At 42.0% G+C, this 250,178-nt stretch overlaps 4 protein-coding genes, 2 long non-coding RNA genes and 1 other non-coding gene across 26 annotated transcripts; 4 read left to right on the forward strand and 3 right to left on the reverse strand.

The window, feature by feature from the left end:
• Positions 1 to 1,105: 1,105 nt before the first annotated feature.
• On the forward strand, positions 1,106 to 50,232 carry Slc9b1 (solute carrier family 9 member B1). 7 transcript variants are annotated; one of them, XR_015666960.1, is made up of 14 exons: positions 1,135 to 1,198; positions 1,398 to 1,823; positions 6,845 to 6,873; positions 8,740 to 8,800; positions 9,087 to 9,246; positions 22,823 to 22,993; positions 24,314 to 24,456; positions 25,394 to 25,521; positions 28,349 to 28,524; positions 42,645 to 42,751; positions 43,917 to 44,005; positions 45,905 to 46,013; positions 46,824 to 46,960; positions 49,841 to 50,069. XR_015666960.1 is itself a non-coding variant. In XM_087629341.1 (14 exons), the coding sequence occupies exons 5-14, from the start codon at positions 9,120 to 9,122 to the stop codon at positions 50,051 to 50,053; spliced, it is 1,461 nt and encodes a 486-aa protein (XP_087485467.1). In that variant the 5' UTR covers positions 1,135 to 1,198; positions 1,398 to 1,823; positions 6,845 to 6,873; positions 8,740 to 8,800; positions 9,087 to 9,119; the 3' UTR covers positions 50,054 to 50,069.
• A 6,694-nt stretch (positions 50,233 to 56,926) lies between these two features.
• Positions 56,927 to 57,047, reverse strand: Snora26 (small nucleolar RNA, H/ACA box 26). The gene has a single exon (XR_015679321.1). It is a non-coding gene; the product is annotated as a small nucleolar RNA SNORA26 (small nucleolar RNA).
• A 3,848-nt stretch (positions 57,048 to 60,895) lies between these two features.
• On the reverse strand, positions 60,896 to 100,628 carry Cisd2 (CDGSH iron sulfur domain 2). 3 transcript variants are annotated; one of them, XM_087620637.1, is made up of 6 exons: positions 100,365 to 100,628; positions 98,098 to 98,301; positions 97,264 to 97,362; positions 93,949 to 94,004; positions 71,658 to 71,872; positions 60,896 to 63,425 (listed from the first exon to the last, which is right to left on the reverse strand). In XM_087620637.1, exons 3-6 carry the CDS (start codon positions 97,272 to 97,274, stop codon positions 63,336 to 63,338), a joined length of 372 nt encoding a protein of 123 aa, XP_087476763.1. In that variant the 5' UTR covers positions 97,275 to 97,362; positions 98,098 to 98,301; positions 100,365 to 100,628; the 3' UTR covers positions 60,896 to 63,335.
• Positions 85,332 to 86,952, forward strand: LOC147996566 (uncharacterized). Its single transcript, XR_015676981.1, has 2 exons — positions 85,332 to 86,153; positions 86,765 to 86,952. It is a non-coding gene; the product is annotated as an uncharacterized LOC147996566 (long non-coding RNA).
• Ube2d3 (ubiquitin-conjugating enzyme E2D 3) lies at positions 100,240 to 129,920 on the forward strand. Of its 11 annotated transcripts, none has more exons than XM_087635262.1 (9): positions 100,240 to 100,376; positions 101,557 to 101,711; positions 116,841 to 116,904; positions 117,001 to 117,032; positions 122,084 to 122,161; positions 123,422 to 123,527; positions 126,266 to 126,359; positions 126,825 to 126,874; positions 128,443 to 129,920. In XM_087635262.1, the coding sequence occupies exons 2-8, from the start codon at positions 101,688 to 101,690 to the stop codon at positions 126,871 to 126,873; spliced, it is 447 nt and encodes a 148-aa protein (XP_087491388.1). In that variant the 5' UTR covers positions 100,240 to 100,376; positions 101,557 to 101,687; the 3' UTR covers position 126,874; positions 128,443 to 129,920. The 11 variants fall into 11 exon arrangements, with proteins under 11 accessions (XP_087491388.1, XP_087491377.1, XP_087491402.1 ...); XM_087635251.1 differs by having other exon boundaries at positions 100,240 to 100,295; XM_087635246.1 differs by lacking the exon at positions 100,240 to 100,376 and adding an exon at positions 100,477 to 100,640.
• Positions 129,921 to 142,279: 12,359 nt separating this feature from the next.
• Positions 142,280 to 240,710, forward strand: Manba (mannosidase beta). Of its 2 annotated transcripts, NM_001031655.2 has the most exon segments (17): positions 142,280 to 142,471; positions 160,292 to 160,386; positions 163,059 to 163,164; positions 163,890 to 164,060; positions 170,296 to 170,419; positions 174,572 to 174,747; positions 176,183 to 176,293; positions 198,487 to 198,638; positions 202,060 to 202,177; positions 203,642 to 203,728; positions 204,607 to 204,774; positions 206,118 to 206,336; positions 217,234 to 217,398; positions 232,473 to 232,617; positions 235,655 to 235,797; positions 236,625 to 236,882; positions 239,474 to 240,710. In NM_001031655.2, coding segments are annotated over 17 exon segments (2,646 nt in total). In that variant the 5' UTR covers positions 142,280 to 142,294; the 3' UTR covers positions 239,705 to 240,710.
• Positions 165,272 to 166,825, reverse strand: LOC147996567 (uncharacterized). Its single transcript, XR_015676983.1, has 2 exons — positions 166,299 to 166,825; positions 165,272 to 165,553 (listed from the first exon to the last, which is right to left on the reverse strand). It is a non-coding gene; the product is annotated as an uncharacterized LOC147996567 (long non-coding RNA).
• Positions 240,711 to 250,178: the final 9,468 nt, after the last annotated feature.

Consider the following 250,178-nt stretch of genomic DNA (forward strand, 5'->3'; position numbering starts at 1 on the left):
AAAAAGCTAGCTCTCTCGGTCTTAGCGCCATCTTGCTTGAAACTCCTGCGCCCTGAGAACGAAGTGGCAGAAGGAGAGAATGCACAGGCTGAAGCGCAAGAGAAGACAGATGAGGCTGAGGTCCAAGTAAACCAGCTTGTGCACCCACGAAGCCTGCAGGAGCAGAAGTAAGGGATGCTGAACGCCAGGACACCGGAGCAAATTGTTGGACTGTACGCTGCTGTAGGTAATAAGTCTCAGTGGACCTGGAATGTCACCTCACCGAGATCACCTGGGAAAATGACTGCCTTTCTTACAACCAAAACGGTCCTGCTGGCCCTTTGCCCTGGACCTTTAGCATCCTGGACTAGTTCTGTTCTCTCTTGTGACCAAGTGTAACTCAGTACAATAAATCCTCTTGCTGTCAGCTGAAAAACAAAAACAAACAAACAAAAATTTAAAAAGCTATATAAATTGCTACATACAGTGTACATTGTATAGCATGTTAAGTCTTGATTATCATGTTTAGAACAATCACCGTCACATGAAACTCTCAAATGTTTCTTTTTTTTTTTTTTTTTGGTTCTTTTTTTCGGAGCTGGGGACCGAACCCAGGGCCTTGCGCTTCCTAGGCAAGCGCTCTACCACTGAGCTAAATCCCCAACCCCCAAATGTTTCATTTTTAACTATCAGTTCGTGTTTGTAAATAACACTATTCCTGTTCTTTAGGGAGGTGAGTGTGTTGAGTATTAACAGAGGGGTTTGTTGGCACTGCCTAAGAATTCCTATGTAATTCGACTAACTTGAAAAACAACTAAATGAAAACAGTGATGGTTTTATCCACCTGATCAAGAGTTGGGTTTGAAGCCAATGAACCAAATGTGGTGAAGCCACCTATAAACCCAGCACTTGGGAGACTGAAGCAGGCTGCTAGTGAGACCTGTTTTAAAAATAAAACAAAATGAAAAGACATTGGCCTTGAAGCAGGACTAAAAGAAATATTAAAATAAGATCCGTGTGATTAAATATTTGAAAGACCCTGCCACGTTTACTAGGAAAGCCGGAGGTGGGATAGGGTGAGGGATTCTTGGACAGGAAGTTCATTAAGAGCACCGCCCCCGGCCCTGCCCTTCTGCTTCCGGTAAATTCCAGCCCAGTTTCTGTCCTTGGCTCTCCTGCCATCCCTGCGCGAGACGACGGTTGCTGGGTCTCTGGGAGGGTAAGAGTACGCCCAGTTTTCTCCATTCTTCTGCTCCAGGCCCTTGGGTACTTTCTTGCTGTCACCTCCCTGTCCTTAGCCAAGGAAAGCCTCCTCCCTTCCCTTTAAGGGAGCTCTCTCACATGGCTCCATCCATCTCTTCCCGATTTCTTTCTTTTCTCCCTCAACGCAAGTCTCTCTTCTTTCCTTCTCTCAACAGTCCTTGCTTATTTAGAAAGAAGAGAGAGAGAGAGAGATTTACATCAAGACTGACAAAATTAACCCACTGGGCAGATGCTATTTATACCAATAGTGAATTCGGAGAGATGAACCTTCACGTGCGCCTGTAATTGCAGATGTGTTCCAGGATTGGTTTGTGATTTCCAGAAGGCTCTCATTCCTTCCCCCAACCCGCTCCCCTCATCAGGATTCCTCTTGGCTTATCCCAGCGGACAAGCACTTAACACCAATGCGGCTTAAGGATTAAGGACTGTAATTGCTCACACAGCGTGACAGACACTGCACTCGGGGGTTCTGACGATGCTTTATGGTGGCGCTATTATTGGGATAACTGTCATAAAAGCTTGTCACCTTTAGGTTTTAAAGTTCCCTGCTGAAGACTGCAAACCAACTCCTGAAAGATGAGGTAAGTTAAGGAATTTTAATACCATCAAAAAGAATGCCAAATAATTGTCCTTTTTGTGGTTGTATGTTTAATAGTTAGAAACAGAGCCCAGTCGCGTGTATACTTTTTCATACAGACCTCATTCCCCGTGAAAGATCGGACTGGTTGGTGGAGATATGCCCTTAGCACTTAGGAAGGCCACCTCTCATACTAATGATTTTCCGCAGGGACAAATCGAATTCAATGAATCAAATGATTGTACAACAGTACCGAAAAAGAAACCCAAACCAAAAACTTACTGTTGCATATAGGAAACTCATTCTCCATTTTCACTATTACTGTGCCTGTAAAAGATACATACAGAAGTTATAAGTTATATGTATATGATAGTTTAGTCTACAAATTGCCTGTTGTACAAACAAAAGAACCAGAATTTGGATGCCTGCCACCTACATATGCCAGGTGTATATACGCCATGGGGGGGTGTCCGTAATCCTAGCACTGCCAGGATAAACACAGGTGGTCAGCCAGTCTAACCAGTGGGTGAGCCCCAGGTTGAAGGAGAGGCCCTGGCTCGAAAAAGGTAGCAGCTGGAGAGACGGCTGGGTGAGTGTAACATTTCCAGTGTAAGCGTGAGTACCTGGATCTTAAAAAATGTTCGTCATCCCTAGTAATGAGGCAAAAAGTTATAAGCCATCATATTGTCTACCTAAAACCACATTTAATTTATATAAGTAAGTGTATGTACCTGTGTGACACACACACACACACACACACACAAACACACCCCTCTATAGCAGTGCTTCCCCTGAGCTATAGAGTCTTTCTAACAGACCCCGCAACAGCAGACATGAAAAGCCCTCTGTTTAAGTCATTGATCGGTGTCGACCAAGAGATTTCCAAAACACCACAGGCTGTTGCCCTTGCCTGTGGTAGCATCCCAGAGAGGGAAGTCGATTCTCTATTGCTGAAGACTCCATGTTCTTCAGGCACAGTACCTGGAGGACCTGACCTGGCTCTGACCTGAAAGCTTCCTATCTGAGGAGTAAGGAGCTAAGAAGTACCTCGAAAATGTTCACCATCCCTAGTAATTAGAGAAACGCAAAGCAAAGCCACGACTAGATATTGGACCTTCGTCAGAATTGGAAAGATAAAAACAATCAAAGAAACAACAAATGCTGGAGAAGATGTGGGAAAATAGGAATTTTTTTCTTTTTTTCTTTTTCCTTTGACAACTCTGTTCGGATCCCAAACCCATTTTTGAATGGGTCCTATTTTTTTTTTTTTTACTCATTTTATGTTCTGGATATTAATCCTCTGTCAGTTGCAGAGCTGGCAAGTTGATTCCAATTCAGTGGGCTTCCTCTTCACGAAATTGTTTCTTTAGCTATGCAGACGCTTTCTGGTTTTATGAGGCCCCACTTATCCATTGTTGGCTTTAGCTCCTGGGCAAATGGGGTCCAGCTCGGGAAGGTCTTCCCTACACCAGTATCCTGCAAGGTTCGCCTCTGTTTCTTCTGATGGTTTCAGTGTTTCCAGCTTCATACTTAGGTTCTTAGCCTAGTTACTTTTGCATTTTGTGCAGGATTATGTACACGGGTCTAATGTCATTCTTCTGCTTGTGGACATCTGGTTTTCTCAGCACCGTTTGCTGTACACACCGTCTCTTCCGCAGTGCGTGTGCTTGGCATCATTGGTGAACTTAAGATGGCTGTAATTGTGTGCATATTTGTTTTGGTCACTTAGGTCAGAAAGCTCAGAACCTCTTACTGCTCCCACTCTAGGAGAAATCTGATTTCTCTGGCTCCTGCAGACACATGTTCAAATCCACATGAAGATATACGAACATACAACATAACTTAGAATAATAAAAATAGAGCTGAAAGAGTTAAAACTCCTCTGTTGTAGAAATGTTTAATTCCAATCCAGGGTTTCTACCCTGCCTTTGACCATTTGGTTCCCAGGTAAATGGCACACATAACCTTTAGGTTTACGATAATCCTTAATCAGCAGGCAAGCTGGGCAGAGATCTCTATTATCTACTTTCATATCAATAAGCTGAGTTATTGCTTACTATGTTTCTTCTGGGCTGCTCTAAACTCCAATTGGCCACAAGGCTATGTTTTCTTGACTCCAAACTCATGGTGTCTTCTCTTTTCCCCTCTTCACTCCCCAACCCCACCCCTACCAGGAACACCCAGCCCTGCCTATCTCAACTTTTTCCAGCTATAAGCTGTAGGCATCTGTTTTTTTTTAACCAATCAGAAATAACTTGGGGCAAGATGAGGTATCATCACTTGGGTCTACATGCAGACTCTTTTGTCTCTGGGGCAACCGGGTCTTTAGGCCTGTACTTACCATTACAATACACAGCAAAAGACCAAACCTTAACGATTCTCCTTTTTAGTCCAACAAAAGGCTCCTTTTCTCTCAGATATAAATAGAACACATAATAATTATGAAAATTATAAAGTATGATATACATTTATAACATATAGTCCATTATATTTGGCAAGTTAGATAAAGTAATCATCTATCCTATCCTGGTAAGTTAGAATTTTGTAAATTATTTTCTGTCTTAACTTGTATTACCATCCTAAGGACATCTTAAATCCTGAACAATATAAATTTAATTGTGATTCTATAACTATCTAGTGTTTAATCCCATCAGAGATCTGAGAAGGAATAACTATTATATGTAGGAAGCATAGGGACACAGCTTCTGAAAATCATAGAAACGACAGAGATAGCTCACCCCTGGGACAGGCACCAATATTCCTTATGATACGGGAGCTCTGTCTTCAGCCTTCTGGCCCAGAACATTCGACAGACCTTAAGAGAAGCAGGAATTATTAAGGACTATCTTACCCTGTCTTAGCATAGCTTAGCAGTCAACTATTCCATGTCCATGTGTCCGTTTTGGACAGCATTTTGTCTGCAGATGAAGTTAAGACATTTCTCACCCAGCTTGCCAGAGTCAAAGCAACTCCACGTGTAAGTATTAATACTCACCACTTTCTCTGGAGTGGAATAGGGGGTACTGTCAGGAGCAGATATGACTCATAGTCAGAAGATCTTTTAATAATGAAATAACCTTGAATGCCATATTCTGTGGATCTCTGATACTTTCAAAGCCCATCTGTTTATTCATAGCATATCTAAACAAGCAAAGGATGCCTGACTCCAGCTACCTGTGACTTGTACAACCCAGGATGTCTATTTCTGTGATAAGCCAGACTAGTGTCTAACATGCCTGTGAGTTCGATTGACTGACTGTTAACTTGGATTACTTAATTGTTCTAAAAAGTTTGTAATAGCAGCTATTAAAAGGACTGGGGTTAAATAAGCCTTAATAGGCACCAGAGCTGGGCAGAGATCTCTCCTCTGTGCTGTTATAATCTGTTTTCATATCGATTCCCCCACATTATTACTTGCTGTGTTTTGTCTGCTCTTAATTCCAAGCAGCCATCTCTCAGGTCCATGTTTTCTTGACGCCTAACCCACGAAGTCTTCTTCTCTCTTCCTCTCTTCTCTTTCTCCTTGAGGTCTCCTCCAACCCCCTTGTCTTTATTAGGGTTTTATTGATGTGAACAGACACCATGATCAATGCAAGATGATTTTTATAAAGGACAACATTTAATTGGGGCTGGTTTACAGGTTCAGAGGTTCAATCCATTATGATCAAGGCAGGAGCATGGCAGCATCCAGGCAGACATGGTACAGGAGGAGCTGAGTTCTACATCTTCACATGAAAGAAGCCAGGAACAGCCTCAGCATCCTAGGAGGAGCTAGGAAGAGGGTCTCCAAGCCCACCCTACAGTGACACACTTCCTCCAACAAGGCCACACATTCTAAGAGTGCCACTCCCTGGACCAAGCATATGCAAACCATCACACCCCTCCTCCATTTTTATTTACCAATCAGAAATAACTTGAGGGCAAGGTCACACATCATCACTTGAGTCTATGTGTAGGTTCTTTCATTTCTGGGACAACCAGGTCTTCAGGGCAAAACCTCAACAATCTTCTTATTGCTTTCTAGATTTAGGTCGTTTTGTTTATAGACAGTATATGCTGAGGTTTCTACTTTTTGAATTTGTCAAGGTTTGTTTTATCACCTAGCATATCCTCAAGAATATCACATACGCTTATGAAAATAATGGGTGTTTTTCATGCAGTGGCTGAGATATTCTGTAAGTGTTAAGTCCATCTTTGTTTAATCTTGAGGTTCCTTTATTTTAAATTTTTGTTTATTTTATTTTTCAGAACAGGATTTCTCTGTATTACAACCTCGGGTGTCCTGAGAACTCACTTTGTAGACCAGACTGGTGTCGAACTCACAGAGATCTACAGGCCTCTGCCTCTTAGTGCTGGCTCAGATTAAAGGCCACCACACCTGGCCAATTCTTTAGTTTCTGATTAAGGTTTATCTTTATGTAAGTAGAGGGTAGAGCTCCCAGATTTTACCTGAAGCATTATATGATTGGGTGTTCATGCCTGGAGCACATGTATATTTACAATAGCATCCTCCTTTTAAAATTTGCTCTTAATTATTTACATGGTTACCTCTGTCTTGTTGCAATTTTTGTCTTGAAGTCTATAATCTGGTATTATCTAATTTGTTTTTTGACTTGAGAAAAATATCTCCTCTCATTCCTTTATTTCTAGTCCTGGCGTCTTCACTAATAAATTGAGTTTCTTATGAGCAGCATGCCTTTGGGCAATTGGTTTTCTTTGTTGTGTGTGTGTGTGTGTGTGTGTGTGTGTGTGTGTGTGTGTGTGTATTTAGTCAGTATAAAACTTTTAGCCTAGACATTTAATCTATTTAATTATTATCAATAGATAAAGACTTGCTTTTTATCAATTTTTGATCGTTTTATATATCCTTTATTCTGTTCTTTGTCCCATGTTATCTTTGTTGTTTGGTTGTATTCTGTATTGATAAGATTTGATAACTTTTTCATTTGTGTGTCTGCTTTACTAATGCATTTTATATGTTTATGTGTTTTAATGATGGTATATACCTTTTATCTCTATATGTAGGATCCCTTAAGCATTTGGGAGGTGGGGAGGTAAGTAACACCAGTCTTGTGGCAGTGAATTTCCTGAGTTTTTAGTTGTCTTTTTTTTTTTTTGGTTCTTTTTTTTCCGGAGCTGGAGACCGAACCCAGGGCCTTGCGCTTCCTAGGTAAGCGCTCTACCACTGAGCTAAATCCCCAGCCCCCTGAGTTTTCAGTTGTCTTAGGAATGCCTGACTTCACTGACTGATTATGATATTCTTAGTTGGCCGTATTTGCTTGCTTTTGAGACAGTGTCTTGCTATGCAGCCCAAGCTCTCCTGAAAGTTGAGAGTCTCCTGTCTCAGTCTTCCAAGTGCTGGAACAGCAGATGTGTATACATCCAGCCTGACCCCCTTTTTCTTTAGGAACATGAACATGTCATCTTATTCTCTTGGCCTATAAAATTTCTACTGATAAATCTGTTTTTCATCAAGTAGGATTCCCTCATGTATGTGTTACTGATTGTAAATTTCTGTTTTTAGAATTCTTTGTCCTTCGTCTTTTACTTGGATTGCCCTGAAAAGGACCCTTTAGGGTTAAATCTATTGGGATTCTTTGAGATCCCCCTGCAGGAAATTTGCTAATGATTCTGTGTGACTTGTAAAGCCCCAAGAGCAGAGTTCCTAGAAGTTCCCTAGGATGTATTGATGTGGTGGGCCCAGGCAGGGACGTTATGGCTAGCTGGAAAAGTAGGACAGTATACCAGTATACATCTGATGTTCTTGCCTTCATGGGGTATATGTAGTCCAACAGACAGGCAGAGTACATATGGACTGCAGTAGGGAGGGGGCTGCTCAAATGTCAGTAGGCTGGTGGAGGTGAGGTGGCTGCTGGAGCCGCAGTAGATGTGATACTCAGTACACTGTGGCAGCAGCTGGATACAGGTGGGTTTAGGATCAGCATGGCTCTGCAGCAAAAAAAGCCTGGGTTGAGGAGGGTACAGTAGGAATTGAGCTTCACTGGGTAATAGAATGACGTCATTCCAGCAGATCTCCACACCAGGGTCAGATTCTCCACACCAGGAGGCTGTCAGATTCCCCAGCTGCAGAATTTCAGATGTTCTTGGCATAGTAGGATTATCTTATTGTATGGTTGGAAAACTTCTCAGTTTCAAGCTGAGCCAGACTAGATCAGTCTGTGTGGCATGCCTTGTTTACTCTGGGCTATTCTAGGTCTCTGCTCCTCCATGCCCTATTTCAGCCACACTGTAGACCAGCACTCTTTCCCAAGTATTCCACCTAACCATTAGCTGAGCTTTCTCTTCGTTTGGTCCGTCGTGAAAGAGAAACTTCCTCATATGCTGTTGTGAGTGTTCCTCCAGGTTTCATTTTAAATTTTCTTGAAGTTTCACGGAGGCTTGAAATTGAAAATGAAATAGATAGTGGTGGGAATTATGTCACACACACTAGTTAGTGACTAAAATAAAGAACTGGTCATCTCCCACATGCTTTTAATTATGTTGCTCAGTACTATGAAATTGGTGAGAAGTGATATATTTCTTCATGTCTAAAACTTTTAAAACTTAGGCTCTTGGGAACAGTGAGATGGCTCAGCAGGTAGAGACATTTGCCATCAAGCAGGATTAATAACTCTAAGTGGATATTTAAAATTTTTTATTTCTCTCTCTCTCTCTCTCTGTGTGTGTGTGTGTGTGTGTGTGTGTGTATGTCTCTGTGTGCCTGTGTGTCTTTCTCTGTGTGTGTGTATCATAGCATACTGGCTTTAAGTGAATATTTAGATTTTTTTTATTAAAGGTATCTGACTTGACTATGATATACTTTTATTAAATATTTCCAAATTTACTTAGCCAAATTTGTTTTTATATGGATTTATAGACGACTTTCTTTTCACTTTCAATTTTTTTCTTTTAAATATTAGCGAGTCCAACATAGAAGTAGACAAGAAGGATGATCATCTCCAATCATCTATAACTGATCAGGTAAAGTCTTAAAATTACATCGTAACATAATGTGCAGTTCTGTGTTGAGCTCTTGGGAGATGGCTGTCTGGGTGAGGGCACAACGATCTCAGCTCTGATCCCAGCATTCATGCTAAAACCAAGCGTGCTACATATACTTGGAAGCCCAGCACTGGGAGCAGAGACAGGCACAGCCTGGGTACCCATTGGTCAACTAACTAGCCTTGTGAAACTGGTAGTGACTGCTTACATTCGTACACTTATGTGGAGAGTACAGTTCTTAAAAGCCCTCCTCATTTTACTTTAGGCTCCTGAAGAACCAGAACCGAAGGTACCACAAATGAAAGAATCAAAAATGAAGGAAACACAAACGACCAAAATAGAAACAGAGGAATGGGAAAGAGAACACAGCAGTACAAGTAGTTTCTGTCCTCCACAGGGAACAGTAAATAAAACAATTACCGATGGTATGTCAGATAGAGATGTATGTGGGGAGAAAATGGGAGTCTATATGTCTAATAAAATGCAGATGATAAGGCTAAGTGTTTAAGATGTGCACCTCACACGGCAGACTCAGTTCTGAGCAATATGTAGACAGAACGGATAGTTCAACCTTTCCAAACCAAGCTAGTGCTTGATCTTTACTTTATTTAATGCTGAATTTGGGGACTAGAAGCCATGTTAGTTGAAGACTCTTGTTTACAACTTCCTTTTGTGATCTTTGTTAGCTTGAAGTCCTAATATCCCTGACAGTACTAAGGTTCTAGATATTGGGCTTCAAATTTAAAATAGCTGGAGCCTATATTGCATCTTATTGCTGCCAAATATTCATGAGCCTTTTTTATTTATGAATATCCTACATGATTAAACTCAGCGATTTTGACTACTGGGTATATATAACCTGTACAGAGCAAAAACTAGACTAAATATAGTAAGGCATGAGTAATTAAAGTTTTATTTTTATTTTCCATGTATTCTTATTTGTCCTTTGCTATCCTTAAGCTTTTAAAAGAAAACTTTATTCATTGATTTTTCTTTCATTAGTGATAGTTGCTTCTTAATTAATATCAGTGTTTTAAGGGCCATGAATTAACCTTTTCTTTGAACTTGAAAGGTCCTCATGTGACTAATTGCTAGACTCGCATTGTCACTATATTTTATGTGCACAGCTCTTCAGATGTGTTCGTTCCTATCGGCCAGTCTATTTAGCAGGCAGTTTCCAGAGTGAGGTGGTTCTGAGAGAGGAAGAGGAGGAATGTACTGATGACCCTTTGCGTGTTAGGTTACGTACTGGTGCCAGTGGTTACCCTCTGAAGGCTGGACTGCAGGGCTTCTCTACTCAGAGTTTAACCTCAGCCCCAAAATGTCAGATTTTGCTTATTTCCCCATTTTTTTTCCATTTTTGGTTATTTAGTTTTAGGGACATTTGTAGAAAAGGTTTCATAGCTTCCATGTTTCTGTTTTGGGGATACACATCTTAGTACTATCTTTTTGCTTCTCTTTTTCATTAATTTATTTATTTATTCACTTTGCATTCTGATCACAGCCCCTACCTTTCCATCCCTCATCAAACAGCCCCTCCCCATATTTCCATTTCCCCTCTCCTCTGAGAAGGTGGGGGGACTCCCTGGGTACTCACCCACCCTGGTACCTCAAGTCACTGCAGGTTGAAGCACATCCAATCCCACTGAGGCCAGACACGGCAGCCAAGTTAGGGGAACAAGATCCACAGGCAGGCAACAGAGTCAAGGGCGGCCCCTTCTCCAGTTTGCATCTGCTGTGTATGTGTGGGGTTGGGGCTAGGTTCAGCCCATGTGTGCTCTTTGGTTAGTGGTTCAGGCTCTGGGAGCCCCCAAGAGTCCAGGTTACTTAACGCTGTTGGTCTTCCTGTGGAGTTTCTATCTCCTCTGGGTTCCTCCATCCTTCCTGAAACTCTTCCACAACACTCCCTGAACTCTCTAGTGTTTGGCTATGTACCTTGTTTCTGTTAGCTGCTAGATGGAGCCTCCCAGAGGTCAGTTATGCTAGGATCCTGTCTGCAGACATAACAGTGTCATTAATAGTGTAAGCGATTGGTGCTTGCCCATGGGATGGGTCTCAAGTTGGGGCAGCCATTGATCGGTTGGCCATTTTCTCAGTCTCGGCTTCATCTTCGTCCCTGCACTTGTAGGCAGGACACATTTTTGTAAGTGGGTTTGTTCCCTTATCTCTCCACTGGGATTCCCTCCTGGCTATAGGAGGTGGCCACTTCAGACTCCATATCCCTCACTGTTAGGAGTCTCAGCTAGTCACCCTAATAGACTCCCTGGGGCCTCCCCCATCCCAGGTCTTTGGCACATCCTAGAGATGTCCCCACCCCCACCAGCCACTAATTTCCCTTCACTCTCCTGGCTCTCCCTTCATGTGACCCTCCCTCATCCCCCTTTTTGTACCCTCTCCTACCCAGTTCCCTCCCTCCATCCACCTCTGGTGACTATTTCCCCTTCTTTTTTTTTTTTAAAGATTTATTTATTTTATTTATATGAGTACACTGTAGCTATCTTCAGACACACCAGAAGAGGGCATCAGATCTCATTACAGATGGTTATGAGCCACCATGTGGTTGCTGGGATTTGAAATCAGGACCTCTGGAAGAGTAGTCAGTGCTCTTAACCTCTGAGCCATCTCTCCAGCACAACTATTTCCCCTTCTGACTGAAATTCAAGCATCCTCCCTTGGGTCCCCCTTGTTTTTGTTTTTTTGTTTTGTTTTAGCTTCTTCTGTCTGTGGATTGTAGTGTGGGTATTCCGTACTTTATGGCTGGTATCCAGTTATAAGATAGTACATACCATGCATGTCCTTTTTGATCTGGGTTAACTCCCTCAGGATGATATTTTCTAGTTCTAGTTTGCCTGTAAATAGACATCCTTCTTTTTAATAGCTGAGTAGTATTCCACTGTGTAAATGAACTACAGTTTTTTTAATCCATTCTTCAGCTGAGGGGTATCTGGCTTGCTTCCAGTTTCTGGCTATTACAAACAAAGCTGCTATGAACATAGTGGATCAAGTGCCCTTGTGGGATGGTGGGGCATCTTCTGGATGTATGCCCAGGAGTGGTATAGCTGGGCCTTGAGGTGGAATTAGTCTTGATTTTCTGAGAAGCTGCCAAAATGGTATTATTTTGGTTATCATTTGGTTGTACAAGTTTGCACTCCCACCAGCAAGGGAGGCAGAGAGATTATTATCTCTGACAAACTGACAAAATTAGAAATGAAAAGGGGGACATAACGACAGACACTAAGGGAATCCAAAGAATCATCAGGTCTTACTTGAAATACCTGTACTCCATAAAATTGGAAAATCTAAACGAAATGGATTATTTTCTGGATAGATTTCACTTACCAAAGCAAGCAATCTAAATACTCCTATAACCCCTAAGTAAACAGAAGTAGTCATTAAAAGTCTCCCACCCCCGGGCTGGAGAGATGGCTCAGCGGTTGAGAGCACGGACTGCTCTTCCAAAGGTCCTGAGTTCAATCCCAGCAACCACATGGTGGCTCACAACCATCTGTAATGGGATCGAGTGCCCTCATCTGGTGTGTCTGAAGACAGCTACAGTGTACTCACGTACATAAAATAAATAAATAAATAAATAAATAAATAAATAAATAAATAAATAAATAAAAAAGTCTCCCACCCCCAAAAGACCCAGGACCAGATGGTTTTAGCCCAGAATTCTACCAGACTTTCAAAGAACAGCTAATACCAACACTCCTCAGACTTTACCACAAAATGAAAACAGAAGGAATACTGCCAGCCACAGTCACCCTAATAATAAAGCACACAAAGACTCAGTAAAGAAAGAATTTCAGAGCAGTTTCTCTTATGAACATTGATGCAAGGATGCTCAATAAAATAATCCAAGAACACATCAAAAACATCATTCACCATGATCAAGTAGGCTTCATCTCAGGGTGTTACAATGTATGAAAATTATGAAAATCCATCAACATATTCCACCATATAAATAAGTTGAAAGAAAAACCCACACGATTATCTCATTCAATGCCACAAAGTCTTTGACAAAAGTCTTAGATAAGGGATACAAGTTGCGTGCTATCTCTTTTTCAAGCCTCTCTTTTTCCTTTATGCATATGCAGTCTAGGTTTCTTACTGGCTGTTTCATACAAACTTCCAAACCAAATTCAGGAATACACGATGATTATACATTATAATCTGGTGTGCTTCATTCTAGAAAGACCAGGTTGGTTTGACATACGTAAATCAATACATGTAATATAGCGTGTAAATAAACCTAAGGGCAGAAACTACATAGTCACCTCAGTTGAAGCTGGAAATGACATTTGAAAAACAAGCAAACATACGAAACCGCAGACAAACTTAGAAGTCCACACAAATGGGTCCACAACAGACCAGCACAATGTCCGCATTAAAGAAGGATGTGTTGGTTCAGTGGCTGTCCCTTGAAAAAGGCAGTGTCCAGTATCCTGTATAAACGGAAGGAAGGATGCTGAAAAGTTTGGAGACATCGTGCTAAAGAGCACCCCTGAGGTTCCTGACTTGGAGATGGGTATGAACCGTGAACTAGCTGAAGAGGCCCTTCAAGTTTTTAATGCATTTAAAGATTTCTGAAAACCACGGCTAAGATCTAAAAAAAACAAAACAAAACAACCTTTCCAAGCAAATGCAGTAAAAAAAGGAAGAGAATAGTTATGTCTTGACAGCGAAGTCAAGGTAAACCAGGTTTCCTGAAACCCTGTCAGGTGGGTCCAGCAGCGATGAAGGTAAAAATAGAAAAGAAGGGCCTTTCGAAGACTGAGATAAGGAGGAGCAGCCACCCAAACAGACATCTCACAAAGCAGAACAGAGAGCTACTGCTACAAGCAAAACAGAAGAAGGAAACAAACAAAACAAACAAACAACAAAAACAAAACTCTGTAAAAAAAAATTAGTGCTAACTTAAGAAAGCAGAAAGCAGCATACAAGGGAAAGTCCAGGCAGTGCAAAAGGAGTCTGCATCTAAAGATGGGTCAGATGATGAACCTCTAATTTATGTGTCAAAGAACAGTCTACAGATGAAAAATTAAAGCTAATAGCAAAAAAAAGTACTGGCAGATGCTAACTTTGAAGAAGCAGTAAGTATATGAAAACTCTCCTGCTTATGATGTAACTGAGGGATTTCATTAAAATAGCTGTAAAGCCAAGGCAGTGGCAGTGCACACCTTTAACCCTTGTGCACAGGAGACAGAGACGGGTAGATCTCTGAGTTGAAAGCCAGCCTGGTCTCCAGAGTGAGTCCCCACGGCCCAGGATGTCAGGACTACACAGAAAAACTATATCTGGAGGGGAAAAAAAACAAAACTAAATAGACAAACAACAACAACAAAGAAAATAGAACTGCTATAAAGAGCTGATCCCTTGTGGAGGACACATGGTTTGTTCTCATACTTGAAGGTCTGAGTTTTTCCAGCAAGAGAATGGGTTGACAGAGCTCACTGCTGACCTTTGGGTGCTACACACATCAGAGCCTGCTGTTTTAAATTGGATTTCGGTGCAATGTTTAGCCTGACTATTACATGGTAATAAGTGTTTCTTGCTTCTTATGGTTCCATATTTTGGATTTCTTTATATAAGGTCAGAGATTCCTGAACTGTTGTGAATTTTAGTGCATATGGTGTTTGCTGGCTTAAGACATACTTCTAATCAAGTAAAGAAAACAGTATTATAACCAGCCTTTATACATGCAGGGAATAATTGAGTATTTATTCTATGAAGTATTTGACATTACTTCTTCTGTCATTGTGAAAAATGTAGTGGTGGTTTGTTCGCATTAGCGTTCAGACGACTGAATTAGAACTTTTCCTGTGTGTATATATGTTAAATTATTGGCGCAACAGAAATAACAGCTATCTGTACTTCTAAAAACCAATTTTCTGTATATAATTTATCATTTTGTGCAGATCATTTTAAAAACCCATATGGGAAGTTGTGGATGCACTTATAAACTGAGAAAGCCAGTGTTCAGCCAGGGGCCATGACAGAGCAGTCAGAGCTCAGTGACAGGAAACTAAAGGACTGCCTATTCTGCCTCATTCTGAAAGTGTTATTGGTTTGTAGTTGTGGTGTTGAATGACCCCCGGAGTGGGGAGACCCTCACTCAAGTCTCGGGATGATGCGACCCCCCAAGAACTCACATGAGACCGACCTTGCTGTAATAAACATGAGGTTTATTGATAGGAACCAGTGCACTGGGGTCGAGACTCATATCCCACGCAGGGGCAGTGGAGTTCGACCCCCAGTAACTAAGACAAGGGGAATTTAAAGGAAGAAACCTCAACCCCAGCGGGTAGGGAGGCGTCATTGGAAAATGTCAAGAATACCAGTGAAAAATCACAAGGAGGAGCTTCCTGTTTCTCAAGATTGTTTACTTTATGGTCCGTCAGTTCCTGGGAGAAGCTTCCTGCTTCTCAAGATTGTTCTCTTAGGGCCTTATCTTAAGTCCTTTTATCTAGTTCCTGGGAGAGCAGGCTCAGGAAATGTGACCTTTTACCTACAGGTAGAGGGCAGGGTCTGGAATTTGAGGTATTTGGGGCTTTTTTAAACTTCTGACTTCTTAGCTGCATTTTTTATTCTTTCAGTGTTACTGAAATGTCACAGAAATTTTATATTGAGCATAAACAAAAATCATAGAGCACAAAGAACTGGGAAAGGGTAAAATTTAGCACATTTGACTTCTATATAAGTGAACTGGTAGTTTATTTTGACCATATAAAATATTGCTTACAGGAAACCTGACTACATTTATAATCATGGTTAAAAGTATCAGATGTAAAGGCTAAAGATAGTGTATAGACGATATAGTGTCCCTGACAAAGTAGTTCTCAACAAACAAACATCAAAATTCTTTAATATTAGAAGTAAATATTTCCAGAATAAATCAAGATTTTAGGTGATAAACATGGACTACTCCTGAATTTAAGCTAAATCTTGTCTTTTGGCTGTCTTGATAAATATCCTCTTTCTGATTTATACAAATTTGCTCCTTGACAAAATGACATTTGAGTGCCAATGGCGTATGTAACTTTTGCATTGGCATGTATGTTCACATAGCTGACGTATGTAGTTGGCATGTATGTCCACATAGCTGACATATGTAGTAGGCATGTATGTCCACATAGCTGACATATGTAGTAGGCATGTATGTTCACATAGCTGACATATGTAGTAGGCTGAAGAGTGAATGGAATGAGCAATTAAGTCAGAGCAAAAACATGGCCTTTCCTTTAAATGGTTTGTCATAAGGAACAGATCAACGTGAAGGGCAGAGTGAAGCCTACAGCACGAGGACGACCATTTAACTATAGATGACATCAGTGCGGTACAGACCTTGCATCTGGTTAATTTCAGTGCATTTTTTAGTTGTAAGCTCTTCAAAATAAAGGTTTTTAAAGACCATAATATCAGTTTCACAAGTATAGAAATATTGGAAGTTTAAGGTTCAGAAATAACATTCCAGATACTTTTTTTTTTTTTTCGGAGCTAGGGACCGAACCCAGGGCCTTGCGCTTGCTAGGCAAGCGCTCTACCACTGAGCTAAATCCCCAGCCCCTCCAGATACTTTCATTGCTGATTCTGTATGCAAGGATCTTACATACATATATGCTTTAATGTAACAGCAAATGAAAAACTGAAATTAAGTCTCTTTAGACCCATAATTATCTAAAGTGCTGCCCCAGAGCTTATGTGTGCACACATACAGATGTAGTGGGTCATAATTTGCAGCAGAAAACTCTGGGAACAGCAGACGGGGAGAAAACCTGAATGGTGATTGTAGTTGTAAACAAGTTAAAGGCTGCTCAAGCCCAGGCGTGAAACAATGGCCCACGGTTTTGTTAAGCTTAGCTTCTAGAACCTACCAGCAGGAGAGAGAACAATCATTATGAAATACAACACTGTCCTCTGCCCTTACTGAGGCCTGCTGTCAAGAACATGGATGCCAGCTAGGGATACATAGACTGTCCTGAAACAGAAAATGTACTAAAGTCTAGCCATGGCTTACTATAGCTTAACCAACCTAAGAGAGGGGAATTCAATCCCAGCCACCTTTATTCATCTGTCTAGAAAGAAAATACACCACTCTAGCATCCTTTGGCCAGCCTGAAGCAATTAAGGAACTTGAAAAAAACCAACATTTGGGAGACCGTTGTATTCACAGTGTACATAGGCACAGGCTCACTAACGGACTGAGCTTTAGGGCCAGCAGTGCTCCACCTCCACTCTGGACCATGTTCTTAGGTGGTCTTTTTCTATACTGGAACACGTTCACCTTTCTGTTAAAATCTATGTCTATTTTTTTTAACAGCAAAGTTTTTGAAGGGCAAGAAACCAATTTAGAGTGGAGATGCTAGAATTATGGGACTGTGGGCTTAAACCAAGTATGGCTAGTATGCTAGAATATATGTGAAATTTTTGAGTGTTGTAAGCCAAGAGATATTAGGGAAGAAATAGCACAGATGAGCACAGTCAGAGAAATGAATACTTACCTTGGAGTGGATCACTGGTAGACTGAACACAAGTGAAAGGCTAAACATGAAAACATGTGACAAGAAACTAAACTAAACTAGAACTAAAGAACAAGAACAAAAAAAGTTGAAAATGAGCAAATGTTTAAGAACTAAAGGAAAACTAAATATTATATATAAATGGGGAATGTCAAGAGGAAGAAAAATACTGGAAAGGAACCGAAGACATTCTTGAAAGGTAATGACTGAGAATTTTCTCAAATGGTGGACACCAGACCATAGGAAAAATACATTAAAAAGAGAACATGGAAATGCACCTTTAATCCCAGCACTTGAGATGCAGAGGCAGGTGGATCGCTGTGATTTAGAAGATGGCCAGGGCTACATAAGTCAGTAACTAGAGAACATGGGGGTAAATCCACCTACCCCTAGCGGTATACTCATTAAAACTTCAGAAGTCAGAGAGAAACCTTGCCTATCTCGGAGTACAAATAAAAAGTGTGCCCTCCTTCCTCACAAACGATGTAAGCAAGAAGAGTGGAGAGAAATGTTGAGAAAATTAAATGTCACTCCAGAGTTCCATGTTTTGTGAAATCATCCTTCAGAAATTGAGGGCAAATAAACCCCTTTTCGAATTAAAAAAAAATGTAAAGACACACTATTGCTGTTACCTTACAACAACTGTCAGGAGATTTTCAGATAGAAAGCAATTTTATATAAACCAGAAACTCTGACCTACAGAAAGGAGAAAAAGACTGAAGGTTAAAAATGCTTTTTATGGGGCTGGGGATTTAGCTCAGTGGTAGAGCGCTTACCTAGGAAGCGCGAGGCCCTGGGTTCGGTCCCCAGCTCCGAAAAAAAGAACCAAAAAAAAAATGCTTTTTATTTTCCTTATCCAATAAGTTTATTCAAAATATAGTATGTTCAATAATTACAGCTAATGTGTGTGGTATGAATAACAATTGTATGAGAAAAAGACTGAAAAACACAAGTACTTGATTCCCATGTGTTGAGTCACGGCTTTCTGTCAGTGATGAACTCTATACAAGTATGGTCCTGTTAGACTATAGTCATGCTAAACAGTTGATGTTACCTAGTGACGATGGAGCCACTGTGATTCATTGCAGCTCCTTATTTGTGGTGATGTGGCTATAAGCAGAGCTACTCTACTGCTTGTCATTATAAAAATATGTTACATAAATCAGTGCAGAAGGGTTGGTGAGATGTCCCAGGGGTAAGAGTCCATCATGGCAGGGAAGCATGGCAGCAAGAAATACACACACATAGCTATAACCACCCAGTTTTCTACAGAGAAAAGTTTGCTTCATCAAACCATCAGTGGTGCTGAGAAAGCTACATATTCACACATGGAAGAATGAAGCTAGGTCTATCTCTCACTCTGTGAAAAATTAATTTGAAATTGTATCTAAGAACTGGAAACTTTGAAAGTGCTAAACATGTTAAAGAAAACATTTTAAGATATAGTCGTAGGCAAGGACTTTCTGAAAAGAGTACCACACTTCTGGAAATATAGCAAGAGTTAAGCAGTAGAATTGCATGAAATCTAAAGCCATCTACAATAAAGAAAAACAGACAATGGGTGGAGCAAAGAGACCACTTACAGAATGAGAGAACATCTCTGCCAATTACACAGCCAAAGGGATTATATATAGAATATATAAACTTTAAAAATTAAATGCTAAAATCAAATAATCTAGTCAGCAAATGAACAGATGAGTTGAACACATAGTTCTCAAAAAAAATATAAATGGCCAATAAATAGATGAAAAATGTTCAATATTTTTATCTATTTGGAAAATGCAAATCAAAACTATTATGAAACTATATTGAAAGAGTAAAATGACATATTCTTATATAATAATGAAGTTTTAAAAATCACAATAAAGTTGGAAATTCGTAAAATAACTAATAATGAGACAACACAACTCAAAATCACACTGTATGAAAAAGGAACTCTCAAAGGAAAATTAAAAATACTTTGAACTAAATAAAAATGAAAATGCAGTTTATCAAAATTTATAGGATGTAACAAAGTAGTGCATAAAGTATGAGCATTCCGAAAACATTAAATATGTAAATTTAATAAAAACTACCACCTTAATAAGCAGGAAAGGAAAGTAAATGCCATCCAAGAAAGCAGAAGAAATAAGAACCATTAGAGCCAAACTTGGCCTGTGACGCCACACAGTTGAGTCTCCACTTTCCCATCATATGCACACATATGATTGTATGCATATATATATAAGACCCATAATCCACCAGTGAGAGAAGAATGGCATTTGTTCTTCTCTCTGAGATTCGGTCAGTTGTCTTGAGTTACATCCATCTTTCTGCAAATGACAACTTTGTCCTTCATCTATTACATTTTTTGACTGTTCCTCTGCTTTTGGACCCTGAGGTTGGTTCCGTAACTCAGCTGTGAAGAGTGCTGCAGTGACTGTGGCTATGCAGGTCTCTCTGTGAGTTGTTGGCCTGTAGTCCTTCGGGTCAGTACCCGAGCGGTATAGCAGGGTCGTATGGTCGAGTGATTTCTAGTCTGTTTAAGGAAGCCCCACGCTGGTTTCCACAGTGGTTGAACTACTTTACATTCCTGCCTACAGAGTAGGAGCTGGCTTCCGTCTGCATCCGCACTAGCATTTGTTGTTTGTTTCCCTAGTGAGCACCATTCTGACTAGGGTAAGACAGTTGCAATGTAGTCCTCACTCCCATTTCTCTGATCCTTAGGGAGCTTTTAAGGACTTTTAACTCATTTCAGTAATGCATTGTTTTGATTGAGTTGTTCAGTTTCTTCTTGAGTTAGATTATTACAAGATTTTTTTTTTTGCCGCAGTTATGAATAGAACTATTTTTCACGACTTGGTTTCAGCATGTTTTCTGTTGGCATGTAGGAAGGCTACTGATTGTTGTGTGTTCAGTGGTGCTATTTAATTTTTAGTTAAGCTGTGTGTGTCCCATTTGCCACAAGGACCTAGCTTGTTTGATTTTCTTCATATTTTTCCCCCTCCTCTCTTCTACCTTCAAGGTCCTTCATCAGGTCCTTACTCATTTATTTTGAAAATTCTACAAGTGGTGTTGGAAAAAATAATAAATAGATTAAAAAGTTGTGTTTTTTTTAACTCAGTAAATATGAAACTAATAACATTTTGTGAATTTTTTATAGCCTTGCTAAAAGGACTACATTAGGATGCTAGAAGAATTATGTATGGCAAGAGCCAGGAATCCTTAAGACCTCTTCTGTCAGGCTGCCTCTTGTTGAACTGTGAGCTCCTTGTATTGCTTGGCTTCCAGCACCTAATATCTTTTATTTGTGTGTGTGCTGTCATTGTTTGGTTTATTTGCTCGTGGGTTTCCTGTGTACCTGTTACATGACTCAGTGATAGACACCTGATGGTTTGGAGGACCGTTCTGTCCAGGGGAGGGGACAATTTGAGAGGAGTCGGTTCTCTCCTGCTACCTTGTTCTTGGGATAAGGTATCTTCTTTTTTTTTCTGCACCGTGCTGTCTACCCAAACTTCTAGTTCATTCTCCCGCCTCCAGTTCCCCTGTCCCCGTGGCAGTGCTAGTGCCGGGATTAGATGTAAACCACAGATGCAGCATTTTGGCTTGGGCGAGCGCTGGAGAGAGGCAGCCAGAATGGCATGGCAAACGCTCTCGCGTGCTGAGCCCTCTCCCTAGCCATCCCACCAAGGCTTCTGCACACAAGTATTTACTCACCCTGCCCACCAACACTTCCTGCTCATAAGCTACCTTCTAACAACAAAAATATTACCAGAATAATTTTTTTCAATACAAAGGTTTAATGTGATCATGTTTAAATTTTTGCTCTGTCATTGTGATGATGAATTAAGTTGAGAATTTGTACCATAGCCGGTCCAGGTTGTTTTCAAACTTAAGAAAATCTCTTCTTTATGGGTGTTCCCCTCCCCCATCCTCCCCCCATTACCGCCCTCCCCCCAATAATCACGTTCACTGGGGATTCAGCCTTGGCAGGACAAGGGCTTCCCCTTCCACTGGTGCTCTTACTAGGTTATTCATTGCTACCTATGAGGTCAGAGTCCAGGGTCAGTACATGTATAGTCTTTGGGTAGTGGCTTAGTCCCTGGAAGCTCTGGTTGCTTGGCATTGTTGTTCATATGGGGTCTCAAGCCCCTTCAGGCTCTTCCAGTCCTTTCTCTGATTCCTTCAATGGGGGTCTCGTTCTCAGTTCAGTGGTTTGCTGCTGGCATTCGCTTATGTATTTGCCATATTCTGGCTGTCTCTCAGGAAAGATCTACATCCAGTTCCTGTCGGCCTGCACTTCTTTGCTTCATCCATCTTGTCTAATTGGGTGGCTGTATATGTATGGGCCACATGTGGGACAGGCTCTGAATGGGTGCTCCTTCTGTGTCTGTTTTAATCTTTGCCTCCCTATTCCCTCCCAAGGGTATTCTTGTTCCCCTTTTAAAGAAGGAGTGAAGCATTCACATTGGGTTAGGGGGGGATGTTTGCCTGGAAACCAGGAAAGGTAATAACAATTGAAATGTAAATAACAAATACCCAATTTAATAAAGATGGAGAAAAAATACAAAAAAAATTTTAAAAAAGGAAATCTCAACATATTATCATGACATTTCTTTTTTTTTTAGGATTTATTTATTTATTTCATGTATGTGAGTACACCATAGCTGTCTTCAGACACACCAGAAGAGGGCATCAGATCTCCATTACAGATGGTTGTGAGCCACCATGTGGTTGCTGGGAATTGAACTCAGGACCTCTGGAAGAGCAGTCAGTACTCTTAACTGCTGAGCCATCTCTCCAGTCCCCTGTCATGACATTTCTTAATGACTTGGCTTTATGGCATGGGCCATCATGCCAGCTGTTAGAGGCAGAGGCAAGAGGACACTTGGAAGCCTGCCTAGGGAACAAAGCCAGAGCCTATCTTAAGACAAGAAAGGAATAGAAAAATGCTAAGCTATTACAAAAAGCCTTTAATGCCTACAGAGTTCAGGGATGCCATTCAGTGTAGGGCTTTTGTCCACCATTTCGGGGCCATAGGTTGAATTCCCAGTAGGACAAAGAAAAACACTCACATAGAATTTGAAATCTCTTTTCCTGTTTCTCTTTGTGCATTGTGTGCATGCATGTATGTACGTGCATATGTAATGAGAGGACATGTGCCATGGAACATGTGCTAAGTTCAGCAAACAGCCTCGTGGGGTGGGTTCTGGTTTTCTCCTTCCATATTTACATAGGTTTCAGAGACTGGCATAAATCATCAGGCTTTATGGCACACATTTACCTGGCCCCTTAAAATGCTTTCAGAAAATTGTTTAGGAATGGTCCTATGAACTGATAATGTCTCTGAAATATATTTTAAAACTATCCTTCATTTATACCAGTATGTGATATTAATCAACGTTTTGAGTGGCTTGGAGGTCTGCATATTAGTGTAGTTAATAGGATTTAGTTTTGCTACCTGTACTTATATCTATATAGATGTAATTTTCTTTTATTTCAGGAGTTACACTCATTGTATTATGGATTCTACTCTGGGCCCTTATAGGTCAAGAAGTTCTCCCTGGTGGAAATTTGTTTGGGCTTGTAGTTATTTTTTACAGTGCTTTTCTTGGGGGCAAAATTATAGAAGTCATTAGAATTCCTGTAGTACCTCCCCTCCCACCTCTTCTTGGTAAGTGTATAATCTTCTGTATTCTTTGTTGATGATTTGTAAATTCTGAACATTTTCTATTTGGACTAGAGATATTATTTTAATTAATAAGGTATATCTAACTTCTAATTATATGCATTTACTGTGCATGTATATCCAGCATTTCATATATATTTATGCTCTACACACAGATTTTTACAATCTATTTTAAAAAGTAATTTGAAGATACTGAATATATTATTGATGTTACTTTATTATTTAATATGTTGGAAGCTTAGTTTAACATGCATTCTAGAAGAAAGGAAATTTAGAAAAGGCTGGCACAAGGCCCTGGGTTCAGTCCCCAGCTCCAAAAAAAAAAAAGAAAAGAAAAAAGAAAAGGCTGAAGTTTTGTACATGTCATGGAACTATATGTACATTAGGATGAGTGGTAGCATTACCTTCTGAGGGCTGTGTCAGCTGCATGAGTGTCTGTGTTGTGTATGTCAATCTGCCACTCCTGTATTAAGTATGGCTTCTTCATTTTATTGTTCTGTGATCTGCAGATGGACAGGAAAGTTAGTGGTAAAATTTTTTCTGACGTCTCATATCTTCTACGTGACCAATACATCTAAATAGGCAAAGCACGATCTGTAGAGATTGTCTCAGTACGTCGTACCATGTCCACAATACCCTCACATCCAAATCTCTCTAAATATTTACTGACTCTTTACCCCTCCACAACTTCTATCTCCGACTTTTCCATGAACAATGACATAACCTTCTTTTGGTCTCTGGGGCCTATTTTATCATTGTCTAATTCTCCAAGACCAATACATAAAAACTGCAAGACTCATATCAATTCCTTTATAAAACCTTCCCATAGCCCCTGCCTCTGCCAAAGAGGAGGAGCCTTCCGCCATCTGGCCTCTGCCTCTCTTTGTCTTCACTCTCACTCTTGCTGTGCTCTGGCATCACTGCTTGTTAACTATACCACACCTGCACCACACCTGCACCACACCTGCACCATACCTGCACCACACCTGCTCCACACCTGCACCACACCTGCACCATACCTGCACCACACCTGCTCCACACCTGCACCACACCTGCACCACACCTGTTACACACCTGCACCACACCTGCTCCACACCTGCACCACACCTGTTACACACCTGCACCACACCTGCACCACACCTGTTACACACCTGTACCACACCTGCACCACTCCTGCACCATGTGTCTGTGTTCAGCATCCCTTTACCCATGCACCCACCCCCATGCTTCTCTCTTGGAAAAATCAGCTGAATCAGATATACTCTGTTCTCTACTTTCTTTTCTCTCCCTTCCCTTCTGCCTTAGGGATGTTACTGGCTGGTTTCACCATCAGGAACGTTCCGATTCTTTACAAATTTGTCCATATTCCTACCTCATGGTCTTCAGCTTTAAGAAACACTGCCCTTACTATTATCCTAATACGAGCTGGGCTTGGACTGGACCCACAGGTAAGTTTCCTATTAAATTTTGAGTAAAAATTCTTTTACATATTAGAAAATAACAAAAATAAAAAGAAGCAGAGATTTTTGTAAAGTCTAATGTAAAACTAAGATAAAGATCAAAGCCTTGACCAAAATGTTGGTTTTATAATTTCTACTTCCAGCCACCAGTATTTATATGAAGAGAAATCAATGTGATATGAGGTCTGTGTTAGTGATCATCTTTAGTAATGTGCATAGAAGTAGGTGTGCCTTCGGCAGGACCACTGGTAGTTAACCGAGAGGCTTTCCTGTGGGCACCATTTACTTCCAGTTAACAAGGATAGGGTGATCCCATCAAAGCTTCCTTCTCTGTTTTCAAAGAAAGAGAAAAAACTTCAATGATTTGTTTTAATACTATGTGTAAATATGTTCATGATTAACTTTATATTATTGTAAAAGCTCATTTAAAATATTTCTTAAAATATAATCTGGAGATCAGAAATCTGTTTGAATTATTGAAAGGTGACTTGTCATGGACATAATAGCTACAGAAATAAATGTGGGAAGTATATATATAGATTTAATGATATTATACCAAAAGGGTAAATAATTATCACTGGTGATGATTGAGCCATTAAGAAAATAGAAAAGGTTTTCCTTTTGAAATGTATTGATTTTTTTTTTACTTTTGACATGCTAGTCTTTTTTATTATTACTATTAAATAGCTCACCACTAATTAATTGGTGGGAAAAATCCAGTGGGACACTATCATTATAATGTTCAAGGGGAAAATTAAAGAAGTTGGAGTAACCATGGAGAGGTAAACCTTTGCAAGTGACTATAAATGTGCTTTGTCAAGGGTGAATTGCTATCCCTCAAAGGACTGCTGTGTTATAATGTTTGCTTAAATGATTGTCTGGTTGGCCTTTAGGATCGATCTCAGTGCAACCTTTTCTATTTCAGGCTTTGAAGCATCTGAAGGGAGTTTGTCTGAGATTGTCCTTCGGTCCATGCCTCCTAGAGGCGTGTTCAGCTGCTCTTTTCTCCCACTTCATTATGAACTTTCCTTGGCAATGGGGGTTCCTATTAGGGTAAATTTTTTTCCTTTCCTCATAACATAAAGTTACACAGTTAAATGTATTTGATTAAAGCTTTAGATACTCTGAATACTGTATAGCCAAGTTCTTCATTAAAATTGTATTATTAGGGGTTGGGGATTTAGCTCAGTGGTAGAGCGCTTGCCTAGCAAGCGCAAGGCCCTGGGTTCGGTCCCCAGCTCTGAAAAAAAGAAAAGAGAAAAAAAAAATCGTATTATTAGGGGTGAGCAAGAATCCTCGAAAATCAATTGATCAAAGATAGAGTCAGGATCCACATTTACCAGACGCTGCCGTGGATGGCGCACCCTCCTGTGATCCCACGCTAGGGAGGCTGATGCCCTACCCGACTCAGTTCAGGGCCAGTCAAAGGTACACAGCAAGGTCCTATCTCTGAAAAAATCTGCCATCAGCTACTCAGACATTGTTAGTTCCCCAGTGTATAGTGTCAAATAGTATAGTACAGTGCATAGTCCTCATCTTCTCCCTGCTCCTGTCCTGTGTGTGCGTGTGTGTCAAATGACCTCTTTTTCATACACTATTGTATTGTGTGCATACATATGTGTGTGTACACACATATATATATACATATATATTATATACGTGAGATTTTATTAATGGGCATGTAAATAAAAAAATCCTTCTATTTTCAGAATGTTAACAATGCAAAACAACCTTTTCTGTCAGTGCAGAGCCCCAACAATCTTCTCTTTATCCATTCCCTCGTGTTAAAATCCCTCCTTCAAATTGGTCTGTAGGCAAATCTATGGGACATTTTATTGATTGGTGATATATAGGAGGGCCTACATACACTTCTGTGGCAGTGTCACCCCTGGGTAGATGGTTCTAAGTTATGTCTGGAAGTAGTCTGAGGAGGCCATGGAGAGCAAGCCAGTAAGCAGCATTCTTCCATGACCTCTACTTCAGCTCCTGAATGGATTCCTGCCCTGTCTTGTCTTTGCAATCTACTATAAAAGGACATAAATTCTTTCTTCAAGCTTGGTCATGGTATTTATCATAGAAATAGAAACCAGACTAGGACACTGTTTCTCCAAATCTTTGTACTATTTAGTAGTTGCTTGTTTGCATAGTTTAGACTTTCCAATAACTGGAGACTGCTGTCTCTGCTACTTATGTGTTAAAGAAAAAGGGGCACTTTTATAGCTAAACAAGATACCCAAAGTTTTCTAAAAGCAAAAGTCTTAGACTTGGATTCTTAAGATTTGGATGTTAAGAAAGCTCTCAGTAGAAAATGCTATGTGCATGTAAGATTTGGGAAAAATCCCAAACTTTTTTTTTATTTTACAGTTAATTGCTCAATGAATCTTCAAATCGTCTAGTAGAATAGAAAGCCACAGACAGGGCTAGTGAAGCATGCCTTTAATTTTGGCTTTCTGGAGGTAGAAATGGGGATCTCTGTGAGTTCAAGGCCAGTCGGGTCTACATAGCAAGTTCCAGGACAAGCAGGGCTGTAGAAAGCGACCCTGTCTCAAAACAAACAAAAAATAGACAGCTTCAAACTCCTGTTTACCGCAAAATACATGGGCCTTGTAGCATAATGTAGAGCAGATTGCGTTTGTGAGAATTCCAAATGTCACTGTAGATGTTACAATATTCCCAGAAAATACAAGCTAAGAAATATGAATTGGATTAGTAAAATCTGATGCATTTGACAACCACACCCATTTGCCTCTCTACATGTCTCTGAAGGAAGGAAGTTCTCACTTCCCAGGTGAAAATTTGGTAATGATTTCTTGAGTATGAAACTGAATTTACCTGCAGCAAAAGCAAATCTAGATCAAGGAAGCTATATCAAACTTTAAAGCTTGTGCTCAGATAATGAAGCAGTATCCAAAATGAGTTGTACATATGTGAAAAGCATATACCTTAAGATCTTCAATATATAAAGAATTTCTACAACTCAACTTTTTAAAAGTTATCTAGCTAGGCATGGGGCCTTGTGCCTATAATTCTAGTATTTAGAAAGCTGCGTCAGAAAGGTTGTTTTGAACTCAAGGCCAGCCTGGGATACAAAGTAAGACACTTTCTCACGTGTGTGAGTGTGTGTGTGTGCCAAAGACATTTCTCCACAGAAAATATACAAATGGCCAACAAACATCTGAAATTCTTGGCATCTATAAGTATTAGAAAACAGCAGTTAAAAGAATATATCTGTGCATATATTAGGCTGACATGTGTGTGTAATAATGACAAGGATGTGGAGAAACTGGGTCTGTTGTGTTCTGCTGATGGGATTGTGAAATGGTAGAGACACTACATAAGGTTTTAGAGTATTCACTGGGTGTGGTTACAGTGCCTTTAAGTATGTAACATCTTTTGCACCAGTGGCAGACATATTGGGCTTGTGTTTTCCTTCTGAAATCCTCCTTTGTCTCTTATACTTGGAATACACTTGGTTTCTTGTCCCTTGAGGAGCAGTCTCCTGTTGTCTGCCAGTTGCATTATGCATTTTCTGATTATATTGATATCTTCATTCGAAATAATGTAGGGATAGGGGAAGGCCTACAATTTGTGCTCAGTCCAATTTCTTAAGAAATATCACTGTGAAGTTTTTTTTTTCTTTTTTTTTTTTCCGGGGCTGGGGATCGAACCCAGGACCTTGCGCTTCCTCGGCAAGCGCTCTACCACTGAGCCAAATCCCCAACCCCTCACTGTGAAGTTTTACCCAGCGCTAAATAACATGCACAGTGGCCTGTCACCATGAAGTGACTTTCACTCAAAAGTGTATTGATGTCGTGGGAAATTGACAACCAAATGTCACTTGCTTAGACTGACAGATGGGTCCTCAAAGTCTGCCTTTCAGTTTTGTTCTAGGTGCTGTCTCTCCTGCTGTTGTCGTTCCCAACATGCTGCTGTTGCAAGAGAACGGATATGGTGTTGAGAAGGGCATTCCAACCTTACTAGTGGCTGCTAGCAGTATGGATGACATCGTGGCCATCACTGGATTCAACACATTCTTGAGCATAGTCTTTTCTTCGGGTAAATAAGAAAATTGCAACCTTTTTCTCTAGTTCTTTCAGCTGGGTTTATGGCCTTCCTTCTATATTTATTAACCAAGACTTTAATTTCTCTCTGTTCTTCATGGAAAGCTCATCTTGATCAGGTAAGATGCTTCAATGGATGTTTTAAAAATTAAAAAATACAACAAATTCTCCAAAAGCCCCCAAGTAATACATAAAAGAATGATGTCATTTTGCGCTGAACTTTTCCTCATCCTTGATATTGATCTGGTTTTGGTGCTTTGGAATCTTGTCAGTTTTCACTATGTAAATTATAAGCAGCACTGTTAATAGTCTCACTAATACATCGACGGAGGGCTTTTCAAATATATGTTGTTTACCATCCTAATAGCATGATGCTTGGTATTAAGACAATACAGAGCTGGGACAACCGTGTGCTATTTTGGTAGTGTTAAGACAAAAATCTTAAGGCACCAGTTCAGATTCATAAGCTGGTATTTGATCTTTTTTTTTTTTTATTAACTTGATTGAGTATTTCTTATATACATTTCGAGTGTTATTCCCTTTCCCAGTTTCTGGGCAAACATCCCCCTAATCCCTCCCTCTCCCCTTCCTTATGGGTGTTCCCCTCCCCATCCTCCCCCCATTGCCGCCCTCCCCCCAACGATCTAGTTCACTGGGGGTTCAGTCTTAGCAGGACCCAGGGCTTCCCCTTCCACTGATGCTCTTACTAGGATATTCATTGCTACCTATGAGGTCAGAGTCCAGGGTCAGTCCATGTATAGTCTTTAGGTAGTGGCTTAGTCCCTGGAAGCTCTGGTTGCTTGGCATTGTTGTACATATGGGGTCTCGAGCCCCTTCAAGCTCTTCCAGTTCTTTCTCTGATTCCTTCAACGGGGGTCCTATTCTCAGTTCAGTGGTTTGCTGCTGGCATTCGCCTCTGTATTTGCTGTATTCTGGCTGTATCTCAGGAGAGATCTACATCTGGCTCCTGTCAGCCTGCACTTCTTTGCTTCATCCATCTTGTCTAATTGGATGGCTGTATATGTATGGGCCACATGTGGGGCAGGCTCTGAATGGGTGTTCCTTCTGTGTCTGTTTTAATCTTTGCCTTTCTATTCCCTGCCAAGGGTATTCTCGTTCCCCTTTTAAAGAAGGAGTGAAGCATTCACATTTTGATCATCCGTCTTGAGTTTCATTTGTTCTAGGCATCTAGGGTAATTTAAGCATTTGGGCTAATAGCCACTTATCAATGAGTGCATACCATGTATGTCTTTCTGTGATTGGGTTAGCTCACTCAGGATGATGTTTTCCAGTTCCAACCATTTGCCTATGAATTTCATAAACTCGTTGTTTTTGATAGCTGAGTAATATTCCATTGTGTAGATGTACCAGATTTTCTGTATCCATTCCTCTGTTGAAGGGCATCTGGGTTCTTTCCAGCTTCTGGCTATTATAAATAAGGCAGCGATGAACATAGTGGAGCACGTGTCTTTTTTACATGTTGGGGCACCTTGTGGGTATATGCCCAAGAGAGGTATAGCTGGATCCTCAGGCAGTTCAATGTCTAATTTTCTGAGGAACCTCCAGACTGATTTCCAGAATGGTTGTACCAGTCTGCAATCCCACCAACAATGGAAGAGTGTTCCTCTTTCTCCACATCCTCGCCAGCATCTGCTGTCACCTGAGTTTTTGATCTTAGCCATTCTCACTGGTGTGAGGTGAAATCTCAGGGTTGTTTTGATTTGCATTTCCCTTATGACTAAAGATGTTGAATATTTCTTTAGGTGTTTCTCAGCGATTTGGCATTCCTCAGCTGTGAATTGTTTGTTTAGCTCTGAACCCCATTTTTTAATAGGGTTATTTGTCTCCCTGCGGTCTAACTTCTTGAGTTCTTTGTATATTTTGGATATAAGGCCTCTATCTGTTGTAGGATTGGTAAAGATCTTTTCCCAATCTGTTGGTTGCCGTTTTGTCCTAGCCACAGTGTCCTTTGCCTTACAGAAGCTTTGCAGTTTTATGAGATCCCATTTGTCGATTCTTGATCTTAGAGCATAAGCCATTGGTGTTTTGTTCAGGAAATTTCTTCCAGTGCCCACGTGTTCCAGATGCTTCCCTAGTTTTTCTTCTATTAGTTTGAGTGTGTCTGGTTTGATGTGGAGGTCCTTGATCCACTTGGACTTAAGCTTTGTACAGGGAGATAAGCATGGATTGATCTGCATTCTTCTACATGTTGACCTCCAGTTGAACCAGCACCATTTGCTGAAAATGCCATCTTTTTTCCATTTGATGGTTTTGGCTCCTTTGTCAAAAATCAAGTGACCATAGGTGTGTGGGTTCATTTCTGGGTCTTCAATTCTATTCCATTGGTCTATCTGTCTGTCTCTGTACCAATACCATGCAGTTTTTATCACTATGGCTCTGTAATACTGCTTGGGTTCAGGGATAGTGATTCCCCCTCAAGTCCTTTTATTGTTGAGGATAGTTTTAGCTATCCTGGGTTTTTTGTTATTCCAGATGAATTTGCAAATTGTTCTGTCTAACTCTTTGAAGAATTGGATTGGTATTTTGATGGGGATTGCATTGAATCTGTAGATCGCTTTTGGTAAAATGGCCATTTTTTACTATATTAATCCTGCCAATCCATGAGCATGGGAGATCTTTCCATCTTCTGAGGTCATCTTCAATTTCTTTCTTCAGAGTCTTGAAGTTCTTATTGTACAAATCTTTTACTGGCTTGGTTAAAGTCACACCGAGGTACTTTATATTATTTGGGTCTATTATGAAGGGTGTCGTTTCCCTAATTTCTTTCTTGGCTTGTTTCTCTTTTGTGTAGAGGAAGGCTACTGATTTATTTGAGTTAATTTTATACCCAGCCACTTTGCTGAAGTTGTTTATCAGCTTTAGTAGTTCTCTGGTGGAACTTTTAAATATACTATCATATCATCTGCAAATAGTGATATTTTGACTTCTTCTTTTCCGATCTGTATCCCCTTGACCTCCTTTTGTTGTCTGATTGCTCTGGCTAGAACTTCAAGAACTATATTGAATAAGTAGGGAGAGAGTGGGCAGCCTTGTCTAGTCCCTGATTTTAGTGGGATTGCTTCAAGTTTCTCTCCATTTAGTTTAATGTTAGCAACTGGTTTGCTGTATATGGCTTTTACTATGTTTAGGTATGGGCCTTGAATTCCTATTCTTTCCAGGACTTTTATCATGAAGGGGTGTTGAATTTTGTCAAATGCTTTCTCAGCATATAATGAAATGATCATGTGATTTTTGTTCTTTCAGTTTGTTTATATAATGGATCACGTTGATGGTTTTCCGTATATTAAACCATCCCTGCATGCCTGGGATGAAGCCTACTTGATCATGGTGGATGATTGTTTTGATGTGCTCTTGGATTCGGTTTGCCAGAATTTTATTGAATATTTTTGCGTCGATATTCATAAGGGAAATTGGTCTGAAGTTCTCTTTCTTTGTTGGGTCTTTGTGTGGTTTAGGTATAAGAGTAATTGTGGCTTCATAGGAGGAATTCGGCAGTGCTCCATCTGTTTCAATTTTGTGGAATAGTTTGGATAATATTGGTATGAGGTCTTCTATGAAGGTCTGATAGAATTCTGCACTAACCTGTCTGGACCTGGGCTCTTTTTGGTTGGGAGACCTTTAATGACTGCTTCTATTTCCTTAGGAGTTATGGGGTTGTTTAACTGGTTTATCTGTTCCTGATTTAACTTCGGTACCTGGTATCTGTCTAGGAAATTGTCCATTTCCTGCAGATTTTCAAGTTTTGTTGAATACAGGCTTTTATAGTAAGATCTGATGATTTTTTGAATTTCCTCTGAATCTGTAGTTATGTCTCCCTTTTCATTTCTGATTTTGTTAATTTGGACACACTCTCTGTGTCCTCTCGTTAGTCTGGCTAAGGGTTTATCTATCTTGTTGATTTTCTCAAAGAACCAACTTTTGGTTCTGTTGATTCTTTCTATGGTCCTTTTTGTTTCTACTTGGTTGATTTCAGCTCTGAGTTTGATTATTTCCTGCCTTCTACTCCTCCTGGGTATATTTGCTGCTTTTTGTTCTAGAGCTTTTAGGTGTGCTGTCAAGCTGCTGACATATGCTCTTTCCTGTTTCTTTCTGCAGGCACTCAGCGCTATGAGTTTTCCTCTTAGCACAGCTTTCATTGTGTCCCATAAGTTTGGGTATGTTGTACCTTCATTTTCATTAAATTCTAAAAAGTCTTTAATTTCTTTCTTTATTTCTTCCTTGACCAGGTTATCATTGAGTAGAGCATTGTTCAATTTCCATGTATATGTGGGCATTCTTCCCTTATTGTTATTGAAGACCAGCTTTAGGCCGTGGTGGTCTGATAGCAGGCATGGGATTATTTCTATCTTTCTGTACCTGTTGAGGCCCCTTTTTTGACCAATTATATGGTCAATTTTGGAGAAAGTACCACGAGGAGCTGAGAAGAAGGTATATCCTTTTGCTTTAGGGTAGAATGTTCCATAAATATCTGTTAAGTCCATTTGGCTCATGACTTCTCTTAGTCTGTCTACGTCTCTGTTTAATTTCTGTTTCCATGATCTGTCCATTGATGAGAGTGGGGTGTTGAAATCTCCTACTATTATTGTGTGAGGTGCAATGTGTGTTTTGAGCTTTAGTAAGGTTTCTTTTACGTATGTAGGTGCCCTTGTATTTGGGGCACAGATATTTAGGATTGAGAGTTCATCTTGGTGGATTTTTCCTTTGATGAATATGAAGTGTCCTTCCTTATCTTTTTTGATGAATTTTAGTTGAAAATTGATTTTATTTGATATTAGAATGGCTACTCCAGCTTGCTTCTTCTGACCATTTGCTTGGAAAGTTGTTTTCCAGCCTTTCACTCTGAGGTAGTGTCTCTCTTTGTCTCTGAGGTGTGTTTCCTGTAGGCAGCAGAATGCAGGGTCCTCGTTGCGTATCCAGTTTGTCAATCTATGTCTTTTTATTGGGGAGTTGAGGCCATTGATGTTGAGAGATATTAAGGAATAGTGATTATTGCTTCCTGTTATATTCATATTTGGATATGAGGTTATGTTTGTGTGCCTTTCTTCTCTTTGTTTTGTTGCCAAGACAATTAGTTTCTTGCTTCTTCTAGGGTATAGCTTGCCTCCTTATGTTGGGCTTTACCATTTATTATCCTTTGTAGTGCTGGATTTGTAGAAAGATATTGTGTAAATTTGGTTTTGTCATAGAATATCTTGGTTTCTCCGTCTATGTTAATTGAGAGTTTTGCAGGATACAGTAACCTGGGCTGGCATTTGTGTTCTCTTAGGGTCTGTATGACATCTGTCCAGGATCTTCTGGCTTTCCTAGTTTCTGGTGAAAAGTCTGGTGTGATTCTGATAGGTCTGCCTTTATATGTTACTTGACCTTTTTCCCTTACTGCTTTTAATATTCTTTCTTTATTTTGTGCGTTTGGTGTTTTGACTATTATGTGACGGGAGGTGTTTCTTTTCTGGTCAAATCTATTTGGAGTTCTGTAGGCTTCTTGTATGCCTATGGGTATCTCTTTTGTTAGGTTAGGGAAGTTTTCTTCTATGATTTTGTTGAAGATATTTACTGGTCCTTTGAGCTGGGAGTCTTCACTCTCTTCTATACCTATTATCCTTAGGTTTGATCTTCTCATTGAGTCCTGGATTTCCTGTATGTTTTGGACCAGTAGCTTTTTCCGCTTTACATTATCTTTGACAGTTGAGTCAATGATTTCTATGGAATCTTCTGCTCCTGAGATTCTCTCTTCCATCTCTTGTATTCTGTTGGTGAAGCTCGTATCTACAGCTCCTTGTTTCTTCTTTTGGTTTTCTATATCCAGGGTTGTTTCCATGTGTTCTTTCTTGATTGCTTCTATTTCCATTTTTAATTCCTTTAACTGTTTGATCGTATTTTCCTTGAATTCTTTCAGGGATTTTTGTGACTCCTCTCTATGGGCTTCTACTTGTTTATTTATGGTTTTCCTGGAATTCTTTTAGGGATTTTTGCGATTCCTCTCTGTAGGCTTCTACTTGTTCTCTAAGGGAGTTCTTCATGTCTTTCTTGAAGTCCTCCAGCATCATGATCAAATATGATTTTGAAACTAGATCTTGCTTTTCTGGTGTGTTTGGATATTCCGTGTTTGCTTTGGTGGGAGAATTGGGCTCCGATGATGCCATGTAGTCTTGGTTTCTGTTGCTTGGGTTCCTGCGCTTGCCTCTCGCCATCAGATTATCTCTAGTGTTACTTTGTTCTGCTATTTCTGACAGTGGCTAGACTGTCCTATAAGCCTGTGTGTCAGGAGTGCTGTAGACCTGTTTTCCTGTTTTCTTTCAGCCTGTTATGGGGACAGAGTGTTCTGCTTTCGGGTGTGTAGTTTTTCTTCTTTACAGGTCTTCAGCTGTTCCTGTGGGCCTGTGTCCTGAGTTCACCAGGCAGGTCACTTGCAGCAGAAATTTGGTCTTACCTGTGGTCCCAAGGCTCAAGTTTGCTCGCGGGGTGCTGCCCACGAGCTCTCTGCAGTGGCAGCAACCAGGAAGATCTGTGCCGCCCTTTCCGGGAGCTTCAGTGCACCAGGGTTCCAGATGGCGTTTGGTGTTTTCCTCTGGCGTCCGAGATGTGTGTGCAGAGTGCAGTCTCTTCTGGTTTCCCAGGCGTGTCTGCCTCTGAAGGTTTAGCTCTCCCTCCCACGGGATTTGGCTGCAGAGAACTGTTTATCCGGTCTGTTTCCTTCAAGTTCCGGCGGTGTCTCAGGCGCAGGGGTCTTGCCGCTCCTGGGCCCTCCCCCACGGGAACCCAGAGGCCTTATACAGTTTCCTCTTGGGCCAGGGATGTGGGCAGGTGGTGGGCAGTGTTGGTGGTCTCCTCCGCTCTGCAGCCTCGGGAGTGCCCACCTGACCAGGCGGTGAGGTCTCTCTCCCACGGGGTCTGGGAGCAGAGAGCTGCTGCGGGCCGGGATCCGTGGGTTTGGGACTCTAGGTAAACACAGGACGTGCCCGGTCCTAGAGGAATTCTGCCTCTGTGTGTCCTGAGTTCACCAGGCAGGTCTCTTGTAGCAGAAAAGTTGGTCTTACCGGTGGTTCCGAGGCTCAAGTTTGCTCGTGGGGTGCTGCCCACGAGCTCTCTGCAGCGGCAGCAACCAGGAAGATCTGTGCCGCCCTTTCCGGGAGCTTCAGTGCACCAGGGTTCCAGATGGCGTTTGGTGTTTTCCTCTAGCGTCAGAGATGTGTGTCTGGTGTTTGATCTTGAGCACCTCAGCAGATACTGTGACAGTAGAAAGTGGGCTCACAAAGGCCAAGACTGCAGGAAAATAGGAAAAGTCACCACCATATCACTAGGGGCCATGCCGTCCTGGGTGCTGGTAGTGCTCAGGCTGAGACCGAGAACCTACCAGTAAGGAGACACAGTAAGTGTTAGATCCACACAGCGAAGGAGAATTCAGAGGCTCTGGAGAGACAATATACTCAAAGCATTCCTGGTGAAAACAGATGGGCACCCAACTGGCACCTTGAGTTCGACTTTTCCAGTGCAGGGAGCTGAAGTGGTTTGCACAGGAAGTTGAGTCTTCTCCTGACTCTGGATGGATGAAATGGCAGACGACTTTGTGGATGAACTGAATGCTCTGTTTTACAGTTGGATTGGCAGACACAATTTTCTTTTTTGGACAGAAGTTTATCTCACGATAGCTGCCTCCACATGCAGTTGATGGACACCATGAAGCCAGTGTGTCACACCCGGAAGTCCCTCAACCCCGCTTCTACTCCCAGCAGTGTCCCATTGCATGAGGACACCACCTGCTGCTCACTCTGGAATATCAGAAGCTCCTCCCTGACATTCCCAGTGGGTACTCTAAGACTTGAAAAGGCACAGCAGTATCTGTGGCCATGGTGGCTCTGGCAGTCATGGTCTTGGAACATCACATAATTCTAGACCAGACCTGGAAGAGGAGTGACCACTTGGCCCTCTGGGAGCTTGGTGGCATCAGGTGCAGAAAGCACCAGACTCTCTAACCAAGTAGTGTTGTGAGTGAAGTGACCTGCAGTGAGACGCTGGCAAAGCCCCTCGTGGCCAAAGGGAGAATGCCAGGTGCCTTGTAACACGGAGCATGCTCCCTGGGAAGATAGGTGAGTGCAGAGACTGCCCGCCTGCAGACATGTTTATGGAGTTGTTGAACATCTGCTAACAGAAACAACAGTCACAAAATTGGGCGGAAAACACATAACAAGAAAATCGGGTCTCAGAGTGTTACTTGGAATTCTTAGCTTTAAAACTATTTTCAGAAATGAGAGTTTCCACAGGTATTAATGCTTGGATTATCTACAGTACCGAAAATTCAGTTGTCCATGTTATAGAAGCATTAAGATGGTTTTAGTTTGAAAAGTGTGCAGAGCTGGATGTGGTAGTGTGCCTACATCCTCAGCATTTTACGAGGCTGGGAGGGGATCACATGACCCAGGAGTTCAAGGCCAGATCGACTCTGTCTCTTTTTTAAAATCAGAAAATTAAGATAAGAATAAAACCTGTAATTGTCACCCCATAAGGTAAGATTCTCAGCCTTATTTTACAAACCTTCTCGCTGTCACCTCCTCTCTTCTCTCTCTCTGTCTCTCTGTCTCTCTCTGTCTCTCTCTCTCTCTCTCTGTCTCTCTCTCTCTGTCTCCCACTATTCTGTGTGTTTCTGTGTCTAAGAATGTACATGTGTGCATGTATGGTGCTGTGGGTGTGTGCACACATGTGCATGTGGAGACCAGAGGTTGGCATTGGATGTTTTCTTGAACCGTTCTCTGTTTTGTTGGTTGAGACAGGATCTTTCCCTGTGCCTGCAACTCAGCAGCTTGGCTAGGCTGGCTGGCAGTGAGTCCTAGAGATCCTCCTGTGTGCACCGTCTCAGCCCTGGCACTAGAGAACATGCAGAGGATCTTAACATCAGTGTCTCAGGCCTGCCATCTAGCGTTTTACTAACAGGGCCATCTTCCTACCTCTCTCCCATTGTTCTTATTTAAAAAGAAAAAAAATGCCACTGAACATTGACCATACTGTTGGCAGGAGAACCTTGAGGCCTATGGATAAAAGTATTTACCATCGAGAAGCACAGCAAGATAATTCTCAAAAAGAAAGCGTTGTACTCTTGAGGGAGAACGTGTCCTTTATGTAGCAGTTAAGAGAAGTTATTTGGCCTTGCCTCCCGGGCTGTATGTGTGTGATCGTATTTGAATAGAGTTCAGGAGGGCAACTCACTATCTTGATGTCTTAAATTGAAAAAGGCCTCGTGTCCTTAAAACTGGCCATTAGGACTGAGGAGCCAGCAATGGGCTCTAATTGTTTATGGTATTATGACCCACTGAGCGAGCATCTAAGCAATTAGAGCCCCACCATTAGGGAGTGGAGAGTTTTGCTTTTTATTTTGGGCCTCTTTATCTCTGGCTTCATTATTTCATTTATTGTTACTGTGGCGGATATGGTAGGGGTAGGGGATATGGGATGCATGCACAGACCCATGTGTAGAGGTCAGAAGACAACTTTTAGGACTTTGTTCTCTCCTTTTTTAAGTTTGATTTATGTGCGTGTATATTACATGTATGTGGGTACCCTCAGAGCCCGAAAGACAACCTTAGATGTGGAACTGGAGTCACAGGCCACCACTGTGAAGGCTGAGAAGAACTTTCAGGAGCCATGTCTCCCGCCCCAGTTCTCTCCTCTCAACCCTGAAGCCTGAGGGTTGAGTCAGATGTCAGGTTCGTGGACAAGTGCTTCATCCCTGCTGAGCTAGCCCAGAGTCCTCATTATTTAAAGTTTATTTTTACTGATTTTTTTGTTGTTGTTTATGTGTGTTTTGCCTAAATGTGTGTTTGTACACCTGATGTGGTCAGTGCCCACAGCAGCCAGAAGAGGGCGTTGAATCATTTGAGCTGGAGTTACGGGTGGTTATTAGCCACCACAGGGGACCTTGAACTGGAAACCCAGATCCTCTCTCTGTAGAAGAGGCCAGTGCTCTTAACTGCTGAGCCACCTCTCCAGCCCTGTTAACAGCTCCAGTTTTTGCCTTTCATTGCTACGCAGTGTAAATTATTTTGCTGTTAACTTTATTATCACATACTTTTCATATAAAAAATAATTTGTCTTGAATCAGGGTAACTGTTGTTATGGTGGCTGGCATGGAATTCCTTGTCTAATTGTCAAGTCTACCAAACAACCAGGGTTGGTTACACATAATGATCTGGGGAATTTTTTTTTCATTTTGAATGATTGTATAGTATTGGTGGACTGCTTCAGAATTGCAACCTGTACAAAATTGTAATTGACTACAACATTTACTATCAAAATAATACTTGGTTGAATATCTTATGTAGGAACATCTGTACCTGGGCTAAGTGTTTTCTTTCCTTTCTGTTTTATTTTTGTTTTGTTTTGAGACAGGCTCACTCTCTAGCCCAGGCTGGCCTGGAACTCACTGTGTAGCCCAGGCTAGCTTTCCACTTGCTGCATTTCTCTGGTCTCAGGCTCCTCAGCCCTAGGTTAAAGGTGTAAGCCCTAGGTTAAAGCCACTTCTGGCTTCTGAATGGAGAAAGGAAAGTATCTTCTGCAAATTGTGATGGGGAAACGTCATGTCCTTCCACAAAAGAGTAAAATTAAGGAGAAGTTTTATGACATTGAGCTTGGCAATAGGTTCTTGGATGTAACACTAGCAATCACTGGCTACAAAAGCAAATATTGGTATTATATGGATATCAAACTTAAAAACGTACATACCACACCAACCAGAGTGGAAATATGGTGCTTGGTATAGCATCCCATGAGGGGTTGATAATGTGAAGATTACGTGGAAAAACTGTATCAAGAACAAGAAAATGCCTCGGACTAAAATGAAAGATGAAGCCTTGCTTTAGTCTGGAGCCTAACACCACTGTGATGTCTGCGCTTCGCCTATAGGGAATGATGGCGGTGAGGGAGTCCTCATGGATGTCGCGATGGCTCTTACAAAAGGTATCACGGGAGCTCTTCCTCCACATGAGACCATGGAGAAGCTGACCAGTGAGGAAGACTCTTACCAGATACCAGGCTATTGATATCTGCCTTCTTGCCCTCCAGAACTGAGAAAAGTCTATCTAGATGGTTTACAGATGACCAATGCTTAAAGACGAGGAATCAGACGTGAAGGACACACAAATCAACAACAGGCATCTGAACAGCGTCCAACGCATGCAACAGTGAGAACAGCACAGATCAAGAGCCGAGTGCCCCAGCTCCCTTGGGCAGTCCATACCCACCCGCACTCCGGTTTTCTTTCTGCAAGACTTTAGGAAGACCACACCTATGTTCTTGGGTGTCTTGGGTGCTTAAAAGTCTGTACTAGAATCCCTTTCTTAAACTGCAGCTGTGTGACATAAAAAGAACGAGGTGTCAGGCTGCACAGGCATTAAGAACACTAGAATATTGATTTTGCCATTCTTCAACATTCAGTGTAAATTTTAGGGTTTTCTTTCCCATCTCTAGTAAAGTCTCCTTGAATTTTTTGTGGGAATCACATAGCCCCGAGAGGTTTCTTCAGCTAATATGGGCATCGTAACTATATTGAATCTTCCGATCATGCACAAGTGTATTTTCTACTTATGTGTATCCATACCTTCTCTGAGCCACGTTTGTACTCATCAGTACAAGCCTTTCAGCTCCTTAATTACAGTTATTCCTTATTCTTTCTTATATTACTCAAAGCAAGTTCCTTCCTTTCCTTTTCATTGTTAGTATGTGGAGCAACTGATATGTCAGGATTGACTTCGGAGCATACAATCTTTTCATAGTTCCGACAGGTTTATGTTTGAGGGATGAATGTTAGGGTTCTCTCTGTGTCTCGTTGTGCATGTGTGTGAAAGGAATGCCAAGGTATGCGTGTGGAATCCGAGAGCTGCTTCAGGTGTCAGTCCTGGCCTTCGGCCTTGTTTTGAGACTGAGTCTCATTGTTCAATGCTCTGTACACCATGCTCAAAAATGCCACGTCTACCTTCCATGTCTCTCTGTTAGTCCCTGGGGTTACACGTGCTTGTATTAATACTGCATCTGCTCTCTTAATTCACATCGTCTGGCTCGCAAGGCAACCACGTTACCCACTGAGACAGCTCTTTAGTCCCAGATTCTAAGGTTTTCTGTATATAAGGTCAGTCCACTTAAGAGAGATTTTTTTTTCCTTTCCAATTTGGATGCCTTTTATTTTTCTTCTTGCCTATTTTCTCTGGCTAGAGTACCTTGAGAATAGAATTGGGGAAAGTGTCATCATTGCCCTATTTCCGATCGTTAAAAGAAAAAATTTCATTTCACCGGTCTATATGCAGTTAGCTATAGGCTTTTCTTTTTTTGGTTCTTTTTTTTTTTTTTTTTTTCGGAGCTGGGGACCGAACCCAGGGCCTTGCGCTTCCTAGGCAAGCGCTCTAGCTATAGGCTTTTCTTGTAGGGCTTTATCGGGGGATAACTTGCTTCCATTCTGAACTGAGTAACATCATCACGAAAGACTGTTGGATACTGCACCAAGCAAGTTGGCCTTGTGATTTCTGTCCCTTCTTCTTTTAATGTACTATATCACAGGAAAGAGTTTTGTATTTTGACCCCAGATAAGAAACATTCTGAGAGGCCAAAATAGACGGCTCAGTAGTTAAGGCTACTTGATGCCTTCCAGAGTACCTAGTGTGGTTTCCAGCATCTGCTGGTGGCGAAAAGCCATCTCTACGTATAGCCAATCCATCTACGGCATCAGGCACACACATGGCACACATACTTAAATCAGACGAGGTGCAAATAAAATAAACGAAGTCTTTTAAAAATGTGTGCACATCCCTTTTGCATTCCGAGACTAAATTCAGCTTGATGTTGTATAACCCAGTTAGTGTGCTGGTGGCCTCGGTTAACTCACATTGTATTGAAGATTCCTGCATACTTACCAGGAGCATTTGCTTGTAGCTTTCTTATGGTGTGCTTGTCTTCGGCATCGAGATGGTGCTGGCCTATCACCCATTTGGGTCTGGGGGCTCTTCCTCCTCTTCAGCTTGTATCTTCTAAGAATTTGCAAACGACCGATGCTTTTCCTTTGTATGCTGGTTCAGGAGCAAGCTTACCTCCGACCTCTCCTTTGTTCTTGGTAGCTCTTTACCCAGAGTATGCAGGAACAGGGGAGACAAAGGCCGGTGCTTCAGGTAACCTCCAAAACTGTCCCTTTCTTGTCTTTCCCTCTCAGTGGAGAAGTAGCAGGTGGGATACCTACCCCAACCTGTGCCAGCCTGGCAGTGGGTGACAGGCAGCCAGGGCACACGCATTAGCTGTTCCTATTGGTTTCCACGTGTCCCTCTTGACTCCCCACCTGTGTGGACTGCCACGTCTTCTTGGTTGGCTCATGGGGTTCCACGCAGGCTTTTAGGCTGCTCGCTGTAGTTCAGTTGGCACGTCTGTCACGGTCTGGGCTCAGCATTCCCACGCCAGCCTCTCACTGATATCAGTCTGTCCTTCTGAGCAGAAAGGATTGCTAACACGTACATACGTTTAGCTAATTCACTGCTCAGAGTAAAGTCAAACCATTTTTTAATTGAGGAACCAGGTTCTTTCGTTGCTTACTTTTTATTCACAATGATTCTGGGTATACATTATTGATTCCCACTAAAACGTATCGAAAACCCAATTGACTTGTCTGTGTCTAGGATTAGCCTTGGGATACAATTGTTTTACATGTTTTTGCTGGTAAGTTGTTCCATCTACACGTACGTGGTTTGTTTCTTTTGCACAGAGCATTTCAGAATTGTCAGCAGGACCAGCCCAGGCCAGAGTCCCTGTCCTGCTTCCACACTTGTCTCCTTTGCGTGGTCTGATAGGTCAAGTATAAGAAGAGCACATGATTTCTTTGTTTTCTGACCCACTTATACAATGGACATTTTCAGTTGTGTGTTGACATTAAATTATAAGAGTACACATTTAACTTCAGATAGATCTGAATACATTTTCACACATGCCACTGTAAAGATTCAGTTTTGTACTCTCGTCTGTGAAACATTACTCTTCCTCATGAACCACATAGGTCTTATTCTCTAATGTATAGTGTACATGAAAATATTTCTCAGTTAAAAAAGTTTCTCTTATTTTGTTCCTTTACAGGTAGTGTAATTAGCAATATCCTATCATCTTTGCGGGATGTTCTTATTGGCGTGCTGGTAGGAGTTGTTATGGGAATTTTTGTTCAGTATTTTCCAAGTAGAGATCAGGTAAATAATAATAACAATAACAATAATAATAATAATAAATATATGGTTTGTAGAATGTCAGTGTGCTAATTGGCCCCCCATTACTACAATGAGCTTCCCGGATACTTAATCTGTAACACAGAAGGTTTGGGAAGTTACAGTCTGCTATAGACCTGCCCATCACCATGGCAACTGTACCTTTGCAGCATTTCCAGAGCACAACCGAAGAAGGGAGGGACTGGAACAACACTCGCTTTAGGAGTATGCGTCCCTGCTTTCCAGAGGTCCCGCCATGCCCCGTACCACCACCCCTAACAAACTTGTAACAGGGCTTTTGGGGGGACAAACCACACCCAAGCTACAGCATGGGTGTAGTATAGCGCTTCCTGAGGTGACTTTAGAAAGGACTGTGAAACGTAAATCCCATACTTAGGACTCCTCACAAGTTGCCATGGTGCCTACTGTCTGCCTAAAGTGGAGCCTAATCGTAGTTGATTCCAGACATTCTTGGTTAATGTCACTGTGTCCTGATCTGGCAAATTAAACTCCTGAGAACAGTGACTGTGACTGCCATTTCCCTCCCGCCCACCAGCATTTCCCTTCCACTCACCCTCATTTCCACTAAGGCAGCCATTGACACGTGACAATTTTCTGAGTCTTTTTTTCCCAAATTTTCTCTCAAACATCTTCGAAACAGATAAGTTCCCATTTATTCTTCCATATTTTCTGATTTAAAAGTGCCTCCATTCCTGTTGACAGAGGTTTTAGACCAGGTTGGGTAGTGTTGGTGGCAATTTTGAGACAAAGTCTCACTCTATAGCTGAGGCTGGCTTTGAACTCCGTAGTTGTCATCTTCCTGCCTCAGCTCGTAATGTGGTGACTTGCATCAGAGTTGTTGGAGGGACCGTTTTCCTCACTTTTCAGGTAGAGTCTGGTAAGCATTTTGCTGTGGAGTCCGAGCTACGTAAAGAGTGAAAAAAGTCTCATACATGATGAATTATTATCAACGTTTTGGAGACGACTTGATATAATCTTGACAAATATTGTAGCAACGGGTAAAAAGAGATAGATAATGCCACATCTTGTATGTTTGATGTAAAACAACTTCTAAATGTGTATTTCTAGGAGAGACTTACACAGAGGCGAGCCTTCCTAGTTCTGAGTATGTGTGTTTCTGCTGTCTTAGGCTGTCAGCACATTGGCTTACACGGATCTGGAGGACTGGTGACACTAGTGCTGTCCTTCATGGCAGCAAAACGATGGGCTGAAGAGAAGGTAAAATAGCTGAATTTTGAAATATGTAATGGGCATTGAGGAAATCACCTCCCTCTAGTTGGAAGATGTCCCACTTCCCTCGGGAAGTGGTGTGCGTGGACTGAGGAGTTAGGACCACAGAAAGTCAAATTGAATGACAGTTAAGTACAGCTGGAAAGCTGTCTTCTCACACCAGGGTTTTCCCCACATCTTCTGTGATTTGATTATGTGGCTCTTATGAATTACCTTAGTCTTCGAATTTTTAGTTCTACAGTTCATCCATGAAAACACGTTCCTAAAATTTAGCATATCTGGACCCCAAACTGCATTGTTTTGTGCTGTTTTTGTTTTTTTTATTCTATTGCATTAGTTAGTATTTGAGTCAAGTCAGCTAAAAGGGGATCTTCACTCTGCTCTCTATGTTTGGTTTTCCTTTCACTGAATGAACTTGTTTAATTTATGCTTCAGTGTTACCACTACCACCACCACCACCACCTCCACCACCTCCACCACCACCACCACCACCACCACCTCCACCACCACCTCCTCCTCCTCCTCCACCACCTCCTCTACCACCATCACCACCTCCTCCACCACCATCACCATCACCACCTCCACCACCACCACAACCACCACCACCTCCACCACCATCACCACCACCACCACCTCCTCCACCACTTCTACCACCACCATCATCACCATCACCACCATCACCACCACCACATTTATCTATGGGAAGGGGCGTGGAAGTGAGAACACCTTACAGAAGCCACTGTCCCTTTCCAATGGGAGAGTCCCGAGATCAGATTCAGGTCGTCAGGCTTTGTGGCAGGCTTCACCCACTGACAGTTTGCCTACCCAGCTCACATTCATTTTATCTGATGGCATAAAAAGAGGTACAAAAAAGGAAACATGTTCATAAAGATCGGACATACAGAATGAACGCACAATCCCCACTCCTAAATATTCACTTATTTTCATAGATTAATCATTTTAACCAATACTATATTTGTAGATGTGTGTGTATTCCATTTTAAAATATTACTGCCATGAACAGATTTCTTCATGAAGCCTTTTCGTGTATATAAGTATTCTGTAGGAATGGACTCCTAGAAATGGAATTTCTGGGTTAAAAGTAGCCTTTATTTGGACAGATACTGCTAAATTATCCCTTGGAAAGCTTTTCAGTATATGGCGGTATACGCCAGTCAACAGAATAGAGTTTCCAGAAACGACTGAAGTAGTCAGCATGAGTCCTGGGAGCAGGCCTGTGAAAGGCCAGAATGTGTTCTTCCTGCCTGCTCAGGACCTATCTAAAGTCAGTGTCACACACGGGGCTCCAGAACTGTCCTTATGCCGGTTTCCCTACTCTAGGAAGTCCTGTCAGTTGCATGAGCTGTGCGTGTTCTCATCCCGCATGCCGTGTCTCTACCCATAGGCCTCACTCTGTGTCTTTGGAGTCTAGGTCTCCAAAGACTTTCTTTCCTGGGACACAATAGTGAGATGGCCCGGCATGCTCTACAGCTGTGTGCGTCCTTAACCAAATAAAAGACGCTACTCAAGTTTCAGAAATTAAGTTTTAACCTTTTCCTAAAAAATGAAGTATCGATTTATTATTTTTTAAAAAATGTATTTATTTAATATATATAAGTACACTGTTGCTGTCTTCAGACACACCAGAAGAGGGCACCAGAGCCACTATGTGGTTGCTGGGGATTGAATTCAAGACCTCCAGAAGAGGAGTCAGTGCTCTTAACCACTGAGCCATCTCTCTAGAACCAGTTTTTTAAGTTTTAAAAATGGCTTTACGTTTCTGAAATGCAGCTAAATTTATGTGCACAATAATAAAAAATTTAAAAATTTGAAGTGCAATTATCTCTTCATGCTATAACAACTAAAACATACTTCTCTTTCCCATAGGTTGGAGTCCAAAAACTTGTTGCAAACACATGGAATATTTTTCAGCCGCTTCTTTTTGGCTTAGTTGGAACAGAAGTGTCTGTTGAATCTCTTGAATCGAAAACTATTGGTAAGTCTGCATAAGGACAGAAGGTTGAAAATACAAGATTTTTACATGATAAATGCTTTATTTTTGTCTCTGAGTAGCTTTAAAGACCTTCAAAGATGACACTGGCCACATCTACTCTTTTTTCCACCTTGTACGTGTCTTTGTTTTCAGTCAAAGGCAACCCCATCTGTCTCCCAAGTGATCCCAAGAAGTAGACCACAGGAAACACTAGACACTGTTAGATGCTTCTGACTGCATTCCTCTAAACATGTCCCCAGCAACGTTAGTTCACAATTAAATAGATCCCAGTCAAAATAAATCGAATGAACAGAATGTCATGTCTCGCCCCCGCCATGGTTCTCCCGCCATGACCTCATCTAATACTTTTAGATAGCAGCCTTCACAGAGGCTGCGGAGATGGCTTGGCAGGTAAATTGCTAGTCATGCAATCCTTAGGACTATGTTTGATCCTTTCCCAGCACCCATGCCAAAAGCAGTCTCAGCCACAGTGGGAGGAGAGACAGAGGATCCCTGAGGCTTGCCGGGATAGTAAGTACTAAGTCTCCCAAAGACGCCATGGAGGAAGACACCACCACTCACCTCAGGCTGCGTGAGTGCACATGCACACCCCAGCACACCTCCTGCACACACAGGCACACAACAGCAACCACCCCGTTCTTACTTTAGACTTTTTATAGTTACTGTTTTTAACTAAAACTAGATGGAAAGAAGCAAGAGCCTGAACATATTTTCAGAAGTTTTAGGACTCCTCTCTCGGCAAAACCAGCTTTGTTTTTTACATGTGTTTATGTGTGTTTATGTGTGTTCTAGGCATGTGCATTGCTACCCTGTGTTTGGCACTGCTTGTTCGAATCTTAGCCACTTTCGTGCTGATGTCTTTTGCTAACTTTCGTTTTATGGAGAAAGTATTTATTGCTTTATCATGGATCCCTAAAGCTACAGTCCAGGTAGGAACCCTCTAAGTCCTTATAATAATTTCAGTTTTGACGAGTTTTAAAAGTTCTAAATGAAAAATATTTCTTGAGCCACACATTATCATCTAATTACCTATCTTCTGTCATGTTTGATTCATTACATTTTAAAAACCAGAGCTGGGGAGAATGCTCAAGCGGAAAGGGTGTTACTATGCAACTGTAGAACGTGAGTTTGGGTCCCCAGCACCTACATAAAAACGGGCTTGGCGACAGAGCCTGTTGTCCCAGCACTGGGTGTGGAGAAGGAAGGGCAGGGCAGAGGTGACAGGACGATTACTCCAGCCTCCAGCACATTGGTAAAACTGGAAATCCATCTTTCCCAGGAATAAAGGAGCGACAGAGAAGAACAACTGACGTCACTTGGCCTCGCCATGTTCACAGGCAACCCACACGCACAGTACACACATGCACATATACATATGTATACACACATGCACACGCTACAAACACACATGCGTGTACACACATATGTATACACACATGTACACACATGTAACCTACATCTATGTGTATACACAGGTGCACACATGTGTACACACATGCATACTTAATGCAACATTTAAAAGCGTTTATTTTAAAGCAATTTCTCTGAAATTTAGAAGAAAATGACAAGTGATCTCTAAATTTTATGAAAATGTTTTCTTTTTCTACTTCCCTAAAGTATAAAATAAACCAAGGTGTATACTTTTATTCCCGCCCCTGGGAGGCAGAGGCAGGCAGAACACTGTAAGCTCCAGGACAGCCTGGTCTGTGTAGTGAGTTCTAGGACGGCCAGGGCTGCATATATAGACCCTATCTCAAACAAAAAAGTTTACAATAAAACAAGTCTACATCATAATATGCGACTACTTTATTTTGCTCGAGGCTGCAGAGGTAAATGCTGTGACCTTGGAGACACATTGGTTTTTGTAAGTCTTTCCTCACCCTGACACTCCCTCCACCACACAAGCGCATACAGATGGTCGTTTTTGTGCTACGTGACTGTCACTGTACAGGAAGGACAGAGTGTTTTGGGAGAATGTTATTTGTCTCCTTTTTCATTTCCCCTACTTCTTGGGATCATACCTGATAGAGAGAAAGTTGTCTTAGTTAAGCTTTCGGTGGCTGTGATAAACACCATGACCAAAAGCAGCATGGGGAGGAAAGGGTTCCTTCATCTTAGACTTCAATGTCACAATCAGTCTGTCACTGCGGGAACTTGAGGCAGGGCCTAAAAGCATAAAACCCAGGATTCACTAAACGCACAATTTCTCTGCAAGGCTTTCCTCTGGTTCAAAGTAAATTTAACAAAAGTCATGGAGAACCAATCTTGGTTACTGACTTGCTTTCCATAACTTGCTCAGTTTGCTTTCTTAAACCATTCAAGACCATGGATGGGTCCAAGGGTAGCACCTCCCACAGTGGGCTGGACCCTCCCACATCAGAAAATTAATCAAGAAAACGATGTGCAGACTGGCCCACAGGCATTTTCTCAATTTCTTCTTCCCAAACACTCTACTTTGTGTCAAGTTGAGAAACAAAACACCATGGCCAGGACAGAGGTCGGTATGCCCTGCCTGCCTACACAAACAAGTGATTGAAGTAATGAAGACCCTAGTTTTATCATCCAATTCTGTAACAATTTGCTACCCTTAGGAGGCATTGTTACCTATTGTTCAACTATTAACATGGCAGCATGAGACCTTGTTTTTCTGGTATTTTTTTCTTCTCCATTTTGCAGTTGCAAAATAGAAACAAAACGAAATGATTAGGGTTAGAACTCACAGCTTTACGGCCAGACTTGGTGTTGAATGCTCTGTTGCCTGCTTGGTCATTAGCTGGTCAGTACTCCTTCATCTCTCAGCTCCTTGATTTGCTCACTTTCTATCAGGGTCTGTGACCATATTTACTGAAAGGCGGTATTGTGGGAGTGAGTGAAATAATTCCTGTAAAACTCTGAGCATAATTTCTGGCATATAGTACTGAATAATACGAAAATATTATAGTTACTTTATCTTATTACCTTCAAGCCATATAAACAGTAATAACCTGTTTTTATTCTATGGAACAATAGATCTATAAAAAGAAGTCTGTCTGTCTGTCTGTCTGTTACACCTGCTTCCCGTGATACACTGTGGTTATGTGTATTAGTCATCAATCTCCTCCAGCAGGGTGAGATACAAGCAGTCATGCAGAGAATTCCTCCCCAAGCTTGTCGCTTGCCTCTACTTGTCCCTTCTCTAGCATCCAGGCGAAGTTGTATTCTGTGCAAATGTTAAGAACTGGAAAAGCTAATCAATTTCTTTTTCTTTTTTTTTTTTTTTTTATATTTTTATTTATTTATTATATCTGAGTACACAGTAGCTGTACTTCAGACACAGCAGAAGAGGGCATCAGATCTCATTACAGATGGTTGTGAGCCACCATGTGGTTGCTGGGATTTGAACTCAGGACCTCAGGAAGAGCATTCGGTGCTCTTAACCACTGAGCCATCTCTCCAGCCCCCAATTTCTTTTTCAAACTCAAGATCTTGCGCATAGTAGGCAAGTGCTCTACCACGAAACTATACCACCAGCCAACGTTTTTATTCAAGTGGAGGCATGTGTCCCACATATGCATTAGAATAAATATTTTAAATTTAACATTTCTCCCCTCTTCGTCCCTAGTCTGATTTGTCAAGTTGCTTTCTTCTAAATATATTTGCTAGGAAGAAAATACAATTAGTGATTAAATGATACAAATCATCCTTGGTTTTCTTCTTTCCAGAACTTTATCACTCAGTTTCATTATGTGCATTTATTTATAACAGCCATTTGCTTTTATTAAATGTTAACTCTGAGTAACATTTTCCCCCTGTGTCCTCCCTAACTGCAGGCTGTCTTGGGCCCTCTAGCTCTAGAAACAGCAAGGGTCATGGCACCCCACTTGGAAGGATATTCAAGGAATGTGATGACAGTGGCCTTTCTAGCAATCCTGATTACAGCTCCAAATGGAGCCCTCATCATTGGCATACTGGGACCCAAAGTACTTGATCATAGTGAGGAGACATTCCCTTTAAAAGTGGAGCTTTCAAACTTTCATAATTAAAAGTTTGCTATTACCACCTGCTTTGTCTAATGAATTATCTCACATGACGGGGAAAAAAAAACCATTACAGTACAAAAGTTTAAAGACTGTTCATAAAACCTAGGATTCACTAAACGCACAATTTCTCTGCAAGGCTTTCCTCCGGTTCAAAGTGAATTTAATAAAAATAGTTAACTACACTGCTCCTTCAGTTTAGTAACTGAAAATTTCAAGAATAAAGTTCGTCAGCAAATGCCCTAGAAAAATGCAAAGTGATCTTTTTTTTTTTTTTAATTTATTTCATGTATATAAGTACACTGTAGCTGTCTTCAGACACACCAGAAGAGGCATCAGATCCCATTACAGATGGTTGTAAGCCACCATGTGGTTGCTGGGAATTGAACTCAGGACCTCTGGAAGAGCAGTCAGTGCTCTTAACCACTGAGCCATCTCTCCAGCCCAAGGTGATCTGTTCTTAAGGTTGAACTCTGTGTTGTAATACAAAGTAAGCATTATAAAACTAAATGAATCGAAAGAGAAAGAAAGAAATCCCTTGAATTCTAAGCTTCACAAGACGAGAGGCTAAATTTCAAATAGGAGTAGTAAAAAACTAGTCAGAGGCTGGGCATGGTGACTCGCCTTTATTCCCAGCACTGTAGAGACAAGGCAAGCAATGTTTGTGAGCTCAAGACCAACTGGATCTACACAGGCCAGTCAGGACTGCAAAGAAAGATATACAAACAAACAAATTAGGGAAAGATAGTATCTACAGTAGGCTCATCTTTTTTTTTATTTACACATTTATGATACAGCAGAGGCTTCATAACTTTCAGCACTCACCAAGTTCCAGGCCAGCTAGGGTCCTCTTCAGGCCAGTAAGATTCTGTCCCACAAACTAAATCCCCAGTTGTCACAAGGCTGAGGCAGAAGAAGCCAAAGCTGACCTAGTCCACACAGCAAGTCCAGGAAATTCAGGACTGCACAGTAAGAGCCTGCTCCTCAAACATCAACTTTTTTTTTCTTTTTTACATTGGTAGAAATCTTTATATGTTGATGCAAAATTAAGGTCATACTTGTTACATTGGTATAAAATTTCATGTATTGATACTGAAATAAGGTTATTTTTCATACATTGGTATAGGTCATATGTTGATACAAATTTAAGGTTACATTTGATACACAGAAAAAAATATATATATGCATTTATTTGAAAAAACATTTATACTTATATAATTTTTATTAGATATATTTCTTACATTTCAAATGTTATTCCCTTTCCCGGTTTCCTGTCCATAAGCCCCCGTCCCCTCCCCCTTCCCCATATGGGTATTCCCCCCATCCATCACCCTTACTGTCCCCCCAGTATTCCCCTGCACTGGGGGCTCCAACCTTGGCAAGACCAAGGGCGGCTTCCCTTTCCACTGGTACCCCAACAAGGCTATTCTTTGTTACATATGCAGTTGGCCTGGGCATATACCCAAAAGATGCTCCAACATATAACAAAGACACATGTTCCACTATGTTCATAGCAGCCTTATTTATAATAGCCAGAAGCTGGAAAGAACCCAGATGCCCTTCAACAGAGGAATGGATTTAAAAAAAATGTGGTACATCTACACAATGGAGTACTACTCAGCTTTCAAAAAACAATGACTTCATGAAATTCATAGGCAAATGGAATGAACTAGAAAATATCATCCTGAGTGAGGTAACCTAATCACAGAAAAACACACTTGGTATGCACTCATTGATAAGTGGATATTAGCCAAAAAGCTGGAATTACCCAAGATGCAATCCACAGACCACAGGAAGCTCAAGAAGAAGGATGACCAAAATTCAGATGCTCCCACTCCTTAAAAGGGAGAAAAAATATCCATAGGAGGGGATATGGAAACAAAGTTTAGAACAGTCACTCAAGGAATGGCCATTCAGAGCCTGACACACATGTGGCCCATATCTATACAGCCACCAAAACTAGATAAGATTGATGAAGCTAAAAAGTACATGCTGAAAGGGACCGGATATAGATCTCTCCTGAGAGACACATCCAGAGCATGTCCAATACAGAGGTCAATGCTAGCAGCAAACCACTGAACTGAGAACAGGACCCCGTTTAGGGGAATGAGAGGAAGGATTGAAAGAATTGAAGGAGCTTGCAACCCCATATGAACAACAATGCCAACCAACCAGAGCTTCCAGGGACTAAACCACTACTGAAAGAGTATACATAGACTGACCCAGGGCTCCAACTTTCTATTTTTAATAATTATTAAAATTATTATATGTTGTATATAGTATTATATGTTTTTATTATTTATTCAAGGTCTTACTGTGTAGCCTTGGGTGGTCTATGGTTTATTTTATAGACCAGGCCGGCCTCACACTAAGACAAAACATCCATACATGTAATTTTTAAAAAACCACACTTCCTCCTTGCCTGGAACTCGGCTTGCTCTCTGACTTAACTCTGAGATCATGCTCCCGCCAGCCTGCCCTCCCAACCTAGCTCTGCCTATTGCCAGCTGCGGCCTTTCCTTTCTGGAGAGCTGCGATTGTTCCTAGACCTACCCGGGGGCCACCATCAACCTCCCTGGCTGCTCTTTTTCTCCTTTTGTCCACCTTAGCTCCACCAATGGAAAACACTAGACACTTTTATATTTTAAAACTTCCCAGATAACACAATTGCCAGGCATAGAATCTATTGCCCTAAATTCATCAGCTATCCTATATCAGCAATCCACCAGTGGCGGAGGCTGACACGGGTTCTGGTTGCCCAAAGACCTTACATGGTTGTCGCATCCTCTCATTCCAAAACCTAGACCGAAGCTCCCTCCTTCCCAGCATCCCTTCCCCTCAGAAATCCCACCTTTTCCCTCTGCCCAGCATTTGGCTTCCACCTCCTTTATTGATACAATCGAGAACCAATTAGGGAATTAACATCCCCCCCTCAATACCATATACATAAAAAAATGTTCAAAAAATTGTGAAGCCAGGATAGATTTCTAGCCCAGCAGTAAGGAAGCTAAAGCAGAATCACACATAAAGGGCCAGCCTGGGCTACCAAGTTCAAGGATAGATTGGGCCACATAATATATCTGTCTTAACATCAACAATAGGAGATCCCTTTTATAAAAGTCGACAGCCAGGACTTTAAACTTACCTTTTAGAAGTGCTTTTGGGAGGTGGGAGACAAAGTCAATCGTGCTTCTTATCCCAACCCTAAGGAGGTGGAGGCGGAAGGATTCACAGCTCAGGGTCATTCTTGGCTACATTGAGAATTCAAGACCAGTCAGAGCTAGGATTCCATTGCAAAATATTTACTTTTAAAAAGTGCTTTTTGGGCTGGAGAGATGGCTCAGCGGTTAAGAGCACCCGACTGCTCTTCCAGAGGTCATGAGTTCAATTCCCAGCAACCACATGGTGGCTCACAACCATCTGTAAAGAGATCTGATGCCCTCTTCTGGTGTATCTGAAGACAGCTACAGTGTACTTATATATAATAAATGAATAAATAAAAAAAATTTTAAAAAAAGAAAAAAAAGTGCTTTTGCTGGGGCTCAGCAATTAAGAGCACTCAGTGCTCCTGCAGATTGACCCAGGTTCGGTTCCTACCACCCATGTTGTGGTTCCCACTTATATGTGATTCCAGTTCCAGTGGGCCCAATGCCCTCTGGCCATACATATGTGAATACATATGGTGCACATGCAGGCACATACACATACAGACATACATACACATATACATTTTAAAAGAACTGTGGTTATGGCTCAGCTGGTAGAGCGCTCATCTATCATGCATGATTAATAAATTTGATTCCTGGCACTTCATGAAATCTGTTGTGGTGGCACATGCCTATAATCCCAACACTTAGGAAACGGAGCTAGAAGGGTCAAAAGTTCTGAGTCTCCCTTGAATACGTGGTGAGTGTGAGGCAGTCCCAGGTTATAATGAGATTCTGTCTCCAAAACACAGTAAAGGAAACTTGCTGTGTGAGTATGAAGATCTCAATTAAAAAGCCAGGTCTGGCCAGCTCCCTTGTAATCCCAGTGCTGAGGAGTTTCAGGCAGATTCCTGAGCTCTGGAAAGCTAGGCTTGCTTATTTTATGACCTCCAGGCTAGTGAGAGGAACTATCAAGAAACAAGGTTGACAGCTCTGGCCTGCACACAGACACAAGTACAGATGTGTTCTCTCAATCACACACCCACAAGAGCTGATCCTTTAGCTTCTCATTCTACACACAGACACACACACACACACACACACACACACACATGCTTGTGTGCATGTATGAGCATGTTCTCTCATACACTCTAACCTTTAAACAAACATGCATGTGATCTAGCATTTCTGTTTTTGGTTCTATACCCAAAACAAATGAAAATAAGGTTCTCGGGACACTTGCACGAACTCATTCATAATGGCATTATCACAATAGCACAAAGGCCAGTGTCAGTCAACAGGTATATGGGTAAATAAAGTGGTCTATTAGATACTTGGGAACATTTGCCATTAATTAATAAGCCTTGATGCGACACATGCTATGGTGTGCATGACCCTTGGGGACATTATGCTGTGTGAGCTCAGGGACAACAGAATGATGTTTGTCAGACTAAGGGTGGAAGGGAGAGGAGGTTGCTCTTTAGAGGATGTGGACTTCTGGGGGAGCTTCTGGTGTCTGTTTCAAACTCTCTTCCTGCCTATAAGTAATGTCTCTTTTTTTAAAAAAAAGTGGTGGGGTGGGGTTGCTGGAGAGATGGCTCAGTGGGTCAAAGGACTGGCTGCTGCTCTTCCAGAGGATCACAACAGTCTATACTCTAATGTCAGGGGCCTCTGTGGTCCCCAGGCAGGGACATGGTGCACAGACTGTATGTAGAAAAACACCCATACATCTGAAATACATTAAAATAGCCTAGGGCTATCCAGATGTCTCACAAGCTAAAGCCATAACAAGTTACCACTAAGCCATAGCAAGTTCAACCTTTAGATTCCACACAGTGGATGGAAAGAGAGAGCTGGCTCTGGCGAGCTGCTCCGTGACTGTCATGATGTTCTATGATACGTGTGCCTTTTCACACCCCAGATACACGCGCACGAAATGAATGTTTAAACGAATGCTTACAACAATAACACCAGCCTTAACGTTACTCAAAGGGTTTACTTCTACCTGCTTCCTGAATGCTTTTTACCAACCAGGTTCCTTTGCACAATGCAGGATTCCAGTTGCGCCATCCTTGTAGCTCAGGTTGTCCTGGAACTCGCTCTGCCATTCCATCCTTCTGGCCTCGAAATGCTGCTAGATGTGATCTAATGAGCTTATCAATGAAACAGCTTCCGGCTGTTGAGGCATGGGGCTTTGTGATTGGCTGCTGTCACGTTGTCATGTGACCACCGGCCTGCGGGATTGCAAGTTGGTGGATCGAGCATTTGGCTGCTCGTTCCACCGTGTGTTGCTGGCTCAAACCATGAGAACAGCAAAGACAGAGCAAGACTAAGCATAAGTTCCGGTCAAGAACTGCTCTGCTTCCTAAGGGGGAGGATACAGCGTATTTAACTTGCTGTCATGTGGCTAGTTACTGCCCTTACGGGACTTCCCACATTGTAACCTATGTTGCGCTTTGTCGCTGGCAGTTTCAACATCCAGCAACTGCAGTGGCTTGATAAGATGTGGCCAGGAGAAATGCATGCTGTTCAGGTTTCTGGCACTGAATTTGTATGGTGCTGCGCAAGTGAAGAACATATGACCACAAGGAGGCAGTAGCGCACACACCCTGACAAGTTCTCATCTAGTGAAAGCAAGCGGCCAACCAGAGGCTTGAGCGCCCCGCCCCACCACCGGCTGAAGTAGGTAGAGTAAATCCTCGGGGTTCTGGTGTGGGAAAAGACCAGAGAAAGGGCACATCTGGCTTACTAATGTCAATCAACATCCCAACATGGCATCTTTGGGTCACAGAACACCAAATGGCAGCAAAGGATTCAGGTCTTTATAGCCTAGGGCTTATAGAACGTAGATAGTTCAATAAATGTGTACAGTATGTACGGATGAAGTCAAGATAATGAATGTTCTAACTTCTTGTCATCACTTAGCTTGACGCCTCTGACACCCTTTTCCCTCTAACTACTCATAAAGTAGGTAAAAGGTTATTGTGAGCTGTGGCTGCCCAACTGGGCTACAGAACACTAGAACGTACTCCTAATACTGGTTTGGTACCTATTAATCTAAACTCCTTCTATCTCCATTTCTCTCACTTCTCAGCCTCCTCTATTTAATCAAAACCACAATGAGATCTATTCTCTCTTCAGTCTGAATGGCTATTATTAAAAAAAAAAGGCAAAAGACAAAAGACAAAACTAACAAATGCTGGGGAGGGGCATGCAGTACACTTTGTTGGGAAGTTATTAGATACAAACACTATGATGAACAGTATCAAAGTTCTTTTGAAAAAACTGATTTTGGGCTGGAGAGATGGCTCAGTGGTTAAGAGCACTGACTGCTCTTCCAGAGGTCCTGAGTTCAAATCCCAGCAACCACATGGCGGCTCACAACCATCTGTAATGGGATCTGATGCCCTCTTCTGGTGTGTCTGAAGATAGCTATAGTGTACTTATATAGAATAAATAGATTTAAAAAAAAAAACTAATTTCACTGTATGTCCAGCTATCCTTATGTCCATATACTTACGGGTATGCATTCAAAAGAAATGAAATTAGCACAATAAATACCCATACTTCTATGATATATATATGTGTATATATATATATATATATAAGCAGACTCAATAGTTTCAAGTTTCAACTATAACTATTCAGTTATTTCATGTTTTAAATTTATTGTATGCACATAATTGTAAAATTTCACAGTGGGATTTCTTCCTTTCTTTTTTTTTTTTTTTTCTTCTGTGACTCTAGACAGGATCCAAAGAGGAGGTGTAGTTTTCCTCTCTGGGTTTTATGGAAAGTTCCTTTACCTGTCTGTGTTAGCCCCTTAAAGTACCACAACAACCTTAAAAGGGCACAGGAAAGGGCGCACAATGGGATTTAATAGCAGAATTTATTTATCTTCTTTTCCATAACTCCGATTCCAGGAGATCCAAGCATTTACATGGTAAAACAGACATACATGGAGGCAAAATACCCTAATATATAAAATAAAAAATAAACCTTAAAAATATATATTCACTACTTTTCCATCTCCCAATTTCTCCCATATTATTATGAGTTACCAATTTTTATTATGTTATCATTTGCTACAAAGCTTTTCCACTTTCAATCTCATTTTCCCTCTCCCTTACTCTTTCTAATCTATTCCATCATTAAAAAATAATTTTAGGACTGGTAAAATGGCTTAGTGTGTAGAGGTGCTTGTTGTTGAATATTTTTAATGCCAATCCAGGGTTTCTACCCTGCCCTAGACTATTTTGTTTATGGATTAAAAAACACACAGACAATTTTTATATCTATAAGTTTTAATCATCACATCCTCTATGCTATTGTGTCTATTTCCCAGCATAGCTTCAACGTCCAGCCAATAATCCCATTATATAATTTGCCATGTTTCATCTGGACTGCTCTTAACTCCAATTAGCCAGCCCACGTGGCCATTATTTTAAGGTTCTTACCCCTGGCATCTTTTTTTTTTTTTCACCTTCTTCCTCCTCCTCATGGTTTCCTCTAACTCCAAGCCCAGGCACCCCAAGCCCCACCTGGGTCTCTTCTGTCCAGCTATTAGCTGTTGGCATCTTTATTTAATCAATACTGTTAGCCACGTAGCAAGGTCACATTGTACATGCAGATTCTCTCCTTCCTGGGAGCAACCAGGCCTTGGGGGCCAGTGCTTATCATTAGAAAACATCGAAAGAGCAAACCTCAACGGTGCTGCCAAATCTGAGATCCTGAGTTCAATTCCCAGGCCCTCTTGGCGGAGTCCGAGGACTCCGCAACAAGACTGTTTAAAGCATCGTTTCTTAACAGGCCATGCACCTGAGCATTTAACCCCCTGCCAAGTGAGAGCTTCACCCTGAGCTGAAAAGCCCTATTACTGTCTTTCAGAGCATAGCTTCAACGTCCTTAACGAACTAACTCTACTGTATTTAAAGACTGCTGCAAGACTTCTGCAAAAGATAAACTAGTTGACATACTGAGTGACATAAAAAAAAAAAAAAAAAAAAAAAGTCAAGCTTCCAGTCAAAACCCATTACGAACAAAAGCATGGGGTCAGATGCGGCAGTTAAACAAAGAAAGCAGAAACAAGATGTCCTCCCTAATCCAGTCTGCGTGCACCAGAGACGTGGAGGCAATCACAGTAACAGTCGCACACGTGGCTTGAAAACAGGGCTTTCAGTTGCCCCTGCAGTGGGCAAATTCTCTAACATAATATGTGTGACTTAAATACCGCCTGCCGTATTTTAGAAAATCATATCATGCCGTGAGTTCGCAATCAAGTTTCAAACTGTTTCAGCCCAGTGGGGAAACCTCTTGCAATAAAGCCCTCACATACCGAGAGCACCCCGGATACCTTTTCCACCTGGCTGTACCATGTTAAGCACTAAGCTTTCAAAGTGGGTACTGCATGGGTGAACATCTTTCCTTCTCAGCTTTCACACTACCTGATGCAAATCTATCATGAAACGTGACTTGTAGAATTCGGACGCTGAGATGTCCCCAGGAGCCGAGATGCAGGGTTCTCCATTAAATCTCAAGCTGCTCGCCTCCTGTTTTCAATTCTCACTTGTTTTTTTTGGTTATTTCTCTGGTGCAGCCGTCACATTTTATTGGTGACCTGCCTCCGGATAGAATGTTCTTGATACAAGTGTTATGTTTAGGAATAGAAGACAGATAACCAAACTAGCTGGAATTTGCTATGAAGGAAAAATAAGCAGAAGGAAGACGGAAGGGGCTCCGGCGCTGGCTTTGGACCACGTGACCAGTTCGACATCCTTACACTTTTTCATATTGGCGATGCAGCCCCGGCCGAATGTAAATGAGTGAAATCCAATTCCTTAAACTTGTTGGGTAGGTATCGAATACAACAACAGTCACCTGTTTTTGTTTTGTTTTGTTTTGTTTTAGACTGGCGCTTTACAATAGTTTAAGAATACAGTCTGACATTTCTAATCAAAGACTATGAAAAAAATTATACGGATCAGCTGCCGCCTTAATTGGCTTCCTATAAACTTATTAACGAATTAGGTTACAAAACACAAAAGCACTTCAGTGACTCATCAGGAGGCAGCAAACTCGCAGCTGAGCTGTGACGAGCTCTCCACAACACGACTTGGCTTAATTATCCACACAAATGAGTCATTAGCCCGCCAACCTGCTAATGCTCTTGGGATACCTGGTATTTTGTAAGGCTGGTGCTTGTTTGCTGAGTAAGGAATAAGTAGTGCTCTAAGTCAGCAGGTTAGGTGGCCCTCATAACAGCCGTGAGTCATGTAAGAAAGCTGTTTCTGGAAGGTTCTAGAACGCTCAAGTAGTTTATCAGTTCCTGTGTGTTTGGTTATTCAGTGCCTGTGTAAACGACACGACAGAACTCTGAATTTACAGATGATCGCAACTCTAGCGCTCATGGGAACGCTTACTAAAACCCCAGCCTGCTACCAGACATGGACTTCTGGGAATAGTATAGTAACAGTGTGTTTTTGAGTGAAAAATGTGGAGGGGAGGGAACTATTTTCTTCTCACGGCACTAGACTTACATTCTGAGACAATTTTCACTTTTCTCGCTGTTCTTATTTGACAAAATTAAAGGTTGACCATTTCATTTTAGACTACCTATTTCCAATAAATGTGCCTTCTGGGAAGCCTAAAGTATGGCAGGAACTAGAACAATTGTTTTCAAAGACTGTTGCTGTGCATTGCAGCAAGGGTTTTGCAGAAGCAGAATGACCACAAAAAAAAAAAAAAAAAAAAAAAAAAAAAGGCACCCGACCTTGTGCTGAGCTGTTAATCGGATAGTGCAGGCGCTTAGGTGCACTGAATAAAGGGTCTCTGGAGTCCCCACGGCCACAGAAGAGCAAGGCTCTACTCCCCCACCCCCAACCCCCGGCTTTAGGCAGGAAGAATTCTGAGTTTGGAGCTCTGACCTTGTAAAGCTCCCCCAGCACGGATAATTTCCAAAGGTAAAATCACACAGTGGAAATCACTGACTTTACTTGAGATATTTACGGTCCCAGTACCATGCTTGATGTAGTCTGGTGTACATAGATATTCACTAATTCTTAGCTTTATTACCACAAAGACTTAATGTTTCTTATACCTACATGGGAAGACTATGGTTCCAGAGATGGACAGCTCTGGAGAACCTGAGTTCTGCTGCCTGGCGCTCACTGAGGTGCATAACTGTGACCTGGGTGCTGGGAGGCAGGGACAAGAACGGTTCTGGGCCTCACTAGGCTGGCCAGCCTAGTTCAATCTATGAGCTCCAGATTCAGTGAGTGTGATGGTTTGGATATGCTTGGTCCAGGGAGTGGCACTGTTAGAAGGTGTGGCCTTGTTGGAGTAGGTGTGTCACTGTGGTGTGGGCTTTAATATCCTAGTGCTGGCTGCCTGGAAGTCAGTATCCTGCTAGCAGCCTTCAGATGAAGATGTAAAACTCTCCGCTCCTCCTGTACCATGCCTGCCAGGACGCTGCCATGCTCCTGCCTTGATGATAATGGACTGAACCTTTGAACCTGTAATTCACCCCCAATTAAATGTTGTTCTTTAAGAGTTGCCTGGGTCATGGTGTCTGCTCAGAACAGTAAAACCCTAAGACAGTGAAAGAATGATTGAGGAAGACACTGCACACTGACCTCTAGGCCTCCACACTCCCATCTGCAAACCCATGTGTATACGCATATACATAAATAAAAAGAAAACATCATGAACCAAGTGGGTGATATCTTTAATATTTTAAGGATAGCTATTACATGAGATGTGTAAAATAAAACTAAAAAGACTTCTGATAGTAGGCTAAAATTACAAATAATTCAAAAATTCCAGTAAACCTATATGGAAAACCTTTTTGTATTTTGTTTCAATGGTGTATACTATTAAAAAGATACGACACAAGATGGAGTTCAGTGTAAAGGGCTATTACCAGAATGTGTGAGGCCCTGGGTTCCACCCTTAGTACCACGAGAGTAAGTGAGCAGACAAACACAACTGTACCACTTTTACCTTCCGTAATATTATACGATTCCTTCCACACTTCAGCTGTTACTTCAAACCAATCACAGCCTCTTTTATTAAAGGTTTTACAGGGTTAGAGAGATGGCTCAGTTGTTAATAGCACTGGCTGTTCTTGTAGAAGACCAGGGTTCAGTTCCCAGCACCCACAGGGTGGCTCACAACTGTCTGTTAGTTCCAGTTCCAGGGGATCCAGCATTCTCTCTGGGTTCCTCGGGCACCAGGCATGTGCATGATGCACGCACACACACACACACACACACACACACACTCTCACACACTCACACACATGAAATAAGTCTTTCTAAAACATATCTATTTGCTTTAACATGTACACTTCACAATACACAAACTAAGACTATAAAATGTGTCAGTGTAACTTAATTATGTGACAAGTTGACTCGTAATCATTTTCAGCTTGCCGTCACTAGTCTTTCTCAAACTGCTAGATATGGTAGCTAAAGAAAGAGAACACGAGTTGGGGATTTAGCTCAGTGGTAGAGTGCTTGCCTAGGAAGCGCAAGGCCCTGGGTTCAGTCCCTAGCTCCAAAAAAAAAAAAAAAAAAACCAAAAAAAAAAGAGAACACACAGACTGCATGTGGCACCGGCTCACTATGTGCTCGTTGAGTAAATAAGGAATCCTGGAGATGGCCCACCTAACCCAGCAGCCTTCACAAATGAGGGTCCCCAAATCTAACTGTCTTGCTTTTACTCTGTTTCTGGAGGAAATGTGGTTCTGTGTCAGAGCTGAATTACTTTGTAAACCTCACCTTCTTTCTATATCCTATATATACCCTTGACGTATCATTCACTTAGGAGCTGGAAAGTAAAATGAGTGTTTGTTTTTTGTTTTTTTTCAGTATTTGCCGTGTAACACAGGTGTGGCTTCCTTTCCGTGCACAGCCGAGGTCTAATCCATTTGTGATTATGCTTGCTGTAATGCTGACTCCACTCTATCTTCAGACAATCAATCAAAGGTCTCATCATATGGGCCTGAAGAGCCTAACTGTGCCATGACAATTTTATTCAAAGCCTCAACTTAAAAAAACTATTAAAGGTATAGAAATGTTTGTTGGAGAGGAACAAGAGAGAAATAGAAAGTAAAAGCAGTAACCCTTGCTAAGTCCTCGTCCTTATCTGTGCGGGCCGATTATACTGTCATACGTCCTTCTTTCCAGACTTTTTCTGCCATCATGCATACACAAGTGTTTTATCTATATTTTGTGAAGTTAAAAAAATACAATAAAGAAGTTATCTCTTTTTAAAAAAAGATCAAAATATTTTCCCTCAGTATGTACAAATTCAATCCACTGGAGTACAAGTAACTTAATACCCTGTTGTCATTTCTCTATAATTAACTACACAAAAGATAAAACAATTTTGGGCAATGAACTATGCATCATCTTAATGCAAATTCAGATATGCTTTATATCTAAGTGATCTTCAAACTGTAGCTCATAAGTGCTCTTGCCACCCAGCAGTCACCGAGTTAGGCACTGCACACACGCACACACGCACGCACGCACGCACGCACGCACAACAAAGCTTTTGTAAGGTGAATCATTTTTATGATGAAAATAGTTGTTTCTCACTGAAAATTTACTCTTTAGAAATTGGAATAATCATTGTAATAAGATAAAACAAGGGGTTTTATGCCTCAAAGTATTCTTGATGGCAATATTTACCACAATTCTTCTAAAAGCAGGAGAGTTCCACAGAAAGCCAAAAAATGGCAAATGACTTCAAATGAGCAAAGCATGACAATATGAAGAAGATACATTTAACAGAACAAGGGAGAATTTTCTTTTTAAATATACGTTCTGTTGAAATGCTGATATGCAAAGAAATAACTTTTGCCCCACAGTCAAACTTTAAATTCCCAATTAATTAAAATTTGAAGTGCTGACTTTATTGTTGAAAGACACATTAAACTTGATTTCAGAATCAGACTTGACCATTTGATTTCTGTACAAATGACTGAATATATAAAGTACCAAATATAAGCAGTAGTGTAGCAAGAAAATAACTGGCAGAATAATTATTCAGCCAGTACCAATAGTTAAAACTTGCAAAGATCTTTTTCTATGCACAACAAGGGCGGAAACGTTGCCAGAGGTTCGTCTCCGTGGCTACTGCTATACTTCTTTCTTCCTCAGGATGAGAGGACCCACGTTATCGCCTGTCAACTCATTGTGCTTATTGTGGGACCCGTCACAGGCAGGGAACTGAAAGGAAGAAGAATTGCAAATGTTACTTTACAGCAGGATTCATGAACTAGAGACGTCTGTGAAAAGCTCATGGGGCCAGTGTGCCTCTCACTACCACACAAGTTCATCAGAGAGCTTCCTGACAGACCACACCCACTGTCCCATGCCTCAGGCAATGTGAGGAAAACTGGAAAATCCGTCCCAGCTCTCGGGAGGCAGAGGCAGAGTGTGAGGCTAGCCTGGTCTACACAGTGATCCTTCTCAGTGACTATTAAACTTTAAAAAGGGCTCAAAATACGCTTTTAATTTCTATGAAGTTCTACATTTGAGCTAATTTCTCATTTAAATAAAAAAATGTACATGCGAAGTCAACTTTACAATGTTATAAAACTCATACTGTAAAGTTTGTGAGATATTAAAAGGTGTGCTGTAAATGGTCGATCTGTCTGATGATAGTTATAATCAGTATCTTATTATAGGTTTTCCAATGAATTTATTATAGCATTCATTTTTTTCCCTAAGATTTATTTATTTGTTTTATATAAGTACACTGTCACTGTCTTCAGAAGAGGGCATCAGATTCCAATACAGACAGTTGTGAGCCACCATGTGGTTCCTGGGAATTGAACTCAGGACCTCTGGAAGAGCAGGTGGTGTTCTTAACCACTGAGCCATCTCTCTAGCTCCATGGCATTCATTTTTTAAAAGTAAAACTGTAATCCTATTGCAATACGTTTTTCTTGTATTAAAGCAGGACCTCAGGTGCCTTACATGCCTGGATGCCTGTGTATAGGGTATGCGTGTTTACCCAAGGAGTTCATACGGAGGCCAGGGTGACACAGCCATGTCTTCTTCAGTTGCTTTTCCACCTTCGTTTTTGAGAGAGGACCTCTCATTGAACCTGCGATGTCACTGCTGGTTGGCCTGGGCCTCCTCTACCCCCACATACTCCCACCCTCATCCACAGGAGCACAGCACCATGCTGGGCTATTATGGGGATTCTGAGACCAGAACTCAGGTCCTTACACCTGTGCCGTAAAAACTCAATCTTCCCAGTAAACGGTTCTTTAAAAGCGTGATTTATATTGACTCCCCAATATCCCATCAGTTGCGGTTTCACTGAGGCCTATTACACTGTTTGTAAAATTTCCCTGCTGCAAAGAATGTAACAAAAACATCATACTTAAATAACTGTCAAACACAAGAAAACAGATTTTATCAGCTGGAATATTTACCACCCCCAGTTCACTTCCCCCATTAAAACGTATGTTATTATGGCTCCATTTACTACCTTGTTCTACGTAAGGTATTTTATATGTAGCCTTTCACTAAGTCTTTTTTTTTTTTTTTTGGTTCTTTTTTTCGGAGCTGGGGACCGAACCCATCACTAAGTCTTCAAAACATCCACTACACCTGTGGAGAAGGCTGACAAACAAAACAAACAATGGCAAAAAAACTCCCCAAACCAGAGATTAGTGAGAGATAGGAGACCCTGGTGTGTGAGAGAAAGGGAGGGAAGAAGGGAGAGAGAGGGAGGATAACAGATATACAAAGAGAGAGCAAGAGACAATGAGAGAGCCCAGGAGCGGCAGGACCCCTGTCCCTGAGACACCGCCGGAACCTGAAAGAAACAGACCGGATAAACAGTTCTCTGCACCCAAATCCCGTGGGAGGGAGAGCTAAACCTTCAGAGAGGCAGACAAGCCTGGGAAACCAGAAGTGACTGCTCCCTGCACACACATCTCGGACGCCAGAGGAAAAAGCCAAAGACCATCTGGAACCCTGGTGCACTGAAGCTCCCGGAAGGGGCGGCACAGGTCTTCCTGGTTGCTGCCGCTGCAGAGAGCCCGTGGGCAGCACCCCACGAGCGAACCTGAGCCTCGGGACCACAGGTAAGACCAAATTTTCTGCTGCAAGAAAGCTGCCTGGTGAACTCAAGACACAGGCCCACAGGAACAGCTGAAGACCTGTAGAGAGGAAAAACTACACGCCAGAAAGCAGAACACTCTGTCCCCATAACTGACTGAAAGAGAGGAAAACAGGTCTACAGCACTCCTGTCACACAGGCTTATAGGACAGTCTAGCCACTGTCAGAAATAGCAGAACAAAGTAACACTAGAGATAATCTGATGGCGAGAGGCAAGCGCAGGAACCCAAGCAACAGAAACCAAGACTACATGGCACCATCGGAGCCCAATTCTCCCATCAAAACAAACATGGAATATCCAAACACACCAGAAAAGCAAGATCTATTTTCAAAATCATATTTGATCATGATGCTGGAGGACTTCAAGAAAGACATGAAGAACTCCCTTAGAGAACAAGTAGAAGCCTACAGAGAGGAATCGCAAAAATCCCTGAAAGAATTCCAGGAAAACACAATCAAACAGTTGAAGGAATTAAAAATGGAAATAGAAGCAATCAAGAAAGAACACATGGAAACAACCCTGGATATAGAAAACCAAAAGAAGAGAAAAGGAGCTGTAGATACAAGCCTCACCAACAGAATTCAAGAGATGGAAGAGAGAATCTCAGGAGCAGAAGATTCCATAGAAATCATTGACTCAACTGTCAAAGATAATGTAAAGCGGAAAAAGCTACTGGTCCAAAACATACAGGAAATCCAGGACTCAATGAGAAGATCAAACCTAAGGATAATAGGTATAGAAGAGAGTGAAGACTCCCAGCTCAAAGGACCAGTAAATATCTTCAACAAAATCATAGAAGAAAACTTCCCTAACCTAAAAAAAGAGATACCCATAGACATACAAGAAGCCTACAGAACTCCAAATAGATTGGACCAGAAAAGAAACACCTCCCGTCACATAATTGTCAAAACACCAAACGCACAAAATAAAGAAAGAATATTAAAAGCAGTAAGGGAAAAAGGTCAAGTAACATATAAAGGGAGACCTATCAGAATCACACCAGACTTCTCGCCAGAAACTATGAAGGCCAGAAGATCCGGGACTGATGTCATACAGACCCTAAGAGAACACAAATGCCAGCCCAGGTTACTGTATCCAGCAAAACTCTCAATTAACATTGATGGAGAAACCAAGATATTCCATGACAAAACCGAATTTACACAATATCTTTCTACAAATCCAGCACTACAAAGGATAATAAATGGTAAAGCCCAACATAAGGAGGCAAGCTATACCCTAGAAGAAGCAAGAAACTAATTGTCTTGGCAACAAAACAAAGAGAATGAAAGCACACAAACATAACCTCACATCCAAATATGAATATAAAGGGAAGCAATAATCACTATTCCTTAATATCTCTCAATATCAATGGCCTCAACTCCCCAATAAAAAGACATAGATTAACAAACTGGATACGCAATGAGGACCCTGCATTCTGCTGCCTACAGGAAACACACCTCAGAGACAAAGACAGACACTACCTCAGAGTGAAAGGCTGGAAAACAACTTTCCAAGCAAATGGTCAGAAGAAGCAAGCTGGAGTAGCCATTCTAATATCAAATAAAATCAATTTCCAACTAAAAGTCATCAAAAATGATAAGGAAGGACACTTCATATTCATCAAAGGAAAAATCCACCAAGATGAACTCTCAATCCTAAATATCTATGCCCCAAATACAAGGGCACCTACATACGTAAAAGAAACCTTACTAAAGCTCAAAACACACATTGCACCTCACACAATAATAGTGGGAGACTTCAACACCCCACTCTCATCAATGGACAGATCATGGAAACAGAAATTAAACAGTGATGTCGACAGACTAAGAGAAGTCATGAGCCAAATGGACTTAACGGATATTTATAGAACATTCTATCCTAAAGCAAAAGGATATACCTTCTTCTCAGCTCCTCATGGTACTTTCTCCAAAATTGACCATATAATTGGTCAAAAAACGGGCCTCAACAGGTACAGAAAGATAGAGATAATCCCATGCGTGCTATCGGACCACCACGGCCTAAAACTGGTCTTCAATAACAATAAGGGAAGAATGCCCACATATACGTGGAAATTGAACAATGCTCTACTCAATGATAACCTGGTCAAGGAAGAAATAAAGAAAGAAATTAAAAACTTTTTAGAATTTAATGAAAATGAAGATACAACATACCCAAACTTATGGGACACAATGAAAGCTGTGTTAAGAGGAAAACTCATAGCGCTGAGTGCCTGCAGAAAGAAACAGGAAAGAGCATATGTCAGCAGCTTGACAGCACACCTAAAAGCTCTAGAACAAAAAGAAGCAAATACACCCAGGAGGAGTAGAAGGCAGGAAATAATCAAACTCAGAGCTGAAATCAACCAAGTAGAAACAAAAAGGACCATAGAAAGAATCAACAGAACCAAAAGTTGGTTCTTTGAGAAAATCAACAAGATAGATAAACCCTTAGCCAGACTAACGAGAGGACACAGAGAGTGCGTCCAAATTAACAAAATTAGAAATGAAAAGGGAGACATAACTACAGATTCAGAGGAAATTCAAAAAATCATCAGATCTTACTATAAAAACCTATATTCAACAAAATTTGAAAATCTTCAGGAAATGGACAATTTCCTAGACAGATACCAGGTATCGAAGTTAAATCAGGAACAGATAAACCAGTTAAACAACCCCATAACTCCTAAGGAAATAGAAGCAGTCATTAAAGGTCTTCCAACCAAAAAGAGCCCAGGTCCAGACGGGTTTAGTGCAGAATTCTATCAAACCTTCATAGAAGACCTCATACCAATATTATCCAAACTATTCCACAAAATTGAAACAGATGGAGCACTACCGAATTCCTTCTACGAAGCCACAATTACTCTTATACCTAAACCACACAAAGACACAACAAAGAAAGAGAACTTCAGACCAATTTCCCTTATGAATATCGACGCAAAAATACTCAATAAAATTCTGGCAAACCGAATTCAAGAGCACATCAAAACAATCATCCACCATGATCAAGTAGGCTTCATCCCAGGCATGCAGGGATGGTTTAATATACGGAAAACCATCAACGTGATCCATCATATAAACAAACTGAAAGAACAAAACCACATGATCATTTCATTAGATGCTGAGAAAGCATTTGACAAAATTCAACACCCCTTCATGATAAAAGTCCTGGAAAGAATAGGAATTCAAGGCCCATACCTAAACATAGTAAAAGCCATATACAGCAAACCAGTTGCTAACATTAAACTAAATGGAGAGAAACTTGAAGCAATCCCACTAAAATCAGGGACTAGACAAGGCTGCCCACTCTCTCCCTACTTATTCAATATAGTTCTTGAAGTTCTAGCCAGAGCAATCAGACAACAAAAGGAGATCAAGGGGATACAGATCGGAAAAGAAGTCAAAATATCACTATTTGCAGATGACATGATAGTATATTTAAGTGATCCCAAGAGTTCCACCAGAGAACTACTAAAGCTGATAAACAACTTCAGCAAAGTGGCTGGGTATAAAATTAACTCAAATAAATCAGTTGCCTTCCTCTATACAAAAGAGAAACAAGCCGAGAAAGAAATTAGGGAAACGACACCCTTCATAATAGACCCAAATAATATAAAGTACCTCGGTGTGACTTTAACCAAGCAAGTAAAAGATCTGTACAATAAGAACTTCAAGACACTGAGGAAAGAAATTGAAGAAGACCTCAGAAGATGGAAAGATCTCCCATGCTCATGGATTGGCAGGATTAATATAGTAAAAATGGCCATTTTACCAAAAGCAATCTACAGACTCAATGCAATCCCCATCAAAATACCAATCCAATTCTTCAAAGAGTTAGACAGAACAATTTGCAAATTCATCTGGAATAACAAAAACCCAGGATAGCTAAAGCTATCCTCAACAATAAAAGGACTTCAGGGGGAATCACTATCCCTGAACTCAAGCAGTATTACAGAGCAATAGTGATAAAAACTGCATGGTATTGGTACAGAGACAGACAGATAGACCAATGGAATAGAATTGAAGACCCAGAAATGAACCCACACACCTATGGTCACTTGATTTTTGACAAAGGAGCCAAAACCATCCAATGGAAAAAAGATAGCATTTTCAGCAAATGGTGCTGGTTCAACTGGAGGGCAACATGTAGAAGAATGCAGATCGATCCATGCTTATCACCCTGTACAAAGCTTAAGTCCAAGTGGATCAAGGACCTCCACATCAAACCAGACACACTCAAACTAATAGAAGAAAAACTAGGGAAGCATCTGGAACACATGGGCACTGGAAAAAATTTCCTGAACAAAACACCAATGGCTTATGCTCTAAGATCAAGAATCGACAAATGGGATCTCATAAAACTGCAAAGCTTCTGTAAGGCAAAGGACACGGTGGTTAGGACAAAACGGCAACCAACAGATTGGGAAAAGATCTTTACCAATCCTACAACAGATAGAGGCCTTATATCCAAAATATACAAAGAACTCAAGAAGTTAGACCGCAGGGAAACAAATAACCCTATTAAAAAATGGGGTTCAGAGCTAAACAAAGAATTCACAGCTGAGGAATGCCGAATGGCTGAGAAACACCTAAAGAAATGTTCAACATCTTTAGTCATAAGGGAAATGCAAATCAAAACAACCCTGAGATTTCACCTCACACCAGTGAGAATGGCTAAGATCAAAAACTCAGGTGACAGCAGATGCTGGCGAGGATGTGGAGAAAGAGGAACACTCCTCCATTGTTGGTGGGATTGCAGACTGGTAAAACCATTCTGGAAATCAGTCTGGAGGTTCCTCAGAAAATTGGACATTGAACTGCCTGAGGATCCAGCTATACCTCTCTTGGGCATATACCCAAAAGATGCCTCAACATATAAAAGAGACACGTGCTCCACTATGTTCATCGCAGCCTTATTTATAATAGCCAGAAAATGGAAAGAACCCAGATGCCCTTCAACAGAGGAATGGATACAGAAAATGTGGTACATCTACACAATGGAATATTACTCAGCTATCAAAAACAACGAGTTTATGAAATTCGTAGGCAAATGGTTGGAACTGGAAAATATCATCCTGAGTGAGCTAACCCAATCACAGAAAGACATACATGGTATGCACTCATTGATAAGTGGCTATTAGCCCAAATGCTTGAATTAACCTAGATCCCTAGAACAAACGAAACTCAAGACGGATGATCAAAATGTGAGTGCTTCACTCCTTCTTTAAATGAGGAAAAAGAATACCCTTGGCAGGGAAGGGAGAGGCAAAAATTAAAACAGAGACTGAAGGAACACCCAATCAGAGCCTGCCCCACATGTGGCCCATACATATACAGCCACCCAATTAGACAAGATGGATGAAGCAAAGAAGTGCAGACTGACAGGAGCCGGATGTAGATCGCTCCTGAGAGACACAGCCAGAATACAGCAAATACAGAGGCGAATGCCAGCAGCAAACCACTGAACTGAGAATAGGTCCCCCGTTGAAGGAATCAGAGAAAGAACTGGAAGAGCTTGAAGGGGCTCGAGACCCCAAAAGTACAACAATGTCAAGCAACCAGAGCTTCCAGGGACTAAGCCACTACCTAAAGACTATATATGGACTGACCCTGGACTCTGACCCCATAGGTAGCAATGAATATCCTAGTAAGAGCACCAGTGGAAGGGGAAGCCCTGGGTCCTGCTAAGACTGAACCCCCAGTGAACTAGACTATGGGGGGAGGGCGGCAATGGGGGGAGGGTTGGGAGGGGAACACCCATAAGGAAGGGGAGGGGGGAGGGGGATTTTGCCCGGAAACCGGGAAAGGGAATAACACTTGAAATGTATATAAGAAATACTCAAGTTAATAAAAAAAAAAAAAAAAAAAAAAAAAAAAAAGAGACAATGAGAGAGAGAGAGAGAGAAAGCTGGCAACCCGCTTAACCTGCCCAAGTGACAGACTGCCATCAAATCTTAGTAATTATTTACACATCAGAGTTTAGGCCCCATTTCATTAAATCTTAAATTCCCCCTCCCTCCCTCTCACCCACACCCTCGCTCTGTGTCTCTGTCACACACACGCACACACGCATGCACACTATGTAAATACACTGCTCTGGACAAACGCTAACAGCATGAGGGCAGCAGAGCTCAATGGTTGCTGCTCTCTACTGCAGGCGCTACCCAGTAAAAAAGGGCAGACTTCACCATGGGACTATCAGCTTTGAATACCAAACAGCACGGAACAATTCCTAAGCTCACACAATTTCAAAATTGGGGCTTGAAGGGGCAAAATCGTCCTAACCCCACACAATTTATCCTATGTATAAGTGGGTATCTTACCGTCTTGGAGCGCCAACACCTACAATAAGCTGCTTTCGTAAGATTCAGGTCTTCAATGTTTATTTCGTTCACCACTTTGGGATTTTCTTTCTGTATCTTAAGGTTAATCAAGCTATCCTTCTGTTGCTTCTTCTTCGGGAAGAATGGACGAACTGCAAGGTAGCCGAGGAGTGCAAGTACACCAAGGAAGGGCAGTAAGCGGAGCCATTCTGCAACTGAACACAGCACGGATGTCAGAATGCACAGTGCTCACACAGCCTGTGCACCTCACCAGTGCGCCTTTCCTGCGCTTCTCATGACCTCACTCCTTGTGGGTAAACTGTATACGGGCAGACCCAGCCCAACTCCGATTATCTAATTTTATCTGTAGGCTAACTCCATTTGTGAAACTGAAGTTTTTGGAAACAAATATTACTTTAAATATCCTATCTCGGGCTGGAGAGATGGCTCAGGGGTTAAGAGCACCGACTGGTCTTCCAGAGGTCCTGAGTTCAAATCCCAGCAACCACATGGTGGCTCACAACCATCTGTAATGAGATCTGATGCCCTCTTCTGGTGTGTCTGAAGATAGCTACAGTGTGCTTATATATAATAAATTAATAAATAAATCTTTATAAAAAAAATCCTATCTCCTTAAATATTTGTGCTTGTACTTACTTTTATCTGGAATTATCATCAACATAATTACGAACAAAAATGTCTTATTAAATTTCACTCGTTCCTTCTTAATGCCATATTTAAAACCATATAATGGAATTTCCATAAAAATTTTACTACTGATTTATAATTTCAGACAAAACAAAGCCACAAATGTTTAAACTTACTTTTCTTTATTGAAAATATATTCTTCTCCCATACAATAAGTCCTGATCAAACAACTTACCTTTTAAGTAAAACAGACGATCCTTTAAAAAAGGACTATTTTAGTTGGAACATTCAGACATTGAATGTTCCCACTTTAAGTTGCTTATTAAATACCGTTCAGAGTATCCAGTCAGTCTTTTGAGCACATGAAGTACAAACAATGCTAATAAACGGCTCTCGAATGTCTGAGTGCTCCCAGGTATCTCTGGGCACCAGCTGACTGCCTGACACCCTGCTAGGCACTACCGCTGGGCTATGTGCCAAAGGATGCTAAGAAATACTCATGAGAGGCGATGGACTGCGCTTCAGAATGCAACTGAACGAACTCATCTAACCCTGCTAGCTTTGAGACCTGCATGTTATCACATTACATAGGATAAAATGTACTCTAAGCAGGGCTAAGCTTCAGCCTAAATCCAAAGCCTATTCTACAGCACTACGTGTGACATCCACAGATCTGAAATGAAATGTTTCTCTCTTGGTGAACTGTTCTAAGGAGATGCTACGCCCTACCCATTCAAACCCACTGGCTTGCGAATACTCTTCAAGCTTGTAGCTCAGAGGTAGTGTGCCTACCAAAATGCAAACAAAAGCATTTGACCCAACAGGGCCAGAGACAGAAATGAAGTAACTTACTATGTAGGCGAAAATTGTCCAATATAGAAAAATATTAAGTATTACTCAATATAGTATTTGAAAACCACTAGAGAGACGTGGAGGAGCCCCCCTAAAATCCCGACTCTTGGTATTTCTGTGGTATATGTGTAAGTTGTGCACACAAAGCCAAACTAAGAAACTGGATGTCTTCCTCTATTGCTCTGACTTCTTGCCTTGAGACAGGCCTCTCACGGAACTGGAAACTCACTTTTTTGCTAGGCTAACTGACTGGCAAGCCCTCGGGATCCGCCTGTCTCTGATCCCTCACACTAAGGCTCTTAAGGTGGATGTTGGGCCTCTGGTTCTCACACTTGCACCCAGCCACCTGCTCCTAAACAATGCATATCCTTAAATATGTATTATTTATTTGTATTAGTATTGTTATTGTTTTGTAAGGTAGCCTGACCAGGGAACAAATGCCTCTACCTTCTGCTGACAGGATTACAGGTGTACACCACCAAGCTGACTTACGCAGCACTAGACACTGAATGCCTGTCAGGCACTTTGTAAACTAAGCTATATTTCCAGTCCTTCAGAAACTGACCTTATGAAGAATTAATTCCTTGGTAATCTACTGCTCGATAATAATACGAGTTATTGTTAACTCCTATGACAAAAGTAGCAACATATAAAACCACTGAGTACACGTTTGAGGTTGTTTTAAGTCAAATTTTTTAAAAGTGAAATCAATACAATCTATAAAGCTCAATTTAAATTGCGTTAGGTATATTGAATATGACAGTCTTTGTTTCATTTTCCAAAAAATTTTGAGACAGGGTTTCTCTGTGTAGTCCTAGACCAGGCTCTGTAGACCAGGCTAGCTACTACCTCAGAGACTCAATGGCCTCTGCTTCCCGAGTGCTGGGAGTAAAGGCTTGGGCCACCACAACCTGGCTAATGATTTTTCTTAAAGAATATAAAATAAGGGCTGGAGAGATGGCTCAGTGGTTAAAAGCACTGACTGCTCTTCCAGATGTCCTGAGTTCAATCCCCAGCACCTACATGGTGGGTCACAACCATCTGTAATGGGATCTGATGCCCTCCTCTGGTGTGTCTGAAGACAGCTACAGTGTACTCATATGCATAAAATAAATCTTTAAAAAATAGAATATAAAGTAAAAAGATTCAACTAAAGAACCTTGAAAGATAAGCTGCTTGCCCTGCATATTTTTATATAGACTAGTTACTCTGGGGGTGGACAGAGCATTACTAATTACAAACAGTGCACAAACTAACTTGAAGAAATGTACTCCTTATAATGCATATTTTAAATTTTATTGTTTTAGAATTGTAAAACATGGATTACATGAAAATTTAATTTAGAAAAAATAAAGTTATTCAAAGATTATACTAGTAAGAATTGGTAACACTTTGTTATATTTCTATTTTTATTACCTATATAGTCTATATCCTATATTATAATATGTAAGATTATTTTTATCATTTTTGCAACTCCATAATAACATTTGGAAAAGTTTTTATTAAGAAATTAAAGAAAAAAATTACACGTATGACTGTTTTGTTTACCACCCTCGTCTGGTGCCTATAGAAGGCAAAAGAGGGTGCCAGATCTCAAGTCACAGATGGTTGTGAGCCCCAGTGTGGGAATCAAACCCGAGTCCTCTGGAAGAGCAACCAGTGGTCTTAACTGTCGAGTCATCTCTCCAAGCCCTGGAAACATGAGTTTTAATGGCTTCTTTCAAACTCCCAAGTGTCGCACATACAATAAAAGTCTACAAGAGCATGAGGTCACCATGGTCAAACGTCTGCGTCACCACTGTATTCTCAGTGCCTAAACAGTGCTTGGCTCAATCTGCTAATTTACTTTTTACTAAGACGTACATAATTTATACTTTAATTTCTTTAGCATTGTATTTAAGGTTCAGAACAATGAGTTTTGAAATTATATGGATCTGAGAACATCACCTAAAACAAAAGTATGCTGTTTCTTCTTCTACAGGTAACTTCTACTATTCCTGAACATTTGCTTTTAGATCTTCCAACTGCCCCTTCCTCATTTCCTCATTTATTATTATTATTATTATTATTATTATTATTATTATTATTATTTATGATGTCTGGGAATTTGCCACCGGACACATGTAGTCAGGGAACAGGCTGTTCAGACTTCTTCCACTGTGAAGTAAGCAGGTCTAATTCAGGCTGTCAGGTCTGTACAGCAGGTGTTTTTACCCTGTGAGCCATTTTGCCAGCCCCCTTCTGGTTTAGGTCACTGATTTAAGGGCAGAAGGCTTAGGGGATGGCTCAGTCTGTTAAAATGCTTGCCCTATAATCGTGAAAACCCAGGTCCAATCCCCAGAGCCCACATTAAAAAGCCAGGCATGGGCTGGGGATTTAGCTCAGTGGTAGAGCGCTTACCTAGGAAGCGCAAGGCCCTGGATTCGGTCCCCAGCTCCGAAAAAAAAGAACCAAAAAAAAAAAAAAAGCCAGGCATGGTGGCACCTACTTGTAATTAGGCAGAGACAAGAGAGTCCCCGAGGCTCAGTGGCCAGTCAGTCTAGCCTAAGTGGTGAGTTCCAGACCAGTGAGACAGTGTCTCGGAGTAGGCAGACCGCATTCTGAGGATGACACTTGAGGTTGCTGTCCGGCCTCTACACACATGTGCATACTGTGCATCAGCACACATCCATGTGAGCATGCATACACATGCATAAAAAATGTTAGAGCATACTGGATGCTTCCAAATAAAATCTCATGAATTTCCTCCTCGAGAATCAAGACGTTTCCATTTTTCCCTGTATAAGTAGTACCCAGTTTGTGGAGAAACTGTGTAGTATAGAAACAGTAGCTGCTTGCTCTTTCTACACATGAGGTGCACAGTGCAGTGCCTGGGGCAGAACAGGAATACAGCAAACAACTTAAGCACTGTTTATCTTTAGTCTAAGTCCAGGTTTCATTTGTCTGTAAAACAGAAATAACAGCCATTCGTTCCTTTAGTCAACACTAGTTACTAAGTACCCCTATATTATAGTGACTGCATTAGGAATGGGGATGCTGTTCACTGATGGAGACTGAGGGGAGAGGGCAGACAATAAGGAAGCAAAACACAAATCATAGTCACGGCTGTACTACGCAAGAGCCATGAAGCAAACAAACAAGGTGACGTAAAATTAACGAAGCAAACCAAGGGAGCGCACAAACAGCCTGGCAGCATGGCAGTGAGTCGACTGCAACTGTAGCTAAGAGTCAGGAAGGGCTTCTGAAAGAAAGAAGCTAGGCAGAAACCTGATGTTCGAAGCCAGTCAAAGTCACGTCTTCAAGACACAGAACACGTTAAAACCTCCCAGCCTGCCTGTCATTCAGCGAGAACTGCACAGCACTACTGAAAGGCTCTACCATGACATGACGCTCCAGATGTGTAAATGACCATCGCCTCTCCCAGACTCCACACCCCGTCCTTTACTATTCTTACATAAACCAAACGCTACAACGAATCCTAGTTAAATTGAGTTGATTCTTCATCAAACTGACATTTAGATGGTTCCCATTGGGTCTGTTTACCTTCTCCCACAGCTTACAAAATTAAGATAGAGAAAGGCTTTAAGATGTTTCAGAGATACGATTCTAGAAATTACTTCTAAAACTAACACAGCCCTCGTTAACACGTTAGTGAAATGATCTATTTTGATGATACCTAATCTATAGACAAACTGCCGCAAAAGAGAACAGAATAGACATACAGAAAAGGACACAATGCTGTAAACCATGGACAACCGTCTGGCAGCCCTGTAGAAGAGAAGTGATAATGCACTGCCAAGATGAACAAAAACTGCAGCCGGGACACTTGTACCGACCTTTCTAAGTGGGGGCCAGAGAACAGTTCACAGACAGCAAAGGGAGGCGCTGCTTCCCCAGGCAGAGCTAACAGCAGGCAAGGCACACACCGGACACTTAGAATGCCTGGGAAACTCAGTGCCGTGGTATCCTCAGAATACAGAGGAAGATGAATTAAAGAAGTGAGCAGGTGTCACGTGGTGAGAAACTGATATGCTATAGTAATATATATATATATATACATACATATATATATATATATATATATACATACATACATATATATATATATATATATATATATATATATATATATATATATATGCATGCAGGAAACTGTCCTGGGCATGACAGGGAACACTGAGGTATGTGACTGCACTTAGAGAATTACCTATCTACTAAGTCAAGCTAGACTCTGTGGAGGAGGGCTTAGAGGAGGGCCATGAGTTAGAGCAAGAAGGGCGAGAATCCTACTAGAGATGTAATAAACCCGGTGTGGTGGTGCAGGTTCATAACCCAGAATGTGGCGGCCTGAGGTGGGATCTGACCAGCATATGCTACAGATTATGTCTCAAAACAATAAAAAAAAAATCTACAAAACTGGTCCAGAAGAAATTAATCCCCCATGGATCTAAAGTAACAGGTTGTCAAGATAGAGAAAGGGAAAATTGTGAGAAATCATCTGTATCAAAGTTCTGTAAACTTGATAAACAGCCCGTGGTCATTTTCTGAGGTCTCTGAATAACTCCCAATTTCTTTTAAAAACAAAACACTGTGGTCCAACTGACCAGGGACTGACTGTGTAGTCCAGGCTGCTGTCAAGGCCTTCGTGCCTCAGTCCCAAGTGGTTGCTGTGACACAGGCAGGCACCGCACCTCACTCATTCTCTGGGAATGTAACAGCTAGTAGGTTAGAGAGTGAGGTCAAGAGCTGTTGGTGGTTGATTAGTTACTGAACAGGCTGTTAAGAAGGGAAGATTTTTCTTCATTTTAGACTCCTGGTTTTACTTTATACATGGAAGGAAGACTCTGGTACGTGAAGTAATCCATCTCCCCCAGGAGAAAGTATAAAACAGCAGCTGAGTAGTGAGCCAGTCAGCAGTTACAGAATGTGGCAGAGACCAGCCCCGATAACAAGAGCGCTGGTCAGACTGTACCAATGCACAGCACAGGCTTCCTCTGACGGGGGCTGAATGGAAGGGGCTATGCAGGGCAGAAAGAGCCAGTTCTGTTTCACCCATCCCAGGTGGACAAGGATGGGAAAAAGGCATCTGTCACTCAGAAATCCCACAGTGAAGTGCTCTCTACAGAGGAGACTTTGTTTCTTCTGTGGGTTGGAGACACCTTTGTAAGAGAGATCACGGGTTAGGAAACAAGCCAGGATTGAAGATGGGAGGAAGGCTAAAGTGAGGTGAGAGAGTGCATTTCGACTATAACTAAGTTATCCTCCCAGACAGAACTGGCTGACAAGCAGCACTCGGTCTATTAAAAACAAGCAAGCAAACAAACAAACAAACAGGGAACATTTTGCTTTGTACTTTAGTGTAAAATGGTTGAATTTTCTTAAAATTTTTTTCTTAGTTAAAAGAACTTAGACGATTTTTTTTTGTTTCTAATTTAAGGCAAAGAAAAATTACATGTTTTTTTTAAAAGGTTTATTTATTTATTATATATAAGTACACTCTAACTGTCTTCAGACACACCAGAAGAGGGCATCAGATCCCATTACAGATGGTTGTGAGCCACCATGTGGTTGCTGGGATTTGAACTCAGGACCTCTGGAAGAACAGTCAGTGCTCTTAACCGCTGAGCCATCTCTCCAGCACCAAATTACCTTTTTTCTAATTAGGAAAGTACTCAGAACATACTTAAGACTGTTACTGAGCAGGAACCTAAAAGTTATATGACTTATAACCAGCAATTACGGTAACTAGTAAGATTAAGAACTGACATCACCAGAGAAACAAAATAAAGTAGGAAATAAACATGGGAAACAAGTAATATTACATCAAGAAAGGAAGGAAGGAAGGAAGGAAGGAAGGAAGGAAGGAAGGAAGGAAGGAAGGAAGAAACAAACAAACAGGGTCAAAGTAGCTTCTTGAGAAAAAAGAATTAGGTTTACTCTGATGGTGCTGATCACAATACAGAAAAACTACTCTTTGTAGTGCTGGAGTTTGAACTCTAGAGCTCACACACAGTAAGCACATACTCTATCACTGAGTTCTACTCTCAACCCTAACCAATCACTGTAAAGCCATTTCAAGTATAGAGTACACACGGATCTCAGGAAGGAATATATGCGTGTGTGTGTTTGGGTATATGTATGTGCATATGTGGTAAGGGCAGCTTTATATCTCAGGCCGGCCTTGAACTTCTAATCCTCCTGTCTGTACAGTGGGGATGCTGAGACCACAGGCGTGTGCCACCATGCCGGTTTATGTGGTAGTGAAAATTTAACCAGGGCTTTGTGATAGTGGGCATTACCAACTGAGCTATGCCTCTAGCCCAAGGTCAAATATTCTAAGAAACTAGGACAGGCCCTCTTCACAGCCCCCTCCTCCTCCCCACTGACATCATTATCAAGTTCCTGACTGGATTTACTTTGGGCGATGTGGATGAAATGTATCTGGCTCAGAACTATGACCTGCTAAACCTGGCTAAAACACTTGAGATTAAAAAGGACTTGGAAGTAAAAAGGAACCCCTTGTTCCTAATGCCCAAGCCAGCACCTATCTCTGACCCCTTGACTCCCTCTAGACGCCACACCCCAAAGCCACATCCTTTACAGCCATATCCCAAAGCTCTGTCTCCCTTTAGTAGGGAGGCACTTCGTGCTGCCTCAGAAACAGTCTGGGCCAGAAGGCTCACAGTACACATTTCCCTTCTGCCTGCCCTCTTCTTGCGTCTTTATCCAGCTATCTGGGAGTCCTAAGACCGGAACCATGGGGCTGGACTAGCAAATGCAACCTTTCCTCAGTACCTTCTACCACCTGTTGTCAAAAGAAAAATGAATGAGTTTTGGACAGCTGATCAGATACGAGTAATGGTGATTTCACTGACAAGCAGTTATAATGGGGACTTGGTAGGTGTTGGTTACAAAATTTTGTTGTCAATGTAATTAAAATTAGTACCTCCAATCCAGATTCTGGTGAATTATCTACTTACTATACACTGTCATCAAGGAGTTCCATAACTGATAGTTCAACCAACAAATTATTTACTATTATTAAAAAGAAAAAAGCAAGTAGGACCATTTTTTTTTCTTTTCAAGTTTACAAAAGGTTCATAAAAACCCTGATTACTGTTTTCTTTATGAAATTTTTAATGCATTATTTACAGCTAAGACACATCAAAAACATTCTTTTCCTGGGCATGGTGGGCCAGGACTTGGGACAAGAAGAAAGCTTGTGAATGTGAGAGTTCACAAGCTAGTTCTAAGTCAGTCTAAGCTACAGTGATGATAACAAGAAAGAAAGAGGGCCGGAGAGCCGGCTCGGAGGTTGAAGACCTGGCTGCTCTTCCAGAGGATCTAAATTCAATGCCCAGCACCCACATGGTGGCTCATAACTGTTTGTAATTCCAGTTTCAGGGAATCCAGGGTCAAAGTATGTGTCCTCCACATACACCAGGCACACATGTGTATATGGTTCACAGATACACATGTGGGCAAAACACTTACAAGAGAGGGAAGGAGAGAAGAAAAGAAAGAAGGGAAAGACCACAGTGCAGGGTATGACAAAGCTTCCTATTACGCAGACCTAGAACTCAATTCATAGAACCCAGTCTAGTCTTTTTTTTTTTTTTTTTTTTTTTTTTTGGTTCTTTTTTTCGGAGCTGGGGACCGAACCCAGGGCCTTGCGCTTCCTAGGCAAGCGCTCTACCACTGAGCTAAATCCCCAACCCCCAAGTCTAGTCTTAAAGTACCAACCCTGTCTCAATCTCCCTAGTGCTGGAGGAAAGTTATTAATATCATCGAATGGCTTAACAGTTATTATTTAAAGCCTCAGATTAGCTATCTCAAGATCAAAGAATCAAAGGCCAATAAGTTTAATTGACTTCCAAAATTGTTTCCCATTCAATGATGAACACAATATCCTAGTACCTGGAAAGTTACATAGCCTATCACAGGTACTCAATAAATGTGATGACTTGAGGAAATTTAAATTTTGAAATAGCTACATGGCAAAAAATGTCTGAGCCCCAAATACTGTCCACAGAGGCTAAGTTAATTCATTCTCTCTCTCTCTCTCTCTCTCTCTCTCTCTCTCTCTCTCACACACACACACACACACACACACACACACACACACACACACACACACAGGTGTATAATTTTATTTATATGTGCATTAGTGTTTTGCCTGCCTGCCTGTCTGCCCAATCTTGTCTGTCTGTCCAATCTTGGAGTTAGAGAGTTGTGAGCTGCCATCTCTCCAGCCCCCTGCGTTAATTCTTTACACTGGCTTTAAGAGTAATTGGGGACTGGAGAGATGGCTCAGCGGTTAGAGCACTGGCTGCTCTTCCAGAGGTCCTGAGTTCAAATCCCAGCAACCACATGGTGGCTCACAACCATCTGTAATGAGATCTGATGCCCTCTCCTGGTGTGTCTGAAGACAGCGACAGTGTACTTATATGTAATAAATTAATAAATATTTAAAAAAATAGTTGGGCTTACTAGGAAGAAGGAAAATTTATAATCTAAAAATACCTATATATTCCCCCAAATTCTCAAAACGATTTCTAAAGTCATAGTCTTATCTTTTAGAAATTATTTACATGTTAATAAAAACTATCTTTTATTTTTACTCATGGTTTCTTATTGAGAAAACTCACCTTTGTCCCACTTTTTAAAAATTGAGGTATAATTTAAAGTAAAATAAACATATTAAGTAAGCAGTTAGTTCTTTCTTGTGACAAGTACTAGAACCCCTTCAGCCACCAGTAAACGTTTCTGTAAATATTTGTTTACCTAAGGATGTTCTTTTCCAAATCTTTCAAGAATGTTCCTCTACTACGGATTTCTGTAATCAATGTTCTTTTACTGAACATAAAGCTGTTAAGATTCATCCAGTGAATTGGTGATTCTTTTTTTTTAAGTGCTGACCAATGTACTCCTTTATGAATAAAATTGGGTTTCCTGTTGGTAGGTAGATATCTAGATTGTTTCCAGTTTGAAAGAACATTATAAATAAGAATCATACAAACATACATGAACAAGACCTTATGTGGATGAATGTTTTCAACCTTAGCCTCCTAATTATAGCTTTAAAACTTGTCCCTTTGGGCAAAAGTAATGGAAAGAACTTATCTTGGGCTGGTGTGCTTGTGTTACCCTGAAAAATCCTTTTTTTTTTTTTTTTTTGGAGATAAGATTTCTCTCTGTAGTCCTGTCTATCCTGAAACTCACTATATAGACAAGGCTGGCCTTGAACTCAGATCCTTTTGCCTTGGCCTGCCAAGTGCTGGGATCAAAGGTATATACCACCATACCAGTGAAAAAAGCATTATTAAAGTCTAATGCTTGCTGGTTTTTAAGTTAACCTTTTGTCAAGTTTCAAAGAACTGAACAAATTTTGTTACCAAAATATCCAGGATAGTTTATGAATCTAGAAATAAACTGTTTTCTGACTTTTGAACAGGAACAGTTTTCTTCCTATATTTTTATTTTTAAAGCTTTGCAAGATGATAGAAAATGGTTTTTAAGATCAGTGTATTATATTTCCAAAGAGCAGAATTATACCAGTTTTATATTAAAGGCATTATTCTTGAGACAGAGAAAGAAAGATGGCTTTTGACAGGTCAAAACTGTCAGTATTTAAATCCTGTGTGGTAACTCAGAACTGGCATGTTTTCTAAGAATGCAGACTCATCATGAGAGAACTGTGGGGTGGGGAGCTAGCTAAATCTAAGTAGGGAAAGAGGTGATATGAACTACAACCTTTTCTGGCTAATTCACACTGAAGAAAATGATGATACTTTTGGTTTTCTAAACATGTAAATAGACTTCTTAAAATCTGTCTTCTAGGTTTTCATTTCAATGAAAATCTGTATCAAAGATTCTTCAAGTAGAAAGAAAACCAAACATCACACTATTACAATAGACTCTGAAGGGGAGACCAGGTGAAAAGTACCTTTAGGGTTTCTGCCAATCCTCTAAAAACAGACTCTATGACTGTTACTGTCATGTTCCAAACAGAATGTGTTCAGAAAGCCATTACTGCAAGCAAGCTCATGTTTCTTGGACAAGTCAGCAATTCAGACTATGATACCTAGGTTTGTAGACACTGTGTTGGGGCTACTACTAAACTGCCATACACATTTAACCAGGCCTCTAATAAGGAGGTGGAGGCAGAAGGATCAGGAGTTCGAGACCATCCTCAGCTACAATCTGAAGGCAGCCTGCATTACAGGAGACCCTGACTGAAAACAAAAAGAACATCAGAGTGGTTGTTATTTTTAAGAGACAGTGCTAACATTAAATATCTCATACTTTTAAAGAGAAACCTACTGCACACTATTGATTTAGGAAGGGGAAAATTATAGCTGAATTTCCTTAATGTCTTTAATAAGGATTAACAATTTACTGACAGAATAGACCTGAAAGGAAACATGCTTATAAAGTCTTCTAGCCACTGAACACAGTTATACTGTCTAACCTGTTTCAAGAACATTTCATCCGTAAAAAATTGAACTAACACAAATGCAGTCACAGTTATAACCAACTCATTCAAGATGCCCTTCGGTGGGATGAGAAAAAGTGGTTTCCTTCATTGACTGTCAAAAACCTAATTAATGTATATTAAGATAAACTGACAAAACAGAACACCACAGAATGGCTGTGCCCCTTTGGCTTGGCATTACCAGTTTACTGAATACATTCAAGACTAGACAATTCAAAAGAGAAAAAAAAACAATTAGTTTATGCCTATCTAACATTAAACTACTACAACTCACTTATTTAAAATAAAAACTTGAATTTCAAGCTATAAAGGGATATGAAGGCAGTGTACAAGATCAGTACTTGTTAGAACAACTGCAGGAGGATTACATTAAAGTAGTGTGGAGGTAAAGAAATGGCGAAGGAGGAAAATCAAGTCTCCACGAAGGGCCTACGACCAAGAGATTGTGATATTTACAGAGAACTGAAGATTTGGATTATTTCACTTTTATGTTACTTCTGGTGTCTACATGTTTCCCTGGTGTGTATTAGTCTGCTATAATACTTTCTAGTCTATTTCATACACTCTACTGGATCTCCTAACATTTAAACATGTTAAAAGCTTAGCATCTACTTTTAAGCAGAGCAGTTGTCACTGACAAAAAAAAAAAAAAAAAAAAAAGGTCTAAGTTTGTTCAAGTCTGTATGGTATAAGTGTATCCGTATAAATACCTGAGTCCTTTTTGTTTTTACTTTTTATCCCTGAAGGGACTGGCATCAAATGTTTGAGGGGCTCACTCAATCACTCAAGTAAAACCAAATAGCAAACAAAATAATTTCCTTGGAATGGAGCTGACATCTATTTCAAAATACTCCTCATCAATTTGGTATGAATTCCGTCTTCTGGTACACAGGGTTATTACTTTATTTTTCTTCCGGATCTTCCAATTATTGTATTTTAAGTCAGATGTCTCTAGAATGCCGCAGGCCAATCAAGCCTACTCACTTCAGTTACCTAAATTCATGGTTTTGCATTCGCTGATACTCAGGTTCTGCTGATTTTGTTATATCTCATACAGACTGGACATATGCATTAGAAAATCTTAACCTAATATTATGCTCCAAACCCAACACAATCTTTCAAGAATTGACTGCATTCTGTTGACTTTTATAGTCAAGATATTTACTACTCAGTTGTGGGAGCCTTTTCATACAGGCCGGACCTTAATTCACAAAATTTCATGTTCCAAAATCATAGCAGCCTTGGAGTACATCTGGCTACTTTTTTCTCCACCTCAACTTGCCCCAGGAGCTGTAGTTATGGAGGTGACCTCAAATGCCTCCATGATAGATGACTTCAAGCCTCCAAGTACTGTCGGAAATGGAGGTCACTGGTGATTTCGTTAATAAATGCATCATACGCGCATGGCGTGAAAGCAGTACTCCCCCACGCGCTGGGCGCCTCAGACAGCAACGACTTAAAGTGCTTTACAGCTGCACGCGGCAGTAAGTGGAGGACCGAGACCCACTGCTCCTAACTAAGCACCTTCTCCTGGGCTTTAACCTGCTGGGTCGCCTGGGAAAGGAAGCCTTGCCGAGGCCGCGCCGCACAGGCGCACACAGGCCGCGGATCACGTGCTAAGGCCCGGCGCCCCGCCCCGCCCCGCGCCGGAATCTCCGCGGCTCCCCCCACGGGGCGGCGCGCAGGGATGGGACGGCTGCGGGAGGGTTACCTGTGAGGCGGGCGAACCCGGTAATGCTGTCGGGGAGCGGGAGCTGCTTGAGGTAGGCGGGCAGCTGCACCTTCACGATGCGGGCCACGCTGTCCAGGACCATCCTGCCGGCGGCGTCCGCTGCCCGGCTGCTGCGCTTGCGTGAGAGCGGAAGCGGCCGGCGGGCTCGCGGGCTCGGGCGGGAGGTGGCCCGCCAGGCCGCGATTGGCGCGCAGCGAGTGACGTGCGCGCTGCGGAGCGGAGCGCGTGCGGAGCCCAGCCTGCCCTCAGCTCTGGTGCGGAGGTGGGCTCCCACTTTAGGCCCTTGACGTCTGCGGAAGCCGGTGGCCGGTAACGCACCGCGCTGGGCTGAGGCGTGTGAGCTTTCTCACCGGAAACCGCCTTTCACAAGTGAATTTTTCCCGGTCCCCTCAGCTCTGCGCGGCCCCTTCCCTCCCGGCTGCGGGCCCCGACCCCGCGTAGCCGCCTCAGTAAGACCACCCCAATCCTGCGTAGTGGCCATTCCGTGGCCTCACCTTCCCTATAAGCCGGATTTTAATAGAAACCCAAAGCTTACCCATTGATTTTTTTTTTCCCTCCACAACTTTAGTCAGTTCTGCTCAAGCATTCTAAGGCGTTTTTTAAAAAATTAGTCTCCCGTGCCCCTTTTCTATAGACAGTCATGTAACCCAGGCTGAGCTGACGTTCAAGAGGCTGATAACTTTAAGTATCTTCATCTTCAAAATGATGGGATAACCACGCTTGTCTTGCGGAGTTTCTTTGATACAGGGCTTACTTGTAAAATTGAAAGGTATTTGAGTAGTTTTTTACTTATCTTGGTTAACTTCTCTTGGCTGGGGTTAGAATAGCCAGGGTAATGCACCCACTGTGGGGGTAAGGGCTTCTTTGGACCAAGCAGCCTACTTATTGTTAGTCAGATGAGCAGACTTGAAGATCACTGAGGATGGATCCCCCAGTTCATTTTGCAGCTTACAATACTGGGAACTGAAACTGTAATCTTATTACTGGTCACAAAAGAAAAGGAAAAGAAAAGAAAAAAATGTGTTCTAAGGCACATCTCTGGCCTTGGTGAAAACATGACATTCTAAACTGACCTTAAGCTTGCTATGATGCTGAGGCAGAGGGCTTTCTGGTAAGAATAAAGATAGAACCAGTGTCCCCCTCAAGAGTTCATCCAAATGGGCCTGTCAAGGAAATAGGAAAGTTGTCTATTCGAGACACTTAACATGTCACAACACCATAGTTTAGCCATTGTCCACTGTCACCTTGTGAAATTGTTCACCTGTACAGTGTTCCCTCTGGACACTGCCCACGTTCACCTTTTGAGGGTACCCTACTTTACCATTTAACACACTCTTGTCGTCTTCACTGCCCTGTGTCTTGTCTAAATTTTTTCAACAGATCACAAGGACTAGAGCTGAGGGAAGGCCAGAGCAAGTACCTGGTAAAACTCTCCGGAAACTTCACATCAGTGTTCTGTAACATACAGCATTTGGTATGCCCACGTAACATCAAGCTGTAATCAGCTTTATTTTTTTAATTGGTATTTTAAAGTTTTAAAAAAGTAAACTGTCCTTTGAACTGTTTAACTCTGACCATTTTTTTTTCACTGAAACAATAAAAAGTTCATTATCATTTTTAACCAGATAGTCCAAGTACAATCAGAGAATTGAAGAAGGTATTTGGATATAGAACATGCTGGTGAGCCATATGGTATAGCAATATACATGATACCAAAAAGTGATGATTTAAAGGATTAGTGTTTCTATTAGGATTTCCACGTTTCCATTTTGGGAGCTTAGTTTTTTGTTTTTGTCAGAAGGAAAAAGAGGACCTGAAGTTTTTTTTTTTTTTTAGAATTATTTATTTATTTTAGGTATAGGATACATTGTAGCTGTCTTCAGAACACCAGAAGAGGGCATGGAATCCCATTACAGATGGTTGTGAGCCACCATATGGTCTCTGGGAATTGAACTCAGGACCCCTGGAAGAGCAGCTGGTGCTCTTAACCGCTGAGCCATCTCTCCAGCCCTAAAGTTATCTTAAAAAGTGAAATTTAAGCATTCTTGTCCTCTGGACTGTATATAACTCTGCAATCAGGTATACCATCCTTGTGGAAAAGGTTGAGATAGGAGGTAAGTTGAACATAGGGTATATTGAAGAATGGTTGTTTGTTTTTTCTAAGATTTACTTATTTCATGTATGTGAGTACACTATCACTGTCATCAGACACACCAGAAGAGGACATCAGATCCCATTACAGATGGTTGTGAGCCACCATGTGGTTGCTGGGAATTGAACTCAGGACCTCTGGGAGAACAGTTAGTAATCTTAACCACTGAGCCATCTCTCCAGCCCTAAAGAATGTTTGAGAAAGGACATTGGATATTTCTTTTAAGGGGTTGGGGATTTGGCTCAGTGGTAGAGCGCTTGCCTAGCAAGCGCAAGGCCCTGGGTTCGGTCCCCAGCTCCAGGAAAAAACTAAAAGAAAGAAAAAGGATATTTCTTTTAATTCATCCTGACAAGAACAAAATATGCTATTGAATGACATTCTTAAGACCTCTACAGTTTTTTATTTGGAGTAAAAAATAGAAACCTCTCCTAGAAACACAGTAAGATGCTCAAGTGCCAGATTACAATTCAGTGTACCCAGTACTCTTGTCAACATATAGGATATGTCTAATACCCAGAAAGACTGTTCTTCATAGCCACACGCGGCAGTACCACTGCTGCAATTGTTAAGTGTTTTCTTTCTGTTTTTGACTTTCATATGAGAAATATTGCGTGTGTGTGTGTGTGTGTGTGTGTGTGTGTGTGTGTGTGTGATTAGTAGTATTTGTAGATTACTGGTTTGATATTTTTGATGGAAGCTTATATGCCTAAAACTTTTTTCCCATGAAATTTAGAAAAGAATGGATCATAAATTAGCTGTTTCTGTTGAATGGTAAGAGCTATGTTAAAGGATAGTATTAGAGTCCCTTCAAAATTTATATACTGTTTCCTTGTTTTCTTTCTTAAATATTTTTTTAAATGTGGAGGTATTTTGTCTGCATGTATGTCTGTGTACCACATGCATGCCTGGTAGTTATGAAGACCAGAAAAGGGAATCAGATGCCTAGGGGTTGGAGTGTCAGAATGGTGTGAGCCCCTATGTAGATGCTGGAAATCAAACACAGGTCTTCTCTAGAGCAGCTGGTGCACTTAGTCACTGACTGTTACCCCTATTCTATTTTTATTTTTTTTACAATGGTTGCAGATAGTCCAATATGATCTTGCATATACCACTACACCTCGTACATGTCCAATATTTTTCATTTCAACAGTCCTACTTTATTGGGTGATGGCTATTTCTTGGTTGCCAGTTGGACTATATCTGAAATTAACTAAAACCCAAGCAGCTGGGTACACTTGTGAGGGAATTTTTTTCTTAATTAAATAATTTGAAGTGGGAAAACCTATCTTTAATCCAGATATTTTGAAGTAGTAAGATCCACCTTTAATCTGGGCCACACTTTCTGCTGGTAATCTATATAAAGGACATGGAGGAAGGAAGCTTTTTTGTCTGCTCCCTGTCTCTGGGAAGTCCATTCCTTCACTGGCATTAGAGCCCACTTCTTTGGGATTCAGGTATATATTGAAGCCCAGCTGAGACATCCAGTTTCATAGACTGAATAGCTACTGGATTGGTGGACCATCCATTGGTAGACAGCCACTGTTGGACTAGCTGGACCATAGCCTGTCAGCCATTCTAAAATAATACTCTTAGAGACAGAAAGACAGAGGGAGAAAGATGGATGATAGTGATATGGATGGATGGATGGATGACAAACGGATTCATTCTATAAGTTCTATTCCTCTATAGAATTCTAAAACATTGGTTATTCGTAAGACACAAACCTGAATATAGTATGTTCTAAAGAGAACATGCTTATCTGACTACGTTATGACATAGTATTCAACAAATTCTGGTTTTCTTGGCTCTGAAATGTCACCTTTAAAAAAACCCCAAGAATGGGCTGGAGAGATGGCTCAGGGGTTAAGAGCACTGACTTGCTCTTCCTGAGGTCCTGAGTTCAAGTCCTAGCAACCACATGGTGGCTCACAACCATCTGTAATGGGATCCAAAAACCTCTTCTAGTGTGTCTGAAGACAGTGACAGTGTACGCATATACATAAATAAATCTTAGAAAAAGAAAAACCCCAAGAAACTAAGTAGCCCAAGCTGACTTCAAAATCACATGCCTCCTACCTTTGCCTCCCAAGTGCTAGAATTATATGCATATACCAGTTTTTCTTTTGATTTTACATAGATAGAGCAGCCTGATTGTTATAATCCACATGTTAATACTTGGTATGCCTATTGAGCACTCACGATTTTGATAAGTATAAACTTATTAAAGGATCCCCATGCAGATATCAAGAAATATCTACCATCTCTCCAGCCCTGAGATAAATTTATTTTAAATAAACTTTTAATGGAAGCATGGCATACATACAGAAAAATACAGATTGTTCTGCACCAATGACATCATAAAGATGATTATATAACCACTATATACACAACTATGTTACTGTCTCTTAACTGTTACTCATCTGTCCATAAGTCACTATATATTCTGAATTTTAAGACAAAATACTGGATTTACTAGTACTTAACTTTTATGTAAATTAAATTACACCAAGTATATTTTGTGTGTGGCTTTACACAATGTAACATTGAGAGACGTATTCATGTTGGTCCCTGTAGTAGCTATACATTTGTTTCACTGTTGTACACCATACTATCAGTATACCACAATCTATTTCACTTAGTGGGTACTAGATACGTTTTTATTATTTGGTTGAGGGTATCCTAATAAGAATAAGAAGTTCTCGTACATATTAATTTTAGTGTGCTCCTACTTTCACTTTGTTGGGGGTTCTCTTAGACCTAATAAGTCACTGGTAGAATTTTTAGGTTCTTATAACTTTGGAGGTCACCGTGAAAAGTATGAAAGTGAGGAATGCTTCCTAAGAAGCATGGCTTTAGCATGTTATTTACTGGCAACTCTGGGCTCTATGTGTGATGTGAGATATATATATATATATATATATATATATATATATATATATATATATATTCATTCATATATTCCTGTTAATTCCTCTCCCTGTGTGTGTGTATGTGTATGTGGAGGGGGTGTACATGCAGAAGCCAGAAATCAACTTTGGGTGTCTTCCCAATCCCTCTTCATTTTATGTTTGAGACAGAGTCTCTCACTGAATCCAGGGCTCATGGATTTGGATGGGGAAGCTGGGCAATGAGCTTTAGGAATCTGTGGCTCTCAGCACTGGGTCACAGACTCATACCCAGTGCATGGGTCCTTGTCCTTAACCAGCTGAGCCATCTCTTGAGCCCCAAGTTTGGGCTTCTTACAACATGAAACCAAAGGGTAGGAAAGGGAGCACTCAACTGGCAGGAGGGAGGGATCATAACATAAGAAATCTTATTGCTACTACTCAGTAGAATGAATAATATTTGGAATGTAGAATTTTTCACCAAGATTCCTCTTTATATTCTCTGGCCCAGGCTCACTAATACATAGGCAAGGGGGAGGGGAATAAAGTAATCTCTTAAGGGCCTTGACTATGACCTAGATCATGCAGCAATGTATGTTTCAGTCATCCTATCTTAGTAAAGAATTCTACTCAATGTAGTTGGCAGAGAGAGAATACTGATATAAGCAGTAAACAAAAGCAACTATGCCTACAAATTTAGACAATATGATCAGCTGAAAAGCGGGATCTAGAAAACCAAGATTGCCAGGGTGGCAAATACCTTTAGTATCAGCACTCAGGAAGCAGACACAGTTGGATCTCTTTGAATTAAGAGGGCAACCTGGTCTACCTACAGAGAAACCCTATCTCCAAAAAAAAACCAAGAAAACCGAGATTTTTTTTTTCTTTACCATGTGTGAGGCTAGACTAAAGCCATTAGCACACTACCCACCAGAATTTAGTTGGGGCCTAATATGATTCAGGCCCTACAAGTTCTGGTCTATTTTTATCTATAATAATGGACCAAATATGAGTTGATGAGAGTCATCATAGAGAATGAAAAGAATGCTGATGCTAACATCAGTCACAGGGCTGATAATTATACAGATCTGTCACCTCTGGTAAGTCATTTAGCCTGTCTGATGCTGCTTCCTTATTTACAGCTAGTCACCTCATAGGGCCTCAATAAATATTTGGATGAAATATTAACCAATTCTAGTTAACCTATGGAATTGTCATGGTAGTGATAAAAGTACATCATAAAATTTAAAATGCAGTGTACACTAGAGATTGATGAGGGAAAAGATGACAGAGATGAATATACTGAGCCTTAGTGACTAGAAATATATATTCACCTCAAGCAGGCCAGCTAAGAGAGGAACTGATTTTTGAAAACCAAAACTGAGCTTAAAAAAGTTTTAATTTTAATTGAAGAAATTCCAGTAGGCAATTGATAACACATTAATATATTCTTAGATATTTTAGGGAGATTATTTAATCTTCAGAAGTTTTTAAGTTCTTAAAAAGATATTACCTCTAAGAGGACCTACAGTCTCATTGAAAAACAAGAATTTACACAGACTACTGAGATCTATCTGTTTTGTAAAACTGATTATATAGGACATTAATAAGCCATTTGCTAGGAAAAACTGAAGGTGAGAAGTGGATGTGTTGAATGGTCTGAGGGTGAATGAATATATCAACATACATTGAATACATGTATGAGTTGTCAAAAACATTTTGAAAAAAAAATACTTTCTAGGTTCTTCCCACTTAATACTAGGATTTCATGATATCATGTTAGTTGTTACCAGTAATAACTTAGGGCACTTATATCTCAAAAGGTGGGTCTGGAATTTAGATAGGACTCACATAGATGACTTCTGTTCCTTATGCCAGTGTTTTGAGGCTCTCCAGTGGTACTCAGTGATAGGCTTGGCTTGAGACCCCAAGATGCCTTCATTCACCTGTCTGATATGTTAGCAGAGCAGTCTCTATCTTGGCCTCCCTAGCTAAGGGGCAGGAAATAAGGACTTGTAATTATTTAATGTCTGGTTGTAGACATAGAAAAGCATCATTTTTACTGTATTCTCCTGGTCATTATAGAGCCTATCTCAAGGGAAAAGGACAGGCTCCATGAGAAACAGAAAAAACAACAAACTTGCTTTCCCTCATTTTGAGAGGAAAGGCTCAGAGAATCACTGTTTGAACTTGTATAATCAGTTCACACATGGCTTCCATGCATGGAGGATCTGAAAACTAGACACTGCTTACCTGCATTGCATGTTACCAGCCTTATTTCTTAGAAGCACAGTTCTCTATGCCTACAAGTTTGAATGTGTCCTCCAAAGTTCTTGTGTTGAAAGCAATCCCCAATGCAGCAGTCACTGAAGGATAGGCTCTAATGGGTAGTGATTAGGTGGTGAGGTCTTTGCCTTCAGGAATGAATTAAAGGCATCCAGTATGTGGGTTGGTTCTCAAAGAGGACGTTTAGTCTGTACCTTTTCTCCTGGTTTTACATGTGTTTGCTTACATGTTATGATAAAGAAGGAAGATTTCACCAGATATGGCCCTGTGATCTTGGATTTCCTATCTTTGAAAAACATGAACTATTTGAATAAACTTGTTTATAATTTTAAAAAAACATATGTATAATGTGTTTCTTTTAAATGTGTATACATTTAGACACAAAATAATAAGGTATTTCTGTTCCTCTTTTAAAAATTAAGTTTCTCTTGGTATTTTCAAAAATTATAATGGTCAAGGCCACCTTAACTCTACCTCTGTCTTTGTGGTTATATGTAGGCTGCCATAGCATTTCAATGACTGGTTGGTGGTAACTTTGGGTAGCAACACTTAATACATTAAAAACAAAATCTCAAAAAAAAATTCTCCTTATGTATCTTTTGATTCTTGTTATGTTAACTTGAAACAGGATCACTTCGAGTCCAGGCTAACTTCAAACTATGTACCAAACCAGCTTCAATTCCCGACCCTCCTGCTGCTGTCTCCCAAATGCTGGAATTACCAGGCCCAACTCTGCCCTTGTCATTTTAATTTCCTTTAAATGAATACAATTTTGGTTGTACAAAATTTTGGTTTTACATAAATATTTTTTTTCTATTTTGTTCCCATACCCAGCACAAGTTTATGAGTAACATCTTTTCTTGTTCTACCCTAAAAATATATATATCTTATGCTTTTGTTTGAGTTCCCAGAAATGAGTTAGCATTTCCTCTTATTTAGTAAAAGGACTTGAGTTTCTCAACCTTACGGAACCTTGAGAAACAAAGCAAAAAGTTTTATGAAGTTTGACTTCTCCAGTAACTGCAGCTTTAGTTGTTTCTGTAAGTCAGTAAAGTTTGGAGAACTCTGTCATCATAGATAAATCTCAAAATTATGCTATGTGAAAGAAACCAGAAAAGAGGGTATACTGTGTAACTCAAATAAAATTCTAGAAAATGCAAAGTAAGACTGACAAGATGACTAAGCAGGTAAAAGTGATTGCCACCAAATCTGATAGTCTAAACTCAATCTCCAGGACCTACCATGGAAAGAAAGAACTGACTCTTGAAAACTGTCTTCTGACCATGGCACACATGCCCTGAGAGATAAAACAAAAAACAAATATTTTAAGACATGGAAAATATTTGAAAAAGAGAATGCAAATTAATTTACAAAAAGAAAACATGTAAGTGGTATCCCTTGAAAAGGTAGATGGGAAAACACAAAGTAACTTGCTTTCTTTATTTTAAATGGTACTTTCTCACTGGTATACACAAATGCAAGTTACTAAGTTATATGCTATACAATAATTTGTTACATGCCATTTATGCTTCCATAAAGCTGTAAAAAAAAAAAAGCTGTGACATAATATTTGGAAAGAAAAGGAAAAAAGCAATACCTTTATTCTAAACGACCAGAACTATCAAAAGTTTCAATACCTTGACAAAAAAACAACTTAAAGAAGAAAGGGTTTATTTGGCTTACAAGTTCAGGTTATATTTAACACTGTAAACATACAGGTTAAAAGAAAGGTACTTAGAAGAGAGTTGTACCTGAGAGCATGGTGTGGGCTTCTCAAAGACTCTTCCAACACACTTCCATATATCCTCTACATGGCTATCATAGGCATCATTTTATGAATGAAATCCAATAAAGTCTTTTTGCATTAAAAAAATTGTTCTATCACATCCACTTCAGAAAAGGATCTCATATTTAGTCACATATTTCAGTCTTAATAATGAATGTATACATAGGCACACACAGCTAAAGTACTTGTCGCTTCCCAAATTCACTAGATCATCTTGAGACTTTCAATGTTTTTCTATCTGAGTTTTCCTTGTTTTTGTTTTTAGCTTTGTCTTACTTTTTCACTTAATAACAACTTTTTTTTCCTCACAGACATATTCTCTGATCAACTTCCTTTGGTTAAGCCCAGCATAGTAGTGCACACCTTCTAGCCCAGTGATAGGGAGGTAAAGGCAGGCAGATCTTTGTGATTTGATACCAGGCTGGTCTACATAGTTCCACTGATGCCCAGGGCTTGTAAAAACCCTATCTTTAAAAAAAAAAAAAAAAAGGAAAGAAAAGTTAGATACATTAATACTGCTCTGGTGAGAAACATTTGGTCTAAGCCAGGCATGGTGATACATCCCTATAATCTCAGCACTCCAGAAGCTGATGCAGAAAATTCATAACTTTTAGGCCAGCTCATAACATAACAACTTTGAGGTCAGCTTGAGCTACATAGTAAGACCTAATCTTAAAGGAAACAAAACCAAAGAACCATAACATAACATTTCTTTCAAGAACCCCATACAACCTATTCAAATGTATAAAAGTCATTGGGTGACAATTATAGATAGGCACTTAACCTATTGGATCCCACATCAAGAAGACCTCTTGCATTATAAGTGGATTTGGTGTATATTTTTATGGATATAGGTATTTTGCTTATATTTGTCTGTCCACTACATGCATTCTAGTGCCTGTGGTAGCCAAAAGAGGGCATTGATCCTATGGGTCGAGTTACAGATGGTTGTAAACCACAATGTGGGTGCTGGGAATAGAACCAAGGTCCTTGGAGGAGAGGCCAGTGCTTTCAACTACTGAACCATCTCACCATGGTTATTTTTAAAACAACCTCTGAGCTTTTTTAAAAAACTGTACTTGTAAATAAATGTTTGTTGAAAGGCAAAATGCCTTTCAAATATAGGAACAATGTTACAGTGACGGTATTTCAAGATAACAAATACAAAAGTTTTATGAAACTAAGAGTATAATAGTATAAGACTGAATTCTGTCTTCTAAGGCAATAGTCCTGTCATACGTGAGCAAAGAGGGACATTTAAAATAATTAGAGTTCTCAAAAGAGACAGTAGAATTGGCTCTGACACTATCATGGAGATCACAACGTCCCAAAATATGCTGCCTAAATGATGAGCAAATGGTGGAATTCAGTGGTAGAATTCAACCTTAGTCTGAAGGCCTGGAGGGAGAGGGGAGAATGCAGTGAAAGCTTCATTGTGAATCCAAAAGTCAGAAAAACAGAAGTACTGGTGTCTATCTGAGGGCCAGAGAAGGGGCGTATGAGAAACAATTTATCTTCCCCTGCCATTTTATTTTACTCAAAATATAAATGGATTGAAATTTTGTTTGCTTTGAGGGCAGTCTTCTTTGGTCTCAGTTCATTGATTCAAAGGATAATCTCTTCCAAGAATACACCATGGATACACCAGAAATGTTTTACCAACATCTGGGCATTCTTTTACCCAGTCAAGCTGACACGTCTGAGTGCTCCATCAAAGTTAGGCATCATAGAATTTTTACATAGATTTGAGTACTTTGTCCCTTCCTCAGACAAGGCCCTTGAATAATGTTTACTTTTCTTCTAACTTGACTACTATGTGAAATTAACAATATTTAAAATACCAATGAAGTGCTAATAATTATATAACATGACAGAGTAGGAAAGATAATTGCTTAATAATTGTTTGCACACACGTATGCATAAGAAAGTATTTTCATGCCAAGGAGGGAAAAAAAGCTTTCCTGTTTACTTTTAGTTTGCTGGGATTCCTTCAAAAATCATTTTAATGGGCTTGTAGTGTTTTCCTTCCCACTTATTTCTGCATACCTCATCTAAGCTGGCCTAGAACTCAGTAGTAGCCCAGGCTGACCTTAAAACTCATGATCCTCCTTTGCTCCTGGGATCACAAGTGTGTACTACTATATGCCAGTGTTCTGTTCCTGTTCTGTTTAGTGCAATTCTGTTCCATTGACCTGTCACCTAAATCGCTGGGAAGTATCTAGGTTACTTGTTTTTGAATGTCACGATTAACTACTATGGATATTTGTATATATGTTTTATGTGGTGAAAAACACTATTTTTTAGTCACAAAGATTTGTGCATGGCTCATTACAGCCTGAACCCTGCCAATTTAATGTCAAAGTAATGTTCTCAACATGAAAGCACAGCTTCTGTTTTAAAACAATGTCATTATATAGTCCAGGTTGGCTCCAACTGGAGCTCTCCTTCCTCTCTAGAGCCCCAGTGCTAGAATTACTAGAATTATAGGAGTGTGATACCATGCCCAGCCAAACTACAACTTCCTAAAACAAAATTAATTTATTGTAAACTAGACAGTATAAAATTAGTTGGATTTTAATGAAAACCATATATTTGTTTCACTTATGCTTCAAATCACCTTTTTGCAGAATATGCAAATGAGTGTTGAATATAAATTCCTAATACTTTATTCTGTATTTGGTATATATTGAGTAAGGGTGCATTTATTTTTTTTTTAGATAGTCTAGTCTATAAATATATATTTATATGTATTTATATCTTACATGCATACCTGGTGCTCATGGAGACCTAAAAGCATCAGATCCACTGGAACTGGAGTTACAGATGATTGTGAGCCACCATGAAGATGCTGGGTACTGAACTTGGTTCTCTAGAAGAGCAATAAGAGTTCTTAACTACTGATCAATCTCTCCAGCTCCTGTCATCAAACTCTTACATTCTACCTCTACCTCCAAAGGTTGGGATTATAGGTCTTCAATTCTATGCCCAGCTAAAATTCTGTATCTTATCTTTTCCTAATCACTATAGAAAAATCTGTGTGTCTTCAACAAATGATGTAGGAGATTCACAGCAGTATTGGCCAAGCCTACTTTTCACACTGTGTAAGTCTGTTATCCCCACATTACAGTTCTGGTAATACTAGAACAACATTCACTTCCATCATCACTGCACAGCTTGGGTCTTTATTAACCCACTAGACCTTACTGTGTTTTATTTCTTGAGTTAGGGTCTTACATAGCTCAAGTAGATCTTGAGCTAGATACAAGGATAAACTCCACTACCTCCACCCTCTCCAACTCCAAGTACTGGGATTATAGATACGCTGCCACCATACCGTTTGAAGGTGCTAGGAATTGAACCTTGCTTGGGCTTCATGCATGCTAGACACTGCACCAATTGAGCTATATCCCTAGTCCTAATCATAGTGTCTATAAAAATTACTCATACCATGTTTGCTTTTCCTTAAAACTGTGATTACTTCAAATGTCTTCCTCTAGAGTATGAATTTCAATATATGTCTGTGTATGTGTGTGTGTGTGTGTTGTATTCATAACATGAAATTATTTTGAACAGGGTCAACTGCTTTACTGGACTGCCCACATACTTTTAGATAGAAGAATTCTGACCACAAATTCATCCCAGTTTGCTGTGCTTTATTGCAGAGCAGTAAAGTTTCAGTGTACTTCTTTGTTAGATTAGGGCAACAACAATTGGTTTCTTTGAAGTTTTCTTCATTGTTCTCCCTGTATGTTGAGAGTGTCTGGTTGTTAGGTTCCAATGTTCCCTACTAATCAGTGCACCCTGGCTTCTGAAAGTACAAAACAAAGGGAAAAAGAAGTCAAATTAATTCAGATGTCAGTTTAAAACTTTTTCTATAAAATTCCATCCAGTAAATACTCTGAAGTTAAATACTTGCATTCAAATTCCACTTCTCCCACTTACTAGCTCTGTCCCCTTGGCAATACATCCCAGTTTCTTCCTTTGTAAAACAGAAAACGTGTTGTGCCTGGTACATAATTTTCATAAATATCTATTTTATAATCTATAAATTATTCAAAGTTTTTCACATTCACATTGGACAGTTAAATATCTGAGTTGTTACTGATAGCAAGGAGGAGCAGCAGTGTGTGTAGGGGGTAACAAGAACAAAGTGTGACATACACATGGCACTATCACAGGGAAAGCCATTATTTGTATGCTATCTTAAAACAGGCATTGATAAAACCAGTAACAGCCTGCAGCATCCTTTCACATTATGACATTGAAAACAGCAACTCTATGACAAAGAGCAGCATTATTACATCTAACTTGGTGGTGAAGAAACAAACCTATAATATGCTGAACCAGACCAGTACCATAAATAGAAAGCAGTAAGCAAGAACTCACATCTGGGGTTCTCCTACCCGCCACGCTTAACTCTTTGCTTCTACTTTCAACTGGCTAGCCAGGAGAGAACCATGGGTTGTTCAGGGAGGAGGAAGTGTCAGGGATGTCCAATAGGGCATGAGGTAAGTACTGAGCGTTTTACTAATTCAGAAAATGGTTCTGACGAAATAATCTCTATCGCTTGGGTGCTTGTTCTAAATGTATAATCTCGGGCTTCTACTCGGGCCTACTAAATAAAAATCAGAACTGTAAACGAAACTCCAGGTGATTCCTATGGGAAGTAGTCGAGGCAGCTGCATTCCATTAATCGCTCTAGTGACATTACATATGGTATACACCGTCACTCCTGGGCATATAATGGTATACACCGTCACTCCTAGGTTATATATTGACTTTTTAGCCTTTTAGTTGGAGAATATTTATTGCCTGCAACAGGTTCTCAAAATGCGAAGTATTTCCATGTAGTCCTGAAGGATCTCCATTTTAAGAGGGGTCATTTACAGATGCTAGGAAACTCTAAACATGTTGATCTTTTTGAATACTTTTCAAAAGTTAAAAGTCTTACTTTTTACCCAAAGAGCAGTCTCGATGACAAACGACCCTCTACATTTTACGCATGGCAGATTAGAACAGGGCAGTGGTACACTTACAGATCTCACCCACTGGATTTAATCCAGATTCCCTGATATTTTGCTACTTTGGGGCTCAAAACTGAAAGGGCAGAAGGAAAAAACGATTCTAGAGCATTCCCTTTGCTGTTCACGCCTAACTTTGCCTCAAGTAGGGCGGGGGGAGGGGGCAAGGCTCTACCAATCCGACCACAATTAAGCTGCATTGTTTAGGTTATGCTAACACAGAACCCTCCAGGCCTCTGCTCTCAGATTGGTCCCTCAGGGTTAACAACGCACATAAATCCGCACGTGGTGGTGCTATCAGCACTCAGCCTGGATCTGTTTTAAATTACCGTTCCTAATTTGAGAGGAGCCTCCTCCCCCAGTTCAGCCCTCTCGGAGGAGCAAGGGAAGAAATGTCCAACACCTGGGCCGCCGGAAACCAGGAGCCGGCTCCACCTTGACTAAGGCATCTAGTCACCCCGAGGCCCCTCCCACAGCACATTCCCGATTGGACGCCCGAGGGAGGGCAGCGTCAGCGCGCGCCGGCCAGCCTGGGGAATTCCATTTCCTCTCCCGCCCACCAGCATAAGCATTTAGGGGCGGTGCTTCCCGCGCAAGACCCGCCCAGTGAGAGGCCGGGGGGGCGGTGGGGGTTAGTCGGCTCATCTCGCGATAACTTGCGGATTTGGGGGCGGGCCCCAAGCCAGGAAGAGAGCACAAAACTGCCCTTAAGTCATTGCAGACCCGGAGCTCCGGTGAGCCTGCCACGAGGTTCTCGCGAGATCCGCCGCCTCCATCCCAAGTGAGGAAACGGGGGGCCACAGTAGGGAGGGGCGTGGGGCCTCAACCGCGCAGCTGCCGCTTCCATTACCTTCCTCCTAAGGTCTCCTTCCGGTTCTCGATGCTTCTCTGAGTCTAAGGGTTTCCGCCACTCGTCTACCCTCCCCCTCAGCCCATGACCCGCCTCCGTCCCCCGCCCTCCCGGTCCGACCTCCGATCGGTTTAGTAAGAAGGTGCTGTTCGGACAGGGAGACGGCAAGAGGGTGGCGCGTCCACTCGGCCTGGACGAGGGAGGCAAACCGCTCCCCTTCAACCCTCAGCTCGCCCTGCGCTCGCGACGGCGGCGTTGGCGGACGGATACGCGGCGGTGAATAGGCGGGGGGAGAGGGGGAGGGGCGGAGCGTGGCAGCTGGCAGTAGTTCCGTCAGAGCGGACATCTTGTGGCTGTGCCGTGCGCGTGAGCCCCGTAGGGCCGGGGAGGCACCAGCTGCCGCGCGGGGAGGAGGCCGAGGCCGCAGCTCGAGGGAGGCCCCGGCCCTCTGTACGCGTGGGTGTGGACAGCTCGGGAAAGGGGAGGGAGACGGGCCGGGGCCGGCGCGGCGCCCCGGGCTGTGGGCGGCCCGAGTGGGCAGCCCTCGGGGCTGGGTGGGGTAGGATGGGAAGGCCGGCGGAGCCGGGGCCCGGCTGAAGGGGGAGGGGGCATGGGCGCGTCCTCGCGCCGGAGCTCCGCGGCCGCCGGGCGCGTGGAGAGGTGGCTGGGCGCGCGCACGCAGGAGCGCGCCGTGAGGCGGAGAGTACGGTGGTGTCAGGGGCGACCCAGAACAGCTCTAGCTGTGGGGACAACAGCACACGCGAGTCTAATTGCCTTCTGCTGGCTCGCCGACCCTCGAAGCAGAAACCGAAAGAAGCCCGGCGTCGGTCCGGAGCCTCCCGCTCCCCTCCCCCTTGCCTTTCTTTGCCCTAGTGACGCCGGCCTAGCGCCGACTAGGCCCGGGCTCCTCCTCTGCCGGGCTCTGGACCCTGCCCCGCACCCACCCCTTTCTCCTCCGCCTCTTCCTCTCCCACCCGGGGCTCTTCCTTTCAAGAGGCCGGGAAGTTAAACTTGTAACCACCTCTCGGCTCTTCCCGTCACCCTCGCCCTCTCTGGGCGAAGCGCGGATATAAGTAGCTGGTGGCTCTGCCACCCCACCCTGCCCGGATCGCGACGGTTTTCAGGGTTCTGGAATCAGCAGGGTTCCTCTGAGGCCTTGGCGAGTGGCTGATCTGCTCCGTTTTTGCAAAAGGCGCCTGTGTCTGGCAGAGCCGGTGTGAGAAGAAGAGAGAATCCTTCCCCGCCGCCGGGATAATCAAGAGTTTTGGCCGGACCTTTGAGTACACATCGGGATAGTGAGAAGCCCGGCGAAAAGCACAGACTATGGCGCTGAAACGGATTAATAAGGTAAGTTGTTGGGACTAAATGTTGCGGATGGGGTCGCGGGAAGAAAGGCTTGGTGCCCAGAGAAAAGCCTGGAGAGTTGGATTCTGAAAATACCTTACATGGGGTAAGAGAAGGCAGGGGCACTTTGAAATGAGCTGTAAGATACGGAACGGAATGGTTTTGGCAAGCGAAATGTTTGTTTCACTAGAATCTGCTAGTATGGGTGAGGGAGCGTGGCATTTATTTAGTCTCCTCAGTTTTTTGCCTAAGAGTCAGGTTTGGGGAGTAGAATTATGTACAGGCCTCGGCAGATGCCATGGCACTGCTTCCTATTCTAGGTTCTTCAAAACATTTTAGCTATTAAGGCTATAGGCATTCTAAAGAAAGGAATGTAACAGTTGAAAGACGTTTTGTTCCAAACTTGACTGAGAGTCGGGGTATGACAAACATACCTCAGTTTGCTAAAATGCGGTGACGAAGTCTGTTCAGAAGCTTAACCAAATCTGGGCAGTTACACAAGAGTATGTGGGGTTGGGAGGAGGTGGACCGACACTGTTGCCACTTCCTGTGTTGTGTGGTCGCTGCTTTCACCCAAAGCTATGTATCTGAGGCACCAGGAACCTATATGTAAAAGCCTTCTGAAAGATTCCGGGGTTGGGGGTGTTTGACAGTGCAGGGAAACTGGATGGAGGACTGCTTTGCTTAGAACCCCCTTCCTTAAGGAGGCTTGTTTGAGCAATTCACTAGAATTTGATAAGTCGTTGCTTTAATTTGGAAAGAGCTACGATTTTTCCAGAAATACAGTGTAAGTGGAGCCACTTCTCTGGTGGTTTTTGTCTCGTTTTCTTGCTCTAACTTCTATCCCGCATTTTAAGATGGCGGCTGCTTTAACTGGCTCAGGCTCTTCCCGGCATCTCCTTTTCTAACTATAAGATAATGGTCTCTGTTAAGCGTTAGTTTTTTTAATCCGGTTGTAGGGAGCTCTCAGAGCCTCTGCTCCCAAGACTAAACCTAAATTCAAACTCTCAGACTAAGTTTCTGTGTGTGTGTGTGTGTGTGTGTGTGTGTGTGTGTGTGTGTGTATTTTGTATTTGGTTCTTTCACAATCGAGAGGGTGGAGTATTTACAGCCAACTTGAAAAAAAATGTGGAGTAAACTCAGTCCTAATAGAAAAGACAAAATGGGAAGGTTCGGTATTAGAAACTTTGACTTAGCACAGTTTTTAAAGAGTTCTGTGGAAAGGCGAGGACTTGGATTGACTATAGGTCTAATACTACTGTATTTGTAGTTATTTTATATTATATATATATGTGTGTGTGTGTGTGTATATATATATATATATACATATATATATCTTGATCAGCTTGATTGGAAAAAGCTGTAGTTTCTGAAAAGTTAATTCTTACCTGAATATATTGTTGTTGAATCTTGAATTCTTAGGACATCCTGGTAATCTTTGTGGTTTTATGCAAAACACTTAACTGAACTGTTTGTATTCTTGATGATAATGGAAAGAGAAAGAAAACCTTAGAATTCAAGACTTCAAATAGATAATAGATAACATTAAAATTACCACTTAGTGTGACAATTTTGAGGGTGAACCTCACATTAGAGATGCATTATTGTGCTTTACAGCATAATTAATACAGAAACTATATCATTCAGTGTTAATCAAATTTCAGATCCATAGTGTAAAACGAACATTTTAAAGGGAGGTCTTACTGATTTTTTTTCTTTTTACAGGTGATACTCAGCTGCTTTGGCAACATTTTAATGACTTAAAAGCTCTAGCGAGGCAGTAATGGTTAAGTGTAAACATTTGTAGTAAAAAACATGAGATAGAATCAGACTCTAAGCAAGTTTATCAATTTGCCTAATCTGTACTAGGAATTTTTCTAGCTACTGGGATGGCAAGAGAAAACATATTTTTGCAAGTTTAAAGAATTATGTATGGATATTAAGAGGTAAATTTTTTATATTCGAAAACTGTTTATATGCCAAATGGCTGATGCTTCTACCTGTAGGGTATTCCAGCATATCATGGTTTTTCCTTCAGATACTGTCAGAACCATGAAGCAACTTAAAAAATGGCACCCAGATGCAGGAATAGTTTGTGAAAGTACAGAAGGAGGATCCTTTTCTTCTTAAGGCAGTATTGTCATGAGGTTTTTTTGTATTGTTCCCTGTTTAGAATTTATTCTTCTGGTTCCCCCTAAACAAGTGTTAACAAGCCATTACTATTTTTATTAAAATGCAACTGAGCTTTAGTGATAAATGGGTATAAGTTGATACTTTTATCTTTTTTTTTCTTTTGTGTGTTTGCTTGACTGTTTCTTAGCTCACCAAACAACCATACGTGTATTCTTTTGCTGTGTTTGTAATTATTTGGACTAAATTGTAGTATGGTGCTGTTATTAAATGGGTATTTTAGCAGCTGAATTCCAAATCTGTGTTTTTGGAACTTTAAGAAAATTTACTGCTACAAAGCAGAATGACTGTTACATAATTGGGGGACTTTTAGAACTTTACATTGAAGATCTAGCATGAAACAAGCAAACAAAAATTTATCTTAAAGTATTTGTAATCTTTCATAACTCTTAAGTTTTCTTATAACGTGAAAACATAAGTACAGTTGACAAGTTTCACCATGAAGAAAATTAAAATTCATTGTTAAAAGAAAAAACTGAACCAGGTGTTGACAATGTTGCTGAGTTGGGATTAGAACCAGACCTTCTAATTCCAAGTTGTTCTGATGACAACTGCTTTTTTACACCATTAGGATTTCTGTGATAGTTAAGTCCTAGCATAGGCTCTGATGTGTAATAGGCCTCAAGACAGCCATATGAGACATTCCCTGAAGTAGCAGAAGTTGACTTTTGACTTGTTCAGTCACACAACTAGTAATAAATTTCTAGTAAGGTCATCACCAAAAAAGAAAAAAACCACCAAACACGAATTTTGTACCATTAAAATTCTGCTAAATAAATGTGGGTTTTTTGTTTTGTTTTGTTTTTAGTTTTTTCTGATATGCTGTCTTCTACCTCACATAAAATAGGCGGATTTTTTTTTAATTTACAACTAATTTATAAATAAATGCAGACAAATGGAATGTATTTAATTCTTGTATAGTTTCTTTAAGGGCTAGAAACTGCTGTGCTGGGATTCTTTTAAAGTAAACAAAATAGTATTTCAAGTTTTGTAAGATAATAGGCTTTTCCTGTGGTCCAGTTTTTGGTTTTTTTGTTTTTTATTGGTCCCCAAGTTTTATTTATACTGTAAAAGAATACTTAGGTGAACAAAGGTGATCATCCAGTGGTCCCAGTATTGAGTTTGATATAAAGCAGTTGTGACACACTATCTTTCCCTTTCTTCATCATGCTTATCTGCTATTTTAAATCCAGTGTTTGCTATGCACATAAAGGTTTTGTTGAATACTCTTCATAGCACTGGTGAAAGCTACTTGTGTAACTAGTGTCAATTTTTACTTGTTGCTTCCTAGGTTTGGGTGCCTCTTAAAATTCAAATCAATTCTCAAAGAATTGATTTGGTTGGCAGGGAGCACTTTGCATGGTTGTGGAGTTCAGAGGACATCTGTAGTCAGATCCCTAATTTACCATGGCTTCTAGAGATTGAACTCCGGATTTCATTTCATCTGGGCAAGCACCTTTACAAACTGAGCCATCTCATCAGCCATAGCTTCCAAATAGAGAAAAGAAAGTTTCAGATTAAATTTTGAGTCTGTGTCACACAAAGGCTGGCCTGGCCCTGTCTTGGCCTTCTGAGTGCTCAATAATGATTACAGGACCAGGCTGGTTGTGCTCCTCTTGATGTGCTTTTCTTTATTGGTTTACTTATTTTTGCACTGTTTTTGAGGTGGGTTTTGGCTATGTAATCAAAGCATTAGCCTTGGATTTGGGAGCAATCCTGCCTCTGCCTCCGGTCTGGTATTACAGGGATGTGCCACCACTGCTCTGTGGTTGGTTCTTAATAGAAATTCTACTGCTGTATACAAGAGCTATTGCTTAGGTAGGTTTTTGACATTACTACATTTTTATTTCAGAAGATTCTAGGGGTTTTTTTTTTGTTTGTTTGCTTTTTGTTTTTAAGAATTACAACAATGTTTGGTCTTATAAATCATCTCTAGAAACAGACATAATTCTGAAATTGTTCATTAGGGGATTTAGAAACTTCTGGTAGAGCTGGACAGTGGTGTACACCTTTAATCCCAGGGTGGCAGAGGCAGGTGTATCTCTGGCCTAGTCTACAGAGTGAGTTCAGGACAACAGAAACTCTGTCTCAGAAACCCAAAGTATTTCACTGGAGTTACAGTTGCATACAAAAATCAAGACTCTGCTTTGGTTGGAACAAACACAGTATGTTTATCACTTTGTACAACTTATTTTCAAAGGTTTGTCAAATTCTTTGTTATCCTGTATCACAATCATTTTGTGAGCTTGCCGTCATGATCTTAGTTAAAATTTCACTAGTGTTAATGAGTGCATTTATAATATTTTATTTTTAAAACTCCTCAGGCAACTAGGGTATAGTATACACCTGCTGCACTCTGGGAACTAAAGTATGGCAGTATAAACTGGAGGTCACTTTGGGGTTGTAGTTATATACCCTGTCTTCAGCACAAAACAAGTTAGCCTCTGGCTTGTTAATATATCTGGTGGAGAAGGGCAAAAGTTTGTATTTTATTTACACCTTGTTTAGACATGCGAGTTTATTCTTCCAGGGACGTTCAGGTAACTTTTCAGAGCTACATTTGTCCTGACTTTAGAGCTCTTTCAATTGTGACTTAGTATTTCTTGTTTAGATGTAGGATGGAAATGCTTTTCACATTAATCCTAACAAAAGGATATTAACTACCAATAGACAACTGCTAAGTTTGTTTTTCATATTTGCGAAATGCCTGACTTGCTTTCATGGATTAAAACTTTCTTGGTCTATTCCAAAACTACTTACAAAAAGATTTCTGAGATACAATTTTAATAGGGCTAAATTTGCATGTCACCAGGCCTAGTTTTTTTTTTTTTTTTTTTTGAACAGTCTTAAGTGACTTATCTTCAAGGGTGATCTAAAGAAAGAAAACTAGTATTATTCACTCAGGCCATTCTTAGAACCTTGTCTAATAAACAAACATACTTGTCTCACCTATAATTAGAACTAAACAGGAAGCTAATGCCTTGTGGGTGATGTAAGGCAGCATATTGCACAGAACCTGTTGTTTAATCCATAGAATAAAAGAAACTTAAGGTTTTTCTCTGGAAAGGTTACAAACTGGGTTTTAAAGGGGAGTTGTTGTGGTTTGCGTTTGGCTTCTTGGCAGTGGAGTCATTTTCTGGGCTTGCTCACACTTCATCCTCCCATCTAGACTGTGCCAGCTAATTGATAATTCCTTTTGAATCTTTGTCTACAATTCTGTAACGTTTGCTCAGATGAGAATCTTTTGCCAAGCAAGTATCTTTTAGAATTCATTGCTAGCAACCATGCATTCTGAGACTTCTCAGAAATCAATTTGAGATGTAAGTAAATGTCAAATATAGTAGATACCAATAAATAGATACTTTATTGATAAATATCAATATAAGTAACTAAACTATTTGATAGTTTAGTTACACATATTATGTAAGAAATTCAGTTGGTGTTGCAGTTGTAATGGACAGCTGAGGGTGATTTTTCTTTTCTTTCTTTCTTTTTTTTTTTAATCTCAACACTTTAGAGGTTTTTTTTATTCCTGCTTCCTGTCTTTAAGTAGTGTTACTCAAACTAGGTATACAGCAAGGGCAGTCTTGATTCTGTTGTAAGTCAGGTTTACTTCTGGAAAAGAACTAAGTAAAATACAGGAAATTAACTTTGTAAAGTAGTAAAGATTCTGGTAGAAAATCTGTATTACCTCTTATTAGTTATATGCTGAAATATAAGATGGTATCAAATTGGAACAACTGATACTAGAACGGTGTGGATCAGTAGTATATAGATGTAATCCATGAATTTGGATTTGTCACTGTAAATTCCCTCCCCCCTGCCTCCCCAGCTGAGGACTGAGCCAGGCAAGAGCTCTACCACTGAGCTAAGTCCCCAACCCCTTTGAATTAAAATTTGATAGGCCTTTTGGGTTGTAGCAGAACTCTACAAAGTTGAATGGGTTTATGAAGTTAGCCTTAATGACAGGGTTACTAATCGTGTTCCCCTTAATAAGTGCTTTCCTTTTGGCTATGCCGATATGACATACAAGTAATGTTTGTCATTGAAAATAAATTCATAGGTCTAAGATAAACTATGATAGATATGGAATCTTACTTGAGGCTTACCTAATGCAGTTGTACATCTTCATCAGTCACAAATCTGATGTCTGAATACACAAATCATATTTTTTTCCTGTATTTTTCCTTTAGGTTTTTGAGTGTTTTTAATAATTTGGTCAGCTGTTACTGTAGTTTTGGATTATTGTGCTATCTTACTGATAGCACAGTCCTTACCATCTAAGATACAGAGATAATAGAGGTGCAAACACATTACCCCCCCCCAAAAAAAAAAAACTACCACAATACACAGTACTGTGTATAGGTATAGTACTTGCTGTCAGCCATACCCTATTTTCAACAATGAACTGTCAAAAGAGATCCTCTGTCCCATAATGGTTGGAGTAAGGATCCTTTTAAACTCTATGAGCTTTTTCTTAGAAATACCTCTTTCTTTTTTTTTTTTTTTTTTTTTTAAACAAAAAATTGGGGGTTAGAGAGATAATAGCTCGGCAGTTTGGAGCACATGCTGCTCTTTATAGAGGACCAGGATTATTCATTTTCCAACACCACATGGCTGCTCACAACTATAGCTCAGTTCTAGGGCATCAATCTAACTTCCTCTTGAGCTCTCCGAGGGCAAACACTCAAATAATCTTTAAGAATGTAATAATTGGGGCTGGGGATTTAGCTCAGTGGTAGAGCGCTTACCTAGGAAGCGCAAGGCCCTGGGTTCGGTCCCCAGCTCTGAAAAAAAGAATGTAATAATTATACCTGTTGCTCGTCTCAGTAATCTAGCCACTGAGAGTTTAGTATACAAATACAAAGTTTTGCTGGGCTGCTTGCAAGGTAAGCAAAAATTGTTCAAGAAATAGATCACATATGTGCTGTTAATTGTAGTACTAAATACTTTTGTGGGGTTTTAACCTACTGAGGTGAATTAGACCATGTGAGAGCTTTTAGGATCTTACTTCTCTGGATTGGGAAAGGATGGGGTGGTCTCCTTGGCTTTTCGTTTTTGGATCTGGGGACCGAACCCAGGGCCTTGCGGTTGCTAGGCAAGCGCTCTACCATTGAGCTAAACCCCCAACCCCTCCTTGGCTTCTTAGTAGGTCTCTCAGGTTCTTAAAGAAAAATGAATAGGTTGCCAGTAGGAAATGGGCTTAGTTCTCCATGTTAAACCACATGATTACCAAATTTCAAAAGAAGTGGTTCATGGAAAGATAATTCTTTTCAAATAGGTGGTACGGTTTCTTCTTACTGGTAGTTAGTTATTTTATGCTCCTAAAGAGGTGGTAGAGCCTTTAGCAATTACTAATAACTGTTAGACAACTGCTTCTGGTTTTGTTGGTCTATATAATAATTGGCCAAGAACACACCTGAATTTTCTATGTGTGAAACAGACCATTGTCTCAATTAATTTTCATTTAAGATCATATATGTTGGTACTGGAGAGGTGGCAATCTGTTCTTTGAAGATTTTGATTCTGCTTCTAGTATCTGTATAGTGACTCACAACCCTCGTCGGTAACTTCACTTCTAGGGGACCCAATGCTCTCTTCTGTAACTTCACTTCTAGGGGATCCAATGCTCTCTTCTGACCTCCATAGGTACCAGGCACACACGTGGTGTGGAGACATACATGCATGTATACATGCATGCAAAAATACAATCTTTTTTTTTTAATTATTTTTTGCGAGTACATCTTTTTAAAGTTCTATGAATCACTATACTCATAAATTCTGAGTACAGTATGAGTGAAGAGTTAACAGAGAACAACTTTAGGGGAATTGATCGTGTGAACACTGTTGTATAGTTTGATCTATAGTAAAATAATATTTGTAGATCAAACTGATGTGATTTAGATTTCCTCCTTTTGATAGTATACTTTCAGTGTATTTCAAGAAATTCAGTTCATCATGCTTCAAACTCCAGTAACTCCTTACTTTTGGTATATGCCTGGGGGCTCTTAAAAGTCCTAATCAAAACTTTTTTTCTTAATTGATCTGATTATTAAACTATATTAGTGTTTGATCTAGGAAAATTTCTAAGCCGTATGAACTTTGTCAATTCCTACTATTACCTGGGTGTTTCTATTTAATATCCATCTTTCTCTTACTAGCTTGATATAAATTCTTGCTTAATTAGCCATCCATACTAAGAATTCAAATGCCACTATTATCTCAAAAGTATGATCTGATTATGATTGGTGGGTACTACATAAAACACAAGAAATGGGATTAGAATAGCATTTCCCCATTTATTTTTGAGGCACATATCCCAAAATGTGCATAATCCTTGTCTTTACCTCCCAAATGATAAATGCTGCTGATTTCCTTTGTTTATTATTAAAACCCCAACCTAAAGTTTGTGTTGAATATAAAGCAGATTTTAGTATATGAACTTACTGACTTTAAATCTTAGATTATTTCTGCTGAGATGTCTTTTGGTCATGGAAATTTGGGAAATAGACATTTTGAAATTATTTGAAAGGGAAAGAAGAAAATTATTTAAGTAACAAAAGCCTGAAGTTAAGGAAATAAAAGGCTGAACCGTCTGAAATTCTAAAGGAATGGTGAAGCTAGGCCGCATTTAAAGGTTCACTGATTGACAAATAGCATGCAGAAAACTAGTTTTCTTATTCAAAAGGCTTATCTAATGGTACCTTTTGTGTGAATTTACATGTGTATACCTGCCTGTTAAAGAGACCTGGAGGTCAACACTGGGAGAGTCTCTTCTCTCTCCATCTTGTGTCTTGACGCAGGTCTTCAGTGGAACGTGGATCTTACTGCTTAGGTTAGAAGGGCTGACCAGGAAGTTTTAGAAATATTTTTTCCTATCTTAACACCAGGGTTGCCACCAGGCCTATGTCAGGAGTGGAAGGTAATTCAGTTCCTCCTCATGCTTGTGAGGCAGGCACTTGATCAAGCTATTGCCTATTTAAAATACTTTTTAACACTTGATTCAAAATTCTAAAAAGCTATTTTAACAAAGATTTATCCTGTAGTCTGGAGATTTAAACGAGCTAGGGCTATTTTATTTAGCATATTTATGAAGCAGTTTTGTTTTGTTTAATGAAGAAATGAATCAAAAATACTTACTGAGGCTCGGCTTCTAGATAGATGGTTTGTGGGTATGTTGTGTGCCTGATGTTGTGTCATAATTTAAGTCGTTCTCAAAAATTACATTTAAAAAGATGATCCTGTTTTAAAATTGAGGAAGCAAAATAGGAAATAATAAGTCTAGCTAGGCTAGTTAGTTTTTAAAAATTCTAAACTGATAACATTAGAAGAAAGCACATACATACTTCCGGCCTACTCTCTGTATTGCACAGGTAGGATTTAAATATTTGAAAATTCAGATCCTTATTTTATGGGACAGGGTCCTAGGGTTTGGGGTAGTGTACTTTTTTTTTTTCCCCATCTTGAGTGTTAAGTACAGTGAGTATTTAGTAGGTAATAAAAGTTTGGGTTTTCCTGGGATTGGAAAGCTTTTTCTGTGGACTTGATAACGTTTTGTTGTTAGAGATAGGGTCATTCTATTATGTAGCCCTGACTGTCTTTAGGACTCACTATATAAACCAGGCTGCCTTCAAACTCAGATTCGTTTATGGAGATCCACTTGCCTTTCCTGGGGATTAAAGTCATGCATCTCTATACCCAGCTTGAAGACTGATGCATTTTTAAAAAGTTACTTGTTTAATACAAGATAGTTGGTTAATTTAAAAACAACAAAGTTCAGTTTTTAAAAAGAGTTGAATACTTGAAAAGAGTCTGTCCAAAGTAACTACTTAGAACACACCTTAAAACTTTAAGTTGAAGGTTGTACACCTAACATCCTGTAACTGGCTTCACTAAAAGTGCCTTTGACATAGCTGGTATATATGAAATAAACCTGAATTCTGTGTTTAGACTTAGACTTCACAATATCTTCTGTATGTGCAGTTGTTTCAAAATTGTGTATGTGTATATGAAGGCTGAGACATTTCCTGTCTCAAATATTCCTATAAAACAACTCACTTGCCTGAGTAATTAACATTTTTACCTAGTATGATTTTCTTTTAAGGTTTTAGGCTGAATGTGTGCGGAGAGACGTTCCTTGCCTTCCAGTGCCAGGAAAGGGCATTGGGTTCTCTGTATCTGGAGTTAGAGGTAGTTGTGAGCTGCCTGGTGGTGAGTGCTGGGATCTACTAGACCACCTCTCTAGCCCCTAATATTTTTTCCCCAGTACAGTATTTCAGTAAAACCAGTCAGGTTTAAGGTGAATTTTATCTTATTGAATATGTTGAAAATAGTATGGCATGTTTCTTGGCGAAGTGCATAAAGGAATCAAGATTATAGATGAGGGATCTTTGCTGTTTGAATACTATATAAGCAGCTGGCCCTATGTTTCAGAAGCAGAATGGCAAGGGTATAGAAGGACTATTTTGTCTGTTGAATTCACTTGTTAGCATAGTTCCTGAACAATTAGATGTTTCACTCTTATAGTATTTAATGGTCAAATTTACCTAATTGATAGAAGTGTTAAAAGTCTCTTGCTTACTGCCTTTTTCTTGAGATTCTTAGTCACTTTGAGGGTGTGCAATCTCTTCTTAATGTTGGATTATTTCAGAGTACATTCTTAGGATTTTATCATCAGAATTATATGCCAACCAATCCTAATTTTGGGGTGTCTTCCCCAGTCAAGATTTTCATATCCTGATGAACTCAACTGAGTGGGATCTACCTACCTGCCTGCTTCACTCATATGTTAACCAGATTTACTTAATTCTGATTTCGTGCTTTATTTTTTTACATCAAGAATTTTTTTTGCCATTATCTTTACTTTCCATTGTTTTTTCCATCTTTGCATTGTTGGATTATCCGTTCATTTGTGAACCAGGTCTTGATGCAGAGTCACGCTTGCTTTCGGCTTCCGATGTTACTCCTACTTTAACCTTAATTCTGGGATCGCCGGTGTCTTCCACCATCACCAACTGTCGCTTAATATCAACAGATTAGAGACATTTTAGTGGCATTATTTAAAAGTTGTATTTAAAATCTAATTTTTCACTGGGCTTGCAACTATAGCTGAGGTGGGATTAGTTGAACACATAAGATAATGTGGGTAACACAGGAAAGAAAAGGCTTTTGTTGTTGTTTTCCCAAAATACAATATAGGAGTAGTTACCATCGTGGGGGCTGAAGAGATGCTCAGTGGTTAAGAACACTGTTCTTTCAGGAGAATATTTGCTTTACAGCATCTACATGGTAGCTCACAAACCCAGGTTCTACATGCCTGTGTACAAGCGTATGTGTACACAAATGATTTCATTTTACTTAAGTTTCCAAAACTGAGTTTTTCTGTACCAGTTGAGTGGCAATTTTAAAGATTTTGAGTAGATTGAAGGAAAAAAATATAGAGAACTCAAATCCATGTCAGAATGGAACTTTGTCACTTTGCATGTAAGCTTTTGAAACCAAGACAACAAACAGCATTGCTTGTGTTTCCAGCATTAGGATGGAAAAGGCATTTTTCATGCTGCATTGCTCAGTATATGCTCTCAAAATTGTAAGTTTTTAACAACCATCATATATTTTTGAAGGTATGTGTATGTGTGTGAATACCACACATGTAGGTGCACAGAGACCAGAAGAGGGTGTCAGGTGCTGGAACTGAACCTGAGTCCTCCACAGCAGCCAGTCCTCTTTACTGCTGAGCCATCCCACTAGCCCTTTTACATTTTTGTTGGGATATATCACAACAGTTTAAAAGTGCTCCTGAAATTTCCTCATTTAAAAGAATATTGTTGGTGACTAGAGATGGCTCTGGTGTTAAGAGGACTTACACTAGGCCTAAGATCCATTCCCAGCCCGCATATCAGATGTCTCACAATAGCCTATAACTGCCATTTCAGAGAATCTGTTGCCCTCTGGCTTCTGTAGAGACCTAGATGAATGTAGTACATATCAACTCCTGCAGATACACATACATGCACAGAAATGACATTTTTTTTTTCATACTCTTGAATGGTCTCGGTTTTGTATAGCTTATGGTAAACTGCTAAAGAGCTTGCCTTGAGTGTGTGAGGCAGTTGTGGATTTGTCTCTAGGGTTACAGGAGAAAAAGAAGCAGCCTTGTCTTTATCCCATCTAATATAGTAGTGCATTACACTATTTGTATTTGTAAAGGTCTCATTTCCTGTTGTGTTTGACATACTAGCCATTAGTTTTTTCATGTAATCACAAAAATCTCAACATTTAAAGAGAAGTAATAGACCACTAGTATTATAAAAGAGATAAAATTATTGTGCTATCATGCCTTTCATGAATGTTGACTCTTAATTTAAGCCTTCTACTCACTCCTGGTTTGCACATCACATTTCTAATTTCTTAGTCCAGAGGTTATTGCCATAGCATAGCTGGTTAGCACATACCATGCAGTAAGCAGAAACAGCAAGTGTTATTTTCATTCACATAGGTTGGAGGAAAAGACCTCATTAAAAGGGTCTCATCTGAACCTCTATATCATTGACCTTTGTATGCAGGCCTTTAAAAGGGGGGTGTTTGTGTGAAAAGAATTAGGAAATGAGGCTTGCTAGTCTAATCATGTTAGAGAATTCTGTTAACTGCATGTGCTTTTTAGTAAGGAAACCAGAGCAGCATCTGCTAAGTATACAAAGTAAAAGGTCCTCTATACCAATTCTGACATTGAGTTTTGTGAGACCTGTCTTATGTATTCCAGACTGGCCTCACAGATCTGCCTGATTCTGCTTCCTGAGTGCTAGCATTAAAGGTATGCACCATTGTGCCTGTTGGTTCTGGCATATTTAATCCAGTAAATACCTTAAGTGGGAGGAGGCCTAAACCTGACCGTGAATTTATAATAGGGAAAATATGCAGGGATTTAATAGGCAGAGTCCAGTGGTCATTTTAGAAATCTGAATTTACTGACCTTTAAGTGTTTTTTAAATAGTGCAGGACATAACTGAGAATTTAAGTTGTATGTACTTCAATAAAGGGGGGATGAGTAGGAGTAATAGAGTACATCTTTAATTCCAGCACTTGGGGAGCAGAGGCAAGTGGATAAGATACTATATGGTCTTGGACTTAAAGTGTTTAACAATGTATTAAATGATAGAGTATTCATACTTGAAATCTAGGAATTTTTTTATTGTACATCATATACAATAAATCATCATATCTAAAATACATAGAATGACTATTAGTACTAAATTCAGTACTTAAGCTTAAAAACGCCTCTGGATTTCTAGACTACTGAGTAGAATGAATGGTATACCATTGCGTGTATTCTGGATATAGTGTGGTGTGTTGCTATTCTGTGGTGGTCATAATAGCTTTGTTTATGTAAGAAATAAATTAAGGATATACATTTTTAGTCTGAGGTGTGCTTCAAGTTTATCAGTGACATAGGCTTTTAACCCATTCTCCGCCCAGTTGGCAGCTACAGTCTCTCCTATTTGTGTGTGTAAAACTATCAGAAACGGGATGGTTGCAAACCCAGAACTTATCCTTAAATAATGGTTGCCTCCTAAACCAACAGAATGGAGATTTGCTGTATTGTGGATTTCCAACCAATGGGAGAAAGATGTCAAGGATTTAAAACATTGAGTCAAATCAGCATGTTTTGCCCTTTCTGGAAAATATATTATTAAAAACTGCTTTGGTTTTACTAGTTTTCCTGAATTTGTTACTTTACAATGATGATCTTTTAAATACACTTAATAAGAGCAATAAGATTCTATGTGTTCTTTGAGGTAGCTGTTTTTCTGGAATTTAAATTGGAAATTTCCCTTCCATTCACTTGATACATGCTTGAGGAAAGTGAGCTTATTCGGAATATATCCTGTATTTGTAAAATTGTTCAGTAAATTTATTGAGGAAAGATTAATATGTCAGTTGAATGAATTGATGTGATAATTTGATGGTACCAGCCAAGGTGATCCTTTATTGTATTTTAAAATCGGGAATTAAGCAAAATGTGTTATACATATTATTTGGCTACTTTGGAGGGATAAGAGGGTAGGATAACTAGCTAAAATTGGCAGATTGAGCCCAAACCAGGCAGAAATAATTTGGGCTGGAAATGTAGCTAGTTGGTAGATTGCTTGGCTTGGCCTGTATGAAGCTGTTAGACTACCACTGCTTTCTAGTTACTACTGCATTCAATCAGCCTTGTTTTGGTTTGTTTAATGACTATTTTCATACTTAAATGTGATGAATAAAGTATTATGTGCTTGTTAAATGCATTGTAGGTCATTGAAGATTCATACACACATAATGTTGGAGATGCATTTGTATAAATTGTGAAAATTGCATCTTCTACCTAGAAACATTGTCTTCCAAATGTGAGTTTTAAGAATAGGTAAAAATAAGGACTGAATTAAAGTGTACCTTAATTAGGAAATTTAAATATAAAATGTTAAGAGCATTTAGCTCTGAAGTGTTTGACATGGAACTGAAATTAGAATTTTGGGAAGAAAGAGGATTTAAGACAGACAAGGTAACATTTGAAGTGGTCTGAAAAGTTAGTTCATCAAAAGACATTTTGATGTAGCCTTGCCTAAGTTTATAAACTTTATTGCTACTTCTTTTTTTGTTCAGAGATCATCTATCTTTAGTATGGTTTTTTAAAAAAAAAAAAGTCTAACGATACAAACACATGCCTGCCAAGGTGACTGTTTTAGTATATGTATGTTAAACATAATGCTTAGCAAAGCGTCTTTCTGTATTTCAGGAGCTGGATTTAAGAATACTTAGGGTTTCTTTCTCCCCTCTGACATTGTCCTTGTTTCAGTGATTTTTATGTCCCTTTAAATGGGATTTTTAAAGGTTTGATACTTAAATGCATATCTTTTCATAAATTTTAGATTACATAAACTACCATTTTCTGTCTTGGTTTAGGAACTTAGTGATTTGGCCCGTGACCCTCCAGCACAATGTTCTGCAGGTCCAGTTGGAGATGACAGTAAGTGAAGTGTCTTTTTAATGACTAATTTCAGAAGGTTGTTATGTTTTTGGGATAATGAAGTATTTGTTTTGTTCTCCTTCTTCCTCTTTCTAGTGTTTCATTGGCAAGCCACAATTATGGGACCTGTAAGTATTCCTTTTTTTTTTTCTCTCCAGTTTTGCTTTTCATTGGAAATCCAGCATTCTCTTTATCACAATTTTAGTCTTTGGCCTTCATACATAGTTACTTAATATATTTCTGATATAGCATATTAATTAACACTGCTCTTTAAAGAAAATGAAATGTTGTTCCTTAAATGTGCACCTCTGATTATATCCTGGGGTACCATCTCTGCATCCACAAAATCCCTTGTTTTGCCTCAGTCTTAGTTTTCTAATGAAAAGCAGTTATTGAGCTTCTCTAGAAGGAAGGATTCTACTCAAAGCACCACAACTACCAAGAATGAATCTACAGTAATCATGTTCTTTTGGTTAATTTTTTTTTGTAAACCTAGAAATTTATACAAAATTTTAATCTATTTAGGTAGAACTTAATATTTTGAATGTACCAAGATTCCTTTCTATCCTGTGTAAATAAACTGTATGCTGGGTAACTGAATGTTCAGGATTGTGAATAACCACCTTAGTGTTTTCAGAGATTAGATTGATCTAAAACATCTTTGAATAAGGTTAAAAGGAATTTTAGGGTCTCTGAGTTTTATTGTATATCTTAGTTTCTTTTGTCAGGGGGTGTGGGGGAGCAGTAATGTAAATACTGTACTGGGTAGGAAAAAAATAGTCACTAGGTAATATTAATAATTCTAAACGAAAATATTTTTGGAAAAGTTTGACCTAGTAAGTGAGTAGTTAGATGGGTTAGCAAATACTTTCCAGGTTTAAATTGACTTTTAAAAAAACCTATTAAGTGTGTTTATTTTATTGTACATGTTCAGAGATCAGGGAATCACTTGGAAAAGTCAGCTCTCTACTTCTGTATAGGTCACAGGGATTGAGCTTAGTTGTCAGACTTAGTGGCAAGCTTCCTTCCTTACTCATGGAGCCATTTCCTGCACCCTTGGATTGACTTTTTTTTTTTTTTTTTTGAGACCGCAGTCTCTGGTTGGTTTCTCTTGAATTCTTTCCTCAGCATTCTGATTACCCATATTTCAGGATTGAACATTCACATCTAGTTCAGATTTCTTGATTTTTTTAAAAAAAAGTTACTGGCTTATTTAGGGTATGTTTTGTTTTAAACAGAGTTGTAGTAATGCTGTAATCTAGGGTGTCCTCAAATTTTCATTCCCTCCCACCTTAGGACCTGAAAGCTAGAATTAATACGCATGAGTCACCTTAACAACCTGGTTTTAATAACCTTACTCATTTGTAGCTCGATGAAAAGTGAGCAAGCACCTGCTGTATGGTGAGGGTAAAGGTACGACTAAACCATAGTTTCTGTCAGCCTTCAGGGACTGTAATATTGGGAATCAGGTAATTGACATATTAGAGTGTGAGATACTCAAGTAATAAAACACATAGTAGGAGAAACTCATGACTTTGACCAGTAGTCCAAGAGTACTTGTGAAATGTTAGAATCAAAAGTAGACTAAAATTTAAATCATGGGAACAGGCTGGTATTGGTTTAGCTACAAAGGCCACAGGTCTTTGTTTTTGGTTTTTCTTATTTAAAAGTGTCCTTTTGTTTTAATCACACTTGAATATGTTCTTGACAGTTACACAGTGACTTGTTTACTAAGAATGTTTGACATTGTTAAATTTGTTGCTTGGGAAATTTGCCCCTCTAACTAGACACTGTCACTGCACAGACATAATGATTTAGCAATGGGACAATAGCTACTGTCTCTTTTTTAGTGGCTTATATGCCTGTTGTCCTGGGCCCATTTCATTCATACTTTTTAGCTGTAGTGACTACACTAAAAAGAATTTGTGTTTTGGCTTCTAAGCATGTCTTTGTGAAATGCAGTTAAAAGCTGAGTGGGGCAGTGATATCACATAAGTTGCAGGTTGTCCACTGCATCTGGGTAATGTTTTCCTTTGGAGTACTACCTTAGGTCACATTGTGTGTAGAGATTGGGGGGGAGTTGTTTTTTTAATTTTTACTTAAATTTCTGTAAAAGGAAGCTTGAATATTATTATACTCAAATGCCCCTGGATCAATTGAAAATTCACACATAAATGCTTGAAGTAACTATGGCATTTGCTGTTTTTTGTTTGTTTTGTTTTTTTCTAAAAATAATTGGAACTACAAAGAGTAAAGAAGTGCCATTCCCATTAATGCTTCATATCATCAGAAATAAGTTACCTGTCTCGTGTGGTTAGCTTTTTCTTTAATTTGAAAGGTAGTTGGGATGGGGTTGGGGATTTAACTCAGTGGCCCTGGGTTCAGTCCCCAGCTCTGAAAAAAAAGGAAAAAGAAAAAAAAAAAGGTAGTTGGCAGAAAAAGATTTGGAAACAATAACTTCCGCCTTAGTCTGCGGCATTATACTATTGTCAGTAATGGACAGAGGATAATCAACTATAAATGAGGAAATCTGAGATAATCTATCAGTTTATAAGGGTTATTGATCCAACTTCACATTTTATTTTATACTATCACAGTTAATGTGATGTGTGAAACTTTTTCTTTTTAAGCTAAAATAGCAGTGGCCAAAAAGAAGCAGCTAGTTCAAGAAATTTTTAAGTGTGTGAGAGAGTGTGAGAGTGAGTGTGTGTGTGTGTGTGTGTGTGTGTGTGTGTGTGTGTGTGTGTGTGTGTGTGTGTGTGTGTGTGTGACTTCACTTTAAGATGTAACCAAGGCTGGCCTAGAAATTATAACCTTTGGCCTTGAGCTGCCTTCAGACTCCCAAGCAACCTCTTGCCTCAGCTTCAAAGCACTTGGATGATAAGCATTAAGAAGCCATGATGCCTGGCAATCTTTGAGTTCTTAGGACTGTGAATCAAATGAAAATAAAAGAATCATGTATGAGACCCCTATTTTCTGTTTTCTCTTGTGCTTTAGGAAGAATGGGATTGACACAGAAGTTTGAGATTTGAATGCATCTCATCAAGTAGACAAGTATATTTAGTAGGCTTGAAAATGTGCCCAGAAGTAAATAGATACAGTACAGAAGAAAATGAAAACTGTAAAACATGAGGGGGTCAGAGGTTAATGAGAATGGATCTGTAGACATATGCAAAATTATTGAATGTCATAGAGAACAAATACTTAGAGAACAAAAGTTAATAGGAACAAAACTTAGGATTCTAAATCTATTCAAATCTGAGATTTAAAATTTGATAAAAGTTGCTCAAAATGCCCATTATTTTTGTTCCCTTTGGGGTTTTGTCTTAATAGGGTGGGATTTCAGTGTCTTGTTGAGGTTTTACCCTTTAAGTTGTTTTTTTGTTTGTTGTTTTAGTGTTTTGCTTTACCTATAAATTTCAGCAGTAGATTTTTTTTTTAATGAAATTTTATTTATGCCTTGAGTATGGGTGTGCCGTGGTACCTATGGGAAAGTTAATGATAACCTCTTCCTTTGAGCCATTACCATCCCTGTGGATTCTAAGGATTAAATTCTGGTCAGCTGGTATAGAAACAATGCTGTCTTTCCCAACTGAGCCACCTCACCCACCAGCCCTGTGGATGGTTATTCAGAAGTCCTTGAATTAACATACGGTTGTGGGAAACCTAGAAATCTTAAATATACTCATGTCAAATAATTCAGGTCACATTCTGTATACCTTGTTTTTTCGGGGGGTGTTTTGTTTTGTTTTCCCCAATGTAGTTTTTGTGTGTTGCAGTGTTAGGTGGGTATTGTCGTTCAATGAGCATTTTACAGAGAGCACTAAAGACCTCTATCTGTAACGCCTTTGTTTGTGAAGAATAAAGCAGATGAGCCTGGGATAGCAAGATCTTGACTGAGAAAACAAATTGTTTTAATGTGTGGGCATAGTTTGGAGGTAAAGTGACTTCCTACTTAGCATGGACTTAGCCTTATGTTGAATCCCCAATACAATAAAACCAAAACAAACAAAAGACAGTAGGTCTTGGGGGCTGAAGAGATGATTCAGTGATTAAGAGCAGTAGAGGAGTGGGTGAAGCTTGATTCCCATTACCTCCTTGAGAGCTCACAACCACTATCTATTAACTCCAGTCCCAGGAGTCTCTGTTGCACTTTCCTGGCCTTTGCAGGCCCTGCACGCACATAGGCTTTTTTTTTTTTTAAATGGCAAGATATCCATATACCTAAAGAAGAAAAAACTAAAACTAGGATTCAAATAATAGTTTTTCTGTGCATGTGTTGTATGTTTTGTTTAGCCCTTTGTATTACTCATGTTAAAATTGCATTTATAAGTCTTTGTATCAAACCAATGAATTTTTCTAGAGGATTTGAAGTTAATGAACCATGTTCACTTTTTTTTCTGACACATAGAACTAGCAAATTGAGAAATCCATAAATCATACATGCATTTTTTTGCAAGTAGCAATTCTGATAGCTTAGTTTAAATAACTTTTAGGACATCTCTTTAGATAAATTCTTGTGAACTTTAGAGGCAGTTACTGAATTTAGTGGTTTTAAGAGTTAAACTCCCGTTTATAATTTATTGTTTGTACTCTCTAATGACTATATCTTTTGGTCTATTATATTTAATAGAATGTAAATAGTGGTGTCTATTTCTCGTTTTGTTGTTTTCGGTTTTTTGTGGGTTTTTTGTTTTGTTTTTATTAAAACAGAAAGTTTCAAATCTTTACATAGCATGGTTAAATATTTATGTAAACATTGTAATGAACAAAGGAGAAAAGGGCACTGGTAGTTTGAAATTTTTTTTTCTAGCTGTTGGCTTTCAAGAGTATGATAGATTGTATTAAGTTTAGAAGAAAATTTTTTGTGGTTCTATGAACGAATTTCAAGATACCAATTGGAAAGTCATCTTTGTCAGATGTTCTGCCTCTTGAAGGTATACTTTAATTACTGCTTGAAGTAGGTGTTCATTGTGTGGGTGTGGATGTGTGCATATTATGACGTGAATAGAAGTCACAGGACAAACTGAAGTCCATTCTCTCCTGTCACCTTTGTATATGGGTTTTAAGGGTTGAACTCAAGTTACCAGACTTGTGTGGCAAGTACATTTATCAGTTTAACTATCTCTTTTTTTAAAGGAATTATTTTGACATATTAAGCCTATTTTTCTCTTCACAGAATGACAGCCCATATCAAGGTGGTGTATTCTTTTTGACAATTCATTTTCCTACAGACTACCCCTTCAAACCACCTAAGGCAAGTATTGTCCTTCCAAAAATCTGTTAGTTTGTAGATTGTTTTAGAAGAATATAATGCTCATAAAAATTTAGGTTTCTGTATAATTGAGGCTTAAGCCTTGTATGTTTGGATGTTAAATAAAAATAAGTAATACATAGAGAAATGAGCTGCATTTGTGTGGATAATAATTCCTGCTAAAGACTATTCTAGAACTTTTTCATCTACTTTCTAAGAGTTAAAGGTTAGCAGTATACCACATACTGAAGTGTTTGTTACTTTGATGGTTTATTCTAACTTCTAAAAATTAGAGATTTGAACTCTAAATGTAAAACAGATTTGCCTTTTTGAAGTTGTAAGGCTCAAGTATTTCTATTAGTTATGCTAAGTGTTGGAATCTGGTAAGCTGAGCTGTAGAATCAACTTGCCCTATATGTTACCAAATGTCCTATTGCTTAGTGCACTTAGGTGACTACACTGTGAAAAGCTTGGTTGCTGGATCCATAACAACACCTTCAGTCCTGGTATTCTGTAGACTAAAGCAATAGAGTAATGAGTTCAGAGTCCTTGATTCCCCCACCCCCCTCAGAACTGTTAGTTCAAATTCATGGTAACTAGAAAAGCAATAGAGTAATGAGTTCAGAGTCCTTGATTCCCCCACCCCCCTCAGAACTGTTAGTTCAAATTCATGGTAACTAGAAAAGCAATAGAGTAATGAGTTCAGAGTCCTTGATTCCCCCACCCCCCTCAGAACTGTTAGTTCAAATTCATGGTAACTAGAAAAGCAATAGAGTAATGAGTTCAGAGTCCTTGATTCCCCCACCCCCCTCAGAACTGTTAGTTCAAATTCATGGTAACTAGAAAATAACTGCATTGAATTACAGTGTTTTTCTAACCATCTTTAGTCATGTTAAAAGCACAGTGCTCAGCAGTGGAAATATAATTTGAATATATACCTGTATCCTAAATACCCTTCCACAGATTACCTTTTGATAGTTAAGTTCTACTATTAGAGTTAACCTTCAAAGCTTAGTTAATGACATTTTGCCCCCTGAGGCTGATGTTGACTTTTTAAAATTAGCTTTTATTATCTAAAATTGATTCTGTTGAAATTGCTTTGATCTGTTCCTTTATATTTATATTTGATTCTCCTTTATAATCTCTCATTACTACGACCACTAGTGAGACTTAGTAATTTTAAGCCTTGCATTTTAAAAATAGGGTACTTGTTTTTATTTGTGAAAGCTATCTAAAGGTTGTGTCACGTGGTTTGTTTTTTAGGTTGCATTTACAACAAGAATTTATCATCCAAATATTAACAGTAATGGCAGCATTTGTCTTGATATTCTAAGATCACAGTGGTCTCCTGCTTTAACTATTTCTAAAGGTAAAATGTAGTTTCACTGTAATAGTTTTCAGTTACTGCAACTTTCTAGTAGTTAAGGGGCTTTAGACTTCTGCTTGGATAATATTTTTGCTATGCCAGCATTTTAATTGAAAGTTCTTACAAGGTTAGGAATGTAGCTCAGTTGGTCTAACATGTTTGCTTCGCATGCACAAAGTCCACTGTTTAATCCAGACCCCAGCCCCCCAGTGCTCTATAAATCAGGTGTGGCACATGCCTAAACAATAACACGTCTTGGGAGTAGGGGCAGAAGATTTAAAGTCAAGATCATCCTTGGTTGCATAATGAATCTGAGGCCAGACTACCATCTTAAAAAAAATAAAATAAAGTGGGTCTGGGTGTTTGGGGGTAGTTATTGCTTCATCAGTAAAAATAAACTTTAAGGGGATTTTTGTCAAAAGTTAAGATTATGTTGGTAGGGCATTTGCCTAGTAAGTTATTTTCATGTAATAGCAAAGTTTATTTTTAGTGTATATCTCATGCATATAGAAGCCAGAAGTGTCTTTCTCTTCTCTACTTTTATTCATTTATGTAGGTTCTGTCATTAAACCAGAAGTTCACAGTAACTCAGTGTCTGCCTGTCTCTACCCACCAATGCTAGGGTACAAGCACACATAGCTAGCTGTTCCCAGCTTTTAATAAACTGTTCTTTGGTACTAAACTGTTTAATTGTGGGCGGTAATGTGCATATGAATGCGATGTCTTAGAGTCCAGAAGATAATGCCAGATCCCCAGGAGCAGTTTGTGAGGGCACCGAGAAGTGGGAGCTTGGAAATCAAACCTCTGTACAAACAGTATGTGCCTGTAACTGTTGGGCCATCTTTTTCGTGAGAATAGGAAAATATAGTCAGGCACTATGTATGCCATTTAAATCTTTATAGCTTTCTACTCTAACACATCTGGTATAGATTTTCCATATGTTTTTTAACCTGTCTTCAGTTGGCTGTTCTTAACTATGTTGTTCTGTGTCTAGTAATTGTGAAATAGGGAATTTGGGGAGAGACTGTTACATAAAGACTGATCTTGTACTTCAGTCTGTTATACCTGACACATTCTAGATCTCTAGTATACCCTAGATGGAGAAAGTTCCTTGTTCCCTTCTGAATTCTGAATGACAAATGTTTTTTGACATTCCACTCTGCAAATTAAATTGTACACAAAACATTTTAAGGATGAGACTGCCTTTTAGTAATTAATTTTTTTATATTAGAATCACATTTTTAATGCGAGTGGTTATAATCTTAGGGTTATTTGATGTTTTAACTGTTTTCAGGCTCAGTCCTGTAGTTCAACATTTTTAAAATTTTGGAATAGTCATTAGCTTTTTACCAAAATGTTTTTTGAGTTTGGTAAAGGTAAATACAGAGTGAAGCAAGTATGTTAACCACACAGGCATTTCTCCATATACTTGTTCAATGCTTTTGAATCTTTACATGGATTTGGCAGTATTTTCCTTTTTTTTTTTTTTTTTTTTTTAGATTACTTTATTTTCTGTATGTGAGTTACCCAGACAACTGTCTTCAGACACAGAAGAGGGCACCACATCTCATTACAGATGGTTGTGAGCCATCATGTGGTTTATGGGAATTGAACTCAGGACCTCTGGAAGAGCAGTCATTGCTCTTAACCACTGAGCCAAGCCCCTATTTTTATTCTTTTAAGAATTTACAGTTTTGGGACTAATTTTTTAACTTCTTTGGATTTTTAATCTCTTCGTGTTTCATAATCTAAACGCCAGGTGTTCCTGTTTTCCCACCCTCTGCTAGGATGTACTCTTAATTCTGCGTTGTATTTCTACAAATGCAGACTGAATTGATGGGGATTTTGTTTTGTTCTTAAAAGTTAACTTGCTTTTTGACAGATTTTTAAGCTGACAAGTCAGAATAAGAAACGCTAACCTTTTCTAGTTACTATATTCTATAATTTTACTTAGCCCACTCATTTGAATTTGACATTGTATTTGCAGCTATGAGTTATTTTTCATTTTCATTTATCAAATTTTACAGGATAAAATTTCATCAAACTACTTCAAGCATTTACATACCACATAGTCTTGTGTTGATATAGGCGCCTAGAGTGTAATAGGCATTCAAAAAATCTGTATTGTACAATACTTGGCATTTTCTAAGTCTGTATCCAGAACAGGCCAGAGTAAGAGAACTGAAGCTTCACCCTGCACTACAGAAACACTGTCATTTGCACCAGTCTCTAGGGACATTGTTTTTCATTTCTTACTCAAAGAAATAAAGCAGCTCTCGTAGTTTTTTGAGAAACTTTTCTAAGGTAGAACAAAGAATGGGTCTGTTTGTTTTTGTTTTGTTTTCCTCGGTTTTGGTGTTTGTTTTTTCTAAGCCTTGACTCTATTACAGTACTAGAGTTTTATATCCCCTGAAAGTACTAAGAAAATCCTTAAATTTTGATGTCTCTTACATAGGGTTCCTCTTCCTCTTCCACCCCCCCCAATCCTCCACCCCAATTCTTTAAGAACCAAACTGATAGGATGTCGTTTGACTACTACCTTTAAAAACCTATATTTGGCCTAATCATTACTGACTTTGGTGCTATCAGAGGTTTCATTTTTAATACTATTTATTTATAAAAACTTAATTGTAGAACTCTCTGGGGATAGTGCAGAGTAATAAAATTATGAGGTCTAGAGGTCTACTATTTGCTTGTCTAAACACCTGAAATTGGATTTTTTTCTTCCTCCTTATATATAGTTCTTTTATCCATTTGTTCACTGCTATGTGATCCAAACCCAGATGACCCCCTAGTGCCAGAGATTGCACGGATCTATAAAACAGACAGAGACAAGTAAGTATGCAGTTGTTTGATGAGTGGCTATGAACAGTAGTTTTACTTAGTGAGTTGAGCTTTATTTCTGCTGAAGTTTGTGACAGTACCTTTTTATATTTGTCCTGTTAAGCTAGTTACTAAAATACAATTAGAAGCGGTAAGGGCCAGCGTAATTAGAAGTTTGAAGCTAGTCTAGGTTACCTAATGAGACCCTGCCAAATAAATGATCATAGCATTATGTGATAGTGGCTCCTTTGAAGTGTTTGTTTTCTAATGTGTTAAAACCTTGCTTAATTATTCAGTTTTGGGAAATAAACTCGTGTGTTTCTCTCAAAAAGGAAAAAAAAGGCCAAGAAAGAAAAAAAAATACTAATGTAAAAATTTTGGTCTAAATCTATCAATAATTTGATTTATCTTTATGTTCAGCTTAACCATTTAACTTTCATATGTTATAATTAATGCTAAGTGTGCTTATTCAATTAGGTACAATAGGTTAGCAAGAGAGTGGACAGAGAAATACGCTATGTTGTAGGGTAAGAGGATCTGCACTCTATGGTGCGCTTCTTTATGGTACTGCCAGCACTTGAGTGCCGCATGCTCTGAAGCACTATACTAACCAACCAAAGGCAACAAGACATGGCAGTTTCCTGAAAACTACTTAACTGCTTGATCTGTTTTTTGGAAGTTATACTTTGTCTTCACTACTGCTTGGGATTCTTGCATGGCAAAGCAGTTATATAGCTTTAGTAAGAAGTAGAAGTATAAATTATCTTTATCCTTCATTAAATTACCATTATGTTTAAATTTAAACATTTTGTGTCAATACTATATGAAATGTGGTGGTTTTACTCCGGATTTTACCAGGAAGATACTAGTAATATAAAGGGAAACACTTAAACCTCCAGTTACTGACAAGCATGCATTAATGTTAGCTGTATTCTGTGGCTCTTTGTATGCTAAACCAAAACAAGTTTGTTTTAAAATGCTGGCTGTTTGAAGAGGGTTTTCTAAATGCCATAATTCTAAATTGGTAGAGTTTTTATATGTTGAGCTGTTTCAAAGAGTTGAACTCTATTACTTGGTTTGAGATGAAACTATAGTGAAACTAAGTTTTCCCCTGTTTATTATGTACTCATTTCTTAGGTATTGTCACTTTTTTGGTTGGGGTAAAGTATCCTGTATTATAATAGTGTTCTATAGTAGGGTTGTGGATGGAGATGGTATTTGTCAGTACTGGTGATATTCCTCAGTGATCAGCCTGGGTCTCGGATGAGTTAGCTGTTGATCTTTTTTTTTTTTTTTTTAAGATTTATTTATTTTATTTATATGTTAGTACACTGTAGTTCTCTTCAGACACTTCAGAAGAGAGCATCCCATTACAGATGGTTGTGAGCCACCATGTGGTTGCTGGGAATTGAACTCAGGACCTCTGGAAGAGCAGTCAGTGCTCTTAACCACTGAGCCACCTCTCCAGCCCGCTGTTGATCTTTTTTAACCAAACTGTGGTTGCACTCCTAGAGATTGCCATTCCTCAGTAGATCTCAGTGAAGATTAGTAGCAATCACTGCTACTAAACTTTTATTTAACATAAAGTCCATTGTTTTTAATCATCTGTTTTAATGTATTATTCTCTGCCTAAGTTTCAAAGGCACTTTCTCTCAATACCCAACTGACTTCTTGATCTCTCAGTTTCAGATTCAGTTTTTCAGTAACTGAGAGTAAGCATCGTTCTAGCATTAGCCAAAATTTGTATTGATACATATAACATGTGTATGCATACTATAATGTGTCAGCATGTACAACCAACTTGGAAGCTTGATAGAATACTACCTTGGTATAATGGTGGAGAGGTCTTTGTAACCCTCCCAGTCTCAGCACCACTGTGTTTATTAAGATAACACTTCATGGCTATTTCCACCACTGCTTTTGAATGCCAATGTTGCTATTTCTGTCCCTTGTTGACTTTTGTTCTAACCATAGCCTTTACAGGTGATGTAAAATGAATCCAGAGGTAAAATAGAAATATTTTCCTTGCCTTTACAATACTAATAGTTCTTTATTTTAATTTTATTTTTTAAATAGCTTGTTTGTTTATTTACAGGTACAACAGAATATCTCGGGAATGGACTCAGAAGTATGCCATGTGATGCTACCTTAAAGTCAGAATAACCTGCATTATAGCTGGAATAAACTTTAAATTACTGTTCCTTTTTTGATTTTCTTATCCGGCTGCTCCCCTATCAGACCTCATCTTTTTTAATTTTATTTTTTGTTTCCCTCCCTCCATTCATTCACATGCTCATCTGAGAAGACCTAAGTTCTTCCAGCTTTGGACAATAACTGCTTTTAGAAACTGTAAAGTAGTTACAAGAGAACAGTTGCCCAAGATTCAGAAATTTTTTTAAAACTGGAGCATGTGTATTATGTGGCCAATGTCTTCACTCTAACTTGGTTATGAGACTAAACCAATCCTCACTGCTCTAACATGCTGAAGAAGCCATCTGAGGGGGAGGGGGATGGATGCTGAGCTGTCACATCAAAGGAAACAGCATTATTCCAGCAGCATCCATTCTTGTCTAAACCTTCCACTGTTAGAGATTTGAGGTTACATGATATACTTTATGCTCATAACTGATGTGGCTGGAGAATTGGTATTGAATTATAGCATCAGCAGAACAGAAAATGTGATGTATTTTATGCATGTCAATAAAGGAATGACCTGTTCTTGTTCTACAGAGAATGGAAATTGGAAGTCAAACACCCTTTGTATTCCAAAATAGGGTCTCAAAACATTTTGTAATTTTCATTTAAATTGTTAGGCTTGGAGCTATTAGTTAATCTATCTTCCAATACTGTTTAATATAGCACTGAATAAATGATGCGAGTTGTCAATGGATGAGTGATCAACTAATAGCTCTCCTAGTAATTGATTTATTTTTCTTCAATAAAGTTGCATAAACCAATGAGTTAGCTGCCTGGATTAATCAGTATGGGAAACAATCCTTTGTATAAATGCAAAGCTGTTTTTGTATATACTGTTGGGATTTGCTTCATTGTTTGACATCAAATGATGATGTAAAGTTCAAAAGAGTGAATATATTGCCATGTTCAGTTAAAGTGCACAGTCTGTTAACAGGTTGACACATTGCTTGACCTGATTTATGCAGAATTAATAAGCTATTCAAATAGTGTAGCTTTAATACGCTGCACATGATTCTGGCAGCCCTAGAGTTCATAAATGGACTTGGGACTCAGCAGTTTTGAAACGTGTATATGGAGTTTAAGAAATTTATTTTCCAGGTGCATCCCCTTCTAACTAAAATTTTCTTCATCTTGTACACTTAACAGCTGAAAAAGATATATATATATATAACTTGGGAGTGATAATGGGTCAAAATTTACAAAATAAAGTACTGTTTTGGTGTGGGAGTTGTCATGAGGCTGTGTTGAAGTGACTTAACTGTGGGATGTTGGTATCCATTGAGATGGATTTGTTCAGCCATTTACATTAATGAGCATTTAAATGCAACAGATCATTTCGGGTGACTTTAACATGAATGAATAAAAAAGTCAATGCTATTGGATTGTTTATTTGACAAGTGCTCTCTGTGCCACTAAACCTTACATAGTAATAGGGCATTACCAGTCTTCACCCTAATTCTGAACCTGTAGTTTAACCTTTTTTCTAGCTTTGATTTATCCATTGCTTTATTTCTTGTATTTGGTTTCTAGCACATGTGATTTCCACTTCATATTTTTGCACTGCTTATATTTACGTACGTGCAATCTTATTCCTTGTCTACATACAGATGTGGAAAGCTAGAAATAAATGTAAAAGCTTAATTTTTTATAAACATTTAAATATGTAATTTGGACATGATTTGTTACTTAAGGTTCTTCTCTAAGCTGGAAGTGAGGTGCATGCCTTCTGAAGATGGTCTGACTTTACTCTGTAATAAGTATTTACAGTGGAACACCAATTCAGCTATATAGTCTTCCCAATGAATTTCTCCTTACACCCATTTTACCTTTTGCTTAAATTGTGGGTTCTTCAGGGTAAATGTCATGCTAATTAAAACTTTGGGGTTCAGATCAAGTGTTCCCACAAGGGTAAGAACAGTATTCTTTGACTCTTAAAAAGAAATCCTTTCTGAAACTTGTATTCAAAACAGTTTTATTAGGCCTGTGTCTTGAAAGCCGGATATGACAAACATTTTTATAAAGCAGTGGATCTCTAGTTGGCTTTCAAATTGCTCCCAACCACCACCTTTGGTATTCACAGAGATGACTTCCTTAAACCATTGGTTGTCAGAATTAATGGGTATGTCCAGTTCTCTATCTTTGACTTGATGCTTTATAATACACCATTTCATATGTCGCTTCTAAGGGAATAAGCCATAGAGGCTTCTCCAGGTTTAAGAGAACAGAGTACCTGGAAAACCAACATTCTGAATGTATGGACACTGGACATGGGGTTACCCATGAGGCTTTCAAAAGAATCCAAGAATTTGCTCTCTACCCTACCCAGTAGTGTGATGGCATCACTAGTGCCAGGTATAGGACTAAAGTGAGTATTAGGTTGAATATTGATGTAGACTCTTTGTGTGTCCTATACCTCTTAATGCATAAATTCTTAAATTTGTCTTTAGAGTCCAGTTGGCCTGTTAATGGTGAATTTCCTTTGACTTTTTCTTGGGCAGGTTTGCAATGTGATAATCAGATTTTTTTTTTTAAATGACTAGTTTGTTTCCTTGTGTGGGTGTACTCACATTTAAAAGTATGAACCACGGTTAACTAGTGGTCTCAGGGGTAGTGAAACACTCACTTTTTATTTACTGGGTTAGTTGAAGTATACTTTAAACGCTGATTATGATGTTTTCGTGATTTGGGGGTGGGTAATACTAAAATTAGTCATGTTTTATGTTCACATAACTGTTCAATGACTGTTGGTTACACTTTTCAGTGAATTTGTCTTCTATTTTATGAGGAACCCAGTGCAAGTCACTAAATGTTGTCTAGTAGTGACATCTGCATAAGACTTGTAATAGCTAAAGTTAATTAAGCTTAAAGGAATTGTTACCATTAAAGTCTGTGTTTAAACACACTTTGGTCTTACTCAGTAATTCCAGCTACCATAAAGTCTGCACTTGAATTTAATACTGTATGACCTCAAGTTTTGAATATAACGTTGAAGCTGGTGTCATAAAGAAAACGGGTATAGGGAGGAGTAGTTCGGTGGCTTTCAAAACTATTCAGAACCATGGTCATTTTGATATTTTAGAATACAATCCAGTGGGTCTGGCCTGATGTGGAGCCTAGCAGCTTGTAAAGACCAACAAATGGTGCAAACGTCTGTAACTGACAGTAGATACTTGTAGCTATTACAGAGGTCTACTCATTAGACCAATTGCCTCGCTTCTCACAGTGTAAGTTGAGGTTTGGAGTTAGTGTTTGTGTTAATTGTACTGTAATGCAGATAATAAAGTAGTTTGCCCAGTGTAGTGAGGAAAAATCAATGGTAAATGGAAATGGCATTTGGCAGCAACAAATGTTCTAGAGTGCAGTGTTTCTTAGACAAGGAAACTGGGAGTCTGGCCACCATTTGTCCCGTTCCTTTACTACTTTGACTTTTGTTTTTAAGGGTATTTAATGATTAACTCAGACACTCAGTCTGCCCGTTTTTTATTCATTTTTTTTTCTTTTTTTCGGAGCTGGGGACCGAACCCAGGGCCTTGTGCTTGCTAGGCAAGCGCTCTACCACTGAGCTAAATCCCCAACCCCTTTTATTCATTTTTTAAAAAAAAATAATTTATCACAACCAAGTTGGATTGTATCACATTGTATCACAAATGCTTTTCATGCCCCTTGGTGTTTAGGCCAAACAAAGGGCTAGTCTATCACTTGGCATCCTATTGTAATACACCTGGCTATCTAGAGTCTCTGGAGACAAAACTGCCTCTTAGGCCTCAAATGTAAGTACAGCACTGACCTGAAATGGACATCTTAACTTTCCAGTCAAAATGATTATTCTTAAAGTTCTGCCCTAAATCATTCTAACTGTGATAGTGCTATTTTAAAGTTTTGGCTTGTCTCCTCACATGGATGGTGTTTTGGCCAATGGTGCCGTGCCATGGTATTGTTGACTTGAGACAGCCTAGAGTTTACTTAATGTAGACCAGGCTGGTATAACCCTAGACTCTCCGACATACCTGCCTCTTGCTATGGTTAAAGGTATATACTACCATGCCCATTCTAGTCCTGGTATTCCAGTAGCATTTGTAATATCACATAAACTTTATGTGATCTCTCTTATCACTAGTATGAGAGGTTAAGTTCACCCTGGTCCCTGCAGACACATAATGGGCTTCCTCTATATGGTCAGATGTTAATTTCATACCACATTTTATATGCAGCTTTTTGCCTTATATGTACATTTCTAATGTCAGCAACGTTTCTTGACCATTTTATTTTATACAGTGTATCAACTGTAGAGTGCATTGGCGCTGTTTTCCCTGTGTGAAAGGCATACTTAATGCTGATTGAGTCCATCCTAGAGTGTAAACTCCATGAAGGCAGGTTCTGTGTTACCCTCGTATTGAATGCTTTGAATGTTTTTAGGTAGTTTTCTACACCTAAATGACAATGTGTGGTTACAATCTCAGATTTCTACACTATAACCTTTACTGTCTATAACAGGGCTTTTCACCCCAATTTTTTTAACAGTATATAGGTATACAAACCAAACACATAACTTTAAATATTCTTGAAAGATAAGTCATCTAAGTGGGTGTCTTTATTTTGCATGAATCTTGCGTGGGTATTGTGATTACAAGATGTAAAGCATCAAGTTGAAGTTTTTAATTTCAGATCAGCAGCAGTGAGAATGCTACCCACAAATACAAGACAAATAATGGCATAAGTATATTTAGGTCCATTTCACAACTTGTTGGAAAATTTGCCCTAATCTCAAGCCAAATTTCCTCAACAGTTTTTAAACAAGTTGCCAAGTATAACCAGTTTTAAAAACTGAAACATTACAACACAGACAATTGATTGCATGCTAGGTAGTGGTAGGAGAATTCCGAATTCCTGTTTTTTTATGATGCTGATTGAGCTAGAAGTGGTCATGGGTAACTTTCTGTAAGAGTAGAAAACTACAGCAGATAAGGTTTATAAAACAGGTATCCTTTGCTCTGTGTGTGGCCTGCTACATGCAGTGCATGTTGCACACAGAACCAGTGTGGAGTAAAGTGACTCAGGAGAGCACTGCCAAAAACACCCAGATTCCTTGCAGGCTTAACTGGGTGCACTTAACTTTCTCCCTTGCTTTCTCTTGGTTGCTGTGTTTTTGTGTTTACTGTTGATCGTGTTTGTGCCCCCCCCCCCATACTTACCATGTGGGATTCTGACTCAGTTTAAGAGTCTCAGCTCTAGAGTACTGTAGATGAAACCGCAGCATAGACTTTTTATTAGTACAAATTACAAACTGGACAATTTTATAAAACATTTTGGGAATAACTTGTAAATGTCAGTTATCTCTTTTGAAAGAAATGATTCAGTTGTGCACACTTGTCTTAATAGTTGGGAGGCAGAGGTTGGGACCATCACAAATTGGAAGCCAGCTTTGTTTACATAGCAAGACCCTATGGGGCTGTAGGAGCATTCTCAAGGCCAAACAAAATTTAAAACAAAGATCAAGCAGGAAACATACCCAGGTAGTTTCCTTGAGCTCTTCCAAGTCCCAGGTGTGTTTTCAGTGGTGTCATTTTCTCTATGGACACATCCTTGTTACAATTAGAAGTCTATTAACTTCAGTTTTGCTGTTGTGCTCAAAATTCCCTTAGAGAAAAATTTGAAGTAAGGCTTAGGTGAATATAGCCAAAATAGGTGGTCCTGGAAAACCCAGAGTATTTAAAGTGGTTCTAAATCAGCTGAAGAGTACCTTACAAGAACTTGGTGGCCAACAGACTGAAAATGACAGTAGCCTTGAAAAGCACAACTTTTCAAGATAATAGAGATGACTGGGCACTTAAGCCCAAGCAACCATGATGAGCAGCTCCCACCACCAGCTGTGAAGACTTTGACCCCCTCTTCTGGTTTCAGTGAGTAATTACCAAGTACGGCATATACACATGATCCACATTAAAAATCTTTATAATCTTTGAAATGGGAGACGTTAAACTTTGAGAGAGACGTGGAGCTGGTAGAGAATTCGCATACAAACCACGTAATTAAAGTTATAGGATACAAAAACCAAAAATTTTATAACAAGTGAAATACTAGGAATTACAATACTTGAGAATAAGTTATCAAAGGTGTGCAAAACTTGCACACTGAAAATGAAAACAATCTAAGTCCAAAGGTGGAAATCTTGTGTTTATGTATTCAATTTAAGGTGTTGAGATAATATGTTTAAAGCAATCTAGATTCGGTGTTACTTCTGTCAAAGGCAAAAGAATCAAACCACGTTTCTAGTCTCACCAGAAGCTAATAAAGCTACACTAACCAAAACGGTTGATTGGAGGGAAAAAGCATAGGCCTTGAAATAGCAATGAGGAGCCATGTGTTTCTGCTCAGTTCACATCTCACATGATAGAGCAAAGCCATTCACATGGGAAAGACACCAACAAAGTACTGAAACAGCCAAGTAAATACATAAAAATGTGCTTGGGCCTCTGCCTTACATCACCCTAGAAGGATTGACGTGGAATGGATTGAAGCCCAAGCCAGGGGTGGCGATGAGGCTCACCTGTGATCCTAGCACTTCATAGGCACAAGCAGAAGAATACTCAAATTGAAGGCCAGCAGTTGTGCAAATGTACAGTATAAAAACCAGTTGCAGGTTTTATGTTAAGAATCTAAAATCCAAAAGTATGGGGCTGGAGAGATGGCTCAGTGGTTAAGAGTGCTGATTGTTCTTCCAGAGGTCCTGAGTTCAAATCCCCTGCAACCACATGGTGGCTCTCAACCAATGCCCTCTTATGATCTGTCTGAAGAGAGTGACAGTGTACTCACATAAATAAATCTTTTTAAAAAAATCCAAAAGTATGAAGGATTTGTTAAAAAAAAAAATTTTCTCCAAAAAAAAAATGGGCAAATAGCCAGCAATCGTGAAAGAAGGTTGGACGACATCGTCAGTGAAGAGGCAATGAAATCACAAGGGTAATCACACCACAAGGGTGATGAAAACAAGCATTTAAGCAAGTAGGAATGAATCCTCATGTGAATTTCTTCATAACTACTGAAGGGTTGAAACGAACGAATTTGAGTTTCCTATTTTTAATAGTTTTTTAGTTATAAGATACTAGAATGTAGTTAGATCTTAAAATCATTAAGAAAACAAAACTAAAGACACCACATTATATGAACAATCAGAATAGTTACATCTACAAAAACAGCTGATGCGAGCCTGGCACCAAGAAGGAAAAATGGGAAGTGATTGTCTACTAAGAACAGGAGTCTCCTTTGTGCAAAATAAAAATGCCCTGAGTAATAGCTATGGAACATATTAAATACACTGAAATATAACCTTTATAATCTTAAATGGTTACTTTTATATCAATCTCCCTTTTAAAATACATCAGCATAAAGGATAGATAAACCATAATTTTTTGGTTTCCAATTTCTGTTATAAATTCTTTACATATGTCAACATGTGAAAAATTAATTTTAAAAATATTTATTTTATGTGTATATGTTTTTGCATAGTAGGTAAATGCACCACATGTGCCTGATACCCAGGTCAGAAAAGAGCATCAGATCTCCTTTGAAACTGGAAATAGGATGGTTGTGAGCCCACCACATGGGTGCTTGGAACTGAGCCCAGGTCCCCTGAAAGAGCAACAGACACTCTTAACCACTGAGCCATCTCTCCAGTCCTATAAATCAACTTTAAAACCTAGTAACTTGTAGTATGTTTATTATGGTATGATTATAACACTATCCCTACATTTTATAAGTAAGAGCTTGAGGAAAAAGCTAATTCTCATTAAGACTAAGCCACTGGGGTTGGGGATTTAGCTCAGTGGTAGAGCGCTTGCCTAGCAAGCGCAAGGCCCTGGGTTCGGTCCCCAGCTCCGAAAAAAAAAAAAAGAAAAGAAAAAGAAAAACCACTACCCAAAGACTATATATGGACTGACCCTGGGCTCCAAATTCATAGGTAGCAATGAATAGCCTAGTAGGGGCACCAGTGGAAGGGGAAGCCCTGGTCCTGCCAAGGCTGGACCCCCAGTGTACAGGATTGTTGGGGGAGCACCCATATAGAAGGGGAGGGAGAGAGGTTAGGGGGATGATGGCCTGGAAACCGGGAAAGGGAATAACATTTAAAATATAAATAAGAAATACCCAACTTAATAAAAATGGAAGAAAAGAAAAGATTTAGGCAGAGATATTCATCTTCCATAACCTTAGCACCTAACCATTATGGTGTATATTAAACTAAAACCAGAGGACTGTGGAGATAGATCAGTTTGCTACACAAACATGAAAATCTGCGTTCAGTACCCAGCACACATGTAAAACTCCTAATGTGGTGGTACATTCTTGTAATCTCAGTGCTGGGAACTAGAGACTGTTGGCTGGGTCCCTGGGACTTGCTAACCATAACTCAACAAATCCCAGGGTCCCTTTTTCAATAAAGGTAGATGACTCCTGGGAGTGAACAACACCTGAGGCTGTCCTGTGGCCTGCTCACATATATGCATATGTATTTGCAGTCCAGTGCCTCTCCACACATGCACAGTCATCTACATTCTCAACACAAATAGAGAAATGATGAGCACGATACAAGTAGAATGCTAATAAAAACTACACACTACTTCTACAGGTTAAAAAGTTGAATAATTAGTCTTAGAAGATAGGTTTAATGGCCTGAAAGGTGTAATTCATGAAGGCATTAGAACTTCAATATATAAAGTAATTTTGAGTGTAGTACAAGAAATGAAGAAAGCCTTTAAGAAACACGAAGATAGGGGTTGCGGATTTAGCTCAGTGGTAGAGCACTTGCTAGGTAGCGCTTTAAAGTTGGTGTATGGTTACACTTCCTCAATAAAGGACATTGGAGAGAGACTGCAGGAGGTGGATCCTCTAGAAATTTCCTCTAGAAAAACTGAGAATTGGCTGGCAGGAGTATGGAGCCAGTATGTGTCTATGTACAAGTCCTTGCAGCACTGGCTGTAGGATAACCTCTCTGTGCCTCTTTGACAAGTTTTTGCATGGCCTACACAGAGCTGCCTGTTGCCTGGGCACCCACAGTCCTAAAGTCATCTGTGGGCAGTGATATGATATATGCATACTAACTTTGCCCAAAGGATCTACAGGTTCTGCTCCCCCTGCAAGTTTCTGTGCAGGCTGAATGATCTTAAAGGGGGTCTGCGTCCTTTGGACTCCTGCAGCAAGTCGACATTGCCAGTCGTAAATCAACCGCTTCCATGTTTATAATCAATCTGTGGTCTGTCCCTGGTAACTCCAGACTGGTCAAGGCCTGCCTGGCTAAATGCATATTTTGTTTTCCTTTTGTTTTGTTTGCTAGCTAACAGAGTATACTCGGCACAATTGAAGGGATCTGAATCTCCATTTTCAAGTTAGCAGACTTGGATTCTCTCCCTCAGCCTGAGGTCCCTTGTAATTTTCTTTTATTGCCATGTATTATCTTAGTTAATTTTTATATTATACTCCAAGCTAACCTACTGTGTTTCTTTACTGATTGAACTTAGACTCTTAAAAAAAATGTGGGAATGAAGCAAAAGAAAGTTTTGAAATTTTACAGAAAAGGGCTCATTTTTTTCTAAAATAGAATTTATATAAAATACAGATTGAGTAACCCCACTTGAAGCTCAAAGATAAAGGGGAAAAATTCAACACCTGAGACATTGTGCTGAATGAATGGGGTGGGGGAATTAAAGCAAGTAGATGAAAAGTAGCAAATTATCTAGAAAAAAAGATGACAGGGACGTTCTCTTGTGGAGCAGTGGAATTTAGCCCATGCATGACCTCTGGAAGAACGGTCTGTGCTCTTAACTGTTGAGCCATCTCTCTGTCTCCTATCACTGCTTTTTGATGGAATGAGTCCCAGGCATGTGCGCTTACTGCTGTGGCTGTGCTGTCCCTTCTCCACCATCAACTGTGCCCTTTTAAACTTGGGCTCTTCAAGTTGCTCCTTGCCAGATATCTGGTCCCAACACCAAGGAAAGTCATCATGCCCACTCCTAACATCCCAGACCAGAAACCAGAATTATTTCTTTTCTTTAAATTAAAAAATTAAAATGATTAAAATGTAAATCATAGTTATTTGATGAAATGTATTTATTTTTATTTTATGTATATGGTTATTTTACCTGCATGTATGTCTGTGCACTGCATGCCTGCCTTGTGTGTGTGGGCAAAAGGAGGATGTCAGATCAGATCCCCGGAACTGGAGCCTCAGATTGTTATGGAACACCATGTAGGCGCTGGGAATCTAACCCAGATCAGATCTTCTGGAAGAGCAGGCAGTGCTCTTAGTCACTGACCAATCTCTCCAGTCCTAGTTCTTTAGCCCATAGGTTTTATAAATGCAGTTTTACTGTTGCTTGCTTGCTTGGATGACATTGTGATAAAGACCCAGGGCCTCCCAAGAGGTAGATGAATATGCTGACACCAAGCCACATCTCTAGCACTCACTTCCCTTTTTATTTTGAGATAGGATCTTACTAAGCTGCCCAGGCTAGCCTTGAACACTCTCTGCAGCTAAAGTAGCCTTGTATCATGATCCTTCCCCCTCTCCTGTAGCTGAGATTACAGGTCTGCACCAATAAAAGGGGTATTTTATTGTTTTTCATTTTGTTTTGTTTTGAGGTAGTGTCTTCTGATTTAGCTCAGGCTCTCCTGGAACTTATGTAGATCAGGCTGGCCTCGAACTCACAGAGATCCACTTGGCTCTGCCTCTGGAGTGCTGGAACTCAAGGTGTGTAGCTGCCTGGCTTGCTTGTTTTTATCATCATCATCATCATCATCATCATCATTATCGATATTGAGTTTTATTGACATGTTCTGAGAACACTGCCATGCAGTGTTGAAATTATGAACTTGATGAGATATAGAATTAATGAAGTGAGAAGTCGCTGGGTGTGTCTGAGAGGGAGGTTCTAGGCTGGGTTAATTGAGATGGGAAGACACTCCCCACCCCTCACCCCACCCCCGCCAACGGTGGGCTCACCACTCATGGCTGGGCTCCTGGAGTACATGACGGGAGAAAGCTGCCCGAGCGGAAACATTTATTTCTCTTTGCTTTTTAACTGTGACTACAGGGCTGGAGAGATGGCTCAGTGGTTAAGAGCACTGACTGCTCTTCCAAAGGTCCTGAGTTCAAATCCCAGTAACCACATGGTGGCTCATGACCATCTGTAATGGGATCAGATACCCTCTTCTGGTGTGTCTGAAGACAGCTACAGTGTACTTATAATATATATAATAGATCTTTAACTGTGACTACAATGGGGCCAGTTGCCTCTGATTCCTGTTACCATGTCCCCGACCCCCATTCCTATGAGCTGTACCCTCAAACTGTGAGCACAAATAAACTCTTACTTCCTTAAATTGCTTTTACTGGATACATCACAGCAATGAGGAAAATGACTAGTAATCCCTTTCTTAATTCTTTGGAATCTGTTGGTATTTTCTCTGTAGCTTGGTACAGTGTCATTTTCCCCCGCCAGTGTTGCAAGTGAATTAAAAGGCAGTCAGGCACACTGAAGTCTTCCTGCTTAAGGGCATTTACTTGCACTGCTCACTCCTTAAGCTCTGTGACCCACTTTCTGGTCTCTGTTCTTTACCTTCACCTCTAGCTAATCCAAGAACACTGATAGTAAATGTATTAAAATTACAAAGTATCTTTTCTCACCGGGTCCCTTAGAGATAAGCTTCCTTTATGTAATGTGCTAGGTTAGTTACATTGTAGCAAATATTTTGAGGAAGCCGAAGAATAGCCTATGATTTTGTAACTAGTTCATTGAAATCAAGTTTCTTGCCTTCTGCCTTCATTACACGCATTTGTTGATCATATCAGATGGTGTTCTCCACCCCCTCTCTCTTCTTTCTTTCTTTTTGTCTTTTTGTTTTGTTTTGTTTTGTTTTGGGGGGGGGGTTGTTTGTTTTGTTTTGAAACAAGGTTTCTTTGTAGTCCTTGACTCCCTTTGTAGACCAGGCTGGCCTCAAACTCACAGAGGTCCACCTTCTTCTGGCTTCCCCAGTGCTGTGATTAAAGGACTGAGCCGTCACACCTGGCCTCCATTTCATTTTTCCCTTTCCCTTCAAGTATTAGTTTACTTCCTTTGCTATGATAAAATGCTGGCCAGAAGGAACTGAGAGAGGAAAGGGTTCATTTGATGTGCATGTCCTTATTCTAGCTCATCACTGAGGACAGTCAGAGCAAGAACTCAGGGCAGGAACCAGGAGGCAGGAATGGAAGCAGGGCTTCCTGGTTTGCCCTCCATAGCCCACCCGACCTACTTTATTGGAAAACCCAGGCCCAACTTCCCAGGGGCAGCACAGTTCACAGTCACCCAGCCCTTGCCACATTAATCATTAATAAGAAACTGCCTACAGGCTTGTGTACAGGCCAATGTTGTATAGGCATTTTCTCAATCAAGGTTCTTCTTTCCAGATGACCCCCGGCTTGTGTGAAGTTGACAAACAAACAAAGCCACCTTGCTAGCACACTTCAGGAATTTAAACAGTCTAGTTCAGTTTTGTTTAACATTTTAATCTCACAAAGAGGAAACATTTCTTTTCCCAACAGTCCAGCGGAGGAGATGAGAGTTAACAGTTTCTTTTCTCTATCTCCTTACTTTTCTGTAGCTGCCCTTACTTCTGGGTCCCCCTTTTTTCCCGCAGTTGGGTAACCATGCTTGAAGAGAAACCATGATGTTCTTTGGTAGCTCCCTCAGAGGAACTCAATTCTTGTAGCTTGGTGATGTTGTCTGTGTGTCCTGTGAATGGCATCTCTGATGATCTTGGGCAGCATCCCAGTATACTGGATTGGGCCTTGTTATTTTCCTTGGGGTCCTCTCCGTTCACCACAGTCATGCATTCTTGATGCACTGTGTCCTAATGGTGAGCACAGATTCTACCATTTTTATTCTTTGTGTTATTTGAGAGTCTAGGGACCATGGCAACTGTCAAGCTTCCCCAAGCACTATTTCATCAGGTGGTCTGTCTGTCTGTCTGTCTGTCTGTCTGTCTCTCTCTCTCTCTCTCTCTCTCTCTCTCTCTCTGTGTGTGTGTGTGTGTGTGTGTGTGTGTGTGTGTGTGTGTGTGTGTGTGTGTGTGTGTGTCTGCCTGCCTGCCTGCTTCTTTCCCTCCTCATTCTTGATGGGTTTAGGGATTTCTACATTTGCAGCTTCTGACTGAGGAATGAGGTGCCAGGCTTTCCTGTGTTCCTAATCTCCACAAGCAATTCTATTGGAGTATTCCCCACCTAAACCCACAGACAGACTTAGTCTTTCTTGCTATTTTTACTTTACATTTTTAAACATTTTGTTTTATTATTTAATGTGAATGTATGTCTCACCAGTATGTATTTATGTACATATGTATATACATTACATGCATGTCTCAGGCCATCAGAGGTCTGAAGAGGACCTTGGATTCCCTGGAATTGGGGGTGACAGGTGGTTGTGAGCCACGAAGTGGGTGCTGGAAATTGAATCCAAGTCCTCTACAAGAACAAGAGTTCTTGAACTTGGCCTGACAAAATGGTTCCCACACAGAAAAGCAACGAGGGGACCCTGGCTTTGGGCGGTGCTTGAACCCGGGTGGCGGGTGGTGGCGGTCTGGCCGCCGCAGTTCCTCTCTGGGAGGCTGCGGGAAGCACTCAGCTGACCTGGGGGCGGGTCCGGGCTCGGGGCGGGGACAAAGTGGCCAGGCCTTGGTAAGGCTTGGGTGACACTGCCGGGTCCCTGCTGCGAGCGGTCAGCATGCATCTCCACCTGCTCTTTCTGTTGGCGCTGTGCGGGGCAGGCTGTATGGCCGCAGGTCCCAGCTACAGCCTGAGAGGGAGCTGGCGGGTGAGCAACGGGAATAGTTCCCTGGAGCTGCCGGCTACTGTCCCTGGCTATGTGCACAGCGCCCTGCAGCAGCACGGGCTGATCCAGGTAGGGCGCACAGCCACCCCTCCATGCGGGTCCAGGTCGGTCTATGTTGCTGTGGGAAACTGGGGAAATGGCCTGGCTGTGGGGGTTCAAGCCAGTTGTAGACATTGACCCTCTCTCGCTGGGTCGTCAGCGACCCCGAGAGGCGGAAGTTGCCTATATGAAACAAACAGTATGTCTGCTGTCTACTTACTGTGGTGATTCTCTGCTCAAGCGTTTCAGAAGAGGACTTACCTTTTCCCCCAAGGACCGGGTTACTGCTACAATCATTTGCATGCTTGCAGGAGCTCTTAGTTACCAAAGGTCATCGACTGTAGTGTCTCAGGTTTTCTTCCTCTGCTTTGAAGCCTCGGGAGTCAGGTCTGAAATAAACGCAAGGGATTGGGGAGGGCACTAGTAAAGCTTGGTTGTCGATGCTAATGAAGAGTATACTGGGGTACTGGGGAGGTGTGTGTGTGTGTGTGTGTGTGTGTGTGTGTGTGTGTGTGTGAATGAAACCCAGAGCTACGAGCATGCTAAGCACACGTTGTACCACAGAACTACATACACCCCAGTCCTAAAACCTAAATAAGGTGCTGATTTTTTTCTTAAATGGGAGTATGTTCATCCAACAGTGTAATAAGTTTCATTATGACAGTTTCATGTGAGGGCACCATGTACTTTGCTCATACTCACTTTTTACTGTGTTTTGCCATCATGGGATCCCTCCCTCGTATAAGTAGTTTCTCTCCAGGGTGGTGTCCTGTAGACACACACTCATGCAGACATACATTTACATCTAGAGCCAACAGGAGTGAAAACATGCCATCGCTTGTTTCCTTCCTGAGTCTGATCTGTTTTACCTAATGTGATTACTTCTGTTTCCATTCCTGTGTAGTTTACTTTGTTGTTGTTTCGTTTTTTACCAAATTTCATTGTCTTTGTTATCTTTACCTTCTTTTCACTGGCTTTTTGAGACAGGGTCTCATGTAGTTCAGGCTGGCCTTGAACTCCCAATGTAAGTGAGGATAACCTTGAACCCCTGATTCTCCTGCCTCCTCCTCCCATGTGCTGGAGATACAAGTGGAGACCACCTTGCACAGCCTAAATACAGTTTTCCGTATGGATAGAGTGTGTGTGTGTGTGTGTGTGTGTGTGTGTGTATGTGGTGTATGTGTGTCTGCATGTGTGTATGTGTGTGCATGTGTGTGTGCATGTGTGCATGTGCGCATGTGTGTGTGTCTGCATATATGTCTGTGCGCACGCATGTGTGTGTGTATCTGCATGTGTGTATGTGTGTGTATGTCTGCATGTGTGTGTGTGCATGTGTGTATGTGTGCATGTGTGTGTGTGTCTGCATGTGTGTCTGTGTATGTGTTGTGTGAGTGTGTGTGTGTGACACTTTCTTTATCTGTTTGTTTGTTCATGGGTACCTGGGCTGATTCTATCACTTGGCTGTCATGCTGCAACCAAATGGATGTGCAGATATTTCTTCCCTATGCTGCCCTAGGAGCCTTCAGGCATAGGCAGGAGTGGTGCTGCTGGAGTATAGGGTAGGTTTATTCTTAGTATTTTTTTTATTGTTATTGTTTCTGAGACAGAGGTTTTTTTGTTTTCTTTGTTTCTTTGTTTTGTTTGTTTGTTCAAGACAGGGTTTCTCTGTGTAGCTCTGATTGGTTAGCTTTAAGCTTCACAGAGATCCACCTGCCTCTGCTTTCTGAGTGCTAGGATGAAAGCTTGAGCCACTACCACAGGTCCAGTGTCATGATTTTTAATGGTTTGAGGAACTTCCATACTGATTTGCATAGCAAACCTGCATAGTTGTGTGTGTGTATACGTGTGTGTGTGTGTGTGTGTGTGTGTGTGCGTTGACACGAGTTTGTGCTCTCTCTGTCTCTGTCTCTGTCTCTCTTTCTCCATTGAACCTAGAACCTTATGCATGCCAGGCAAGTGCCTACCACTGGACTATACCCCTACCCCCCCACACACACACACACAAACTGCCTTTGACAGTTGGGAGGACATTCATGGTTTTGCCCTTGATGCTATGGTAGTCAAACTAGGATTATGAACATTTCTGATCTGGAATTCATGACTGTCTGCCTGCCTTTGCTTCTTTTGTTTTTTTTGTTTTTTCATCTCATATATCAGAAAGAAAGTAAATGCTGTACCCTACAATGAATTTCCATTGTTATAAATGTCAATGAATTACAATAGAATTACAGTGTATTTTTTAGGTAAGTCTTTCTGAAACTTAAGTAGTATGTTCACAATTAACAAAGTATACCAGGAAAGGTAAAAGGGGACATGTGACATGAAATTGGAAAGCGGTAGCTTTAAGTGAGGGGTCACAGGGGAAGAGAGGGGAAGGGAGACAGAGGGAGAGGGGAGGGAGGGGGGGCAGGGGAAAGGAGGAAGAAAGACAGGGGAGAAGAGGAGGAAAAAAGAAACAATGAAAATCGTTTGAAAGAAGTGTCAGAATGAAACCTCATGCTTTGTACGCAAACAGTAAAGCATATGAAGTAGACCCCGTGCACATGTGGCAGGCTACCACTCTACCTTTACCTGCAGAGCCTCATTTTGCCTTTTACTAACCGAGTTAAGCCAACAGGAAATAGTAACTTGAGCAAGCCAGATTATTGTCCTGTGCTATCAGGCTACATACAAAAACAAATGCTTTACTTCTGACTGAGGATGTTTGCTTGGGCTGTGAAGTAACCACCGAATGCGTCTTTGTGGGAGTAACTGAGAAGGCTTTGCAACCTCCTCACCGATACTTAGAAGTGTTAAGCTGAAATAAAGTGGGTTGGAGTCCCTGGTGGTAGTTCGATGGAAGAGGAGTGATTAGTTAATCTGGGAAGACTCCATCCATTGATTAAGGTGACATTGTTATTGTAGCATCCCCTTTTAGGGATGACTTTGAGAAACATTGTATTGTTTGGCACAGACACTGGGCTAGATATGAACTTGAAACTCATCTTGAGAAAGCCATTTATTTCTCCACTTACCTAATTAATTACCCTGTGTTTAGTTGGTCCCTCCGATTGTGACAGGCTCTGTTGTAAGTGCTTGAAATCCAACAGGAAAGAAAAGAAGTTTTGCTCCAGTGAACCTTCTGGAGAGTTAGCAGTCAGCTACCAAGTTAATAAATTACTGGGTGAGCTGAAGAACAAAATTAGCAGATAAAAGGAAGAGAAGGTTGGAAAGATCGCTTTTTTAAAAAGCCATTTTAATATGGATTTTTCTTTCTTTTTTGGTTCTTTTTTTGGAGCCGGGGACCGAACCCAGGGCCTTGCACTTGCTAGGCAAGCGCTCTACCGCTGAGCTAAATCCCCAACCCCAATATGGATTTTTCTTATCAGAGAACTCTTCCACTGTAAAGGAAAAGGGCAGAAGTGAGCTAGAAGACAACCTGACGTTCCTCACAGGTCTTATTAATAGTAAGCAGGACAGAGGACTAGGAGGCTGAGAGTGCTGGAGGAAGTTGAGTTCAAAGGTCAGCCAAAGTGTAAGAACAAATGGAACCGTTTGTCTTTATTCTACACACGGTGACACACTGTCGAGGGTGTTGGCTTGGAGAAGCGTAGTTCTTGTAGTGGATCCAATAGAAATGGCTCCCACGGATACATGTGTTTGAAGGCTTGGAAATAAGGAGTTGGCACTATTAGGACGGGTGGCCTTGTTGGAGAAGATGTGGCCTTGTTGAAGTGTGTCATTGTGGAGGCTGTCTCATATGCTCAAGCTACGGCTAGTATGACACACCGTCTCCTTCTGCTACCTGAGACCAAGATATAGAACCCTCAGCTCCTGCATCATGTTTGCCTGTGTGCCACCGTGCTTCCCGCCATGGCAATAATGGTCTAAATCTCTGAAGCTCTAAGTCAGCCCCAGTGAAATGTTTCCCTTTATAAGAGTTGCCTTGGGCTGGAGAGATGGCTCAGTGGTTAAGGGCACTGACTGCTCTTCCAAAGGTCCTGAGTTCAAATCCCAGCAACTACCTGGTGGCTCACAACATCTGTAACTAGATCTGATGCCCTCTTCCAGTGTGTCTGAAGACAACTACAGTGTACTTATAAATAATAAATAAATAAATTAAAAAAAATAGTTGCCTTGGTCACGGTGTCTCTTCACAGCAATAAAACCCTATGAAAGATAGTTCTCCAGGGTGGTTTTACCATGTAAAAGGTCACTCCCCTGACTGCTGTGCACAGTGATGGAAGCCTGGAGTCCGCTGTGGTCTTGGGGGCCTGGAGATTTCTGTATTGGAACAAAGAAATGAAGAGAGTAGTTTTGTGGTTTGCTTTTTTTTTTTTTCCATGTTTCCTTTTGCTCTGTGTGTGTGTGTGTGTGTGTGTGTGTGTGTGTGTGTGTGTCTGCAAACTCACAAAAGGTACATGTGTGGAGGTCAGAGAACCAGTTGTAGAAATGGGTCTTTTCCTGCCTATGTGGATCCCAGGAATCAAGCTCTCATGTGGTCAGGCTTGGCAGTCAGGACCTTTGCTCACTGAGTCACCTCCCTGACCCTCCCTGTTTCATTTTTCCAAGCAGGGTTTCACTCTGTAGCCCAGGTGAGCGAGCCTCTTGCTTTAGGCTCCCAAGTGCTGGGATTCTGGGTGTGTGCCAGCACAGCTTGAGTGACTGTGGGTGCACATGTCACCCGGAGGACCAGCAGTTGGGTGTGTGTGTGTGTGTGTGTGTGTGTGTGTGTGTGTGTGTGTGTGGACTGGAGGTGAGCGGTAGAAGACAAAGAGGAGCCGGAACTTGTATTTACAGAGAGGCTCTGTGACTAACCCTGGCTGTCTCACAAGTGACTGTCTGAGGTGCCTGTGTAGAATGTCTAGCCCCTACGTGTATAGGAGTAAAGGAACTTTTCCTAATTTTTATCTAAATAAAGACCAATGGGGCTGGTGAGCTGGCCCAGAACTTGATTCTCTGTGAGCTGTAGGAGCAAACTCGATCTGTCAGGCTAAGTGTGGCCAGCACCTTCTGCCCGCTGAGCCGTTTCCCAGACCCAATCTTTTCTTGCCCGCCTCCTAGATTGCTATTTCTTTCTTCAGAGACAGCCACAATCCACACTTCCTTGTGAGTTCTCATTTGTAGAAAGACGTAGGTGTAGACCTTATACAGACTTGTCTGTACTAAGCTGTAAGTTGGTGAATCTCAGAGGGCTTTTCAGATCTCTGTGCATACAGGGATGCTAGCTCTCATGACCGGATGCTCACTCTGTGTCGGGAACAGCTCCGAGAAGTTTTACCTCCCCAGCTCTTGTGATCCTGAGAAACAGTTACCTTCTCCATCCCAGAGCAGGGTGGTGTGTGTGTGTGTGTGTGTGTGTGTGTGTGTGTGTGTGTATGTGTGTGTGTGTGTAAGAGGCGGTATTGGGGGTGGGAGGACAGACAGGCCTGCACAGACAGATTTCTTTCTAAGAAAAACGTATTGCATTTTTCTATATTGCAGCGGTGTGGGTGACATATCATGGGGCCACCTATGGAAGTCAGATGACAGCTTGTAGGAGTCAGAGTCAGTTCTCTCCTTCCATTGTGTAGGCCCTGAGGATTGAACTCAGGACGTCAGTCTCGACCGGAAGTGTCTTTATCCACTGAGCCTTCTTGCTGGCTCTGAACGCATGTTTTCTACCCTTCCCCTTTCCACAGGCAGTCTGGTTACGTTGTGGTAAGATTTAAAAAGTGGCGGAACTGGTTGTGCGTTCTCACTAGCGCAGAGCCGCGGGGAGCCGTGCGCTCAGCTGTTTCTCTGCCAGCAGCTTTCACACACTGTCCCCTTGGTGGGTAAAATCAAAGTTCCAGAAACTTGTAATCTAGCAATTAAATTTATATGTTAAGCAATCAATCCACAATACCTCCACAGAATAAATTCACTGCCAATTAATAAAGATAGAAACCGACCACCTAGACCACCTGGATCAGAATCATCTTCTGTCATCTTCATCTTGAGTCCTCTCCTTCCTAGACTCTTCCCTCGCCTACCCTTCCTTCTCATCCAATGATAGACTTTGCCTTATCCTGGACCCGCTTTGCTGTATAATGACATCATCCTACAGGTTAAGCCAGGAGTCAGATCATTAGAGGCTGATTAGCTCACAGGGTCTTCCATTGGCAGGCTTTATACTCCTGACCTCAGAGGCAGCAGCGGCCTTTGGAATTCTTCAGGGGCTCAGTACAACCCAATTCTGACCCTTCCAAACCCTTCATGGGCACCAGTATCAGAGTTCCCTGCTGCCCTACAGTCAGGGGTCTGACTTACATCCATGCGTCCTGTAGTCCCTTGAAGAAGAACCCTGAGCATACAGTGGTGGGCTAAGACAGTGCTTCGTGGTTTGCTCCCTGTTAAATTGAACTCACTTTGGTCAGAAAAAGATAGCAGGTCTCTTTGAATTGCAATTGCCTTGTCTGGGGTCAGCGGAAGTAGTATTTACAAATAGAAGGATTTTAGAGAAACCAAGTTCAGGCTGACTCATGGGCTGTACCCATGCACCTTGGTTAAAGGGAAGTAAGTAAAGGTTCTCGGGGTAAAGGCTATAAGTAAAGGTGACAGTTGATAATGGAGCCGCGGAACTTTGGAGAACACGGAACTTTCTGAGTAGACCTCGCTAATACCTTCATGTGGTTTGTCTTAGCTTAGCATCCCTTTGATATTACTTATTATAGAGTCCTTAGCACACGAAAGGGTATATGCACACGTGTATTTGTGATCTTTAAGTTTGTTTATTCATGTTTCTTTGAGTTTCTGTGTAATTCTGGCTGTCCTGGAACTCACTCCGTAGATCAGACTCAAACACACAGAGATCCACCTTCCTCTCCTGAGTGCTGGCATTAAAGCTGTGGGTCACTGCCACCAGGTTTCATTATCTTTTTAGATGTCTGTGTGTATGCCACCTCTGTGTGTGGCGCCCACAGAAGCCAGAGGAGAGCATCGGATCCCCTGGGGCTGGAGTTAATGTGACTGTGAGCTGCTAGATATGGGTGCCAGGAACCAAACTTGGATCCCCTGGAGGAGCAGCAAGTGCTCTTAACCACTGAGCCATCTCTCCAGCCCCTGAGGTGAGGTTTATGATTTTTAAACCCTAATGACTGAGTGAACACCCATGTGCTTCTGAGCCCACACATCTCTCTGAGGTCACCCGCCCACCTCCTGCCTTTCCCGCTGTGCCCACTGGCTTTGTGTCACCGTCACCAATACTTGAACTAACTACCTAGGCAACATGGAGGGCCCATTTGGCTCCTGGTTTCGTAGGCCTCAGTTTGTCTCACTTGGCTTTGCAGTTTGGGGCCTGTGGTGACACATGGTGTGCCATGTGTCTGTGTGTGGCAGAGCTGGTGTTCATGCGTGACAGAGAGGCTAAGGGGAAGAAGCAGAGGCTTCGAGGTTCCCCGCGCCTCTCTCTCTCCCTCTCCCTCTGACAGTGTTTTGCTCTCAAGGTGCTCTAGAATTCATTATGTAGCTCTGCCTGGCCTTTTGCTCATGGCGATCCTCCTGCCTTAGCTTCTCTGGTGCCAGAATTATAGACTTGTACCACCGCACCCAGCTTTGATTAATTCTCTCTCTCTCTCTCTCTCTCTCTCTCTCTCTCTCTCTCTCTCTCTCTCTTAAGTAGAATCTCGTTGCGCGGTTCAGGCTGGCCTGGAGCTCACGGTGTGGCCTTGAGCTTTGCTGTGATTTTCCTGCCTCAGCTTCTCTAGGTGCTGAGATTACAAACCTGGCTCGCTGCCGTAAGGGTGATAAATAGGAGTTACACATAACTTACTCAGACACTCGTTATTTGGCAAGGCTATCTCGTGGCTCTCAATTTACACTGACGCTGTAATTGCCAGTGGTGTTCCGCGGCACCGCCTGAGTACTGGGTCATGAATAGGCATGCGGGATTTCCCCGGGGTGACTCACTGTCCCACTGCTCAACAGCTGTTAGACTTTGAGCCTTGGATTCCGTGTTAGCGAATGGTAATCAGACCGGACCAGCAGGGTCACAAGCAGCGTCTTCTAGCTACCTTTTGGGTTTTAGGTTTCTTCCATTGTAAGCCGATAAGGCAGTGCATGTTTGATTCTGTTGGTGTGAGTGTCTACCTTAAAGGCTGGACTACATCAGCCCGAGGATTCCAGGGCTTGTTCAGCAGCTCAGCAGCCTGCTTGACTCTTTTTGGTCAAGAAAAAGGTGACCCCCAAGCTGTTGTTCATGTTAAGCAGGACTCAACGTTTTAATGTGGCTCAGAGCGGGTCAGCCAATCTGGAGCCAAATTAAGTGCCTGATTAGCATTATATATATATATATATATATATATATATATATATATATATATATATATATGTATACACACACACATATATATGTATGTATATATATATATATATATATATATATATATCCTCTGAACTTTTTTTCATAATACATTCCCTTATTAAGAACCAAAAGTGACTTTTCCTTTATGAGCCAATTTGGTGCGGATGTGAGGGGAGATTTAAGTCTGTACTCTATATGTCTATTTTTAAGTCTTTATTTCTTTATTTATTTTGAAAAAAATACAAGAGCACAAATCTACTTTTACTTATTTACTCTCCATTAGTTTAAATCCGGGATGGGTACAGCATCACACGGATTCTGTGTCCAGTGGCCTTTGCAGGAAGGTTGTTTCGGAATTTGGCATGGACCATGCCATCCCAACTCTATGGGCCCGAGTTACTTTACCCAGATCACTCTGGTTTTGTTTGGTTCGCCTCCAGGAGTCCCTGTATTGTTTTTTGCTTTGTACACATAAGCACACCTCTTGCCTAAGTAGAACTCAGTTTCATCTCGGGCACAAACGCCTTCAATTTTAAGAAGAGCTGTGTGCTCTCTTTAGTTTCGGGGAGCATCGCTTGTAGCCAGCAAAAATGGCCGGGCACCACAGCCTTCCAGACATACTTGCGTTTTATTTTAGAAGTCCCGTTCCCAGCAGGCCTCCAAAGGAACCGAGATGGCGGAAAGACTTTTTCTTACTTTACTAAAGTTTCACATCGCACGCACACTTACTTGTTTATTTTGTATGAACGTGTTTGTGTTTGGGCATGTGGGCATCATGGTGCCTGTGTGGTGGTCAGAGGGCAGCTGCGGGCGGTGATTCTCGGCTTCTACCTCGTGGGTTCCATCAGATTGGACTCAGGTGGCTTGGCTAGACTGCAGGTGCCGTCACCCACTGGGCCATCTCACTGCTCTGAGTTTTGTTTAAGTAGCAGACAGACTAACAGGTTTGCTGTGGCTTGTTCCAGCCTGTTACATCACATGTGTTCTCTACTCTTCTGTCCCCCTTCCTACAGCTTCTTTCTCCTCGTGGGCCCCTTCCCACTTTCCTGGCTTCTGCACACTTTCTCCCACATACATACACCTATGTAAACATTAGGCACTACGATCTGCACACGGAAGGAAACTTGCAGGGTTTGGCTTTCTGAGCCCGGTTTGCCTTACCTGATTCAGTATTTCCCAGTCCCATCCATTTTGCTGCAACTTTAGTTTTTTCTTGACAGTTGGAACAAAATTCTATTGTGTATGTGTACCACATTTTAATTATCGACCCTCTGTTGATCGACATCTAGGCTGATTTGAGCTCTTTGATGTTGTGAATTGAGCGGCAATAGACAGAGATGTGCAGGAGCATGGGTACCTGGGTCAGCTGTGTTTAGCACGCTGACAAGATGCCACGGTGGTTCCCACAGAGGCTGCACCAGTCACATCCTCACCAGCAAGGCCCAAGAGTTCCTCTTCCTTACATCTTCATCAGCATTTCTTTCTCCCCCAATTGCTATCCTGATGATGTTTTAAAATTTAGGTATTCAGAGAGAAAGAAGAGGGATGGTGGAAGAGAGAGGAAAAGAGAAGGGGGGAGGGCATGAGAGAGGGGAAAGGGGAGAGGGAGGGGAAAGGGGAGAGGGAGGGGGAGGGGAAGGAGAGGGGGAGGAGGAATGGGAGGGGGAGGTATAGGGAAGAGAGGAAAAGAGAAGGAGGGAGGGCAAGAGAGAGGGGAAAGGGGAGAGGGAGGGGAAAGGGGAGAGGGAGGGGGAAGGGGAAGGGGAAGGAGAGGGGGAGGAGGAATGGGAGGGGGAGGTATAGGGAAGAGGGGAAAAGAGAAGGAGGGAGGGCAAGAGAGAGGGGAAAAGGGAGAGGGAGGGGAAAGGGGAGAGGGAGGGGGAAGGGGAAGGAGAGGGGGAGGAGGAATGGAAGGGGGAGGTATAGGGAAGAGAGGAAAAGAGAAGGGGGGAGGGCAAGAGAGAGGAGGAAGGGAGAGGAGGAGGGGGAGGGATAGGGAAAAGAAAGCAAAAGGGGGAGGGGAGGGGGAGGGAGAGGGATGGGAGAAGAGAGAGGAAAAGGTAGGAGGGAGGGAAGGAGGAAGGAAGAGGGAGAGGGAGAGGGAGAGGGAGGGAGGGGGGAGAGAGAGAGAGAGAGAGAGAGAGAGAGAGAGAGAGAGAGAGAGATAAGTTTACACATGTGTGTGGCTAACCAAGCCACGGCCGTGTCGGGGTCAGAGGTCAGTTCTCTCCTCCCACTGTGGATTCTGGGAATTGGCCTTAGGTTTTCCAGTTTGAGCAGGCAAGCTTTTTTTTCACTTACTGAGTCATACCTCAAAGTACTTTTCATTTTTATCTCCATGATTACCAAGGAGGTTAAACACCTCTAAAAGATTTGCTACCTTTTTATATTTCTTCCTCCGAGAACTCATTGGCAACTGGAAGTTCTGGTTCTGGTTTAACTTTTGTAGTTCTCGCTCTACTCGGCTATTAGGCTTCCTCTGAAGTGTAACTGACAGAGGTCTTCTTCTGTTCTGTATGCTGTCTGCTCACTCTCTTCTGTTGCTATGCACAAGCCTTTTAGTTGGCACAGTGCTGCTTGTCAGGAATGAATAGGGTAACACCAGGCTCCTCACGAGAGTTCAAGCAGAGAGCTCTCTGTGGTAGGAACTTTTCTGGTTGCTCTGACTGAGAACCTGATACAAAGTGATTTAGGAGAATTTGTTCTGGAATTATGGTTTGTGAGAGCGGAGTCCGTGGGATAGGTGCAGGGCAGGTGTGGCAGAATTTATGGGGCAGCAGTGTGTGTCTGAGCATCCGCTCACATGGGCTGGCCAGGACTCAGAGAGCAGGGAACATGGTGGCTGGTCGTCTTTCTCCTTTTCCTCTTTTTATTCAGGCTGGAACCCCAGACCATGGCGTGGTGCCGTTCACATCCAGGGTGGCTCTTCTCTTCCCTGTTTGCGGGCCTCTCTCACAGTTTGCTTCACTAATGTCATAAATGGGTCATAGTTTAATCAAGTTGACAATCAAAATTCACCTTTATCACACTGACTCAGATAGTCTAGAATCTTCTATCTTTAAGAAAAACTCATTTATGTGGGCATCTATCAGTGCCCCTAGGCTTATTTGATTATCTATTTTGATATGTTTATCATAAGTGATTGTCTGGTCTGTTCAGAATCCATCCAAAATAATGGCCTTCCTAACTTTTCTGAATATAATGATTTTAATTTATTTGTTGAGAACACATTTTAATCATATCCATTCCCTACTCCGCTCTCCAGTTCCCCCGAGATGTTCTCCTCGACATGTCCATGTCCCAACTTCATATCTTTCTCCTCTTTGGTAAATAACCCACTGGATCCAGCAAGTGCTGCTTGTCCATGGGTGAGGGTGGGACACCCACTGTAGTCACACCCCAAGAGAAAGATGACTCTTTTTCTCTCAGAGGCCACTAACTACCATGAGCTTCTCAGCTAGCCCTGGGGTCTCTCCCTAATCCATGCTGGAATTTTGACCAGCAGGATTATGTTTGGGTCCTAATGATACTGCGGTGAGTTCATGAGTATAATGGTCGCAGTATGTCCAGAAAACAGCATTTTATAATACTCCATCCCTTCTAAAATGCTCCTTGATCCTTGGAGGAGGAGGAAAAAGGGGAGGAAGAGGAGGAGGAGGGGGAGGGGGAGGGGGAAGAGGAAGAGGAGGAGGAGAGGGAAGAGGGGGGGGAGGGAGAGGGAGGAGAGGAAGAGGAGGAGGGGAGGGAGAGGGGAGGGGGAGGGGAGGGGGAGGAGGAGGAGGAGAGGGGAGGAGAGGGGAGGAGGATGAGGAGGAGGACGAGGAGGAAGAGGTTGTGGTGGTTTGATTCATTATCATCGCCATAGGTTCATATGCTTGAATACTTGGTCCCCAGTTGGTGGGACTGTTTGAGAAGGATTAGGAGGTGTGGCTTTGTTGACTGAGGTGTGCCAATTAAGGTGGCTTCAAAGTTTTAAAAGCCCACTCCACTCCCAGTGACTCTCACTCTCTGCTTCATGCTTATGGAAGATATAAGCCCTCAGCTACTGCTTCAGCGCTATGCCTTCCTGCTTGCCTGTCTGCCTGCCTGCTGCTGTGCTCCCCACCATGACGGTCTTGGAATCTAAACTCTGGAGCCATTAGCCCCAAATTAAATGTCTTCTTTTATAAGCTGCCTTGTTCCTGGTGTCTTATCACAACAGTAAGGAAGTAACCAGGACAGGGACTGATGTGAATGTCTGTTTAGGACTGAGCACTCAACAGTCAATTGTGCTCCACACTTTAGCCTGTTGGACATCTCAGCATTAATTCCTGACCGTTGCAAATAGAGGCTTCTGGGACCAAAGTTGAGGGCAGTACAAATCTGAATGTGTATGGCTTCTCCAGCCATGGCTTTCAACCAGGTTTTCAGTACCAGGCAGGCATTAAGTGACTTCTGCAGAACAGGCCTCAGAACCCAGTCAGAAAGCGGTTGCTTGCCTTCATAGCTGTCACACTGCTATTGCACCAGTGAGCTGTAATGAAGTAGCTAGTAAGCTGGCACTGCGAAGGAGGGAAAGGTGCTGATAAGGTCTGTTTCCTAATTGATTCTTGATTTGGTCAATAGAGAAGGTAGGAGCCAATTGTTGGGCAAAGGGCAAAGGTGGGAAGGGACTTTTCAGCTAGGTTTTGGAAGGAGAAGAAAGCAGCAGTCATGTACAGTTTTGGTGCCTCAGCCAACTGTTAACCAAGGAAGTTGACGGAGGCTGGCTGATATAGACAGGCTGATAACGTTAGGGCAAGAGATCCTTCACCCAGTCTGGGGCTATGGTCCATGGGCTCCATTTGCCACAGGATAACTGTGAGTGGATCCTAACACAGAATAGAAAATTTTACCTAAAACATGGAGGCATTATTGTGTGACTCATTTATTTGTAATTTGATTGCACGGTTCATGAATGCAAAGTTTGTAGATGTCAAAAAGATTATGTCAAAAGATGAAGATACCCGTGCGTCCAAAAGTGATCTTGGCTATCTGTGTCCATCCAAGTCCGTCCCAGTGACAGGGTGCTAAAAGACCTGTCCCTTGAGTTTTGGAGTGTTCTGTCCAGACCCCTCCAAAGCTTGGGGCTTTCTTACTTTTCTATTTCTCCCTGCCAGCTAGTACACCAACGTAGTGTTTTCTGTAAGCTGCACAAGTCACTGCCAGGTCATATTGTGACCAGGTCTGTTCAGGTTGGTGTTCTGTTTCCAGAAACTCAGCTACTCCCTGCCCTGTGGGTTCTGCAGCCCTTAGGTTTCTAAGAAGAGTTGGGAACAGAGTGCTTGCAAGGTGTTTATGGACACCAGAGAGCCAGGATGTAGACAGCAGGAATACCACACAAAGTGAAGTTGGAGACTCTGCCCTCTCAAGCCATTGTGGGTCAATTTTTCACTTCTTTAGTAAGTGGTTCAGGCATGGGGGGGGGTTCCAGCATACAAAGTCTTGACACTAACACCTCAGAGGGCTGTATTCTGGCCCTGTGTGGCATCTGCTAGTGCCTGGAATGACAAGAGCTTTTTCCATTGTCTTCGTAGCTAAATTCTGCCACCTCCCCTACTGTGCAATAAACCTTATAGACTAGGTTTTTTTGTTTGTTTGTTTGTTTTGTTTTGTTTTGTTTTTAAGGTTGGAATGGGGCTGACAAGATGGCTCAGCGGGTAAATGTGTTTTCCTCTAAGGCTAATGACCTTGGTTCAATCCTTAAGACCCACAGAGTGGAAGGACACAGGATGGAGACCCAAGCCCTGCTGCTGGCCAGCTAGCTTTGGGGTGCAGCCTGTTGAAGTGGTTGGCTGAGCTGCCCTTACAGTTCACTAGTATTTTTTTTTTCATGATATTTTTTAACCATCTTGGTTTAAGTCCACAGGGCGGAGTTATAAATAGGGCTGAGGGAAGACATTTGGGCAAGTTAATAATTAGGCTTCTCTTCCAGCCTGAGTTCTTAAATATTTATTCTGTGTTTATTCACCAGGGCGGCCCAGAGAAGCAGAAAAGGAGGCAGCTTTTTCACACACCCTTTAACAGAGTCTCACCATTAAGCACAACTTAAAATACAAATCTGTTCTGTAGCTTTAAATCTCACGTTACGGGGTTGGGGATTTAGCTCAGTGGTAGAGCGCTTGCCTAGCAAGCGCAAGGCCCTGGGTTCGGTCCCCAGCTCCGGAAAAAAAAAAAAAAAGGAAAAAATATGTCATAAATCTCACGTTATGTTCTCCCGAGGCAGCTTATCAAACTACGCCATTTAGGAGCAGTGTGTCGTCGCAGATCAGAATCTTGACCCCAGTGTACTGCCCTGGAGACATTATAGGGCTTCTTCATGGGTGGGAACCCTGCTGTCCAGATGGCCATTACCAGTCAAACATGGCCAGTCGCTCTCATTTCAGAGGATCGTGGACAACACTGGCTTTTTTGTCTACTCTTGGAGTTACTGCCCCTGAGGAAATGACACCCAACTCTACCTTAGGGTTTCCATTGCTGTGATGAAACGCCATGACCAAAGCAACTTGGGGACGAAAGAGTTTCTTTTTTGGCTACACTTCTACAGTACAGCTTATCAAAGGGAGTCAGGACTGGGACTCAGACGGGGCAGGAACCTGGAGGCGGGAGCTGATGCAGAGGCCATGGAGAAGTGCTGTGTACTGACTTCCTCACTGTGGCTTGCTCAGCTTGCTTTCTTATAGAACCCAGGACCAACAGCCCTGGCCCATTCCCCCCACAATGGGCTAGGCCCTCCTCTACCAACCACTAATGAGAAAATGCCTTACCACCTAGTCTTATATCGCTGTCTTCTCCCTTGAGCTTTCTTCCTTTTTGTTTGTTTTATTTTTTGAGACAGGGTCTCACCGCATGTCTGGCTGCCCTGGAACCCATGTAGACCAGGCTAGCCTCAAACTCACAGAGATCTACCTGCTGCTTCCCAAGTACTCTGATTAAGGTGTACAGCACCACACCTGGCTGAAGTTCCCTCCTTTCAGATGACTCTAACATGTGTCAAGTTGACATAAACTAGTCAGCATACACGTCCCGGGTCACAGTTCATTGAGGCAAGCTAAGACAGGAACTGAGGCAGAAGAGTTGGAGGAATGCCACTTACTGGTTTGGTCCTCAAGTCTCCCGCAGCCTGCTTTCTCATATAAGCAGGACCACCTGTCAGCATAGCATGGCCCACAGTGGGCTGGGCACTCCCACATCAATTCTTTTCTTTTCTTTTTTTTAAAGATTCATTTATTATATATGACTACACTGTAGCTGTCTTCAGACACACCAGAAAAGAGCATCAGATCCCATTACAGATGGTTGTGAACCACCATTGGTTGCTGGGATTTGAACTTAGGATCTCTGGAAGAGCAGTTAGTGCTCTTAACCATTGAGCCATCTCTCCAGCCCCCCATATCCATTCTTAATCAAGACAGAACTCCACACACCTTCCTAAAGGCCACTCTGATTGAGGCATTTCTCACTCGCGATCCCTTCTTCCTGGATCTGACTAAGTTTGTGTGAGTTTTTATGTACCACGCGTCTTCAGGAACCTACAGAGGCAAGAAGAGGGTGTTGTGTCTCCTGGAGCTGGAGTCACAAGTGGTTGGGAGCCACCCAGTGTGGGTCCTAGGAACCCAATTTGGGACCTCTGCAAGAGCAGTAAGAGCTAAAACAATTAGTGATTAGCTTGGATACTAGACTTACATAAATCGTTTCTCTTTGTATTATAGTCGGGGTGAGTGTGCTATCCGGAATGCCAACAGCCCATGCACAGGCCTGCAAAGCTTGACTCATTCAGAAAATGGTTAGGATTCAAAGTTTTATTTTATTTGCATTAGTGTGTGTGTGTGTGTGTGTGTGTGTGTGTGTGTGTGTGCTCAGTGCGGCCAGAAGAGGACATTGGACCCCTTGGAAATGATTGTGACAGATGATTGTGAGCCACCAGTTGAGCGCTGGGAATCAATTCCTGGTCCTTTGAAAATGCGACAAGTGCCCTTAGCTGCTGGGCTACTCTCCAGGCACTGTTCCACTCAGCTTTTATGGGGTTGCTGGGGAATCAAACTGAGATCCTTTTACCTTTGCTGCAAGTGCTCTGCCTCATGCGCCAAAGCCACAGTAACTCTTTTGTCAGCGCTTGGCCCTTGGCTGACCGCCACACAGGAGCGAGCCCACGGGCTGCAGTTTGCTAATGTGGATAATACAGGGAAGCCGACTCTTACGAGTCTGGCAGTGAGTGTACCGCCTGTGAGGTCTCTACTTATCCCCGATCAGTGCTCACCTAGAGGGCATAGTGAAAAGTAGGTTGGAAATGCTAAGGACTCCAAGGAATGGGAGTTTTGCTGAACTTTGGGCAGTAGAAGGCAGGAGATGTGCTGCCCCCTGGAGGCTACCTGGCGTAGTGGCAGCAGTGAGCAAAAACTGGTCCGTGGGAGAGAAAGGAGACTTGTCCCAGTGCTTTCAGATTTTATTTACCGCCAGTACTTTGGAGGTTCCGTGTTTGGCTTAGAAGAGGCAGCCCGGGCTACTGAGGCCGTTCAGTGGGTGAAGGTGCTTGCTTCCAGGCCTGATGGCTGAGTTCAGTCCTCGGATCCCACACAACGGAAATGCGTAACTGGTTCTCCCACGATGTCCTCTGACCCCCAGAGGTGCGTTGCCGGGCTAAGTAAGGTCCAAGTCTATCAATGTCCAGATAGCCTTCTGAGCTCTCACAAAATAGTGGACTCTTTACTAGCAGGGCTTCTCGTTCTCTGGCCTTGTCTGGGCACTTCAACCCCCACCTCCCTACCTCTATCTGTGGAATGTCCGGTAGCCTCGGTTAGATTACAGGGTCAGCTTCCTTTCTCCCTAAGATAAGAACTGAATCAGCAAGCACCTGAGATTCCTGGAATGCCTCCCTATGCTAATGACGTATCTCAGTATGTTAACCTTCAGCCAATGACCTTTGCCCATCCGGATATTCCTATTCCTTTCCCCAAAACTACCTAACCCTTGATTCACCCTAATAACGTTGGTTGGCCTCCGCGAAACTGATCCAGGAATGACTTCATTTTCCTTTGTGCTCACAGGCCTTCCAAAACCCTGTTCGTCGACTCTGCACCCTTCATCCACGTGGGCGGGTGGCCGATGGCCCTGGGGAGAAGGGAGACCCTCAGTGGTATATGCATGAGCATACCCACACATATAAATAAATCTATAATAAAAAACAATCAATACAAAGGGAGACGGTATCTGTCTCCAGACAGGTTCTCTGATGATGAGCACTGTTTGGACCTCAGAGGTCTTTCATTTCACATACATTGTTGGACATTTTCTCCCACATCCTTGTTAATTAACAGCACTGGGCATTGCACTCAGGGCCTTGCACATCCCACCACTGGGCTCTCTGCAGCCTCTGGTCCTGAGCCCACATTCTTGGTGTTAATGATCTGACTTTCCCAGGCCAAGAGTTCATTACTTTTTAGGTGATCAATAGCCAGTGTTTGTCTGCTATTTTATTTATTTTTTAGCATATTTGGCCATCTTCCATAACGTTTATCTTGTACCAACAGGATCCTTACTACAGATTTAATGACCTGAACTACAGATGGATTTCCTTAGATAACTGGACCTACAGCACAGAATTTAAAATCCCCTTTAATCGCAGGTGTGTATATGTTTAGACATACTATATTACATATGCTATGCACATATAAATGATACTATATATACTATATTTTATATACGATGCACATATTTACTGTACTGCAACAAGAGTTTCATTTATGCTTTATGTCTGCTTAGGTTGTAGTGGAGTTAGATCAGATTAAACCCAAAGTGACTGTGTAATTCATGTTTCGTTTTATGTGTGAGGATGGGGCCACTGCTCATCAGTCATGACATTAGGGTATAATTGCTCCAGTGGCTGGCTATACTGGTCACCTAAATCCCATCAGTTCTTTTATATAAATGTCCTGGACCTCCCAAGGATCTAGGAGAATGTATTGATTGGCAGTATGTTTTGTGAAGTTATTGTGTGTGTGTGTGTGTGTGTGTGTGTGTGTGTGTGTGTGTGTTCATCTCTAAAGGTAAGATGCCAGGTGATTTAATCAATTACTTCCCACTTTGCTTTTTGAGGCAGGGTCTCCCTCTGGACTTTGCATTCTCCAATTTTCTAGACTGGCCAATGAGTCAAAAGGATTCTCCTGTCTCTGCCTCCCCAGTTCTGGGAGTATAGGCAAAGCTGCTGTATCCCTGTGGGTCTGTAAACTGAACTCAGACTCTTATGCTTGCCCTGAAAAAGCACCTTACTGACCAAGTTATCTTCACAGGCTCCCTGACCACCACTGCATGTGTGTGTGCGTGTGTGTGTGTGTGTGTGTGTGTGTGTGTGTGTGTGTAGGGATGGCTCTCGGATCTGAGCCCTGAACCTTAGCATTGAAGCACTTTCCCCAGATCTATATGCTATACAACCATTGATACTGTTAATCCTGAGATTCTCTGGAGAAAAACCAATTCCACCATTTTGGGCCACATTTGAAGCAAGCTTTATTAAATATTAAGGACTGACCAAGATATGCACTTTGGTCAAGACCATTCCCTGTAATTTCCATGCTGAATGGCCCTGACACACATGTTGCAGGGGTTTATAAAGACAAACCCATAGCCCATCATACTTTCCCATGAGGCTTTTGTAATATTACAAGAACTACAACTCCCAGCATGCCAGGAGGTTACCTGGTCCTTGGGCAGGGGAAGCTTACAGGTTAATTTTGATATTACAAAACTATGACCTTAACCTTATTCTACATCATGTGGCCATAAAGAAAAGTACAAGTGTTGCTTTCAGTAGTGTTCTGTTATCATAAGAAAATATTTCTGGGTGAAGCAGAATGTAAACAAGTATACAAGCCACCATTACTACTAAATTTAAATAATTGTCTTATATATATTTTTTTTGGTTATTATCTCTTTAAAAATCTAAAGCCAAAGGATAGGGTTAAAAAAAAAAAACCTGTTTAGTGTGCAAACCCTCGGTGCTGAAAGAAGCCAGAATATTATGATCAATATACTAGGAGATCCACACCACACTGTGGTCTGTCTGCTGATGCAAGCTACTGTGGGTCATGCTTTTGTTTCCAGATAGCACTGAAAATATTCTGTTGGCTGTTTTCTCAGTCTCTGCTCTGTTTTTGTCCCTGCACATCTTGTAGACAGGGCACATTTTGAGTGGGAGGTTTTGTGGGTGGGTTGCTGTCCTTTTTTAAATAGTTATTGGGGGAGGACTCAGCTCCCTGTGGGTGTTACCCTAGGTGGTCCTGTATTGTATAAACAGGCAGAGTGAGCAAGCAAGCCCTGGGGAGCAAGCCAGTAAGCAGCATTCTTCTGCTTCAGCTCCTGCCTCCAGGTTCCTGCCTTGAGAGCCTGCCTTGGCTTCTCTCAATGTTGGAGTGTGACCTAAGTTGTAAGCTGAGATTGCTCCCGTCCCCAAGTCACTTTCGGTTGTGGCATATTTTTTTCATCAATAGAGACCCTAATTAAATTAACCACCATCCATTACTCACTAATTGTCACTTCCTGTTCCCATCCAGTGCTCCTATCCCAGCTTAGGCAGCCAGTAACTAACTCTCTTTCCCTCTGTGTAGATGGGATGTAGCGCCATTAACTGATGGAGCGCATTAGAGACACCGATCCATTGTCCAGGCTTCCTCTGCTTAAACAACCCCAGTTCATCAGTATCTTAGTGTTCATCATGACATAGTTCCTTGTTATTGCTGAGAATATCCACTTCTTTGACTTCTTATTCACTTGTTTCTCATTCTCTTCTTTCTTCCATGATAAGCCTCTGTTAGCCCTTGTCCAATAGATCAAGACATTTCTGTTTGATTCCTGTGTATTTTAGACTTGAATGCCATCCAGATTACAGACTTCAAATTCCCTTGTAAAGCTGAACAGAGTACTGAGCTCAGAATTCTCCATCATTGACACTAAGTGGTGGCTAATGTGTGGCCTTGGATTCAATAGTTTTGTGGAAATGTTTTCTGTGTTACCTAAGAACTCTGAAATAACTGGGAGAACCAACTCATTTGGAAATCATATTTTGCCCTCTTGATTTTAAGGCAAAGCTTTGACTGACACATTATAGGAACAAATGAGTTGGGTTACCCAAAGAAATTACAGTTATGCCAAACCCATACTCCTGAAATTTGATGGCTTTAATGTTAAGGGTGTATGTTTTCCTGTGAAATCTTTTCTTTGTGAGTTCTTAACGGATGATAGCAACTTACATGAGTTAATGTTTTATATACCACATTTTAAAAATCTTTTATTGTCTCTTAGTGAATGGCAGAAGGTAAAGTTGATTTTTGACGGAGTCGATACAGTTGCAGAAATCCTGTTCAATAATGTCACTATTGGGAAGACAGACAACATGTTCACCAGATATGTGAGTACACGAGTCCAGATTCAAGAGAACGAGCGTGCTCTTAGGCTCCTCGTGTGAATAGGGAAGGGCTGTTGCGTAGTTTGCCATGGGTCAAATACAAGGCCTTTGAAACACTGGTGAGTTCCTGGGCTTCTCAGGTGTCCTGTTTGACAGGATGTTAGAAGCAGTGCAAATCCCAGGCTGGTTCTGTGGGCCTTGAGGAAGGAAATTACAGCTTTGCTGTTCACTTCTCAGTGGTCTGGTATCCACACTCATGGGAAATGACAAGTGACAGACAATTTTAAGAGGAAATATGTTCTGAAGTTGTATTTCCCTTCTGTTTCAAGGGTGTCCTTTGGAAGACAAAAATAACTTATGACTTAGAAATACACATTGCATTTCAGTGGGTCAGGTGCCTAGGAAACTTTGGCAGCTCAAGGGCACGTGCAGAAGCCTCAGCAGATGTTCCAAGGCTGAAGATACTTTCTGTCCTGAATATTTCTCTAGGACCATATTTCTGTCAGTAAAAATAGGAGAAGCCTAGAAACCCACGCTTGGTCAGGAGGTTGGAGGTATAACTAGAAGTGTCCACTAAGTTCTCTTTCAGAGGGATTCCTTCTGTTAACGAGGCTAGCTCTAGATTTGGCGATTGTGGGTATCTTCCATGTGGTCTACCTTTATCTAAAATGTTATACACAAGACTAGGTCTTCCTCATGGATCTGTATCTTCTTCCTCTGTACTTCAGAGCTTTGACGTCACCAATGTGGTCAAAGACGTGAACTCCCTAAAGCTGCGGTTCCAGTCAGCAGTGCAGTATGCTGAGTGTCAGAGCAAAGCTCACACTCAATACCGGGTGCCCCCAGAGTGCCCCCCAGTGGAACAGAAGGGTGAATGCCACGTCAACTTCATCCGAAAGGTAATCCTCCTTCAAATGTGTGTGAGCCGCAGCTTTGCCCCTGTCAGACTTGAAGGTTTGAAAACAAGATTTTCTGAATTCTTGTGGCAGACCCTCATTCTTCTAGGTTTTCTTCCTGAAGCATGTTTCAGAATTTAGGTACACACACACACACACACACACACACACACACACACACACACACAGTGGATAACAGACCTTGATGTTATATCCTAGGTTGGCCTAGAACTTACTATGTTGTTAAAAGAGGCAATCTCTTGGTTTAGCCTCCCAAGTCTCGGGATTACTGGCATGAACCACCATGGCTGGCGGATAATAGGACTTTATAAATTATTGTATTATTATTTCAGGCAGGGACTCCTCCAGCCCTGGTGGGTTTCAAACTTGCTATGTAGCCGAGGATGACCTCCAATTTCCAATCCGCCCCCATCTCTCTGCAGAGTGCAGAGTTTAAGGTGGGCACAATCATGCCTGGTTTTATGAGGTCCTGAGGAGAAAACCCAAGGCTCGGTGTATGTTAGGCAGAGCCCCGGGCTAACTCTTCCAACTGAGTTACAGTCCCATTTCTGTAAGTTAATTTATAACATTTATATTTATCAAAGCTGTTACCAGATGTGAAAACTTATTAGTGATTCCTGTGAGTAGCATCCTGCTGGAAAGAAATATGTTCTCAGGTGTGTGTTGTCATACACACCTCAACTCTAGCATTTGGGAGGCAGAGGAGGTAGATCTGCATGAGTTCAAGGCCAGCCTGGTCTACAGAGTGAGTTCCAGGACAGCCAGAGCTACACAGAGAAACATCCCACACCACCCCCGCTAAAACAAAAAGAAAAAGAAAAAAAATTTTTTTCTGAGATGTTCTCATATTTTACTGCTAGGATCTTAAACGGCAGAATGGGAAGGTATAACCCACAAATGATTTTTCCTTGAGGTTTATTCTCTTCTACAGTCCTTGAACATATACTACTATGTAATTATTGCATTATAATTGTATGTAACGTTTAGGTTTTGTTTGGTTGATTTTATTTTTTGTTTTGTTTTTGAGGCAGTGTCTCACTAGTAGCCCTGGCTAGCCTAGAACTCATCCTGTAGACCAGGCTGGCTTTGAACTCATAGAGATCTTCCTGCCTCTGATTCCAGAGCTCTGGAAGACATTTAGTTTTTAAGAAGAAAATGTTGCTCTTCTTCATCAAGTGTTTGGCCCTTCTATATTTTCCACATCAATGTAAATCCTCTCTTGTCTCTGCTTCCTTCTCTGCTCGGCACGATGGTCGCCTCCATCTTTTCTACTCCCCTCCTCCCATCTTGTCAGTCACCTACTCATCACCATGGCAACATGCTGAGTGGAACAGATTGGCTGGGGGCGGAGCATCTCTTTTGGTTTTCAGTTTCAAAGGAGTTCAGTCGGTGCTGTCTGGCTCTGCGCGCCTGCGGTGAGGTAGAACATCAAGGCAGAAGGGAGTGCAGGACAAAGCTGCTTTCGTCATGGCATCCTGGAAGCAGAGGGATACCGAGGGAGTGACTGAGATTGGGGGTACCCTCAAGGGCATGGCATCAGTGATCTGTTCACTCCAACAGGGCCCCACATTCTAGTTCCTGCCATTTTCTAGGCAACCTTTGTTCTTTGAATCTGGGTCCTGTCACTTCTTGCACAGCATGTTGCCCTAGTCACCCAACTGGCATTCCCACAACTCCATTGGCTTTCTTTCAACTAGTTATCCATGGTGCAGCTGGCATGGTCTCCTCGGACAAAAATAACCACAGCATCCCTTTACGTAAAACAGAAACGGACTTCCGAGTCCACACGAACTGAGGAAGTCCATACCAACTGATAGGACTAGTTATGCTTTTCAAAGTTTATCATTTTCAACAGCTTGGCACCAGCAGTAGGCTAATGCCCAAGGCTCCTAGCTCAGTCTTCGCCCCACCTCCTCCTGTTTGAAGCAGGCTGCATCCTGATGGTATTTGCACACGCATTTCCTCTGACAGAGCCCTTCCACTTCCTTTCAACGTGGAAGAAAGAGGCCCCCCTCCCTGCGCATGCGCAAGAGAAGCATCTTACTTTTTGTCCTGTGGAGGAACTCAGGGCCTTGTGTATACTTAAGCAAGCGCTCCACCACTGAGTCACATCCTCAGCTTAAAAGTTTTTTCTTCTGCTTTCTTTTCTTCGGAAAACTTGTGTAGATACTTGACCCTGCCTCCCTGCTTCTAGCTCCCTATTTCCGTTATAAAGCTCACCATGCATGTATTATTCCTCCGGTGCCCAACTTCCTTGCTCGTTTGTGAGCATCACGAGTAGGATCCATTACTGTGCTGTGTGTTGATGTATCCCAGCCTGAGTCACAGGGTGTCACTCGCACTTTCTGAGTCAGTGAAAATCCTCATTGGCTGAGGGAACCGAGTGATTTGAAGCTTGATGGGGGTGTTGAATATTTTGCTCTCTCCTTGCCTGCTGTCTTACTTAGGGTTATCATTGTTGCAGTGAAACACCACGACCAAAAGCATCTTGGGGAGGAAAGGGTTTATTTCACTCAGGGTTCCATGTAACAGTTCATCATCAAAAGCAGTGAGAGCGGGAACTCAAGCAGGGCAGGAACCCGGAGGCAGGAGCTGATGCAGAGGCCGTGGAGGGGTGCTGCTTACTGGCTTGCTCAGCCCACGTTTTTGTAGAACCCAGGACCACCAGCCCAGGGATGGAACCAGCCACAATGGGCCGGGCCCTCCCACATACTCACTAATTAAGAAAATGCCCTAATTTCTTGTCTGTATAAGTTAGTCTTACTGAGGCGCCTTGTCAATTGAGGTTTCCTCCTGTCAGATGACTTAGCTTAGGTCAAGTTGCCATAAAACTAGCCAGCACACCCCACACGGCCAGCAGAAGATCCGAACCTATCTATGTGTTTACAAATGTTCTGTGAGGCTCCTTGGGATCGGTTTCATTTCAGATATGAAAATCTGACAGTTAAGCGGTGAGTTTAGACAGGCATAGGTGCCAGGGAGAACTCTAGTTGTTCGTCTTGCTTTTTCTTAATATTTATTTATTTTAATTACAATATAATTACATCATTTCCCTCCTCCTGTGTTTTCTCTCTCCAGCCCTACCCTGTTCCCCTCTTACTCCCTTTAAAATCTATGGCTCCTTTTTCCTTGATCATCGTTGTATGTGTGCATATAAAAATGCATAAACACATAGGTACAGCCTGCTGCGTCTGTTTAACTCTGCTTTTGTGTACATGATTTCAGGGCTGAGCACTCGGTGTCCTTCATCCAGTTATGATCTCTTTCCTGGGGAAGGTGAATTCTCCCTCTCTCTGCAGTCCCTCGAAGGCTGTTGTCCTTTGCTTAGGGGTGGGGACCCTGTGAAAATGTTCCCACTCACACCTATTGGTCTTTCATTGTCTAGGTCTTGTTTAGGGCGCCATATTGTCACTGTCATGGTCTCATGGATACAGGGTCCCAGCGGACTTGCCGATCTTCTAGCTCTTACAGTTTTGCCACCACCTCTTCCTTAATATCCCCCGGGCCTCAGGTTTCAGAGCCATGCTGTGGGTGCCCTCATTGTGACTGGGAATCCTATGGTCAGATGATTTCTGTATTTTGACTGGTTGTCATTTTCTGAGATGGTCTCTGTCTGCTGCGAAGAGAAGCTTCTCTGGTGAGGGGTGAGAGCCACACTCTTGTTTTTCTCTATAGTAGAAACATATTTATCTGACACAAATTTCTTCTGACACAAATACAGAGCGAAGGAAATAATACTTCAGTGAGAGCAGTTTCGCCAGATCCTCTGTACAGACAGACGCCCCCATTCCCAAGTTCAGGGTGCTTCTTTTCCCCCCTCAACTTTCCAAAGCTGAACTCACAATGTCATAGATTTTATTATCTTGGAAATATTTTTTATTCTTAAGAAGTAAAAAAAAAATTCTGCTTGATAGGATTTTTTTTTATTATTATTAAATTTCTGGTTTTCTTAAATTAAACCTTTAGATTAGCACACAAAGGCTTCATTATGGCAGCTCAGACACTGGTGGCTTTCTGGTTTGTGCTCAGTTGTCCCCTCCCCCACTGCCCTCACTGTCCCCCCAGCCTGGTCCCCAGCCCTGTTGTGGCTGGTCCCCTCCCCCAACCAGATAGTCTCCTCCCTTCTGTTTCTTCTATCTCTTATATTCTATTACTTTTTCCCTCCCACTCCCTTGAGAAGTTAATCTTCACAGAATCATTTCTTACTGTTTGAATCTGAACCTTTGTAACTTCATAGCTGGAATTTTTTTTTTTTTTTAGTGTCATGGTTCTCAGACAGGTTGCCTGCAGACAAAATTAGGTCTCTCAGATAACTAGCGGCCTGAGTCTGAAGTCTGAAGTGATTATTTGTGTGTGTGTGTGTGTGTGTGTGTGTGTGTGTGTGTTTGTGTGTGTTTGTGTGTATGCGCCTGCTATTCCTTTTTTCCCCTCTCTGTGTAGCCTTGGCTGCCCTGGAACTCACTGAAAACTATGTATACCAGGCTGGCCTAGAACTTGCAGAGCTTCATTTCTGCTAGGATTAAAGGCAAATGCCACCACTGGTTTGTGTTTGGTATTCCTGAACGAGGACTTTTGAGTTCATACTTAACGAGGTAGGGAATAAGGCTAGCTTGTTTGTTTGTTTGTTTGTTTTTAAAAAAAACATGTTAATAATATCTTTATCTTCCAATGAAGCTTCTCATTCATCAAGTTGTAAACATTTTACACAGGAGTGGTTAGGCACAGCAGTATTTTGGAGAGCTTCAGAGAAAGTCAACATTTGCGGGGTGGGGTAGCCCCTGCTTGTAGTCCTAGAATTTTCAGGCCTGGGCAGGAGGAGCACAGGATTAGAGCTAGCCTGGGTTTCACAGTGGTACTTGAAAAGCAAGACACAAAGTAAATAAATAAATAAATAAGTAAATAAATAAATAAATAGCAGTGCTCTGATATACTAGGCTTTTGAAGAATGAATGTGAAATAAGGCATGGCTAGATTTTATGTTCTTCTTGATAAATTTAACTACAGCACTAAGGTCGGCATTTTGGTTATAATAATAATAATCTGTATAGCAAATAATAATAATAATAGTAATAATAACAACAACAATGTATAGGAAACTAAGCCCGTGTGTCTCAGCCTAAGTACAGTTTGGCCAAGGCACCTGTAGCTCAGGACCTTTTAATCAAGCCATCACCTCGGCCTGACCTGGGGCTGACAAGAGCTCTGGGCTCACATGGCTGTTGAGGAAGTTTAGATCTACTGCCCAAATCTCTCCGCAGGCCTCCCACAGCACTGCTCCAGGACACAGCAGCTGCCTTCTCTCTTGGCCGAGAGAGAGCACGGGACAGGGCCCCAGACAGAAGGGCCGGTCATCTATAACCCAATTTTGGAAATGACATCACCTCTGCCATATTCTATTCATAGGAAGTGGTTCTCTTTATCTAGCACATGCGCAAAGGAGCACAGGAGGGCATGGACGCTAGAAGGGAGACTCTGAGCTGTGTGTGCTGTGACACCCACCCGTGCATGCGCGCGCGCGCGCGCACACACACACACACACACACACACACACACACACACACACACACACATGCGTGCGCGTTTGACACCCAAACACAGTCAGGAGGTGAACTGTGTTCCCTAAATTCTCATGCTGAAGCTTTAACAACCCCTCTACTCGAGAACCTCAGAATGTAACTGTAACGGTATTGAAGTCCTGGTCAAGGTGACTAAGCTAAACAAGGTGTTTAGAGTAAGGAATTGTGGACAGCAGAGGAAGGGATGGGGAGGTGTGGATGGACAGGAAGCACAGAAATGACCAAGGTAGCCATCTGCAAACACATTTCAGCTGGTGAAGCCCCGCCCCCTCCAGCCCAGTGCTTTGCTGTGTGATCATTTGTAAACTGGTGTGCGAGTGTATATGGAATAATATCTTAAAGGCAGAATCTTTCCCTTTTCACTAACTTTTCACTTAGCATGTATTGTAACATTTTCGTACACAGGTATCTTTTTTTTTTTTTTTTTGGTTCTTTTTTTCGGAGCTGGGGACTGAACCCAGGGCCTTGCGCTTCCTAGGTAAGCGCTCTACCACTGAGCTAAATCCCCAGCCCCCGTACACAGGTATCTTATCCTGCGCTCTTATAGGCGACTCCCCCTGAAAAGGTTTTTTCTCCCCTAATGTTCAATTTTTCAAGTAACTAGAACATACCTCTTTTTTTTTCCTTCCCTAAAATTCCAGGAGCAGTGCTCCTTCAGCTGGGACTGGGGGCCTTCCTTTCCCTCTCAAGGAATCTGGAAAGACGTTAGAATCGAAGCCTATAACATCGCTCATCTGGATCACCTGACATTTTTGCCATTGTATGGTAAGTCAAGATTTGCAATCTCTTGAAAAATGTCTCTTTTTTAAATTACAAAAGGTGAGCTTATAATTTGGAATGTAAGTATATTCTTTAGAAACTTCTTAAAATAATGCAGCATAGCCCATTTATAACAGTGCGAAACACATGTGAATGGTTCGTCATGAAAACTTACATCACAGACCAGGCCTGTAGGTAGATACCTGCTAAAAATTTTTTTTGGGGGGGGGGGAGAAAACCCAACAGGAAAGGAAGGAAAGAGAGGGAAGGATGGTCGGTTTGCTTTCGCTTGCTCTCATGCAGTCATGGGGCTGCCTCACACCTGAGACAGACTCCTGGTCTAGCTACCCTTCCCCACCCACTCCTTGCTGGAATGGCCCCACTGTCAGAGCTGTTTCTGTTGTCAGTTTCCTTTCACACTGATTTTTTTCTTAATGTTGTATTGATGCTGTGCATTTATTTGTTTCTAAATGTATTTTACATGAGCATGTATATGGTGTGGGGAACTCCTGCTTTATCACGCTGTAATCTATTTCCTTGAGGTAGGGTCTCTTAGTAAAACTGGAGCTACGGAGGCAGCCGGCAAACCCCAGCCCTCATCCTGTCTCCACCCTGCCCCCAGCACTGGAGTTGCTCACACCCAGCTTTTTCTGTAGGTGCTGGCCCGGAGCTCAGGTCTCTGGCTTTGCACAGCAAGGGCTCATCCAGCGAGCCATCTCTCCAGCCTGCTTGTGGACTTACTGAGCTGAGCTGCTGGTCTCTGTTTAGTGCTTAAGACGCATCCAGCAACTCAGAGGCTCTCCTCTCTTGCCCTGTCCACATGGAGATGCTTGCCTCAGCCTCGGGCCCCTCCTTTGTTCTAGAGGGCCTGCCTAAGAGTGGAGAAATGGGCTGTTCTCTCAGCCTGACTGTGGCCTGCCTGGTGTACAGCTGCTCTTGACCAAGCCTTCATCTGGGAAATAGAATGTAAAAACACACAAGAATTTGTCAGTCTTATTAGCAGTTGTTGATGTCATCTGTCTGTTCCTTTAGTTTCTACTTTGTGTTCGTTTTTGACTCCCTTCCCCTTAAGATGCCAGCGTCTTCCCTTAAAAGAATTTCATTTATATTAGGCTGTGTGACATGTCTCTCTTCTTGCTCTCTCACTGGCTTGTCCTTATTTTGTGCGGATTCTGCCCTACGTGTTTTGCTTTCAGTTCGGTTTTGAGGATTTCCTCTAAATAGGGAAGGAGCTCTGCTGGTTGGTGAGTCAGGGCACGGGGCTGCGTCAATCAGCGGCGAGCCTGCCCCTCTGGCCAGTTTAGCTGGCAGCTTCCTGACAATCGTCTGCTTGAATCTGTCCTGTACTTCTGATGCGAGTGTGGGAAAATGCATGGTGTTGGAGTTTGCTCGTTCCGTGATCCAGAGGTCATAGCACCCTGTCCTCCACCTTCTTTAGATGCCCAGGACCAGGGTTCCCTCTAGCCTCTCAATTTCTAGTTCAGGAGTGCAGAGCACGGGAAGGTGCCTGAGAGGGAGTCAATGGGAAAAAGTCAATCAAGGCAGCTACCTTGGAACAACAGCCTTTCCTGCCCAGGAGATGAACCACCCTCCTCTTACACAAGCAATGGTCACGGATTGCAGACCAACCCATGCCTACCTGACCGTTCCCACCTCCGTGTTAGTTCTTAAGCGCTGGATGCCCCTCTCCCTCTCTCCCTGGCGCACAGACGTGGAGGCCAGAAGACAGCCCGGGGTGCCCTTCCTTGCTTTTCATTCCATCCGTCTCCTTTACACGTGTGAGCGTCTAGCCTGCGTATGTGTATATGTAGCACACGTGTATGAGGGGCCTGAGTTCAGAGGAGGGTGCTGGATACGCTGGAACCGGAGACCTCCAAGTTCCTTCTGCCTCTAATTTCCCATGATCCTCTCCTTTTGTTTACAAATCAGATATCTAGTCGCCACCTTGGGAGAGTTGGGGAAGAGCTCGGTTTCTCTTGAAGCCACACACCGTATGGCAAATAAAGACATTGTTGCCTGAGACTTTATTATAGCAGACACGAGCTAAAGCAAGGCTTGGGATATTATTTCAAATGTTTATTGAGAGGGTATAACATCCCCTGGAGCAGGAGAGAACAGGGATGACCTGACTGACATGTGTGTGGGAATGTAGTTCTAGTCCTCTGGAAGAGCAGCAAGCACCGTTAACCACTGAGCCATCTAAAGCCCCATAGAACAATGGTTTGAGAGTGCATCCTCCGAAGCATATTGCTAGACTTGATGAACTCAACCAACTTCTCCCCAACCCTCCCCCAGCCCCGGTTCTCTTTATGTTTGGTGTGCTTTTTGAGAAGGGGGTGTCACAAAACTCAAGACTGCTCTTTTACTCAGTGAGTGGCAGAAGATGACGGTGACCTCCAGAAGTCCCTGCCCGTACTGCCCAAGTGCTGGGACCACCATTGTGCTCCACCAGCTTTTTTTTTTTTCAATAGTCAGATGAGTAAAGCTTCTTCTTTCTTTTAAAAAGAATACATTCTATCCATTCATGTGATGGCTGTGTGTGCACAGGTGCCTGCTTGCTGGCGTTTGGCGGGGCAACAGGATCAGCTGTGGGAATTGATTCTTTCCTTCTACCGCGTGTGGGGCCTGGGGAGAGAACCCAGGTCACCAGGCTACCTGGCAGTTGCCTTTACCTGCTGAGCTAACTCTTCTGTTTCTTTCTTGCCATCCAGATAAAGATGTGGACTCTATTATAATACAAAAGCTGGAAATCTCTGGAGAATTCCTTCACCCAATCCCCCCACTTCTCTTTTGAGGCAGGGTTTCTCTACGGAACCCTGGCTGTCCTGGAACTAACTAACTCTCTCCTCTCTCTCTCTCTCTCTTCTCTCTCTCTCTCTCTCTCTCTCTCTCTCTCTCTCTCTCTCTCTCTCTCTCTCTCTCTCTCTCTCTCCCCCTCCTCCTCCTCTTCCTTCTCTTCCTCCTGCTCCTCCTCTTCCTTCCCCTTCTCTTTCCCTCCCCTCCCCTCTCTAGACCAGGCTGGCCTTCAACTCACAGAGCTCTGAGTGCCTTTGCTTCCCGAGTGCTGGGATTAATGTGTATGGCTATTCCCTGCCAGTGGAGACTTTCTTGACACTCCAAGCTGGAGAAACCTAGGACTTCACACACACTGGGCAAGCATGTGTTGCTTAGTTACGTCCTCCACCTTTCCTGAGAGGATTTTTTTTAGTCAGATGTGTAGCACACATACTAGGGACTCTTTGACCCTTTGAATGGGGTACGTCTGCTTTGTATTACTACGACTCTCCATCCCAGCTAGACATGAGGTTTTCCTTTCCTTCCCTTCTCTTTTCTTCCCTCCTTCCTTTCAAGAACCTACATGAGAGAGCATGAGCTGGCCTTGGGAAAACCTAGCCTGAGTCATTGTTTACAAGCACAGTCTGCCCTGCCCTCTTGGTTGAGGTCATAGACAAAATAAGCTGCAGCCCTTCCTGCGTGGGACATCAGGGAGGAAGGAGGCTTCAGGCCAAGGCCAGCCTCACTGAGAGGAAAGGCCAGCCTTGCCTGTCCACATACCTGTTCCTTCAAGAGTCCATTTCTTGTCTGGGCCTAGGGTGTAAGAATGAGTGAGGAAACCAGACTTAGTGGAAGTCTGGGAGGGGCAGGGGCTGTAGAGGATTCTGGGGAACTCGCTGCCCTCTTCTTCTGTTCTTGCCTCCTAGAGCTACTTTCAAAACTGTCTTGCATATGAGAGAGAGCGGAGGACTGTAGGTTTATGTAGGAGCTGGTGATTTGTAGATTCCCAGAGAGATGCTCTAGGAAGCTGTGTCTAGACATAGCTCCCGGTACACAAGGTACAGGACAGCTTTATACACCATTCTAGCGATGTCATAAAAATCACTGGCTACTTAAGGTTTTGCAAACTCCAAGTTGCTCGATCTTCCATGTGCTACTACAAATCTGTATAAAATGCACAAGTATGGTTGTTTAGAATGAGGATGGTTTCTTCTGGGTGTGTCATCCCCATCCATCTCCCGCCTCCCCGCCCCTCCCCCTCCCCCTGCTGTGGCAGCCCCAGGGAGCGCTCACCGCTCAGCCACTGCTCTCCTCTCATTTTCCATGGCTTCTGAGGTGTGCAAGAATGACTCGAGCCTGTTGTTTTCTTCCTCTGTGCTGTAGATAACACTTCTCAGGCGTGGACTATTGAAATAGAGGCTTCTTTTGATGTTGTCAGCACAAAGCCAGTTGGTGGTCAGGTGACTATAGCCATCCCCGAACTGAAAACACAGCAGGCAAACCACATTGAACTTCAACATGGGCAAAGGATTGTTAAACTCCTTGTCAAAATTAGGAAGGTGAGTGATGTCACTTCCTGGGAAGTGCTAGATGAATGCATTTGCTGATCAAGGGACGAAATGGCCAAGTGGAGGTGGGGGTGGCTATCAACTTCCTCCTTGTATTTTCTACGTCATTTTCTCACTTTATTTTATTTTTAAAGGATATATTGTTTTTTAAGACAAGATTGCACACTACAGCACAAAGTGAAACTCAAACTCACAATGTAGTCCAGACAGATTGGCTTTTTTTTGTTTGGTTGCTTGACATGTTTGCCTTACATTGTGCCCCAGGCTGGCCATGTAGTAGCACAGGCTACTTTCCAACTTGCAGCAATCTTCCAGCCTTTGGCTCTCTTAAGTGATGAGATTCCAGGTTTATAGGTGTGAACCACCACACGCCACGTTTTTGCCTTTATTTTTAACTTTTCATACATTCTGTGTATTAACCAATGGTTGGTTTTCTCACACGTGAGATTCCTATAATGGAAACGATGAGATTAATTTGCCAGTTTGCCTTCTAAGAAGTCAGGTACACCTTTAATATTTTTTCCCTATTACTTGTAATATCCCTGCCCCTAACACGTTCTACGTTTCAGGGCTCAATGTGGGTCTCTTCCGTTCTTTTCCTTTGCTCTGAATGTTGGCATTCATTCCTTCTGTAAAGCTCTAGACCTGGACTGAGCTTTCTTCACACTTCGGTGGGGCAGGTTTTAGCTTTTGTTGTTGTATGAATTGGTTAGTGATTGTCAACTGGAAGGACAGAGCAGAGTGACAGCAACTTGGAAGGAAGCCAGACTCCACAAGAGCTCAGTCTTGGATGAACAGTCAGCATCCGAGTCCAACTGTAGCACCTTAGAGACTAAACGCCCGAGGAGAGGTAGAGCAGGCATCAGCTGGTTTTCCGTGGCATGCTGTTCTCCGGTGGGAATCTGCTATGCTCCCATCTTGCTTTAAATCTCAGTGGAGAGGCTGGGAAGAGCACTCAGACAGTAGAGTCCTTTCCTAGTATGCGTGAGGTCCTGAGTTTGATGCCCGTCACCACATAACTGTAGCTCAAGGATTCTGGGGGTGAAGGCAGGAGGATCAGATGTTTATGGTAGTCTTCTTCTGCTACACAGAGAGTTTGAAGTCAACCTGGGAGACCCTGACTCAAAATAACCAAACAGGGGGTTGGGGATTTAGTTCAGTGGTAGAGCGCTTGCCTAGCAAGCGCAAGGCCCTGGGTTCAGTCCCCAGCTCCGAAAAAAAGAAAAAAAAATAACCAAACAGATCTATGAAATTTTAAAGCAGTGATTCTGTGACTCAGCTTGGATACGGTTGTAGGCACAGAGACTTGTGTGGCTTCAGGATACGGTTTGTGCCTCACCATTGAGAATTTCATGTAAAATGCTCTGGGTTGTAACGTTTTTCTAAACATGTGTCACACTACTTAGAATGACATATTTCTTAAAAGGACGTCACCGTGGAGACCTGGTGGCCTCATGGACATGGGAACCAGACTGGGTACAACACGACAATTCTCTTTGCGCTGGATGGAGGCTTAAAAATTGAAAAAGCAGCCAAGGTAAGTAAATAAACTGTTTCGTGAAAAGGAGGTTATTCCTTGACGAAACAGTTACACTGAGATTTGAAAGAAAGGTAGCAATTACCAAAATTTACAGTTCTACCACCCAGAGTAATGAATAGCACTCGAAGCTTCTGGGTGTGTCCTTGTGGGTTCCTCCGTGGATCGGGCTTCTATTTTGGCCATAGCTTCTTGCGATTCACACCCTCTCTGTGTTTTCTTTCTTTCTTAGTGCTAGGGTTTGAGCCAGGACCTCAGACCACGTCCTGCTCTGTATGCCACAGCCTTGGCCTTGTGTGTGCTCTCCCGTTCTATCCAAGTAGCATGCATATGTCATTGTAAAGCGTACATACTGCTGAAAGGTTCTATGACCAGAGGGAACTCTGCCCTTTCTCGTTTTACATCTCACACTCAGGGAAGCAACAACAAAAACAACTTCTCCTAACTTCTTCAGCTGTTTGTTTTTGTTTTCCAAACTCGCGTGTTTCTCTGTGTTCTAACTTCCCCCTTCTGCCCACTTTGGGGTTGAGCACTTAGAAAGGCAAAGAGCTGTCCTTTCGTACTTATTAGCTTTGTGGGTTAACTCGCCCCTTCAAGGGCCATTTCCCTATCTTAAGGTGGAGCAGTTAGAATGATATAACTCGGTTCTAGCCTCTCACAGCCACGGGATAGAAATCACAGTGATAGTTATCCTTTCCTAGAGTTTTCATTCCCCTGACATGGACCATTGGTGTCTATGGTTGATGGAGGTGGCCTCTCACAATGGGTATCACCTCTCTTTGGGCGCAGATGGCATCCCGAGTGTCGACATAGCCTTTGTGCTGCATTTGCTGTTTTCTTTTGTTTAACTGTGCTGCTGCATGTTTCTATCAGAGTGTGAATGTTTCTGTGTGTGCACACATACATAGCATGTGTGAGAATGACTCTGGGACTGTTTTTCTCACCCTCTTGGCTGTGGGTATGTATTCTCCCACATGCTGGTTTATTGCATGTGGTCTTCATAAAAACTCGAAGCGTAATGAGTCACCCAAGCCCACTACAGAGCGAAGAAGAGCTTCTGTTTGTGGTACACCATTCCTTTTCATTTAGACTCACCGCGGTTGTCCTATTGTTCACTCTGCTTGGAGAGGCCAGCCTTTGAGCACTGAAGAGAGAGATGACGTGTCACCCCTCCGTGCCCTCATGCGTGGGTATGGAGTGTAGCCTTTCTCCGTGGCTTCCATGGAGCTCATGGCTCTGAATGCTCATGCATTCAGTTACCTCTTGGGGTCCTATTGTGTTTTGGCTGCTATGCTCATGATGGAAAGTTTTGTTCATTTCTTTCTGAGACCTTGATAAACGCTAATAATTTGGTGGGGAGGTGACTTCATGAAGCAAGCACTTACAATGACAGTTGATGAGCATGCTAAAGAAATAGAGAGATTTGGAGGCAAGCCAGGTATGGTGGCACTTGCCTGTAATCCCAGCACTTGGGAGACTGAGGCAAAGGGGTCAGAGTTTGAGACTAGCCTGAGCTATCTAGTAAGACCCCCATCTCTAAAGAAAACACAGAAACAGAACAACATAAGGATTTGAACTGGATTAGGAACATGGAGCTCAGCAAAATATTGATAATTTTAGGTGTGGTAGGGGAAGACAAAAGAGGACAAAACCCTGAGGAATTATAGTAAGAAAGGATGCGGAAGAGAAAAGTCTGTAGATCAATCCACACAAGGAATGGTCAGAGGTAGAGAGTCACCTGGTAGGGGTGTGCAGTGCCCAAGGGAGAATGGAGCCTAAGGGAGAATGGAGCCCAAGGGAGAATGGGGCCCAAGGGAGAATGGAGCCCAAGGGAGGATGGGGCCCAAGGGAGAATGGGGTCCAAGGGAGGATGGGGCCCAAGGGAGAATGGGGCCCAAGGGAGAATGGAGCCCAAGGGAGAATGGAGCCCAAGGGAGAATGGAGCCCAAGGGAGGATGGAGCCCAAGGGAGGATGGGGCCCAAGGGAGAATGGGGTCCAAGGGAGGATGGGGCCCAAGGGAGAATGGGGCCCAAGGGAGAATGTTCTAGGAGCACACAGTGCTCACAGGCATCAGCTACTGCAAAGGTGCTCCAGACAGAAAGACAGGGAGGAGGATCTTGTGGGTTGGCTGTGAAAGGTCACTGGTTGCCTTGACCAGAATAGAAACCAAACTACAAGAGTTCTTCTAGCAATGACTGCAGTTAAGACAGGCGCTGTGGCAACTACTAATACTGCTGTGTCTGACTTCACTGTGGTGTAACGGTGGCCAACTGTGGATCGGGAGATTGTCCACATTTAGCATCTGAGCAAATAAATGGATATAGTGATGTACTAGGAGCCAGAGTTTGCATAATGGTTGATATATATATATATATATATATATATATATATGTATATATATATATATATATATATATATATATATATATATATAGTGTGTGTGTGTGTGTGTGTGCTGGCTACTTTTACATCTCTGTGACTAAAGGACCTGAGAGAAAGAGAGAGACAGAAAGGCTTCCTTTAGCTCGTATGTGGTGGTCACAGGTCAGTGTCCTGGAGTTGGTTCTCTTTCCAACACTGGGGTCCTGGGGAGTCAGATTTGGCCATCAGGTGTGTGCGGTAGGCACCTCGAGCTGTTAAGCTGGCTCACTGACACATTGACTATTTTTGAATAACAACCATAGTTTGCTTTTATGGGATAGAAAGTCACTTCATTGCCATTTCTCTTGAACATCTCTCTCCATGGAAACTAACTCATTTTGCTGGAGGCTCTTTGTATTGTCTCTGGTGTCAAGATTGTTCAGTTAAGTTATTGTCACAAGGCGATAAGACAATGTAAGCAGCCAATTAGAACTTGTGTCTAATATTCCCAAGCCGAATGCAGAAGATTGCCAATAGCTGTTCTAACTAGAAAAGCAACTGGGACTTCTTTGGTTTTTAAATGTGTAAAATTCACTTCAGTCCTTTCTTTGAGTTTGAAATCCCCATTTTCATCTTTGAAGTTTCCTAGGGCAGAAAGGGAACTTGACACCCATGGAATTCTTGCTTTTCCTTTCTGAGTACTGCTCAGAATCCTCTGAAGACCTCACCAGCTCCCAGGCAGACAGCGTGGAATTCAGAATAATGAAGGTGTGTTTTCACACACAGTTCCTTGAGGCTGTACAGCGTTTTCTTGTGTATTAATTTCCCCAGTGTTGTCAGAGCAAATTCTGACAAACTGAGTTGCTCAGAACAGTGAGACCGTGTTTTCTCACAGCAGCAGATGCTGCAAATTCAAACCAGGGTGCATCCAGAGCCAGGCTTCCCTACAGACTTATCCATGGCCCTTCCATGCCTCTTCCCCTCACTGCTGGAAACCTTCCTTTTCTGTGCTCCATAGATGCCTGATTCCAGTTTCTGCCCCCCTTCACCTGATAGCTCTTTCCACTTCCCCTCCCTGCCCTGCCCCTACATCTCTCTTTCTCTCGAAGTTTGTGTGTTTGAGGTAAGGTCTCAGTATGTGTCCCAGAGTGGCCTGAAACTTAGATCATTTCTGAGTGCTGCTCAGAATTCTCTGAAGACCTCACTTGCGCCTCGGCGGACATCGTGGAATTCAGAATAATGAACGTGCATTGCCATACACAGTTCCTGGAGGCTGAGCAGTGTTTTCTTGTGTATTAATGTTCTGCCTCCCAAATGCTGGGGTCACAGGCACAAGTCACCCCACCCTCCTTCTGATCGGATAGCTGGGCTAGAGGTTGGCACGACCTCATTCAAGCTCAACGATTGATATCTTTAAAGCCTTATTTCCAAATAAGACCACTTATTTGGAGTCTGAGGTAGACCTGACTTTTGGGGACATAATGTTTAAGTCAGTCCACCTCCCTTCATTCTCCTTGTCAAAAACTTAACGATTGACAAACTGGCTCCTGTCAGTGGCTTCGTCAGGGTGCTGGAGAGCAGTTCACCCAAGTTCATGCAGTAAGTGTGTGCCTTGCTTTGTTGTCAAATATTAATTATTACTATGTTTTGGGAGTTCTAGAAAACACCAGTGATAAAATACTGTTTCTCCTACATCTGTTGTTGGCCTAAGTTTTTTACATGTGTGTGATCACCCTTGAATACATGTGAAGAGCTGGATCTGGCTCTCTCTGATGCTTTCTCCTTTAGTAAATATTTGTTATATGTGTTCGTTTGTTTGGAGAATTCCAGTGACGTAGTATCACTTGTCTCATGTGTACTCCTTTGCATATGGTTCTTAAAGAGTTTTTAAAATTAGATTTGTTCGCTCTATTTTAACTGCGAGTGTTGGGTTGTGTGTGCTGGACAGGGTGAGAAGAGGGCATTGTATCCCCCTGTCCTAAATTATGGATGGATGGCTGTGAGCCACCATGTGGGTGCTAGGAATCAAACCTGCGTCCTCTACAAGAGCAAGCAGTGCCTAGCCACTGAGCCGTCTCTCCAGTCCCATATTGTTCTTTTTAAAGCAGTTATTCTGCATGAGCTTGCTTTGAACATAGTTGGTGTCTTCGGTCATTGCCTTCATATCAAATTGTTTCATTGAGATGTAGTTAGGAATAAGTGAAGGGGCTGGGAGACGGCTCAGTGTGCTTTTGATTGCTAGCCCTCGTGTAAACACTGGCTGCAGTGACCTACGCCTGTAATCCTAACGACGGGGAGGCAAAGGCAGGATATCTTCAAGCGACTGCATCCATGTTTCTTAATTCCCTGCCATCGTCCAAGATAAAAATGCTAGCAAGACCAACAATAACTTTGGAGGTCATGCAGAGATCAAAGCTATCAACCCCCAAGCTGACCTCTGCAGCCTGAAGCTCGCCCTGCAAAATTTGTCCAACGTGTTCTTTTGGGAGCATTTCTTCAGATGTGAACCTTTCAGAACAGTGGAGCACTTCATTCTTTCTAACTTTAACTCTTCAATGGAAAAATTTCACAAAGTCTAGAAGTTCCTCCCTGACTGAGGTGTTTACTGTGGACCCGGGGCAGAAGAGGGACATAGTCTGAGAACTTAATCTGAACTTTGACATGGAATAAAAAAAAAGGTAGACATTGCAATTCATCTCAGGTTTTGCACTGGTCTGCACGAATTGTTCTTTCTGCAATTATCTTTTTCTTGTATTTCCAGGTGAGGGCCATCAGATAGTGTGTTTGGTAATATACACTGTCTTGAACCAGCAAGTGAACCATCAAGGTTTAAGCAGCTTCTTTGGAAATAGGGCACAGGAAATTTGGTAGAAGCAACTTACTATGCAATAATAAATGGGAGGAAATAGATGTCCATCCGTCAGAGAAGAGTGGGGCAGAGTGTGCGGAGAAATAACTGTCCGTGCCGCTGTACGCTGAGGTCCCTGCAGGCGGGACTACAGAACGCCCTGGCCATTGCACCAGGAAGTAGACGCCTGTTCTGATTCGGCAGACTGGAAAGACATTTCTGTTTGCTCTCACTCGCTCTGGTTTTGTAGAAGAAATACTCGAGAACTTGTTTATTTTAATTTCAGAGTCATTAGCAAGCTGTTGGGATGGATCAAAAAGAAAAGCCAGGGACATCTGCCGAACTTTTGGTTGTGTTTAAAAAGTATCCCCATATCTTGACTTCACTTGAGAGAGCATCTCTGAGACCAACCAAAGGAGTTTTTCCTATCAGCTAGGACATGGCAGATCGGTGAGCCTGGTATTCTTTATGTATATCCAAAGATCAGTGCTGTGCTCGAGTCTCAGAAATCCTCTCAGGCGCGTGTTTTAAACACTAGTGCTCTAGCTGGTAACGAATGATCTTCTGGGAGGCTTGTTGGCCCTGGCTGTTGGTCACTGGAGGTGAGATTTTATAGGCTTATGCGATTTCCAGTTCTCTCTCTGCTTTGCAGTAAAAGATATGAGCTCTCAGCTCTCAGCTCTCAGCTCTCTGCTCCAGTCACCATGCCTAGAGGTAATGGTTACGGTGCTGGGGGAGATATTTTCTTCTGTTGACCATGCTCCTGTAACTAGCCCTTCACTGAGGCACGCCCTGTGAGTAACCCTGATCAAGCCCGTTGGGTCACCCCCGACCAAATGAAATGGCGTAATTCTACAAACAAAGGCCAATCAGAGACCGCTGCCACCATCTGCGTGTCATGTTGGCCACATCACTTGTGCCACTTTATTATTACAACCGGGTCCCGCTCTGTCACATAGAAAAGGGAGGTGTCGGCATGGTTGTTTGTCATCCGAGACACATGATACACACCTGGCCAAAACATGATCAGACAATTCTGCAGGTATGTGAACTCCAACCTGGTGGCTTCCGTGTGTGCTGTTAGCAAGGGGGCAGTGAAGGGAAGGATGTGTCATGTTCACAGGCTGGAGCTGTTTGTGGAGACCAGGCAATTTCCCCCTCCACTTCTGTGGTCCTTTTTTGGTCCAGATAACACAGTCTTTATCGGTAAAGCTCAGAGTGGTAGGTCTGAAAGGAGTTTGGAAAGCACAAGGTTTGCCAAAGTTTAGAAACAAGCAGTTTTATTAAGAAGAAAATTCCGGGCAGCTTCGTAAATGTCTGCTTGTCCACAGCTGAGAGGTGGCTGTGAGCGTGTAAATCGCTATCTGTCTGATCAGGAGAGAGGAACTTGAGGAGGGAGGTATTTATCAGTCCTGAGCTCTTCTGGTCTTTGCTCTCAGTATCCAGAGCCCCATCAGCATTAGCATTGACACATTAGCATTGTGAGGACAGCATTAGCACTGTGCATGTTTGAATCTAGCACTTCTGTCTTAACAACGAAGCCATAGATGCCATACTGGTCCATATTTGTCATCCCAGCACTTGGAAGGAAGGCTGAGGCAGGGGGATCAAGAGGAGATCAAGGCGAGCCTTGGCTATATAGTGAGGTCAAGGCCAGCCTGGGGCTTTGTGAGACCTTGCCTCAAAAGACAAAACAGCAAAATAAAAAGATTTTTTATGAATTGAATTTAACTGCTGTATGAATTTAACTGATCACGTGATGAGTTTATAGAATCATAAAGAAGAGATAGAAACATTTGAATGCTAAGGATTTTAAAATTGGGGCTTGGCTCAGTGGCTTAGAAGTGCTTGCTGCTAGAGGACCTGAGTTTGGTTCCCAGCACCCACTTTGGGCAGCCTGTAAACCCCTGTAACTACCTCCAAGGGATCAGATAGATACCCTCTTCAGGCCTTGGTTGGCACTCACACAGTGCCCACCACTCACTGTCCTGAAATAAAAATAACATACATCTTAAAAAAGAAAATAAATCATTTAGGGGCTGGAGAGATGGCTCAGTGGTTACTGACTGCTCTTCCAGAGGTCCTGAGTTCAAATCCCAGCAATAACATGGTGACTCACAACCATCTGTAATGAGATCTGATGTCCTTTTCTGGTGTGTCTGAAAATAGCAACAGTGTAGTTATATATAATAAATAAACAAATAAATCTTTTAAAAAATCATTTAAAAATCTAAACTGCTTGATTTTACATTTCTTCAAGTTTGTTTTTGTTTTTGTTTTTGTTTTTTAATATTTGTACCCCTCCCCTACTTTTATAGTATCTACTTCTTGGGGCTGTTTAAAATTTAAAATTCTTTTGTCCCAGGGGAATTAGAGGAAGTATTGAAAGAGTTGAAGGAACTTGTAACCCCATAAGAACAACAATGCCAACCAACCAGAGCTTCCAGGGACTAAACCACTACCGAGAGACTATACATGAACTGACCCAGGGCTCCAACTGCATAGGAAGCAGAGAATAGCCTTGTTAGGGCACCAGTGGAAGGGGAAGCCCTTGGTCCTGCCAAGGTTGGACCCCCCAGTGCAGGGGAATATGGGGAGGGGTCAGTAAGGGGGATGTATGGAGGGAATACCTGTGTGAGGGAAGGGGAGGGGAGGGGATGGGGCTTAATGGACAGGAAACCAGGAAGGGGAGTAGCATTTGAAATGTAAGTAAAGAAGTATATCTAATAAAAAAGAAAGAAAAAATTCTTTTGTCCCATCAGCGGATGATGCCTTTACTCTGAATACAAATGTATATTGCTCAGGGATCTTTTTCAAAAGCTGTTTTCAAAGGCCATTGAATCCTGGGAAATAAAATACCTGTTGTAGAAGGCTTTTGGGCTGCCAGTCAAGGCTTCCAGAGAACGTGATGACACTGACATTCATCCTGAGGTCTCTGGCCTTTAAGCTATCTAAGTGCCAGAGCAAGGTGACTGACTGGTAACTGTGGCTTCCACCCAGAGCCGTGATTCTCAAGCCACCCAATGCTATGACCTTTTAATAAAGTTCCTCATGCTGTGGTGACCCCCAGCCATAAAATTACTTCACAACTGTAACTTGCTACTGTTGTGAATCGTAATGTAAATATCTATTTTCTGTTGGTCTCAGATGATCCCTGTGACAAGGTCATTTGACCCTCCAAGGGGTCTCGACCTACAGGTTGAGAACCTCTTCCTCAAAGGTTCTTGGGTACTTTGAGGCACCCTTTCACGCTTGCTGGAGGGTTGTGCTCCAGAGGTTGGGGGCAAGGTCGAGATAATTCTTCACAGGAAAAAAAAATTAAAAGGTGTTTTATAGTCAATACTATTTGTAATATTGATAGATGGTAAGAAACAATTCATTTCTCTACATTAGTCATTCCCAATTTTATTTTTGACATAGAACTACTTTATACTTTCAAAAAATATTAAACGTTATGCTATGCATATGTTTCTGAGGGCCACAGTTTAGTATGTTAAGCATTGAAGCTGAGAATTAGGTAATTTACTTATTCATTTGAAGTCACCATCAGAACTTTAGGGTATAAACTTCTAAAGGCCCATTGACTGGTATTGCAAAAAATAATAGAGTTAGGAAATAAAAATTTGGGAGTGAATAATAACATCATTTTTCATGCTTGCAAGTGTCTAATATTTTATGAGGAGGATGAAGTTCCAAATACATCTGCATATAAGCAGTTTGCAGTGTTGTTTTGGAACAAAGATAATATATATATTTTATATATCATTCATGTTTAGCTGGAAAGGGAGGGATGACATGAGTAGTCTTTTCAGATAGTTGTAGATGTCACATTAGAGTTTAACAAGTGCTGGCTCCTGGGGCTGTGAGAAGGGACCCTGGTTTGGTTTCTAGCATCGTGGATAGCTCCGGAGGATCTGATGACCTCAACTGGCCCCTTTGGGTGTTTGCACTTACTTACACATACCCCCCCACTCAGACACAGACACGCACACAAAACTAAAAATTAAAAACAAAACAAGAATTTAAAAAAGTAAAACTACTAAGAGTTAGTTTCTTAAAGTTAGTTAGATTGTGAATTAAAGGCATTTCAATGCCCTCTTGATTCTGTTTTTAGAACCCTCCCTGGCCTTTGTTTACAATGGGGTCTACCCATGTGTGATAAAGTAATGGACCACATGGGCTATTTGAAAAGCACTGCTTTCCTGAGGGTTATGAATCTTCCCAAAGTTGGAACATTTCCACCCGTGATAGCACATTCACATGCTTGGTGTCTTCATGGGTGTCATCTGAGATGTGTGTTAAGTATTGGATGCTCTTAAGCCCAAGGTGGTGGGCACAGTCTTCTTTAGCCTTGTATTTCTCTTGAATCTTATTATTGACCTCAGACGTTGACCATGTATACTTCATTTACTTTTTTTAAAATTTTTTTTTAATTTTTTTTAATTTATTTAATACGTAATAATAATTCTTTGGTTTCCGGGTAAACATCCCCCTCCCCGCTCCCCTTCCTTATGGGTGTTCCCCTCCCAACCATCCCCCCATTGCCGCCCTCCCCCCAACAGTCTAGTTCACTGGGGGTTCAGTCTTAGCAGGACCCAGGGCTTCCCCTTCCACTGGTGCTCTTACTAGGATATTCATTGCTACCTATGAGGTCAGAGCCCAGGGTCAGTCCATGCATAGTCTTTAGGTAGTGGCTTAGTCCCTGGAAGCTCTGGTTGCTTGGCATTGTTGTACATATGGGGTCTCGAGCCCCTTCAAGCTCTTCCAGTTCTTTCTCTGATTCCTTCAACGGGGGTCCTATTCTCAGTTTAGTGGTTTGCTGCTGGCATTCGCCTCTGTATTTGCTGTATTCTGGCTGTGTCTCTCAGGAGAGATCTACATCCGGCTCCTGTCGGTCTCCACTTCTTTGCTTCATCCATCTTGTCTAATTGGGTGGCTGTATATGTATGGGCCACATGTGGGGCAGGCTCTGAATGGGAGTTCCTTCAGTCTCTGTTTTAATCTTTGCCTCTCTCTTCCCTGCCAAGGGTATTCTTGTTCCCCTTTTAGAGAAGGAGTGAAGCATTCACATTTTGATCATCCGTCTCGAGTTTCATTTGTTCTAGGCATCTAGGGTAATTCAAGCATTTGGGCTAACAGCCACTTATCAGTGAGTGCATACCATGTATGTCTTTCTGTGTTTGGGTTAGCTCACTCAGGATGATATTTTCCAGTTCCAACCATTTGCCTACGAATTTCATAAAGCCGTTGTTTTTGATAGCTGAGTAATATTCCATTGTGTAGATGTACCATATTTTCTGTATCCATTCCTCTGTTGAAGGGCATCTGGGTTCTTTCCAGCTTCTGGCTATTATAAATAAGGCTGCGATGAACATAGTGGAGCACGTGCCTTTTGTATATGTTGGGGCATCTTTTGGGTATATGCCCAAGAGAGGTATAGCTGGATCCTCAGGCAGTTCAATGTCCAATTTTCTGAGGAACCTCCAGACTGATTTCCAGAATGGTTGTACCAGTCTGCAATCCCACCAACAATGGAGGAGTGTTCCTCTTTCTCCGCATCCTCGCCAGCATCTGCTGTCACCTGAGTTTTTGATCTTAGCCAATCGCACTGGTGTGAGGTGAAATCTCAGGGTTGTTTTGATTTGCATTTCCCTTATGACTAAAGATGTTGAACATTTCTTTAGGTGTTTCTCAGCCATTCGGGATTCCTCAGCTGTGAATTCTTTGTTTAGCTCTGAACCCCATTTTTTAATAGGGTTATTTGTTTCCCTGCGGTCTAAATTCTTGAGTTCTTTGTATATTTTGGCTATAAGGCCTCTATCTGTTGTAGGATTGGTAAAGATCTTTTCCCAATCTGTTGGTTGCCGTTTTGTCCTAACCACAGTGTCCTTTGCCTTACAGAAGCTTTGCAGTTTTATGAGATCCCATTTGTCGATTCTTGATCTTAGAGCATAAGCCATTGGTGTTTTGTTCAGGAAATTTTTTCCAGTGCCCATGTGTTCCAGATGCTTCCCTAGTTTTTCTTCTATTAGTTTGAGTGTGTCTGGTTTGATGTGGAGGTCCTTGATCCACTTGGACTTAAGCTTTGTACAGGGTGATAAGCATGGATCGATCTGCATTCTTCTACATGTTGCCCTCCAGTTGAACCAGCACCATTTGCTGAAAATGCTATCTTTTTTCCATTGGATGGTTTTGGCTCCTTTGTCAAAAATCAAGTGACCATAGGTGTGTGGGTTCATTTCTGGGTCTTCAATTCTATTCCATTGGTCTATCTGTCTGTCTCTGTACCAATACCATGCAGTTTTTATCACTATTGCTCTGTAATACTGCTTGAGTTCAGGGATAGTGATTCCCCCTGAAGTCCTTTTATTGTTGAGGATAGTTTTAGCTATCCTGGGTTTTTTGTTATTCCAGATGAATTTGCAAATTGTTCTGTCTAACTCTTTGAAGAATTGGATTGGTATTTTGATGGGGATTGCATTGAATCTGTAGATCGCTTTTGGTAAAATGGCCATTTTTACTATATTAATCCTGCCAATCCATGAGCATGGGAGATCTTTCCATCTTCTGAGGTCTTCTTCAATTTCTTTCTTCAGTGTCTTGAAGTTCTTATTGTACAGATCTTTTACTTGCTTGGTTAAAGTCACACCGAGGTACTTTATATTATTTGGGTCTATTATGAAGGGTGTCGTTTCCCTAATTTCTTTCTCGGCTTGTTTCTCTTTTGTGTAGAGGAAGGCTACTGATTTATTTGAGTTAATTTTATACCCAGCCACTTTGCTGAAGTTGTTTATCAGCTTTAGTAGTTCTCTGGTGGAACTTTTGGGATCACTTAAATAAACTATCATATCATCTGCAAATAGTGATATTTTGACTTCTTCTTTTCCGATCTGTATCCCCTTGACCTCCTTTTGTTGTCTGATTGCTCTGGCTAGAACTTCAAGAACTATGTTGAATAAGTAGGGAGAGAGTGGGCAGCCTTGTCTAGTCCCTGATTTTAGTGGGATTGCTTCAAGTTTCTCTCCATTTAGTTTAATGTTAGCAACTGGTTTGCTGTATATGGCTTTTACTATGTTTAGGTATGGGCCTTGAATTCCTATTCTTTCCAGGACTTTTATCATGAAGGGGTGTTGAATTTTGTCAAATGCTTTCTCAGCATCTAGTGAAATAATCATGTGGTTTTGTTCTTTCAGTTTGTTTATATAATGGATCACGTTGATGGTTTTCCGTATATTAAACCATCCCTGCATGCCTGGGATGAAGCCTACTTGATCATGGTGGATGATTGTTTTGATGTGCTCTTGAATTCGGTTTGCCAGAATTTTATTGAGTATTTTTGCGTCGATATTCATAAGGGAAATTGGTCTGAAGTTCTCTTTCTTTGTTGGGTCTTTGTGTGGTTTAGGTATAAGAGTAATTGTGGCTTCATAGAAGGAATTCGGGAGTGATCCATCTGTTTCAATTTTGTGGAATAGTTTGGATAATATTGGTATGAGGTCTTCTATGAAGGTTTGATAGAATTCTGCACTAAACCCGTCTGGACCTGGGCTCTTTTTGGTTGGGAGACCTTTAATGACTGCTTCTATTTCCTTAGGAGTTATGGGGTTGTTTAACTGGTTTATCTGTTCCTGATTTAACTTCGGTACCTGATATTTGTCTAGGAAATTGTCCATTTACTGTAGATTTTCAAGTTTTGTTGAATATAGGCTTTTATAGTAAGATCTGATGATTTTTTGAATTTCCTCTGAATCTGTAGTTATGTCTCCCTTTTCATTTCTGATTTTGTTAATTTGGACACACTCTCTGGGTCCTCTCGTTAGTCTGGCTAAGGGTTTATCTATCTTGTTGATTTTCTCAAAGAACCAACTTTTGGTTCTGTTGATTCTTTCTATGGTCCTTTTTGTTTCTACTAGGTTGATTTCAGCTCTGAGTTTGATTATTTCCTGTCTTCTACTCCTCCTGGGTGTATTTGCTTCTTTTTGTTCTAGAGCTTTTAGGTGTGCTGTCAAGCTGCTGACATATGCTCTTTCCTGTTTCTTTCTGCAGGCACTCAGCGCTATGAGTTTTCCTCTTAGCACAGCTTTCATTGTGTCCCATAAGTTTGGGTATGTTGTACCTTCATTTTCATTAAATTCTAAAAAGTTTTTAATTTCTTTCTTTATTTCTTCCTTGACTAGGTTATCATTGAGTAGAGCATTGTTCAATTTCCACGTATATGTGGGCATTCTTCCCTTATTGTTATTGAAGACCAGTTTTAGGCCGTGGTGGTCTGATAGCACGCTTGGGATTATTTCTATCTTTCTGTACCTGTTGAGGCCCGTTTTTTGACCAACTATATGGTCAATTTTGGAGAAAGTACCATGAGGAGCTGAGAAGAAGGTATATCCTTTTGCTTTAGGATAGAATGTTCTATAAATATCTGTTAAGTCCATTTGGCTCATGACTTCTCTTAGTCTGTCTACGTCTCTGTGTAATTTCTGTTTCCATGATCTGTCCATTGATGAGAGTGGGGTGTTGAAATCTCCTACTATTATTGTGTGAGGTGCAATGTGTGTTTTGAGCTTTAGTAAGGTTTCTTTTACGTATGTAGGTGCCCTTGTATTTGGGGCATAGATATTTAGGATTGAGAGTTCATCTTGGTTGATTTTTCCTTTGATGAATATGAAGTGTCCTTCCTTATCTTTTTTGATGACTTTTAATTGAAAATTGATTTTATTTGCTATTAGAATGGCTACTCCAGCTTGCTTCTTCTGACCATTTGCTTGGAAAGTTGTTTTCCAGCCTTTCACCCTGAGGTAGTGTCTGTCTTTGTCTCTGAGGTGTGTTTCCTGTAGGCAGCAGAATGCAGGGTCCTCGTTGAGTATCCAGTTTGTTAATCTATGTCTTTTTATTGGGGAGTTGAGGCCATTGATGTTGAGAGATATTAAGGAATAGTGATTATTGCTTCCTGTTATATTCATATTTGGATGTGAGGTTATGTTTGTGTGCTTTTCTTCTCTTTGTTTTGTTGCCAAGACGATTAGTTTCTTGCTTCTTCTAGGGTATAGCTTGCCTCCTTATGTTGGGCTTTACCATTTATTATCCTTTGTAGTGCTGGATTTGTAGAAAGATATTGTGTAAATTTGGTTTTGTCATGGAATATCTTGGTTTCTCCATCTATGTTAATTGAGAGTTTTGCAGGATACAGTAACCTGGGCTGGCATTTGTGTTCTCTTAGGGTCTGTATGACATCTGTCCAGGATCTTCTGGCCTTCATAGTTTCTGGCGAAAAGTCTGGTGTGATTCTGATAGGTCTGCCTTTATATGTTACTTGACCTTTTTCCCTTACTGCTTTTAATATTCTTTCTTTATTTTGTGCGTTTGGTGTTTTGACAATTATGTGACGGGAGGTGTTTCTTTTCTGGTCCAATCTATTTGGAGTTCTGTCGGCTTCTTGTATGCCTATGGGTATCTCTTTTTTTAGGTTAGGGAAGTTTTCTTCTATGATTTTGTTGAAGATATTTACTGGTCCTTTGAGCTGGGAGTCTTCACTCTCTTCTATACCTATTATCCTTAGGTTTGATCTTCTCATTGAGTCCTGGATTTCCTGTATGTTTTGGACCAGTAGCTTTTTCCGCTTTACATTATCTTTGACAGTTGAGTCAATGATTTCTAGGATATCTTCTGCTCCCGAGATTCTCTCTTCCATCTCTTGTATTCTGTTGGTGAGGCTTCTATCTACAGCTCCTTGTCTCTTCTTTTGATTTTCTATATCCAGGGTTGTTTCCATGTGTTCTTTTTTTTTTTTTTTTTTTTTTTTTTTTTTTTAAGATTTATTTTATTTATTATATATAAGTACACTGTAGCTGTCTTCAGATACACCAGAAGAGGGCATCAGAACTCTTTACAGATGGTTGTGAGCCACCATGTGGTTGCTGGGAATTGAACTCGTGACCTCTGGAAGAGCAGTCGGGTGCTCTTAACCGCTGAGCCATCTCTCCAGCCCCCCATGTGTTCTTTCTTGATTGCTTCTATTTCCATTTTTAATTCCTTCAACTGTTTGATTGTGTTTTCCTGGAATTCTTTCAGGCATTTTTGCGATTCTTCTCTGTAGGCTTCTACTTGTTCTCTAAGGGAGTTCTTCACGTCTTTCTTGAAGGCCTCTAGCATCATGATCAAATACGATTTTGAAACTAGATCTTGCTTTTCTGGTGTGTTTGGATATTCCATGTTTATTTTGGTGGGAGAATTGGGCTCCGATGATGCCATGTAGTCTTGGTTTCTGTTGCTTGGGTTCCTGCGCTTGCCTCCTGCCATCAGATTATCTCTAGTGTTACTTTGTTCTGCTATTTCTGACAGTAGCTAGACTGTCCTATAAGCCTGTGTGTCAGGAGTGCTGTAGACCTGTTTTCCTGTTTTCTTTCAGCCAGTTATGGGGACAGAGTGTTCTGCTTTCGGGCTTGTAGTTTTTCCTCTCTACAGGTCTTTAGCTGTTCCTGTGGGCCTGTGTCTTGAGTTCACCAGGCAGGTCACTTGCAGGGGAAAAGTTGGTCCTACCTGAGGTTCCGAGGCTCAAGTGTGCTCGTGGGGTACTGCCTAAGTCCTCTCCGCGGCGGCAGCAACCGAGGAGATCTGCGCCGCTCTTTCCGGGAGCCTCTGTGCACCAGGGTTCCAGATGGCGTTTGGTGTTTTCCTCTGGCGTCTGGATGTGCGCAGAGTGCAGTCTCTTCTGGTTTCCCAGGCGTGTCTGCCTCTCTGTAGGTTTAGCTCTCCCTCCCACCGGATTTGGGTGCAGAGAACTGTTTATCCGGTCTGTTTCCTTCAGGTTCTGGTGGTGTCTCAGGCGCAGGGGTCCTGCCGCTCCTGGGCCCTCCCCTACGGGAACCCAGAGGCCTTATACAGTTTCCTCTTGGGCCAGGGATGTGGGCAGTGTTGGGCAGTGTTGGTGGTCTCCTCCGCTCTGCAGCCTCAGGAGTGCCCACCTGACCAGGCGGTGAGGTCTCTCTCCCAAGGGGTTTTTCTACTTCATTTACTTTTAAGAAGAGGCCTCAAGGCCGTGTAGCTGTGATTGTTAGTCAATTGGTCAGTTGAATAAATGTACATCCCGAGCTAGATGGTTAGCTCAGCTCACTGCTCAGGGGCTGGCTCGGGGCTCTCCCCTCAGGACATTGTTGGTGTGGTGTTCTGGTTATGTTCTCCATTTTGTCTCATGAATATTGAAATGATACGTACTCAGCTTTAGGGTTTCTCTTAGTTACTTTTCTATTGCTGTGAAGAGACCTTGACAATACAACTCGTAAAAGAAACCATTTAGTTGGGAGCTTCCTTACAGTTTCAGAGAGTCAGTGCATGACCATCAGCGTGTAGGGCAGCAGGCTGGTTGGCATGATGCTGGAGCAGTACCTGGGGCTTACAACTTATTTGAAAGTTGGAGAGAGACAGAGGTAGATAGATGATAGATAGTAGATAGATAGATAGATAGATAGATAGATAGATTGATTGATTAGCCTAGGCTTTTGAAACCTTCCCAAACAGTTCCAACAAGTAGGGACCACACCCTCAAACATGTGAGCCCATGGAGGGCATTCTCATTCAATCCACCCCAGGGGCTTATAAAGTTAATTTATTTTCTGTTTTGCCAGGGATTTTCTCGTGTGAATTTGTTATTTTTTTTCCTTGCTATTAGATGGTGGTAAACAGAACAGTGATCCCCAGGGCCGTTTAGAGGTACTGCTGGGATTCCTACTAAGGCAGCTCAGTGTCACCTATGTCTACTCTTGCAACATCTGTGCAGATGTTAGCACAGAATCGATAGGTTACTCTAAGGGCCACATATCACCTTGTCCTTTGACTAGTTCAATACTCTTCACACTTTGGTGCCAGCAATTTTTTATGGTAGATTGTCTTTGACATATTAATCCAACAACAAGGGAGTAGAGCAAAATACAGGTCCATTAGCACCCAGAGAGTGACCCATTTCTAAAGCCTAGTATCTGCAGACAACCTGTCCACCTGTTCTGTCTCTCGCAGCTAAATCTTTTAATTACCCGGCTCCTCTGTCATTGCCGAGAGGCTGTGATTTCTTTCACTGTTGTTTCTTCTTGTAGGTGTACAGTAGCACCAGCTGCTTGCTTCTTTCTCAGCTAATATACACGACTCCAGCCAGTGCAGCATGTCCACCCTCTAACAACTTTGATGCAGTCTTGGTGTTTGGTTGGTGAAGGTTAACCAGTCCTTGGCTTTGTAAGGGCTTACTATGTCTATGCTTTAAATATTTGATTTCTCCTTTTTCTTTCTTTTTTTTTCTGGAGCTGGGGACCGAACCCATGATTTCTACTTCTTTATACTATGAATAACTAGCCATAAAATGACACAACTGTACCATAACACTTTTGTGCATGTGTGGTGTATATATGAATACGTGCTTGTGTGTGAGTGTGTGTGTGTGTGTGTGTGTGTGTGTGTGTGTTTGTGTGTGTATGCATGCTCATGCCACTGCATAATACACTCATGTGTGTAGAGGCCAGAGGTTGATAGAAGGTGTTTTTCATCACTGATGTCTTTCAGACAAAGTATCTCACTAAACTTCGAGTCAGCCCAGGGATCCTCCTGTCTCTACTTTCCCAATTCTAGGATTATATGCACATGCTGAGATTACAGGGGTGTATGGCCATATTCTTTACATAGATGCTGGGGATTCAATTTCAAATCTTCATGATGATATGACATGCACGTAACCCACTGAGCCATCTCCCCAGCCCCCAGAATTATCTATCTATCTATCTATCTATCTATCTATCTATCTATCTATCTATCTATCTATCATCTATCTAGCTACCTATCATCTATCAACTATCTATCATCTATCTATCATCTATCTATCTATCTATCTATCTATCTATCTATCTATCTATCTATCATCCACCTACCTGTCTACCTACTTATTTACTTTTAAACAGTGAAAAGATTTATAAAGGAAAAGTGAGAAAGAACTCCCAAAGGAGGAATACCCCATAAATATTTTTTAAAAGGTGTTACATTTGCATTAAGTATAATAAATTATTGACTTCTGAAAAGTCAAGGGAAATATGCCCTTTATCAAAATCTCATTTCTTGTTTATAATTATACCCAGTTTCTCTTATCTGTCAGTTTCAAGTTTCTATGTTGAGAATTGAAATGTTCCGTTTGTTAGAACCCGTTGCTTGTAACCCAGTCTGGTCTCAAACTTGGTATGTAGAGAAGGATGACCTTTAACTTCTGTTACCACTGCCTCCACCTCCTGAGTTCTGGAATCGTAGAATGTGTCACCATGCCTAGCTTTAGGAGACACAGGAATCCAACCCAGGGCTTTCTGGATGCTAGGCAGGCTTCCAATGGAGCCACACCCACGGCCTGAGAATTTAAGCCTTCTGATCACAGTTTATCTTTACAGTAAATGATTACAATACATCTTTTTACAATTCATCTTTGGAGTAAGAAAATACATTATAAGTGTTCTTTTAGAATGAGCCAAAATATTATTAAACTCTAAAGAGAGTTTTAATGATAATGAAAATGATAATTTAAAACTTAAACATCCAAATATCACTGCAAACCAAATTAATGAATACAACTTAGTCTTTATATTTTTGTGTAGGTTTCTGGGAAAACATTAGGGTTCAAAAAGAGGATGTATTGAGCAATAGAAAGGTTACCAAATTCAGAACAGATGGCCACTGATAGCCAGCAGGCTCTCAGGAAAGCTATAGAGAACAAACTGAGTTTCAGTTTTGTTTTTCTAACATGAGGTCTAGTCTCACTATATATTCCAGGCTGCTCTTGAACTCCCTCTCCTCCTATCTCTACTTCCTGAGTGCTGGGGCTATGGGTGTACAAAATCACTCCCAGCCTGTAAATTAATCTCTTTTGCTATTATTTCTCTTTGAAACACTTTTTATTCTGTAGTTCTGGCTGGTCTAGAACTTACGATGTAGGCCCAGCTGGCCTTAAACTCATAGGCATGTCTGCCTCTGCCTCCCAGAATATGTGAACTGAGACACATGCCACCAGACCCTGCCTAAATTAGTCTATTAAACTTGCTTTTAAGCCAGGAGTAGTGGAACGCACCTTTACTCCCAGTACTTACAAGGCAGAGGTTGGTGGCTCTCTGTGAGTTTGAGGTCAGCCTGGTCTACAGAGTGAGTTCCAGGCCAGCCAGAGCTTTATCGTAAGACTTTGTCATAAAAAACCAACCAACCAACCAACCAATCAACCAACCATCCAACCAACCATCCAACCAACCATCCAACCAACCAACCAACCAACCAACCAACCAACCAACCAATCAACCAACCAACCAACCAACCAACCAACCAACCAACCATCCATCCAACCATCCAACCAACCAACTAACCAACCATCCAACCAACCAGATAGACAAGGAACAGCAGCAACAGCAACAAAAACAAGCAAACAAAAAATTACCAGCAATAACAATAGAACCATTTTTTACACTTCCAACCTCTACCTTAGATACAGATCACTCAGGGCATGCATCCAGTATCTATTTCTGTTGTTGATGACATCATCCTAGTCACCTGTCTCGGGAAAGTCCCACTATCTTTCCACATAGCGAGAGAGGAGGAGGCAAATGTCACAGTTTTACTTGGACCACAGGATGTCACCCCGAGATACCTCTGTCCTAGGTTTCATCATAAAGTGCCTGCCCTCTGTGGGCTGGAGAGACAGTTCAGTGGTTAAGGCCACTGGGTGTTCTTGCAGAAGACCATGTTCCGTTCCTAACAGGTGGTTCTCAACCAGTCATAACTCCTGTTCCAGGGATCTGGTGCCCTATTCTAACTTCATGGGCATCAGGTACACATATAGTACACAGACATACATACATGTACAGAGCCATATTGGATTTGGGCCTAGCCGCTTTTTGACTGCATGGCTCAAAGTGGCTAGGTGACTCTGGGCTGTTTGGCCACAGATATTCACCCCTAAGATGACTGCCATAAGTCTTAAGATTGTTGGACAGAGGCCTCTCCCATGAATTTACGGCACAGGAAGATAACATTCAAGGGATGCCTCAGCTCGAGCAGATACCAGTTATCTCCTCAGTCTACACCCGGTGTCTCCACCGCCTGAACTCATCGGCTACTGCCTGACCTCTTTACCTCCAGCTATCACTACCTATATCCTCACCTCCCCCTCTTCTGTGTTTCACAAAGGACACTCCCCCTACCTGAAAGCCTTAAAATAAACGAGACCTTGACAACAGAACTTTTGCTTGGTCTCCTTCTTCTCTTCACCCCCATTTTGGCCCACAGGTAGAAAGCCTCTTCAGGACCCTGAATAACTGGGTCCCCGCTGGCGGGGACACATACATGCAAGCAAAAACAGCCATACATGGGCTGGAGAGGTGGCTCAGTGGTTAAGAGCACTGACTGCTCTTCCAGAGGTTCTGAGTTCAAATCCAAGCAACTACATGGTGGCTCACAACCATCTGTAATGAGAACTGATGCCCTCTTCTGGTGTGTCTGAAGACAGCGACAGTGTACTCACACATAAAATAAATAAATCTTAAAAAAAACCCAGCTATATGGATAAAATAAAATAAAAAAATTATAAAAAAATATCAAGTGATCTCTTCATGTCTACAGCAGAAGGGTAGATTTTGTGGAGATGTCTACTGTCCTCGTCCAGGTATTCTGTCCTTTTATGATGTTAGTCCCTTTCTTATGTCATCAATATAAAGGCAAGGAAGGGAGTGAAAATGGGAGCATGGTAGCCCCTTCCCTTACATGAGATAGGTGACCAATTTATTAATCATTTTTAAAACTTGAGAAGTGTTTCATTCTGGTTCAAGAGTAGGCTTTACTAGCATGGACCATGTCATTCAGTCCTTGGTCTAGTTTATAGCTGGCGAGAGTGCAGTTTTCTTTTTAAAGTCACATTTATTTAGTGTGTATGTGTGTGAATACATATGTAGGTCAGCAGACAACTTGTGGGACTCTTCCCATCATGTGGGGTCCCAGGTTCAAAGTTGGGTCTTCAGACTGGCAGACAAGTGTGCCTTTATTCCCTGAGTCACTTTGGTGTGCCAACGAAGCAGATTTGGATGAACAGAGACATTCTTGTTGTGCGGGCTTTCCCGGGGGACAGCCTGTATAGAGTGGTCCAGGATCAGTGTGTATCAGCTTCCAGCGTAGCAGGGAAGCAGTATAGCTTGTTCTCTCTGCCTCTCTCTTGCTCTCCCAGGAGATGCTATACACTCTCTCTGGCTATGAGAGCTCTGTTCTCTCTGTCTCTCTCTGTCTCTCTGTCTCTCTGTCTCTCTGTCTCTCTGTCTCTCTCTCTCTCTCTCTCTCTCATGCATGGGTGCATGAGCATGGGATGTACACACAAAGTACATCTCTTTTAAATAATCAAACCATCAAACTTCCCCTTTTAAAGATTATCTCGGGGCTGGGGATTTAGCTCAGTGGTAGAGCGCTTACCTAGGAAGCACAAGGCCCTGGGTTCGGTCCCCAGCTCCGAAAAAAAGAACAAAAAAAAAAAAAAGATTCTCTTTCTCTCTCTCTCTCTCTCTCTCTCTCTCTCTCTCTCTCTGTGTGTGTGTCTGATGTGTGTGTGTGTGTGTGTATGTGTGTGTGCATACAGATGTATGCAGATGTGCACACCCATGCATGCGTATGTTGAGGTCAGGGGAGGATTCCAGTGTGTTCCTCTATTTCTATCCACTTTGTTCCCGTGAGACAGAATCTCTCACAGAACCTGGAGCTCACTGCTTCCTCAGCAGGTTGTCTGGTCAGCAGCCCCAGAGATGGCCCTGGCTCCACCCCTCTCATCACTGCGTCCACCGAAGGGAATGGTCACATCTAGCTGGGCGGGCGCTGGAGATCTGAACTTGGGTTCTCATACTTGTGAGCCATCTTCCCACCTCCCCACTTCCCTTTGCAAAGCACCAGTTTGCTTAGGCCTTTAAGTTTCCATTTGATGTTTATTTCTTTCCACCACAGGTTTATTTCAGAACAGTGCAACTTATAGAAGAACCTATAACAGGGTCTCCTGGTCTGAGTTTCTACTTCAAAATTAATGGGCTTCCTATATTTCTGAAAGGCTCAAACTGGATCCCAGCTGACTCATTCCAAGACAAAGTCACTTCTGAACTGTGAGTACTGGCTTCTTTCCCTGTCACTCTTCCGTCTCTGCAATGCCATTGAGGTCAAAGGTCAAGTGACTCATATGTCTTTTTCTTTAATCTCAGCCGAAGGACCCGAGGCTAGAATAGCTTGAGAGTATGACAGGAATTTCAGGATGGACAAAATCATGCTTAACTGTTCATTCTCCCTCTTGAGATACAGTTTTACAGATAACTAGTCTGAGATTGTTAAAGATATGTTATCCATATCTTTTAGAAAACCATTGTAGGCTGGAGAGATGGCTCAGTTGTTAAGAACACTGACTGCTCTTCCAGAGGTCCTGAGTTCAGTTCCCAGCAACTACATGGTGGGTCACAGCCATTTGTAATGGGACCAAATGCCCTCTTCTGGTGTGTCTAAAGATAGCTACCGTGTACTTATATACATAAAATAAATGAATAATTCTTAAAAAAGAAAACCATTGTATATAAAAAAGTGACACATTGATAGTTAGACTAATTAGTCTCAGAGAAAATTTAAATCCAGCTTGTTGTTCTTCAAAAAATACATTAAATTCTTTTGAGCATGGTTTTAAGGGATAAGGGCCTACATTTATTTTTTATTTAAATATTATTTTACTTAAAATATCCTATTAAAGATTTTAAAGTATTGAATATTTATTACTTAAATAAAATATTATTTTAAAATATTATTTCACTTAAAAATATTTTTTGTGTATGATATGTGTGTGTTTGTGTGCACATGTCCATGTTCATGTGTATACATGTGGAATCACACGTATGCCACATCCCTGACACCATGACACCATGACCAAAAGCAATATGGGGAGGAAAGAATTTATTTGGTTTGTCTTTTCTTTTCTTTCTTTCTTTTTTTAAGATTCTTATTTATTTTATATATATGAGTACACTGTAGCTGTCTTCAGACACACCAGAAGAGGGCATCAGCTCCCATACAGATGGTTGTGAGCCACCATGTGGTTGCTGGGAATTGAACTCAGGACCTCTGGAAGAGCAGCCAGTGCTCTTAACTGCTGAGCCAGCTCTCCAGCCCTGGTTTGTCTTTTCATAGCCCTGTTCATCTCTGAAGTCAGGGCAGGAACCTGGATGCAGGAACTGAGGCAGAGGCCATGGAGGGGTGCTGCTTACTGGCCTCCTCTCCATGGCTTGCTCAGCCTGCTTCCTTATAGCACCTAGGACCACCAACTCAGGGATGGCACTGCCCACAATGGGCTGGGCCTTTCTATATCAACCACTAATTAAGAAAATGCCCTACAGACCTCTCAGCTTATAACAGCATTTTCTTTCTTTTTTTTTTCCCCAGGAGCTGGGGACCGAACCCAGGGCCTTGCGCTCGCTAGGCAAGCGCTCTACCGCTGAGCTAAATCCCCCACCCCTATAACAGCATTTTCTTAATTACAGCTCCCTCCTCTCTGACAACTTTAACTTGGGTCAAGTTGACAGAAAACTATGCAACATATAGGTTTGCCTTGGGTGTCAATCCTGACCGCTCATCTTACTCATCTTACATTTGTGACAGGCTGTCTATCCCACGAGCATCCAGGGATTCTGTTTCTACCACCCATCTTGCTGTAGGAGCCCTGGAATTACAGTTGTGCGCTAGAATACCCAGCTTTGTGTGGGGGTTGGGGACTTGAACTCGGGTTCATGCTTGTGCAGCAAACACTTTACCCACTCAGCCACCCACTCATTTTTTTTAAAATTTCACTAAGGAACTAAACAAATGTCTTGGTGGGAGGGGAATGTTAAAATATAAGAAGAGCACACAAAATAGTCAATATGCCTGGAGAACAAGTCTGGAGATCTGAGGGACACCATGAGGACTTGAGGATTCCGGGTAAGACCATTTTCTTATGCACAAAGCCAAAGGGAGATAGATAATTCAAAGTGATGGCTCTGTTACTCCACTTCAGTAGTAACCTTTCTATTATCAACAGCTGTCCTACAATGCCATGCGTGTCTTAAATACACACACAAGAAAACTTACAAAGCAAAGCAAAACACGTGAAAGCTCTTTATCTGGAAGATGGCTACAAGTGGTCTTCGAAGGCGTTGAAATTAGAATGTAAAAATTAGTATACATTCATGTATGTGGCGTGTTTATACTGTACTGTTCTTTGGTGTATGTTATATGTTCAGTGTCATGTACACATATGTGAAGGCTAGAGGTTGATATGGGTATCTTAATCAGTCACTTTCCACCCTACCTTCTGAGGCAAGATCTCTCACTGAACCTGGGGCTTACCGATGGGCTACAGTCACGTGCCCATTGCTGAGGGGTAGGCTACAGTTACGTGCCCATGCTGAGGGGCAGCCTGCACATGCCGCATTTTACATGAATGTTTGGAATTGAAAGAGCGTACCCCAAAACGGGGAACTGCGTCTCTCGCTCCGATCGCGGGGTGGGGTGCCCCCAGGAATCACGAGTAGCCATTCTTGATGTAACAGCAAGAGGTAGCTTTTATTAACGAGATCCCGGGTCTTAGCGGGATCCCGGGTCGACACGTATCTCACACAGGAGACAGAGGAATCGACCCCGAAACTCAAAAGTCAGGGGTTTATATAGGGAAAGCTAGGGGGTTTGGCGCGGTTACACACGATTGGCTAATTTCTGGCGCGGCTATAAGTGATTGGCTCATTTAAACATGGCAGTGAGATTACAGCACAGCAGGAGAGTACGTATTGACTGGAGCGTACAGGATTTTAGGAGCTAGGGGCGTCAGTCCTGCTAACTCAGGCAGGTTCCTGCATTCCTTTTCTTTATCTTTATGGTCTGTTAGTCCTAGCGGCAGGGCAGGGCTGCCTGGACTTGCTTTTCACAGTGTTTAGTCCTGAGTCTGAATTTTCTTTTAACTTCATATTTTTAAACCTTAAATCTGTATAATTTTCCTTTCAGAATCAAATCCAGGTCCTCATGCTTCTGCATCAAGTGCTTTCTAAGCCGTTTCCCTGGCCGTGGGCTGCATTTTCCTGTAGGTCAGAATATAAAGGGCTGGAGAGATGGCTCAGGGGTTAAGAGCACTGACTCTTCTTCCAGAGGTCCTGAGTTCAAATCCCAGCAACCACAACCATCTGTAATGGGATCCGGTGCCCTGTTCTGGTGTGTCTGAAAACAGCAACGCTGTCCTCATACATAAAGTAAATCCTTAAAAAAGGAATATAAAATAAAAATATATTTTAAGAAATAGTGTAAAGTTACCGACAATTCATATAACGAGGAAATCATACAGAGATTTTTCAGTTCATTGTGATTATGAATCTCTGTGTCATTCTACCCCAGTGTCTTTGGCGTTGATTACAGCAAAATCATTTTGATGTTGAAGTGGTTAATTCCCTTAACAGATTTGAAAAATTGGGTAATGTTCCCCAACGTCTGAGTTAGCATTTGTTCTCGCCACTCCTTCTACAGGCTGCAGCTCCTTCTCCAGTCCGCCGTGGATGCTAACATGAACACTCTGCGCGTGTGGGGGGGTGGCATCTACGAGCAGGATGAATTCTATGCACTGTGTGACGAACTTGGAATAATGGTGAGCTTGTGATGCCGTCTCCATGTACCTACAGGTGACCCCTCCCCACTCTGGGGTTGTGGGTTGATTTTATTACGCCTTAAAACCCTCTCTCAGAGCAAGGAGCATGTTCCATTGTTTGTTTATTTATTAACTTTGGCCAAGGAATAAATGAACTGTAGTTGCTAACAAAAACGAGAATTCTTTACTGCTTTAAAATTATAGCCATTGCAGGTGAGTTATAACTAATCAAATGTCTATATACACTTTCTTCACAATTTCTCCCGTGACATGTGGGTATACATAATAAAACAAATTAAGTGACTAAAGGACCTCTGATGAACTCTGGAGAGAAACAAAAATGATAAAGTTAACCAAAGAAAGGATGTTCTTAGTATACAAGTTTTGCAATGAGGAGGACTAAGCAAGAAGATGCCTCTGTCCCTAATTATCTCTGGAGAATGGACTTGTGTGTGTGCCTGTGCCAGCGTGGGCTTTCTAAGAAGTTCTCTTTTTATCCTAAAAAATTCTCTGAATAGCTGGCCTCCTGCAGAGCATAGCCTTAGCTTTTTATTTTACATATCAGTCCAGTCATTTACTCCAAGTTTCCTTTTGATTATCTTGTGAATGAGCGTCCTGTGAACCTCGCCCTTTGATTCTCTAGAGACTGCAAGCATACATTTGTTTTTTTTTCGTAACTTTGCAAAAAGGATTCAGAGATCTGTGTGCCATTGTTAAGCTAGTAGGGTGGGACCCGGTCCAGAAATTACCATTTCTACTACACCTGGTCCTTACTTCCCTGTGTCCTAGGCTGACCTTGAACTCAGGAATCTGACTGACTTTGCATCCTTCTGACAAGCTGGCTCACTCCTTTGTTCCTTTAGATTCATGAAGCCCCCATAATTCATATTGCAGCCTTATATTTTGCATAGCTGAGAAATTATATGTATTTTAAACTCATGTATTTAGAGCTCTTTTCCATCGCCTTAAGGGTGGTCCTGAAGGTCCCAGTGTTTACCATTACCAGTGTGGCTGAGACATTAGCCACACTGACGCCTCTCCACTCCTGCTATTTCTAATTCTCATGGAGTCATTAACATTAACCCAGAGAACGTTCCTCAGAGGAATGTGAAATGTGTGCATTATTATACAAACAAACCTTATGCCCACAGCAGCCATTGTCATTCGTGGAGGAACACACCAGGGCCCTGTACCAGGGGCAGGAGCCCTGTCACTCTGTCCCCACCAAGGCCACACTGGGCTCAGCATCCGGGTCCCCTCTTTCCTGCTTGCTTAACAATCTTCTAAACATTTCTTGTGCAACCCTCAAAAAACCTGCAGTGCGTGGGTATCTTTCCTCCACAGAGATACCCAGGTGGGCGCTTTTGCAGAACTTGCTTTTCCTTAATTTAAAAGATAATCCCTTAAGTGAGAATGCAGTCTTGCTTTCTGTGCGATGACACTGCCTTTTCTTTGGTCCTGTAGGTGTGGCAGGACTTCATGTTTGCCAGTGCCCTCTATCCAACTGAGCCAGGCTTCCTAGAGTCAGTGAGAAAAGAAGTCACTTACCAGGTATGTTATTGTCACACCTCCAAAAAGAAAAGGAATACATCTTATTTTTTTTTCTTTTGCTAAAACACTCATTTCTTTTTGGTGTTTCCTACTAACTCCTCCGAGAAAGCTGCAGTCTGGTGATTCGTTTCCTGAGTGATTTATCCAGGTCACGATTCCTTGCTGAGAACTCCTGGACTCATTCCCAGTCTTCCAGTCTCTGATGCATCCCTCATTCTTGTACCCAACTGCTGCTTGGTGGTGTGGTCAGAGGTCTAGTGGGCATCTCCGTGTAACACGTCCAAACCACACATCCATCCCTTCCCCAGTCCTGCTGCTCCTGGAGTTTTCCTCAGCAAATGGATACCAGTGTAGCTCAGGACAAAGATTTAATGTGACTCTTGAGTCCATGAGTGGTTTCGCATTTCACACATGCCTTGTCAGTTATTACCTGTTCATTTATTTAAAAGATTTGCTTGTTTTTGTTTGTTTGTTCCACTCACTGGGACCTGAGAACCATGGGTTGGGCTAGGCTGGCCAGCCAGTGAGTGATCCCTGAGAGTCTCCTTTCTCTGCCTCCCCAACTCCACAATTACAAATGTGTTCCACCCCTGCCCACGGTTTTTGACAGGGGTGCTGGGGATAGAACTCAGGTTTTCACGCTTAAATAGAACGAATGAATGACTTAACAGACTGAACGATGTCCCCCCCCCCCCCCCGTCTTTCAGAGAGCTATTAAGATGGTATTACCAGAAAGCCTGAGCAGCCATTGTGTGAGGTATCAGGTGGGCAAGAACGTCTACGTGGAAACGCATGCTTGCAATTTTATTAATCATTAGAGCACTGAGTTCTTCTGTGGTAGGTATGGGGAAATGGTTTCATGTTTTCTTACGTTTCAGGTCAGGAGACTGAAGTCTCACCCCTCCGTCATCATCTGGAGTGGTAATAATGAGAATGAAGTGGCTCTCAGGGTGAACTGGTTCCATGTAAACCCCAGGGACCTGGGGACTTACATCAACGACTATGTGACCCTCTACGTGAAAACCATCAGGGAGATTGTCTTATCGGTGGGTAATGGTTTGGGGGCAGTAGATTTTAAGAATGTGCTTTTGAAATGCATAGGTCTCGGGGCTGGAGAGATGGCTCAGCGGTTAAGAGCATTGACTGCTTTTCCAGAGGTCCTGAGTTCAAATCCCAGCAACCACATGGTGACTCACAACCATCTGTAATGGGATCTGGTGCCCTCTTCTGGTGTGTCTGAAGACAGCTACAGTGTGTGTGTGTGCGCGCGTGCATGTGCGCCTGCGCCAGGTGCTTGGCTGGTGCCCATGGAGGGCATTGGATCCCTGGAACCGGAGTTGCAGGTGGTTACGAGCTGGAGAAATGGCTCATTAGTTAAGAATATTTCTTTTTCAAATTTGATCAATGTAACAATTTGATTTTAATGCCTGGGGATTTAAATTTGACAGTAGAGTGATAAAGCGTGCATGCTTCCCAGTGTACTATCTACACAATCTTGGGCAATTTGCTTAGTGCCCATATCTCAAGTTCTAAAACTGAGTTAGAAAGAGGGACTAACTCTTAGGAGCTCTTATGACTCTTTGTCTCAAACGTCACAGACGACTTGATTCTCAGTCATGATGTTTACGGAGTTTCTTGAAAACGGATAGTGTTGAATTCTAGGTAATTACTATTATTGTCTCCATCGAGACATAATTGTTAGGATTAGCTGCTAGTGGTTCATCTACTCTAAGCAAACATCTAAGATCATGATCTAGAATTTTCTTCTCTTTTCAGATAAGATTCCTGAGGTTGAGACCCACCCCAAACCAGTAAGATTTTGAGTTGAGTTTTAAACCCAAGTATTTCTGACTCAATAGCTTTCGTTTTTAACGTAGGACCCTGAAATACAGCAATTTTGTCCCTAGGGAAAATTTGTCATGGCTTGAAGATATGTCCTCTGACCACTTCACACATGTGGCAGGAGCAAACAAACGCTCGCCCCACCTAGCAGGTGATTTAAGCTAGAGATGCTGCCTAATGCCTTCCTGACAAGAGAGTCCTAGCATGAAATGCTCCTCTACACTATTAACCCTAAAGTCAATAGTGCCAAAGTCAGGACACATTGTGAGACGACATACCTGTGGGGTAAGAAAGGGGGCAAACCATGGCTGAAAGCATTGAGAGTAGGTGCTGTAAGCCATGGGCTCAGGTGCTCAGGACTGAAGGAAGGACAGCAAACCTGAGCAAGACAGTGTTGACAGGAAGAGTGGTAACCGCCCTGCTAACTTCCTCTCAGTGATCTGATCTTTCTAGGAATTGATGGTATTTTTTTTTTTTAAGAAGTTAACTGTTTGCACCTTGCCAAATTAGCATATTAACCTTAAAATCACTTTATTCCCATGTCCAGGAAGATAGGAGTCGTCCGTTCATTGCATCCAGCCCAACCAATGGGGTCAAAACCATGACGGAAGGCTGGATCTCTAAGGACCCTTATAGCACCCAGTATGGCGACATGCATTTTTACGACTATTTCAGTGACTGCTGGGACTGGAAGGTCTTTCCAAAAGCTCGATTAGTGTCTGAATATGGCTACCAGTCCTGGCCTTCCTTCAGCACACTACAAAAGGTAAGCCTTGAGTTTTCCCGATTAACAACAGTAGACAGTGGGTTCTTATCTCGTTGATAGCTCTGGAAGAAGATGAACGAGAAGAATCCTGCCTTAATGTCTGAGGAGATAAAAATGGTACAACTGCCTTTTGAATGGATAATTTTCCAGTGTGCTTTTAATTGTGTGCCTTCAGGACTTAAATGGAAGCCCATGGAAACTTAAGCTTGACTTATAATTGTACATGAAAACTAAAAACATTTTTCTGTATGTCTGTCTGTCCATCTGTCTGCTCATCCATCCATCCATCTGCTCATCCATCCATCCATCCATCCATCCATCCATCCATCTAGTTTACTCTTGCCACATGTGTGTGGTGGTCAGAGGACAGCTTTAGGAGCTGGTCCTCTCCTACCACTGGAGTTCTGAGAATCCAACTGTCAGCCTGGGCAGCAAGTGCCTTTCCCAGCTGGGCTATCCTTCTGACCCTGAATTGATACTTTCTGTACAGGGTAATCATTTATAGCTATAGAACTGGATGCTCAACCACATTAGAAGTGAACAGGATAAGCAAGTCCTGGTCTGTGTTACTCAGTTTTCCTTCCTCATATCTGTCTTTTATTTCTCTTGCCTTCTTCTTCTTCTTCTTCTTCTTCTTCTTCTTCTTCTTCTTCTTCTTCTTCTTCTTCTTCTTCTTCTTCTTCTTCTTCTTCTTCTTCTTCTTCTTCTCCTTCTCCTTCTCCTTCTCCTTCTCCTTCTCCTTCTCCTTCTCCTTCTCCTTCTTCTCTCCTCCTCCTCCTCCTCTTCTTCTTCATCTTCTTCTTCTTCTTCTTTTCTCCTCCTCTTCTTGCTATATCTGAAGATTTAATTTTAGCATTGTGTGTGCTCTTTTAAAAACACACATGAGATGCAATTCTCTTGGTAAAGAATTTGCTTTTTTGTTCGTTTGTTTTTTCTTTCTTCTTTCTTTTTTTCTTTTATTCGATATTTTTTATTTACGTTTCAAATGTTATTCTCTTTTCCGGTTTCCTGGACATAAGCCCCCTATTCCATCCCCCTCCCCTTCTTCTATAAGGCTGTTCCACCTCCCCATTCCCTTTCTCCCCGCCTCCACATTCCCCTACAATGGGGGTCCAACCTTGGCAGGACCTTCTATTGGTGCCCCAACAAGGCCATCCTATGCTACATATGCAATTGGAGCCATGGATCAGTCCATGTATAGTCTTTGGGTAGTGGTTTAATCCCTGAAAGCTCTGGTTGGTTGGCATTGTTGTTCATAGGGGGTCTCAAGTCCCTTCAGCTCTTTCAATCCTTTCTCTAATTCCTCCAACTGGGATCCTGTTCTCAGTTCAGGGGTTTGCTGTTAGCATTTGCCTCTGTGTTTGACACGCTCTGGCTGTGTCTCTCAGGAGAGATCTACATCCGGTTCCTGTCAGCCTGCACTTCTTAGCTTCATCCATCTTATCTAGTTTGGTGGCTGTATATGTATGGGCCACATGTGGGGCAGGCTCTGAATGGCTATTCCTTCAGTCTCTGCTCCAAACTTTCTCTCCATATCCCCTTCTATGAATATTTTCCCCCCTTTTAAGAAGGAGTGAAGCATCTGTACTTTGATCATCCTTCTTGAGCTTCATGTGGTCTGTGGATTGTATCTTGGGGAATTCGAGCTTTTGGGCTAATATCCACTTATCTGTGAGTGCATACCATGTGTGTTTTTCTGTGATTGGGTTACCTCACTCAGGATGATATTTTCCAGTTCCGTCTACTTGCCTATGAATTTCATGAAGTCATTGTTTTTGATAGCTGAGTAGTACTCCATTGTGTAGATGTACCACATTTTCTGTATCCATTCCTCTGTTGAAGGACATCTGGGTTCTTTCCAGCTTCTGACTATCATAAATAAGGCTGCTATGAACATAATGGAGCACGTGTCTTCGTTGTATGTTGGAGCATCTTTTAGGTATATGCTCAAGAGAGGTATAGCTGGGTCCTCAGGTAGTGCAATGTCCAATTTTCTGAGGAACCACCAGACTGATTTCCAGAGTGGTTGCACCAATTTGCAATCCCACCAACAATGGAGGAGTGTTCCTCTTTCTCTACATCCTCGCCAGCATCTATTGTCACCTGAGTTTTTGATCTTAGCCATTCTGATTGGTTTGAGGTAGGATCTCAGGGTTGTTTTGATTTGCATTTCCCTGATGACTAAGAGTGTTGAAATTTTCTTTAGGTGCTTCTCAGCCATTCGATAGTCCTCATCTGAGAATTCTTTTTTTTTTTTTTTTTTTTTTTTATTTTTTATTAACTTGAGTATTTCTTATATACATTTCGAGTGTTATTCCCTTTCCCGGTTTCCGGGCAAACATCCCCCTCCCCCCTCCCCTTCCTTATGGGTGTTCCCCTCCCAACCCTCCCACCATTGCCGCCCTCCCCCCATAGACTAGTTCACTGGGGGTTCAGTCTTAGCAGGACCCAGGGCTTCCCCTTCCACTGGTGCTCTTACTAGGATATTCATTGCTACCTATGGGGTCAGAGTCCAGGGTCAGTCCATGTATAGTCTTTAGGTAGTGGCTTAGTCCCTGGAAGCTCTGGTTGCTTGGCATTGTTGTACTTTTGGGGTCTCGAGCCCCTTCAAGCTCTTCCAGTTCTTTCTCTGATTCCTTCAACGGGGGACCTATTCTCAGTTCAGTGGTTTGCTGCTGGCATTCGCCTCTGTATTTGCTGTATTCTGGCTGTGTCTCTCAGGAGCGATCTACATCCGGCTCCTGTCGGTCTGCACTTCTTTGCTTCATCCATCTAGTCCAATTGGGTGGCTGTATATGTATGGGCCAAATGTGGGGCAGGCTCTGAATGGGTGTTCCTTCAGTCTCTGTTTTAATCTTTGCCTCTCCCTTCCCTGCCAAGGGTATTCTTTTTCCTCATTTAAAGAAGGAGTGAAGCATTCACATTTTGATCATCCGTCTTGAGTTTCGTTTGTTCTAGGGATCTAGGGTAATTCAAGCATTTGGGCTAATAGCCACTTATCAATGAGTGCATACCATGTATGTCTTTCTGTGATTGGGTTAGTTCACTCAGGATGATATTTTCCAGTTCCAACCATTTGCCTACGAATTTCATAAACTCGTTGTTTTTGATAGCTGAGTAGTATTCCATTGTGTAGATGTACCACATTTTCTGTATCCATTCCTCTGTTGAAGGGCATCTGGGTTCTTTCCATTTTCTGGCTATTATAAATAAGGCTGCGATGAACATAGTGGAGCACGTGTCTCTTTTATATGTTGAGGCATCTTTTGGGTATATGCCCAAGAGAGGTATAGCTGGATCCTCAGGCAGTTCAATGTCCAATTTTCTGAGGAACCTCCAGACTGATTTCCAGAATGGTTTTACCAGTCTGCAATCCCACCAACAATGGAGGAGTGTTCCTCTTTCTCCACAACCTCGCCAGCATCTGCTGTCACCTGAGTTTTTGATCTTAGCCAATCGCACTGGTGTGAGGTGAAATCTCAGGGTTGTTTTGATTTGCATTTCCCTTATGACTAAAGATGTTGAACATTTCTTTAGGTGTTTCTCAGCCATTCGGTATTCCTCAGCTGTGAATTCTTTGTTTAGCTCTGAACCCCATTTTTTAATAGGGTTATTTGTTTCCCTGCGGTCTAACTTCTTGAGTTCTTTGTATATTTTGGCTATAAGGCCTCTATCTGTTGTAGGGTTGGTAAAGATCTTTTCCCAATCTGTTGGTTGCCGTTTTGTCCTAACCACAGTGTCCTTTGCCTTACAGAAGCTTTGCAGTTTTATGAGATCCCATTTGTCAATTCTTGATCTTAGAGCATAAGCCATTGGTGTTTTGTTCAGGAAATTTTTTCCAGTGCCCATGTGTTCCAGATGCTTCCCTAGTTTTTCTTCTATTAGTTTGAGTGTGTCTGGTTTGATGTGGAGGTCCTTGATCCACTTGGACTTAAGCTTTGTACAGGGTGATAAGCATGGATCGATCTGCATTCTTCTACATGTTGCCCTCCAGTTGAACCAGCACCATTTGCTGAAAATGCTATCTTTTTTCCATTGGATGGTTTTGGCTCCTTTGTCAAAAATCAAGTGACCATAGGTGTGTGGGTTCATTTCTGGGTCTTCAATTCTATTCCATTGGTCTATCTGTCTGTCTCTGTACCAATACCATGCAGTTTTTATCACTATTGCTCTGTAATACTGCTTGAGTTCAGGGATAGTGATTCCCCCTGAAGTCCTTTTATTGTTGAGGATAGCTTTAGCTATCCTGGGTTTTTTGTTATTCCAGATGAATTTGCAAATTGTTCTGTCTAACTCTTTGAAGAATTGGATTGGTATTTTGATGGGGATTGCATTGAATCTGTAGATTGCTTTTGGTAAAATGGCCATTTTTACTATATTAATCCTGCCAATCCATGAGCATGGGAGATCTTTCCATCTTCTGAGGTCTTCTTCAATTTCTTTCTTCAGTGTCTTGAAGTTCTTATTGTACAGATCTTTTACTTGCTTGGTTAAAGTCACACCGAGGTACTTTATATTATTTGGGTCTATTATGAAGGGTGTCGTTTCCCTAATTTCTTTCTCGGCTTGTTTCTCTTTTGTATAGAGGAAGGCAACTGATTTATTTGAGTTAATTTTATACCCAGCCACTTTGCTGAAGTTGTTTATCAGCTTTAGTAGTTCTCTGGTGGAACTTTTGGGATCACTTAAATATACTATCATATCATCTGCAAATAGTGATATTTTGACCTCTTCTTTTCCGATCTGTATCCCTTTGATCTCCTTTTGTTGTCTGATTGCTCTGGCTAGAACTTCAAGAACTATATTGAATAAGTAGGGAGAGAGTGGGCAGCCTTGTCTAGTCCCTGATTTTAGTGGGATTGCTTCAAGTTTCTCTCCATTTAGTTTAATGTTAGCAACTGGTTTGCTGTATATGGCTTTTACTATGTTTAGGTATGGGCCTTGAATTCCTATTTTTTCCAGGACTTTTATCATGAAGGGGTGTTGAATTTTGTCAAATGCTTTCTCAGCATCTAATGAAATGATCATGTGGTTCTGTTCTTTCAGTTTGTTTATATAATGGATCACGTTGATGGTTTTCCGTATATTAAACCATCCCTGCATGCCTGGGATGAAGCCTACTTGATCATGGTGGATGATTGTTTTGATGTGCTCTTGAATTCGGTTTGCCAGAATTTTATTGAGTATTTTTGCGTCGATATTCATAAGGGAAATTGGTCTGAAGTTCTCTTTCTTTGTTGTGTCTTTGTGTGGTTTAGGTATAAGAGTAATTGTAGATTCGTAGAAGGAATTCGGTAGGGCTCCATCTGTTTCAATTTTGTGGAATAGTTTGGATAATATTGGTATGAGGTCTTCTATGAAGGTTTGATAGAATTCTGCACTAAACCCATCTGGACCTGGGCTCTTTTTGGTTGGGAGACCTTTAATGACTGCTTCTATTTCCTTAGGAGTTATGGGGTTGTTTAACTGGTTTATCTGTTCCTGATTTAACTTTGATACCTGGTATCTGTCTAGGAAATTGTCCATTTCCTGGAGATTTTCAAATTTTGTTGAATATAGGTTTTTATAGTAAGATCTGATGATTTTTTGAATTTCCTCTGAATCTGTAGTTATGTCTCCCTTTTCATTTCTGATTTTGTTAATTTGGACGCACTCTCTGTGTCCTCTCGTTAGTCTGGCTAAGGGTTTATCTATCTTGTTGATTTTCTCAAAGAACCAACTTTTGGTCCTGTTGATTCTTTCTATGGTCCTTTTTGTTTCTACTTGGTTGATTTCAGCTCTGAGTTTGATTATTTCCTGCCTTCTACTCCTCCTGGGTGTATTTGCTTCTTTTTGTTCTAGAGCTTTTAGGTGTGCTGTCAAGCTGCTGACATATGCTCTTTCCTGTTTCTTTCTGCAGGCACTCAGCGCTATGAGTTTTCCTCTTAGCACAGCTTTCATTGTGTCCCATAAGTTTGAGTATGTTGTATCTTCATTTTCATTAAATTCTAAAAAGTTTTTAATTTCTTTCTTTATTTCTTCTTTGACCAGGTTATCATTGAGTAGAGCATTGTTCAATTTCCACGTATATGTGGGCATTCTTCCCTTATTGTTATTGAAGACCAGTTTTAGGCCGTGGTGGTCCGATAGCACGCATGGGATTATTTCTATCTTTCTGTACCTGTTGAGGCCCGTTTTTTGACCGATTATATGGTCAATTTTGGAGAAAGTACCATGAGGAGCTGAGAAGAAGGTATATCCTTTTGCTTTAGGATAGAATGTTCTATAAATATCCGTTAAGTCCATTTGGCTCATGACTTCTCTTAGTCTGTCGACATCACTGTTTAATTTCTGATTCCATGATCTGTCCATTGATGAGAGTGGGGTGTTGAAATCTCCCACTATTATTGTGTGAGGTGCAATGTGTGTTTTGAGCTTTAGTAAGGTTTCTTTTACGTATGTAGGTGCCCTTGTATTTGGGGCATAGATATTTAGGATTGAGAGTTCATCTTGGTGGATTTTTCCTTTGATGAATATGAAGTGTCCTTCCTTATCTTTTTTGATGACTTTTAGTTGGAAATTGATTTTATTTGATATTAGAATGGCTACTCCAGCTTGCTTCTTCTGACCATTTGCTTGGAAAGTTGTTTTCCAGCCTTTCACTCTGAGGTAGTGTCTGTCTTTGTCTCTGAGGTGTGTTTCCTGTAGGCAGCAGAATGCAGGGTCCTCGTTGCGTATCCAGTTTGTTAATCTATGTCTTTTTATTGGGGAGTTGAGGCCATTGATATTGAGAGATATTAAGGAATAGTGATTATTGTTTCCCTTTATATTCATATTTGGATGTGAGGTTATGTTTGTGTGCTTTCATTCTCTTTGTTTTGTTGCCAAGACGATTAGTTTCTTGCTTCTTCTAGGGTATAGCTTGCCTCCTTATGTTGGGCTTTACCATTTATTATCCTTTGTAGTGCTGGATTTGTAGAAAGATATTGTGTAAATTTGGTTTTGTCATGGAATATCTTGGTTTCTCCATCAATGTTAATTGAGAGTTTTGCTGGATACAGTAACCTGGGCTGGCATTTGTGTTCTCTTAGGGTCTGTATGACATCAGTCCAGGATCTTCTGGCCTTCATAGTTTCTGGCGAGAAGTCTGGTGTGATTCTGATAGGTCTCCCTTTATATGTTACTTGACCTTTTTCCCTTACTGCTTTTAATATTCTTTCTTTATTTTGTGCGTTTGGTGTTTTGACAATTATGTGATGGGAGGTGTTTCTTTTCTGGTCCAATCTATTTGGAGTTCTGTAGGCTTCTTGTATGCCTATGGGTATCTCTTTTTTTAGGTTAGGGAAGTTTTCTTCTATGATTTTGTTGAAGATATTTACTGGTCCTTTGAGCTGGGAGTCTTCACTCTCTTCTATACCTATTATCCTTAGGTTTGATCTTCTCATTGAGTCCTGGATTTCCTGTATGTTTTGGACCAGTAGCTTTTTCCGCTTTACATTATCTTTGACAGTTGAGTCAATGATTTCTATGGAATCTTCTGCTCCTGAGATTCTCTCTTCCATCTCTTGTATTCTGTTGGTGAAGCTTGTATCTACAGCTCCTTGTCTCTTCTTTTGGTTTTCTATATCCAGGGTTGTTTCCATGTGTTCTTTCTTGATTGCTTCTATTTCCATTTTTAATTCCTTCATCTGTTTGATTGTGTTTTCCTGGAATTCTTTCAGGGATTTTTGCCATTCCTCTCTGTAGGCTTCTACTTGTTTATTAATGATTTCCTGTGTTTCCCTAAGTGTGTTCATGTCTTTCTTGAAGTCCTCCAGCATCATGATCAAATATGATTTTGAAACTAGATCATGCTTTTCTGGTGTGTTTGGATATTCCATGTTTGTTTTGGTGGGAGAATTGGGCTCCGAGGATGGCATGCAGTCTTGGTTTCTGTTGCTTGGGTTCCTGTGCTTGCCTCTCGCCATCAGATTATCTCTAGTGTTACTTTGTTCTGCTATTTCTGACAGTGGCTAGACTGACCTATAAGCCTGTGTGTCAGGACTGCTGTAGACCTGTTTTCCTCTCTTTCAGTCAGTTATGGGGACAGTGTGTTCTGCTTTCGGGCGTGTAGTTTTTCCTCTCTATAGGTCTTCAGCTGTTCCTGTGGGCCTGTGTCTTGAGTTCACCAGGCAGCTTTCTTGCAGCAGAAAATTTGGTCTTACCTGTGGTCCCGAGGCTCAGGTTCGCTCGTGGGGTGCTGCCCAGGGGCTCTCTGCAGTGGCAGCAACCAGGAAGACCTGTGCCGCCCCTTCCGGGAGCTTCAGTGCACCAGGGTTCCAGATGGTCTTTGGCTTTTTCCTCTGGCGTCCGAGATGTGTGTGCAGGGAGCAGTCTCTTCTGGTTTCCCAGGCTTGTCTGCCTCTCTGAAGGTTTAGCTCTCCCTCCCACGGGATTTGGGTGCAGAGAACTGTTTATCCGGTCTGTTTCTTTCAGGTTCCGGCGGTGTCTCAGGCTGGTGTCCTGCCGCTCCTGGGCCCTCCCCCACGGGAGCCCAGAGGCCTTATACAGTTTCCTCTTGGGCCAGGGATGTGGGCAGGGGTGAGCAGTGTTGGTGGTCTCTTCCGCTCTGCAGCCTCAGGAGTGCCCACCTGACCAGGCGGTTGGGTCTCTCTCTCACCGGGTCTGGGAGCAGAGAGCTGCTGCGGGCCGGGATCCCTCATCTGAGAATTCTTTGTGTAGCTCTGTACCCCATTTTAAAATAGGGTTATTTGACTCCCTGGAGTCTAACTTCTTGAGTTTTTTGTATATTTTGGATATTAGCCCTCTATCAGATGTAGGATTCGTAAAGATCTTTTCCCAATCTCTTGGTTGTCGTTTTGTGCTAATGACAGTGTCTTTTGCTTTTTAGAAGCTTTGCAGTTTTATGAGGTCCTATTTGTCGATTCTTGATCATAAGCCATTGGTGTTTTGTTCAGGAAAATTTCCCCAGTCCCCACTTTTTCTTCTATTAGTTTGAGTGTATCTGATTTGATGTGGAAGTCTTTGATCCACGTGGACTGAAACTTTACACAGGACAATAAAAATGGATCGATTTGCATTCTTCTACATGGTGACCTCCAGTTGAACCATCACCATTTGTTGAAAATGCTTTCTTTTTTTCCATTGGATGGGTTTGGCTCCTTTGTCAAAGATCAAGTGACCATAGGTGTGTGGGTTCATTTCTGGGTCTTCAATTCTATTCCACTGATCTACCTATCTGTCTCTGTACCAATATCATACAGTTTTTAATCACTATTGCTCTGTAATACTACTTGAGGTCAGGGATGGTGATTCCCCCAGAAGTTAAGAATTTGCTTATTTAATGTGCATAACTCAGCTAGTCCCCAGTGTACTTGCAGACTTGTATATCCAACCCCATTGTCTGATTTTGGAGCATTCGCATCACCCAGTAGAAACTCTGATCTGTTAGCAGTCACTCTCCCGATCCTCCCCTCCATCCTCATTCAGTGTCTGCGTCTCCTGGCTTCCGTATTCTTCACAATTCATGTGGTTAGTATAATACATTATGTGGTGTTATGAAATTAACTTAATGTGTTGTATTAGAAGACCATCCATTACTCCTTACTGTTCATTACTGTCATGACTCCTTACTGTCATTCTGTCCTGTTGAATGTATTTCCACCTTTGTTGATCATGTTGTCTGTTGATAGACAGTTACATTATTTTCATCTCTTAGCTATCAAGAAGAAAGCTGTTATGAGCGGCAGTGTGCCTGTCTTTGAATAAACGTTTTTCAGACTTACTGGGTATGGACCTATGAGTGTAGCTGCTGTGTCATTCGATGACTGACTTAAGACTCAGACTCACTTTTCCTATAGTGACGTCACTGGTTAACTTTCCCCCGAGCCTTTCCTAAATACTTTCCAATGCTTTTTCCATTTTTTTTAAAAAACATTTTTGTGGAAATGAAGTTTTACAGAAAATTTTCATTTCTTCAATGTCTGATTATCCTGAACATTTCTTTCCATGCTTCTTGCAGTTAATGTATCTTCCTTTGAGAAGTGTTTATTCAGATCCTTTGTTCAATTTTATTTATTGCCTTAGGATTTCACTAGTCCTGGAACTCATTCTATAATCTAACTCATTCTATTTCCTAACCCTTTAATTCAGTTTCTCAAGTTGTGCTGACCCCAGACCATAAAATTATTTCCCCTGCTACTTTATAACTGTAATTTTGTTACTGTTACAAATTGTATTGTAAATATCTGTGTTTTCAGGCGGTCTTAGTCAACCCATTTGAAAGGATCATTTGATCCTCAAAGAGGTCGCTACCCACAGGTTGAGAATTGCTGGTCTAGGCAGCTCTCAGATAAGGAATATGAACAAATTGTAAAACATTTACTACTACAATAGCAGTATTTGGTTCTTATTTAAAACTATGACATTTAAAACAGAATATCAATTGTTGACCATCATTCAGTTTTTAAAACCTAATAACAGACTTTACCCTAAATAAATGAAATGGGATTGTAGGATGAACACAGTGAAGCCAGTTTCCTACTAATGGCTTTTAGACCAGCACTTGAGAGGAAGGAGCTCAGTGTCATACATACACGGAGAGGGTGCTGTGGGTTCCTACCTCAGCAAACCAAAGGCCAGCAATAACAGGAAGAAGATAGAAGTGACACGTGTTTTAATGAACAGAATAATGTTTTGTTATGCCAAGCTTTTAAGAGAAATACAATCGGATCCCACATCGGCTGGCCTTTACCAGTAATAATGAGAATGACTTTTCTCTTCAGTGTTTAGGATTAACACCCCAGAACAATCCATAAGTTCTTTCCCGATGTGTAGAGAGAGGACTTTCCAGGTTTGTCAGGAACGTGTGAGAGAAGTATAGCTTCATGGCTAAGGTCTGTGACTCTTTCTTCCAAAGGTCTCTCGTCAAGAGGACTGGTCTTACAGCAGCCGCTTCTCCCTTCATCGGCAGCATCATGGAAATGGCAACAATGAAATGCTTCACCAGGTACAGCTTCATTTCCAACTCCCCCAAAGGAGAGACCCAGTGCGTGCATTTAAAGATACCATCTACCTCACTCAGGTAAGCCATTCTTAGTACAGGGTGGATAGGTGTCTACACCAAACATACGCAAGCATGCAGACTTGGTAGCCTTTGTATGGTGGAAAACTTTCAGGTTTGCATGTTCTTGTTAAGGTTGTTGTTTTCTTCACAACACAAGACAACCCATAAGACCTGTATCTAACTTTTGGCTTTGTTTCTCCTCACAAGAACAGTTTTTGAAATTCTAAAACTGTGTATTAAAGTTTGTTGTTTAAGATTGGTATAAAGTTTTGGCAATGAAGGCAGCAGTAGAATGTCCTATAAGGGCAGAAATGAACTCACATACAATATGGTTACCTGGGGTCTGGCTATGCAGTTTGGAAGTTTGGGTGGAAAAGGATAGAGTCATTGATGAAGTATGCTGGATCGAGTAGATTGCTTTACGGTAAATTGAAAGTCTCCAGGTTTACAAATTCCTTTCATCTCTGATGGAGGTTCAAATGGGAGGGTTTGGAGCATGACCATGCTTACACGCATTCTCCAAGCTTTGGATTCGATCCCTGGGACAAAGAAAATGAGGCCCCTGAAATAAGGAAGCAACATAATAAACGTCTTGGAGGGAACACAAGACAATGTCTTCAAGACTTAGAGACAGGCAGAGAAGAATTCTTTTTTTTTTTTTTTTTTGGTTCTTTTTTTCGGAGCTGGGGACCGAACCCAGGGCCTTGCGCTTCCTAGGTAAGCGCTCTACCACTGAGCTAAATCCCCAGCCCGCAGAGAAGAATTCTTAAAGCTTAAGAACACTAACTATGAAAAACAGTGCTGATAAAATTGTACTTCACTAAAACCATTGGCTTTTGAATATTGTTTTCAAAAGCACTACCAAGAAAGAGAAGAAGACAAGCTATAGATTGAGGCCAAATGTTTACAATCATTTATATGTAATTGGTCTATCCTGGGTCTTGTATTATGTCTGTTGCTTTCCAAATAAACCACATCTAACTCAAACCTGAGCCTTCAGGCACAACCTAGGTCTTTCCTCTTAGATAATAGAATAGTTATCCATCCCCACAGTCAACTGGAGTTATCAGGGGAGCAGGAAGGGAAAGGTACCCTTAAAGACCTAATCTGTCTTCAAATGCCCAACCAATACATGGTAGGAAGAAAGGAAAGCAGTAGAGGGGGCTCTAAGCTCAGGGGTTGGTGAAGGCTGAAGGCACCTCCTGGTGTGGGTGGTCAATGAGAGGCCCTGCTGGCGTGCCTCATGCAGTTTAGTCAGCTTTAGGGAGTGGAAGCGTGAATCACAGACTGAGAGAGCATGCTGGGTGTGTGGCTACTTGGAACAGCTATAACCAGAGAAGAAAGAATGGGAAGAGACCGGGAGAACTGGAAGCAGAAGAACCCACTTGTTACGATGAGACAAGGCAGGGAAGGAAGTCCCGACATGTTTATAAGAAAGCTTTGTGCAAAGCCTTCTCTGTTCAAACTTTTTCGATAGTTACAAAGTTTGTTCAACTAATAAGAGTCTTAAGAACCGACGAGGTCACACATCTTGTTCTTCAGAACCTTATGAATGACTAATAAGAAAAGAGAGTGGGAGGGAGCTTAGAGAGGATGAGCCGGAGAAGGAATTCATTGAGTTTTCCTCCCTACTGCCTGCTTCTTTCCTTCCTGTCATTTAAACAGGAAGAGGGAATTATACATAAGATTCCATTCCTGCACCGTCCCGGTTGGTGCTTCCTTGTCTTTGACCTGTTCCTTCTTACCTGGCAAGGTCTGGCTTTCAGTTCCAGGATTGATTTTTTTTTTAAACTTACTTAATTGGCAGTTTTTGTTTGGCTTTAGTCTGGTGAGGACCACCTTGCTGGAGCGGGTGTTCCCGTGGACAGGGAGAGAGGGAGGAGGTGGAAAGTGTAGGGGAGAAAGGTGGGGATAGGAGGGGGGAGAGAAAAGTCAGCAGATGAATTCCCTTGAGGTCCCATCAACACAGAGTGCAAAACCAAGTGAGAGCAAGTGCAGTTCTGAGTCAAGGCTTAGTTGAATGTGAACGCTAAATGCTCAGGCAAACCTCATCCCTACTGAAAACACACAAGCAGAGAGCTCCACTGAGTCTGCCTTGATTAGTACTCCCCACACTTAGATTTCAACACGATCTGTCTCCGCTTACTCACTCAACTCACTCTGTGAGAGGTGCCTAAGCTGATAATACAATGAGCCTGTGTTCTTTTGTGTTGCGCTGGACTATTTCACCATGGGAACAAATCACACTGCATGTAGTTTCCCTACTAAGGGACACTTACGTTGCTTCTAGCTGGCTGCTGTTATGAGTAACACTGGTGAACAGGATTTTAAATGACTTCTAGTAGACAAGTGTATTTGCTGCAGTATACTGCTGGTTTACAAGGGGAGCCAAGTATTTGACTTTGATGGAACTGTCAGAAACCTTCCCAAAGTGGTTAAACAAACTGACACTTTGTTGAGCAGCGTTTTACAGTTCTGGCTGGCTTACCTTCTGCTTCACTTCAGCAGCTGGTGCTGTCAGTCTTCGATCATGGACATTCTGGTGGGTGTGCGTCTTAAATGGCTTTAATTTCCATTTGCTTAGTTAAAAATGAGATTAGAGAGCTGGAGAGGTGGTTCAGTGGTTAAGAGCATGGGCTGTTCTTCTAGAGGACCCAGGTTTGATTCTCAGCCCCCAGTGGCTGCTCAGAACTCCAATTCCAGGGAATCTAATGCTCTCTTCTGGCTTTGGGGAGCACCAGACACACACATGGTATACAGACATAAATGCAGGCAAAATACCCATACATATCAAATAAATGTTTTTCATAGAATGTGATTAAGCACTCTTTTTTCTTTTTTGATTTTTCCCAGATGGGGTTTTTCTGTGTATCCCTGGCTTCCCTAGAACTCACTCTGTAGACGAGGCTGGCCTTGAACTCAGAGATCCACCTGCCTCTGCCTCCCAAGTGCCAGGATTGAAGTCATGTGGCACCACTTCCCTGTAAAGCATAGTAACCACTTGGGTAGCTATTTATTTATTTATTTATTTATTTATTTATTTATTTATTTATTTATTTATTATCTGCATGGACATCTGCAGTCCAGAAAAGGGCATCAGACCGTTTTACAGATGGTTGTGAGCTACCATGTGGTTGCTGGGAATTGAACTCAGGACCTCTGGAAGAGCAGTCAGTGCTCTTAACTGCTGAGTCATCTCTCCAGCCCCAGGGTAGCTTTTTATAGTAAAGTGTTTATTCAAGATTTCTACTTATTTGTTTTACAGAAGTTCTTACCTATGGATATGTCTTAATCAGATATATAAATTACAGCTGAGGAGTATTTCTCAGTGACACAGCACTTTCCTGGCTTCCATTCCAAGCACCACAGGAAAGATGTGTGTGCATGTGCACGTGTGTGTGTATAGTGTGTAGTGTGTAGTGTGTAGTGTGTAGTGTGTGTGTGTGTGTGTGTGTGTGTGTGTGTGTGTATTGCATTGAAGGAAATGAAAGAGCGCTTGCTAACATAGCACATGGCATATATTAGAATCTTTCCAAGGCATCATGTGATTTAATAATCAGGCAATCAAGATTCCTCTAAGTGTCTACTAAATGTCTGCTACTTTATGTTTTGAATCATTTTTCATGAATTCTAACGTCTTCAGACATCATATTAGCTATTTATATCATAAAGTGGATTTTTATTTAGTTTTATTTTTTTGGCAATATTGAGGGAATTAAGCCCAAGGTCTTATACATGCTAGGCAAGGGCTTATACATGCTAGGCAAGGCCTTATACATGCTAGGCAAGGCCTTATACATGCTAGGCAAGCCCACTCTCAGTAGCTACAGCTACTGCCACTATTTGATTTTGTACCTGAGGAAACAGAGGTTCAGAAGGGCACTGCGCTGCTCAAGAACTTGTCAGTGACTAGAGAGAAATTTCAGTTTTTAAATTAATCTTTGATATTCCACCATCTTACGGTTGAGAACGTGGGAGCTGTGCAACTGTCGAGGCATTGGGCTGACTCATGAGTTCCCAGAACCCTACTGGAGCACTAGAGAAGATGGAGCGATAGTTCTTTGGAAAGATCAACAAAATGGATGATGTTTTAGATAGAGCAGACTGACTAGTCAAGTGAAGAGTCACATGACCAAATTAGGACTGGAAGAGGAAAGAGGACCATGTGAACAGCTTGATAAGGAATGTCAAGAAGCTGAATGTATTACTAGTGAAACGGTGAAGAACCGACTCATGAAGTAGAGTGTCTGATTAGACCTATCACAGCTAACAAAGTGGGGTTCATTCCCACTTAATTGATGACTAGTTTTAATTTTAATTTGTGATGAGCTTACACTAACGAAACATCACCTTAAGTCAAAGATAATCTTTGCTTTATCCTTTTGGTCATTATTAAAACTGGTAAATGTTTATTTAATTTCACTTTAAATTATCTGAATTCACTCATCTGTGGCTATTTTATAAAAATAAAATGGATATTTCTATTTTGATCTTATATACTATAAACTTTAAAAAAAGCCCCATTCCTTAGCTCTAGCAAGATTTCCCTTTACTCTTTAGGGTGTGCCATATACAAGATCAAGTCACCAGCCAGCAGATAGCAATAGTTTCGTGTTTTTTGTTTCCCTTCTGGATGTCTGCACTTCGTTTACTCATAAATGCTCTAGCTGGGATGTTCAGTAGAACACTGAATGCAAGTTTACTGGATCTAGTTCACTCTGTTTATGTGACAAACACAATCATAAAAAACAACTTAGGGGACAAAAGGCTTTATTTGATTTATACTCCCAGGCTATCATTGAGTAAAGCCAGGCCAGGGATCATGCAAGGCCTTGAAGCAGACGCCTTGGAGAAATGGTGCTTGCTGCCTCACTCGCAGGCTCAGACCTGGCGAACAAGCTTTCTTATTTAGCACAGAATCATCTGCCTGGGGTGATGCTGCCACAACGGCTTGTGCCCTTCTTCAACAATAAATAATATCTCACAGACATGCTTTTGCAAGATAATCTGATTTAGATGATTCTTCAACCAAGTCTTTCCTCTTAGATGACCCTATGCTGTGTCAAGTCAACAATTAACCTAGGACAGCACCTAACCTACCAAGTATCATAGGTCAGACACGCTACAATACGCTGCAATCCACCAATCAACTGTTTACCATATGACCACATATGCTTATAGCTTCATGGGAAGAGGTTCTTGTACCACATAGAATTAGCATCAGGAAAAAAGTAAAAAATAAAAATTCAAATTGGAGGTTCAGTTTCTGCTGAGTATACCTTATCCTCATCATTACAACCTTGAAGAATCATAAATCAAACAGCTGTTATTGGGGATTATCTGTACCTGGAAATACAGTTCAACAACAGGCACAAGGTTTTCAAATTGACACCCCCCCTTCAAGAAATGGTTAAAAGGAATAAAATAGTTAAAATGACCCCTAGAGTTCATAAATCAGCCGGCTTAATTGTTAAGATGACAGCACTCTCTGAATAGATCTACTGATTCAATATTCAGTGTTGGTCAACGTTTCTATTAGTTGGTTTGTTTTTTTTTTTTTTTGAAAGAATGGGCATGCAGATTTCACAGTTCATCTGGAAATACAAGATATTCAAATAGTCAATGAACACAGTTTTGAAAAAGAGTACAGTTGGAGGACTCATACTTCTAATATTAAAACTCAGGGTAAAGCTACTGAATCAAGACTGGGTACACAGTCATTCAGTAGCCCGGAGGCCTAGAAATCAATATGCTCTCTATGCTTAGCTGAAATTTTTAAATTAAGTTTTTGTTTCCTTCCAATTGACAATTAAAAAACTGTGTGTAATTATGGTATGCAACACAATATAATAAACACTGTAATAGTTAATCTCAGTTGTCAACTTTATGAGATCTAGAATCATCTGGGACATGGGCCTCTGGGCGTTCTTGTGGGGAATTACCTTGGTTGGGTTCACTGAGGTGGGGAGACATGTTTTGTGGGTGGTACTGCTTCTCGGGCTGCTATGCCAGGTTGTGTAAGTGAAGAAAGTGACGTGAGCACAAGCATCTTTCACCTTCTGCTTCTGGATTTTGGATGAGTGACCATCTGCCCTAAGCTTCTGTTGCTCTGACCTCCCACCATAGTGACCTGTGAACTAGAACTGTGAGCCTCTGCCACAGCAGCAAGAAAAGTGGCCAGGACACACATGGAGTGTCAAAACTAAGCTATCAAACATAAGCATTACCTCACATTCGTATGTTCTTTTTGAGGTAATAACACTGAATCTGCCTTCTTAGCATTTTTGAAATATGTAATGTAATCTAATCAAACATTGTCATTGTCTTCTGTACACGGATCTCTTGAATTTAATTCTAACTGAAATTGCCTATCTGCATCTTCCCTCTCCCAGCCTCTGGTAACCCTTCTATTCTCTGCTTCTATGGGTTCAGCTTTTTACAACTGCACATAAAGTGACTTTAGGTATCACTTTTTTTTTTTCTGAAGCTGGCTTGTGCACTAGTTAGGTTTTTGTTACTGTGATAGAATTTCATGATCTAGCAACGTGAGAAGGACGTGATTGGTTTGGCTTTCAGTTCCAGCTGACCATGAAGGGAGGTCAGGATAGGAGCTCCTGGCAGGAACCAAGAGGCAGGGACTAAAGCAGAGGCCATGGAGGAGCATTGTTTACTGGCTTGCTCCCCATAGCTTGCTCAGCCTGTTAAGTAATTACTTATTTACGCCCTGTCTTAGTCTGGATTTCTATTCTTGCACAAACATCATGACCAAGAAGCAAGTTGGGGAGGAAAGGGTTCATTCAGCTTACACTTCTACATTGCTGTTCATCACCTAAGGAAGTCAGAACTGGAACTCAAGCAGGTCAGGAAGCAGGAGCTGATGCAGAAGCCATGGAGGGGTGTTACTTACTGGCTTGCTTCCCACAGCTTCCCGAAGAAATACCAGCCCAGGGATGGTACCATCCACGAGGGGCCCTCCCCTTGATCACTAATTGAGAAAATGCCTTACAGCTGGATCTCATGGAGGCATTGCCTCAATGGAGGCTCCTTTCTCTTTGTTAACTACAGCTTGTGTCAAGTTGACACACAGAACCAGCCAGTACACACCCCAACCATATTTCCCCTCTCGTCTCTCCTCCCACTCCCTGACCCACTCCACTCCTGTTTCTCTTCAGAAAAAGCCAGGACTATATGCACACAGTAAACTGGACCCTCCTATCGCTAATCAAGAACATGACCCTTGAACTTACTTACAGGTCAATCTGATAGAGACAATCCTTCAGTTGAGATTCCCTCTTACCAGATATGTTTAGGTTTGTGTCAAATTGTCAAAGACTAGCCAGCACAGCTTGTTTACCTTAACGCAATATCCCCCAGGTTAATTGACACTGTCGAGAACAACACATTTTCCTTCTTTCCACTGTCTACAGACCTCACATTTTCCTTGCCTATTCATTTATTGACAAGGCTCTTAGGTTGATTCTATTTTGGCTGTTAATAATACTGTACAGCAGTTAAGAGCACCACTGCTCTTCCAGATGTCCTGAGTTCAATTCCCAGCAACCGCCTGGTGGCTCACAACCATCTATAATGTGATCTAATGCCCTCTTCTGACATGCAGGTGTATACGCAGATAGAACACAAAATAAATCTTAAGAAAAAAATACTATATAGAACATGGTATGTAGGTATCTTCTTGATAAACTAATTTACATTCATTGGGATCTAAACCTATTACTGTATCTATTAAACTGTCCTGGGGCCCTATTTTAAAAATCTTGAGGACCCTGTGTAGTGTCTTCTAGTTTCCGTCCCTAAGACAGTAATAAGGGGCGCGAGGGGAGGATAGAATTTTCAACACATGGTTCTGGAACAGGTAGATATTCAAATGCGAAAGAATAAATGTGGACTCCTATTTCATACCTCAGTAAGATTAACAAAAATGTTATCAAAGACTTAAACATAAGATACAAAACTAGGCTGGAGAGATGGCTCAGCGGTTAAGAGCACTGACTGCTCTTCCAGAGGTGCTGAGTTCAAATCCCAGCAACCACATGGTGGCCCACAACCATCTGTAATGGGATCAGATGCCCTCTTCTGGTGTGTCTTAAGACAGCAACAGTGTACTTACATAAAATGAATAAATAAATCTTAAAAAAAGATGTAAAACTAAACAGGAAAATATACATACAGCAGGGCAAACATGATGTGCTAAAGTGCCCAACGTCCAGGAGCTCAGCTTGGATATGAACTACAGGAACCTAAGTACTTACCTGTTGCTGTGAAATTATAAAAAATGCCGTTCTTTATGCCCACTCGGTGTAGCTGCCACACACTCTCTGAAACTTAATTCGCCACATGAAAGAACACACAACACAATAACCTTTGATCCAATTGGTAAGATATAATTGCTCACCTAATCATACAAAGCCCTATACACATCCATCCTTTAAGAACATTCATAACGGGGCTGGGGATTTAGCTCAGTGGTAGAGCGCTTACCTAGGAAGCACAAGGCCCTGGGTTCGGTCCCCAGCTCCGAAAAAAAGAACCAAAAAAAAAAAAAAAAAAAAAAAAAAAAAGAAAGAAAGAACATTCATAACAACCTGTAAAGGTACAGAGTGGAATCTTAACACCCGCCTCCATGTTCTCTCTGTGGCTTCTGTCTCCTTACGCTCCAGTCTCCTCCTCTTCCCTCAAAGTTTTTCTCCCGCCCATCCTTCCTTCTCATCCAATGATAGGCCTCGTTCTATCTTGTACCTGCCCAGGGTCTCCACTGTAGCTTCAGCTTTGCTCTCGCAGTTCCATGTGGGACCCTATCGGGGTTACTTTCATGGTTTCTGACCTCCCGACACACCACCTGGTCTCCCCAGGATTTTGAAACCTCACTAGAAGCCTCTAAGACCCTGTAAGTCTTGCATTTTGTCAGCCTGCCAAACCAGCTACACGCATGAGGAGAAGTTAAGGTCTGCTGCTGGTGTGAGTTGTTCTTGGGCCTTTGGGGTCACAGATGCAGTGGTTTCTGAATGTCCTGCCACTCTGGGCAACCATGAGTCAGCAGAGCGTCTGGACGCCCCTTCTCAGGAGACTCTTCCCTTGAACTTCTTTGAACAAAATGTGTACTCCAACACTACCGAGCCTGCGGTAGGTGGGACCACTTTCGTACTGTTCCAGTAGAGTGCGCTTGGCTTATTTTCTCTCTCCTTGTACATTTTTTTTTCTTTTTTTCGGAGCTGGGGACCGAACTCAGGGCCTTGCGCTTGCTAGGCAAGCGCTCTACCACTGAGCTAAATCCCCAGCCCTCCTTGTACATTTTTAACTGAAAGATTGCGCGTGTTTCTTTTCCGGCTAAGCTTCAGTTGTGGTAGAATCTCGCTTCCCCATTCCTCCTTGGTTTGGATCTGTACATTGAAGCTGAGTAGTGAGTGACCCCTTTGTCACTGTCTAAATGTTGCGTTGCTCCCTTCGGTAGATAAGCTAACCTTCCTCCCACGAAGGGATAGACGGTGTGCATCAGATTCTTTGCCATGATACTGCTAATTCCCATCAGAGCTCTCACTTCTGGCTGGAAGCTCATCAGTCTCTGGTTCGTACGTTCCGTGTTCCGTGTTCCATTTCTGATTCCCAGCCAGAATTTCCCATTAAACCCCTGCTTACTGCTTATTGGGTCCCTCTGCAGCCTATTCCTTCAATTTTTCCCAAACTTTTGGCAAACGAGTTCAAAAGTTTCCCCGTAGCATATCTGCTATAGCAATGAGCATTCCGGTCCTCTATGCCTTTTTTTTTTTTTTTTTGCATTAGTTTTACATCGATAGCAAATATGTAGGATGAAACCTTAGGAAGAGAAAAGGCTTCTTTGGTTTGAAGTTTTAAAGGCTTCAGTCTGTGATTGGCTTGACCTGTTGCCTTAAGCCTATGGTAGCCCATCATGACAGAAACTCACTAAGTTCAAGTGCTCAGCTTAAGACTAGGAAATGAAAGGGTTGGGCTCCACAGACCTCATGGAGGGACTAACTTCCACTGTCCTAAGACCTCCACTAGGCCTTGTGTCTTAACATTTCTAACAGCTGTCTAGTATCAAGTTGGGCACCAAACCCTTAAACGCCGAAGGTGTTTATCTAGACCGTACAATGATCTAAAATGTTATTCCTGAGTTGTAATAACTGGCCTAGGTAAACCCAGACTTGTGTTATTGGCTTGGCACTGTCTGAATCTAGGATGTGCTACTCTGTGTTAGAGTCTGCAGTGCTTATTCTCAAGAATAAGTGGTTATTCTCTTCCACATCGATTGAGGATTGTGGCGAATGGAGTATGCTGGCTTTGATTTAAGACAATAAGTGACAATAACCTCAACAGGAGAAACAGAACACACCTACAAATTAGGGAGGGGCTAAGCTTGGCATGGTTGTTGCCAGTTTATGGCTACATCCTTACCAAAGCAAGTGTCAATATAGAACAACAGCTTTGAACTTTGTCACATATGTATACACAAATACGCACACATATGTACACGCACACACACACACACCTACATACATACATAATACACACACCTACATACAGACATAATACACACACACCTAATACATACATACTACACACACCTACATACAGACATAATACACACACACACCCCTACATACATACATAATAGACACACCTACATACATAATACACATACCTACATACAGACATAGTACACACACCTCATACAGACATAATAGACACACACATACACCTACATACATACATAATACACACACACACACACACACATTGGTTTGAGGGTCTTTTTTATGTTTTGTTATTTGAGATGGTATCATAGGGGCCATATCAGCATGGCCTTGAGTTTCTGACCTCCCTGCTTTCGTCTCTAAGTGCTCGAATTCCATGCATGAGTGTTTCTAAGCTTACCTTGCCATCTATTATTATCAGAAGAGACAACACAAGGGAGGAAAAAATGAGAATGGAAAATACCGGCCCTTGTAGTTAAAGAATAATGTTGCTGGGTGATGGTGGCACATGCCTTGAATCCCAGCAGTCAGGAGGCAGAGGCAAGGGGATCTCTGTAAGTTCAAGACCAGCCTGGTCCACAGAACAAGTTCCAGGACAGCCAGGGCTACAGACAGAAAACCCAGGAAAAAAAAGAATAAATGTTAGAAACCATTTTTCCTAACACCTAGTATTTATTTGAAACACACATAGATACACAACACACACACACACACACACACATACGTACACACACAGAATCAGATCACACACATGATATATATATATGTGTGTGTGCATATATACATATATACAGTACATATAATATATAATGTCTCTATATGTCTAATATATATATCAAGTAATATAGTATATATTTTATATATATAAATGTGAGAACAATAACTGGTTTTGAGTTACAATATGTATTAATGAGATTACAAACGAGCTTAGAGCCAGGTGAATAATTTGAACCTTATTAGAGTTTTTTCCTCTCCCTGCAAAAGAAAAGTCAAAATTCCCATGTTCAAAAAGAAAAGTATGCTAGGTCCATCAAAACCGTAAGGAAAACATCTAGCTGTGGCATTTTAAGAGTTAACTAAACACTAGCCATTCTTTATATTTCGTAGCCTTTTCCTGGAAGCTTCATCTCTGCCTGACGTAGGTGATCTCTGTACTTACTTGGTGAACGCTGACTTCCTGTTATGCGTCATCTCTCTGGTGTTTGCTTTTCTCTTATATATAAATCTAAGGAAAGTGGCCTATCTCCCAGGAGCCTTGACTGGCCCTCCTCTTCCGTGTGGTAACTCATGGATCAAGGCTGATGCTGCTCTCAGGGCTATTCTTAGAGTGCTCTGCTCCTTAACCTTATTGGTATGTGAGGAATGGCCCAGCCTTCAGGGATACTTTGGGTCCTGGGTGTTCTAGGATCTTGAGTTAGGGGCACAATGGAGACTCCTCACACCTCTGGTGAGTCCTTTATGATTGAAGCCATGAGTGATTCATGAATCTCGGGGGTGAGAAGAAATTTCTGGTTAACCGGGGCATTGGGTATGTAAGCTACATTGGCAGGAGCTTTAATTGATACTCCCCCCAGAGACCACATGCAGCACGGCTGGAAGGGCATTATTTGGAAGTTCAGTGATTTTAATGAATTTGGATATTATTAGCAAGTCTTAAAACGTAATGGGTTACTTTCCATGCTGATGAAAAGTTAACATGTTTTAATTTTGTGTGTGTGTATGTGTGTGTGTGTGTGTGTGTGTGTATGCTTGTGTGTTCATGTGTGTGCATTCGTATGTCTGAGGGAGCATGTGTGCGTGACTGTTGACACAACATCTTCCTCCATTGCTCTCGACTTTACTGACAGGTCTTTTGCTGAATGCAGAGCTTACCAATTTTAGCTTGCTTTGATGGTCCCTTGTTTCTATTCCCAAGTGCTAGAATTCCTGGGGGCATTTACCCAGCATTTACCTGAGCTCTAGGGGTCTGGAGTCCAGCCCTTGCTTGCGTGCCAAGTGCTTTATCCACGGAACCATCTCCCCAGCCCTGAGCTTAAGATATTTATTGGGGATAGAATAATATTTAGTATAGACCCAAGACCCAATACACCCTCCCCATCTATCTCTACTGGGATTTCACTTCTTGGCTGCTTCTCTTCATAGAAATTCTAGAAATTGCTTTACTAAGTTAGTTAGGTACAGCAATTCAATACAGATGCTGACTCCAGGGACCCAGATTCTCCATGCGTAGGTATCAAAGTCTCAGAGGAGATAAATCCTGCTCTGTGTAGTTCAGATAAGAATGGTATTTTTTACAGGGAACTTGGCAAGAGATCCCAAGTCCAACTGCAGATTAGCTTGGCTGACAGAAAAAAATTCTGTGGTCTATTTTTTTTTATTTCATCTCCTGAGGTATTTTTAGAGAAACACATTCCAAGTTTGCACTGTGGTCATTCAGAGCTGTCACAAGTGCTGCTTGTCCCAGAGATCTGTTTTTACTGTCCTGTGCCACACTCTCTGGTTGTCATTGCTGTTGGCCCCAGTAGGCTGGCTCAGAATAGGAAGGCTGTCTTTTTTTTTTTTTTCTCCATCTTTATTAAATTGGGTATTTCTTATTTACATTTCAGTTGTTATTCCCTTTCCTGGTTTCCAGGCCAACATCCCCCCTAACCCCTTCACCTCCCCTTCTATATGGGTGTTCTCCTCCCCTTCCTCCCCCCATTACCGCCCTCCCCCCCAACAATCACGTTCACTGGGGGTCCAGCCTTGGGAGGACCAAGGGCTTCCCCTTCCACTGGTGCTCTTACTAGGATATTCATTGCTACCTATGAGGTCAGAGTCCAGGGTCAGTCCATGTATAGTCTTTGGGTAGTGGCTTAGTCCCTGGAAGCTCTGGTTGCTTGGCATTGTTGTTCATATGGGGGTCTCAAGCTCTTTCAAGCTCTTTCAGTCCTTTCTCTGAAGGAAGGCTGTCTTAATCAGTTCAGACACACACACACACACACACACACACACACACACACACACACACACACCCCTTTTCAACAGAAGCTTCAGCAATGATGTCTCCCTAGATCCATCTAGCCTGTTCCCAGCCCTGTCTCTGCTCAGAGTTCTAGTTAGATTTTGGGAATGCGAGTTGACCAGATCCCTCTTTTACCGAACAACAGCTGGGGACATCAGTTACTCTTAGGATACAGCAGAACTCTGCCACACTTTTCTCTGCCTCTCTACAACCAGCCCATACATGCATGCGAGTGCATGGTGGAGACACAGACACAGACACAGACACAGACACAGACACAGACACAGACACAGACACACACACACAGACACACACACACACACAGACACACACACACACACAGACACACACACACACACACACACACACACACACACAGAGTTCTCTGTGCCGGAAAGTTCTGTCCTATTCTCTTAGAATGATCCTTACTTTTCTACTAAGCCCCTTTGCATATCACATGAGTTCAAAGCATTGACCTCTCTTCTATGCAAGGCAATAAATGCTGTGAAGGGAGTGTATCCTCATTTTTTGTTTGGATAAGAGGTTCAACATCAGGAACATGTCCATTGTCTTCATTGGATGACTGTGACTTCACCCTTCAGGAAGCGAGTTTCTGACTCGAGAGCAGCCACCTTATTGCTTCGGCTTCGGCATCCAGCCCCTACAGTCTAAACAACTCCCCCATCTAAGCTTTGTAGTTTATAGAAGGAAGTAATCTGCACTTAGTTTTCTAGTGGCCAGAAGTGCTTCTTTTTCTTTCTGGAGTGATTCACACTCTGTTCTCTGAGTGAGATCTTGTTGCTCGGACCATCTCTGAGGCTCTCTGACCATCCACGTGCCCCTCCTGAGCAGAATTCCAAGCTAAGACCACAAGGTACAGTGTCAGAAGGAGCAGCAGTACATAAGCAGAACCGATTTTCCGGTGACGATGACAGTCACCAAGGGCCTGCTTGGAGTGTTTCCATGTCTCTTAAACAAGAACTAGATGGGCTTCGTTTGTTGGTATCTTACTGCCCGTCCTGCTCTGATTGGAGAAATGACAGCCGTAAGAAATCGCAGGTTAATTATCAAAAACCATGATGTGAAAAGTTAGGCTAGAAAAAAAGAGACGGGCTAATTTACTCATGACGACGACGCTGACTTTCTTGTTGATTTTTCCCTAATAAGAGTTTTTTAAAGTTAGGAATGTATTTGCAGAATCCACTGTTGTGAAAACAAAGCACTGCTTGACCTCGGAATACGGCACTTGCTCTGGAATGATGGCTTTTCTTTCCCTCGCTTCCTACACCGCCATGGGCTCTCACGACATCCTATTCCTTCATCGTCTGCTGTTATAACAGATAAAACACCAACCCTGTTGTAGACAGCAATTTCTCTTATGGCAAGGGACTAGCCCCAGTTTAATAAAAATAATGTAGCCTTAATCGATCCAAGTCCAACTCTCTAGTTTATCCAGTTTACTCAAAACATACAAACAAGGAACAAGGAGGCAAGCAAGCAAGCTAACTGCCCCAAGCCTGTAATTTAGACAGCCTACATCCAACAGTAACACTGTCCGTGAATGCCTCCCTGATCAGGTGATGCAGGCCCAGTGTATCAAAACAGAAACCGAGTTCTACCTGCGCAGCCGCAGCGAGATAGTGAATGGAGAAGGCCACACCATGGGGGCACTGTACTGGCAGCTGAATGATATCTGGCAGGCTCCTTCCTGGGCCTCTCTTGGTAAGTATCTCTTTGTGTGAGGGAAATCGATGCCAGTGTGGAGAGGGACTGGGAAATCACGGAGCCTGAAGTCAGATTACCTCAAAGAGAAGTAGGCTATTCCCTGAACCCCCAGTGAACTCCACTGGCAGTCCTTCCATGAGTCTGCTACTCTTAGCAAAGTCACAGCCGCCTGTGGAGGAGTGGGTCCAGGTACAGAGATCGCAGGCTTGATGTGGGTCATGATCAATATGAGCTGCCTTCCTCAATTACTCTGCTTCTCACTCCCCTGCCTCACTCCCACTCCTCATCCCCACCCCCACTGGCCAATCCACAAGCCCCAAGGATCCCCAGTCTCTCCCTTCCCAGTGCAAGGCATGCTGTCGGTGCCCAGCCTTTTACATAGGTGCTGAGCGTCTGAACTTGCATGGTGAGCAATTTACCAACTCCCCATCCTCATTGCTTGAACCCCCTCCCAGTCCTCATCCCATAGGCTTCTGAATTTAAGAGGTTTTATTTCAGGACCCGAAAGGCATTCACCTTAGAGAATCCTGCCGAGGAGGTTAGCTCATGTATATGTCGACGTGTCCCACTGGATGAATCTGACTTAACGCTATAAAATCCTCATCATGTGCTCTGTCTGTGCCTTGGAAAAGGTAGCAGAGTCAGTGACACAAGCAGGAAAGGTTGCCACCTCAACCAGCTCAACTAGCAATAGGCGACCCACCTGGCGTGGAATTTGCGGTTTGAACGATTTCATGTATTTGTGTAAACTAAGGAGTCATAACCGGTCTCTGACCTTCAGTAGAGGGAATCATGGGATGCCGTAAGGGGTATGAGCGATGCTGGCGACCTACAGTCTCTCGGCCGTGATGGTCGTCATACGTGAGACTAGGTTATCCCAGGAGCCAGCTCCCACTAGCAGAAAACTTCCCCAGTAAAAATCCAACGGGGACTGGCTCCTCTGTACCACATTGGGAATGAGATTTTCAGACGTGAAATTCTGTAAAACTGGAAAGAGTTGGGATTTTATCTTCCATTCACCCCCACGCTTGCACCGTGCATGTGTTACCACCTCCCGTCTCCCTCTCGGTGGTGGCAGCTGTGCGCCACTGCGCTCCAGGCTCGGTTCTAGGTTCCCTCCAGCATCCATCCCGGAAGCGCTGTCCTCTGCTTTTGTAAGTAAGAAAGCAGTTCACAGAAGTTAGGCAGCGGGGCTCGGTGTTCTGAGGCTCAGAAAGCTTTGGGGGCTGGTGGAATCACCCCGGTTTCGCCTCTTTAAGTACAGTCTATTAATCATTGCATTGTCTTTGATTTATTGCTTCAAAATGGCTTAGTCACCAAATTGCTTTATAATTGACAAAAAAAAAAAAAGGACAATCAGGATGTTTTTCTCAAAGTCATGCAGCTGGAAAAAATTGTTATCTGTTTAGTTAATTAAATCTTTACTTCATTTCCCCCTCCTCCAGACAGTAGTTAACAATTTTTTCTAGAAAGTTCATCCTCTGTTTTAACAAAACTAAGACTTATTTTATACATCCACTTCATGGAGAAGATTTTGGTTTGGTTTGGTTTTTGTTTGCTTGGTTTTTTCCCCACCCTTTTTTCTTAGCCTTGTTCTTCTGGCCTCTAGAAGTGGTTCTTTATTAGGGGGTGGGGGTGGGGAGATCTTCATTCTCGGACAGATTTTGAGAACGAAAGGAAATTAAAAGGTTGAATGATAATCTGTGGTGGTCTAGTGAGAAGTGTACCCCAAAGGCTCATGTATTTAAACACGCAGTCCCCCTTCGGTAGCACTATCTGGGGTGGTTAAGGAACCTTTAAGAGGCGTGTGGCCTAGGTAGAGGAACTATGTCTCAGGAGGCGGGGCTTTGCGGGTTTATAGCCTTGCCCCACTTCCGGCTTATTCTCTCTGGTTCCTGTGTGTGGCTAGAACGTGACTGGTTAGCTCCTGCTACCATACCTTGCCGTGCCTTCTCTGCACTATACACTATCTTTCTGGAACCTTAAGCCCAAACAAATTATTTCTTTTGTAAGTTACTTTTGGGTCATGGTATTTTATAATAGCAATTCAGATATAACCAATTCAGAGAAACCAAAGGGGGTTCAGTCTACTGGACGTCTGAACAAGGAAGGCATGGGATCCTTCAGAGCTCTAACACGTCCAGATTATATTTGAGAAGGCATTATTAATTGCCATGGATTTGGATGTGTAATCTGACTCTGAAACAAATTTTCGTGTACTGCCCCTTTTGCTTTTGCTTTGCTTACATTTTTTATAGGACTGGAGAGATGGCTCAGTGGTTAAGAACATTTGACTGTTCTCCCAGAGGTCCTGAGTTCCCAGCAACCACATGGTGGCTCACAACCATCTGTAATGAGATCTGGTGTGGTGTGTCTGAAGATAGCAACAGTGTACTCACATACATAAAACAAACAAACAAACAAACAAACAAATCTTTTTTAAAAAAGATTTTTGTAGTCATGGGAAAAGGAAAATGAAGTCTAGATAATTCGTATGAATGAAAACTTGCACCAAGCATGCATTCATGCTACTAATGATTCTCTTATGTGTGTGTGGTAAAAAAGAACGTTGGTAACCAGCATACTGGTTTGCTCTTGTCATTCCAATATGACGAGGCTGAAGTTTGAAAGCTTAGGGATTAGGGCCAATCTGGGTCTTATCTCAAACGAAACGAAACAAAACAAACAATATCAACAGTGCGTTGATGTGCTGAGCTTCCAGAAGCAAGGCTATCTCTGAGAAAGGCCTGTCTTGGAGTAAGATCTGGGCTCAAGGTGCTGTCCCCAGCATGTTTCAATTAAGTGCTTAAGACTCCCTTTGGAAAATGGGTAGTTCCTACCCACCTTTATCTTTCTGAGGTTGTGAGCTTCACATGAAGCGGTCTCCAGAACTGACGCTCGAGCCCTTAGAACACTGAGCTCACCCTAGTACAAACTCCCTCACACGTGCGTGTCACAAAATTCTGAGAAGCCGAGCTACTGCTCCCAGCTGCTTGTTCCTGGTGTCTCTGACTCTCTTCTTCGCTATTTTCAGAGTACGGAGGGAAATGGAAAATGCTTCATTACTTCGCTCAGCGTTTCTTCGCTCCGCTGCTGCCAGTCGGTTTTGAAGATGAAGGCGTTTTTTATGTCTACGGTGTGTCAGATCTTCACAAGGACTACCCCACAAAGCTCACCGTGAGTTACTTGGACTTTTTTTTTCCCTGTCTCTAAAGTTGAGGGCAACTTTTATATGACTCCTTTAATTGTTTGGTTATATTCTTTTGGGAGCAAACAGAGGAGAAGTTAATCCACCTCAAAATGCTTTTCAATATTTGTAGCATGGGCTTGGCTGTGTAGACGTACACTATTAAGGTTAACATCTGCCACGTATTATATAACCTGAGCCAAGCTGTTATCATCTTCGGGATTCGATTCCCTCAGTTGTCAAATAATACTAGTCTGTCTCCTTTAGTATTATCTAAAAAAAAAATGAATAAAAGAATTACAGGAAGAACTGTGTAAAGTGTGTAAGTGTAAGATTATCCCTGTGAGACACTGGGAGTAGTCCAAATTTCACAGAAGTGGTTAAAGGGGGGTCGTAAGGTTGAAATCAGTAAAACTATCCACAACGGGTACATAGAAAAAAAAACCATAAACTTGTGTCATAAGTTTAAGTAAAAAGGAAGACTTAGAAACCTTTGGATGTCTCCAGTTTAGACGATGTCACTAACCTGAGAAACAGGTTCCAACTATAGAATCCTGCAGTGTGCTGGGCTCTCGCCATTTTTAGCTCTCATGACTGGTAGTAAAGTTTTCAATGTCGTTCTCATTTTATGCATGGAGAAATGGATTCTGGGAAATTGCGTAATTAGTTACGTGGCTAGAACTTCGAGTGGCTGGGGTGCAGATGCAAGTTTTACAGTCAATTGGTTCTCCCGTTCTGCTGTCCAGCCAATATTTCTCTCTACAGAGACAGGCAAAGCAGTAGACAAGAATGGTCCCTGTCACTCTTTTCTCCCCAGGTGAGGCTCCACCGCTGGAGCTCCCAGAAGCCTTTGTGCACCTTCGTGAGTTTGAGTGCTGTGATTAAGGCAGGGGAGGCGATGGTTCTGTTCCAGATGCCAGTGTCTAAGCTGCTGAAGAGGTGTAAAGAATGCACAAGGGACACCTGTGTGGTTTCCTTTTACCTCTCAACTGACAATGAACTCTTCAGTCCAACCAACTACCATTTCCTGTCCTCCCTGAAGGATGCCAAAGGGCTGGTCAAGGCCAACATCACTGTAAGTGTCTCTTGTCCAGGGTCGCAGTGGCCTGTGGGGTGTTTTCCTGGGCAATTGAGCTGTTTCCTGGTACTTTACCTCTTAGTACTGTTAGCCTGTGACCTGGGTCTTCTTCCTTTCTTCCTACTGGATGCTAAGACTGTCATTTTTATCTCTACGTCAGGATGTGTTTGTAATCAGTTTCTGCTACACTGTTCTGTCCTGTTACCTTTCCCTGGTAGGGCTGGAATGGCGGAGTGAGAGGTGACGCCTACATAGATGGCATCTCCACTGGGCTCTAGGCTCTGTTCTAGGCTGTTGCATAAGATCTGGCTATCCCGGAAGTGTCGTGATCTTGTTTTGCAAGTGAGATAATCAGTGCACAGAGGGTTAGGCAGCAAGTTCAGTGTCCCATGGCTCAGGGAGAACAGTGATTGAATCACTCTAGTTTGTCTCTAGAATAGTTCATTAACCACTCCTCTGTCTTTGATTCATTAAGCCCCTTAATCACCAACTCTTTTTATAATTGGCAAGGGGGGCGGAAAGGATAATCAGGACATTTTTTTTTTCATAATAATGTAGCTGATAAACTTGGCACCAGTCTAGTTGACTGAAAACCTTTCCGTCCTTTTCTCCCTCCACGTAAAAAATGGACAATGTTTTTCTAGAAACTTTCATTCTCTGTCTAGCCAAATTTAAACTTGTTACATAGTTTATTGAGATGTTTAATTGGCTTTAGAAAGGATAATATAAAAAGGCGTTGGGGCTGGAGAGATGGTTCAGTGGTTAAGAGCACTGACTGCTCTTCCAGAGGTCCTCAGTTCAAATCCCAGCAACCACATGGTGGCTCACAACCATCTGTAATGGGATCTGATGCCCTCTTCTGGTGTGTCTGAAGACAGCTGCAGTGTACTCATATAAATAAATAAATCTTTTAAAAGGCCTTTTTTTTTTCTTTTTCAAAAGAAGTTAAAACTATTGCAAATATGCGCTCTCTGGGACACCGAGATAGAACAGAGATAGGAAAGTCGCTATGCATTTATGTCAATTTCTATTTTTATTTTTCAAACCACAAGGCAAGAGACAACCTATGCTGTTTTAATGCAAAAATGTGCCCAAACGGCTTGTGTATTTGGTCCCCAGTGGGTGATGCAGTCGGGGAAGTTTAGGAAGTTCAGCCTTCTTGGACTCACTCCATTTCTAGCCTGCCCTCTATGCTTTGTGCTGTGTTCAAGGTGAGAGCCCTCAGCTTCTGTTGCTGCTGCCTGGCCTCTGCTCTGCTATTGTGGTATCTTAACACTCTGCAAGTACGAGCCCCAACAAACCCCTCCGGACGTTGCCCTGGTGTCCTATCACAGCAACAGAATGACTGGTGTACGGCCACAGTTAGCGAAGGCACCTAAGTAACGGTCACGTTCAAAATCTATCAGCTTGTGATGTTGAAATCAAAGCGGCTTGCTGTCATCGTCGGTGAGACGGCTCAATCGCTCAAGTGCTGGCAAACACGGGCGTCTGAGTTCGGTCCCTAGAAACCCAAGTAAAAAGCCAGTTGTGCAGCTCCTTTCTGTAGTCCTAGCATTGAGGAGGCAGAGACAGATTGGAGTCCTGGGCTTTGCTGGCCAGACAGTCTAGCTGAACTGGAGAGCTCTAGACTCAGAGATCCTGTCTCAAAAATAAATCAAATAAGGAACTTAAGAGGCTACTTGACCTTGACCCATGGTTCTCAGTATGCTTTCTTGTGAGCACGCGCGCAAACACACACACACACACACACACACACACACACACACACACACACCCCTAAAAGACTTAATTTTGTTTTTTAAAAATTCATTTATTTGTTTATTGTTTTAGCTAGACTTTCATTACTCATAATTGGGGTAAGATGGCAGAAGGCTTCTTGCTCTATTTCATTAGCGTATCAATGACCTCATCGTAATAATGTTGATTTGCAGTTATTGTTTAAGGGTACTTATTGTGTCTGTCCCTGTGAACCCAGAGTTCAAGGTCAAACCCCAGCTCTGCTACAAGGGTCACAACGATGTGACATCTTTCTCCAAAGTGGACATCGGAGAAAGCTAGGCCCTGGCGCCTCTTTTGGCCTTACAATAGTAGCCCAGCCCCCCCCCCCCCCCCCCGCCCTAGTGCCTCCTGGCCTGGGTCAGGTAAACCATATGATCTTCTTGCTTGTGTCTGAATTGGGGTCTTTACTGGAAGAGAAGGTGCCATGATTTCATTCCTGAGTTTAGGAGCTCTGTAGTTGTGTTCTGACGCTAGGTCCAGCCCTGATCCTTTGAAACAGTCACTTAAGCCACCAAAAGGACAAGTGCCCCTTTCTTGGGATTTTAGCTTCTCAGAGATGTTTTCCTTAATAATTGGCATTTAAGCACTCCCTTGGTTTGAGATGACAATTGGCAGTTTTCCACAGACTTAGATAATTTTCCAGATACTGGCGAGTGTCACAACTGCACAGAATACACGACGTCGGCTGTTCAGCCCACAGTGTTGGGAAACAGTTTTTATTAGACCCACGTAAATGTCTGCCTGACAGATGTAGACTGCAGCTCTCCCTCGTCCTTCATTTTGCTTACCTTCTTTATTTATTTTTTTAGGTCAGCATCTCTCAGAAGGGTGATCTATTTGTTTTTGATCTGAAATCGTCAACATCAGCCATCACTCCCTTTGTTTGGTTGGATGTAGGAAGCATCCCGGGGAGATTTAGTGACAACGGCTTCCTCATGATTAAGAAGGAGCTCTCGGTACTGTTTTACCCATGGAAGCCCACCAGCAAGAGTGAGCTGCAGCAGGCCTTCAGTGTCACCTCCCTGACAGATCTGTACTGAAGGGACGTGAGTTGTATTTTGGTGGACACTGGGGACGAAGGCTTTCTAGAGCACGGTTGGAGGAGAGGCAGCCTGAGGTAAAGCCAAGGACATATCCATGCCTGGGATCTTTGACTTCCAACTCCTCCAGTCTGAACAGTGACTACTACTAATCCAGGTGACATCCTTAGACAAGGTCTTGCCTGGGTTTTCTTGAATCTTGCAGGATTGTGGTTTTTGAGAACTTTGTTCCACAGCTAAAACACATCCAGAAGAGTTATAACACCTGATGACCTTTTGGGGAACCACTAGATTGTGACATGATGATACATGTCCAACCAAATGTGGGGGTTCTGAAGTAATGTAGGCCTTTCATAGCACCACGAATTCTACCCACTGAAGGTGAAGTGCGTGCCTACGATTGCCAGAGGAGATGGGAACTCAGATACTACAACAGATATTGCTTGATGGCAGCCATATTGATTATGGGTAGACAGAGGAGGGGCCTGAATGTTGTATTTGATTACCATCTCCATGAAGGATTCCCTTTTTCATATGGTTTGTCAATAACTCTTTTTATTTAAAGACCAAGAAAGTGATCTTTCTTTAAAAAGCAGTCTAGGTTGATTGTGCTGGTACCTTCCTATAGTTCCGGCACTCTGGGGGCAGAGGCAGGAGGATCACAAGTTCAAAGTTGGCCCTGACTACACTGTAGAATTTTTCACCTCTCTTGGTTCTGAGTGTTCTCGTGAGCTTTAGGCTTAACACTGATTCTAATGAACTCTCTAATCCAAAGGTAACGAGCTACATTTAAATTCATTGGCTCTGCTGGGGAAGTGGCAAAAAAAAATGTTAATAAGTAGCTATTTTGGGTACTGGTTTGTGGGCTTTTGGGTACAACTTTTATACTTTTCTATATATTTTAAATTATATGAAAAAACCATAAGGTTATGTAAATTGCATTGACAACTTGAAAGTTTATTTGCACTCTATTTAACCATTTAATAAACACTTCATTGCATACAAAGCTGCATTGAACATTCGTGTCTGCTTGACAAATGAGCGAAGTTGAAGACTATAAACCAAGATGACTGGAGAGCGTTCATAATTACTTAGCGGAATAGATCGGTGATGAGCATTTTATTAAAACTGAGACTCATTAACTAATGGATTTATTTTTAACACTGAGAACCTCTGGGCTGAGGAACTCTAAAGAAGATAAATACTGCAGGCTATTCAGTCTTCAGTACCCAAGAGCTTCCTCATTTTACAGACATGCACCAACATACTCTCACACACATGTAAGGCTTCTCAAGGAATACATCTTGCAAGGTGCTGAGGGCAAGGGAGCACTTTGCTTTTCATTAACTGGGTGAGTTCTCTGTGAGAAGCCTGTAACGTGGGCTTTGAAGTTGATAGGCTAGCAGCTATACACAATCCGTGTCCTGTGGGAGGTGTGTACCCAGCACAGCAGTGTAAAATTACTAAATTTTAAAGGTGTGGAAACAAATTCTGAGCTATTCACACTGCAAAATGCTACCTACTGAAGAAGAGTGTAGTTATCAGTACCAGAGAAAATAGGAGCTCTCTAGTCTAGGACTAGAAAGTTAAGAGTACTTGCTGCTTTTTCAGAGGACCAGAGTTAGAGGTTCTCAGTACCCATCTTTTTTTTTTTTCTTTTCTTTTTTTTCGGAGCTGGGAACCGAACCCAGGGCCTTGCACTTGCTAGGCAAGCGCTCCACCACTGAGCTAAATCCCGAACCCCTCTCAGTACCCGTCTTTAAACAGCAAGTAACTCCAGGTCAAAGGGATCTGATACCCTCTTCTGGCCTCTATGGGTACCTGCACACATATATAGCATGCATATACACACATGCGTATATGTTTAAAAAATTTGAGACTTTTTTTGAGGAACTTGTTGAATGGTTCTTCAGTGTGAGTTTGGCAGATGATAACATCTTGTCACAATGCTGGCCATACCTTGTAACGTTTACATTTGTTTATGCCCAAATTAATACCGCAACCTGAACGAAGTGCCTTAACTTCTGTGTTCTCTATTCCTGTGGTAAAATGGGTTCAGTGATCCCTCTTGTTTCATTTTTGCAGAATAAATGAAATAATTTAGCTCAACGGTGTGGCTGCAGAGACAACAGGGCTGCTGGCCACACTTCTCAGATTCAAGCCCACATTCTGAGGCTTTTTAACTGCAGGACCTTGGGCACTAACTTTAGTTTTCTTAGGCGGAACACAGTATTACTGTTAGGTAATGATAGTAGCTAGCCGTTCCTCAGAGAGCCTGTGCGCCATTTTGCCAGATGTTTTTGTCCTGTTTACTGTAGGAGATGGAGTCTTATGTGCCTACTCCTGGGTTTGCGTTTCTGAGTTCTTTCCTAAGTCTTGGTGGGCACAGTAGAGAGGTAGAAATGGCAGGATCAGGTCTTGCTGATACAACCTTGCAAAGTGTGTTCCAGAGAATGGGGTGGCAGGTCCCACGTCACAGAAGTGGATCTTCCCATTCCCAGACAGGGAACACTGCAACTAACTCTCCTTTCATTCACTGTAATTTTCCCCTCTTCCTTACTACTTGACTTTTCATCGTGAGACACTGTCACACCCGGAGAAGTCACTCAGAAAATAAGCAGTAAGATGCCATTCTCTGTAGGAATGAAGGTGAACTGGAGAGGGCAAGATATGTTTGCTAACTTCTTAAAGTGACAGAGACCTGAAACAGAGAGTTACCGGACTACCTTAGAATGTGAGGCATGCTCTCAGTTTAGGGAGGCGTGGGGAAGAGACTAGCATTGTTTGTATGGGAAATTCAGAGCATTTGACATCATTCCTGGGGTGATCTTTGACTAAATATAATTTTATCAGTGAGAATGCGAAACAAAAACCATTAGGCAGTAAGGATACTTTTACGACTGACTCCCTTTTATGTGTATGACTGTTTTGCTTGCATTTATCTATGTCCACTTCATGAGTGCCTGGAGCCATCAAAGACTTTCTAGGTTCTGTGACACTTGTGTGCACATGGTGCACACACACAAGCAAATATATAAATGGAAACAATGATTTTTTTTTAAAACAGAATTCCAGATCACTAGGCAGTACTCAGGTTACTCCCATCTGCAGTCAGCCCTTACGGCCACATCCTTCCAGTTACATCTGAGATTCCTGCTGCTACACACAGAGAGGGACACACTCTTGAAAGCCTATGAGTGAATCTGTAAATAGACATCCCAGGTAGGTGTGTCTGAGGTCTGGGAATGATGGGTACCACATAGTGCCTTTTCCCAAGGACCTTACAGACCTCTACAGGTGGTGGGTGGGGACATATCCCACTGCTCATATAATGGGTACGCTTCAGCCCTTGCTGCTTCTGCTACCTCCTCCAAGCCACACAGTCCTTCTGTGGAATTCCTTCCCTGGCTTGTGTCATCCAGGAATCAGGTGCACCCTGGGTAAAGGGTGAAGGGTGAAGGGTGAAGGGTGAAGGGTGAAGGGTGAAGGGTGAAGGGTGAAGGGTGAAGGGTGAAGGGTGAAGGGTGAGGGAAGATTGTGCTTCCAGTTGTCCCCACTGTCTCTGAGAACAGTAAAAAGACCCCATGCCCTTCCCCACACACTGCCTTGTATGCCTGAGCCTCCTCCAAGCCCTGTGTGCCCACGACATTAATCATTATTCTAATAGCCTTCTTACCCAAAAGGACAGTCTTCTTCAGTGTCCCCCCCTTGAGCCCCATTATCTGAAACTTTTCAGTAAGGCCGTCTTACCCAGCATTTTAGAAAAGATGTTTTTGGAAACATGATAAAATGGAAACATTTCAAATGAGTCTCTAAAGGTTTTCTTTGTAATTGATACCTGATGAAGACTACAGGATCGGCTGGTCAGCCGGGCTGGGCTCTGATATACAAGCAGAGGGTTAACCTGCCAAAACATCTTTGAGCCCTTGAGCAGGAGCCAAACGATAATGGGCTTTGCAGAAATAAGGACATTGTGTCATTGTCTCGTGTTTGATAAATATCCTTCCTCATGTTTGCAGACAAGGGTCACCATAAAGGGAAGTTTGCAATAATAATGCAGTTTGATTCCTTAGCCCTTTAATAAGATTTAGCACGATCTTTTGTTCTGTCTCATGCTGTGCACTGAGCAAATACCAAGTGATACCACACACACACATTACCCAGAGTTCTCGGGAAGGGGGGCATTTCTATTTGAAAACTGGCATTCATTCCTGCCTTGAACATACTTGAGAGCATCCTTTTATTATTCTGTCATTATTTATTATGGCCCTGGTAAAAAATTATTGGCTCCCGAGAGACAATGCATACATTCCCACAAGTTGGAACAGCTATTGCTGGAGAGCCGGCAAACAGCCAGAGCAGTGAGTGTCTGCTCTGAGAAGAGGCTGTGACCTCCAGGAACTGACTCATACTTTGTTACATCAAACATATTCCCCTTTGTCAGGGAGATGGTGTACAGTAAAGCATGTGATGTAAGTTGATATCTTGATAGGAGTTTTCTTGCCTGGTAAGGGAGTTCCCGGAGGGGCTGGGGAGATGGCTCAGTAGGTTGAGAGCACTCGTTCTTCCAGAAGACCTGGATTTTGATTCCCAGGGCCCACAGCAGCTCACAGTCATTTGTACTCTAACTGCCAAGGATCAGACACCCTCTTCTGACCTTGGGCACCAGGCATGCAGGTGGCAACAGTCATACAGGCAGGCAACACTCACACACAAAAAAAATATTCTTTTAAAGAGAGATACTGGATGTGAATCCTGCTACTGGGTGTGACTGGGAAACACCTATTTGAGGACTTGACACTTAAGACTGTTGATGAAACGGTGCTGACAGGCCGAGCGATGGTGTAGAGGCTGCTAAGTTAACACTCCACCCTCACTGTCAGGTCTTCTTACAGTACAACCAGAAAGGTCTCACTTGTTTAGTCCACTCGCAGTCAGGTCTGCGGATTTGACAGCCACAATCATCCTAATTGGCACAATTAAAGGAATCTAACATCAGACATACTGCGTACTTGTGTTTGAACACTGGGCCAACACTAGCAGATTTTGAGTCTTTCTGTGTCATGATTTCTCTATTTTCTGTGTGTGTGTGTGTGTGTGTGTGTGTGTGTGTGTGTGTGTGTGCATCCATGTGCGTGGAGGTCAATGCTGGATGTCTTCCTTGATCTCTCCATGACCAAGCCAGCTCAGTCAGTCAGCGGACTCGCAAGGGAGGGAGTGAGGATTGAAAAGGACCATTAGATGACACTATAACATGACTCTAGTCAGCGCTGAAGCTGAAGTGGGTTTAATTTTCTCCAGTCTGCTTTTATATCATTCTAGACACATACAAAGAATATCGTCAGTCCTAAGGCATAAGTAGAGTAGTAAGGACCAAACAAGGCATAAACCAAGGTCCCATGATTAAGGTATTCAGGGTCTTAACAAGGCCCCTCAAGGTACGAAGAACACATTTCTCAGTTGTACTCATCTTGAGCCTACTTCCTAGTCCTAGCCCAATGTCAATTTCCTGCCAAATTCCTAGAAGTGGCCCCAGAAGCTCTACACATCTCCACCTTAGATTTTTAAGACAGCATCTCTCTCTGAACCTGGAACTGACTGATTCCACAAGGCGAGCTGTAGCAAGGTCAGTGAGCTCTGAAATCTGCCTGCCTCAGCTGTCCCCACTCTGAGGTTAAAGGCATGTAGCACCGTGCTTGGCTTTTATGAGGGAGATGGAGATCCAAGGCAGATCCTCATGTGTGAGCACTGGAACTTTACCAACTGAGCCTCCTATGTCTGTGTCGGTGTCCTCTGTCTCTCTCTACGACTTAACCCACCCCATGTGGTAATCGTGAGAACTAAATGAGATGACAGATAGATAAAGATAGCACAAATACAGCAAATGTGTGCTATTATAATTACTATTATGATTATTATGATTCCTGCCCCCATAGGAAGGCGAGAGGACTTCTGGGTATCTGAATCTTGGCAGGCATCGGATGTAGCAATGAACAGTGTCACCAGGGATCCAGGGACAGTGGAGAGGAAGCAGTGAGCACCCGTCACCCTACCTTGCCTGGCTGTCCTGAAGACACTTATAGAAAGTTTGGGTAAAGGCCACAAAGGCCATTTGGTTAGCAGATGGGGCCAAAGAGTGCTCTGGAAATTTGAATGATCCGATAACGTTTAATAAGTGAGATTCCCTGCAAAATAACAGATTTATCTGTTTCCAATCCTTATGCTTATAGAAAAAAAAAAAAGAAAAGAAAAGCCTGTATTTGCTTGAAGTCACTTGTAGGTAATCTCATCTTATAATCACTCAAAATCATTTTTATATTAGATAAAATGATAGCATTTCAAATGGGAGGGCAGTTGGGCTTCCCCTCAACCATAGGATGCTGGGTCACTGGCTGGCTCCCCATGCCTATGTGTACTTCATTTAACTCCTCATGATTTACTCTTGAACCAGTCCCGTACCATCTGAGCTTTAATTTCCTTATAGACGTGGTCAAAAATAACAGGTGTTTCACAACATCGCTCTGAGATTAAGTGGGATCATTGTTCAGCACCGGCAGGGATGAGCTCATGGTAAATGTTGTCTTATGGTCTTATGGTTCTTGCTCCCCAAAAGACAGTGGGAACCATCGGGTGTGGGGAGTGAGTCTCTTGCTCAAATGAGAGTTGTTTGAAGCTTCCCCTCCAGAGGTGGGGGCGGGGCGGGGCGGGGCGGGGCGGGGCGGGGCGAGGGCGGTCCCAGTCTACCTGACCTGATGTGAAGAAAAAGAAAACAATATATTTCAAACCCACCCCCTCCGTTTTTTTCTTTTCTTTTCTTTTTTTTTTTTTTGGTATGTCTCTTGTCTGTTTTATCAAAAGAAAAACAAAAGAGCTACAAGAGCAGGGCTCTACATCTTCCCACAGAGGCTACTTACCTCCCATGCGCAGGAAAGGAGGCTGCTCAGAGGTGGCTGGCCAATGCCTGGGCCAAGGCTGGCTTTCAGCAAACTTCTGGAGGGAGGGTTCTGCACCCTTTTGCTCTAAGGGAGAGGGGAGGGTGAAGGAGAGCCCGGGGGGGGGGGGGGGGCTGGCTGATGGTGCCCTGAACTACACGCATGGGCAATGGTTTTCAAGAAGGAAAGGAGAAGTAGTGAGGGCCGATGAGTGGAAGATGTTGAGGAACCGAGGGAGAGAGAAGTGAGAGGGAGAGAGAAGAGAGGGAGAAAAGGAGAGAGAAATGAGAGACAGGGAGAGAAAGGGAAAGGAGGAATGTGACCAGAAGGGAGAGGAGAGAAAGAAAGGGGCAGAGGGTGGTAGGGAAGGGGAGGGGAGGGAGAGGAGAAAGAGGGAAGGAGCCTGCAGCTCTCTTAGCAGAGCTCTGGCTTCTGTCTATGCTCCTGGCAGACAGTGTGGAAACTGGGCCACAGGGTTCCAATACCAGAACTACTTCCTGCTCTGTCTTTCAATTTACTTCGTTTCTGTCCATCCTGCTATCCTGACAAACAGATAGCAGCTGAGTGATTTTTAAAGTGTGTGTGTGTGTAGTTCAGAGGAAAACTATGGGGCTGGCTCTCACTTTCCTTCTTTTTTGTGGGTTCTGGGGATCCAACTCAGCTTAGCAGGCTTGGGTGGCAGGCACACTTACAGGCTTCTGGCCCCGAGTGATTTCTAATTGAAGTTTATTTACCGTGACTCTGTGGAAACTTGACACCAACCTCTGGAAAAGATGGGGGAGAAGTTGGATGATTTATAAATTAAAAAAAAAAAGCCTCAGTAAACAAAAGAAAAGATGTGGCCATCAGCCGTGGCGGACAGCCTGGGGCATGGCCTGTGTGAAGGGCTGGCACTCAGCCTCCTTCTTGCTCCTCTTTTCCCTGTGCCTTTCAGAGACACAGTGGCGGCTGGCCCCCACGCTGTGTGCAAATGCTGTTCCCCAGCCAGTCACTATAGGCTTTTGGCTGGACGGTGGGGAAGGTAGGGACAAACAGCGACTATGACCTTCAAGGGATCAAAACCAGGATGGGACGAATTGTAGAGCTGCTTTGGCATAGATCTGAGTGGTTCACACACTTGGTGAGCTCACACTGCCCTCGCACCTGGGGAGGTAGTGGTGTTTCGTGTCTCAGTGATTGAAGGAGAGGTGCAGGGGCTGTGGAGTCCCAGGAAGAGAGTAGGAAGGGTCATTACTAGCTCTGGTGGCAAGGCCTGCCTAGGAGGCTGAAGTAAGGCTCTATAGAGGTGTCCTGTCCGGTCCTGTTGGCCACTCTGGGTGTTGGGAGACAGGGTTGTGCATTAATGTGAGTGGAGCCTGGATGGGGTTTTTGTTGTTATTTGAGACAGGGCTTCTCTGTGTAGCCCTGGCTGTCCTAGAACCCACTCTGGAACTCAGAGATCCACCTACCTCTGCCGCCCAAGTGCTGGGATTAAAGGTGTGCACCACAGCCGGGCACATGGGTGCGCTTTTTGAGGCTACGTCCTTGTTAAGGGAAGCATTGCATCTCAGGAAATAAAGTCAGGCAGTGTTGAGGAAACTCCTTGCAATCTCCAAAGCTAGAGAGAAGGGTCTGGAAGGAGAAGGGGCGCGAGAAAGACCAGCACGCACTCTCAAGGACCCTCCTGCCCTGTCTGGGCGAGTTCTGTCTGCTTTAGTGTTCTTAGAGGAAATGGCTTCACGGGATGCTGTCTTCCAGCTGTTTGGCCAGCTGTGAGTAATGTCCTTCAATGCCCCTGACTGGCAAGCTGCTCCTCCTGGCACAACCATGTGATCTGTTCCTTCACTCTGTGAGGGGTTACAGACCTGAAGGTGAGGCCTGAGCTGTAAATCTCACAGCTGAGTTTTGGTCTAGCCTCTCCTCACAGAGGACCAGGCACCAGCATGTGGGTCTTGTGAACTACGGCAGGAAGTGTAATGTTTCCCTCCCACCCGCCATTTACCTCAGAGTGTTACGGAAATAAGTATTGGGGAATATTTTAAATGGAAGCATCCCTGTTTTAAAGGATATTTGCTTGTTTAATTTGTAAGATGGTTGTTTGCAGATCGCAGAGAGAAATTTATTTGAAATGCGTAAAGGACATTTGCATTTGGTCAGGAGATAAACATGGGCGCTGCAGAACAAAATCACCCACACTGAGAAGCTTCTCATTCAAGTCTTTGAGTCATACTGTAACACAAGTTTGTATGCTGCTGCTTTGGGAAAGGGAAAGGGAACTTCAAAATCATCACCACCACCACCACCACCACCACCACCACCACCACCACCACCACCACCACCACCACCACCACCATCATCATCTGCTTTGGAGACAGGGTCTCACTATGTAGTCTAGGTTGGCCTCAAACAGTTGGTGATCCCCCTGCCTCATCCTCCAGAGCATCAGCATTACAGACTTGTGCCACAAGCCCGGCTTTACCAAGCAGTATGTCCTTGTAGTGATATTCTGGGCCCACTTTGCATATGTGTTGGCACATTATGACTCCATCTTTGCACAGAGCTGGGAGACACGTTTTTATAAAAACAAGCCAGCCAGTTTTTCATCAAAAACTCTGAAGCATTCTCAAAGACGGTCTTTGGAGTTCGGTGGACCTGTGCTTGAATCTGGGATGGGCCAAATTCGAGCTCTGTGTCTGGGTTGGAAACGGAGAGGGGCTGGCGTAGAAAGACACTCGGTTTGGCTGGCTTCTTCCCCTTTGCTTTCCCTAGCCAAGACTTTGACCGCCATGTCTGTGTCGCAGAGAGCTACCCCAGGGGACCCAGGTGGGTAAATGAACAGCAGCGGGGTTTCCTTCTGCTGGAGAAGAAAGGCTGTGGATCCTGAAAAGGTCTGGGTTATGCCTGCAGAGTACAGAAACCTCAAAAGATGACTGAAGTTCTGAGGAAGCTATTTTTGAGGGGCGGCCTGCTGTGAGACAAGCTTTGAGGGCAAGCTTATTTCAGGCCCATTGTAACTTCCCAGCAGACCGCCTGCACTGCCTCCGGTGTTTATCCCCATCTGCTGGGCGAAGGTGGACTCTCCTTCCATTGAGAGGCAGGCAGCTCTGGCTGCCTTCATGTGGATTGGCATAGAGACCTGGGTAGGAAGCGGGTAAGAAGGGGACGTTTCTGGAACAAAAGAGAGCCAGGGTTGCTTATTAAAGAAGAGAAATGCCATTTTCTATGTTGGCATGAGCAGTCTGGTTGGTGTCCTTCCAGTCAGTATCTTTTATGCTGAACATCTGGTAGGGGCACTCTCTCATCAGATGCCTGGGAAATGGTGGCACCCACTCTACACCCAGGGCTTAACACCCCTCCCCCGCCCACCACACACACATTAGTATTTACTTTGCTCTCAAATCTGCCCCCGTGTCTATTGTGGGCAGCCTCTGCTGAGACAGCCTAGAGGCCAAGCAGGGTCACTTGGCAGCTGTTGGCTTGGCGAGGTTTGGCTAGGAGCTTGGGTAAGGCTGTTGGCTGAACACCTGTCCTGGCCCTCTCTTCATGGCTGCTTGGCTCCCTCT

Source organism: Rattus norvegicus, chromosome 2, assembly GCF_021556685.1.
Source record: "Rattus norvegicus strain SHRSP/BbbUtx chromosome 2, alternate assembly SHRSP_T2T, whole genome shotgun sequence".
In the NCBI taxonomy this organism is placed as follows: domain Eukaryota; kingdom Metazoa; phylum Chordata; class Mammalia; order Rodentia; family Muridae; genus Rattus; species Rattus norvegicus.

Excerpts from the sequence above, each read along its gene's own strand:
- Ube2d3 (XM_087635262.1), top strand. The coding sequence starts at position 101,688 with ATGGCGCTGAAACGGATTAATAAG. Across the intron at positions 116,905-117,000 it reads AGGTCCAGTTGGAGATGACA|TGTTTCATTGGCAAGCCACA; the intron begins GTAAGTGAAGTG and ends TCCTCTTTCTAG. Across the intron at positions 122,162-123,421 it reads ACCCCTTCAAACCACCTAAG|GTTGCATTTACAACAAGAAT; the intron begins GCAAGTATTGTC and ends TTTGTTTTTTAG.
- Manba (XM_087624964.1), top strand. The coding sequence starts at position 202,097 with ATGAACACTCTGCGCGTGTGGGGGGGTGGCATCTACGAGCAGGATGAA. Across the intron at positions 203,729-204,606 it reads GAAAAGAAGTCACTTACCAG|GTCAGGAGACTGAAGTCTCA; the intron begins GTATGTTATTGT and ends CTTACGTTTCAG. Across the intron at positions 204,775-206,117 it reads TCAGGGAGATTGTCTTATCG|GAAGATAGGAGTCGTCCGTT; the intron begins GTGGGTAATGGT and ends TCCCATGTCCAG.
- Slc9b1 (XM_087629341.1), top strand. The coding sequence starts at position 9,120 with ATGAAAGAATCAAAAATGAAGGAAACACAAACGACCAAAATAGAAACA. Across the intron at positions 9,247-22,822 it reads AAATAAAACAATTACCGATG|GAGTTACACTCATTGTATTA; the intron begins GTATGTCAGATA and ends CTTTTATTTCAG. Across the intron at positions 46,014-46,823 it reads TCTTGAATCGAAAACTATTG|GCATGTGCATTGCTACCCTG; the intron begins GTAAGTCTGCAT and ends TGTGTGTTCTAG.
- Cisd2 (XM_087620637.1), bottom strand. Across the intron at positions 71,873-93,948 it reads GTCAGTTCTTTCTTTCCATG|TTGCAGAATGGCTCCGCTTA; the intron begins GTAGGTCCTGGA and ends TGCTGTGTTCAG. Across the intron at positions 63,426-71,657 it reads GGTGTTGGCGCTCCAAGACG|TTCCCTGCCTGTGACGGGTC; the intron begins GTAAGATACCCA and ends TCTTCCTTTCAG.